The sequence below is a fragment of the Manis pentadactyla genome, chromosome 19, assembly GCF_030020395.1.
Source record: "Manis pentadactyla isolate mManPen7 chromosome 19, mManPen7.hap1, whole genome shotgun sequence".
Classification (NCBI taxonomy): Eukaryota; Metazoa; Chordata; class Mammalia; order Pholidota; family Manidae; genus Manis; species Manis pentadactyla.
This window is the reverse complement of record NC_080037.1, coordinates 14345052-14588844: the sequence shown is the minus strand read 5'-3', so window position 1 is coordinate 14588844 and position 243793 is coordinate 14345052. Positions and strand designations below refer to the sequence as shown.

Sequence of the window (243793 nt, the reverse complement as noted above, 5' to 3'; positions counted from 1 at the left end):
GTAGACTTTTGGACAAAGCAATCTAGGTTTTGAGAGTTGTGAACTAAAAACAGATTTTCTGAATTATGGGCAAAATGCCCAACATGAAGCTGTATGCGTAGGTATCATCTAGTGAGAAAGTAGAGAGAGCTTAGAACAGAATCTTGGGGAATTCTGACATTTAAGGGAAGGAAAACAAAGAGAAACCAAGAAAGGAGCCTAACGCAGGGCGGCTCGAAGCGGGAAGAAGAGAATCAGGACAATGCGGAGAGAGGTGCAAGAGGAAGTGGTCAGAGGGGTCAGAGCCACAAATACTTCTTAGGGCCGGATTACAGATGCTCTCTGAGAGAATACTGTATTATCTTACCTAGAGAGTTCTAAACATAAATGATTATCAAAGTGCCTGGAGTAGCCTTCTTAAAATATGCAGAATCAAAATTTCTGGGATGGAGCCTATGAACTCTGCATTTTTTGAAAAGGTTCTGATATGCAGTTGGGCTTGAGAAACATTAATTAAAACCACTGACTTAATCCAATAACAGAGAAATTTATTTGAAAGCACTGAACAGAGACCCAACAAATAAAAATCCAGTCTGAATGTCTGAATGATAGCATCTGTTATAATCTCTCCTTGGAAAGGAATAAAGGCAATTAACTAACTTTCTACAGTTAAGCATTATAATAATGCTATAAGAATAAAGTAATGCCCACAGTAGAGGATATATAATTTTTAAATACTTGAAAATACAAAATACCTGGTGAATAACATTAAGAGCTAGGATTAGTTTATTATAAAGAAACTTTTCCCATAAATTCATTTTATCAACATACACATTAACATTTTAGCTTATTCATAATTGGAGTAGGAAAACTTTAAAAATTATCATGAAAAACAAGAATGAGATTCAGGTAACTTATATTTCTGTGCCCTAAAGAAATCTGGTTTATATAACAGGAATGTTGACTAAATTATTGGCCAGAATAGTTGGTTGGAACTAAATCTTCCATTAATTTCCCTAAATAAAAGGAGAAAAAAAAAAGTAACATACTGACTTCATAAATTCTCCAGATGTCAAAATTGGTCTGGTTGATTAGTTAATCAAGAAATTCTTTAATTTTTCTCCTCCTAAGTAACTGAGTATAAATCACAGAGCAACAATGCATAAAGTAAAGGTAAGGCTCTAATTCCATCCAGTTAGTTTTAAAATGTATTTTTCCAAGAACTAAGTTTTATCCTAGCTAAGTTAATGAGATGTCCTTTAAGGAACAAGTGCACTTTTAACAGATTCTGGAACTCGACTTGCATAGTAGTCATAATTCCTCAGTGTGGCCAGGACTCCTGCAGAGTTCATATGCTTCACTTCCTTGTTATACTGAAGAGCATTTCCATGGATATCGGTCAGCTTGCCTACGGGAAAAACATCATTACAACGTTAATGGGTGACTGGATCATTATGTATCTAGTTACTTTTAAGGGCTTCATGCTTGCTAAGGAATATCTAATTAATCGGGGATAAAATCAGGAATAAAATGAGTGACTATAAAGGTAAAGTTTTGATTTACTTGAAGTTCAAAACTATAGAGCAATTTTGACTAACTGAAGGCTAAAATTTTTTTCCTTCCTTCCCTGATTAATTTAATTTACCATCCTCAATTTAAATTTCTCATTAACTAGTGCCTCCTTTCCTGAGGTGATTACTTTTCCTATTAGTTATACTCCATCACTGTTATTCTTGATTTCAAAAATGTTTTCTTAATTCTACCCTTAGTATTAGCACTTTGTTTGGCAAGAGTTTAAGTGATGTCCATAAAACATAACTGTATTTTATTAGTTTCATTTAAGAACCTAATGAGGTTGGATTATGATGAATTTTAACTTCTTTGAAATACAATATGGTGATGAGATATTATTTGAGAGTAGATGTGAATGGATGCCTGTTTGAAACTGAAAAGTGATCTATGTATATATGTGTAACATTTTCAATCAGATTAGAAAACTTCTAACTACGACCTTAAAGCACTAGTACTGAGATATTTACCAATACTGGCTTAAAGGAAACTAAATGAGGTGATGATGATGATGATGATGAATATTTTACTTTTCAAGAAATAACCCTAAAAGCATTAAAGCTATAAATCAATAAAGGTTTAATAAAATCAACTGTATGCAGATCGAAATGCAAAAGTGAAACTGCAACTAAAGAAAAATGAATTTGCTGAAAACCCACTTTCTCACCTATGAAATGTGGGTTGGGTTGGTAACCTCTAAATTTCCTTCAAGCTTTTATATTCTAAGGAAGTTAATATGCTGAAACAGTGTAATATAAAAATTGTAATTTCCTGAAATAAAATGGACTTACCTCCCACAGCATGTAAAATAACTTCTGGAGCACAAGTATCCCACTTCTTACATCCAGGACTTGCAAATACATAAGCAGAGGCTTTCCCTTCAATCAGCTGGATAATCTGTGAGGTTAAAGATGATAATTACCCCTCAACAGCGAGTTGATAGGAGTGCAAATAAGAGAAATTGCTTGTTTATATTAAGTGTATGTATTTAAGTTGCTCTGTTACACTCAGGTTAAAGCTGTTAGCGGGTTTAATTGACACACGTAAGATTTGGAAAAAAAAAGAAAAAAATAACACGTATTACGAAGAAATATACAGAATAAATGCATAATCATCTAGTGATTTGAGGGGGCCAAAGTGGTTAAAAAAGCTAAAAGAAGGAAATTTGAACAGTCCAAGTTAGATAAAAGTTTTTTATGTTGTTTTCCTTTCTTACTGTAAAAGCAATATATATGTAGAAAGAGTAAAATTTTTAAATCTTGTAAAAACTTGACCATTATTACATAAAGGCCAGAGAAATATCAACTAGTGCAACAATGTATAAACTGTAAAAACAGTTTAGCCTAACATGAGTGATGTTAACTAGTCTAACAAGTAGATTCTTGAGTCTTTGGAATTATATCTCCTGCTCTTTCCCCAGGCAAAAAATGAATGTTTAAAGTCATCTTAATAATTATTCTTTTTAGTACTATTCAAAACTACCTTCAAATGATTAAACCTTGCTACAAGCTTTTGAGTAAAAAGGTTTTCTTTCATTTAACAAATATATGTAAGGTCTTATGTGCCAAGAACTATGCCAGGTCTATTTTTTGAGACTTTGTTAGATTCTCAAAAAGATTCTTCATGTAAAAAAAGTAACTGCTCAATAAGGTCTTTTCCCAGGAGAAAAGGTAGGAGCTGTGCAGGTTAGGGACGCTGTTCCTCAGGAGAATGGTGTCCCTTGGGAATAAAAGAGCCCCTTGGGTTTCTGTGGTTACAAAAATAGGGGCAAACACATCAGAAGAAAACAAATCCTACCATTTGCAACAACATGGATGGAGCTAGAGGGTATTATGCTCAGTGAAATAAGCCAGGCGGAGAAAGACAAGTACCAAATGATTTCACTCATATCTGGAGTATAAGAACAAAGGAAAACTGAAGGAACAAAACAGCAGCAAATCACAAAACCCAAGAATGGACTAACAGTTACCAAAGGGAAAGGGACTGCGGAGGATGGGTGGGAAGGGAGGGATGGGGGGGAGGGAAAGAAAGGGGGCATTACGATTAGCATGTATAATGTGTGTGGGGGTGGGGATGGAGAGGGCTGTGCAACACAGAGAAGACAAGTAGTGATTCTACAGCATCTTACTACGCTGATGGACAGTGATTGTAATGGGGTTTGTCGGGGGGACTTGGTGAAGGGGAAGCCTAGTAAACATAATGTTCCTCATGTAATTATAGATTAATGATACCAAAAAAAAAAAATAGGGGCAAACAAAATCGCTTCTGTTAGTTTACATTTCACCAGGAATACATTTTTACTTCGAAATGTTTCAGATTTTTTTCAAAATACTGTTATTTTTAGGTTCCCATTTTTCATCCTCCTGAAGTAAATGCTTTTGGAAAATCTAAAAACAGCTCTTTATTGCTTCCAAAGGGTTGCTGAGGAGATATGAACTCCATTCAGTTCAATATGTAGTATTTACCTTCCCTGTGCCATGCACACAAGTGTGAAATGCACATGTATCAGGAGCTATGTGCACTTCAGTATTCACACTAGAGCCTAAGTATGAATTGGGGGGTTCATAGGCACCGCCAAGGGCCAGCATATAGAGGAATATATATTTCATTCTCATAGGCTTGGATTTTAAATTGTTGTAAGGGGGTCATCCAAGGATTTGGGACAGGTGAGTAATATATGGTAAGTTTTGCATTTTTAATTGCTCTCGTGGTATTGTGAGGGCTGAACTGAACAGGGAGACCACTTTGGAAACTACTGCAAAGTCTGGATGAGGGATGATGATAGTTTTTAACTAGGACACTGGCAGTTGAGGTGGACAGAGGAGATTTTGGGAAGGAAGAGGATATATAGATGGGACCAGACTGATAGGATGTGAGGAAGGAAGGAGTCTGGGATGACTTTCAGGTGTCTGGCTGGAGCAACTAGGAAAATGATGGAACCACCACCCAGATAGGAAACTGCAAGAGGAACACATCTGGGGGCAGGCAGAGAAAGGAAGAGCTCAAACTGGGCATGCTGAACTGGAGATACCTGAGGAATGTGATATATCCAGGGAACAACTGCATGAGGGCTGGGGACAGAGACCAAACCGTTCAATTTCACAATCTTCTCAGGAGGATAGAAGTCGAGAGGAAAGAATGGGGCAAGTATCCAGGAAGGGACAGGTGGCCCATCCTTAGAGTCTGTAGAGGGAAGGTCTAGGAAGTAATCCAATAGGGTCCTTTAGAAAATAAGGGCTGGCAAGAGGCATGGGTTTTATCCTAATGGCTTAGTGCTGAATCCTCTTAGATAAAAAGGACTTAAATCTTAACATTTAAAACAAGTTCAAAGGTTGCTGAAATGGGCTGTTAATGGCAAATTACAATCTTTGATCTCTTCTCCCAAACTCTTATTTTACATTTCTCAAAAGCTCAGAATTTCTTGGCATGGTTCAGTTGCGTTTTGGAGTGGGTGACAGATGCGCTTCATACCTTGTTTCCTGCTCCGCCCACGCGCAGCACGTCGTCGGGGTTCATAGCAGTAACACAGTCAGTGACCAGCTTGTTGCTGTGGGATCGCGTAGTTGTGATAATGTGCTTCCCAGCCGGCACTTCTTTCAGCTGAAATCCAAAGGCACCTAAACCTAAAACTCCCCAGATTGTCCTCCCCAACACAGCATCTGGTCCTGCCTATGTAAAAGGAGTGAAACAACAGCAAAGCTTGTAGTCACTTAGAGAAAATTGTTAGCCATAAATAGAATATTTAGCTAAATTAGCATCATGAATTTTTAATGATAATGTTACAAAGAACGGGAACACTATCACTGACAAGGAAATTTTCCTGGGAGAACAGACTGACCATGCTCACTGTTGTGCTGGTTGTTTGGAGAGGCACTGAAGGGATCTCCCACCCTTACGCCCTGGAGTCTTCAGGAAAGGAATCCTCATATACTGATTCCTCTTCCTCTCTGAAGCATCCAATAATCTTATTGTTGTATATGAAGAGAGTTGTTTAAAAAAGGTACTGAAGTTCCCAGGAAATGAAACACCATGTACTGATTACTACTTTGCATTACCCGAGAAACAATAAAGATTGTTATTATGGGAATAAGTAATGTGATAATGTATATTGCTGCTACAGAGACAGAGCAACCAAATAGGCTGATACTGAAGAGTAGTCATGGATGATGGGGTCATGGTTAAAGATTCAACTAACAATCATGGTAGTAAAATGACAATGATATATAGTACATATCAATGATATTTTGTTATAACTATATGCTTCACATAGAAAAATATAACCTTTATTTCATGGAAAATAAAACTGACACATAAAATAACACAAAGTCATCAAAATACTATTATATTAATATAGTCAACATATATTGCAAACATACATACATTTTACTGAATACTGAGCATATACCAGGCACCTTATTTAAGTACTTTACATGTATTATCTCATTTAATCCCCCAAACAACCCCATAGAGTATGTATCACCATCCTTATTTTACAGAAGAAAAAATGAGATTCGGTAAAATTAAGTAACCTGACCAAGGACTCTAGGAAGATCATACCCATACTAAAGCTTATCTGTGCCCACAGCTAATATCCTTCATTACTAAGCTACTGCCTGAGTTTACTTGTCCAAACACTTTCAAACCCATCATCTTATTTGTCATACAGCAGTACCCTGGGTGCTGTTACAATGAAATACGCTTACGTTGCAGGTCAGCATCCCTGGCAGCAGACTCTGGGCTAGGCAGGGTACTTATTAAGGAGTACCCCTGGATTAACACCATGGAGGGGAGGGGGGAAGCGAGAGTGCGCAGGAGAAACTGAACCGTGAGGCAGCCCCAAGAGGAGCTTCAGCCGACTCTAGGGAAAGCTCTGGGGCTAGAATGGCCCTTCAGTGCTGTGAAAACTGGAATGAAATACCAGGCCTTTACATCATTCAGTAATCAGTCGCTGGAGATGGGCTGCCTGGGGAAAGGGCTTGTCACTGGGCGAGCTGGCACTTTACAAGTAAGGCAGCCCCTGAACAGGCTGACAGCTGAAGGCTGTCCACTGAGAGCACTCCCTACGTAGTGGGCAACACAGGAACAAGTGCCAGGTGCTCAGTACTCGCTTGTGTGCTTCCAGGGCTCCGCCTGAGGCCACTGCGGGAGGCTTACTTAGAGCCTGAAAAGTACACATGGACTCCATGGTGGCTCTGGGTGTTCATTAGGCTTCACCTTGATTGCTGAGACAAATTTCATGCTCCCAAGAAAACTATTTATTAATTCAGCTCTACAGTTATTTTGAAAAAGAGAGGAAAGCATACTTAAGAGTGAAAATGAGTATTCTGGTCCCTAAAAAGTCATCGATTATTCTGTAAATGAATATTTAGGCAAAGAGGATGAGACCATTCTGGAAATGGTGAGGTAATTGCAAGGCCACAAGGCAGCCAGCTAGCCTTCCTCTATGCTCCTCACCTTTCAATCTGTCTCTCTCCTTCAAAGGTTCCACACCAACTTTCTCGTCAACATTTTTATCTTACTGATGAGTTAATTAAGATTCATAACAGTAAGAACCTAGCCGTGATATAAAGAGACTGGGTTTCTTTGCACGAAGCCATGCTGCTCTCTGTACATGCATACCAGCTTCAGAATCTGTTAGAAGAAATAAAGCTTGAAAAAGCAATACAGAGTAATAGGTGAACCTGGGTTTGATTCCCCAGATCTGCCAGGGACAGAGTAGGTGACCTAGGGCAAGTTAATGCTTCAGTTCCTCTTTTTTAAAACAGGGGTATCATTAAAGGATTGTGGTGAGCATTAAATGAGGTAATACATGTGAACCCCTTGAGTTGCCAGCACACAGTAAGCTCTTGATAAATTTTAGCTATTATTATGGTGATGACAATTACTTAAAATTGAGTATTCAGCTTTGAATACTGCCAACAGAGCTGAGCAACTTTTCCACTTGTTTCAACAAATTTAAGATGTAAGCGAGAGAGAAGGAAAAGCAAGGGAAAAGAAAGTGTACAGAAGGGAATGCGGTGGAAGGAGAGGCAACGAAAGGGAGAAGCAACACAGGAGAAAATGAACTGGTACATGGGATGAACAACGGCTACCTGGGAAACAACAAGTTGCCTACCTCTTTTCACCTACTGGTGAAGCCAAAACCCTAACTGTTTTTCTCACCTTTGCTTCATTCCTGTGTTCCCTTAAGTTCTGCTTTTCATTGTTCTGTGGAAAATGAATACAATTTTTCTAACCTCAGAAAGAAGTGATGGAAATTATTAGCAAGATTTAAGCACTCAGATCTTGTTTTGATGAAAAGTGCTGTGCATTACAATGTTACTATGAATTAAATGCCCCTCTTTTAAGTAATATTTCACTTAAAATTTACATAATAACCACAGACTTGTATCTGCATATAATACTGTATAAACATTAAAGTCATAATAAAAGAATTATGGACACTTAAACAATTCAATATAAGAGATATTTCCAAAACTGCCTATGTTTACTAAATAATGGTAACAAGCACATGATTATAAAGAAAAAGTTACAATCATACAAATGGCAGAAAAAACAAGTTTATCATAGAAGTAGAAATTAATACTGCTTTTAACTCAAATTGGTTATTCAGAAGTAATAGTTCCCACTGTGGTTACTTTGTTTCCCCAAAGTGCTATCAAGATCACACTAATGTAAATATGTTAAATCTCAACAATTTCCTTTAACATTTAATCTGATTTAATGGTAATCTCTGCTTTAGAATTTCATTAGTTTGTTTGTAAGGAAGACTATTTCTTGGATTTATAATAGAAAGTCAAAGCAGATTAGAGAGACAAGATAAGAGGATAAGAGAAACTAGCGCAAGAGATATTTAGTCCTTTTATCAATGCTGAGTATAATTTAGGTGCTATGTTGCATTACCTGGAAAACAAGATGGCTAGCATCTTTTGTTGGTTGAAATGGTTCATTCTTCAATGTGCTTCTAGAACCACCTGTAAATCAGGTGTCTCAGTGATCAAGCTAATCAAGAACCATATCAGTAATTCCCAAACTTTGGCATTTGAATAAAAAGTTTACTTAACATATAGCATGCTTATGTATACACATATACCTACATATACATTCCTAGTATCAATGCTCCCAGAGGTTCTGATTCAGTAGGTCTGGGGCATTACTTGGGAATTTTTGAAAAGCTCCCCAGATGATTGCATGTGCAACTAAGCTAGAAACCGCTGGATTAGACAACATCAGGGATTATTTTTATAACATTAAAATTATCTATCTAATAAAATATTTTTATATAATTTATAGTAATACCTGGTAGTTATAATATGGCTGGTTAATAACTCCTGCTATGGCTTTTCCTTCATAAGCAATTCCAATAAGAACTGTTACATTGTCAAGAAGACCTATAAAAAGAAATAAGTATTAATTATTATATAACTCTTCTCATGTATGACTCATCATCAGCACATCAACTGCTCCAAGTTATTTTTGTAGTAAAGGTAAGGAATTTGCAATCAATTATCCACGATCAATCCTACTTCTGGCAAAAGGAACAAATTATGAGTGAGACAGAAATAAGGTCTATGGCCATTTAATTAATTGATATACATTAGCACAATTTATAAACCAGTTAAATGAACCAACCATAACTCTGCAGCCACTATCATTAGATTCCTGCTTGCCCCCTCCACCCCCATCCAACTCACTCTTGCCTGCTGGATCACTCTATTCCGGGATTACTCTCTAGACTTGCAGCTCAAGCCTTTAAAGTAAGGTTTCTCAAGGTGGGGGTCCATGGACTACGAAACAACATTTTAGAGCTAACTAACATAATTTTTACAATATAGATTCTCTGGCTCCTTCCCAGAGCTAGTGAATCAAGATCTAAACAAGCTGTGTAGGAGCTCTTGTATACACTAAAGCTGCCTAGAGTTTCCCTATTTCTCAATGGATTAGTGACCTTTTTAGTGCTCACACACACATACATAATGAACGCACATGTACACACATGTGCACGTGCGTGTGCACCCACACCCACACTGAGTGACTGACTTGTTATACATGTGTCTCAATCAAAAACAGAGAGTTTTTCCTAGCAATTATGAGAAATTTGCTTCTTTGAAGCCATGAAACTGATAATTAATATAAGAAAACCTACATGGATCTTTATTTCAAAAATAAAACTGCTTATGCCAGTTCATGAAACTCTGGCTCTGAGCCCGGTCTTTCTTACTTTCATGTTGCCAGTTTTGTTTTACTTTGGTGCTTTCTAGTTTTTTACATCTTAGATAATTTCAGAAAGGAGAGATCTTGTACTGTTTCTAATTGCATCTTTAAAGATGAGGCTGTGAAGTGAGAAAGCAGTTCACAGATAAGGGGAAAATGTGTGGAACTGGCATGGAAGGTGGGCAGTACAGCTGTGCTTTTTCATGGTCTTTCTACCCTAGTAGAGCTGGGGGTTCAGTATATCCCCTTTGGCAATGCTGGTTTAGTGTTAGTGATCCTCACCTGGTGGACAATTAGAATTGCAGGGTTGTTAGAGTGCGTGTATGGGATATTTGTGGCAGACTAATTTTCTCCCTCTCTGTCTTGACAACCACTGATGTATAATGACAGCTAGGATGAACACAAATACAGCTTTAGGGCATAGACATAAAATAATGATGCTGGGTTTTTGTACAACATATGAAATATTATGTGTTTATAACTAAACATTATCTACTAGTCCTACTGCTATCAAGTACAAGTACAAAAGAGATACCTACCTTCAGTATATTCTTTGGTACCATCCAGAGGATCAACCCAGACCACAAGCTTAAAAAAAAAAAGGAAATACCCAAATTAAGCATACAAAATTTAAAAAATAAATTTGAATAGATTAGCTAAAACTATCTTACTTTCATTTTTGAAATTACATTATGGATGGCTTAAGCCAATGTCATCAGTTTTGCAATAGTGAGAATACCTTATTGTTTTGCAATCTTGGAAAAAACCCACTTAAGTTAAAGAAAAGTGTGATTTAAGTATTTTAAATATGAAATGCTTAACTGATAAAAGTACACTGTCACCTTGGAAAGCTTTCAAGCTCCTGGCTGCCCCCATTTTATAACTAAACCTTTCATCGTTATAGGCACATTTTATTTCTTTTATTATGGAAAAATGAATATTAGTAGATGGTTAAGTAATGATATGGAACATACATCTTCCTCTTTGATAGTTCTGTACTGTGATGGGCATGGTTGCTTCAGTATTTCTTCCCACTGACCATCTTCAATCAGCTCTTGATCCACTTCTTCAGAAGGCAGATCCTAAAGCAGAGAACACTTGTGGTTACTGAAGTTGTTGATTGTTTACAGAGTACCCTTTGTCTTAGTAACAGAAGAAATGCAGCATCAGTTTTCATTAGTCCTGTTTACCACTTATGTATAGAGCTTAACCAAGTAAAAAATAAAGCAAACCAAATAAAATTGCAAAAATGATCATATATGGCTCATCAGTGTTGATTACAAAGGAACTCAAGTTCATTATCCTGAAGAGAGTTTAAAAAGAAAAGAATTTTTAAGTATTATAGACTTATTTAAGTAAGTGGCTCTGACATCAGATACCTCTACTTTGTCAGTTACATGAGCTGTCAAGTCCTTCACTTTCGCAGTGGTTTAGTTTCGGGATAAGTATGCAAATAAGCCTACATATACCCTACAACAACCTCAACCCAAACAGAAACAACAAAGTGCATTTTATTCCAAAATTCTAGAACTCTGCCCATCTTATAGTTTGTATGCAGAATATTATAACAGTAACCGTATCTTCTACAGTCAAGAATTGAGACATCTGGCCCAGACACGGACCAAAATATTTTATAATCAGACATTTTCTGCAAGTCCAAGGAATATAATTATTTTTGTGTTGAAACACTAGATACAATGCTTAAAATCATGACAGTGCATATAAATAAGGTGGCAATTTTAAATCTCTATGGTAAGCAGGCATAAAAATATATCCTTGAAGTCTTACCTCTTCTCCTATAATTGTCAGTTTGGGGAATTTCCGTGCCAGTGAAGAGCATATGCTCATTTGTGCCAATCGGTCAGCTTTGGTCTGCAGATCTGTTGCACAGGTCTGCAACAAAGAATGCAAATTTTAGCAGAACTAATTTGAAATAAGTTGTCCTCTGATTCTGAGTGCATGAGTGCCTGTATTATGTAAATTACACCATCTGTTTTTAGATTCATGGAACTTAATACCGAATGAGTCAACTCCTTTCTGGGCCATGGTTTTTCTCATGGGATTTATGGTGGCTAAAGTTTGGAAAGGAGCTCTTAAATTACAGGAACATTTTCTCCCCTAGTTCAGAAATTCCCTTCTTACAACCTCTAGATCAATCTTTCCTCAAACAGGTTAAGAGACAGGAAATTCATACCTTTTCAAGGCAGTCAAAGCTAAATACTGTACCTTTAGTTATTTGAAAGGTATTCCTTATACAGATCCTTCTGTAACCTCCACTCATTAATTCTAATCCTAATCAAGCAAGAGGTTCTCAGGACAATTTGCATATGGGTATAGAACTTCTATTTCTAAAATATAAAGGACTATGAAAATGAATGAGAGTAATATTTAACACATAGCTCACCTATGGCATTCTTACTCAATCCATATGGCAGAAATGCTAGTGAAAGATAGTGGAAAATCTCGCAATTAATAGCCACAACTTCCTTTGTCAGTTTGTTTTCAGAGAATTATGACATGCACAATTTAGATATGCCTTGCCTGGTTAGGTGGGTTTACAGATATTAAACAGAAATTTTGTAATACTCTAAATGAGATAAGGAATGATCATGAAAATCAGTCTTTTCTGCTACACTTCAGTTTACCAGTTATTTCAATCCAAAGTACTATTCTGCTAGAATGCAGTGCCCCAAGGGCAGAGATCTTTGTTTTATTCCCTAAGGAACTGTGTCTGGTACACAGTAGGTGTGCCATATTAACTATCTGTTGAATGAAACTTTTTAAAAATTGTTAAATTTAAAGGTGACGTATATATCAAATTTAGAAACTACTGCTCTAGAGAAAAAAAAAAGACATATTGATAGCCATTCACCTACATGAGGAAACCCACTCTTTTATTCTCTAGGATAAATATTTCCTGTTCTTTCTACTGACATAGTGCCAGACCTTATCATTCTGAATATATTGTGTGATAAATCTGATTTTGTCCTCTTTTAAAAAGAGATATAAACAAATAGATATAAAGTACTAGAAGTACCTGACCAGTACAGAGAACAGTGAGATTATCACCTTTTTTTCCTAACTTGAACACTATATTTCTATTACTATCTAGATATACACTACAAAATGGTACATCAAGTATAACCACAACATAAAATCAATTTAAACAAAATAAGTGCTACTAAGGAAAAAGTGTGGAAACCAATGATGCAAAATACTGGCAGTGGTACCATGATGGAAGATTTTTGTTTACTTTTTACTATTTTTCTCCATTTTCTATTTTTTTAATAGAGAAAACTTTACTAAAAAACAGTTAAGAATAGTAGCCTTCTGAAAGTTGCTGTATCACACTAAAGGTTTATTATTGAGCATGTATGTGGTCAACTAAAGCCTCTTTTAAACAAATTTGACTTACCTCTTATTACTTGAACATCAATACAGGACTTTATATTACTCCTGTTATATTATCCTATTGGATTTGACCCACTTTTTCAGAGTCTGCAACTATTTTGAATCCTTATTCTGTGATCCAAAACATTAACTCCCTTTCCCAGCTTCATTTTATTGACAGATTTGGTAAGTATGTTTTCCATCTTCTGTCACATTTTTGAGAAGGAAAAAGCATTCAATGAATTTTTTAAACTGTATTTAAGTTAATGGTTAAAGAGAAAAGGAAATAGTCAGGAGCAGAGTCCTGTGATCTGTCACCAATGATCTTTTCTAGGTTGAAATGAACCACAAATTAAAAGTTTGTGGTAATGTTCATTCAATTATTACTGTACCTAACAGTGGCTCAGGACGGAGGATGGGAGAGGTCATCTATATATTTATAAATAGCTTGAATTTTTTTTGAGAATGGAAAATGAGAGACTATAACAACTTTTTAAAAAAGTTAACATACCTTATATCTAGTTCCTGTACTATTAAGCCCATAAATCTATCAAAAACGAAAATTAGATTTCCTTGTCCTTGTGACTCTTAATTCTTAAAAGCAGTTATGCTGAATTTCTTATAATTAGCTCATATGCACTTACTACTAGGCTTTTTTTACTCATAATATATTTGGTCCTCATTTTTTTTTATGCTAACAGCTTTAGATAGATGTCTGACCTACCATAAAGGAGTGACGATCATTAGAGCGTCAATGGTTAATCATATCCTGTAGGGCAAAATTACAATGCAATCTTCTTTAAAGATTATGATAGAAAGTCAACATATGGAAGCTTATGTTTAAAAAATCTGTAATGTGAAATAATCAAGTCTTGTAGAAAAAAATATATTTTTAAGTAGAGGATAGGCATGGTAGGATTTCTTTGAAGAATCAACTATCAGACAGTGACTGCAATGGGGGTGAGGACTTGATAAAATGGGTGAATGGTGAAACCACAATGTTGTTCATGTGAAACCGTCATAAGATTGTACATCAATGCTACTTAAAAAAAAGAAAAAAAGAATCAATTATCATTATAAACTATCTTTCTGATAACTTACCTAAGTTTTTAATTACCTTACCAGAAAGAAAAAACCTTATTTTGGGTTTCTTCTCCATGAAGAAAGACATTTTTTTAAAGTTTTGAATATAAGGAATACTTATTTAAAAGACAGATTTTACCGAACTTGTCAAGTTCCCCAAGAACTGCATGGCTTTGCATGTATTTAGGATATGAAGATAGGTTATAATGCCCTGGGGCCAGAAGTGGTCAGAATGCCCAGTCATATAATAAAAGTTTTGGATGTAGAAAGTCAGGAGTCATTTTCAAAGCAAAAATGGAGCCCACCTGAACTAAGGGTCTTGCAATCACCATAAGGGAGCCATTGATAATTTCAACTATCAAAGTCTGTCCAAATTATTACATCCTTTAGCTAAACCTGAAGGAACAAAAATAAAAATTGATATGAAATGAAATTTTTAGTACCTTCTCCACGATATCCAGATCTCCTTCAGCAATAACACGTCTGACTATCATTCCTGCCTTTTGAGCAACAGAATATGCTGAGGCTACCAACCTCATCAACACAGTGTGACTGGAAGCCATGATAAACCCTAAAGGGAAATTGAGACAAATGTTTTGTTACTTTCAAAGCCAATACTTGAATTCAGTTCATCACATATTTGGGTGCTTAATGGTGTAGATTCTATAGTAAATATTTTCTAAGACGCTTGGAAAAACTCTATTTCAGCATTAGCTCTCTCACTAAATTTTATTGGTCTTCTTTCTCTCTGCAGATGGGACATTTTGAAGCTTGGGGAAACTGGCCCAGGCCTATGAGCATGTGAGAAAGTTCTATGTATAAGATGTGTAATGTGCAAAAGCTGTGGGAGGTGTTCCAAGGGATAAGATAAAACATCTTTCCTTAAGGAGCTAATATTTTGGTGGGTTGAGGGTAAAATATTGTAACCTAAAGTTTATAGTATATATCCCAAGAACACTCTCTAATAAACCTCTTGTACTTTATCTCTGTCTCAGTGTGCTCAGTACTGGGAACAAATCCATGATAAAAACTCTCCCACCTCTAATCAAATCAAGTCAACATTACTTCAATGCAATAAGGATACACAATACATATAAACCTCAATTCAGCAACAGTTATCATTTTACCACCAGTTTCTCACTGCATATTTGATCTGATGTGCCTTTTAACCTCCTTACATCTTTTTTCGATCATCCACATTCTGTTCACAGGGATTATGAACATAACTGAGACAATGAACAAGTGAAGTGTTTGAAACCGTTCAGCAGGAACAGGATTGAAATTGATATAAGGTAATGAATACCATACTGTGATCAACAGGTGTCTAGAATTAAGATGAAAATAAAATGGGTTTCTATGTATTTGAATTGTTTATCTTATTATGTCGTTTTCAGGCTCCATCCATTTTCTTGGCATGCTAGGTGTTAACATGTGGAAAAACTGGTTATGATAATTACTAATTCAGGAAAACCTCAAATAGAAAGTGGGAAGAATAATTTAGCAAGCACTTTGTTGACCAGCCAGACATCTGATTCATTCTGCGTTGGAAAAGGTAGTCTGCACTGCCCAGATGTCTTCACTGCTGAGGATATTTTCACATGTGTTGGTATGCTCATTCAGTCACCATGTTATACAAAACGCCAATTATGAAAGGCAGATCATTTCCCCTCAATGTACAGTGTTGTTCTGACTTCTGAGAGATATCGTGCACCTTTCAGCCAATTAAGCAATCATTCCAGCCTTGCCAGGCTTCATGTATGACTAAGCCACTGCCCTTTATGTTTTCCAGGGCCACATTATTTTCTTTCAAAGAAAAACTTTTAGGTCTTGCCTTTCTACTTTGTTCCTCAGAAAGTGTATATTATATTGATGAACCACTATTTGAAGCTAACATCAGCTTTCTAAGAATGTAAAAAGTTAGGTTTGATGTAAAGCATAATAGTGATTCATAAAGAGATCCTGCAAATCACTTTTACTTAGCAAATAAGAAAATATTTCTACCGTTTTCTCTGAAAGACTGCTTCGGCCCAAACTGAATTAGTAGTGAAATATTACATTCCCCTAGAAATATTTTTCTTACACTTTTTTTTAAACAAGTGAATGCAATTTTGGCTCTTGGTGTAGAGAAATGTAGCTAATCATAATATCCAAACATGAAATTTACGGGGGAAAAAAAAAAGGTTCTTATTAGCCTTTTAAATTGTGCCCCCTCCCAAGGCCCAAATCAGAATTAGTGGCTGACAATATAGGGATACAGAGGAAGGCCAAAAATCTCCCTGCAAGTTGGTAAGTTTCTCACAGCAGCTGACATTATACCCATTGTACTTCCCTTTCTACCAGTTTTACACCTTCTGGGTCCCAAAATGCTACCTTTTGTGAAGAGGTGTTTCTGAGAGCTTAATAAAAAACAACGTAGTCGTTAAAGACACAGGCCCTGGAGCCAACTGCCTGTGTTCAAATCCTGTCTCTGGCACACACAAGCTGTGTGACCTTAAGAAAGTGACTTAAATTCTCTGTGTCTCAATCTCTAAAATGGAGCTAACAATAGTATCTATAGATAGGTTTGCTGTGATTATTGAATTCATAACATATGTAAAGCACTTACAATGGTCCCTGGCACAAGATAAGCGCTAAATAATACTGGCTAACCATTATTATGACTGTCCTTACTACAGGCTACCCTGTGGGACATTAGGGCAGTAGTAAGGGCAAAAAATTCCTATAGCTTCTGCAACATTATTTTGACCCTGAAGATAGAACATGATAACTAACATTACCCTGACTCACAGTGTAAGTTCTTTTTCTTAACATTCTGGGCTTGAGGCTTACAGTACCTGTGCAAAAGGTTGTGTGCCACTTAAGGCCCTCAACATAACATCCCACTGTGTAAGCAATCTTTACAGCTGCCAACAGGGCAAGATCAGAAGGATAAAAACAAGAATCAAATAATACATTTTTCTCATAGTCTTGAAGAGGTATCTTCAATTCAGTATAAAGATCGTGAGCAAATGAGGATTAGGATCTAAAAACTGATCAAAATACTAAGATTATTTATCTTTGGAACCTGGACAAATGATGCTAAAGTTCAGGTCATTTGGAAAAATAAAGTTGTGAGCATAACAGAGCAAATTCTGAGAAGCGAACAATGAACTGAGATAACTCTCCTGACCAGCTATCAAAACATGACTTGTTGTAATAATAACAATTCAGTTCTGGGCAGAACTAGAGAGACAAATAAATAAATTCCAGTGACAGATCCAAATGCACTGAAGGTGGTATTTCATATCATGGAGGAAAGTCATTTGTGCCTAAATGGCAGGGACAATTAGTAATCTCTTTAAAAAAATGCTGGATCCTTTTTGTATTTTTTATATCAATATATATTCCAGATTAATGCATGACTTTAAAAGTAAAGAATGAAACCATAAAAATATGGGAATATATGTGGGCGAAATGTTTTCTAAATTTGGTAAAGGACTTTTTAATATGACAAAATTAAGAATCTATAAAAGGTATATTAATAAGCTTGATTGAATAAAAATTAAAATGCCTATATGGTCAAAATCCCCTAAACAAAGCAAACAGATGGTTGACAAAATGAGAAAAATGTTTGTTTCACATACTAGACAATTGAGCTAGTTTGTGTTAGGTAAAGGGCTTTTATATATTATTATGTAAAAGATGAATAATCCAATGTAAAAATGAGCAAAGGATACGAATAGGCAATTCCTAGGAAAAGAAAAGCAATGGCCATTAAATACATGAAATGCTCAACCTCGAGAGAAATGCAAACAGAAACAATGAGACATGGCTGTTCACTTGTAAAATAAGCATGTATAAGGAAGTATGCATCCTCCTGAGCATTGTTAGGAGGATGTAAAGTGGTAAAACCTCTTAGAAGGGTTTTGAAAATCTGAAGAGAAAAATACATCTTTCGAACTAGCAATTATATTTTCAGAAAAAACTAAATAAATCAAGCAAGTCTACAAATAAGTAGGAAAGACAATAGGAAGGATGTCTGCTACTTTAATTAAATTTAATTTTAGGCGTAAGTCTCTAAATTTGGGTGCACTAACTGAACCTACTGATTAGGCTTGCCTTTCTACCAGACAGCCATAAGACGACCCCGGAGCAACAGATATATAATTAAAATGTCGATACCCAACAATCTAGGTCCGAATTGTAATTTCTGGAGAGGCAATATGATTCACGTTAGTCGTTTTCTGATTTTTAAACATAAACTCCTTAAATTTCCTCAGATCTGTGCAAAGGAGTGGAGTTAGGGGACCAGTTAACAACCCAGATCTGCCTAGGGCCCTGGCCCTGACCCTCAGGGGAGAAACTTACCGTGACAAACCCGGAACGAGGTCAGGCGAAAGATACTTCAGGGGTACGAGAAAACGCGTTATTAAGCAACAGGCCCGTCGCTGCGCCCACTACCGAGCTTCCTCCCGGTCAGCGGGTCGCTTAGACCGTAGCGGGGTGTTGGACGAACCCACCTCGGCTTCTGAGCATGCGGGAAACTCAGCGCAGGCGCGGAACAGACGCTTCGCCGAAGTTTCCTTCTGCTCCCAGCCCGCCAGAAAACCGCTTCTCCGTGTTTTCCCCACGCACCGTGTGGGCGTAGGTCGCTAGCGTCTAAGCGAAAGGTGTATGTATAAAGTTTCATTATGGTTTCAGGTGTCTTCTAGTGGACTCTGTACAGACAGTTCACTCTTAAAATGTTAACTGGGTCAGTGATACCTCCCTGCGACGGTGGGCGGCGTCTTGACTTTGAACACCTAGGCGTCCCTGGACTGGCTTCCGAGGGTCCCTGACGCCTCCACCTCCGCTCCCGGCAAGGCATTGTATGGCAGAGTTGTGTTACTAGTGCTTACCTTTTTTTTTTTTTAAAGCGTTCTGCTGACAAATCCTGGGAGAGTGCCTGTCTGACCAGACGGACCATATTAATGGATTCTTTTTTCTGTTTGAAGCACAGAGGAAATCTCAACGATTTTTATTTCGGTGCCAAAAATACAGACAGACAAAACCAAGTGCCTGTTTATCACTTAGGGCTTTCATCAACCTATTTAAGGAGCAGAGTTATTGTGCCACACACAATAGGGATATAGGGAATTTGAAAAATAATCAAGTCCATTTATAATGGCACTCAGCCTTGCACTGTCTAAAGCAGTGCTGCCCACCAAGGTAGCCATTAGCACCGTGTACTTTGAGCACTTGGTAAATTCCTAATCCAAACTGAGAGACGCCCTATGTGTAAAATGCATACCAATTCCGAAGACTTACTATGAAGAGAAAAAAAAGTGACAGAACTTATCTTTGATTTTATGTTAATTACATGATGAAGTGATACTATCTTTGGATATACTGGGTTAAATGAAATACATATTTTTAAAAAGACTGGGTGGGCACTGTGATTAAGTCGGAGCCGCTCCACTTCTGCCACACCTTTCCCCGCCCCTCGGAGCCAGCCCCGCCCCGCGACGGTCGCAGCCAAGACCTGGAGGCGGCCCCGTGCTCTCTGCGCGGTCTGTGCCCCGCGCGCGTGCGCAGTCCCGCCGGCTCGCCGAGGTTCTGCGGGGTCCCTGTTCCCCAGAGCCCCTGTGGGGGCGAAGATCCCGCGCTCACGGGGAGGCCGGGGGTGACCCGCCATGCGTTGGGGGCTGTGCCCTCGCTGGCCGGGCGCAGCGGGTCTGGCCGCGGCCCGGAATCTGTGGGTGCCGCCCCGCCTTCCTTGTCGCCCAGGGTGGCGAGGGACGACAGGGAGCCCTTTGGTGCGGCCGGTGACCGGGGCCAGTAACCAGCTGCAGAATTCGAGTAATGGCAAATACCGGGACACCGTGTTGCTGCCGCAGACCAGCTTCCCCATGAAGCTGCTGGGCCGCCAGCAGCCCGACACGGAGCTGGAGATCCAGCAGGTACCGCCCCGCCCCGGCGCGGAGGAGCGGGGCCTAGAGAGGGAGGCCTGAGCCTGCGCGCGGAGGGAAGCGGGCCCCGCCGGGCGCCACACCCGGGCGGGCGACCCTCACGCCGGGCGGGCGGGGCCGGGCCTCCTGCTCGAGGCCACTTGGGGCGGGGGTTGTTGTGATCCGATAGTTGGAAGTCGTCCGCTTCCCACATGTTTGATTGCCTGAAAACATAAGAAACCTCTAGGTAGATCCCTCAGTGGTGACAGGTTCCAGAGCAGAACGTTAAGGTCGTAAACTAGAGATGCTCAGATGGCAGCATTGAATGTAAGTCCCATTTTTAGCCTAGGCAACACAAGTTGACTTTTGGCACTTTTCACGTGGCTTGCAAAAAGTAAATTGACGTGTACACATATAAGTAAAAATTCCGTGACGTGGAAAGGTTGCAGCTCACTTTTGTGGTATCAGCAGGTCTCTATATGGAATTAGGACTCGTTTAAGGCTAAATCAGCGGTACTGATTTCCTGAGTCCCCTTCCTACACTGTGCGTCTGTTTCCTTAGTTCCTCAGACTGGACTGAACTTAAGGCAGAGATCCACTTGTTAGTTTCTTAATTCTGGAGTCTTTAAGATCCCTGATATTTAAGATTTATTGGTTGAATTTTGCATAGCCTAAATATTCTTAACAACAGTTACCTGGTTTTCTACACCCATAACCTGGTTTGGGCCATCTAATTTTTCGAAGTGTTTAAATTCAGTATTTTTGTATGTCAGGAACTGTGACAATTTCAAATGTTTTCTCAGTTAACTCTCACACTGGCTCTGTGAATTAGGTGTCAACGTTTTTTCAAATGAGGGAGCGGGCTAATAAGGCAAAGTGATGTGGCAAAAGGCACACACACAGCGTGTAAGGGAAGAGGATTGGGACTGCACTGAGTGTTGTTCATATTTAGAGAGGGCCTACCGTTGAGGCCAGAGAATAGCAAGAGTAAGTGTGGAGAGGTGATCTGCAGTTCCTTCAGCATGGCTGGACCACAAAGCAGAGGCTGGGGAGTGCTGAAAGTGTCCAAGAATTTAGTGGTACTAAACCTTTGCAGCATCCTGTGTACCATATAAAGAGCTTAGACTTTAATGTCTGAAGTCTATGAGGAAACTATTTCAAAGTTTTAAGACATGACTACTCAGATGTGTGTTTTAGAAACTTCGCCTTTTCAGTTTTAGAGTGGAATATATCGGGATGGGGTTAATATATAAGAGTTGGCTGTTATTATGGTAAGGTTCAGGAGTATGTATTTATATGACTTTTAGACATTATTGTTCTTTTTAAACAGAAATGTGGATTTTCAGAGCTTTATTCATGGCAAAGAGAAAGAAAAGTAAAGACAGAATTTTGTCTTCATGATGGACCTCCTTATGCAAATGGTGACCCTCATGTTGGACATGCTTTAAATAAGGTAATTATAATTTAGGTTTAAGACTTGAGGGAAAATCTTTATTTAAATATACTACCAGGAGTGTGTTCTTATTTTATGACAAGCATCAGTCTGTGTTGACACATAAAACTAAAATGTCTTATTAGAAAGCAGCAATGAACAGTTTTAGGACACTGTGAGAATGTCACTGATACTTTGAGTTTATAGTTATTTCACATCATATAATATAGCTATATGTTATATATATAATTGTACATCATATTATATTTTGCATAATCTTTTTCAGTAAATAATTATTGAATACTTGCTATGTGCCAGGCATCATTCTAGACTCTGGGAATAGCAGTGAACAAAATAACGATAAGTCCTGTCCTTATGGAGCTTATCCTCTAGTCAGGAAAGACCCAATCAGTAAGACAAGTGAGGAAAATAGGTAATATGTCAGATAGTTGCTGTGGACTGAATATTTGTTCTTATGACTTATGTCGAGGTTTATTTTTTTCCCTGTGGATGTTAGAAGGGTATCTGGCCGCAACCCTCCCTACCCTGAAATAACTCAGGGAGGCACAGACCCAGGCAAGAGATTTTAATGGCTGAAAGAGAGAATGACTGTCTCTAGGAAGAGAGCAGCAGCATGTGAGTGAGGAAGCACGTTTTTAAGGAGTAGGGGTAGGGTGTGTTCTGCTATGGGGACGTTGGTGATTGGATCTTAAGAGGGTGGTATGATCATCTGGACGTTGGTGACTGGATCTTAAGGGGTGGTGTGACCATCTGGCCGTTGGTGATTGGATCTTAAGGGGTCGGGCATCTTAGCGTGCCAGAATTTGCCTTCAGATGTTTACTTGCTTTAGGACCATTTGCTGAAAAAGCTTTATTTCTCTAATGAGTTGCTTTTGTACCACTGTTAAAAATCAGTTGGGCAAATTTGTGTGGCTCTATTTCTGGATTCTCTGTTGTGTTCCATTGATCTGTCTCTCCTGCCAGTACCACAGTTTTGAATACTAATAGCGATAGAATAAGTCATGAAATTGAGCCATCTGGTTTTTCCCATTTTATTGTCTTGCAAAATTGCTTTAGCAATTTTAGTTTCTTTGCCTTTCCACATAAAGTTCAGAATAACTTTTTGACTTTAGTATCACAGAAGGTCTCCCTAAGGAAGTGATCTTTACACTGAGTTTTGATAGTACTAGCAAACATCAGGTCAGCTGTGTGGGGTAGGTAGTAAATAGTAGTAAACAGTAAATGGTATGCAAATATTTTGTAAGAACTAATTTAAAAAAATTTCCCCACAGTTTTACTGAGATATAATTAACACATAACATTGCATTATTTAAGATGTACAACATGATTAGATATGTGTATGTATTGCAAAACAATTAACATAGTAACATCCATCTTGTCACAGTTACAAATTTTTATTTTCTTGTGTTGTTGAGAATTTTTAAGATTTACCCCTAGCAGTTTTCAAATATACACTATAGTATTATTAAGTATAGTTACCATGCTGTACATTATATCAGCAGAACTTGATAATCTTATAAGTGGAAGTTTATACATTTTGACTACCTTCTCCCACTTACCCCACCCACCCTCTGCTTCTGGCAACCACCAGTCTGTTCTTTTTTTTTCTTTTTCAGTCTGTTCTTTTTGATTAAAAAAAAAAGTATAGTTCATAAAAGGAAAAACTGATAAATTGAACTTCATCAAAAATTAAAACTTTCTATGACTTTAGTTATTTAGATTCCATGTGTAAGTGAGATTATACAATATTTGTCCGTGTTTGATTTACTTCACTTAGCATAGTGCCCTCAAAGTCCATCCATGTTGTCTCAAATGGCAGGATTTCTTTCTTCTTTATGGCTGGATAATGTTCCATTGTATATATGTCCCAGAGCTTCTTTATCCCTTCATCCATGAGTGGGCACTTAGGTTGTCTTCATGTCTTGACTATTGTAAATAATGCTGCACTGAACACACGGGTGTAGGTATGTCTTTGAGATAGTAATTTTGTTTCCTTTGGATAAATGCCCAGCAGTGGAATTGTTGGATTATATGGTAGTTCTATTTTTAATTTTATGAGGAGCCTTCACACTTTTCCATAGTAGCTACACTAATTTGCATTCCGACCAGCAGTCCCTTTTGTCTCAGTCCTCACCAACACTTGCTATTTTTTGTCTTTTTTCTAATAGCCATTCTGACTGGAAGGAGTGACTTCCCATTGTTTTTTGTTCAAATTACCCTGATGATTGATGATGTTGAGCATCTTTTCATGTACTTGTTTGCCGTTTGTATCTCTTTGGAAAAATGTTCAGGTCCTTCACTCATTTTTTAATCAGATTGTTTTTTTCCTGTTTAGTTGTATGAATTCCTTATATTTTGGATTTTACTGTTTCCACATGCTTTTGTTTCAAGATATTTTTCATTTCCCTTTTTATTTCTTCTTTGACCCACTGGTTTTTCAGAAATGTGTTGATTATTTTCTGCATGTTTGTGAATTTTTCAGTTTTCCTGTTACTGATTTTTAGTTTCATACCATTGTGGTATAAAAAGATACCTGATATGATTTCAGTCTTTCTACATTGTTAAGACTTGTTTTGTGGCATAATAGATGCTCTCTCCTGGACAGCATTGTGTGTGTGCTTGAGAAGAATGTATATTCATCTGCTATGGGGTAGAATGGTCTATATATATGTCAGGTCCATTTGGTACAAGTCTAGTGTTTACTTACTGATTTTCTGTCCGAAAGCCCTATCCATAATTGAAAATGGGGTATTAAAATCCTGAACTATTACTGTATTGTCTGTTTCTCCCTTCAGATCTGTTAGTAGTTACTTCATATATATAGGTGCTTTGACATTGGTTGCATATATATTTACAAATGTAGTCTCTTATTGAATTGACCCTTTTATTGTTAGGATGACTTTGTCTCTTATTACAGTTTTTGACTCAAAATCTACTTTGTCTGATTCAAGTATAGCTCCGTCTGCTCTCTTTGGGTTTCCATTTGTGTGGAATATCTTTATCCAGCCCTTCATTTGATCCCCATGTGTTGTCCTTAAAGCTGAAGTGAGTCTCTTATAGATGGCTTATATGTAATTGTGTCTTGTTTATCCATCCAGCCACTGTGTACCTTTTGATGGTTGAATGTAATCCATTTACAGTAGTTATTGATAAGCAGAGGCTTCCTAATGCCAACTTACTATTTTCTGTTTGTTTTATAGCTCCTTTGTTCCTCTTTCTGTCTTCCTTTGTGAATGGATGATTTTTTTCCATAGTGGTATGCTTTGGTTCCTTTCTCATTATTTTTGTGCATTTACTGTAGGTTTTGCTTTGTGGTTACCATGAACCTTACATAAAATGAATTCACATCTTTTTGTATTGCGTATCCGTAACAAGTTATTGTGGTTATTGTTATCTTTAATACTTTGTCCTTTAAACTTTATAGTTACAGTATTAATACACCACCATATTGCAGTGTTAGAGTGTTTAAATTTGACTACATACTTAACCTTAATGATTTTCATGTTTTCCTGGTAGTAATTAGCATCCTTTCATGTCATCTTGAGTAACTCCTTCCAGGATTTTTTGTATGGTAGGTCTAGTGGTGAAGAACTCCTTTAGCTTTTGTTTGGGACATTCTTTATCTTTCCTTCATTTCTGAAGAACAACTTTGCCAGGTGAAGTATTCTTGGTGGGCAGTTTATCTGCTGCACTTTGAATAGATCATCTCGCTCTCTCCCGGCCTGTAAGGTTTTTGCTGAAAAATCTGCTGTAGCCGCATGGAGGTGCTCTGTGGGTGACGAGCGTTTATGTCTTGCTGCTTTCAGGAGTCTCCCTTTGTCTTTGATTTTTGACACTTTTATTATAATGTGTTTTTTCGAAGGTCTCTTCGGGTTGAATTTCTCTGGGACCAGTGAGCTTTATGAACTTGAATGTCCAAAATTCTCCCCAGGTTTGGGAAGTTCTCTGCCATTAGTTTAGTAAGCTTTCTGACCCTTCCTCCCTCTCTTTTCTTTCTGGGACTCCCATAAATTGTAGTCTGGGGTGTTTTTTTGTTTATTTGGGTTTTTATTATTTTTAGTAGTGTCAGATAAGTCTTATAAGCTTTCTTCATTCCTTCTCATTGTTTTACCATTTTGAAACTTTGCCTGGATAATTTCAAATGATCTGGTTTTGATTTCACTGATTCTTTCTCCTCATGGGTCATGTCTGCTGTTGAGCTGTAAGAGTGGTATATAGCCCAGCAGTGTCTGGGGCTACCAGTGGGCAGATGTCGTGTCTGTTGTTAAAGCTCTCTATGGAATTCTTCAGTTCATATGTTGTATTCTGTGTCAAAAATTCTTTTTGGCTCTTTTATGTTTCTCTCTATGTATTGAACTTTGCATTTTGTTTTTGAATTGTTTTTCTAATTTTGTTAAATTGTGTGTCTCTGATATCTTATGACTCCACAATCATCTTTAAGTCAATTATTTTTAATTTTTGTCAGGCAGTTCATGGATCTCCATTTCTTTCCTTTTTTTTTAACTGGAAGTTTCCTTTTTCCTTTGGCAGTGTCTTGTTTCCTTGGGTCTTTGTGATCCCTGTAGCCTTGTGTAGATGGCTGTGCATTTGAAGAAGCAGGCACCTCTCCCAGACTTTATGGACTGACTTCCATAAAAAAAAGACCTTAGCCTGCAGGTGGGGGCATGCTGGAGTGTGCTGTGGTTTGGGGTGCCAAGTGTGAAGGTGTGTGGTGACTCCAGGTATTGGGTGGGGCCTAGTGTCTGCTTTTGAGGCATGGGCTCCATGACATCAACACCTATGTGATCCTTGGCGAGATCTGTGGGTGGTCCACCATGGCTTCAAGGGCAGTTTGGGTCCTCAGCAGCGCTTCCAGGTCCAGTGGCTAGAGATCGAGACAGGCAGCAGTCGTGGCTAGAGCCAATAATGTGCACGTGCTTGGCTGTGGGGGCCAGCTAGAGATGTTGATGGCATGGCAGGGGTCAGCTGCAGACAAGGGCGCAGCGGTGGGGGACAGAGCCAGCAACAGTGTCTGGGGCTGCCAGTTGGCAGATGATCAGCTCAGAGTCCCAGGCTGTCAGCCATGACTCCAGTGGCTAGCCACGCATGTACATGGCAGTGGAGGTCGGTCATGGAAGCTATGGCTGCTGGCATGCAGGTTGGTGATAGGAGTCAGCTAGATCTGGGCCCGTGAGCAACTTTAGGGGCCTTAGCTGTCAGCATGCATTTATTTGGCTGCAGGGGTAACTGCAGGTGCTCATAGTGGTACAGGCCAGTGACAAGAATCAGGGCCAGATTCAGCCCTGTGGGGGCAGCATCTGGGGGCCCTGGCGTGGTGTGTAGTTGTATAGCTGCAGAGGCTAGTCTTGGGCTCCTACACAGCAGTGGATGCTTGTGATGAGAGTCTGGAGCCTGTGACTTACAGATGCCCAGCTTCTGGGACTAGCCTAGTGGGTGTGTGCAGCAATACAGGCCAGTGACATGACTAAGGGCCAGATCCATGTCCACAAGCAGCTGTGGGGCCTTGGCCCTGTGTGTGCCCTTGTGCAGGTACAGGGGCTAGCCAAGGGCGCGTGCACGGTGGTGAGGAGTGGAAAATGGCAATGTAAATTTATTATGATTATACTATAAAGAACCCTGAGGTAACTCTTGGTCGCCTCTTGGGTCTTAGTGTGCTTACGGCCAAACTGTGTTGGTGGTCATGGTCTGGAAGACCTGTTGGGCTTTTTAATATCTTGTTTGACCCTTTATAAGGCAGGAGACTGAACCATAAACAGGAGAGGTTTTGGGCCTGTTCTACCATCTGGTGACAAGGGGTTAGTTGGAGACGGGGAGGACTTTGTTCAGGTGAGGATGGGACCCATTCGTGTCTGCCTAGCTACCTGACAGAAGGTTAATTACATTTACCCATATTTTTATTTACTATGTTCTGTTTTCCTTCTGGATGTTGCCATATTCCTCTTTATTGTTTCTTTTTCTTTGTTTAGAGAATCTCCTTTAGCCATTCCTTAGGGTTGGTCTTCTGGTCAGTAACCTCTTAATTTTCTGTCATCTGGTAATGTCTTTACTTCCCTTTCATTCTTGAAGTGTATTTTGGTCACATACAGCATTCTGGATGGACAGCTTTTTTTTTTCAGCACTTAAAAAATATTATACCACTTCCTTCTGGCCTCCACGTTTTCTGATGAAATCTCTGCTGTCATGTGAATTATTTTCCCCTGTAATATAATAAGGTGTCATTTTCCTCTGACTCCTGTCTAAACATTTTCATTTTCACAAGTTTAATGATGATATGTCTTGGTGTGGATGTCTTTAGATTTTTCCTGTTTGGAGTTCTTTCAGCTCCTTGAATTTGTAGGTTTATGTGTTCCAACAATTTGAGGAGTTTGGGACCGTTATTTTTTCATGTACTTTTTTGGCTGTGTCTGAAAAAGCCTCCTTTCAGGACAGCAGTAACACCAATATTAGTTCTTTTGTTATAGTCCCATAGCTCTCTTATTTTCTTTTTTTTTCTGCCTTTTTTCTCTCTCTTTGTAGATCCGGTAATTTATTGTTCTTTTGTCAAGTTTAATAGTTCTTCCCTTTGTTCCCTCCATTTGTCCCCCTTCCCAGCACTTGAACCCACCAACTGAACTTATTTCAGTTACTGCATTTTTCACTTCTAAAATTTCCATTTGATGTCTATGTTTCAGTAACAAAGGAAAAATTTTTCTAGTTAGTTTTTCTTTGTATCTACTGAAGCTTTTATTTGTTTTGCTAAGGCTTTTTTATGTTTCTATATTTTTCAAGTATGTTCACAGTTGCTTGTTTAAGCATTTTTATCATCATTGCTTTAAAATATTTTTCAGTTTATTCTGACATTTCTGCCATCTCATTTTTGGTTATGCCATGGTTGTCTTTTTTTCATTCAGTTTCATGTCTTTGATTTTTGGTATGACACGTGAGTTCTTATTGAAACCTTGACATTTTATATTTTAAGAGTCTGTATCCTACTTAAACATTGTATTTTAGCACCTTTCACTGACACCTGTGCAGCAGAGGGAGGGGTCACTGTCTGGCCACTGCCAGGTGGGAGTAGAAGTCCAGACTTCCCTCTCAGCCTCTGCTGACACTGAGGAGGGGAGCTCCTCCTTACTGCCCAGCAGGGCAGGAGTTCTTCCTCCCCCAGGCCTCCACTGGTACTCCCTGGCTGCACGGGGCTAGTGTGCCTTGTAACTCCTCTCTGCACAGCCTTTACTGACACCGTGGTGGTGGGGACGTGGTCTTGCTACCACCAGGCAGTGGTGAAGGTCCCCTCTCTGCACTAAGCATCCCTTGACTGCCCCAGTGGGTACGGAGGGGCACCTCATTATTGGGGGGTGAGAATGGATGTACAGGCTCCCGTGTAGTCTCTGCTGACATGGCAGATGGAATCTCATGACCGCCCCAAGGGGATGAAAATCCCCACTTTCTACTTGATGTTCTTTGACAGCATAGCAGCAAAGGAGGGGCTTCAGGGGCCTGTGACAAATGGACAAGGGTAGAACTCTAGGCTCCCTACTTAGCTTTTGCATGAAGGGGTGTAGTTGAGGCCAGAGTTCTTTCCTTTGGTGTTTGACTCCAGTAGAGCAGCTAGACTTTCCCTTACCTGGTTTTTTAGCTAGAGAGAGAAAAAGAAAGTTGTGACTTTATTTTTATCTGCACTTGTTGGCATTTCCAAGTTGCTGGCTTCTTCACCTCCATGTCGAGGTGGTGTGAGGCAAAATGAAAACCCGGGGAACTCACCACGGTGCCATCCCTGGCCCTCAGCTCCCTGGAGCCTTCTCTTTGCCCTTCAGAGCCTTTTTTTGTTTGTTTTATACATAATGTCAAGTTTTTAAACTATATTTAATGGGGAGAATAGGAGAAGTACTTCTCTTTCAAGAAGTGGAAGATCCAGTTTGGAAGTTTTTTAAGGTTAATTATTTTCTCTGGCTATAAATATGGATTCGGCAAATACTAGAAAATTGAAAGAAGAAATTTAAAATTACCATAATCCTATCAGACATATACTTACTGTTAACATTTTGGGGTATTTTCTTAAGAGTTTTAATACTTAAAAAAAACCCAAGTTGTGATAAAATTTTTATGTATAGTTTGTATCTTGCCTTTTCTTTGATGTTTTTAATATACAGTTGACCCTTGAACAACACAGGTTTGAATTTCATGTGTCTGCTTACATGAATTTTTTCAGTGAATGTATTGGACAGATTTTTGGAGATTGGTAACACTTTGAATAAACATTTTCATTTCTCTAGCTTTATTGTAAGAACACAGTATATATTACATGTAACATAAAAAATATGTCGATCAACTGTTTTTATTATCAGTAAGGCTTCCAGTCCACAGTGGGCTATTAGTACTTAAGTTTTTGGGGAGTCAAAAGTTGTACACAGATTTTTGACTCACAGTTGGCAGTGTGTGTGGGGCTGTTGGTGCCCCGTTATAATGCCTGAATTGTTCCTAGGTCAACTATAAATATCTTCCTAAATTTTTATTATAATCCTACTTAGGTGTTTTAATGATGGTGTAACATTTTGCTGTAGTGAATATATTCCTACCTGTAGCTTTCTGAAAAATTCAGATTACTTCCTTGAGAATTAATAGATAAGAACTGTTGGATACCTTGTGGTAGTTTACTTTTCAGTAGTTTTTGTCACTTGTTATACTACATTTGACTTGAGAAACTTGCCATATTATACTTAATTGACACTGGATATTATGGCTAATTTGAACATAGTATTGCTAATTCGAAAGACAAAATGTAATATTTAAGTGTTTTAATTTGCCAGTCTTTGATTTCTGTGTGCTTGAATTTTCATGCTGATTTATTTTGTTACTTTCCAACTCTTGAATCCATTTGAAATTGATTTAGGTTGATGTCATGAGATGAGGATCTAAATTGATGTACTTTCCAAACAGCAAATCAGTCTTTCAGTACCTCTCATTCCCTTGCCATGTTTCTGCGATCCCTCTTAAATCATATATACTAGATCTATTTTGGGGCTATCTGTGTTCTGGTAATTAACTCTCTATCCTTAGGATCCTTTTGTTGGTTGAAATTTTATTAGAAAAAGTGACTGTGCTTTATGCAAAAGAAAAACATTAACTGTTCTAAGTTTGTGTTACACGTGTAGCTCAAATTGATGTCCTATGGGGTGAAATAAATTTTTGTGATGAAGTACTATGCAATATTGAAAAGGGTGAGAAAAATCTATCTGTACTGACATGAAAGATGTCCAAATATTATTTAGTAAGGGAAGAAAAACAAGTTTAAAAAAATTTTTAACTTAATGTTTTTATCTCTGTAACATTGGAATTTTTTAAAGCAAGACTGTATTACTCTTCTAATCACAACAAAATATTTTAAAAACTTAAAAATGTACTTAATGACTATAAAGTAAACCTGAAAAGTTAAATGAGCTTGAATGGTCAAGAAAATTTACGGAAAGATTGGGGAGCTCATTGCTCTACCAGTTAGCAATATCCTGCAGTATTACCCGGTTCTTGTGCAGGTCAATAAAACAAGAAAGGTGTTTGGACTAGTCTTGTCTATTCTAATATATTCTTGTTACCACACAGAAGCTTCCACAGATGCTATCTTTGCTCTAAAATTATAGCTTTTAGGTTGTTTCCTCTATTTTAAATTATTTAAGGCTGAGTTGTCCATTTGTCTTTTGTAACATTCTACTGCGTATGTACAAAGAGTGAAAACAGTTTAATGTGAGATAGTCTAGTCTTTTATTTTTAATATACTGAATAAGAACATATGTGATAATAAACATACAAAACAAAATTAATGTTCTAGATTCTTTGGGTTTCTAGGAATAGAAAAGCCAACACTAACTATATTGAGCAAAAAAGGAAATTTATTGGCTGTATTACTGTAGAGTCCAGAGATAGTTTTAGGTCCTCGCATGACTAGATCCAGGGACTCAGATAAATTAGTGGTTGGTTTCCCTCCACCTTCAACTCCTAGGCAGGCCTTCCCCTTTTGATGTCCTACCCCATTCTCATCCCCATCCCCATCCTCATCCCCATCCTCATCCCATACTTTTCCCAACATTTCTAAGGCTTACGTTCTTCCATCTTCTCTTTCCCAACAATTCTTGCAAAAGTCCTGGAATTAAGTCTCCTTGGCCTGATTTGGGTCACAAGTCAAATGCTGAGTCATTGATTTTGGACTTGAGGATAGACTATGTTGATGGCTACTGTCTATCCTGTGTTGACAATTGGAACTGGAATGGAGGGGAGTGAGCTGCACATGGATGGAGGGTAGAGAAGGAGTGATTCTCTAAATCACTGAGGCACCGTGCAGAACTATTTCTTACATGCCTAGTTGGAGGCTCTATCAAAGATCATGAGCACTTTGGAACCAGAGGAGAAATAGTTCTTGGTCTTCTTCAGACATACTATGTGTGGTCTTACTTGCTTTCCTGTGCCTGGAATGCTCTTCCCAGATATTCAGGTGGCTCACTGCTCATGTGCTTCGCATCTCTGTTCAGACTTCATCTCATTAGGCTCTACCAATCTTCCTCTAAAATAGTGACACCACCACCAGCACTCCACGTGCCATTTTCTAACCCTTTATCCTGCTTTTTCCTTCATAGTGAGTGAATGTATTTTGTCTTCCTCTGTCAGCAAAGGTCCTTGTCTTTCCTGTTTACTGCCATACGCTAGGTCCTTGGAACAATTCTTGGCACATAGCAGGCATTCGATATTTGTTTATTAAGCATAGAATACATGAGTGTTGTGATAGGAAAATGAAGGCAAAAGGAGAAATGAAGACAGAGTTACGAGCACAAGAGACAAATGACTCTCGAAGGTGTGGAGAAGCCTGTTTGGAAAGGAGGAGGGTAGTGTTTGATCCTGAGGAATTAGAAAAATTCTCCTTTTGTGTTCCTGCTGTTCCTTTTACTAGAGGCCCCAGATATACCTCTGGAGGGGTATTTTTAATTATTAGCTCAAATCATTCCAGTCTTTTAATATAGTTACAAGCAACACTGTTCAGGGGAAATAATGCAAGGTACAAATGTGAGCCACATAACTCACAATTAAAATTAAAAATAAATTAAAATTTTTTAGTAGCCACATTAAAAAATAGTCAAAAGAAACAGGTGAAATTAATTTTATTACTGTATTTAACTCAACATCTCTAAGCTATTATTTTAACATACAGCCAAATGTAAACATTTTGGAGATACTTCACATTCTCCTTTTTTTGTACTAAGTATTTGAAATCACGTATATATTTTATATTTACAGTACATCTCAATTTGGACTAGCCATGTTTCAGTGGCTTAGTAGCCAGTGGCAGAGCATATACGCATGCATGCATTCGGAATTTAACAAATATTTATAAAATAATACCAGATACCATTGTAAATACTGGGAACTTACTGGTCAAGAGGAAAGGCAGTATCTCTGATTTCAAGGAGTTTGTATTTTACTGGGAAGGGGCAGCTAATAAATAAAATACTTTCAAGTAGGGATAAGTGGGAAGGAAGCTATTTATATACTGATTGATTTAAATAACATACCTATCAAAAAGTATAAACATTTTAAGTATATATAACTAGATAAATTTTTATGCTGTGAGTAGTCACTTAGATCATAGGGCTCTCTGCTGCCTTTTGGTATGAAGTTTGAAAGTTGCAGAGTTTTAAGTGGGGGATGGTGTGGGAGGAACGTATAATATCTTTTCTACTTTTGTTAAATGTGGAAAGGAGGAAATAATTTTCTGGACTACTGCACTATTTCCTTTTGTGAAGAAGGAAATTGAGGTTGGAGCCAATCTATCCTTTGATCTTCAATTTAATAATGGTGCTATATTTTTTAAAAGGTTCTACTGCCCTCTAGTATCTAAAATGAATGAAGAAGGTAAATCAGTAATAGAGCTATACCTGGTGAAAATGTCTAGTGTTTTATTTAGTAAGAGTTTTAGAAATGGCAGAAAGAGTTAACTACGATATTGCTGTCTCTGAGTGCATTATAAATTCTGTATTGGCTCTATATATTTCTTAGCTAGCTGTAAATAATACTGGATTATTCACATTAACAATGTGTTTTCATAACAGTAAAGCAAATTTGTAATTGACTTACTTGTACTCTGGTTTTTAGAAGGTTAAACTAATTTTCTAAAAAGGAAGTATGGGCTGCTTTTTTGCATATTCCAACTTTACAAACAAATTAATAATTTAGGGCATAATGTGGTTCACTTAGAAATCTTTTCTCTTTCATTGCTTTTAAGGGGTTTAATGACATTTTAAAACTTCGAATTTCTTACTCCTGTGTTTATGTAAAGCTTGAGTTAGTAGATTCAATAGGTTATTTTATATAAATCCTTTTAAAATGGGGCTTTCACAGTGTTAATGATACTAAGAGAATATAAAATAAGGTCATATGCTTTATGACCTATGATATATGAATGATAATTATCATTTTATCTTTGCAGATTTTGAAAGATATAGCCAATCGATACCATATGATGAGGGGGTCCAAAATACATTTTGTGCCAGGCTGGGATTGTCATGGGTTACCCATTGAAATAAAAGTATTATCAGAACTTGGTGGAAAAGCTCAGAATCTGTCAGCTGTGGAAATTAGAGAGAAAGGTAAATCTCTATTTCTGTTTAAAAATGATGTTTGTAAACACTGTTGCCTTGTAAAAGAATTTTATCAAAGGGACCGTCTGTTTTTCTTCTTTATGTCTTTTTTGTTGTAATGATATCTGTTGGAAACCACTTTGTCATAGATTTTGTTTAATTGACTTTTGGAGAACTCATGTTAAGAGATTGAAGGAAAGATTTGTGAGCATTTCCAAGTACATTTTTTTCAGTTCTTTAGTCTACATACTTTGGGAACTTATTATTTTGGTCATTGTTTTTATTTATTTTCCTGGCTAGGGCTTTCTGAACTGTTTCAGGTGTGACAATAAAAGTAAATTCTTAAATACATATTTATTTTAAATTAATCTCTTATTTGATCCTTTCCTTCAGTAGCTTGGGTCAGAGAGGAATCTTCTATTTATATATGTTAAACTACTGTATAATTGGATATAACTATGAACATTTTTTACTTCTTTGTGAAATATATTATTATTACCTTAGATTGGATGTACTGATTAATTTTTTTGCATGTATAGTGAAATAAGAATTATTCTGGTTTTTTCTTAAATTAAAAAATATGAATAATTTTTCCAGTTTCTTTTTTCTAAATGTAATTAGATTGCATAAAGTACACTACAAACTATACTGGAAAATACACTATATAAAGTCTGGAAAATACAGAAGTCAGTAATGAAATTTTAACTTTTGATATCCTAGTTAATTTTTGAATTTGTTTTAGGTATCTTCTGAACACCTTTAACTTTGAAAATAATTTTCCTGTTAAATACATTTTGTAGGCTAAGCTGTGTATAATACATGCATTTAGAGAGATACATGCTAAACCATGTTTAAGAATTTGAATTTATTGGTTTTCAAAAGCTTTTCCTTTCTTGTTTTAGCTAGATCATTTGCTAAAGCAGCAATTGAGAAACAGAGATTAGCATTTATTCGCTGGGGAATAATGGCAGATTGGAATAATTGCTATTATACATTTGATGGAAGTTATGAGGCCAAACAGTTGAGAATTTTTTACCAAATGTATGATAAGGTAATGAAGTATTTATTTTCCTTTGAGTTTGTTAAATTATGTATTATAAAATTCCAACATTCATATAATGTATTTGTCATTTATAGGGCTTGATTTATCGATCTTACAAACCTGTGTTTTGGTCTCCCTCATCAAGGTATGTATGTGTTTTTGGTAGTTAAAGGGTAGAATTTTGTGAGGCTTTCAGATATTTACCTGTTATTTTTAAACCTTAGGACTGCGTTGGCTGAAGCGGAACTTGAATATAATCCTGAGCATGTCAGTCGCTCAATATATGTAAAATTCCCTCTCTTGAAACCTTCTCCTAAGTTGGCATCTCTGATAGGTAAGATTTATTCACTGCTTCAGTTTATTAAAGTTTATAGGATTGTAACATTTGCTCATATTTGGAATTTTATTTTCACAGATGATTCATCTCCTGTTAGTTTTTTAGTCTGGACCACCCAGCCTTGGACAGTTCCAGCCAATCAAGCTGTTTGCTATATGCCAAACTCAACGTAGGTATATTACTGCATTTATTGTGCACAAACAGGATCGGTTCCATTGTTGGCATTATTTTGGATTCATTTCATCCATGTTATCCTCTTAAAATTTAGTAAATTATAACTTAGTTATTATGTTCATATGGATTTTATTAAGCTATAGATGATCCCATTTAAGACCTTATTTCCAACTTTTTTAGGAAAACAAAACAGAAGTGTAAGGGATGAAGTCCTTTGCAAATAGTACTTTTTTGATCTTGAAGTTTTTCAAAACATTTAAAATGTTTTCTGTGGCTTTTCTTTTTTCATTATTTATTTTCTCCTAATTTTATTTTAGTTATGCTGTTGTGAAATGTTCCAAATCTGGAAACCTCTACATATTGGCTGCAGATAAAGTAACATCTGTTGCTTCTGCTTTGGAAACAACATTTGAGGTTATTTCAACATTTTCAGGTAAAGATTTAAAGATTTCTGACTATCATCGTCATCAAAATGTTTGGTTGATTTGAGTTCAGTAGTTCCCTGAACATTACTTACTGTGAATCAAAACAGATAATGGCCTCTACCTTTCTAGACTATATTTTACATTGATCACACTGAAGGAGAATATATATTAAACATGATGAGAGTATAGAGAAATATGAACATTGACAAAAACAATAAATAAAATATTTCTGGGAAATGTTCAATGTAAAATTGGACAGAAGTCCTCTGTTCAATGTTGAATGTAGAAATAGTCTTTTAAAATTTTACTCAAAATGAAAGCACCCAAAATTATTTTTATCTGATTTAGTCAAGGAACTGATTTAGTCAAAGAAGAAAATAAATACATATTTATTTGGTATACGATTTTAATAAGGAAATTGAATAAATTATGAAAATCATTCCAAAGACAATGCTTCTATCAGAATCCATACTAAGATAGAATTTGGAACTTCTAAATTAGTGACTGCTTTTAAAATATAACTGTGGGAATCTAGGGAAGCTTAAAAATACCTCTGATCCTTAGGGATGATGTATGTTTGAATTTCTTCTTAAAAAAAAATCACATGAATAGTGATACCCAAAAATGTAAAGATTGCCTAGCTACATAGAGAATCCTCCTAAATGCAACAGTTCAGATACAAGCCAATTAGAAATTTAAATAATCTTAACAAAAATAAAAAGGGTTTTATGTCAAGGCTGGAAAGAAGCTACAGGTATTTACTATTTAGTACCACTTGGCCCTGTTGGTACAATAGGTTAGTTTGAGGTTCCATTGTATTCTTTATTACAATACTCTTCCCACCTCCTGAGTACAGAAAGAATCATAGACTTCTTTGACAAGTAAGATGTTACAGAAGCCAAATGGCATTCCACAAGGTCTGAAAATATTAAGGTTAAATTTAAGGTCATTTCCTAGACTGCATAATTGTTTCAAATTATTACTGTGCAGAGAATTCCTGTGTTGCCATTTTGAGCAACCACACTGCAGAGGAGGATATTTACTGCTCATACTTAGCAAAACAAGCTTGTGGCAGCCAGTTTACTACTTAATTAAAGTAGTAGGAATACTGAATGGCTAAAATGGAATAATTTTTATTAATATTATATCAGCAATATTACATTTTATTACTAACTCAAATGATTATTGTTTATAGTTTTATTATTAACTATGTAGGGTTTTTTTTTCCCCAGAAAAATAGAAATTGCTTTTTGTTAATCGTTTAGAGATTTTGTTGATGAGCGAGAGTATTGGAGAGTATTAGGTGGTAGCTAATATACTAAAGTATGAGGATAAAGGAAGTTAATAGATGAAATTACTTTGCCCCACACCTTTGATTTCTATTCTAAAAATGCATGAAAGGTACAGTATACTGTCATGGGTACTGGTCTTACTGATGAATCTAACTTAAAAGAAAGTGAAAGCTAGAGTAGATTTTTCTAAAAATCAGTGTTGACAATTCTTTCCTTTGTCAATGAATTGTCTTGGGAAGAATGCATCCTAAAATATTCAGGTTTTTCCAAGTAATTTGAGTATTTCCTAGTAATAAAATGCCAAGTCAACCAAATAACAAGAAGAACTTGTGTTTTTTCAGAAAAGGGAGTTTTGTTGTCATCAGTTATAAGGGACTGTTGATCTTTCTGAAGCCTTTTACCCATTGTGGTGTTTTAACCAAAATAAAATCAGCAGTAGGGTTATCTATGAAATGTCAAAGCTAAAAGATTTGTATTGTTTTTTTGGTGGTATGAGTGGGTTACTTAGTTTTCATTACTATATGGCTAGAAAAATGATCATACAAGTGGAGAAATTTCTCTGTGAGGACAGGTTTTAAAAAGTTACTATTTAATTTGGAAAGATGAAGAATTATTTGTGGGGAAGATCTGAGGAGTAAGAGGGCCAGTGAAATTTCTTTAATTATTGTAGAGTAGATAGGGTAAACAGACTTTCAGTCCATCTTGGTAGGTATATATGTAGAACAGAAAATCCTTTTAAAGTTTGGAGACTGTTATTTTTAGAACATGTGAAAGAAAGTTCATAGGACTCAACTCATGAGGTAGGAAAGATGGGAAACAATAATGGTATAGAAAAATGGAAAGATAATGTGTTATTAAAGGGAGCTAGAGTTATATAGAGCATTAGAGTATGGGTTAGAAGTTGGATTCAGTCATTTTTTTAGCCATGTGACCTCAGGCAAACGCCTTCATTTTCTTGTTTTCTGATTTGTAAATTGGGGGTACTATTTGGTGGGGATATTATATGGTGGGTGCTCAGTAACTATTAGATATTAGTTATTATCTGTTACCTTTTTAGGGTAACAACATGAAAAGCAGTAACTGAGTTCTCACAGAAGTACCTCCTGTCCACATAGAACCTACTGGTCATTGACCTGTTGACCTAGAATTTCTTTGCACTCACATTCCAAAAGGTACATAGCTGTACATAAATGAGAGAAATTTTCTTGTGCTCATTTGAGTTGATTATTTGTTACAATAATTGCTAATATTTTAAGTAATTTACTGTGTGGCAGGTATCATACTAAGTGCCCAAAATACTTAAATACATTAACTTAATTTATTGCATAGCAGCTCTCTGATGTAGGAACTATAATTATTTACATTTTATAGATTCCCAAACATCACAGAGCAAGTAAAAAGGGAAGCCAGGATTTCAGCCCAGTCTTCCCAGATTCTGCACTTCTCACCTGATGTACTATTGCTGCCCTTAAAGAGGTAGGAGAATTGCCATATGAAATAATTCTTAATTGTGGTTTTCTTGCCCATAGGTACAGATTTGGAAGATGGTACTTGTTCTCATCCTTTAATTCCTGGTAAAGTCTCTCCGCTTTTATCTGCAAATCATGTGACCATGACAAAAGGAACGGGATTGGTGCACACAGCGCCAGCTCACGGTATGGAAGATTACAGTGTGGCTTCTCAGCACAGCCTGACCACGGTACTATTCCTCTTCTCCCCTTTTCAAAAAATTATTGCTTTTGTAGAATAAAAGTAATAAATCTGAACTAACATCTTTAGTTTTTTATAATAAGCATTTTTGTCACAATAATTGTGAAAGCTTAAATTTGTCCAGTACCTCAAAGCCTCATTAATTCATACTTCTTGAGAAAGATTTCTAAAATTAACACAAAATCAGCACAAAGTTAGAATTGAATAATATATATTTAAATGGGGGCAGTGTTTTTCTTTCAAGGATTCAGTCACATAAATAAATTACTTTTAGTCCTTGAGAAATGGCAAGTGGATTTTACTAGTTTTATTAGTTGAAAATAGCAGTTTGGTTTTTTAAAACTAAACAGTACTCCCCAAGTTGATACTGCACATGTTGGTTACTTAGCAAGTTTTTCCGTTTAGTAAAAGGTGAGTCTCAGAAGTCATCACAATGTATATACTTTGGCATGGATCTGTGAATTAATCGAGACCATGTTAAAGATGTTTTTTGCATATTTTACTTTCTGTTATTAAACTTTAGGCATAAAATTAATAAGACATTTTGCTTTTAGTTATTGAAATGTGTAAATACACAAATTTCTATTAAGTGAATATTAAGTATCTACATTTTCACTTTAGTAAAGGACTAGACTACTGTTTTGCCAGATATTGTCATAAGATAAAATGTCTTTATACTTTAATTGTTCAAAATGATACTTTGTAGGATTGTTTAGTGGATGAAGATGGAGTTTTCACTGATACTGCAGGTCCTGAACTTAAAAACAAGGCTGTGCTTGAAGAGGGAACAGATGCCGGTGAGTATTGTGTATGTTGACATCATAAATTACGTATTTTCTGAGAAGCAGCCAGCAGTAACCTTTGCTGGCTATTCTTCCGTCTTATCCTTTCAACAGAAACAAAAGGCTAAAATTATATTTTATTTTGCCACATGATGAAGATGGAGTTTGGACTTTTCATCTTTTGCTTTGAAGTTGTTCTTTCTGTTTAAGAAAATCAAGACAATCAACAGAAAGAGATGTTATTTCAGGGCTATAGAGATAATGACCAGTAGTGTTACTCTATGGAAGATAAAGTCAATCTTGAGACTAGATGTTGACAGTGACTTTAGACCCCCCTTTTCTCCTAATCTTTATAAATCCCCGACCCATATACATGGTTTATGTATTACAGTCTTAGGGGTTCTCCAGTCTTGAGTTGTCTTTCTATACAAGGAACCAGGTACTATGAAAAACCTTTCTTTGCTCACAGTAAGATCAAGACTAAGTCAAGTATTACTTTCCCAGGGCTACTGTAACAAATTACCATAAATTTAGTGACTTAAAACAACAGACATTTATTCTTTCTTGGTTCTGGAGGCTGGAAGTCTGAAGTCAAGGTCTTACCAGGGTCCTGCTCCCTCTGAAAAAGCTCTGTGGAAGAATCCGATGCTTCTTGCTAGCACCGGGCGGTTCCCGGTAATCCTCAGCATTCCTAGATCCGCAGCTCTGTCACTCCAGTCTCTGCCTCTGTTGTCACATGTCCTCTTTCACCCTTGTGTGCTTCTGTGTATCTTCTCCCCTCTCTCACAAGGACACCAGTCATTGGATTTGGGGCCCATTCTAATCCAGTGTGACTTCTTCTCAACTTCATTACATTTGCATAGATCCTATTTCCAACTATGGTTACATTCACAAGTATTCGGTGTTAGGACTCGAACATATCTTTTTTGGGGACAAAACTCAAACCAACTCTACCTGGTTTCTTCTAGATCACATAGAGACCATTTTAAGATACATGGTATGAAAGACCAACTCTGAATTTCAAATGTAGAATTTTAGATAAAATCTGTTCTTCTTTTGATGTGAAAAGCCATAGGAATGGCATAATTTGGAGTCTCATTAATGTTTTATAGTGCCTGCTTTTTATGCCAGGAGATTCCCAGATTATGCCTTTGATACCTGGTAGGTGGCTACTCTTACTGACTGGCACCTATTGGCCCAGATTTAGTACTCCCTGGGAGTTTAGAGAATTGTTAGGCTTTCATTGCACTTTTTAATTATGTCTAATGTAAATTGTTATTGATTTCTTAAAGTTATAAAGATGCTTCAGGCTGCAGATAATTTGTTGAAAGAGGAAAGACTGGTACACAGCTATCCGTATGACTGGAGGACTAAGAAACCAGTGCTTATTCGTGCCAGCAAGCAGTGGTTTGTAAATATCACGGATATTAAGACTACAGCCAAGGTAATTCAGCTTAAAGAGCTTAAGTTCAAGCTGCCTGTCCAGTGTAGTGAAAATAACATACAGTTAGGGCAGAACAGAGTTTAGCAAGTTGTGTAACTTCTCAGAACCTATTTCCTCATCCACATAAGGGGCTAATAATGCCTCTCTCATGGGATAAGTGAGTGAAAGTTCCAGAACAGTGCTTGGCACATGGTAAGCATTCAGTAAAACTCTCTTAAAACCCTTTGCTTCCTTAGTATTGAAATTACAGTCCATTTGAGAAGGTGTTGCTTTAACGAATACCATACAACTGGTGTTCTAAACATTAATGTGTATTTGAGCTCTTTGATTAAATACGTATATGTATCTGTGTATGTATGCTATGAGTAAATTAATTTTATTGAATGAAAGAGCTCAAATACATATTTGTTAAACCAGTCTGAATATACAGATACTTTGTTTTACAGCTGCATCTTACATATTACCACAATTAGTTGGTTCATTTGTTGGCCTTGCAATTTGGGGCCTTTGCCAAAGCTATCCAAGCAGTTTGCATGTTCTGTATTTGTGTAGACTGGACAACTGTGAGATGGATTGGTTTTTGTTTTGTTTTTTTACAGTCCTATGAAGCCTGTTTTCCTTACTTGTAAATGTTAAAATTTGTAAATTCCAGCACTGAACAGATTTTTGGTTGAAGAATATCTAAGTCTGATGGAATATGCTGAAGCCAAGTTTTTTAAAAACGTATTTATAGACAGTTTTTCAGTTTTTCTTTATAGAAGTAGAGAGAATAGGATAATGTACTGCTGTGTTTTCATCACCCAACTTCAACAATAGTCAACTCTGGACACCTATTTTTATCTATACCCCTACTCCTACTACCACCCACTTTTTACTTCCTATCCATTGGATTATTTTGAGGCAAATTTCAGGCATTATGTCATAGATATTTCAGCATATACCTGAAAGTTAAAGACTCTTTAAAACATAATTCCAGTGCCATTATTAAAAAAGTAATAGCTGTATGTATTTTAATGTGAAAAAAAAGTAATAGTTGTTAGCAAAATCGAATAATCCTGTCAGTATTCGTATTTCTTGGATTTTTAAACCAAACGTTAATCAAATTGAATTGCAGATGTGCCATTCTGCCAGCAGGTGGTGCTACACAGGGCTTTTTGGGGACGGGATTTCTGGTAGTTGATGTAAGTGAGGAAACCATTTAAACCTGTTTTGAAGATAGAAAAATGCTTTTCTTAATGGGTAGAAAGAGATTTTTAAATGAAGTTAACATTTTGGAGGTTATTATCAAACGTCTTTGCTATATAATTTATCATTTGGTAATTGACAAATGAAGTGAAATCAAATACTAGTAGTCTATGACTTCTTTGGGGGTTGGAAGTCGAGAGAGTTCTTGAGAGATAGGAAGTAACATTTTGAGAAAGTGATTTGTATGTTTTAAATCATAGTATGTAAAACTAGACTATGTTGCAGTCTTTGTCACCATAAGACAGGAGCTTATTTTTTTAAGTATCTCTAAGAAAAATCATTGAAATTAAATTTGAATAGATTTTAACCATAGACTAATGAAGTATACTACTTCTGCTAAACGTGTTACTACCAGTTTTGATGTAGGTGCTTGGAAATTAGTATAAAATCCCTTGTCACATCTTCCAAAGGTGAAGCCTGTTCTTGATGTTATTTATTAGATCCTTTGTGGTCCCATTTTAACTATGCCTCATTTGCCCTGAAATCTGTTTTTTTTTAGTTTATTTTTTTGGGGGGGAAGGTGGTGTATGTAAATGAGTGTGCACATCTAAAATAAAGAACTGTATTAGGATAAATAGTGACAGTTCTAGAAAATTTTTCTACTTTCTCTTACTGGACTTTACTTGTGAATTAATGGCAGGAATTGTTAAAAAAAGTGACATTTATTCCCGGATCAGCACTGAATGCCATGGTCGAAATGATGGACAGACGGCCGTATTGGTGTATATCAAGGCAAAGAGTTTGGGGTGTTCCAATTCCTGTGTTTCATCATAAAACAAAAGATGAATTCTTGATCAACAGGTAGAACTCCTTCTAATTTTTCAACATTTTAAAGTGAATTATGTTTTCTTAAAAAATGGAAAAAATAGTGGATAGTTGAGAACTGATATATGTTATATAAAATCCTCTAAAATAATGATCCTTTTGAGAGGAGTAAAATATGATTTTTGAAAAGATCCTTCCACGTGGTTGAAATTTAGGAATGGCAATACTTTTTATCAGTATTGATATTTAAAAGCAAAGGCTCTGATTTTCTTTCCTATGACAATTCATTGTTCTTGACTGTGTACCTTGCGTTGCTAGAAAAAAGTGTTAACAATCCAAAGATGATGGGGGATACTGGGATGGAATTTTCTTTAGGAATTAGAGCCACTCCTTTACTCTGAGTCTGCTCTCCCTTTCAGTAGAAGTGTGGCATTATGTAACTGTTTATAGAGCCTTTAAAATTTAAGACATTATAATGTAGTTAAATGCAAAAAAAGTTATATTAATTCCAGTGATGATTACATTCCCAATTACTCTTTTTTCCTTAGCGTCTTCTTTTAATTTATAAATACAATACATTGACATAATAAACAATTCAAGGTAGAAAAGCTTTGATGTAAGTGAGGAAGTGAACAGCAAGTGAAAAGATCTTTTTCCTAATCCAGACACTAAATTCTTGAGGCTGTGAACAAGACTGACATGGTCCTTGCTGTTAATGAGATGATAGTCTAGTTGGTTTATTCTAGTAAATTAGGGAGGCTTTCAGTGTTGTGGCTGTTAACAGATGTGGAAAGGGGAATATTAATCATTCCTTTTAGAAATATGTCCTAGGTTGTCATTTTCTGTGAATAATTTTGTTTTAGTTTCATTAATGGAATTTTTACTGAATTAATGTTGAACATGAGTAAAGAATTTGAGCACATGTTTTAAGTATTTTCACATTTCATCAGTTGAAGATCTTGTGAGGTTTTTGAGGGCATGGAGGCCAGCAGTTATGGGGAGTTCAAATAACTATAGACATGGAGTTGAGTGTCCCAGTGTGGGGTTCATCAAAATTTTTGTAAGATGGTTCTGCTTTTCATTGTTGATATTCTCAGTATTTACTTAGGTGGTACTTTTATGAATGCATGTATTTTAGGGCTTTTTATATAAAGTGTTTTGTTTTCTTTCATAAGTATAGCTACTTATGAGGTAGTTATTAGTATCCTTCATGTGAAAGTTCCTTTTCAATTTGAAATATGCATTTATTACTATTTCACGGGTGATCTGACACCTACGGCATCATGGCTCAGAGGGAGGAGTTAGAAGCTCTGTTTTGGGCAAATACCAAACCATAAAACAGCTTATTTTGCTTCATTCACAAGAGATGTGGCATTTGAGTAGGGACTTGTGGATTAGGTAGGAAATGGGGGAAAGTATTTTGCAAGTGGAGGGATTAGCAAGAGCTGAGAACCTGGAGTGCGGAAACAGCATGTGTATAGGAACTGTAATGGGACAGTGGGTATGTGAGGGGAGTTTCAGAAAGATAAACACTGAAAAAGATTGGTTGGGCCAATTATAGTGAGTCTTGAATTCGAGGTTAAAGAGTGTAAACTTTTAAGAAGGCATGTGTATTAAGAGTATATTTTAGGAAAAGAAACTAGAGGCTAGAGACCAGGAAGTCATTGTAAAGTTATTTCAGTATCAGTACAATTTGGAGCTGAGGTAAGACTCTTTGGCCTAAATATTGTTGCTTGTGTTGTTTTTATAATTGAGAGCTTGGTCGTGTGTAAGCTGCTAATATCTTAATATCTTAAATTTGAGATAAATTTACACAAGCATTTAAAATTCCACAGTGGGGAATTTTCTTTTCAGGAATATTTATAAGCCACTGCTATTGTTTTTTTTTTTTTTTTTTCTTTTCTTTTCAGTATTTAGAGAACAAGATTTTTAGGGAATTTCCTTGAAGTGACTGAGATTGGCTCTATCTATTGATCAATCGTCTATGTGTATTACTAAGTAGAGCAGACTGGTTTATTGGACCATTATTTTGTCATGACAATAAAGTTGTACACGGGTCATTGGTTGGTAAGCTAGGTGAAGTAAATGTGAGCTTTGTCAGAAAAACACAGCAAATTTTCATTAGGTACCATTACGTTTTATTTACAGTCAGTACATTTACACGATTACGTGGTGTGTTCTTTTCTATGCGTTTACCATTACACTGCTTGCTTGGTAGTAGCTGATTTCTGACTCTGAAGTAGCAGAGATACACAGGACAGTGGCCTACAGAAATGACAGACACGCAGCCATCTTGTCTGTCAATTCATAGGTCATTTTCCTGGGTACCATTTCTTAATGACGACTCTAATCTTCTTCCATTGTTGGGACTTTTATGTGACGTGCACTTGATTTAGGAAAATAGGTATTCTTAGTTATTTGCTTATTTTTCAAAACAACATGAAAGATTATCTTTTTTCCTCATTAGTCAGACAATCAAGTGACCACAATTTTCTGTCCTTGGATATGCCTTTTTATATTGTAGCAAGTTGGTAACCATCAAAAGTAACAGCAGCTCCACTGGCGATCGATACACAGTCCACATGGAGTTGCTGTTACACTTGATAACTCCACTCAGTATGTCAGAAGATCGGTTTGCTTTTCTTGATGAAAGTCTGTGAATTACCTCTTGTTGTTTCTCAGAAGAAAATCTTGATTTATTCTAGTTCTAAATAAGTTTAGAAACTGGTAGATTTGAAGCTCTGGTTCAAATTAATGTCCTCATTTGCACTTTTATTTTCTGAAGAAATAATTCCATTTCTGACTTTAACATCATGGATCATTTTTTTGAATCTGTAGTATAATGCCATTATAATTTAGATGGAAATCTATTCTTAGTTAATAAAGACAACTGATTTTTATCACAAAGAAGATAAAATTTAGAAACATTTGCTACCTGGGAAGGAAAAGAAGTTGTATTAGTTAGATTTTCTTCATTTCAGATGATTATAATCAACATTACAGTTAATGCAATAATTAACTTACACATTTACGAAACAGCCCCTCATTCCTGAAAATTATAAGACACTTACTAGAAACAGTTAAGACCTGGAATTTTTAGTTTAATTTGAGTGTTAGCTTTAACTACCTCAAATTTTTGTTCATGTTAATAATGACATTTTGGTGAAGAAATAATTATGTTCACTAAATAAAAATTTTTCTAAAATTGTTTTCTGTCACCTTTAAAATGTGGGATTAAATTAAAAATAGAATTTTCCACCCAGGATTTAATTGTGTTCTAAGATTAAATTTAGGAAATAAATTTGAAGGAGCTTCTTACCTTATTCCAGTAATTTGCAGAAGAAAAGTTGTCTTATAGTCTTTAATATTTTTGCTTTTATAAAAGCAAATCATAGGGAACAGTGGGATGACGGCAACATGTTCTTCATTGGCTAGTAATTGTAGTGCTGCTGTGTTCTTTCCAATAACAGGCTTAATAAGCCTTCAGCCCAGTTGATACCAAAGTTCAGAGTGACTGGTTGGTGTCACGGTTGATCTGACTACCTTGTGAGTTTCCACTGATTGAAACCTCATGAGGGACACATAATGTGTGTGTTTAGATAAGGCCCTTTAGTAAAGTACAAAGTTTTATGATGGGCTTATTGCTTTATGAAATACAGCATTGAAATGGAAACCCTTAGATAAGTGGTTTCACCCAATTTTATCAGTAATTTATACTGATCTTTAAGTTATAACTTAACTGTGTGTTTATGTTAAGTATAGGATATTAACAAAATAAAGGAGACAATTCTTAGTTTCAAAAGACAAATTTTGACTTCTAACTTGAAGAATATTTAATATCACTAAGAAATGCCTATAAAATTGTTTAAAAAATTTTTAAAGCATGATCTCAGTTTTTTTTATGTAAAATTACACTTCTGGGTATTTATCCTAAGGAAGAGGATTAAATGTCTCTTGTACAAAGATGCCTAATACAGTTGTTTATAAAGGAACATAATAAATAACAAGAAGGGGTAATTTAAGTCATTTGTAGAAGAATGAATATGCAGCCATTAAAAATGGTAGCTGAGCTCTTAATGTTTGCCTCGTTCCCTGTGTATGAGAATCAAATGCAGCCCATTCTTACATTTGGCTATTCCTGCATTTTTGCTACAGCACAAAAAGTGAGTATCTTCTGAGCACTAGTATAGCATTTATGTATATTTTCTTCCACAATTACCTGTTCAGATTTTGTTTTAACTAATGTTAAATTTATCTTGACTTTGTAGTCCAGTATAGTTACCTCAGGTTGGCGGGTTGTGTGTGTTTTTACTTTACTACAAATTTGTTTTTAAAATTATCTCCCATGATGTGTTAGGATTATTCAGATCACCAGAGTAAGATCAAGAAAAAGGTTTTACTTTGTAATACTAATTCTGTGCACTTAAATTTTGATTTGTTTGGATTGTGAGGATGTTTTTGTCTTTGAAATCAGCATTCTTATTTATCATAAGCTTACTCAGTTTTCATCCTCAACTTCCAGAGTTGTCTTTAGTTTATTTCCTTGATTTTGAAAATATAAGTAATAAGTTATCTAAGGTCTTAAAATAGAACTAACTGAGTTGCAGAACATAATGCTTACTAAAATATATTTAATACATGATATTTTTATATTTCATGATATAATGTAAGGGAGCAAGTGTTGCTCCAAATATTAATGAGGCAGAGCTTCTTTTCTCCCCTCTTTAAAATGTTTCTTATTTCTTTTGGATACATTGAAAAGATTATTCTTCTATCCAGATTCATACACATATGTTATGAGGAAAAGTATCGGATCATTTTCTTAATATTGTGTAGTTTTAACTTCAGTTCTACCAGACCACATTGAAGTCTTACTCAAGATTTAGAAATCTCAGGCAATGACATGCCAAAACAACATTGCCATTGCAAACTTGTAATGTATTCTGCTATTGTCAGTGGAAGGTCACAAAACCTGTGATAAGAATGTACTGTGAATTGCATAGAATTTTAGTCAAAGGTGGCCTTAGAGACCCTATAACCCAACTGTCATTTTTATCTTCTTAAAATTATTAATTCTTAAAATTATTCTAAGGTCACACTTCCATTGTAGAAAATTTAGAAGTATACAGAAAAAATAGAGGCAACCGTTTTTTAACATTTCGTCATATTTCTTTTCAGGTATTTGAAAATTTGATATGTTTCTTTTTTTTTCTTTTTCTCTGTACATTCCATAATTGAGAGCATACTATATAGTTTATATCCTGCATTTTCTAACTTAACATTTGTAGCAATCATTTCGCTTGTCATTAAAATCTCTTTGGAAATAGGATTTCTAAAGATTCATGAAAAATCAATATGGCATTTATGACATAGTTATGACATATTATTTTTTAATTGTCCTGTTATTGGACATAATTATATACATACGGGTAAATAATTGTCCTCATATTATCTTAAAGAATATTACTATAAATGTGTTGGAATGAATACTTCTGTGCATAAATGTTTGTCCCATTTTTTATTGGTTCCTTAGAAATATCACCATATCATTTCCAGAAAAGTTGAAACATTTTTACTTTTATCAACAGCATATGAGTGTCTGTTTCAGTGTAGCCATTCTAGAATTAGAATGTTATCATTTTGAATCTTTGCCATACTGAATAGGTGAAAAATGGTATCTCATAGTTTGCATTTGTTCAGTTAATAGTGAAGATTATGTTGAATTTGTCATATATTTACTAGTGCTTCATATTCTGTGAATTTCTTGTTCATGTTCTCCCATTTTTCATAGCAGGATGCTGTTTTTCTTGTTGCTTTGTAGGTGTTCACTGTGCACTTTTTTTTATTAAAGTATCATTTATATAGAATCTTATGAAGGTTTCACATGAACAACATTGTGGTTTCAATATTCACTCATATTACCAAGTCCTCACTACCCGCTTTGCAGTCACTGTCTATCAGCGTAATAAGATGCTATAGAGTCATTACTTGTCTCCTCCGTGCTGTACTGCCTTCCCCGTGACCTGCCTGTATTGTGATTGTGAATTATAATGCCCCTTAATCCTCTTCTCCCTCCCTCCCCATCCACCCTCCTCAGCCCCTCCCCTTTGATAACCAACTGCTAGTCCCTTCTTGGAGTCAGTGAGTCTGTTGCTGTTTTGTTCCTTCAGTTTTCTTTGTTTTTATACTCCACAAATGAGTGAAATAATTTGGTACTTGTCTTTCTCCACCTGGTTTATTTCACTTATTATAATACCCTCTACCTCCATCCACGTTACTGCCAATGGTGGGATTCCATTATGTATATATATCACGTCTTCTTTATCCATTTATCTATTGATGGACACTTAGGTTTCTTCCATATCTTGGCTGTTGTTAAATAGTACAGCAATAAACAGGGGTGCATATGTCTTTTTGAATCAGGGATCTTGTTTTCTTTTGGTAAATTCCAAGGAGTGGAATTACTGAGTCAAATGGTATTTAGTTTTTTGAGGAACCTCCATACTGCTTTCCACAATGGCTGAACTAATCTGCATTCCCACCAATAGTGCATGAAGGTTCCTCTTTCTCCACATCCTCGCCAGCATTTGTTATTTTTTGTCTCTTGGATGGTGTTCATCTAACCATTGTGAGGTGATAACTTATTGTGGTTTTAATTTGCATTTCCCTGATGATTAACAATGTGGACATCTTTTCATGTACCTGTTGGCCATCTGAATTTCTTCTTTGGAGAAGTGTCTGTTCAGATCCTCTGCCTACATTTTAATTGAGTTACTTGTTTTTTGGGTGTTCGGTTGTGTGAGTTCTTTATAAATTTTGAATGTTAACCCCTTTTAGAATAAGTTGTTTAAAAACATATTCTTCTACATCACTTATCATCAGGGAAATGCAAATTAAAACCACAACGAGATATCACCTCACACCAGTAAGGATGGCCAGCATCGAAAAAATTAAGAACAACAAATGCTGGCAGAGAAAGGGGAACCCTCCTACACTGCTGGTGAGAATGTAAGCTAGTTCAACCATTGTGGAAAGTAATATGGAGGTTCCTCAAAAAACTAAAAATAGAAATCCCATTTGACCTGGCAATCCCATTTCTTGGAATTTACCCAAAGAATACAACTTCTCAGATTGAAAAAGACATATGCACCCCTATGTTTATCGTAACACTTTTTACAATAGCCAAGATATGGAAGCAACCTAAGTGTCCATCAGTAGATGAATGGATAAAGAAGAGGTGGTACATGTATACAATGGAATATAATTCAGCCATAAGAAAGAAAGAAATCCTACTATTTGCAACAACGTGGATGGAGCTGGAGGGTATTATGCTCAGTGAAATAAGCCAGGTGGAGAAAGACAAATGCCAAATGATTTCCCACATTTGTGAAGTATAACAATGAAGCAAAACTGAAGGAACAAAATGGCAGCAAACTCAGAGACTCTAAGAATGAACTAGTGGTTACCAAAGGGGAGGGGTGTGGGAGGGCAGGTGGGGAGGGAGGGGGAAGAGGACTGAGGGGTGTTATGTTTAGCACACATGATGTGGGGATCATGGGGAGAACAGTGTAGCACAGAGAAGGCACATAGTGAATCTGTGGCATCTTGCTGCACTGATGGACAGTGACTGCATTGGGGTGTGGGTGGGGACTTGATAATATGGGTAAATGTAGTAACCACATTGTTTTTTCATGTGAAACCTTCATAAGAGTGTATATCAATTATACTTAATAAAAAATTTTTAAAAAATACAAATTTTAAAAAAGTATAAAAGTATATATATATATTCTTCTACAGATGACTTTTTGTTCTCATGATGGGGTCCTTTGCTGTATAGAAGCTTTTTAGTTTGATGTAGTCCCACTTATTCATTTTTTATTTTGTTTCCCTTGCCCAAGGAGATGAGTTCAGGAAAAGGTTGTTCATGTTTATATTCAAGAGATTTTTGCCTTTGTTTTCTTCTATGAATTTTATGATTTCATGACTTACATTCAGGTTTTTGATCATTTTGAGTTTACTTTTGTGTATGGAGTTAGACAATAATCCAGTTTCATTCTTTTCCATGTAGCTGTCCAGCTTTGTCAACACCAGTTGTTAAAGAGGCTGTCATTACCCAATTGTATATCCATGGCTCCTTTATCATATACTAATTGACCATATATGTGTGGGTTCATATCTGGACTCTCTATTCTGTTCCATTTGTCTGTGGGTCTGTTCTTGTGCCAGTACCAAATTGTTTTGATTACTGTGGTTTTGTAATAGAGCTTGGCGTTAGGTAGCATAATCCCCCCATCTTTATTCTTGCTTCTCAGGGTTGCTTTGGCTATTCAGGGTCTTCTGTGGTTCCATATGAATTTTAGAACTATTTGTTCTAGTTTGTTGAAGAATGCTGTTGGTATTTTAGTAGGAATTGCATTGAATCTGTAGGTTGCTTTAGGCAGGATGGACATTTTGACAATATTAATTCTTGCTATCCATGAGCATGGGATGTATTTCCATTTATTGGTGTCATCTTTAATTTCTCATGAGTGTGTTGTAGTTTTCAGAGCACCGTGTACTTTTTTTATACATGAACTCTTTTAGAGAAAAATTAAGTCAGTCTCTTCTCAATATCATGAAAGTGTATATTGGATGGATTAATGAGTTAAATGTAAATGTGAAAATATAATGACACTGTAATGAAAAGAGATCAATATTTAATTTCTGAATAGATAGGAATACATATTTCAACATCTGAAAATAGCATTAAATGTGGATTTATAAAAGTTTTTAAATTTCTGCATTAAAAAGTTATTTATCCTTCCAATACAAAATCAAAGGGCAAATCACAAACTAAAAAAAAAAAAATACTATGTAGTTTTACTTCTGACAGCTTTTTTGAAATTAGATTTTTAGAAAACCACTTTCACACTGTATTTAACAATGTATAGTCATGTCATTTTTAGTAAGTATTATTAGGTAAACTAAAAGTAAAACAAACCTTTCTCACTGTAAAGAGACTTTTTATGAGGTAGTAAAAGTATATTTACAAATAAGATACATATAAAGTACAAGATTAAATTTCTTCCTAAAATATATTGTACGTCTAAGTGAATTACTATTATCTTCATAAGAAAATGTAGCAGTTAAAATTTCAATTTTAGTTAGACAAGAGGTGAGTGGCTGGCTAAACTTGGTAGGATTTTACAATTGCCTTAACATTCCAGCTACAAAATTGGAATCTTTATTTATTGTTTGGTATTATTAGTTATAGATGCAATAAGGTACTTAAGTATATAGTTAAGTAGTACTTAAAGATAATTCTCAAACTGCATTGAGTTGTTTCCTACTTATATTTAGGGGTATAAAAAAGAGTTTAGTCTCAGAGTTAAATTTCACAATCGAAAATAGATGTGTATCATCTATGATTGTAAAGGTTCCTGAATAAAATAGTAGGATGTTTCTTTTTCCTTTTTGGAGAATAAAAGTTTTCACATAGCCTTCTTACAGCTTTTCCTAGTGTCCATAGAAACTGAAGCTTAGAAAAATAATAATGACGTATCCCTGTCGGTATCTAGTAAGTCAGGATCTGGTCTTTGGACCTGGTGCCTGTTCTGTCAACACACTAATCTCTGGGGACAGCCTGGTTCCCTGGCTTCATTTCTGGTTCATGGGTAATAAGTCTTTGCCTTTGCTTAGCAAACCCCAGAGTATAGCAATATGAGTTCACACTTGTGGTGGTAAAAACAGTTTTGCACTGTGATTTAGGAGATACAATTTTAAGGCCTGGCTTTAACTGTGATACTTCTTAGGCTCTTGATTTAAGGGACCCCAAAGTACAGAACAGTTTATCTCTCAAGAGCTACTAAATATGTTTTTCTGTGACTCCAAGACAATGCTTGTAGTGCTCTGAAACATATGGCATGTGGCATACACATAAATGCTTTTATTTTAATGACAATATTAATCCTAACATCTCTACCTTACTTTCTAAATCAATATAAAATATGAACCATTTTTACCTTTTTTTATTTTTACTTTTGTTTTTTTTCTGTTTATTTCCAACACATTTAAAACTGTTTCACTGTTCTACTTTGCTGTTTACCTAAATTGCATTCTAATGATAGTATTGTAAAAAAAAATGGCAAAATGACATGCATATTTAGAATCATTTTTTATGAAAATTTCATAATTGGTAAGAACAGCTTACCTACTATAATTATGTGTCAAAGTACTTTGCTAATATCTCTCTTTCTGGTTCTTCTAGAGGAGGCTTATTCAGATTTCTGTTGTAATATATATTCCTATTTTCTTAACTGATAAAATGTTCTGTGAAAACTATAAAAATAGTAATATGTAACTAAATATATAACTAGGTAGTTATTGCACAAAGTTTTATGGTCTCATATCACAAAAGTTTATCTTTACTGTTAAAGTCCATCTAAAATGTGTGACAATTAGAAATGTGGACTTGTGCCTATTTTAACAATCTTGTTATTTATAACTTCTTCAAAATAAATGCTGGTAGCATTATACTTTTTCATTCTATCCTTCGTAGTATATTTACTTAAATATTTAATATTTCATTTTGTAGAGCATATAATGTATAATACCTATTTAATTTTTGCTTCCCACAACAATTTTTTCATAAACACTTCATGTTATCTGAGAATTATCAGACCCAGGAAAGTTAAATGATTTGCCTTACATAGTCATGATTAATAAGAAGCATTAATAAGAAGCATTTCTTATCAACTACTCTTCCATTTCCGTTGACTCTTACGGACCTACAGTTAATTCTTAGTTACTTGCATAAATGAAGTGAAGGAGGAGAATTCAAAAGTTGACTTTAGTTTATGTATTTTGATCTTTAAATATTAATATGGGTGTTTTGATAATTAAGAAAATTAGCTGTACAAATTTATATGACTTTGAAGAATCAGTTTGAATAGTAGCTAATGCTTACATAACACTTACTAAAATGATCACACATTGTTCTAGGCATTTTATATATAAACTCAATTAACATCCATAGTAGCTGTCTTAAAGATACTGTTACTATTTGCATTATGCAAACTGAGGTACAGAAGTGTTAAATGCTTTGCCCAGGGTCACATAGCAGGTAAGCGACAGAGATAGGAATTAAACCAAAGTTACCCGGCTCCAGGATCCATGCTTTTAACCATTATATTTATTGTGACTCAGTCAAAAGCAATAGGGGAAGTTGTAATTTCAAAGAAGTTATGATAATAAATTAAAAGTAAGTTACCTGTGAGAAAATTTAGTATAAACTTCCCTGGTTTTAATTTTTAAATAATTTATAACTGTGTATCTTTCCCAAATTATGATCAGTTTCAGTATTCATTTGCTGTGCATTCATTGGCTTTCCACTGTATGTTAGGTACTGTGCTAAGTTTTACATGGATCATCTCATTTAGTTTGCAGTCATTCTGAGAGAAGTTTCTGGGATCACTAAAATACAAGTTCCAGTATGGCAGGAATCTGAACTGCTTTATCTCCAGTGCTTAGAACAGGGTCCAGGACATTGCAGGTGCTCAATAAATATTTTTAAAACATCATTTGTATGATTCTCCTTAACAGAGAGGGACAATCAGGACTTAGAAAGTTCTGGTACTTGTGCACGGCCATATATATAAAAAGTGGCCGAATCATGAGGGAAGCCTGGATATATCTGTTGTCACAGTCCATGCTCTATTATGGCATTGCCACTTATACAGAAGAATTTGGATAGTCCGATAAGCAGTGAGGAGGGCACTGGGAGTTTTTGAGAGGGAATTGGTGTGATAAATGCAGTTTTAGGAATGCAGTTGTGTCATGTAAATTAAAGGGTTGAGAATAGGGGGAAAGTCAGACCATTGCATCTGTCTAGTTGAGACTGTGAGGTTGGAATGATACAGTATCAGTGAGAGCAAAGAACACATGGGAGTAAAATTTCAAAGGTAGAACTAACAGAATGTGTTGGCTTAATTTGGACAAAAATGGAGGAGGCGGGGGTTGGTGGGTGATCACTAGTTGGTTTTGAATTAGGTTCCTGGACTGAAAATAGATGGATAGAAATAGCGAAATCAGTAACTGAAATAGGAACATCAGGAAAAGTCTTTTTTTTTTTTTTTCTTTTACAGGCTTTTTGTGATCAACTTGATTTTATTTATATTGAATTTAAGCAGCCAAGTAAGCAAGTAATGGAAGATACTGCTACTAAACTTTGGGGGGCAAGATAGGGAAAAATCTCCTGCAGATAGAAAAACTATCACTATTTTGTTTTTTAAAAATAATTGCTTCTTAATATTAAAATTATATTGATTATAGTAGTTAATTGAGCAATTCTACCTTCTTCCTGCTAAATAGCCAAACCATTGAGCATATTATTAAACTAGTGGAACAATTTGGCAGTGATGTCTGGTGGACCCTTCCCCCTGAGCAACTCCTTCCAAAAGAAGTCTTATCTCAGGTAAATTTATATTTGTATTTAACCGCCTTTCTGTGTATGATTTAATGACAACATGAGAGATTCTTGGGAATTAAAAGGTAGTTATATTATGTGAAGTTTGTAAGTTTATTCTCTGTAAATCAGGAGCCATGCAGTTTGAGAGTAGTTTGTGTTCAGCTGCAGAAGCGTGTATTTAGTAGAGCAGTACAGTGTGGGGGTTATTTGTTACCTTAGTGAGGGCTAAGACTGACTTCACCGGGTTTGGTTGACTAAGCAGGTGTAATTGTGGCTATGACAGAACAGTGCCCAGCTTGGGTACAGCAGGGCTTTGTAGGATATGAGCTAGAGTTTAACAGATTGCATCACACATTGAAAAGTCCAAATTGAAAGGTAATTTAAGAAAATAAGAACAATTTATATTAAAAAAATTTAATTTTTAATTTACTGAATTTTAATAAAATTTTAATTTAATTTATATTAGTAAATGTGTAATGAGTTGGCCACAATAAATTTTATATGCAAATGAGGCAATTGCATTTTAATATGAAAAATTTTAAATCCCTTAAAAATCATTTTAAAATATGAATTTAATGGCTCTATTCTAAGTATTTAATTTTCTTAAGACTTTTTTAGGTGTTTATTGTATATATGTTGTGATCTGTGTGTAACGGCAGTGTTCCCACGTCACCTTGCTAGGTCGGTGGTCCTGACGCCTTGGAGTATGAGCCGGGTCAGGATATCCTGGACATCTGGTTTGACAGTGGCACGTCGTGGTCTTGTGTTCTTCCAGGTAGTCTTAAATAATAGATTATATGCCAGTCAATCCGTTTTGGAAATACATAAATGTTCCTGAGAAGAAATCTATGATCAAGAATTTTTTTGGAAGCTCTTCTGCTAGAATTTTAGATCTGGGCCCTTGGATATTATTTAACCCAGTGACTTCTGAATGCTTTTTGTTTTGCCAAATGACATTTTACATAGAACCACAATACATAAAATAGATAAGAATGGGAGTTTTTTTCCTCTCCTTGACCCACTTGGCAACCCCAGTGCACTCAGTTCTGTGAAATAAAGTTTGGAAAGTACTGAAATAATCTGATCCCCTCATTTATCAGAAGAAATGAGGTTGAATTATAGCCAGATTAGGTGGTGGTCACATAGCTCAGTGGGCGCCAGACTGGAACTCAGGCACCTTGAGTTCAGTTCTCATTCTCTCATATTACATTGCCTGGCCATGCCTTCTCCCCGCTCCATACAGACAGCTGACTGACTTTATACTCATTCATGTTTAGGGCACGTTTTTGACTCATTGGATAAAGAGAAAGGAGAGATGGACAGGAATTATGAGACGAATGCCCATGCATGTGTTTAGATGCCGAAGAAGGTAGTGAAAGGTAGAGATAAAATGAAGAATAAGGCTCGTTATCAAGGAGTTTAAAGACAGGGATGAATCAGGTGGCAGGAAGCAGTGGTGGGTCAGACGGTTCCTCACACTGCTGCGAAGTGCCCGCTTGGGCCCAGGGGGTCCCCTTTGCTTTCTGGAGCAAGGGCGTGTGGGAAAGTAGTTTGTCTGCTAGTGGAATTGGAAGGGATGGTCCTCAAGTTTTACTTGAGATGTTCTTCTGTTACAGCCTCACTACTGAGAGGACAGCAGTATAATTCCTAGTAGGTAAATAATTCCCTACATTTGGACCTTTCTTTTAGCTTAGGAAATTTGAAAAGCAAAATAAAAATTCATGTAAATTCTTGTTTACTCTGTATGACAGCTAAAATGTGTGTAATATGTCCAAGTCATAATTGGAGCCTTTGATGGGGTTAAGCTGCACGAGAACCAATTTGCTCTGCTGTTTGCGGTGCTGACGGTTCAGTCACCTTATTTCTAGTCTGTGATGATCTTAACCCATATTTGACTGCTGCAGAAATACTTGAATAAATGGAATTAGTGGTAAAAATGCACCTAAACAGTAAATCATTCTTTCCTTCTCTGTCGTATTTAGGTAATTAATTCAAAGAAAGACAATTTTTCATTTAAATATGTATGTTGCATGCATAGGAGGCTGTCGGAACAGAAACAACCTCCCTTCACAGATAATACACAAATCCAGTTTAGACTGGAGTTTCTGCTTTTTACTCAGATCTCATATTCTTCCTCCTCAAAAAAAGGTAAATAAAATAACAAAAATCTTATGAGATCGATCAGTAAGAATTAGAGTAATTGACATATTTTATCCTATTTTCCTCCCTTTTATTCCTTTATGATAAAATTATTCCAAAAGATAGGCAGAAAGAATAGTGAGAAGAGGTCATAGAAGTGAATTCATAGTTTGAAAAGGCATGAGTCAAAGGTAATTTTCCTTTAAAAAAAAAAGTTACCCACTTTCTTGAGGAGGCTTATTGTACTTTTCATTCTCAAATGGTTTATATCAAGTCTAATATGCAATGATTCACCATTTACATATTTCTCTGAAAGTACGTTATTGCAAAATCAGCTGGATTTTGAGCTTTGTTTTAGCTACCCGTCTGCATCATTATCTACTGATGTTCAACAAGATGAATTTGGTGATTGTATGGCATACATAACTGGTTTTACTTCCTGCTGACAGATTTTATAGCAGTGAAAGAGATTTAACTTATGAATTTGACACAAGATCAGGTACCTGTTTCACTTGAGTTCAAGGTCAACAGAACTTAAGAAAATGAAACCTGAACACTTTCTGAAAGGGAATGGCATTTTAAAGTGAATCATATATAGGTAATAAGTCACACCCGTACTTATACATTTTACCAGTGATGTTCAACTTTGATCACTTGGATAAGGTGCTGTCTGCACAGTTTCTCGGTTGTAAAGTTACTTCTCCCTCTCATCCCCTTATAGTAATTATAATAGGTAAGTATCTTGTAGGGACATAATTTAAGGCTAGAAATAATACTGTTTTCTCACCAGAATTTCACCTAGTAGTTAAGCACCCTTGATTTTTGGACTGAAATGATTGTTACGATGTTTGCCAAATGGCCCCTTGTCTCAGATTATTATTGAATAATTTGAATTAATTGTTGCTAACTGTTGAATGCTAACTAAATATATGTCCTAACAAATTTGAGGCTAAAGTACTATGTGGTAATTTTCTCTCCATGTCTTTTTAAAAAAAATATTTTACTTTTTTTAGAGCAGTTTTAGGTTCACAGCAACAATAAGAGAAAGGTACACAGAGTTCCCATATGCCTCCTGTCCCTACATATGGATAGCCTTCCCTGTTATCAACATCCCCCACCGGAGTGGACTGGTGATGGACCTCCACGGACACGTATGATGCCCCGAAGCTCAGAGTTTACATTAGGATTCGCTCTTGGTGCTGTGAATTCTATGGGCTAGACAAATATGGCGTGTATCCATCGTTACAGTATCCGACTGAGTACTTCCACTGACCAAAAAAATCCTCTGTGCTCCACCCGTTCACCCCTCCTCCCCACTCCCTCACCTCATGCCCTGACCCCTGGCTCCTGTGGCTTTTTATAGTTTGCTTATCTTTTGGCTAGGTCATCATCAAATCAGGAGTTAATAATTTGCCCTTTATATAAAAGGTATTCCTTTTTTCTAATTTAATTTCCTGATTAAGCACACATCCTCTGGTGCCAGATTGTCTAGGTTCAGAAGCTGTCCCTACTGTTCACTACCTGCGTAACCCTGGACAAGTTATAAAACCTCTCAGGGCCTCACTTGCCTCATCTGTAAAATGGAGATGATGATAACAATACCTTACAGAGTTAGGATGAGAATAAGACGAATTAACATAAGGTAGCTGATGCTCAACAGGAATTTGTTGAATTAATAAAAATTTTATTTTCCTGAAAGATTTAGTAAGAAATACTGGTAGTGGTAATTATTTTGAGTAAATCTCTAATTTAGCTAGTGTTTTAATTGCCTATGGTTTGGGAGATGCTACTCCAAGGTTTATTTTCTTTATCTTTATTAGTAAATGTAGGCATTGAAGGTAATAATAGCTCAAGTGCATGCAATCTAGCCATTGGGTATAGTATTACACAAGAAATAAATAACAGTACTTTTGTTGTTTTAACACTTTGATACATGTTCATTTTCATTTTCCTCTTTTAATTAAATTTCTGTATATTTTAATATTTTTTTTCAAGGTACTGATCAAAGAGCAGACCTGTACTTGGAAGGAAAAGACCAGCTTGGTGGCTGGTTCCAGTCTTCCTTACTAACGAGTGTGGCAGCAAGGCGGAGGGCCCCTTTTAGGTAGGTGTCACCCCTGGGCCAAAGAAGCCGCGCTTTGAGAGCTTCTGCTGGGCACTTGCCAGTGTGCGAAGCTCTGTGCTGAGTAGTATTTATATAATAAAATGCCACCTTTAATTAGCTTATGGTCTCCAGACTCATAGAGAATTGAGAGTTTGAAATATTAAAAAAAAAAAGAAGTAGAGAAGTCTTGCCACTGATAGAGATTCCTAACTCCAGAAGTGAAGCCGTCATTGACCGCAGTAGTGGGGAACTCTAGAGGGAGCTAGATGGTGAAATACGGTAAGACTTGACGTGGAGGGATGTAGAGAAGGATGATCTACGTTGATCGAAGACAGCCGAGCTCAAATATCCTTATATTTATAATATCCCCAAGTGCCTAATGAACTGAAATATTCTTTAGTGACTTTTATTAATTAGGGATTCTTATTAAGTTACAGATAATTGCTTTTCCTTATACAAATGTGTGGATACAAATTCTAATCAGAAAGATTCTTAAGCTTAAGATATTTCTTATCTTACACTGAAAACCCATTCCACAATTTACATGTTGATGTTTCTCTTGTGTAACATGCTTTTAAAAGCCAGTAGAACAGCAGATATATTTCTCTCAAATTGTCTTTTTGAAGATAATTTTGAGGTGGTAATCTGCTCTTTTTAAGGCATGCTTTTTCCTGGCTAGTTTTTAATGATCAAAATCCATGTATAACAAATGCTCAGGAAATTCTTGAGTGAGTAAACATCAGAAATTTTTCTGTGTATTAGTAGAGAGCTTTCTATTTAACAGTCATGATAAATAAGCTGCTGAAAATTAGACTTTCAAGAACAGCTTTCATATGTAATCTGTTGAGAAAAATCCTATTTTTGTGTCAAACTAAATCTTTATAAGTCATCTTCAAAAAGATCATTATGTTTTGTTATAACAGATTCATTTTCTTGTTCGTTTGTTTGTTTTCTTAGGACAGTGGTGGTTCATGGATTTACTCTCGGAGAAAAGGGAGAGAAGATGTCCAAGTCTCTTGGCAATGTCATTGACCCCGATGTTGTCATTAATGGAGGACAAGTAGGTGGTTCTCTAAAAATTCTTTTTATATTTGCTTTAAATCTCTTAAGTTGGCAGCCAAAACCATCAATCTACTTACTTCAATATAAAAAATGTATGTATATAGTAATAGTGCACACCTAATCATGTTTTATTTCTAGGCTCTTAAATAATACATGATTTTAATGAAAAAATGTAGGGTTGGGGTTGTGACCCTTTTGACTCATACCTGGTCTGAATCTCCAGTTAGGTCTTGAGACATGCTATCCATTCTTTTATGGCCTGACCTTTAAAAATTTGTAAACTCTAATTCTACAGTTAAATGGCAACAGTAGAAGAAAAAAATGAGATTGCAACTTCTGAATGCACATTTCAGTTTTCTTGGAAATTATACCCTTTAAAACAAGTCATTACTGAGCATCAAATCTGAGGTTGCTGATAATTTGGTTTATCTCGGAGTTGCTTTCAGAGAAGAAATCACTTGTCTGTTATTTTACTGCTTTGGCTTAGTGCCCTCCCAGAGTCCTGTCATCTTTGCCCTGTGCACAGAGCTGCTTCAGAATATTGAAATGGAGCAGCAGCCCTTTCCTTCCCCTCCCCATCACGGAGACAACAGGGCGCTGCTCTGTGTCTGGCACCGGCTCTGATGGATAGAGGTGTGCAGACACGACCAGGGAGGACGTTAGTTGTTGGCCCCTGCACAAGAATGGAGATCTCAGAGCATGCTCCTCTTTTTTGCCACCATTGTTTGTTAGATGCAGCCTGATTCCCGAGATTGTTAGCCTTATTTCATTACAATGCAAGTATATTTTATGCTCACATTGTGCTCAAACATAGTTCTGAGTAGGAATATCTAAAACATGAGTTCACCTCTTTGGAATTGAAAGCCACTTAAATGTTTATGTTTCTTTCCCCCAAATGAAAAGGATCAAAGCAAAGAGCCCCCCTATGGTGCCGATGTCCTTCGCTGGTGGGTAGCTGAGTCCAATGTCTTCACTGAAGTGACAATTAGTCCATCTGCACTTAACGCCGCCAGAGATGATATTAGCAAGGTCAGAGTCATTATTTTTCCTATTTCTGAATGAAACGTTTACTAAATCACTATTTAAAGAATGAGGCACATTTTGTTTGGCACTGCAAAACTGAATGAAAATGAATTCTCCACATGTGAGCATTGAATAATATCCTGTTAATTTGTTTAAAAATAGTAGTAATACTAGTAATTTTACATATTTTTTTATATTTTACTATAATACAGCATAATATATGAAATTAAAGGAATTTTAACATTTTTATGTGCTCAGTGACTATTATATTTATTCCAGTTATTTTTACCAATGTAGATGAACAGACTGGGCCAGTGAAAAGTGATTTGTCTTTGTTATAAAGAAATAAAATGAAAATTCAGTCTTTATGTGTAAAGTCCAGTGGCTGTTCCTATAACTGGGTTATGGAAATGAAAGTTTGTTTCTTACACTTCATTTGTTTCTTACACAGTCTTATTTAGGAGTGATAATTAAAAAGTATCCCATTAAGAAAGTATCATGAGTTGGATAAAAATTACAGAAAAATAACTTAAGAAGCCTCCTAAGTATTTTTTTACTGTATATTTTTTCTCACTGTTAATAGCTTAGGAATACACTCCGCTTTCTTTTGGGAAATGTGGCTGACTTCAACCCAGAAACGGATTCCATTCCTGTTAACAATATGTATGTCATAGACCAATATATGCTACACTTACTGCAGGATTTAGCAAGCAAGGTAAGTGTGAACTGATAAGCTTTTGGGAAATAGAAATATCAGCACTGTTGAAATTTGAGTTCAGATTGAGGAGTTGCATGTGAGTGGAACACATGTTGCTAGAAATAATAACTGTAACACTGAGAGAAGTTATACTCAATAAATTCCACACCTTCCTAGGTTGACCTTAGGTATGAAGTCTTTGGTACGATTTCTCTCCTAGTTTCTCAAAAGATTAGATAAGAGAAGTGCCTGGTGGAATTGATAGGCTCAGGCTTCCCCTCAGACCATATTGTTCTCTCAAGATCAGCTCTTTGTATTTCTCTGGCAGGAAAGAATAGAGTTGTACTTTTTTTGTCTACAGATGTACTCCTCACAGTATAGAAATAAATGACTATTCCTGTGTGTCTTATATTTTCTCAGTTACATATAAATAAAATAATTTGTGCTTTCTCAAAAATTGGAAATGTGGTTGATCCCATGTAACCTTAAGTCAAAAAGGCATACATGCAGATTTTTACCCAGTTTTAACTTTTTAGGCATAAACAAGGGAACATGGGTAATGTACACTTTCTGCTGTTTTAAAATGCTGTGGTTCTCGATCTTTTTCTTTGATGAGCATTCTTTTTTAGTTTCTAGAGTAGATGAGTCAGTGTTTTCTGAGGACAAATTTGGCACCAGAAGTGACATTTGGAAACTCCTCAAGTGCTCTTACAATATTGTCTGTTTTGCATTTATCTGTCTTTGAATCATATTTTGAAAAGGAACACATCTTATATTTTGCTGATGACAACTTGCATTTTCATTTGCTTTTTCCAGCTTCCAAACTTATTTTGGCTTTGTTCCCTAGATTACCAGTTCATATAAACAATACGATTTTGGAAAAGTTGTTCGGCTGTTACGAGCATTTTATACCAGAGAACTCTCTAACTTTTATTTCAGCATAATCAAAGATAGGTATGTATGACTGAATGTTAAAATAGAAATATTTCTGTGTGTCTGCCATGCTGGGCCAAGGGCCTGGCACACAGTGGTGAGCATGATGGGTAGAATCGCCCAGTTGAGAAGTTGGGTTCTGGAGTCATTGGTTATGGATTTTTGGCCTGTCACTTATGAGCTTGATGATTCAGGGCAATTAATCTATCCTGTAATCTCAGTTTCTTTATCTGTAAAATGGTGATTTTACCTAGCTCATAATGTGGTATGAAAAAGAGATAATATATGTTCTTAGTGTTGTTTGATACAGTAAGTGCTCAGTAAGTATTAGCTGCCACCATGAGGTAATGAATATAGAACTTGTTCTCAGGAGTTTGCACAGCTTCAGGGGAAGACTGAGTGCTAAGTCTTCACTTGCTGCCCCAGTGTGCGGGTGACGGTGTTACTTTCATAGTTACTTGGCCAGTGTGACATCAGCCCCAACCTGTCAGCTCCTCAAGGGCCTTCCATGTAGGGATTTAACTTCCCATCCTTCCCTTCACACACTGATAGGGTTATGTTGGTGGGGACTCACATTTTGAATACCGCCCGCTACCTTACCCCTCTCCTTTGGCACGGTAGACTCTAGCTATCTGGAAAACAGAAGTGGGCATAGTGTAGCTGCTGAGAGTTGTCTGAAGAGGCGGGCACAGGAATAAAGTGGAGTAGAGGATGTTATTAAAAAATGTATGCTAGAATACCTTATTTTTTAATTGGAAGATCGTCAGAGCACTGTAAGAATAAACTCACCCTGAGGTAGAGCCTGCCTTGGCAGTGAGTAGGTGTAAGGGTGTCAGCTGCTCAGTAAGCTGTTCTTGTCCAGGCTTTACTGTGAAGACGCAGACGGTCCCAAACGGCGCTCGTGCCAGACGGCGTTAGCTGAAGTTCTGGATGTGACAGTGCGTTCTCTGGCCCCCATTCTTCCTCACTTGGCTGAAGAGGTGTTCCAGCACATACCGTATATCAAAGGTAAGGACCACTTATTTCTCTGAATGAGAAAGATCCTGATGAGGGTGCGGCTCCTAAGTTTACCGACGTCATGTCAGGGCCACTCACTCTCCTACAATGGGTGCTTAGCAGTAGGATGTGTCTTAGTCCTTTAGTATTTCCTGCCCCTGTTTGTAGAGGAGTCGGATGAATTCACAGCGGCCTCCACACCGCCTTGAAGTGCTTTCTGAAATGTATTAGCAGCCTGTGTTGCAAAATCACTTTTTCAAAAATACCTTAAATGTCAGAAATATATTTTAAGTTTTATTAAAACAGTGTAGCGCCTTTTAATGAATACTTTTAAATTAGTTTTTTCCCTCTGATTGTGTTATAATTGCATTTTCCTCCCTATACTGTATTAAGAAAACTAGAAACTATGGAAGTTTACAAAGAGGAGGAAACGTCACTCGCCACATTACTGTTCCAAAGACAACCACTGTTCACACTGGGGTATTTCTTTGTTTATTTTCTTCTAGGCATGTTTTTTTCCTTTGAGGCCTCACTATAATTTTATCCTTCCAGATGTTGATACAAGTTTGATAAGCATGTAGGATGGCACCATAATGTTTTCTATAAATGACAATTCTTATTTCCCTTGAATAGTAAATATTTAATGGTTAGAGCTTCATATTACAGTTAAGAATCTATGTAAATTAGTTTACTTTTTCTTTTTTTGTATTTTAAGAACCCAAGAGTGTGTTTCGTACTGGCTGGATTAAAACCAGTTCTATCTGGAAGAAGCCCGGCTTGGAGGAAGCGGTGGAGAGCGCGTGCGCCATGAGGGAGTCGTTTCTCGGCAGCATCCCGGGCAGAAACGCCGCGGAGTACGAGGTCGCCATTGTCATAGAGCCTGGGCTCCTTTTTGAGATAATAGAGGTAAGCAGCAACTTTCTCCTTTTGAAATGGTGTTAATATTATTCACTTTCACTTGAAATCTGTGTTGCTGTTTTTTTAATCTCTATGAATAAGATTTTTTTAGTTTAGAAGTGGGATTTCTGTCTTCTAATCCTAATTGTCACTGATCTTTGTTCTGCGTTTCTCCCAGCTTCCTTTCCATTCTCTTGGCACGTGTATTCTGTTGGCATTTACTGTTTAAGTTGGGACAGGGAAGGTATAATAAAGTCCTATTTGAAAGGCAAACCTCAGGGTTATGTAAACAGCCGGTCACATACAAACCTGTGGCAGTAGTATTAGAATACACAAAAATTAGGAGTTTCGTATTAAGGGTCTGGTTTTCTGATAATTTGTCCATCTGGTTCAGGTTAAGAACAGATACAGAAAAGATTTCCATCTTTTTCTCCGGAGATCTGAAGAAAATTCATTTGCTTTAGCAAATTATCATGTGATCTCAAAGCACTCATCCAATTTTTATTTCTAAAAGGACCATCATAGTTTTCTTCGTGGAATTCTTAGGCATTGATTGGCCAGATTGGCTTATAGCTTAACATTGATTCACAGTTTTTCTCTAGCTTTAGTGCTTGAGAAGAGAACTGGCAATGAATGTATTTTTTAAAAGCTTTACCAGTAGTATAGTTTTCTAAGAAATGGCCGCCTCATTTGGTTGGTAAGCTCAATTTAATTAAGATTATAGGCTTGAAATAACTGGTAGGTATGAGATTGTTGATCAAGTAAGAGAACTTCAATAAGATATTCATTCACCTTTTCAAATTTACAAGTTGGGAAGCTCTGACTCCTGCGTTTTATGGAGTAAAGGAATGAGTAAGGAAGCCGGGGGCAACTGCAGCTGTGACCCACCTAAGGCTGTACTGCCCAGTACTGGGCTTTTCCCCTTTGACTTCATTAGTTCTGAGAAATCAGCTGAAAAAAATAGCTTGTTTGGATTATTTGTATCAGAGAAAATACTTCAGGATTTTCAAAAATGTGCTTGTATTTACCTTAGGAATTACACTAAGTAGCTGTTACATGGAATCATGCACCAATTACTAATTGCATGAATTTTTTAATACCAAATTACTCTCTTTGCATCTCCTGTCTTCTCATGAACTTTTTTTTTCCCTAAAGGAATGTATTACTTAGCTCACAAGCTCATTTTACAAGTCAGTTACAATAAAAAATGTAAAAAGTGCTTCTCAAACATCTAGTGTACTATGATTATTCATATTGCCACCACTGGTCTACGTTGCTAAAAGCAGGTCCTTGTTTAGATGTATCTTAATTCCTTTCCTAATGTAGGAAAGATGACATAGGAAAAAAAAAGTGTATGGGCTTTGGGGCTGACAGACATGGGCTGGAATTGTTCCACCGAGAGTGCTGGGCAAGTTAACCTCTCTAAGCATGCTTCATTTGTAAAATGGGCATAATGAACAAACACCACGTAGGTGTCTTGTGATGATTAGAAATAATGGACATTTAGGGACTCCCTTGTCCCCACCTGGCGTGAGCAAGGAGCTCTGCCCTCTCGCTTTATCTCTAAATAAAAGCGTCTCACTTGCTCTCCTACCTTGAGTGTTTGCAAAGTTCATTCTTCGACTCCGTGAACAAGAACCCTGGGATCATTTTTGGGGGCTCGTCCAGGATTTCGGAGATGGGAGCATCCTCTCCAAGTTTAAAGCCAGAAACGCCTCTGGCAGGCATGCTGAAGAACTGGGAGCAGTCTGATCCCCAAACCCTGAAACGAAGTATCTTAATCTTCTGTACACAAGCCTGGCCTCAATACAAACTCTGATTGGAGAGCCTTGGCCCCTGAGAGAAGTACACAATATAATAAGCTTATGCAGCTAAATTTATTTTGCCACCAGAAGGAAAATGGTCAAAAGTCCCATGATCTACTACAATATAAAACTGGTTTTCTAAATTCTTTTATTGAAAATCTATTCTACTTATTGGGTTCATCATTATCCTCAAAAATTGGGAGGTTTTTGAACTAGACTCCCTGAAACAGAAATTTATCTTCTGCAATACAGCCTGGCTTAAATCTTTCAAAAGAAAAGATGCTTAAAGAGAGGATTGGCTTTATCATGTTTAGTGAAGGTTTTGTAAGTAATCTAGCATGGTTGTTAAAAACGAGTGAACTAAGTTAAGTGTAGTAACTGAACTTCTTGGTTGCACGGATGTTGGGTTAAGAACATCCCACACCCTGCAAACTTCCCAAGCCTCCAACATCAATGGACTAGGAGTGTTTTTCATTGGTATGATCACCTAGCCTCCATTTTTATACCATCTCTTGGTTTAGAAGATGTAATTTGGCATATCAAATCCTTAACCAGTTTTATTCAAAAGGCCTTAATACTAAAGTTAAACTAATGTGCCAAGCAGTTATACAAAATAGAATGGCCCTAGACATCTTAACAGCACATGGTGGGACCTGTGCTATAATTAAAGTTGAGTATTGTGTGTACATTCCAGATTATTCACAAAATGTCTCTGATTCACTCCAGGACCTCCGAAAGCTAGTCCAAGCTATGTCAGGCCCACAAGTCCCATGGACTACTACGACATGGAGCTGGTTTTCTAACTCCTTTAGAAGCCATAAAACTGCAAATGGTGGTAGAAATGGAACCCAAAACAGAAGTGCCCATCTTCCAAGGCCCTCTCAAATGACTAGTGAGGGGGACCTACTGCACCCTTTACTGTGCCCCCTCTCAGCAAGCAGCAGCCAGAGCGGTCCATCTGTAGCGGTGGTAGTAATACAGGGACCGTGGGCTTAGGCAGAGCAGGGTGAGGGCCTCTGGGAAAACAGAGCAAGATAATCCATTGTGGGACTTGCTCTGGCCTGCTGGGGGGCTCAGCTTATTTTTCTGACTTTACTGGTGCTGCTTTTCTTCCTTCAGCCCTAGTCAAACTAGTCAAGTGTCTCCAGCCCTAGTCAAGTGATTTGCCACCACGGCAATTTAACAAGCAAGCCCAAAACAGGAAGGATTCTATCTTAAAAATAAGATTGCATTTTAGAACCCAATTTGTTAAAGAATAACTTTCTTAACATACCCTTTAACAAACAGACAATAACTCAGCCCACCTGGGGAGCCCGAAGCAGGCAGCCTTGAGTGATATGCTCCCAGACCAGGAAGCTGCTATCCTGGGAGGAAGTCAGAGCAGTAAGTTTCTTGTAAATAACCAGGAAGACTAGTAAGAAACTTAATGTCTCTTCAAAGATAAACATTTTGGGACCACTTAGGTGTACATCCCCAGCCCTTTGTCTCTCAACCTCCTATAAAACCCCTAGACAACACACCACCCCAGGGCTCTGTCCTCTCGCTTTATCTCTAAAAAGCCTCTCACTTGGTCTCAAAAAAAAAAAAAATGAAAGAAAGAATGGACATTTAGCATCTAGCAAAGTGAAGTGCCTGGCATAGCGTATAATATTCTCAATAAATACAATTGACGGGAAGTTGTTAAAACCTTTCATATTAGTAAGAATTGATGTACTTAATATTATTACCTCAGGAGGTAATGGTACTAAAGGGTTCCTCACTAAACACAAGAATTTGCTGTGTCCATATTTATAGCCTCAGTTTATGGTAAAAATTTAGACACTAACTTCTACATGCTTATTCAGATGCTGCAAGCTGAGGAGACTTCCAGCACCTCTCAGCTGAATGAGTTAATGATGGCTTCGCAGACGACTCTGCTGTCTCAGGAACCAAAGGCATTAACTGCAGATGTAATTGAACGTAAAGGGACATTCCTAATCAACTTAGAAGGTAAGGAGGAGGTGAGAGAAGCAAGTGGTATTGGGCGAACTGAGTAATTATAGGTCATTTCCAGCTTTCCAGGGGACTGCACAAATTCTACAAGCACATACATCTTTCTATGGAAACACATAAACAATGGTTAAGTTTCTAAACCAACTCTCAAAAGTGTCTGACTTAGGAACGCAGGGCTAGGGGGAGGAGGAGGAATTTTCCTTCCTGTCCTGTAAGTGTCACTGTATGTGAAACTGGTTGGCCTCATTCCTGGCTTCTGTGTCCCTCTTTTGACACTCAGCACCCTAGCACTGCCCAGCCCTGCCCGCCCTTGCCTAGTGTTGACTAAAATTTATTATGCACACCCAAGTTACAATATAATTTAGCCATTCTTAGTAAGGGGTTAGGAAAAAGTTTTACTAAACTCACTACAACATGGGTATCTCATAAGCAAGAGTTTCGTAGGTGATTGTTTGCAAGGATTTTTGTCAATGGAATTCATTCTTACTGATGGAAATGGAGGCAGGATAATGTTAACAGAATAATGAGGTATTTTGGAAAAAGTGATGCTGCCTTTGTTTTTCCTAATAGCTTTTAGGTTCTAGCAGGAGGTGGGAGGCCAATTTATAGGCATTATGTTTTAAGGCCTGGCAGCACTGACCATGTAGTAAAGATTCTGGCTTTTCAGAATGTTAAGGTGCATTCTTTGTGGAGTCAGTACTAAGAGCATTAATATTGGAGATGTTTTTATTTCCTTTTGTCCAAACCAAGAACTTTTCAGTGGGGACACTGCAGTTTCACTTTGACTCTTTTTAAAGCTCTTATTAAATATGTAGCTGGAGAAGCAGTGTAGTTTATCAGAACTCTGCCTAGATAAAGAGCAAGAAGGCCTGCTCTGCTTGAGTAGATACAGAACTCAGTGACTTGGAGAAAAATATCCTCAGCTCTCCTCAGCTGTCACATCGTGTGATTCTATTGTATTTGACTATTTATGTCATGTGACATAGGGAGCAGTGTATCTGATAAGCTTTATCAAGGCAGGAAGTAGAAAGCTTTGAAAAAGGAGAATCTGTAAAACCAAGGAAGAAATCAAGAAGGATGCAAGTTGAACGGCCTGTCAGAAATACTCTTCATGAACTTTTCTTTCACAGGTGGTGATATTCGTGAAGAGTCTTCATATAAAGTTATTGTCATGCCAACTACAAAAGAAAAATGCCCTCGTTGTTGGAAGCATACAGCTGAGGCTTCAGAGACACTCTGTCCCCGGTGCATGGAAGTTGTTAGTAGGAAGTAGTGCCTCACTGTGGTGGTGACCATTCTCTGAGCAAGAAAAGCCCTTACATACACACACACACACACACACACACTCACTCACTCACTCACTCACTCACTCACTCACTCCCTCCCTCCCTGAACCAAGAGCTTAGATGGATTGTTGACAACACTGGAAAGAAATCCAAGGTTTAGGGAATGAGTGGAACAGCAAATAGAGGGTGAGGGTCAAAGTCAGAATAGTAATTCTTGACTAAAATTGATAAAAAATGTGTATATATACATATATGTGGAAAAAATGTATTTGCAGGTGGATATAGATATATCCATAATGGACTTATTCTGAACATAGACAGTGTATATGCTTGCCTTGATATGTGGCTGAGCAGAAATGTTTTATATTTTATAAATCTTTTTGACTCATGTAAGTCCTATAATGTCTAAAAATAAAGGTCTCTGGAAAATTACTAGCTGATGTTGGTACGTAAGTTGTGACTATCAAGTTAAAAAAAATGTGGTTTTCAAGGGGAATGGCAGACGTACCGAAAGGAGTAACTTCATTCTGCTTTACTAGCAAACAGTTTTCAGAACAACTAGTTCTTTGGGTTGCATTAGAAAGAAAAACATCACTAACTTTGTTATTCTCATACAAGAGGAAAAAATATCTTAATGCATTTTTGAATGTTGAAACAACATGAAAGCTGAAAATTTATTTCTTTAATATACATAAGTTCACAACAAGGAACAGACACAGAAAATGTAAGTATATACAGAATTTCACTACTTACATTACAATAGATAACATATAGAGCATTTTACAAACAATTGAGCATTGGATTAAAATCTTTCTAGGGAAGGCTGAGTCTCTTCAGCAGAAACCTAACTTTTAGAGGCCCAACACATCCATTCCTACCAGGGTGAGAAAGGGCTTTCACTCTTGCTATCAAGAATTTTTAAAATATTTATATCTTAAAAATGAAATGAACAACAGCAACTTCTAAGTGAATATCAAATTCCATGTCAACTTACTATTATTAAATCTGGGTTTTCTATGATTTTAGATTACAATTACCGTATTTTTTTTTTTAAAGAAAGCAAGTTAAATATAACAGTGCTTACTCTAACTTTGTAACGGAGGTGAAATCATCTTCTCTCTGTTTCTTTTTTTGCAAAATTATGAAACATTTAGAAGCTTGGTGCTATATTCCTGTTCATCTACATTTATCCTGGCTCTCCTAGTTCTATTACCAAATCACAACCTGCAGAAGTAACAATTATTTGAACACTTTTGTTGTCCTTCAGCATTGTACAATGGAATTTACAAAATGCTTATTTAATGTTAAGAAAGGGTATGGAGTCTATCTAGGAAAACACTACTGGTTCTTGGCTTCCTATTAATGACTGCAACTTACATGTGTTTCAGAAACCACCCCCTACATAAAAGCTAACTCCTGTGTGGCTCTTCATTGTTACAGAATACATACACACACACACACGTGTATGTAGGAATTGACTTTCCTTTCTCTCGTCAGATTTTAAAAGCCCTTGATGAAACGTAAAATACTGAACTGCTTTTCTTAACTATATGTCTCAGAATTCAATTTAAAAATTCTATGAATGGTAAATTTTTAGGATTATAAATCTAACTACAGACTCAATTTGTTATGGTTCTATGAACGATATTTCATCTTAATATTCTCAACAATCCCAATTTGATGATATGTTCTATCAGTAAATTGAACGGTTTATCATCTAAAATGCTTATTAGGTACCCCCACCCCCAAAAGTGATAATGGAATCAAAGTGAGGATTTAATATTTTTTAAAATATGTACAATTCCAAGTTTCTTAGACCAGCCTCCAAAATTCATAACTACTTTCAGAGTATTTAGAAAAATCACAGAAAAACTAATCTTTTAAGATATATATAACAAGTGACTATATAAGCTTGCTACATTTACCAGAAATCATACCGACGTGTCTGGATGGCGCAGTGGCGATCTGAGCTGCTCTTCAAGCTCCCACTGTACATGGTGTGCACCTCAGTCAGACTCACAGGCCCTCACCCCAAATACTCAAGACATCTTAAAATTTTATCTTTTGAGTTTTAAAATCAAACAGTAATTATTAAGTTTTAGGCAGTTAAGGTCTTATTTGGATGTGATCTTTTAGTTAAAAGAATTTTACTTTGGGGTATCCTCAAACAATAGAGTTTTTTCTTTATATCCCTGACGGACATGTAACCCAGCTTTCTACAATTGCTAGAGTTGGCTTCTTACAAGGAAGTGAAGAAACAAACTTCTCTATCACAATGAGTTACTATGAATAACAGCTGTGACCCATGACAGGTATCAGTAATTGCACTGTATGGCTACATTCCAAAGATATACCACAATAAATACTTGGTATTTGTAGAGCTCAAAGCACTTTTTACAGAGTTTTGGTTAATTTGGTTTTAATCATCAAATAATTACTCAGCACTTGGACTGCTCTAGGCACTCGAGGGTATAAAATTAGTTGTATTTTAGCCTCTCAACCCAGCTGTGAGGTAGGTTTGCTAAAGCTGTGGTATCACTAAGCGCGTCCTGTATTAGTCTCAAGAACAGGTAATACTACCATATCCCAGAAGCACATTTCTAAACACTTGTAGGAAAATAAAGTTGGATTTAAATTTTCAGCATCTTTGCCCTTTTTTAAACATAAGTTTTACAAGATAATACATTTTTACAATTACCTGATGTGGTTACAACTTTGAATCTTGGCCAAAAGCAAATCCTAATTTGCATATGATTTAATTTTGCCGTGCTTGCATCTCAGTCCCAATTTTGGCAAATACAACAGGTTAAGGGTTCTGCTAGTATCCCTTCTGATGAATATGATGACCTCAAACCAGTACCCTCCGCCGACGCCGACGGCGACACCTCTGGGCAAGCACCTGTCGGCATCCGGCATCCGGAGCCCGAGGCGCTCGCCCGGCACGCAGGGTCGGACGCTTCTCTAGTTTTACTGACGAGTACTGTACACGAACATATTTAAGTTTCATTACAGTAACACTTTGAGTACGAAATATAGATTCCTATAACCAATATTAAATAGTAAAGTTTGACAATAAAACTACTTAAGTGCTTGGATTAGAAATAAACACAAAACATCTGTATTAGTAATTAATAATGTAATTGACTTACATTTTATCTTTAGTATTAACCAAGAGAGTGGAATTTAGCCAGGATTGCACTTTTTAAAAGTAATATGTATATTTATTTTACAAAAAAAAATACTCTCTCCATAAAATTCTAGACCTAACTATGTAAAATAACCATGCACTAATTCATGTCATAGTCACGATTCTACGCTGTTTTCATCACGTCATAAAGAAGGAACAGGTATGGCTTCCACGGCTTCAATGAGGTGTAAGGCTAAACTATACTGTCCATGGTTTTCTGGTAAAAGCTCAATTACTTTATTTACTAGTTTAGCTGTTGTTGCAATTGGCACTTCTCTGTTTTGAAGTTCTTGGGGGTCCTACAAATAGGACACAAAAATAACCCATTAGTTTTACACAGCTAAACAATAATTTCTTAATTTGAGTTATCAGGATAGTTATTTCCCAATAAAAATGCACCGAACTTTAATTTACTTAACTATTAATAAATATGCACAGAAAACATTAAGTGGCCTTGGGATTTATCCCCTTCTTCTGTACTTACCATGGCTTTCAGCCAGGTACAGAGGGTGGGCGGCAGTCTGGCGAGCAGCTCCATCCCTTCCTTCGTCTGGGTGTGGAGGAGCGCCTGGGCCAGCCTCTGCCCTGTCAGCACCAGCAGCTGAGAGGCCAGGACCTCCTTGTCATGAACCTGGAGGATGGCCTGCGGAGGTGAACGTGGACAAATACAGAGTAAAAGCCAACAGATTAACCACCGTAGGAAAGCCACTGCGAGTGCAGAGGCTGGTTCATCTCTGAGCTGCGGCCGCGGGCCCAGCCACCACTCCCGGGCTGCTGCTCATTACCTCTTCCCCCAGGTGGTCAGCTCCATGGCTGTAGAGCTCCCCCACGTAATGCCTTCTAACAACATCTTCACTGACTTGAAGGTGATGGGCCAGATCCACTGCCAGCACTGGCCAGTCTTGGTCTTTCCCAAAAGGAGTGGTCAGTGCCTCTTCTGAGGAATCTTTGTCCTTTGTGATTGAATGTTGGGCTTGGACAGCTGCACTGACAACTTTCAGTAAAAACTTGGAAATGGAGAAAGAGATACGGCAACACCTTACTATGTGTCATAAAAAATACCTAAAGGTGATTTTTGGCTTCTCTGTCAAATGAAGTGGACTTTCCATTAAAATTATTTAATTGTCAAAAAGAACACATAATTTAAATGGAAACTGGCTCCCAAAAATACCTTGGAAGTGGTCATCTTTTAAAGGCCAGCTAGATTTTTGCTTTTCTTTCAAAGAAACAAAGCCAATATCCAATAACTGATTTACCTGTTGTCGTACAGAAATAAAATTTGGATCCATTTCCCCACTAGGTAATAACTGAATTGAAGTTAGGTCTTTGAAAAATGCATTTTTCCCCTAAAGAAAAAGAAAAGACCAAGACAACTGATAAATACAGATTATTATTATTAAGGGGGAGGGGAAGAAACATTAAAAAACTTAAGTCATTTAATCAACCATGAATTATTTTGTCTCCTTGAACAATAACACTTCAGAATTGTATTCATTTAATCTTTATAACAATTGTCTAGTATGTGGTAGGCAGTCTTTAAGGTGGTCCCAGTGACCCCCTCCTGCTGGTGTTCAGGTTTTGTGTGAGCCCCTTGCCTGAGCGTGGGCCCGTGATGCTCCGCTAGCGAAGGGAATTGGGCAGAGGTGACAGCCTGGCACTCTGAAGGCTGCGTTATGGAAGGACTGTGGCTTCCGCCCTGGCTCAAGTTCGCTCCCTCACTCCGAGGGCAGCCAGCTGCCAGTGTTGTAAACAAGCCTACGGAGAGATGCCCTCGGTAAGGACCTGAATCCTGCCAGCAATCCTGTGAGCTTGGAAGTGGATCCCCAAGTCCCCACCCCAGGTATCTTGAAATGAGACCGCAGCCTGGCAGACGTCTAGGGCAACCCACTGCCTTTTGGACATCACCATTTGAAAGTGTTTACCCACACTCACGCATGACCTGTTACTCTCTAGCTCCTACCTGGTGGTCTCGGATGTAAGGGTCTATTCTGCATGAGGGCCTCTGGGGTCGGGAGTATGTGTACACATCTGTAATGGTACCGTTTATTGTTTACTGTGTTCTGGCATTGCCAAGCACTGCACGTTGAGTATGTCATTTAACCATCACAGCAACCATGAGGTAGGTGCTAGATTCATCAGCTTTGAATGAGAAACCTGAGGCTAGGAGAAATAAGTAGCATTAGCTAGTAAACAGCAGAGCTGGGACTCTGTCTCACTAGCCAAGCCACACTGCCTCTGTCTGCACGTGAGTCACACAGCTGTCTCGGGTCGTCTCCCCATGATACGGGTTGAGGCTCATATCACCACTCGCCTTGTCCAATTCTGTTTTCACAAACTCCCTTTTTTGTGGGGAGTACTGAGCTAGGTAAACAAAAACAAAACACTTTTTGGAGCACTCTTTTTACCATCTTAAATGAAAGGTATAATAATTCATTCAAAATCTATGTTTACAAATACAAACATTCATGAGACTTCTAGTCTACCTTTCAAAATTAAATTACTGGGATCTAAATGCTAAAGTAAATTTCTTAAAACATACATTACTTCTGCTGCTTACACCTACCCGCAAACTCAACATGTCCAAAATCATTCTAAATATGGGCTTCCTTGTAAACGGCATGCCCAGCCTCCCAAGCTTAAAGCTGGATTTAACTTTAACCCCTTCCATCTCCTTCAGCACTACACCCGATCTGTCATTAGGTTACTGATTCCCCCAGATCCCTTCATTTCTTACGTCTCCGCAGTCCACAGCCTCACCAACTCCTGACTTGTGGTGGTTTCCCAAACTACACACTGCCCTCCCATCTCTTCTGTACACTGCTGTCATGTAACTTTTCCTTAATAGCTCCTTAATTATAAATGCATTAAACACTTACAGGGCTCCTGTTAGGTGCCAGGCATGGCACACAGGGAAACAGTGAAGAGGTGATAAGTTCAGGGAATGTGGGCACAGATTTCAAAGAGAAGGTGACACTTAAGTGATAAATGAATTAACAAATAGGAGTTGGCCATACAAAACAGCTGTCTGAAAATGGAATACAAGCAAGACTAGAAATGATAAAAATACCTGGCTTCTTGGAGGGAGGGAGGGTAGTTAACAGGCTATTCCACAGTGTGTGTGAGGAATGGGCGGTAAGGCAAGAGAGGTACCTGACGGCTGGGAAGATGCCTCCTTCCTCTGGCTTCTTGTGTTTATGTGGCAGGGCTTCTGTTAGAATAACATGCCAGGCCTCCTACTCCATCCCCCTCACCGCTCCCCAGGATGGACTGGTGGACTTGGGAGGAGGAGCCGAGCACTCTCAACAGTACCTCACTTGCTGTCTTCAGGAACGCTGTCTGTGTCTGTCTGTCTGTCCGCGGGGGCACACACTCTCTGACCCTGCAGGGCCCGGCGCCTGAGGAGAAGCCTGCAGGGGCCCCGCTGTGCCCTGGCTGTGCGGGTCTCGCATAAGGGACAGTAATAGGCCCACTTTCCCACAAGCCTCAGCTGTCTTCTCCAGCTTAGTGTCTACCAGTAAAAAGCTGAGTAACAGAGCTGCGCAGCTGTCTGACTTTCAGTGTCAACCTCTGTCTGTCTGAGTCCTCTGTCTGTCTCTGTTTGGCCCCTGAGTGGGGAAGAAATGGGTTTTATGAATTGGCATGGAACTAGTGTGGTTAAATATGGGTTCTGGGAAGAAAACTGCAGCATGGGGTTGGGTGGAGAGAAATCGGAGGCTGTTGTAATAGCAAAGGGAAAGATGGTGGGCCCAGAACGAGGGTGACAGTGAGGGACAGGAGTGGACGGGCGTGCTTTAAGAATTTATGAGAACAAATGTATAATGAATGCAGGATTGAAGAAGGGAACTGAGCTAGAGAACTTCAGAGTTCCCAGTCTGTGTCCTGCGCAAGTGATGACAGCCCTCAACAGACTTAGCGAGGAGGAACTGCAGATTTAGGTCAAAGGGAGCGTGGGTGAAGGTATGAAGGTAACTTCTAGGTATGAGGTGTCTGAGGTCCCAGAGTACACTCAAATCCATGACGCAAACTCTGAGGAAAGGCCAGGCCTGGTGATACAAACAAGAGGGAGAAAATGTGTGCATTCAAGAAGAACCTACAGAATGAGAAGGGCAGACAGCTGAGAGCGTGAGGCCATGGAGCACCAATATTTAAGGTAAATCAGAAGAACAGAGTATCAGGTGGGGAATCAGGAGCAGAGAGCCCCGCAAAGAATAATCCTATACAAGTCACAAAAGTACTGAACAACCCCTACTAATAAGACGGGTCCACTTAATGTTCTGCCTGCTAAACCCTCAGCTCCACAATGGCTCTGAAATCCTCTGAGGTGCTCACCTTACTGTCAAAAAGTGAAAGCGGCTTCACAGTCTTCAGAGAAAACCTCATGACCGCATATAAGACGGAGCACAGGACCGAATGGTGCTCCACCAGCGGGTAGTGGATGTGCTTCTGTTCCAGGGCCAGCTCCACTATCGAGATTGGTCCTTCCACAGCAAGCCAAGCATCCTCAGTGTCCAGGACGGGCACTTGCATCTCATCCCTGCTAACATCTGCCTAAATGTAGAGAATGGAGAACACGTTCACAATTGGAAAAATATCTTGCAAATATCTTAATGAGCTCACCAGTAGCAAAGAGCAGACCCATATTTCTCTCTGCTCCCCAAATAAAAAAAATAAAATCTACTTCTAATAAACATTTTTTAAGGCTTAAGTCAAAACTTAGAAATGAATAAATGAAAAAAAATCTCTATAGTCCCTTCTTAAGTCCAGTGATTTTCAAAATATTTAGTATCTTAGGGACAGTTCAGATGAAAAACACCTCTTTTACCTCCATTAAAGTCTGAAGAAGATCCAAGCAGGAGCCAAGGAAAGACGTCATTGCTGTATCACTCATCCCCACATCCTGTTTTTATAAAAAACAATAGTTTCTATCAAAAAAAAAAAACCACAACAACCTATTTACTGACTTTCTACACTGACTGAACAGCAAGAATTTGAAAGTCAAGGCATTAGCACATTTGAATTCCTTTCTTTAGATTCAAGTAATTTTAAAAGTAGACTTAAAAAAAGATGGTACTACTATCACTTTAAAAAATCAGTGTTCTTTGCGCATGGTAACGACACGGTGTCATCCGGTGTCGCAGACGGAGCGTTCCTGCTCATCGTCCAGCTCCCTGACACGTGTGACAGCCAAATAATCACGGTTTGTGGTGAGGTGCACACATCAGGGTCCCACCTGAAGAGCTCTAAGAAAACATCCTTGTCCGGTTTCAGAGCATCTTTTGGGGACTGAACTGAACCCTCGGAACAAAATTAGAATCCCCCAGCCTATGAACTAAGTACAGACTCACGCTGTGGCCAACAGCTCGTTCCTGCTGACTTCTTTGGGAAGCCTGTCCAAGGGGCCACTGCATCACATACCATCTTTTTTAAACCAGTAACCAACAAACTCCTCACATCCGTAAGTAATACAGAGTGTGTGTGTGTGAGCGTGTATGTAACTGTGGTCACAGAGCCACTCTCAAGAGCACACCAGAAGAATTCTTCAACAATGGCGAAGACTAAGGGCTTCTAACAGCTGGATTCATGTGTCCAATATTTTGTAAGCTCTCTCTAATAAGAGTATTTCAAAGTCTCAAGGAAAAGCTAACAGTATGAGTTACTGGCCTCAAATACAAGTCCGAGTATTTGTGGACTGGAATATCATTTAAGACTATTTGTACAAAGGTCATTAAACAAAGGTGGCTCATATTACTACCATATGAATCTACTTCAATTTGAGGCTGGATGCTTCCATTATGTATTTCTAACTTGACTGAGAGCAAACATGCACACCAATGGCAGCATGTGACCCTGTTCACAGTCCAAAGTTGAAGACATCTTATGAAAACTTAAGACATCTACCTGACCATCTGTAAAGGTAAATTAAAATTGGTCATAGTTCATGACCAGTTTCCTTAATTGAGTGTTCTTCTTCCATTTTTCTTATCTTCTGATATGTCATCAAAAGGTTAAAGGGCAAAGTTCACCCCTACAGTTAATCAGGTAGTACCTAAACTGCAGGATTAACAGCTCTACAGCTAGTTGAAGGAGATTCACTTACCCTTCGGCATAACCTATCCTTTGGTGATTTTCCAACCTAAGACAAAAGGACACAAAATGCTGTGATTATTTGATAATTTAAATAAAAAGATACCACTATGTATAGGAAGTTAAAAATTTACCAAATTTTAAAAATAGACAAATGCAGCTATAAATAAATGTGGCAGCCTTTCATCAATTAATGTTGGCTCCAGTCATTTATAACACAATGTGATTAATTTTGTGGTGGAACTTAAAAAAAAAAAATATATATATATATATCATGAAAAATGTATCACACTGGACTCTATAGCATATTATTACGCTGATGGACACTGACTGCAATGTGGTGGGGGGGACTTGATATTATGGGTGAGTGTAGTAACCACAAGGTTGCCCATGTGAAATCTTCATAAGATTGTGTACCAATGATACCTTAAAAAAATGCATCACACTGGCTCACAAATAATTCTTTTCAAAAATAAATATTTTTGAACTATTAAGTAAAAACTAAAATTCTGGTTCTCACTTTGTATAATCAAATAACTATTCCTTGAAACCTAGAACCAAACTCAAGGCCAAGAATAAAGAACAGCTAATAATTGTGCTTGTTGATAAAGATACAAAATTATCTTAAATGGTCAGAAAGGAGGAGAAACAATCCACAGCAGACAGAAGTTACATTCCTAGCTCAGAAAATCTTATTTCCTCAATTTAGTAAGTATCTAACAAGATTTACTGTATACTTTACATGGGGTAACAAATAAGTGGGAGGTTTTCCTTTACGAACATTACTCAGTAAGACAAGAACTCACAGGAGACAGTGACAACGGAAGAAGGAACATCGGCACAAAGGACCCTTCACCTCAGTGCCTCCAGCGGAGGTCGCTGCAATGGCCTCGGACAACCAAGCTCAGCCCCTTCCCAAATCCGATATATTTCCCCCTGTTGCCAGAATCATCTTTCAAAATGAAAATCCAAACCTATCTGTCCCTCTGCTTAAAACTGCCACGATGCCTCCAAGATAAAATCACAGCTACCATCTACTGAGCCCTTACCATATATGCCACGTCCCCTGCTAAGCAGTTTACACGTATTGTTACGAAACCCCAAGCCCACAGCCCACACAGGCCAGTCTCCGTGCCCTGCCCCACTGTGCAGCCTGTGCTTCAACCATACAGCGCTACTTGCAGCTCCCTGAGTCCAACACTCGTCTCCTTTTCCAGGACTTTCTCCTAGAACACTCTTTCTTGTCACCCACTTTTTACTGGTTCAGACACACTCACTCTCCAAATTCAGCTCAGAAGCCTTCCCCGTGTCTTACTTCTGCTGAGCTACAGAGGCGCCCTGCTGACATTTAGTAGTTTCTAGACTGTCAGTTCTTTGAGGGCCAGACCTGTGACTTTTCTCTCAGCAACCACAGAACCTAGCAAAGTCCTGGCATGTGAGATACTTTTTATAATAAATATTTATTGAATGAATGATCATAAACACTGCTTCCTAGCTCGGAGTGTTTAAAACCAAATCCAAGTTGTGAGGACCAAATGTAACAGCGGATGAGAGGATGCTAAAAAACTAAATAGGAACACACAAAAGCTTTTGCATTATTCTCTCAAAAGAGGGGTGGTCGGAGGTGAAGCAGAATAGAATATCAGCAAGGCCAGGAGTGAGTCTGAAGAAAGAAATATTGAAGTGGGCAAGGGATGAGCACATGGGAAAGAACATTTGGGTTTAACTAGGAAAAGACTGTGACCAATGATGTCAAAGGAAGTATTTTCAGAGGTGTTGTGGCCTAAGGTGGGTCTGAACTATAGTGCTGGTTAGGTTTAGGAATGTCTATCACTGTACATTTAAACAAACATGTTATAATTATATATACATTTATATAACCTGGGAATTGTATATATATGTGTAATGTGGGAATTCTCCTGACATCCACTTCACTGACGCAGATTAACCTACATTCTCAGCTGGGCCCGGGAAGCACACCTGGCCAGGGCCCCGGCCACCCTGCTTGAGACCAGGAGGCTACGTCCAGTGTGCTGGCAGCTTCCGCTCCCACCAGTTCAGTTCTATGCTTACATGTTATATTTATTCCCAAACCTACTTATGCTGGTTGTACATTAAATAACTGATGAGGATTGAATGGGAAGAAAGAAGGAGTTGCTGAAATGAATGCTACGCTGAGTGCTTTAAGAAGGTTTATGGAGAGCAGCTAACTCCTAGGGCTACTGGATTAGATACAAAGGCAGTAACTACAGAGATTAGGGGATAAACTATAAAAATCTAAAGATTTTGCACTCCGACTGCATCACAACTTTGCAGAAGCAGGACCCAGAAGTCACAGGCATCGCACCTGGGGCGAGGCTTAGGCAGGAAGCCAGAGCAGAACTGCAGGTGCCCCATTCAAAGGGAGCATCTTGACCCTATGTCCAAACATTGGTGAGTGAACATACAACTGTAGGTTTTATTTTAAAATAAAGTGCAAATCCTTTCTTCAGTCAACCACCAGCCCTAACCTCTCCAGTTAAGAGGCTTTACAGCAGATTATTCTATTTTGAGGATATGGGGCTCTTCTTCATGTAAAACGCCAGCACCAGGATGAAGAAAATGCAAAATCAAATTTAAAAAGTGTCTAACAAGGACCAACATAAGTAATCTTTCTAATTTAAGTCAATTAATTAAGTGAACCAAATAAACAAGAAGTCAATACATGAAATTCAAAATTACCCCACCTTATCCATCAAGTATGTAGCAGCAGAAAACCTTTTAACCAAGAATGTATTCCACATCATCAGCGCAATGCCTAGACAGCAAGTAAAAGCAGAGTGGTAAGTATAATGCTCATGTATTTTCTTGTTCAGCATATCTAACAAATTACTATTTTCCTTCACTATGTACAACATTATGGGCTATTTATTGAGATATCATTTTTTTATATCTGATGTAATATTTTGAACATTAATAAAAACCTTTATCTTTAATAAAAATCAGAAGTGGCTGCATAAGAGAATGTCCAAATGGCCAGTAAGCATAGGAAAAGTTTCTCAGTATTAGTTATGAGAGAAATATACATTCAAATCACAGATATCACTACACAACCAACGCAAAGGCTAACGCTCTTTTACATGACAATACCAGCGCTGACAAGGTATAAATATCTGGAATGGTCATACACTGCTGGTAGGATAACATATTGGTAAAACCACTTAGAAAACGGTTTGGTGGTATCTACAAAGCTAAATGAGTGTCTGCTCTATGACCTGACAATTATGCTGCACACATGAATACAAAGACGTGTACAAGAGTAGTGAGAACAGCTTTAGTCATAATAGCCGAACACTAGAAACAACCCCAAAGTCCACCAATTTTTTTCATATGTAATCACCAGATAACGTGACACATAAATAGTAAAAAACAAAACAAAATATGAAAAATATTTTTAAAAAGGAACTAAGTAAGAAATCTGGGCTTTATACTTCCATATTCAATAACTATGGCATTAAAGTTTCTGATATAGCTGTGTATTAGGCAGCATAACCATGAGTTTATTGCTGATAACAACACATGCTGTTATTATTGGCCACCTAGGTGCTTCTGAATCTGGAGGTAAGATCCTTCACAGGCTGGGAAGAAACCAGGAAACTTACTCAATGTACAAATGATTCTTACTTAAAGAGATTTCAGCCTCAAGTTACTAGTAACTTAATTTTATCAATAAGGATTGAATATTCTGGAGACCCTATTTTCCAAATGAATCACTAAATCTTTTGTTTTTCCTTGGAAGAACGTAAGGTCTAAAAGATGAGAAAATAAAATTTTTAAGTTCTCTTCATGTAAAATGAGACATTTTAGAATGTGACTTCATACCACCTGCAAGTAAGTGGTGGAGAATAAATAAGTAGCTTCTTTAGACTTGATCACACAGACATCAATGTGACACCTATTGCCTGGCCTGACTCCTAGTCCCCCCACTTAGTGAATGACTAACCTGGTGCTGAGCTCTTCAATTAATTCTTATTGGAAAACCCATATATTTACTTAATGGAACCAGGAACCTGTCTACAATTTTTCTAGATCAATTGGTAATATTTTTCAAGGAGACATCAGCAGTCCCCATGGTACAGCAGCCAATGGGGAATATTCAGTTATTAAAAGAAGCAAAAGGTAGTTTCTAGGGTACAGTATTATTAGGCTTTTGGATACCTGACTTTTTCATCAGGAATTAACAGTTTGGAGAAGCCCAACCCTCTTTCCTTATCTACGTGTGAACAAAAGAGGGAATCAATGTTTCATGTAAATAATTCTCCTTATTTACTCTTAGGAATAGTAGTCACCTTTGGAAACTGATGCATGGGGACAGAAGGTGATAATTACTGCCATTCCCCTCACCCCCTTATGGGTAGCATTTTTCCAAGAGGTTAAACAGCCAGTACATTGCATATAGTAATACATGGTCATGTGTTAGGTGGTAGGACCATCAAATTAAAATTTAACAGGACGTGAATTTAAAGATTCTTGCCTCCTGTGAACCGACCAGTTATTTTTTTAATACCTGCTTACTTACCATTCTGAACATGTGCATTAAGAATGTGCTTCAAGTGTTCTATTGACCTAACAAAAAACCGTGCTTCCTTACATACAGGGAGAAAAAAGAAAAAAGAAAAAAAAAAGAGAGATACCATTTAATAGGTGTTTCCAATACAACTGATGATTTCTTACATTAATTTCTTGCATGAAGCTTCCCAAGAATGTTATAATAAGACTATGGAATCATTAGGTAAGAGGTGATTTTCCTTAAGATAACATCAATGATCTCTCTTAAATTCACATTATCTACATAATGACTGATTCCTGGAAACCCCCAGATCATATATGTTGACATCTGGGTTCAAAGTTTACTGTGGTTTGTACATCACAGCAGTGTTCTTTCCGATAAGTACTTGAATTTCACAGATGAAAACAATGGGTTCTTTGTAAATATCATTCATTCATTATTCAACAAATATTAGGTAACTACAAGGGACACTGTAATAGACAAGACACCCAAATCCCTGCCCGCACTGAGGTTACATTCTAGTGCAGGAGCTACATAATAAATATGATAGTAAATTATAGGTTACTTGGCTAAGTGCCAAGGAAAAAATAATTTAAGCAGTGCAAACATCAGAGGGGATGTCTCAAGTTCAACTCTTTCAAACCAAGGTGGTTTACATGGTAACACACAAATATAGTACGTGAATCTGATGACAGTTTCAAGATCTGTGCTAAATAATCCCATGGACTGTACGAAGATTAAACACATTACCTCCGCCAACACATACTGGTGTTAGAAATTTCCCAAAAGTAACTTCCACTGTTTTGAGCCTAATAAAGCTGAGTGTGTAAAACAGTGGAAGTGGGTTGGGGCTGGAGGGGGGCAGGTAATGACTGCTTAACAGGGGAAGAAAACAGGGAACATGGCAACTCGTTTTTAATGTAAACAATTTTGATAGACAATGGTAACATTAATTAAAATGTCAGGCCCTGTTCATGCATTTTTCTCTATAAATTGCTACAACCCTCTGAGATAGCCATAGGTCTCTGTTGCTTTTAGGAGAAAACTGAGAACAAAGGGTTCAGAAATGTTCCCAAAGATCGTACAGCTAATAAGTAGTGGCCGTGGGGCTTGAATTCAGCTTTATCTGCGTCTACTACGCAAGCGGCCTTGCGTTTATCACGAATGCTATAAAACAGAGCTTTCCTCTTAAATACCACTTTCTTAGACCTGAGTCTGGAATAGATTCATTCAGATTTTAGAAACGATTATGTCCTTGTTCTAGTACTAGCAGTCTTTTTTCCATTTTCCTGTTTTGAAGGAAAAAAACTCCAAAGTAGAGAGCCCGAATCGGATGTCCACCAGGCTCTAAAGCAGTAACTGAAGAGGGTGACTTGAGGGGCAAGGGGCTCCCCTGTCCTAATAGCATTTTTAGGTCAAAGTTTAATTGATCAAGACCATTACTTTTTAAATGTTTTCCTTTAATATGGATCTGATTATACACTACACATTTTTGGGGAGAGGAAGGAAGAATATCGTTACCATTAATATATTAGCATTAATTAGTTCACCGGTGAGATTTTTCTTCAAAAGCGCAACCTGATATAAGGACAATAAAGGAAATAATTCTGATTCAAAAGGGATCATCTACCACAGCACTGACTAGGGACACCTAAGTAAAGGACTTACTGGCAAAGAGGAATATCCATTATATGTTTTTACACCTTATTTGATCCTGGCATCAATCCTGAAGGATTGGCACCTTCATTAAAAAAGGGTGGAGGGAGAAAAAAACCGGTTCAGAGATTCAGTGGCTGGCCCAGAGCCAAACCCTTGTCAGAAAACCATCTAAGAGCCAAATGCAGGTCTCCTGCTCCCAGGTTTGGGGCCCTTCTCCCTGTATGGCTCCCAGACTGTGCATAACCTGGGAGAGACAGGGACTACCTACAGGGGTAGGAAATGATGTCCAGGCAGAGGTAAGAGGGCAACCAGGGTGACCCTGGACAATAGCCAGCCCTGGGCACGGTACGGCTTGCTTCATTTTTCTTCTGAGACAAATAGAAGATGTGATGATAAATATAGGTGGCATCTGAATAGTCAGACACCAGGTCAGCATCAGGATCTTTATTCTGGCTTTTGTCATGATGACTACGATATTAAGAATTTTCTATCAGGTAGATGCTATTTCATGCAAAAATTCAAAAAGAAGTAATATATACTTACCACAACCTAACCAGGAGTACAGCAAAACACAATAGTTTTAGATACAGAGAAACCGAGGCTTAAACCTGCCCTAACTACTGACCCAGCAGTGTGGCCGTAGGCATGGAGTCAATTTCTCTGAGGCCCAGTTTTCACTCCTCCAGAGCAGGGATAATGACAAGGTCTATACTTCACGGGTTTACTGTGAGGACTATAGGTGACACATATGAAAAAGGCCTACCCCAGCTCCTAGTACAGACACATTTCAAAAGGGAAAAAATTCCAGGATTTATAGTGAGTTACTTAACCAAGCAGTCCCACATATATACAGCATGAGCACAAAAACAGAATTCACATGAAAGCGGGGCGGAGAATCCCACCTCCGGATCTTTGTTCCACTGAACAACATACTCCCAGCAGCAATGCGCGTGCAGCACGTCGAGCTCGAGGCTACAAGGGAACTGCTTATAGGCTGACTGCAGCAAGCCTGAAAGAAGGGAAGGACATATTTATTTTTCTTTTCCTCAATAAAAACAGCCACATCTTCTCCAGTCTGGATTTTATATTTCTCTGTATTTATGTATTACCTGGTATGGCTCCTAAGTTCATGTCTACCTCTGACACTTCAAATAAATCTCTGTTAATACCTTCTTTGGGTTCATCTGGGTTTTCTGCATCTCTTTCTTTATTAGCCAGTTTTAATATTTCAGGATTGAAGTCCTGTTTAAATATCCACTTGGCTACACTGTCTGCAATGCCACCTACAGTTTGGAGACAAGAAGGAAAATGAAAATTTACAGTGTTTGCCAAAGGGAGCCCAAACAGTACATGATCTGCATTTCCTTATAGAGAGATCTCAGTACCACATTCAGGTCTGAGCCTGAAGGTACCTCCAAAAGCCATGCGATTCACAGCAGTGTTACCACCTGTCACTCAACTGGTGAGGGCAAGTGGGATTCCGGATACCTAAGGGCAGCTTTAGAGTCTCATACCATGAAATATTAGATAAGTATAAATGTATATGCATATTTATGTCTGTGTACCCCATAACTTCTATGTCCACAAATTTAAAATGCACTTTACCAGACACAAAGGGATGAATACAACTTCAAAACATTCTCATTTAATATAAGTAAAAAGCAGCTAATCAGCATGATACTTGTCTAGGCTTCTTCAGGCAATAAATTACTCTTTAACAATCATCTAATTTGCCTATATGGACTACTCATGGGCAAAATTTGGCCATCACTGATCACGAACATGATGCTATATCATGCTTCAGTGAATATAGTCAAAAAAGTTGTAAATGCAAACTGAAACATACTCAAGATGAAGAGTCCTGTTTATTACCTAACAAATTACATTCTTCTTTTTATAATATCCCAAAATGTTTTCTCCCAGCCTTTCCTCTTATTTTGTTTCAAATATAAACCTTTTCTTAAAAACAATGCCTCACAGTAAACTCACAATTGTCAGTAAAAATAAATGACAGCAGTGTGCTGGGTGACTGATCTAATATCTCGTGTTTGGCTTCTAAATCATTTGGTAATTTTCTTTCCAGAATCAAGCCTGATTATATTGCTTAGTATTTAAATGGTGTCATTATGCTTGACCAGGTGGCAGCACGGAGTGTAGTGAGTTTACAGTTTAAAAATTTCCACAAGTCTTTTTTTAATAATTTACTTAAAAAAAATAGTTTCTCCTAACTCCCACCTCCGGTAGCTACCAATCTGTTCTCTGAATCTGTTGATATAGTCCCACTTGTTCATTTTTGCTTTTGTTTTGCTTGCCCAAAGATATATGTTCATGAAAAAGTTGCTCATGTTTATATTCAAGAGATTTTTGCCTATGTTTTTTCCTAAGAGTTTTATGATTTCATGACTTACATTCAGGTCTTTGATCCATTTCGAGTTTACTTTTGTGTACAGAGTTAGACAATAATCCAGTTTCACTCTCCTACATACAGCTGTCATTGTGCCAAAACCAGTTGTTAAAGAGGCTGTCCTTTCTCCATTGTATGTCCATGGCTCCTTTATCATGTATTTATTGGCCATATATGTGTGGGTTTTTATGTGGACTCTCCTTTCTATTATTCCATTGATCTATGGCTCTGTTCTTGTGCCAGTACCAAATTCTCTTGATTACTGTGGCTTTGTAGTAGAGCTTGAAGTTGGGGAGCCTAATCTCCCCTGCTTTATTCTTCCTTCTCAGGAGTGCTTTGGCTATTTGGGGTCTTTTGTGGTTCCATATGAATTTTAGAACTATTTGTTCTAGTTCATTGAAGAATGCTCAGTATTTTGATAGGGATTGCATTGACTCTGTAGATTGCTTTAGGAAGGATGGCCATTTTGACTATATTAATGCTTCCTACCCAAGAGCATGGGATGTATTTCCATTTATTGGTGTCTTCTTTGATTTCTCTCAGGTGTCTTGTAGTTTTCAGAGTATAGGTCTTTCACTTCCTTGGTTAGGTTTATTCCTAGGTATTTAATTCTTTTTGATGCAATTGTGAATGGAATTGTTTTCCTAATTTGTCTTTCTGCTAGTTCATCTTTAGTATATAGGAATGCAACAGATTTCTGTGTATTAATTTTGTGTCCTGCAATTTGCTGAATTCAGATATTAGTTCTAGTAGTTTTGGATTCTTTAGGGTTATGCATGTGTAGTTTATGCCAATACAATACTGTTTTAATTACCACAAATTTGTAATATAGTATTAAATTAGGCAGCATGATGCCTCTAGCTTTGTTCTTCTTTCTCAAGATTGCTTTGGTTATTTGGGGTCTTTCATGGTTGCATACAAATTGTAGGTTTGTCCTACTTTCGTAAAAAAATGCCATTGGCATTTTGATAGGGATTGCACTGTCTCTGTAAATTGCTTTGGGTAGTAGGGACATTTTAACAATAATAATTCTTCTAATCCATGATTACAGAGTATCTTTCAATTTATTTGTGTCTTCAATTTCTTCGCTTAATGTTTTGTAATTTTCAATATACAGGTCTTTTATCTCCTTGGTTAAAGTTATTTCTAGGTATTTTATTCTTTTTGATGAAATTGTGAGTGGGATTTTAATTTCTCTGATAGCTCATTATTACTGTACAGAAATCAACAAATTTTTGTGTATTGATTTTGTATTCTGCAACTTTACTGAGTTTATTAGTTCTAACAGTTTTTTGACAGTCTTTAGGATTTTCTATCTATAATACCATGTCATATGCAAATAGTGACAATTTTACTTCTTCCTTACCAATTTGGATAACTTTCATTTCTTTTTTTTGCTTAAATGCTCTGGCTAGGACCTCTAATGCTATGTTCAATAAAAGTGGTGAAAACGTCTTGCTCCTAATTTCAGAGAAAAGCTTTTCACCTCTGAGTATGCTGTTGGGGCTTACTTTATATGGCCTTTATTATGTTGAAGTGTTTTCCCTCTGAACTGCTTTGCTGAGAGTTTTTATAATAAATGTATGTTGAATTTTGTCAAATGTTTTCTCTTCAACTCTTGAGATGATTACATGATGTTTATACATCATTTTGTCAATGTGATATATATATATATTATGATGATTGATTTGTGTATCTCTGGAATAAATCCCACTTGTTCTGTGTATTATCCTTTTAATGCATTATTGAATTCAGTTTGCTAATATCTTGTTGAGAATGTTTGTGTCTATGTTCACCAGCAATACTGGGCTGTAATATTTTTTGTTTGTAGCATCCTTATCTGTTTTTTTTTATTAGGGTAATGCTGGCCTTGTAGAAAGAGTTTTGAAGAAGTTCTCTTCTCTCCTATTATTTGGAAGAGTTTAAGAAGGACTCATATTCTTGTTTGGATGTTGAAGCCATCTGGTCTTGGACTTCTGTTTCTTGGGAAGTTTTGATTACTAATTCAGTCTCCTTACTAGTAATTGGTCTCCTCAGATTTTCTATATCCTCACGATTCAGTCTTGGAAAGCTGTATGTTTCTAGGAATTTATCTATTGCTTCGAGGTTGTACTATTTGCTGGCATGTAATTGTTCACTGTAGTCTCTCACGATCCTTTGTATTTTTGTGGTATCAGTTATAACATTTTTTAATTTATGATTTTTTGAGTCCTCTTTTTTCTTGTGAGTCTGGTTAAAGGTTTATCAATTTTGTTCATCTTTTCAAAGAACCAGCTGTTAGTTTCACTGATCTTGTATTGTCTTTTTAGTATTTATTTATTTCTCCTCTAATCTTTGTTATCTCCTTCCTTCTCCTAACTTCGGGCTTTGTTCTTTTTCTAGTTCCTTTTGATGTACAATGAGGTTGTTTACTTGCTATTCTTGTTTCCTAAGGCAAGCCTTTATCATTAGGAAATTTCCCTCTTAGAACTGCTTTTGCTGAATCCAATAAATTTTGGCATGTTACATGTCCATTTTCATTTGTCTTAAGATATTTTCTTGTCTTTTGATTTCTTCTTTGACCCACTGGTTGTTCAGTAGCATGTTATTTAATCTCTCTCTCTATATATGAATTTTCTAGTGTTCTTCATGTAATTAATTTCTCATTTCATACCATTGTGGCCATAAAAAATGCTTGATATGATTTCAATCCTCTTACATTTATTAAGACTCATTTTGTGGCCTAACATATGATCTACCTTGGAAAAGGTTCCATGTACACTTGAGAAGAATGTGTATTCTCTTTTTTTTAAATATAATGTTCTGTAAATACCTGCTAAGCCCATCTGATCTTAAGTGTCATGTAATGCCAATGTTTTCTTACTGGTTTTCTGTCTGGACAATCTACCCACTGACATAAGTGGGGTACTAAGTTCCCCTACTATTATTGTATTGCTGCTGATTTCTCCCTTTAGATCTATTAATATTTGCTTTATGTATTTAGCACCTCCTGTGTTGAGTGCATATGGGTTGTATCTATTCATATTTATGGCACTAGAAATTGAAACTTAATTTTTATAAAAATATTTTTTAATAAATTAATTTCAAAATAAAAATAATACACCTATCACATGTTAACAGCATTTTTTGAATGTAACTGTTTTTCCCAAAGCAAGAGAAGACATTTCGTTAGAAGAGCGGCACTCCCCTGTGGGAAATCTCTTTAATACCTAGCTTGTATCTGGATCTGCCGATCAGCTTTGGCATTCCGTCTCCTGTGATCCGGTGTCTGGTTTAAGCACCTGAGGAGAGTCCAGCCTCGCACAGACATCGGTCGGCGCAGGGAGTGCTCTGCAGCTACGCTGACACTACCTGAGACATGCTGCTGCTTCTGTGAGGCAGGGGGACGTGGCTGAGGATGTGCGAACAGGGTATTGATAGGATCAGACTCTGAGAAGATTAACTGAGTGGTATGTCGTGGATTATTTTTAAATTTTTAAAAATCTGAGTGTTTCTCTATTCTTTTAGTTTTTTCTTTATAAGAAACAACCAAAAAAAACCCTAAAATCTATACCATAAAATACAGATACACAGATGTAATGCTATATATATATATATATATATATAAATAAATTTGAAATTACCTTTTCCGCCTTCTAATAACTTTTTAACAGAAAGCCGCGGGAGGGGTTCAGCCTGCACTAATGACACTTTGGAGATTCGGGTGTTTGCTTTGCTAAGAAGCAGAGTCTGAAGTAGGAGACAATCCTCCAGTTGTTTCAGCAGGAGTTTCCAGTACTCAGTGTCAAGAGAAAGGGCCTCCCACGAGTCAGTGAGGGCTTCCGAATCAGCACCCAAAACTGTTTGGGAAAACTAACGGGATATGCACTGGTTATACTCTGGCAAAAACTCTTAATCAACATTAACTCGAATAAAGTTTTAACTTGAAAACTGATGGACAGTCAGGATACACCACAAAGCAACACACAGATGCTATTTCACAAGTACTACTACTTGGATGGATAAATAAAACACGAGGGTCCGGAGTAGACTGGAGACTGAGGGGCAGCAACGATGAGTTCAGATACATGCAGAGACCTGAAGTAATGCCTGGCTCAACGAACGCACACTTCAAAGTTTCTAGGGTCATCCTTCAGGACCAGAGCTCTTCTCCCAGCACCAGGACACTGCCATCTCTTCAGAATGCACTCGCCAACATAAAAATTATGTCTCAAAACTCTCCTCTCCCCGTTATTATAAACATTTTAATCTAGTAATATTAAATTTAGCCTATAAACTATGGGACTGAATGTTCAGTGAATCTCTACAGACCTAGTTAAGTGATTCATCCAACTGAATGCACCAACCCCCTAGAAAAAATTATTTGACCCACCACAAGATGTAAGAAGAGATGTTACTCTTTTTTTTTTTTTTTAATGAATTTGAGTCTTCAAGAGGTAAGGAAAAACCACAAAGTAAAAGGTTAATAGGAAAAAATTCAAAAGGAAACTTTTCTTTGAGCCATTCAATGCTACATGCCAAAAACAACCTATGTTCATAGAAGGTGGGTATAAATATAGTTGCAGACCTTCCCGAGAGATAATGCAGTCTACTCCTGACCGCTTTACGGTGAGGAGGCTTTGATGAACCAAGAGCCTCAGTTTACAGGGCTCACCGCACACCGCCGGCCACTGGCAGAGGCAGGTCTCCACACTCCGACTTCAGGATCTCTCCCCCTAGGCCACGTGGTAACTGCTAAAGTCAAGTACCCATGGCATCCGAATAAACAGGTTAAGGGCAGCACTCCTTGCCTCTAAAAAACACACATAAGAACCTTCTGGATACACATTTCAAATCCTAGATTTTCCCCAACATTGAAGACAATTAAATTCCAGAGAGGGAAAAGAAGCTCCTAAGCTGGCTGGATAGACAGAGATCAAAGCTACACCTTACTTACTTTTTTCTCTGTCCCACTGTTTGGTATTTGTGCAGCAACAGAATGTCCAACACGCGCAGATAACAGAGCAGCTCCGTTGTTCTCAGACTGAATACAGGCTGTGCGCATCTGCTGCCACCAAGGGGACACAGACTGCGAGTCCCAGGTCTCTTCGCTGGCCACTACAGGCGCAAAGAAGATAAAGCAGAACCGTTAGCCTATCCATTTTTTTGGTCAATCTTTCATGTTAAACTTTATATTTAAAGTAAATTCCCCAGTGGTGAATTTGTGTACTTCTGAATGAACTGGAAAATAAATCTACAACTTATTTTATTTAGAACACTTATATTCCGTTTATTTATGCTATGCCATCTTGCTTTTGTATTAACTTCAAATTTATGTTTGGAGTATTTCATCATTGTTGAAAAATACTACTGAATGTTTTAATATAACAGATTATTATTTTAATCATGCCAAAAATATTAAGAAAAATATTACCTTTACCAAAGACCATTCAATTTACCTTATGGAGTTAAGAAAATGCATATTTGTATCACATTATTTTTGATGACCCAAAATATAAACTTAATCTTCACAGAGCATTCATTTGAATACATTAAAGAACTATTAACACATAAAATAAATTCTCTAATGAAATGTGTTATGCACCGTAATGTCCTTTTGTTGGGAGAAAGCATCCTCCCTCCCCATTTTGCGGTATTTCAAATACTAAGCTTTCTTCCCGAGAGCAGTAGCCTACATTTCGAAGAATGCTGAACAGTACACCCCAGCGTCTCACCTTTCATCTGGCTCAGCAGAGACAGCACTGTATGAAGACAGCAGACAGACTGTGGTTTATCCAAAATATCTTTTTCCTTAGAAAGCCAAACACTCAGGAGCAGAGACTGAAATCAAATGCAAAACTTTTTTAAGTCTATACATATAAAAAAGCAGGCACTTTTCTAGGGAGCACATGTGTGTATATAAGCAATTCTGTCTTCAGATTGGGAAATAAGTGGTTGCTTATTATATCAGAACAAGGGCAGAACAAGGCACCTTTTCTGCTTAAGAGATTCTTTATCATCTGTTGCATACCTAAATTCCACCCCTTCCATCGCTCCTGTAGGCTAAGCACTGCCTTGCAGTTAGAGCCTTGATTAAGGAGCACATTACCAGAAAAGCCACTGCTACGTTAGCATGGATCCCTGTGGTTTGGTGAGGAGCTTCTTGGCTGTAGGTTTTGATTGGAGGGGAGGAAGGATATGGAGCAGCAGATCTTGCCCTTGTCTTAGCCATACAACAGCACCATGGACTTGGCAGTGGTGAACACGTATGTAAAACTATCAAGTTCCAAGTTTTAAATCACTAAGAAGTTATGAGAAACATATTTTAAAACACTTAGATCACATGACTTTTAAGATGCCTATAAACGAGCACATCTACTTAAATGTGAAGCATTTTAAGACTTACAAAATTTGGACACAGATAATTCTGGGATAATGGAAAGTTTAATGACATGGTGTTACATCTATAAGTACTGGTGTTTGCGAAAGGTCTTGATTGCTAATAATTCTGCAGTAATTTTATGTGGACCAAAAAAAGCTCTAAAATAAAAGGTTGACTATCAGTTTAAATATCTTAGTACAAATAATTTTCAAAAATTAAGAAGGGTAGGAAGTTGAAGGAGAAGTATGTGCAGGAAATTAACGTGTGAGAACAACCTAAGGGCCAGGAGATAAAAGTACTTGACAGGCCCATCTCTTCATTTGATCCTAACCGCCTCTTGTGGCAGGACGGTGATCCAGGTTTTACAAATGATGGAAAGGAAACGTAACTTACTCAGCACCATACACTTAAAGAGTTAGGACTAAAATCTGAACCTGTATCTGCCTGATTATAACACACATGATTCCTTTTCTCATTTACATGGTACATATACATTTATATATGTACATAATTTTTACAAATATAAAATACACATATACCTTCAAGGGTAAAATCTTCTATTGCTCTTTTTTTGACTTGTCACCCTTTTTTATTTAACTTTTCCATGTCTCCCCCTATGTCACCCTCCTTTCTACCTCATCCTATCCAGAAACCTTGTCATTTTTGTATAACCAAGTATGTCCTTTCATATTTGTCCCCATATTCATAAGTCAAAGGCGATGTCAACAATAAATGCTAAAGCTTATATACAATACCACAGAATTACTACATGCCAAGCCACTAATGCCTTTATAAATAGATATACAGAGATAGTTTATGAAGGGGGGAGTGGCTCATGGGGGTGGCGAGAGGAGGTGGTTCACCATTTTACAAAACTGTGGTCGTATTATACCATGTTCATTCCACTTGCCACACAACATCCTGGGTAGTCCACAAAATTTTGACTGACTTTATCCATTTATCAAGTTTATTTCTCTCTCTTCCAGACTTCCTGTTAACCTCATACAACACTGCTGCTCCTCATCACTAGGCAGGCTAATAAAAACTGGCTGTCTGTACAAGACAACAAAGACACTACATAATCAGCTGGACATTAGTGGCTCGGTGTTTTGTGCACACATGTGCTGTGAAGCACATCAAAAAGAAATGAGAAGGGATGGCAGAATTTACCTGTTAGGTTCACTGTTGAGTCACCACTAGCCTCACTCTATTTAATTTTAAGCACAAAAATGTATCACCAGGGTTTATTTTACTTAGGAGTATATACCAGGTTTCAAAACAGAACTACAGGATTAGTGTCTCTCAGAGCTTGATTCAGGTTCCCATCAGCCATAAAGTTTCAAGGTGCTCATAAAGATTGGAAAACCAAAGGGTTATTTTAGATTAAGTTATATTTAAACAAATGCCATGCCTCAGATTTCTATTCACACTGTGACCTCTTCTCATCTTCTCTCCAACTAACCACTCTCCCTATAAGCTGCTACCTTCAGAAAATTCTGAAACTAAAAACACCTTTCTTCCACTTAACTCTCCATCTTTTCCCTGTCTCTCCCTAGTCAGTCCCTCTTTTCTCTTTCTTGCCCAACAAGGTAATCTTTGCTTAAAACCTAGAGGGTGTTCCTCTTTTTCTTTTTTTATAAGCTTTAAAAATTCTAATCGGTGAAGCTTTTGTTTGTATACAGAAGGTCAGTGTGAACTAGAGGATGCCACGGGAGCCATCAGGACACATGACAGTTTGAGAATCAGTTAGAAGCAACAGAAAGATTTTTGAAACTTCAAAAAAGATTAAGGTGAAAGGTGGAAAATAACTAAATATGAGAATACAGAGACAAATTAAGATGCCATGTAGGAACATACACAAGGATATACACAACATGAAAAGATAGCATATAGAAATAACTACCTGCCTAAGCAGTAAATTACATTATAAAATATACTTCCAGAACATCAAAGCAAATACTGTCACATTATTCATAATGTGGACATATTTATAATGTGAATTACATTATTTCACATATAAATGCCACATATTGCCATATTAACAGATGATATGTGAGTAATAGAAACCTTGAGAGGAAATTTAGTTAATTCCTCTAAGTCAAGCAGTATCTAAGACTTGTTAAAACCTATACCTAAGAAGGAAACAGAAAAATCCCATGGATCCTTGGTAGATGCTTCTAGTGCCTAATGAATGTTACCACTTTAAAGTACCCTCTTATACTATGAACATCCTAAATGCTTTAATCCTTCACTTGGTGGAAATGCTGGCAGACAGAATGTGAGAAAGTCATTTATTAGCCTTGCTTGTCAGAAACCTTTTGTCAGTCTTTGGATGAGCGTTATTTTCTAGTCCTCCCTGAAAACTAGGGTCTATTTTAGATTACAGAATTAAAACTTGATAAAATTCCCCTGAGGATAACTATAACATTTTAAACATGAAAACTACCAGCTGTTGTCTATGAATCACATAATATAATAGTGACTGAGTCAAATACAAGTTTAGAGAAAAATTTGCAATCTTTTGAAAGTTGAAAAATGTGTGCAACCTACATTATAAGTACCAAGTTTCTTCATGAGCATTCCAATAAAATTACCATTTAAAATACTTGAAAAAATAATCAAGAAAGAACAGGAAAAGTTACATTTCAAATAGTGAGTCTCTATAAATCTAATAATATATTTTGCTGCAAGAGCTATCACCTTTTATTCATGACTTCTATATGTGTAACTCTTAAAAGTCTGTTACTCTTTTAAAATAGTAACAGTTGACATTTATCTATTCTCTTTAAACAACAATTTGAAACTATAAACTCAGAAAAAATGTCACTGGTTTCCATTTTGGCACTGGCACTGTTTGGGAATGAGGATTTTGGCAGGATGCATACCTACTGCATGGCACACAAAACCCCTGCAGGTTATCTTCCAAGACCAGCTTAGCAACAGCCTGAAATACAGTCTCTCAGAGTTAGATGGTTTTTAAAAATAATTTAAAATTATAATCCATTTTATAAATTTTTAAAAATAGGGGCGTGTTTAATAAATTGTGGACAATAATGTATAGATACATATATATCATGAAATACCCTGCGTCTTTTTTGTTGTTGTTGTTTGGCCCCTTTGTTGGTGTTGTTTTTTTTTTTATATTGTTAATGTACAATTCCATGAGCAGCACTATGGTTACTAGACTCCCCCCATTATCAAGTCCCCCCAACATACCCCATTACAGTCACTGTCCATCAGCGTACGAAGATGCTATAGAATCACTACTTGTCTTCTCTGGGTTATACTGCCTTCCCCGTGCCACCCCACCACATTATGTGTGCTAATCGTAATGCCCCCTTTTCCCCCTTACCCCTCCCTTCCCGTCCATCCTCCCCAGTCCCTTTCCCTTTGGGACTAACTAACTATTAGTGCATTCTTGGGGTCTGTGAGTCTGCTGCTGTTTTGTTCCTTCAGTTTTTGCTTTGTTCTTATACTCCACAGATGAGTGAAATCATTTGATACTTGTCTTTCTCTGCCTGGATTATTTCACTGAGCATAATAATACCATCTAGCTCCATCCATGTTGTTGCAAATGGTAGGATTTGTTTTCTTCTTATGGCTGAATAATATTCCATTGTGTATATGTACCACATCTTCTTTATCCATTCATCTACTGATGGACTCTTAGGTTGCTTCCATTTCTTGGTTATTGTAAATAGTGCTGTGATACACATAGGGGTGCATATGTCTTTTTCAAACTGGGCTCCTGCATTCTCAAGGTAAACTCCTAGGAGTGGAATTCCTGGGTCAAATGTTATTTCTGTTTTGAGTTTTTTGAGGAACCTCCATACTACTTTCCACAATGGTTGAACTAGTTTACATTCCCACCAGCAGTGTAGGAGGGCTCCCCTTTCTCCTCATCCTTGCCAAAATTTGTTGTTGTGTGTGTTTTGGATGGTGGGCATTTTATAAATTTTATAACACAATAATATATTTTTAGATCACAGCCTTACAGGTTTAAAATAGAGAAATATCCCAATACATATCACTTTATTACAGTATAATATATATATATATATATATATGTATATATGTATATATTTACAATAAAATTAATTAATTTTAAGTTCGATAACCAACATCATAAACATGATAAAATACATTACCCAGAAGGTCTTTTGTGCCCCTTTGTAGTCAATTTCCAACCCCCACTCTCATCCCCTAGCAAACATTCATCTCCTCTGTCACTGTACTTTTGCCTATTCTAGTATTTCATACAACTGAAATCATACAGTAAGTAGTCTATCATTCCTGGAACTTTTCACTTAGACTCATTCATGCTATTCTGTGTATCAGGAGTTCATTCCACTTTATAGATAAATACCATAATTTCCTTACCCATTTATCAGTTGGTGGATATTTGGGTTGTTTCTAGTTTGGGCCATTATGAATAAAGCAGCCTGTTAATATTTATTCCAAATCTAAGGGAACATGTATTTTCATTCCTCTTAGATAAATACCTAGGAGGGAGACTGCTGGATTTTATGGGAAATCTCCATTCAACTCTATAAGAAACTTTCAAACTATTTTCCAAAGTGGTTGTATTAGTTTGCATTTCCATTAGCCATGTTAAGAGTTCTTATTGATCCATATCCTCATCAACATTGGTATGATCAGTCTTTTAAATTCAGTCATTTTTTTGGGAAAGAGATCACGGTTTTATTTTGCATTTTGCTAATGGCTAATGATGCTGAACATCTTTCAGGTGATTATTTGCCATTTGTGTGTATATTTTTTTGGTGTGAATGTTCAAATCTTTTGCTCATTTTTTAATTGTATAGTTTGTATACATGTATACATACATAAAAGTTCTTTGTATAATGTGGATATAATTCATTTGTTAGATATAAGTTTTGAAAAAAGAGGCTTGTCTTTTCAATTTCTTAACAGCTTTTTTTAAAATCAGAAGCTTTAAATTTTGATGAAGTATAGTTTATCAATATTTTCCTTTTATAGTTCATGTATTTTTGTGCCTGGAGAAATCTTTGCCTATCTCCTATGTTTTCTTTTTTAAGTTTTGTAGCTTAAACTCTTACATTTATGCTCCATTTTGTGTTAATTTTTATGTGTGGCTTCCAGTAAGGTTCCAGGTTCATCTTTTTCCAGTGTTTTTTTAAGCCCAGATTTAAAGCAGACAACATGTTATTGATATTGATTAAACACAATGTAAAATTTACCTCCTTTCTTTTTATCCATTCTGAAAGAGTCACTGGTGGCACAAAGAAATGCACGGAAGTCCCTGTACCGTAACCTTAGTCTCCCCTAACATTAACTAACATCTTACACAGTATCAAAACAAGAAATGAACACTGGTAAAATCCACAGAGCATATTCAAATTTCACCAGTAACACATGCACCATTTGTGCGTGCTTGCAATTTTATCAATGTGTAACTTTGCATAACCATAACCACAATCAAGCACTGAACTATACCATCAGCCAAACACTCTCAAGTTAACACTTTTTAGCCACACCCACCTCCTTGCCTCACTCATCCTCAGCCCTTAGTTAATCTCATCTCCATCTCTATAACTGTGCCATTTCATGACTGACAAAATTGAAATTATGCAGTATGTAGCTTTTTTAAGATTGGCTCTTTTCCACTCAGCATATCTCCCTTGAGGTTCATCCACGTTGCTGCATGAATCAATAATCCATTCCTTCTTCCTGCCAAGTAGTAGTCCATGGTCAGGATGTGTCACAGTTGGTTTAACCATCTATCCACTGAAGGACATTTGCAGTTTTCAGTCTGGGGCTATTATGAATAAAGCTGCTCATGAACATCCACATACAACTCTGTGTATCTATAACTGCTTTACTTTCAGACATACATACTACATAGTGAGCTAGAAGAGAGTCCATTTTTAAGGGACTTAAATGTTTAATGAAGACAATACATGAACACAGTCAACAAGCTCATGGATAGAGTGCCCAAATCCTGGACAAAATGTAAGCTATCAGCAGGCATGAGAAAGAGTATGTATGTGTGCATGTCAGGGGTGAAAAGAAACAGAAGAATAGATAATGGGGTGTAGGTGGAGGGGACTTCCCTTGCTCTTTTCAGAAAGGGCAAAAATTTAGTGTTGTAGTTTTTCCATTGGATGATTCTATTGTTTCACAATGTGTTATAGCACATTGACAAAATGCTAATATAGAAGCAAAGTATGGGAAGATTTGATAACAATTCTGTATTGCTCTAAGGGAAGTTCATTTTGTTCTTTAAATAAGATCATTTTTAATTCCCATACAAACATTTTTACTGATGACCACAGTCCATTGTAAGTGTATGCATACATGTCAGATTCTAAATTTATTTCCAGATAACCACAGAACAAGATTACAATAAGGAATGAAAAAAATAATAATATTCAATTAAATATAGTAATTCGAAGTTTCTTTGATCATTTTTAGTTTTCATGTGCTCTAGCAAGTGCTTTAGACAATGGTAAAGAAGTCTGACACTTCTGGATGACATTACCGAGAACGCACAGCATCCAACAACAACAAACCTTACCAGCAGCAGCTGAGGGCTGAGTCCGGCTGACTCCAAAGTATAACACACATCCGCAGTGGAACTTTCTCCATGCAAACACTTCCAAAAAAAGAAACTGCCTAGTAGAACAAAAACTGCATTAACCAATGACTACTTGCCATTTAGACTAACAATCTTCCCGAGTTGCAATCTAGATCTCCGGAGGAGTAAAAGAGCATAAGAGGAGAAATTAATAGTTCAATTTGCTTGGTTTATTAAAGCAGAAGACAAATCAATACATGTCTAACATTGTCTCTTTAGCATACTTATTAATACAATTAAACTTTTATGGCATGGCGCCAACATATCCAGAATATCTTTTGTTAACTGAAAAATATACATTAAATTCTTTGGTTAATTTAACTTCAAACCAAACAATCTCTGAGACACTGTAATCTCCTTCAAGGCTTTCTTCTAGAAGAGGGAGGATTCAAAGAGCAGATTACCGTACCTACCTAAAGCCACAGATTCTTCTTCGTTTATCTTCTTTACGTTGACTACATCTTTCTCAGATTCTAAATATTCCAGGAATGTTTTTACAGGCAACACACCATCCTTATCATCAGAAAATCGGACCGTAGTGCTGGTTTTCTCTTGTTTATACTTCTCTAATAATGCCTGGAGCTTAAGCAGTTCTTTTTCATCAAGCCTTAGTAACACAGCCAAGTCCTTAAAAATAGGGAAAAAAGGTCTGGATAGACCGTATTCCTTTCTACTAATCTGTTATACGGGTCAACCCCATCATCTGAAATGAAATCCAAGACTCTTAACAAAAGATGACTTTTAAATTAATGGGATAGTTTTAATGTACTCTTTAAAACTGCACTCTTAAATTCATGAGTAAGAGGCTAAACTAATCTTGAAACACTACATGTTACTAAAAGTACCACTTTTAGAAAGTTTCTTGTGAATACTCTATACTCTTCTAAATTGCTCATTTTTTAAAATAGTATTATTTTATACTCCAAAAAAATTTTAAAGGGTGTCAACTGCAACTCTTGTGATTTTGAGGAAGGTCAAGAACTATTTGAAACTGAATGTTTATTTATGAAGTAGCATAAATGCAAAAAATAAAAACATTGGAAAACAATCCTCACTGTATCTATATATAAATTCTCTATGTCATTTTCAGGAATACAGAGATTGAAAAGTCATGGATACATCCTGACAGTTTTCAAACCATTTTTACATATCACATGTATAGAAACATCTCTTGATACTACTATCATTTTTCTAAATTGGGGATAAGTATACATGTACACACACACACACACACACACAGGAAGACCAAAGCAAGCAAAATGTTCTTCCCTCCATGCTGCATGATTAAAGTTGCATTCTCAAACAACAGCAGTTTTGTTTATTTATTTAAGGCCATTGCTTTTAAAAAGAAGAAGTAAACTGCAAAATGCTACTGAACACACACCAGTAGTTCAATGCTACACTGACTTTATGTATGAACTTTTATGAACTATGTCCCACAGACAGCAAAAACCAATCAATTTAGATTTGAATTTTAATTTGTATGTACACAATCAGCCAGTCAGTACAAAGATGACTACATATTTTTTGAAGGATCTGAAGTCTACAACATAATAAAGTTTTAATTCTTAAAAAGTGCTTTAAAATTAAAAGGTAATAAAGAACAATCTACAACTGATTTTAAAATTTTTATAATTATTCTTTTATCTTTGTACTGTATTGGGGCTATCAGGTGGAAATGAATCCTATAGCAAAGTATTAATGACATATATTTAACTTTCTTTGGAGGGGTGCAAGAGAGATAGTTTGGATTTTCTGAAAAGATCAGGAATTGGAGAGTCTATGAAATGTGTAGGCAATCCTAACCAACGTGAACCTTTCTGTTGATTGAAATAATTTCACACAATTATTGAAGTACACAGAAAAGCAAAAGATCCTGAAAAATGGCTTATTATCAATACATTGTTAAAATGTTTTATGAAATTTATCTATAACCCCAACTATATAAAAGATATTAGAATGTGTAAGTTGTTTCCATTACAAAGGAAAAAAAATCCTTATTTTTGTTTAAAAATTTTTATTCATGTATATGTATTTAAAATAAAAGGCTTCCCCTTTAAATCTCAACTACCTTTTAGATATACCAGATAATTCTTTTAAAAGCATTACCAGTGACTTGAAAACCACTAAAAACACTTTAATAATAATTTTGTTTAGATAAGTAGAGGACAAGAGGGCCCAAAGCCAGGCAACCTGCCCAAGGTCACACACAAGTAACCTGAGGTGAAAGAGAGGACAGTACTCCCTCTAGTCCCTATTAAGTGAATTTTATTTCTCTGTATGGAAGAAACAATTTTGTATACACTCCTCAGAAGTGAGCAATGCTGCACTGTAATCAAGAATAGAAGGTGCTGTCATTTTTAACGTTTACAGAATAAAAATATAGAACATTTATTATGATTAGTTGAAACACTTTGATGTTAAGAAGAGAATTTTTAAAAATGTATTTCACTATGTAATACACCACAGAGCAGGCTGTATCAGTTTGTTAATAACAACAATAACACTGAAAAGCCAGTCTCTCCTGTTTGGCAGAATCATTCTTTTTTTCTTTGAAAGAAATTAAAGTTTTGCTACTTCTATAAATTGAATATATTTTAAATGGCAAACCTTGTCCAAAAGTTGCATTATAAGAAGTAACTTAAAAAAAATAATTAAGAAAAACCAAATACTTCTAGGGTAGTGAAAATGGGTTAACAATAAAATTTAATATTCTGGCATAAACAATAAAAATTTAGCAGCAAGGCACAGCAGATCTTGCAAAGAAAGTATACCTTTATACTTCATAAAATTTTTCATTTTCTACTTCTTTAAATACCAGTTTAAAAAATTAAAAGTAACCAGAGATGATTTTGTATAATAAGCAATGGGATTACTTACATTATCAGAGAATGGTGTGTCTGAATGAAAACCATGGGAATTCAACTGACTGACAGACTCATAAAGATGGAGTAACTTCAGTTTATTGGCACAGAACTGCAGCAATCCTTCATCAACAGACTCAAGCTCTAAAAGGTGGAAGGAAGAAAACACATTAAAGAGATATATTTAACAGACTCATAAAAAGGCTTTTCTTTCATTTCTTTCATTAAATCTCTTAATTTACATAATTCCCCATTCTATTTTATTAAATATTGGGATGCTTAAGCTGTAATAGATAACACAAAGATAATTTTTCCATTAGAGCAAAAATGTCTAAATTTCTAAATGAAATAAGGTACTCTAATAGTAGAGAGGGAAAAAAACAGGGAGAAAAAGAAAAAGGGAAAAAACTATTTTAGTCTAATATTCCAATCTAAAGAAATTATCTGGGAACAGCTTTGAAAATATTCTCCCTCACCCCGTAGCCCATATGCTGCCTATTATGCTCATATACTGAGGACAGACTAGAAAGCTGCCTGTCACTTTTTATGGTGGTCAAAGATACTACAGTTCAGCCTGAAACTGGGTTGTGGCAGATATATCCTCAAGAAATGCTGGCAAAGAGACAAAAAGTAGAATCCCATTGGCCATCCAACATCCTCCACCAGCAAGGCATTTTTCCAAGATTAGTGAGGGAGAAATACTCACTCTTTCTCTCATATATTCCTTCCTACATATTAAAATGGCCACTTATCATTCTGTACTGATATCTCTCCTCACAATAGAGGGATTCAAAAGAGAAATATTTACATTGAAAATCAGAGTCAATATATTCAGAGAAAGCTCAGATGAAGATGAATTGCATACACTTGAGAGAATAAAAGTCCTAAATACTAAAGTTATCGATATTATTTCCACATTTAAGTAACATGATGGTCTCATAAGCAAACAGCTTTCTATAATCAGAGTTTTAAAATCTGAAATAAGATCCTAATCTCCAATCAGTACAAACCCTATTACCTTGATTTTTTAAAGTGTCCATTAAAGTCTGAGTGATGTTTCTAAGGCAGGAAAATGGTAAGCGTTCACTTGCCAAAATGCTCTCCAAAGCCTAGAAGAAAGATATTGAGAAATTCTAATAATTAGAAGACAAAGATTTTGGTTTTTAATTTTATATTTATGCCTACAGTTTCACTACCCCAAATTTCAGAGGTAAACTCCATATTTAAGATGCTTTAATATATATACCTGAGAATAAAAGGTGCATCATAGGTAACACATAATCAATTTCAAATCATGTCAAATATGGCATAACAAAAAGTCCAGACTGAAAACAAAACAACTAGAAGGCAACTGAAGTTTAACAGAGTAGCCAAGGAACACAGAAACATATTTAAAGCTACTCACCAATAAGAAAAATCTGAATACATTTATACTATACTACAGGCAAAAATGAAAGGTAGGGGCTGTCACTGTCATGTCAACAATAAAAGCTGACAACTAATTACTGCATCTGAGCATGGCTGGCTCAATCTACAGGCCATGCTAGATATAAATACCTCCTGCCCCACCGCACCTCCCCTACCGGCCCCAGTAGATAGTTAAGGGCCTTTGTCACAAATTCCAAAATACCTCTTGACGCCTAAAGAAGTAACCATCAGAATCACCAATGAATTAAACACAGCGGTTCAAGTTCCTTTCACATTAGTACATTAAATTGAGTTTTCATTGATAAGAATAAACAGTTTAAAAACTAGGTTTACAATGGCACGAGATAAATATCAGATCATAACATAATAACCGCTGTGTGTTTGTGGGGAAGAAATAGACCTAGAAGGTGGCTAAAGAGGTTGGTCAGGCCTATGATAAGGCAACTACATGACTGAAAGAGACAAATACCTGGGAAAATGTCGGCTGCCTCTGTTCTACTATTACACAAGCCAGCAGGGGCTTACCTATGTATTCAGTCTTCCAAAGCCTAAGTTGGTTTCTTTTCTCTCTTTAGTGTCAAAAACAATACACAGCTTTCACTATTAGCTTTTCCAGCATTTTTAATAAAATTCATAGCTTCATATACAATTCAGTAGTATAATTAAAAAATAATCAAGAAGACAATTTGCATTATGCTAAAGTTTTCCAATTTTGTTTTTCCATGATGTCGGTTAAGAAGATAGATGGTATCATAATGAGAAGACCTATTTGGGTCATGACTACAGACTCCCTAAGCTGCCTCTCTAGATGTCTACCTTGTCATAAGAGTGTCATCTTTAATAACGGAGACTTTGCCCTAAAGAAAATGAGAGCCAGTTAGCACTGTCAGTGGAACAGAAAACTCGACCAAAAGTCACAGGGACTTGCCTGTTCTAAAATAAAACAATAAAAAGTATTTTTTAAAATGACTACAACAATAAAGTAAGAGGGATAAAAAGAAATCAGCATTTACTAAATTCCCCATGTATTTAGCATTTTTTTAGATAGTGTAGATTATGCAAATGATGTATTCAGCAAGGTCCCTTCTTGAAGGAGCCTAAAAGAGGCAAAGAGGAAGAAACTGGGTAGCTATGACTAATATACTTGAAATAATTAGAAAACAAGTAGCTATTAGCTACCTGGTTCTGATTAGAACTAGAGTAAGAGATCAGAGGTATCCGAGGGGACTGAAGCGTCATGTAAGAAGTGAGAGTTAGAGCTGGAGCAGCACCGGGGGGTTTGCATAGGAGGCGTGGGAGCACAAGAAACCACAGTAACTGGTGTAGCATAACCATGAACCTGGCAAAAAGTAACAAGTCTCACAATACCATGGGGTGTTGAGGCTCTGGAGCAATAGGGCCTCTTATACAGTACAAATGGGAACATAAATTAGTGCAAGTATTGTGAGAAGCAATTTGTCATCAACTAGTATAGCTGAAGGAGCTCATATCCTACATTTCCACTGTTAGAGAAACTCCTGCATATGGGCACCAGGAGACATGCACAAGGATAATCACAGTATCACTATTCATAGTAGTAAAACAACTGGAAACAACCTAAATGGCTACTGGCAGGAGAGTAAATAAATTACAGTCATAGAGTGGAACTGAAATAGCACAGGACATGAATCAACTATAGTTACATGTACAAATAGACTCAAAAAAACATAATGCTGGAGGAATAAATTAAGTCACAGAAGACGTGAAGCTTGACTCTATTTATATAATGCTCTGAAGACAGAAAATGCATCAAAAGGAGCTATAAAGAAATAACCATAAAGAAAAGAATAAAAACACACAGTTCTGAACACTGGCTACCTTAGGGAGGGGAGAAGGGGCTGGGATTGGGAGGGTCATGTAGGCCCCTTCAGAGTTCCTGGGAACATTGTTTCCTAACTGGATGGTCATACACATGTGTTCACTTTACTATTATTCTTTAATCTGAATATATGTTAGGTGTGGATGTGTGTTATGTTTCAAATATGGACTCATGTATGGTAATATTACTTAATTTCTGAAAGAAAGGAAAGAAATAAGAGACAATGGGGAACTTCCCCATGCAAATATAAAAAAGGATGAACATGAACAAACACATGAAAAGAAGACTTTAGACTATATGAAAATCATTATTTTCTTAAAAAGGATATGTAATAGCTACTCAGAGGGAAAGTTCATATATTATATATACTTACTTGTTTTTTGGTTGCAGGGTATTTAATATCAAGAATTAATTCCTTTATTTCTTTTTCAACCATATCTAGAAAGAGAAAATTAGCCAAAGTAAATTTATTTTTATTACAAGTACGCTACTCACAAAGAAAAACGCATATATTTGTACTATCAGTCAGTCTAAAGGATTTCGGGCTTCTCTCACTTTACTGTTTTATTTTACGAATTTGAATACTACCTAGACAGCATGCTTCATAGTTACAGAGCAAATCCAATAAAAATTACATTTTGAAAAGGAATCATGACAGCTCATATTTTGATTGCTCCATTTAGAATATTCTATTAACTTTCAAAATGGCTTAACATTATGCTCATTATTTTACTCCAGGCTACGTACCAACATTGGGAGACTTTGTTTTCAGTAAGGCTGCTAATTTCTTCACTAAGTGCATGTCTTTGGCTCGTTCACTCTTCTTGTCACTAAAACAACAATCACAATGAATTCTTACCGAATGTGAAACTGTTTTCCTTCTAATTCTCACACTCTCCAACTTTCTTTTTCCTTAATATTTTTCCTATGTGACTTTAAAGATATCAGTTTAATAAGAAAAGGGAACAACAAAACAGGAACTACAAAACAAAGATCAAACTAAGGGAGCAGGAAAAGTGAGCAGAAGGACATCAACAAGACACTTGATAAATCTTACCTCAGTGCTAAATGGAAGGGAACATTCACTGTTTTCACACTTCCAGACACTGGATCAACCAGACAGATCTGGTAAGTCTGTGGCTGCCAACTCTGACTGGTAACATTATTTAAGCCCATTATTTTATAGCCAGGATACAGAAGCCTGAGGAAATCACATACCAACATGGTATAAGTATTATAGAAAGGAGAAATGCCAAAAGGGGCTTGCACTGTAGCGAGCAACTCCTACAAGATTATCAATTCAGGCACCCTAGTAAGATAAACAAATACTGACACCAAAACCAAGTAGAGCAGGACTCAACTGGCAGAGTTCCACCGTGTCAAAATGGGCCAGAAAATGAAGTGAACACAATCAGGCCTACGTGGCAATGGCAAACAAAGCATTTGCCTCACTCGACATCATCACGTGATGACTCTAAAACAGTCTTTCCTTGTGCACTTCCACAGCATAGTAAGTAAGGGATAGGGACAAATGGCAGCACCAAAGCTAACCTTAATTCAGGAGCTTATCATGGCCTTTTCAAGATTCCTTTGCTGTGAAGTACTTAATCCTCAATTATAGATAGGCACTCACAGGAAAAACCATAATAAAGAACATTTCAATTCTCAAACAACCTGCAATCTAATAAGTAGAATTAATAAGAGCTCTACTTTAGTAAAAGCATTCCTTCTTGTAACTAGGAAAATGCCAGGGTTTGGAGCTTACCTGCAGTGCTTTCCCACATTGAAAGCTCCCACTCTAGGTCCCTGCTGTGTGCTCCACACTTCCAAAATGCCCCTTCTTGGTGCATAGATCACAATGAACTGAGCTACTCGACTTGGACCCTGAGTATTTCCAAAGTGGGGAAAATCCACCTTCTCTGGTACTCTCTCGTGGAGGTCCTCTACCATTTGGATCCAGCCAATCTGTGCACCCCGATAGCCTTGGAGACAGAGGAGAAGGGAAGCCGATCAGTCAGTTCATTGGGGTTCAGCTGTAGGCTTCTGAGGCACTCTGGGATATTTTAGTGGGGCATTTAAAAGAAGCTATAAAAGTACATTATCTTTTTATTACGAAATACCTTAAACAGAAAAGAATTATAATGAAATTATAACTATTGAATCAATCACCAAGTCTTAATAAATCATAATACTTTGCTATATTTGCTTTTGATCACTTTTTCTATAAAAAGAAAACAGGTATCACTGGGGGTTCACAAGTACCCTTCCCTGACCCCGTTCCCTTCCCTCTCCTCAAAAAATTCTCTCCTTTTAAAAAATCCTGGGAGATTATCAGGTTTGGGTTTAAAATGAAAGTCCAATTAAAATATAAGAAAAAGATCAGCTGATTTCCTGCTCTTTAGTTCTCTTGGTGGAATGCAACAGAGGGATGAGAGGAAACTGCTGCCCATGAGGAGAGAGATGCAGCTGACGCTGTCTTCCATTCTAGGCTGGTCCCACAAACAGGCATTGATCCTCTCTTCCCAGTATGGGGAGAAAACTGACCTCACCAGCTGCAAAGGACAAGCCAGCAGTAAGATCACTGCAGTGGATTTGAACCAGTTACTATGCCTATGGTCTTCTATATTCTGGAAACATCTTGCTGAGAATACATCCTTGATGTTATTTCAGAAGACAACTACCAAGGAGAAATGATCTACTGCAGCATCGAAACCTCACTCTACAGACACTTAAACATGTGGCAGGTTAACACTGCAGGAATTCTTTGGCAAGAAGGTGACAGTGGCTTCAGTCTCGTCCAGAGTATTTAATGCCACCAAATCCAGTAATTGTTCCTCACATTGTTAAGTCACAGACGAGATTGCACCATAATTGGGGTTTCTAACCAGTAGTCTGTGATGACATGTTACTATGCCTAACAATGCACTCTCCCTTTCTTCCTTAGTCAAGGAGGTTTTTATTTTAGTCGGGTTGACAATACACCTAGATATTTTCCAGTCTCTCTTATAGTTAGGTGTAACTGTGTGACTAAATCCTGGCCAACGTATTGTAGAAAAGGTTGGCAGGACTTCCAGAAATATCTTCGAAGTGGACTAAGATGGCAGTTCTTCTTTCCCCTTCTTCCTTCCTGGAAAGTAGATAAGAAGTCTGGAGCTCCAGCAGCCATTTGAACCATGAGATAACCTTGAGTGGGGACGCTACATGGAAGACTAGGTTCCCGAGGATGTCATGGTGATATCATTCTAATCCTGTAATTAGATCTGTTATTAGCAACTAAATGTAAATCCTCACTGACACAGTGACCAAGAAACTTAAGAGAATTGCCCCAAGCATATGGTTTTGGCAGTCAAGTCAGCAAAAATTTTGCTAGATCTTGCCACCTTCAATCTGAAAGACTTGGCATTCAGATCTGGAGAGAAATTTGGATTCAAGCATGGCCTATGGAATGAACACAGCAGAGGCAAGAAACTGAATTTAGAAATTGACAATGATGGTGAGGACTGAAAAGGCACCCATAAGGAAGAAGTTAAAAGTGCCTATGAGTTGATCAAACTTATAGGCTGTATCAACTGGACTAGTGGATCAAGTTTTGCTGATCTGAGCTCATGTTAAAAGAGAAAGCATAACATAAAGAACTAAACAGTGTTATTAACAAGAAACTGAGGGATGGTAACACTGCTCAACTATTGGAGTAATAAAGCAAGTTCACTTATTGTCTGAATTTTTGCAAGGAAGTACCTTTCCACATGCGTACTGCAATTCCTCTAGTTACATCCAATAAAATAACTCGGCCAAAATCATCAGTTACTGCCGCCAGTGTGTTACATGGAGACAGACATATACTTTCACCATGACGTCTAGAATCTGGAAGTCCAAACCTGATATTCAAGAGAAAATAGCTCAAATCAAATTCCAATCTAGAAATACGTAACAGAATAATGAAATGAATAAGCAAAATGGCTGAATCTGTTTTTATATAAAGAAATATGAACTTTGTATGGATTAATAACTTATTAACTATTCACATCAGCTTGCAATAAAAAATGCATAAAGAAGTTTCTTCTGTTATAAAATAGAAACAGCTAAGTTTTATTTCATAGACTTTCTGTATGGATATCCACAACCTTACATTTTTAGAGTATCAAGTAACTATCTTTCTTTCATTAAGTGGTATATCATAGGATGAAATACCCTCACAACCAACTAAATTTTAGAATACTTTTCCTCCTATACAAGTGTTTTTCTTATTTCTAAAGTATTCTCTTTATATGTTAGATATAGTATCTTGCTGACAGGGATGTATCTGCCTGAAGCAAAAGCTATCCCTCTAATATTTATCTCTAAACTGCTTTTGGTCTATCATCAATCTAATTAAAAATATGAACAAAATAAAAGTAAAAAGGTAACAAGAAAGAACCAGGAAATCTCACTTTGTGAAAAGTTCCTGAGACGAAGTGCTCAAACTTCAGTATACCTATTTGGATGCACAGGACCATTTGGCTTTTTTCTTGATTCTTGGATGACTTTAGAAAATGTGATGTGTTAAACATAGCGTTTTAAGATAATATGAAAAAAACCTTAGAAAGCAATCTTTAATAAATTTTAGTGACGTATCTGCAGCTGAAGGACATCTAAAAAGGTGGTAAGTTTTTCTTTACCTTCATGGTAGTATTCTGTATTAGGTAATAAGAAAACGACTTAAAGACAAAAATCAAACAAAAATCATACCCTCTCCTCCCAAAACGTGATGAGCACACTAAATATTTTCCAGACTGCCGAAGTGAGCGAGCAAGTAGAAGGCAGAGTTCTAAAGAGCGCTTGAATGCATGTGATTCCTGTTTTATTTTTTTTTTAAAGAAAACATTAGGTAGTACTTTTTAAGTTTATACAGCTTATTGACAAACTGAAACTTTTAAAGAAATTTGACAGCTATCACAACACGAACGTTCCTGCAACTTAAGCTAAGTTTATAGATGTTTGCAAAAAAAAGCACACTTCACAAACACGTATTGAGCACCTTGTATATGAGAGGCAGACAGCTCCCAGCAAAATAGGCAAGAATCACTGTCCCTTAGAGGTGACATTCTGGTGGGGAAAATGACTTCATAACACATTAATGGCTTTTAGAAGTTCCAAAGACTCATGAGATATACTGAAAACAACTATAAATTCAAGATTATATTTCTAAAAATACTAAAATTTGAGAAGAGCACGCCAGACTTGCCTTACAGCTAATGGGGTAGCTGGTTCAACCTTCGGTTTTTGCTTTGGGGCAGCGTCATCCTCATGCTTACTTTTCCAACCAAGCCAACCGCTGAAAAAGAAAGAGAACTTAGAATAAAACTATCAAAATAGAAGTTAAACAAAGCGAGACAGAAGTCAGATCTCATTTTAAATTTAAGGACTATGTAATTACCTGGCAGCATTAAATAAAGCGGAAGTGAGTTTACTTGCAACTGCTAGGGCGACGTGAGATAACAATGGTTGAGCGCTCCCCTGAAAAACAGGACGTTTGAGAGAGAAGACTTAATTGCTGACAAGGAAACAAAATACACTATTTAAAGGCTTACTTTAAAAAGTTTTGAGAAGTTATAAAGTCTGGACTAGTGAGAATAGTCAGCACCTTTCAGAAGATACAGTAAAAACTTTATTTAGGTAGGTAGCAATATAATCTAAAGTTTTAACTCTATAGCCGAAAAGTAAAATCACTAGTAGTCTATTTTATCTTTAGGATTTCCCTCTTTCAGTTGTATTAATTTAAATAATTTAAACTAGTACATTAAGATGGCATTATTTTAGGAGGACTATCATTTCCTATCTACACACAACTATCTTTTAATACATATATGTATTTTATGAAAGAGATAGTCGGGCCATTCTTACAAGCTGCTTTTTAAGCAAGAAATAAGAGCTGCCAAATCTAACACCTAACTTTACCCTATTTGAGAAAGCAATTTTCACCACTTGTATCAACTACAGTCGACAGCTTGTTGTCTTTATAATTCTGCACTTACTCAAATCCCTGGTGGGCTAACATCATTCAGAACCCTGAGCTTCTTTCTGGCTACTGCACCAAAATTTAAAGGCAACTCGGCTGTCCAAGGACTCAGGGCAACAGAAACAAAGAAGTTTGGTTGTTTTATATTACTTTAATGCCTTTTCAGTTAACCTAAAGAATTTAGAAGAAAGCTAAACTGAGACTAATTTTAGCTTCAACTGAAACTTATAAACTGCTTAATCTTTCTAAGGCTAAATTACCATATCCAATTTGTGGACATTTGAAAAATCAAAAGTGGTCTTAATCGCGATCAGTGATGAAAAACTCTTACCTCTAAAGCATAGAAGAAGCCTGTAAATGGACTGGACCCCACAGTGATGTACTGAGACATGGCTGGCGGACTGTTTTTAATTGCTGCACTGAATCCACCTATATTGGAGGCAGTCTTCATTTGATCAAAAGGGGACAGAGTCATAATACCTAATGATAAAACAGTAATGACACATAAGTTGATGCACTGAAATTATACTATCATCTTAAATTATTTTTTTACTTCAATTCCATTCTAAGATGCTAGCTGCTTAGTTTTAACAGACAGCAGTCCTTTTTAAAAGCCGCAAAATCAATGTCATAAAATATTCATGAGGTATTAAAATTGCCACCCATAATTCTTCTAAGCTATAATACCAAACAAATTTTGAACATTAATTTTTAAAAGATATAAAATTCAAATGGCACAAGAAATGTACAGTCCACTTATATCTCCAGGTATCAGTTTAGTTCCTAGAGGCAACAACTGAGAGTTTCATATGCTGTTTTCCAGAAATGTTGTATATACATAAATGAGAGCACACAAACTGATGTGTGCCTTATTTATTTATTTTTATTTAACAAAATATCAAGGAGACATGCCTTATTCTCAACCAACCAGGCTGCTGGACACTAATTTCCAACAGTCTAGATTTTGCTGACTGCCTCCCTGTGGCATTATTTAACATTTTGTCCTGCTCTTTACATTACAGCAAATTGGCAGAATCTAAAGGACCAGTGTCTTTTGAGTCACCAATATTGGCAGTATTTTTCATTGACTTAAGATAAATTAAAGTACAGCTTATTTACATCCCCTCTTCTTCTCTCTATAACCTTCTGGTACATCCCATCTCAATTTTTTATTAAATTTACATTCACTGTTTTCATTATTAAGAATGCTTTAAATATTACTCACTGCTAAGACATGCTGCCGATTGTAATTACATTTCCTTAGATGTCAACATTTTTTTTCTGGAGTCACCGTTACTTTCATTTAGCTTTTCCCTGAATGTCTGAAGCCTTTCCACACTCAAAACACTTGCTTCGTCTGCCTAGAATGTTCGTTCTCCACCTCTTCCCGTAGCTGGCTCACTCTCATCCTTCATGCCCCCCTCTGAATGTCACTTCCCTGGGGACACCTTTCCTCACCCATCTACCTCAAGTACCCTCTTCCTTTGTGCACTATCATGATACTGTCCTAACGTTTCAATATTACCATTGTTATTCATTTGAATTGTTTATTGTCTCCCCATCACCATTTTTCAGGTTGGAGGCCTGTCTGCCTTATGTTTCCAGCACCAATATTAGAGCCTGGGATAAAACACTTATAAAGTCATTTATTTCTTGAGTGAATTAATCAGACTTTTACATAAAGACATGCATACATACAATAAATAAGTTCCCCTTACCCCCCCTTTTTAAAAATCATTTTGTAGGCTGGGAAATAAATGAATAGAGTAATATTTTCTATCCAATCATTTTTCCTAGCCTGTTTCAATGTTCCAAAGTTTAATTAACAGAACAGGGAAACCACCCTGAACTGAACTCAACACTTTGGAATTTTGCAGCATTATTGTATTAGCAAAAAAAAATCAAGACAAAATGAATGTCTACCAATAAAGTGTTTATTACAGAGTATTCCATACAGCAACAGTATAATGATCTGTGTGTCATACAGCTTCTGTTTGGCCCCCTAGATTCATACTGCTTTTTGTCCCTACTTGCTCCCAGGGGCTAGTGTCTGTAAATTATGTTGATTTCCATATGGGTTCAGACAATGGGAAGCCCCATCAGGAGATCAAAGAGAAACAGGAAAAGGAAGTCAGGATATCTATTTCCCTATGACCCTAGAACAGAAGTCACCCTATTAAGGATGCTGTTTAAGAAACTTCTGTTGAGGTGCTCATTATCTCCCAGTTCTGGAACTGCCCCCAACCCTCACCTCTTTAGACTTAGAGTGGTTAACAGCTGGGCTGCTAAGAATCCCTGAGATACTCTACTATCCTAGTGGTTCTCCTATACCACCTCTTTATAAGTTTCTCTGTACATAAAATCTCTTTCAATTATTCTACTTCAAAGGTGCTCTCTCTCTTCTATTAGGACCCTGATAAAATATGTGGAAGGCTCTTCATAACATGTTAATTAGAAAAGAGCTATGCTATAGTTGGTATAATACAGCCCTTAGAAAAACTTCTCTCTTACATAACCATATACATATTACACATGCATTTACACGTAAGTCTAAAAGAATGTTTATCAAAATGCCAATGGTGAATATCTCTGGATGGTAGGATTTAAAGGGACTTTTTTTTCCTTTTCTCTTTATATATTTATATACTACTTGAATTGTTTTTAACAAGCACATACTATAGTGATAAACAGAAAAAAATACATATATATTTTTAAATACTATTTCCTTCTCCATTTCTACTACCTTAATTCAGAAGTCCATTACTTCTTTCATTTAATTTATTTATTGACATATAGTTAATATAAAATATTGTATTGGTTTCAAATATATGACATGGTGATTCAACAGTTATTTACATTATTAAATGCTCGCCCCAATAAGTACAGTTACTATCTGTCAACACAGAAGGATATTACAGAATTATTGACTGTATTCTCTATGCTGTACTTTCATCTGTCACTAATTTATATTACAGTAGAGATTTTGTACCACTTTAATGCCTTCACCTATTTTACCCATCCACCCAAACGCCTCCCCAATGGTAACCACCAATCACCTCTCAGAGTCTGTGTCTACTGCTACTGTGTTCACTTTGTTTTATTTTTAGATTCCACTTATAAGTGAAATCATATGGTATTTGTCTTTCTCTGCCTGGCTTATTTCACTTAACAAAATATCCTCTAGGTTCATCTATGTTGTTTGCAAATGGCAAGAGGTTTTTCTTTTTTACAGCTGAATACTATTCCCTATATATATGTACCACATAGAAGTCTATTAATTCTTTCCAAGATTATTTTAACTTTCCTACTGTAACTAGTTTCTAGTCTTAGCCCCTCCATTACAGCCTCTAAACTTGCATCAAAGTGATTTTTTTTTTTAACTGGCTAAAAAATGATATCATTCTCTTGATCAGACATCTTCAATTGCTCTCAATGTCACTAGGATAAAGATCTACATTCCTCTGTGTAGTACCGTAGGCCCTTCAAAATATGACTTTATATTTACATATTTGGCCTCACTCTTGCCAGTTCTCCTCAGCACCCATTATTTTTCCAGCACACAATGCACTTCCACTCCCATGCCTATGAATATGCTGACTCGAATGCCTCCTCTGTGCTTCTTCTCTTGGTCAAGTCCTACTTCTTTCAATTTCAGATTAAAGTCAACCTCCCTCTCTCTAATTCCCCCAGTGCTGGGGCTTCTCCTCTGCTCCCACTCCACCTGGCCCACTCGTCTTCCACAACAGTCATTATGTTGTAGCTCTAAAACTATTTTCACTTGTTTCTTCCAACTAGACTATGCTTCCTGAAAGCAGAGACCATGTCTTTTAGTCTCTGCATTCCCAATGCCTAACACAGTAGGCCTTTAAATACTGGTTGCAAAGAAAATCTGCTTTTATTTGTATTTTGCTTGTCTAAAGGTTACATTTTTAGAGTTTTAAGTCTAAGTTCTATAGACTTAAAACTGTACAGTACTGCTGCTGAGGGCATAATTATTAAAACTGATGCCATTTCTTAAAGACATAAACCTATAATCTGTAAGTCTGAACTAACTTCCAAATGTCTCACTAAAGGCTATACATTTTCTTTTCACATAAGAATAAATGTACATTTCTAATAAGTGAGATACTTCAATCAAAAAATTTAAGAGGTATATTCTTTAAGAATTTGAACTAGTAATACTTACCAATACTAGCATGATCAATAATAGTGTCAATATCTTGTAGACCCCATTTTTTATAAGCTAATGGTGGTGGTTGTATGTTCTCATTGCCTGATGCTGCAGCTGTTAAAGACAAAAATTAGATAACTTAAACTTCCCTCTAACAGATAAAAATGAAGTTTTACCAAAATCATTAAAACTGTAATAACTTGACTTATTACTCAAAAACGTCAACTAATAATAAGGCAAGGTAATGTAAACAAGGCATAAAGTGAAATTTATTCACACGAAGATAATGCACATAAAATACAAACATTAAAAGAGTAAGTTGGTTACCATAAGGGATTTTGAACATTCAAGTAATTGTAGAAGAGTATTAAAAACTCCAAACTATACTAGAATTTCAGGTGAATTCAAACTGCAATTGAAGCCAAATAAGCAATTTCTCTCCCTTGAGAAAGACAGTGGATTAAAATCCTGGGAACAGCAACCAGTGCCTCACTTGGTGAAAGGCTAAAATCCCGGATACGCCTTGCAGGAGCTCGCAGACAGCAGCGTCTCGAAGGCAAGTAACCAAAGCCAGTCTGACAGAAACGTACATCAACAGCAATAACATTACCAGGAAGAACTAATGAAATGCGGATCATTCATGATGGTATTTCCACCCAGTGAGAGAGCAATGAAAGGAAAAGCAACTCTTGCTATATATAGGTTCATGCACAAGGTCCCATTGACCAGCAAATTCTCATGCTACTTATTAGATTACAGCTGGACTCTGGTTGTTTATTCTGGAAAGTGAAGATAAGTACTTTAATAAAGGAAAAATATATTCCTCAAAGAACTTCAGCTTTGATAATAAGGCCAAGAAAAGAGAATTGGTCTATATGCTGAAAGAAAAGTTACAATTTGTTGCCTAAGGAATCAGAATTCTTTTGGAGCAACTACACTAAGAGGGCACAAGAGGCTTGCTTACTTCCCAGGAGACAAAATGGCTTTATGGTCTTATACATAACAGAATAAACAGGAATTCAAAAATAGTAAAAAATTAAATGGCTAACAATGCCAATTATTAGGTAATTGTCTATTCTAGTCTATTTTATGGACAGAAGTCTTACCTACAGAAAAATTGCCAGTCTTTTTGGGCATATATGTTAATGGTGACTATTTTAAATGTCCCCAAGATAATGACACTTATTGTGGGCTAAATTTAAGTAATTTAAACAATTATGAAAACAGGAATAAAAATTCAAACAAATTCTGACTTAACAGAAAAGCATGTACTATTAAAGAACGACATAACCAAGACTTCAGGATTTTATTAATCACATCAGCCCTCTAAAAAGACAGGGAAATTTCTTCTATTGTAATATAAAATGCTGCATATTTTTCCCTAAAAAAAATTGTTTATTTTGCATCCTACAATTTAGTCCTGGACTTACAAATGACCTTTATGAATCGGCAAATACATCCTAACTAACCTGTATTTTCAGGGAGCTGAACATTTAAGAAACAAGCTTTATTCACTTCAGGGCCCTCTACCCAAACGTAGAAGAAAAGGAGGAAGTCAGCTCCAGTACTGGTATTTTCACTGATTTTAAGACTTTCCTTCCCCATATTTTAACAGCTCCAAAGCTGGAATATTAAAATCGATGGTGTGTCTTTCACAGGCAGCATTTATGTTTCTTAGTGGTACATAAAATAATAGTGCATCTTACAATCAATGGCATCTTGAATTTGATAAATACAATATCCTCCTTAAAGAATGTAAACTAGGGGTAGTAAAAGTAAGAATTCTTGATTATTTGTGCACTTTTCACCTCTAAATCTGGCAACAACAATGTAGTTGTCTATATATACATTATGTGTAGGCCTCTAACTTTTCTGCATTCAGAAGTGCTCCATGTTAATAAAAAGAAGCTGATATTGACTCTCTGTTGGGTCCTGCCTACCAAGGGGAAAATTCCCCCTCATACAATGGTAGCTTTACTTCCAGTGATGATGGAAGCCATTTAGAATCACAAGATTTTAGTATCCTGGCCCAACAGCTGCTGATCTACTGAGAACTTTGGTTCCTCAACTAGATGCAGCTAAGTACCGCATCCCAATGCTGTTGATCAGCACGGCTGCACATCTCTCTGACTGTGCAAGCACATGGCCGAATTAGTGCATAAGGCCTGTTGTTCCTGTGCTGTCACACTCTCCGCTGCAGACATGTTCCAGTCCTTGCCTTTACCTTACGAAGCCATCTACCCAACAAAGCACTCCCATTTTTATAGTAGCAGTGTTTTTCTGTAAATCTGGATCAGAAGGTTAATTTAGACGACATATTTAATTCTCTGAGTAGGTTGAAATATGTAAGACAAACATCATTTGAAGTTAGATATACCTTGTCAAAAAATTACCTTTTGCTACCTGATTTCGACAAGCACGAAGAGACTGAAAAAGGCTAAATCCATCAATAGTCACAATGGCAGCTGGATATAAGATACTCAACTCTTCATTCTATTAAAAAGAAAAAAAGAATTAAGAAAATAATACATTTTCATCATTGCCAAATATGCCTGTTTTTCTATTATAGGTGAGTGTCATGATTAATGAAAAATAAGAAATACTAAGACCGAACAACTGTCAACCACCCAACACACAGAACACTAGCATGGAACAGAACGTAAAAATAAGTGAAAAACTAATTTATGAATGCCTTTTGGCCAAAGACTTAAGTTCTTCTCAAATACAAGCTTCTGCACATTGTAATGCTTACAAGATAGTGAGATTAGCAAAAAAATGTGTAAGTCTCATAAAGTGAAGGACAGTAATTGTGCAGATACAAACAAGATATAAAAGTAGAAAGAATACGAAGAAACTCATCTGAAATCCCAGACATCTTTCAATACATAGCCTCATACATTTTTGTATGAAAGTATAACACATACAGTATTCTATAACATGTTTATAACGCAGTAATATGTCAGTGAGATTTTCCCACCTCATTAAGTGAACAAATAATTTTTTTGTCATGGCTATGCAGTATTGCATTGTATGTACCAAAATTTAGTTAACCAGCTCTTATTGATGGACATTTAATTTGTCCTCCTGCTTCCAACTCCTGTGCTCTACAGTCCAAGCTCCACACAGCTGACGTGATCTTCATGAGACACAGCAGATCAAACCAGTCTCCTTATTAAAACTCTCCAATGACTCCTGCATTTAGAATACAGCCTGAAATCTGACCATGCCTGCAAGACCCGGCACATATCTCTAATGTCAATCCACCTCTCCCCTTGCTCCTTGAACAAAAAGGTCATCATCACATCGGTGCTTCGAATGTGCCTGGACCTTCACCTCCCACATCTTCACTGGCCTAATTCTTCCGACGAATCTGGTCTCAGTTCAAAAGTATTTACTCAGAGAGGCTGCTCCTGAGTCTCTATTGCAAGCAGCATCTCCATTCTCTTGCCTCATTATCTCAGCAACGTGATTAACTCCCTCATAACACCCATCAGAGACTGCAAGCATCTTGGCACCTCTAGTTGTTTACTATTGGTTTCCCTCCACCATCCCCAAACCGTAAGCTCCATGAAAGTGGGACCCTTGTGTGCTGGTTCACCAATGAATTCTCAATGGTTTGAACTGGGGTAGACACAGAACAGGCAGCAAAGATTATGAATTAATACATTTTCATTATTATGAACATCACTGTAATAAACATTCTTCTGTACATATCTTTTCATATTCCTTTAGTGTAAATCACTTACAGTGACTCTCCTGGTTCACAGAGTAGTCACAATTTTCATTTTCATTCATATTAAACTGCCCTCAAGAAAGTACCTATCGATTTATAATTCCACCAACAATACATGTAAGTGCCTATTTCTCCACACTGTTACCAACAGTTTTGTTCATCTTGATCTTTGCCAATCTCAGTGGTGAAAATTATCCAAATGTAGCTGCTTACAATTCTTAGATTATTACTAGGGTTCAAAATTTTACCCTGTTTTTTGATCAGTTCTATTACTTTTTTAATTAAACGGTGATTTTTAATAATGTTTTATTGGAATAGTTTATATACAATATTATTGTCAGATGAACTTAGTAATTCATCAATTATATATATTATTAAATGCTCGCAATAAATGTAGTTACCTTCTGTCACCAAGGACATTACAATTTTATAAGCTATATTCCTTATGCTATAGTTCTATCCCCATTACTAAATTATTTCTTAATTTGCAGTTTGTACCTCTTTATCCCCTTCATCTATTTCACCCCTTCCCCACCCTCACCATGGTAACCAACCATCCATTCTGTGTTTATGAGTCTATTTGTGCTTTGTTTTTCTGAGTCTATGTACAATTGAAACCATACGGTATTCATCTTTCTATGACTGACTTATTACACTTAGCATAATACCCTCTGGGTACAACAATGTTGTCACAAATGGCAAGATTTCTTTCTTTTTTATGGCTGAATAATATTCCATTATATACATGTACCACTTCTTTATCCATTCATCTACTGATGGACATTTTGGTTGCTTCCACATCTTGGCTATTGTCAATTACAATTCTTTTGTGTTGCCTTGCTCTTTTTCCTACTGAATTGTTAGGCTGTTTCCCTTTTTTTTTTTTTTTAACTGTAGTTCGGTAGTTATGAAATTGGTAAGTATGAGTCTTCCAACTTAGTTCTTCTCTTATCAAGATTGTTATGACTATTCTGGGTCCCATGCAATTCCATATAAACTTTATGATTCAGCTTTTCCATTTCTGTAAAAAGGGATGTTGGAATTTCAAAAGTTACGGTAGTGAATCTGTAGATTGCTTTGGGTACCAGTGCCATCTTACCAATATAGTCTTCCAATCCATGAACACAGGATGTTATCCCACTTATCTAGGTCTTCTTTAATTTCTTTCAGATGTTTTGTAATAGTATATAAGTCTTGTACCTTGTGCTTAAATTTATTCATAAGCATTTTATTTCTTTGATGCTGTCAATGGAATGGTTTTCATAACTTCCTTCTTGGTTGTTCATTACTAGTATATCAATATACTACTGTTAATTGTATGTTGACCTTGTATCTTTGCTGAATTCATTTAATAGCTCAAACACTTTTTTATGGAATGTTTAGGATTTTCTATACACAAGATCATGCTATCTATGAGTAAAGGTCATTTTACATCTTATCCAATTTGGTTGCCTCTTATCTCTCTATCTCACCCTGTTTATAACTCCACCCTTGGATATAACTTCAAGTATAATGTTGAATAGAAGTGGGACAGTGGACATAATTATCTTGTTCCTGATCTTTGGAGGAAAGCTTTCTGTTTTTCACCATTAGTACGGTTTTAACTGTGGGGCTATTTCCATTTTCAAAAGAGGTGAGGGGAGTTAGCGTACAAGGAAGCAGGCATGGGTGCTCACATGACAGCTTCACAAGGCTAAATTTGTATGGCTCACTGAGCATGAGAGCGGGAAGAGCACCACCTATTGATCTGGAGGAGCCAACCATCAGCAGGCCAATTTTCTCCAAAACCAGATAGTCTCCCTGAAGAAGATACTAATACAAATACCAATAGTCCAAAAGCTGTGGAAATTGTGCTAGGTGACAGAGATTTTTATGCAGAATCCACAGAAGAAGTTATTTGATATTCCAGAAGGAGATCGCTCTTTGGAATCTTCTCTTGCAATGATCTACTATCACCTCTACTATACTCATTTCCTCTCCCCTGAGAACTGAATTAGAGTAAACCTGCTCCCATGCTCTGCGAATACAAATAGACATTTTATACTGTAAATTGATGTGTTAGCTCCAGAGATGCTTACATGATACAGACTAACGATGATGTCCCTCTCCATTTTTAATAAGAATTCTTTTTCAGCTGATTTTCTTGACTCACATAGCAAACAGCAAGGAAGTATTTTAAATATTAGTTGGCTTTTTCCACCAGCTCTTAAAAGAGTATTATAGACATAACCAAGCTAGTGTTTAAAGAAACTTCACCCAGAGAATTCACAGAAAAACAGAAAACACTCTTGAGAAGTATCTTCAATGATACATTATCTTCTGAGATTTACAATAGCTCCTTCTTTGTTCCCTTCAATAGTTCTTTTCTCTGATCTCTGATTAATACTAGCAAGACTTAAGTCTTCAGTATCTGGTTTTATTTCCTATATCCTTTATTGGAAGAATTCATATCTTATCTATGACTTCAACCATCATCTTCAATCTAGTTTTTGTGCCTAGAGTAGTTCTGTATCATTACAGACATACTGGTATTTTCATTTTATTTCCTATAGTCAACTCTAACTTACCATGCCCCAAATCAAATCAAATTTATTCACCCCCAAAGCAACCTCCTCTTTCAACTCTGTCAATGGCAGTCCCCAGAATGCACATCGTAGTACAAGGATGTATGTCCTTGTTCTAATTAAGCTTCCCTTTCTCCAAACATGTACTGAGTTTATTGTCATATAAATTACCAATCAACAAGGTGTTGCTTTATATTATGGATTAACTCATCTATAGGTACTAATCTAGTCTCTCTTACTAGAAAGTGTCCATGTATCATAGCCCCACTCCATGTATCATACAATTTAAGTCCACACAGGCACCCACATATACATCTGGTCACTTGAAATCTTTTGGAAGCTGGGTAGTACAAAGGAAGGCATATTTACATAGTTTGACTGTACACTGTGAGCCAAACAAGAGCATATTAAGTTATGTAGCTCTACAGTTACTTTTTGGCCATGAGATAATCAAAATCTCACACAACACCTAGGAAGAAGTGAAAACTACCTTTGGAGACCCTAACATAGTAAACAGTATTATTTTCTGTCAAAATCTTCAGTGAATATATTTTCTACTATAAAGAAAAACTTAACCTCTTTTTGAGAAATCCCTAAGTACAATGTAGTGGTATTATTAATAAAAGGCCAGAACTTTTTTCCTTTACTCTACATAATTTTGACACCTAAATCCAAATAAAAAAGATTTGAAGTTACATAATACTACATTTTTGCTTTCAGTCACTATTAAATTCTAAAAATAAGAAAGCTTTTTGGGCTTCTGACTAAAGTCTTTTATTGTAGAACAAAACATATAGTATTTCATTAAGTAAAAGCAGGACTGGTGCTCTTTATTTAGCTGTAAATACACTATATTTCTAGAATATGACAGGAGAGCTAACTACAAGACAGATTTCTTTCAGTTTCCACCCAGTAAAGAGGGAAGAAACTAGTTTTAAAGTACAGCCACTGTTACTGTGAACATAATCTCTTACACTACCTGCTCAGTCACGCCAGGATGTCGTGGGATTTCATAGGTTCGGCATTTAAGCTGCAACACTGAATCTTCATTCAAAAGTTGTGCAAGCAAGAGCACACCATTCTAGGAGGAAGCACAGAGAAGAGCCCTGCTTGTTTACTTATCAAAATACCTGAACAGGTGTAGCCAGGAAGAGAGTATCATTTCTGCAATAGTCTCCAATGGAATCCAGGTGCCCTCTTTTCAGAAGAATACAGCCTCTCTTCTCTACATCTTCTATCAGAACTTTCCACCACCATCCTTTTCCCCATCCCGGCTATAAAGTATCAACTACATTGTCCCAGGCAGCAGGTAATGAGTCCCACTGAGTATAACAGGGATGCGTAACTCGGTATTCCTGTCGACGGGTGTTTTCATACTGCTGAACTCACCTCAGTGTAGAAGCGAACATAACCGGAAGTAAAGCCCACCACAATGCAAGTCCAGTCAGGACGTCCAGTAGAACTCCTGTTATAGACAGAATTTATGATCTTAACAGCTCATAAACCAAAGCAAAGATAACAATTAGTTCTTGTTCATCCTCACCTCTTTTGGCTTGCCAGTGGGATACATAGGGCACTGGTTACATATTCCCTAAAAACAAAAACAAAATCGTATGTTCATCTAATGAATTCATCAATTACTTTTACTTCTCTATAATTTAATGTTAGAGGGCAATAAGTGACCAATGATCTCTGTGGAGCAGTTTTATTTACTGCATAGGTAAAAATACTGTGCAACATCATAAGTAGGGTTGTAAAGTTCATTCACCTAAAAAGTAATGTCATATTCACTTGAGGCTAATAACAAACAGTATTTTTTATTCTCTATTGTCATGAAAAGCACAAAAATAAAGGAAACAAAAATTTACTATACACAACTGATTATATACAGGATGGAGAAAATATCAAAAGATCATCAAGCAGTTTCCCCTCCTCCACAGCAGCTAAGAACTCGGGCAAAGGATGGGAGGAATTACCAACACAGTATAGGCAGACCGCGCTTCTTCAGAGCACATCATTCTAGGGACTTACTGCATTTAACTGCTTAGCTTCTTCTTTTGTATTTTGCAGAAACTGGCCCTGAGAACCTATTTCTAAGCATATGCTAGGCTGGAGGTTCCCTATAAGACTTTTTTCTTATGTGTAGACTTGAAAAGTTTGTCAGGAGCTTAGAGGCCAAGCCTTAAACACACACACACACACACACACACACACACCCAAGCCTTAAACACACACACACACACACACACACACACACACACATACACACTCCTACTGACTGTCTTTTATTTCACTTGTCAAACCTAAGGACCATCACCAGCTTATGCAAGAAACTATAATCATGCTTGCCTCATACATCATGCCAAGGTAACTTTAAAATTAAACTTTTTGTTTGTGTGTTGTCTTTAAAGTAATTGAACCATTATGTTTTCTTTGCATGTCTGAAAGAAATTGTCTTCAAAATGCTTAAACTAAATGACTTAAGGAGGAATATCATTTATTTTGATGAGTACAAAATATTTCACTAAGTATCTACAATGTGCCAGGCATGTACTATGGGCTTCCATTGCATTGTCATTTATCTGAATTCAAAGTATGAAGAATCTTATTCATTACTGATCAGAGAGCTTTTGGTCATAAAATATTGAACTGAAAACAGTTTTTGGTTCCAGGCTCCAGGCTAGCAGCTCCATCATGTAACCAAACTAGAGATCTGATTTTAAAACTCTCAGTGGGTTAGTAGGAAGCTTGAATTTACCAACTTCCATTTCTGAAGTTTTAAAAATTATGAATTTAAAAAATTAATGTAGCACTGTCGCCTTTAAGTTCAAGCCTAGTGCTAGCAAAGCAGAGAAGACGATGACTGCCCATGACTTTTTGGCTGGATAAAATTAGTAATGGAGAACAGAGGAAGATACAAAATACAGAAAGCATGATAAGGGATTATATCTGAGCTCTTCCTTCAATCTTCTCCAAACAAGTTTTTAAAAAAGTAATTACATGATAAGTAAAATTAAAATTTGCTGGCTGAATCATGCTCTACACTTCTAAGTTAGGGTGAACATATATTTAAAAATATGCCAAATGATGAAACTTCCCATTTACAAGGCAAACAACTTTACATATACATTTAACATACAGAAACAAAAAACTGACTGCACCTACCCTTCTTCAACATTTAAAGAACCACTCCAGCTGACAGCAAACTGCATTTCTTCCTTGCCTTTATCACTGTATTTCCATTTTGCTGAAAAAAGTTAAGTTATCACATGAAGTAACTTTATAGTATATGAAAACAGTAATTTATAAATTTTACTTTCTTTTTAGAATGATGAGTACATTTAATTGTTCTGCATGAATTCACTTGGGTCTTTTTACAGGTAAATATAAAATAATGTTTAAAAAACAGTGAGATTTTTATAAAGCTCTATATAGTCACCTAGTCTTTAGTATCTCCTTCCTCCTATTAAATCTATATAACGTTGCCCTAGTTCTTGGAGAAAAAAAGTTATTAATCCTTATGTACCACTCCTTCTATTTTTCTTATAAAACTTTTATTTTCAGATGGCAGAGAAAATTTTTCTATTAGATTTATGCTATTCGTGGGTAAATCTATTTTATAAGATCACCCATAGTCATTTATTATATGATCTGATTTTGATCAGTGAGGTGTTTTTATATCCTATGTATACTCAAACCTTAATTTTAATCTTCAACAAAAATTGTAAGCTGAAAATTTATTCCCAAAATAGTTAACTACAATGCCATGAGTTTTCAAATTATAGTTGAACATTACGTCATTCATATGATTACTAAGGGGTCAGTGGCCTTTTTATCTCTGGCTGCCCCTTGCAAGAAATGGGCAATGCCCAGTACTGCCTCACAAGAGCCAGAGAGCTAAACTGTCTGTAGCCAAGAAAGAAAAACAGAGAGGAAACAAAAGAGCAGAAAATAAAGAGAAAGAAAAAAGAGAAGAAAAAAAACAATTGTAAAGGAAATAAAAAGTGTCATACAACATATAAAATAAATAGTACACTGCCACCATATAATGCATACAATAGAAATAACATTTTCTCCTACCTAGTAAATTTTCTGTTCTATTCAATGCACTTCAATGAAGGACACTGAAAATTACAGAGTACTTACGCACTAGAAAAACAGCTTTTTGCTCTCGAGCTATCACCATAAGATCATTGGTAGGAGATAAGGATAAGACACAGTCTTGGAGCCAGGACGATTTTTGTGTTTTGGAAGTATTTCCTTCTTCATCCTGTGGGTAAAAACACAGTTACTGTATATGCAAAAATATATAGAGTACTTCAACTTGGATTGTCTGCCTTGAAGGGCAAAAGGGAAGAAAAAAGGAAAAAGAAATCTCATTTGTTTAAATGTCTCAGTATTGAAGGACATCAAAGATTACCTACAACCACCTGTTTTGAATACTAATGCAAAAAGTGTTAATATAATCAAACATAAAGTATATTTATATAAATATAAAGACATTAAAGGAATGTCACACAGAGATCACTCCCAGAATAAGTCACTATTAGTAAATTTAGCAAATAATCCTTTTCCAGAGAGATAGCTAAGGTATCTGCAGCTACAATAGCAAAGAAAAATCCAGCTAATCCTTCTGGTTGTAGGATCTGTAAAACTATCTGATAAATTTGACACCTTTTTCTTTTTGTTTGACCTGAAAGGTGTTTTCATTTTTAATTGAAAATTGATTTATTATATGGGTAAATCCCCATACTTAAAAATTCAGTAGATCTAAAAAGGTCTTCGAAAAGTCTCTCTCATACTCTTGTACTCTAGCCACCCAGCTGCTCACTCTAAATATGATTATATTACATTATGTTATGTTATCATTAGGGTTTGATGTATCATAAAATTCTAAATCTAAAGCTTGAGTCTTGCTGCTTTGGAATGATACTAGCTTGTCATGGAAGGCAAGGGTGACGTGCTCTTACCACATTCTCAATAGCTCTCTGACCCACAGTCACACAGGGACATAACTATGTAACAGCAAGCTCCTGGTCACATGTTCTCTGTGACTAAGGCATAGATAAAAATGTGTTGTTTTGCCATAACTAGTTGTTTCTTTATAAGCCTAGTTAGCTATTTTGTCCCAAGCAGTGTTTTACTAGAATAGTATGAAGTAAAACTGAAAACCACAGTGGAGAGATGGGAGGCTGGGGGAAGAAATCTTACATAAATCAAATTTCTTTCAACAAATCCTCAGAAAGAAAAATAAGCCCTTGGTACATCAGGATGGTACATGGTGCATTAACAAGAAACACACTATATATATAAAAGCAAACAAAGAACAAAAGGATGGAAAAGTACTTGTCCTAAATTGTTCTATAATGTCTGCTATTTGCCTAAGCAATTTGATGTATAGAAATCAGACCATAGTAACTTGAAATCTCTTATAAGGAACTCATTTGGCTATCCTGAATAGAGCACAGCAGACCTGCTAAGAAGTATTTGACACAGATGTGCATTTGGATTTGGTCATCCTCAGAGCAATGAACAGCAGTGAACTGGTGATTTGGATGTTCACTGCAACACATCCCAAACACTTACAATGTGCTGACACTGTGTTAAGCGCTTTACACATAAATCTAATTTTTACATGAACTTTATAAAGAAGATTCTAGAGACAAAGACTTATCATGATAACTTCTATCAAGTTACACAGATGGAGCAGGGATTTGAACCCAGGCATTAGGGTTCACCTATATTTGTAAACCTCTGCCGTTTCCCACACTGTACCACCATGGAGGCTGACCCCTGTAAGCCAAGTCTCCCACAGCACCTTTAAATCTTAACTGCTCTTGTGACTTGGGGTAACCTAGTATAATGCCTGCTGCTGTGTGTTCAGAAGTAAGGGAGTGATAAGAAGCTCTACTTCACTTCTAGACTGAAAGACTAGTGACCTTCAATTTAAAAGGTAAAAAAGAAGTGATACGGAATGTGTGAGATCTAACCTAACACAATCCAGCCACATGGTTGATGGCAGCAACCTTTTTTTTTAAATGTTTATTTATTAAGGCATCATTGATATACAATCTTATAAAGGTTTCACATGAGCAACACTGTGGTTATTATACTCACCCATATAACCAAGCCACCCGCTTCACACCCCACTGTAGTCACTGTCCACCAGCACAGTAAGATGCTATATAGTCACTACTTGTCTTCTCTGTGCTATACTGGCAATAATCTTAATAATCTTTTAAGCAAAGGGTTACTATGTATTTCATAGTCTTGTTCAACTAGACTCTTTTTAAAGGTAGCCATGATACAGTTCCTCCCCTTTAAACATAACTAAACATTGAATAATTGACATATACAGAGTACTTATCAAATTAAAAAGGTCATGAATACTGTAACTAACAGTAAGAAACATGGGATCAAGCTTTACATTCAAGAACTAAAACCTTACTGGGTGGTTTAATCACTACCTCAGGTTTTCCTAACCTCGGCACTACTGACATTTTGGGCTGCACAATTCGTTATTGTGAGGGCTATTCCGCGCCCTGCAGAACACCTAGCAGCACCCCCGGCCTCTGCCCACCAAATACCACAGCACTCTCCCAGGTGGGGCAACCGCAAACGTCTCTAGATGTGGCCAAGTATGCCTGCAGAGCAAAATGCTCCCAGTTGAGAATCCCTAATTTAGCTGAATAAGAAACATACTGTAAAAAAAATCTGTAGTCAACAAATTAACTCAGAAAGAAATTGTAGTAGTAGATATAAGATAGCATGATCAAAGACCCTTGACCTGCTTGCCTGGTATGTAGCTCCAGGAGGAGGCATCCGCCTGGGGAAAGGTCTCTGTGAATTAAAGGCAAGGGCCAGAGGCTGGGAATTAAAGGGGTTTATTTTCCCAGCTCAGTCTCTCCTCATCTGCATGGGAGGCTCTCTCAGCTCCCTCCCCACTCACAGCTCAGAACCCTGGCTTCCCAGCTGTCTCTCCTGGGTGGCTCGGAACTCCCTCTCGCACCACCGTCTCCCCCACCTGCCCCTCGCAGTGGGAGGAACTCAGTGGGCAGGTCCCTGGCGACTGCCCAACACCTGACCCATTAAGTACCAGGAATGGAGGAGAGGGGAGAATAGGTGCTTCCTCTCCACCCTTACCCTGGGCTGGCGGTCCTGTGACTGATCAGCTGCTCTGCCCCACATAAACATCCCGTAGATGTACAAACAGGCTCAAAAAATGGACAATGGGTGCTATTAAGGACAGATGGGAATCCTGGTCAGAAATACTATTTTCCCAACAGTGTGAGATCAACTACGTCCCCCTCACACGTGTCATATTCTCTCTCTACGAGCTGACGGGATTATAGTCTCATGAAGAAATGGAAGGAATGGAGATCATCTGATTCAAACTCCTCACTGTCCAGAAAAAGAAACCAAGGCCAGGACAGGAAAAGTGGATTGTCACTCATCACATAACGCCACAGACAATACACGTAAAGTGATGTACATTCACATAGTCCTTGGACACCCTTCCTAGCAACTCTGGTTCCTTACCTCGAAAATCAAGACACTGGGCAAATAATCCAATGAGAGGGAAGAATGAGGAAGCAGCCTGCAGCCGGAGTCCCTGAGGATAACTAGATCCTCGATGGTCTCTTGTCTTTTTCTCCCACTGCTTTAACCCAGCCTGCACAACACTGCCACAGTGACGCACCAGAAGGGCTGCACACGTCTACGTGCCGGCACTGTGTTAGGACAGAAAGACGGGAAAAAAGAGTCCCCGTCCTTCATGCTCTTCCATGCTCTGGGGAAGACGGCGGAGAAGCACATAGTAGTCAGTCAGAGGAGCACCTAGAAGGGACACCGACCAAACGAGGGTGGGGAGGGTGGGGTGTCAAAAAAAAATCCTCCTGATAAGGAAAATATTCAACACAGCCGTCAAGGTCAGCAAACTTTTTTTTCCCTCCGGTTGGCAAAGCACTCCCAGCCCCCTCCTCCCCTCCTCCAGGCTCCTCTTTTGCCGAAATGCCACATATCAAAATTATATAAATTACTCCCCTTGCTTGTGCTCAGGGCTCAGACCTCAGGAGATCACTCCCCTCTGGGCCCGCCGGTGTGAAACAAAACCTCAGCACTCCAAGGCCTCCGGGTGCCACTTGGTTCTTCCGTCAGTGATCCAGTCCGGGTTTTCCAGTATTTCCCGTAACACTCCTATCGGAAATAACTCCCTAGCTAAATCCTATGAAGAGAGTAGAAAGTAGCCAGCAATAAAAGGAAGAGGGAGATCAGAGGAGGCAGGAGACAGGTAGAGGCGGTGGACACTCGCAACAGAGGAAATACTCCCAGACTGGTCCCTTGTTCCTACTTTTCTAGGAAACCTTGATTTCAACATGGTCAAAGGCCTAGAAGCAAGAGAGTCCAAGTGAGGAGCTACTGCCAAAGCCAAGTCCGACAGTGGGAAGGTAAAAGATGACGCTGCGGGCAGGCAGTCGATGACGCACTGTAATACGCTGTGCTGAGCAGCTTACACGTTATCTTGAAGGACACAGGGGAGTCCCTGAAGGATTTTTTGAGCAGTGAAGCTACCAGGTCAGATGTGCTCGCTTGCGTGCTGTGCTCTCTCTCTCTGAAGTGTCCATATTTTTTAAACTTAAAAAAAACTTCAACAAGTAGCAATAAAAATGACAACATTCCAACTGACTTCAGCCACATCCTCCTCCATGTCTCTCCTTCCTCACCAACCCCCCTCAAAATGGAGACAAAAGTTGCCCAAAAGTGCTGTTCTTACAGCCTGGTATGCACTCCAAGTTTTGTTTAAATTCCATTTCATTTCATTATAAGTGCTGATTAAGATACAGTAAATCAATTTCCCCACAAGTCAAGAGACACAGTTGAGCTACATTGGTCTAAGCCAGGGCTTCTCAACCTCTGCACTGTTGACATTAAGGGCAGGATAATTCTCCACAGTGGGGGGTTGTCCTGTGCATTTTAGGGTGTTTAGCAGCTTCTCTGGTCTCTGCTCACTAAGATGCCAGTAGTACCCCCAGTGTGACAACAAAGACTGTCAACAGACATCGTCAAACATCCCCTAGGGAGCAAAACTGCCCCAGCTGAGCACCACTGCTCTAGGCAACAGAAGGAAAAAGCGAGGCTGGAAGATGGGCCAGTGAGCCCCAGTAGAGACTGAGCTGACAGAGGGATGACGCTTACTTAGGGTCTCAATGCAGCTCAGTACAGGGCAGGGACACACAGAGGAGTCGCAGCAGACGTACACACCAAGAATAAGGAGTGTGGGCCTGTCTGAGGTAGTCACTGTGTCAGGTTTTCCAGGGGAGCCTAAGTCCAAGCACAAGCAACTAGCTGCAAGTGCGGCACAGCAGAGAGAGGAAAGCCCCTCCAGATGTTATCGCAGTGAGCTAGTACTGGGTTTCACAGCAAAGCTTGATTTCCCAATTCATCAAGGAAGCTCAGGGAGGAAAGAGGGCCCAGTAAGAGTGCTCTGCAACGTCACACAGCTGGAGTTTCAGCATGCATTCAGTGGCCAACAAGATGCACGCTTTATCATTTTGTTTTGTACTGTAAGGGCATTTACCTACCAATTAGTTTTTCTGAAACCTCCCCCACAATAATAGGGCCCCCAGTCACTAATATTGCTTCTTTGAAGCTACTGATCCTAAAATAACACCATCAGCTGACAAGGTGGTCCTTTTCCCAAATGAGATGAAATTAAAAAACAAAAATGGCACCACCAGGAACTGCCTTGGTTTTCCACAGAAACTGGCACCTACGTACCTACTGACCTTGACATTGATGCCAGGGTTCTTGTTCACGGAGTTGAGGAATGAACTTCACAAACACTCAAGGTAGGAGAGCAAGGCAGAGGCTATTATTTAGAGATAAAGTGAGAGGACAGAGCTCCTGGCTCAAGCCAGGAGGGGACAAGAGAGCCCCTGGGTGGTGCGCTGTCTAGGGGTTTTACAGGAGATTGAGAGACAAAGGGCTAGGGATGTACACCTGCTAAGTGGTCCCAAAATGTTTACCTTTGAAGAAACACTAAGTTTCTTATTAGTCTTTCTGGTTATTTACAAGAAATTTATTGTTCCTATTTCCTCCCAGGATAGCAGCTTCCTGGTCTGGGACAATATCACTCAAGACTGCCTGCTTTGCTCCCAAGGTGGGCTGAGTTATTGTCTGTTTGTTAAAGGGTATGTTAAGAAAGTTACTTTTGAACAAATTGGGTTTTAAAATGCAATCTTATTTTTAAGATGGAATTCTTCCTGTTTGTTTTGGGCTTGCTTGTTAAATTGCCCAGGTGGCAAATCACTTGACTAGGGAGGCACTTGACTAGGGCTGGAGGAAGAAAAGCAGCACCGGTAAAGTCAGAAAAACAAGCTGGGCCCCCCAGCAGGCCAGAGCAAACCCCACAATGGATTATCTTTGTTTTTCCAGAGGCCCTTACCCTACTCTGTCTAAGTCCACGGTCCCTGCCTCAACATTAAATGCATCCATTGGCTATAAAACACAATCCCTGTTTGGGAGGGGTGGAGGGAGAGAATGCATAATTTTATTTAAATATGGCCTAAACTTCAAGCATTTCTATTTTAATTGAGACTAATAGAATTTTTTCTCAATTTGTACAAATATGGAAGCCACCACCAGTGTGGATTATGAAAAGGAATTCCTTCTCAACAGCTAGGGCTATACCATTAATTTAAAATTTTTCTTTCTTTTGATTTTAAGCCCAAAGATTTGTCAAGTGATACTTCTTTCACAGAGTACCAGATGCTAAAATTGCAGCAATTCACCCAGCCTTTCAGTTATGGCTGGCCACTACAGGGTAAACATGGTGGCAAACATTTTGTGCTGTATCAGCTTCTGTGGTGACTAGACAGCCATTGAAGTAGCCATGAGAGTTTTTCAAAGCTTTCGACTTTGGTATAACAAGTCTATCATTAGCATTTTATATTATCACTGCTAGTGAGCTAAGCCACTGTTCACAGCCACACATTATAGTGGTGCCAGGAGAGTCCAGGATAATTAAAGGGCTGTCAGCACATTCATGGAATTCTCAGTAGTGTACCATCTAAATCATAAAAATAAAAGTCATGTACACTTTTTAAACAAATACAGAAGTGCTTCAGCAATTTTGAAACACAAAAACTAAACATACCATGTAAGTACATTTTTCACGTTTTTCTAGTCTGCCATTAACAAACATAACGTCCAAAGTTTCTCAGACTTGCTCTTTAAGTAGCAGGACATTTTATTCCTAAAGAAAATTTTACTTAAAGCATCAATATATGAAAACAGCAGAGACAAGGAGCTCTATGGCTTCTCTGCAGAGCCTCAGAGCTCTCCTAACAGAGCACAAGAAGTATTGGTCCAGGCCATTTTCAGATCACAGACTAAAATTCTCAAATGAAGATCTTAAGGTCTTTTCAAAATTAAAATGGGACAAGGCAAGAACTCTTCCTCAATTTGACTACAAGTTTGATTACAGATAACCCAAAGAATTTACAAATAAAATGAGGCAGTAACAAAATCCCACAAGTCAATTTCAATTTTTAAAATTACTTTTCTTCCTAACTTTAGGAAACTAACTATACTTCAGTAACTCTCACAGTTTTATTTGAACTGTCAATTCAAGTAGGATTAATCCTAGTATTTTTTAATTTTATTAAAATATTCCATTTTTATAGGATGTTCTGTGTGCCCCTTCATCCAGTCATGGGCATAGCTGAAGGCCTGTATTTTCAACCCCTTGTCACGTTAATCCTAGTGCTTATTCTACATGGTAGGAAGTGGGTCATCTGACTTTGTATTTTTGTGTAATACTTGAATTTTCTGTAAAAATGTGTTATTTTTACAAAACAAATCAATTAATACTTATAATTCCTTCATCTCACAAAACAATTATAGTGAAATTCCACACCTAAAAAGCACACCTCTATTTCCCAAGCAACTGTTTACACTGAATACCAAGTCTGTGTGCTGCTTCAGGGATCATGGGATATAGTAAAGTACCAAACAATTCCCATCCAAAAGCTTTGCTATGTATTTGGACAAATTAGACTAACCAACAAGAAACAATTCAAAACCCAACAGAAGTCAGAATATACCTATAGTCAAGCTACATGCTATGGACCTTAGATTTCCATTCATGGTTGGTTATAAGAAAATAGATAATAGACCACAAAAAAGATCTATAAGTGAAAAACATGAACAGATGTCACTCATAAATTTAAAAATATAAATTAGAACACTGAAGAGACACTCCAAACCAATATGATTTAGCAAAGATTGAAGTCTGATAACATACTGGTGATCAACAATTCCAAAAAAATACCTGAGAAAAGCAGGCCTCTGCACTACAAAAACACATTCATCTCCCCTACTTTTGTTTCCCAGTATTAAAAAATATATATATGGGTACAGAGAAATATTTCATGTTTACAAAGTAAACAATCATACACAGTGATGAGAAGCAATTGGGGCTGAGCTCTTCTCCTACCTGTAACAGAGATCAGAGAAAGGCAGTCCCATAGAGTGCTGTCTGGAATACAAACAGAGGCTTTGGGAAGCAACATTCAACAATTTCTATTCCAATTGAGAATATGTATACCTTAGCAATTTCACTTCTAGAAACTGATTCTAAAGGAAAATAAAGAATGGCTATCATTTATTGAGCACCTACTATGTTCTAAGTACTACTCTAAGCACACCTCAGTTAATCCTTTTAACAATCCCGTGGGCTGGTATTGTTATCAGTCCCACATTAAGAATGAGGTAACTGAACTCAGAGAAGTTAGGTAACTCACCCAACGTTTCACAATCATGAAGTGGCAACGTTGGGGTAGAAATTCCGGCCGCCTGAAGCCCAATCATCACACTTACATGCACATGTGTACCCAAAGATGCATGGCAGATGTAAAGATGAGTACAGCACTGCTTGTGGTTAAACAAAAAAAGAAAGGAAACAAAAAAGAAAAAGAGCGAACAAAAATGAAATGTCCCTCAACAGGGCACAGTGATGCAAACCACAGCATGTCTGTACGATGAGATACAGAGTATTCCTTTAGAAGAAATAGATGGTTTCTATCTGCAGATACAGAAAAACCTCCAAATCACACTGAGCGGAAAAAGCAAGTGGTGGAACAATATGTAAAAATGAAGTCCAGATGGACTTTCACTCAGAGAGGAATTAAACACATGAATTTTATTCTCACTCTCCCTGCCAATCTCAACCCCACTAAAAACAACAGTAAAAGAGTTTGTTTAAAGGAAAAAACCAGTAAGGTCAAAAAGAACAAAGGAAAACCAAGTGAACAGGTGGGAACTGAGTTTAAAGTCCCTAAAAAGTGAATCCTCCTAAACTGATGGAGAGTAACTGAGAGGCAACCCCAGGGACACTGCAAAACGGCCAACAGGCTGAGGGCTTCAGTGCCCACTCCAGAGGACATGAGGGCTAAGATGGGGCTAAAACCAGGAGGCTTGGCTCGAGTGTGTTTAAGCAGCAGTTGGGCCTCCAGAACCCTCCCCCAACCCACCAGGTCAGATCACTGCCCCTCCCTCACTGGCAGAAGCCCAGATGCCCATCACCCAGCCCAAACTAACTAAATGAAGCTCCCCTGTAGGAATGCTTGAGGAGTACAGATTTGAACTGAAATTAACAACATAAACAGGGCAAGGAGAGGCGGTGGCTGGCTACAGGCGGCATGGACCTGAAATAGATCTCTCTTAAACATTTAGGCATAAACAATGCCACCAAGAGTGAGGCTGCACTACTTGTAGGTCAGTGGCCAAAAACTCAGGGAATAACTTACATTCACCTTTGTTTGTTGGCAAGTAATCCTTTACCTGCACTTCTACACTAGTAGGTCACTTCACCAGAATCCACTAAAACCAAATCAATGGCAATACAGTTTTGAAGTTGCCAAAAGGGGCCCAGAAATGTTAAGAACAACAGGAAGGAAAGACAGACGGGGGTAGTTTCATTAAAAGCTTTCTGAACTTGAGCGCATTGACCACTGGCACTGGGTAACTCCTGGTTTTGGACGGCTGTCCTGTGTGCTGTCAGATGCTCAGCAACATCCCTGGCCCCTGCTCACTGACATGCATCTCCCCTCAGGCTGAGGCAGCCAAATATGTCTCTACCCATTGCCAAATGTATCCTACAGGACAAAATCAGCCCCCGTGGAGAATCACTAGACAGCACCCAGCCTGTGTCAGCGCTGCGAGGGGGGTCATCGGCAGAGCGCCTCTAGCAGCTGAAGGAGCAGAGCCCCACGGAGAGCTCCCCTCAGGAAGGAGAGCCTCGGGAGGCCCCAGCCCCGCCCCAAGAGAACCGAGGGCACATCCTTTAGTATGACTTGAGCCCTCTCCTTCTGCTCTTGCCAATCTGGTGCCTAGGCGTCTTGCATGGTAGACGGCACCAGAGTCCAATGACACTAAAAGAAGGCAAAATCATTTCTGATATAATCTCAGATTATGTCTAATCGGGTCATGCTATATGCTATTATGCCTCAGCCCATAAACAAACATCTCTGGGGGGCCTCAATCTGACCAGCATGCTTTCATTCCCTGGTAATCTGCTAAATCATAACTGCTCTGTAAACTGCATTATATCACTTTCCATACACAGATGGGGCACATTCTGAAGTGTCTTGTGAATGGAAATTCTCCACGCTTCTCTCTCTGCACCCGGAACCTTCAGTGTTTCCTGATCCAGAAACCACTGACAAGCAAATCCTTGATTCCATACTTCTACCCTTTGGTCTTACTACACCAGTGAAGGAAAGCTCCTTAAACCTGCCTTGCCACTTAAAATTGAACCTTGTCAAGCTTCTTCCCAAACTGCCTGGATTTGCACTAAGAATGAGGCTGAGCAAAATAACCCCCTCTAATCACTTCTTTCCCAAAGCAAAAAAAAAAATGATAATCCCTTCTAAAAGCCCTTGGAACACTGTAAGAAACACAGCAAAGCTCTTTACTATTTGTTATAGGATCATCAATTGGTGGATGTTGTAAAAAAACTATTTTCCTTTCCAATTTCCCCAAGCCACACATTAACTGTCACGCTGCCCACTTAACATTAAGTTAGCAGATAGGAAGATCTTCGTCTTGCCTTTTCCTCCATCCTGAAAGCCTATTCTATTTGCCTTTTCAATCTCTAGTGTATTTACTTATGGGCAAGTAGGAATTCCTGAACCCTCTTCTTTGCACTTACACACATAAAAGTTATGCCCAACACAGATCCATTATTTGCACACTGCAATGGACTCATTGTATCCCCCCAAATTCATATGTTGAGCCCTAACTCCCAGTGGGTCTGTATCTGGACACTGGGCCTTTAAGAGGAAATTAAGGTTCAGTGAGGTCACACGGGCAGGGGCAGGGCCCTACTCCAACAGATTGGCCTCCTAAGAGGCATAGGAAGGTACACCAGAACTGCCTCTCTTGCTTGTACACAGGGGAGAGGCTGTGTGAAGACACAACAAGGCAGTCAGGAAAGGAAGAGGGGTCACACCAGAAACCAACCCTGACGGCACCCTGGCTTCTAGCCGGGACTTCCAGCTTCCAGAACTGTGAGAAAATAAATTTCTATTGTTTAAGCCCTCCAGCGTGTGGTATTGCATTATGTTAGTCAAGCAGACAAATACAGACATGAAATATCTATAGAAGAAAGGCATGCGTCCTCTTCAATAATAGAAGCCATGATTAAAGGCCCTTTGGGCCACCAGTGTCAAAGAACCATACTTTCTTGGATGTGGCCAGCTACTGCTGATAATACATATTAGAATATGCTTTCTTCACAAAGCCCTTATTACAGGTGATCTCTCAGAATCAGAGAAAGCTAAAGAGGCTTTCTCTTTTCCTAAATAAGCCCTATCCAGATCCCGGATAGTAAACCTCTCTGATTACAAAAGCCCATTATTCTCTTACGACATAAAAACAGGAAACTCCTCTCCAAGGTCTATCAGACTTATGGAGATAAAAAGCGCCTCAAAGTTTTTATAGTTTTCTATGTAAACTGTGCAAATTGGGCTCAGTAGCTGCCAGTTTAGAATAAACTCCCAATTCACAAAGCCCTACATCAGGCCTGCTTGCTTCTCGAAGCGCAGCTTGCAGCCATCTCAGTCCTGCCGAGGGCCTCTTCATGCTCCGTCAGACTCCAAGCCCCTTCCTGCCACGCGCCTCGGCATGAGCTACTGCCCTGGCCTGAAATGCTCGTGGCCAGGGCTTCACCTCATTGACTCCCTGTTGTTTCCCAGGCCTCAGCTTAAATGTCACATCCCCTAGAAAGCCTTCCCAGACCACCCAGTCAACAGGAGTCACTGTTCTCTTGCTATCACACCAGCAGCCGAATTCTGTGTAACTATTCCCACCATTTGATACTTTCATATATATTTTTTAAAAAATGTCTCTCTCTGCTGGGAACAGGGATGATAAGACCTTTCCAGTATATATGCTCATTCTTTTTCCTTATAAAAAAATCCTGATTTTGCTCAGGTATCCACTCCTTTGCTGTGCAGCCCTGGGCCTCAGGAGAGGCTGACCTCTTTATCCCCCAACTCTGGGCAACGGTATGACTGACCAATGAGAATCTCATATCCCTGGCCAGTGACTAGCTCAGAACTGAGTATTCAGAGCAATTCTGGCCAAGAAGACCTGAGACAGGGCCTTTGGAGGCTTCTGAGAAAGCTGCTCCCTCTCCAGAAAGGGTCACGGAAAGCCACAGCCCTTTTTCTCCCTCTGGTCATGAATGAAGAAACATTTCTCCAAATCACACCTGTGGGAGGAGTAAGGATGAGCAACACTGTCTAAGCAGAGGCGACGGAAGGAAAGAACGTGAGTCCTTGACGACACAGTTGAATCAGCCTGACCAGCCAACCGGGGAGTCCACACTCCCCCCTGCTTCCTTCTATGGCTGAATGAATCTCTTGTCATTTAAGCCAAGTTAGGTTCAAGTTTTCTATTACTTATGTGAAAATACACTAACATTTGCAGAGACCTTGTCTACCGTGCTCATTGCTATGTTCCCAACACCTAGAAAAATGCCTGCAAGTGGTGGGCACTTAACAAACATATGCTGAATGCATAGGTGAAAGAGTCTAAAAGAAAATAGTAAAGGAGAAACAATCATAAAACAGCTGCTCTCCATTCAGCCCACTAAGCTATACAGTCATTAAGTCCTTCAGAACAGCTGTCTACTTAGGTAGAATTAAGCACAAAAACCTTCTTGACAAAGATTTTAAAATGTCAACCTAACACTGAAGTATGTCCCCATCATTACGAAAGGCAAACACCACTATCAAAGAGCACACATGCATTCATAAAGACTTACAGGTTCTTGGGGTTCAGTTTCTTCCCATGCTCCCCAACCATCATCTTCCCAGTTTGTTGATTTACCTATTTTAAAAAGGATGAAAAGTGCTTACATAAAATATAGGGCTTAAAATATTTTAAAAACATTTTCTCTAAATGTAATAGAATCAACCACCAATATATACTATGTATTATGTAAATATAATACTGATATTAGGAAAGAAAACCATGAAAACTAACCTATAATCAGGATTTTGTGGCATGTAATACAACTCAAGAAACATTTGACATGAATTTCCAGATCTATGCTCTCCCAAACCAAGAAACTGCTACTCTGAGAAAGGATCAAAGCAGTAAATTTATATTAACTCTGCAAAATAGTCTGGAAAACTGATAAGAAACTTAGTGTCTCTTTAAAGATAAACATTTAGAGACCATCTGATGGATCTACATCCCTACATCATTTCCAGATCTACATAAACTGTGCAAGTTATATGGATTATCCACATTAAAATCAAACTGCAAAGGTAACTTTAAAAAAAATCTTTAAATTACAAATATTTGTTAAGACATTTGACAAATTAAAATACACATTTTGACAAGAACACACCTAAACTTTCATACAGATGTCTTAACTAGTGCCTTGTTTTCTGATTAGACAAGGTTATCAATGAAAAAGAAAACTGAACTTTGAAACAAGACTGTGTATTATTCTCCGCTCTTTTCTGATACTCTGTGATTTCTTACAAATGAAGTAATCTCTCGGATGAAAATGAGAAGTTCAACAAACACTGCAAGAAGGAGTTAAAATTCCCAGATAGGATTAGAGTCTAGTCCCTTATATAGCCCATGTCTTGTTTTTATATACAGTTCACCCTTGAACAACATGGGTTTGAAATGTGTAGACCCACTTATATGCAAATTTTCTCAACAAATAAATTGGAAAATTTTTGGAGATTTGAACAATTTGAAATAAAAATACATTTCACAATACATATAACATACAAAACGTGTTAATCAACTATTTATGTTATTGGTAAGGCTTCTAGTCAATAGCAGGCTATTAGTAGTTAAGTTTTGGGGGAGTCAAATGTTATATATAAATTTTCAACTGCCAGGGGAGTCAGTGCCCCTAACTTCTGTGTTAACTGCAATTGTCTTTAAATTTTGCTCCTGTGATAGCACAACAGAACAGAAGAAACAGAACTATCATTTTTTGAGCAACTACTCTGAGACAAACATTAGATGCTTTATATGTTATAGAGAGAGGGACTGTGGGCGCTGTCAGAGTAAAGTGAGGGCCTCTGGAAAAAGACCCCTACCAAACCTCCATATTAAACAATTAAGCAAAGTCAGAGCCACATTAATTCTCTAAAGTAAAATATCAAACTAAGAATATAAGCATTCCTCAATAAAGGTTAGTTAAAACTAAAAAGCCAGGAATAACCTGCCCTGGAATGTTTGAACATCCCCCAGATAAGAAAATACCTCAGCATAGCCCATGTCTTGTTTGTGTCAATTAAATGAGGCTATTGTAAAATTTACTTTAGCCTGCTAAAAAGCCCAGTTTATCTTTAACTTTACCCAAATGCTGCTTTTCCTCCTTCAGCCCTAATCAAGTCAATAACTCAGCTCACCTTCAAAGCAAGACAAGCAGCCTTGAATGATACTCTCCCAAACCAAGAAACTGCTACTCTGAGAAAGGATCAAAGCAGTAAATTTATATTAACTCTGCAAAATAGTCTGGAAAACTGATAAGAAACTTAGTGTCTCTTTAAAGATAAACATTTAGAGACCATCTGATGGATCTACATCCCTAGCTCTTTGTCTCTCAACTGCCTGTAAGTCCCCTAGACAGCGCACCACCCAGGCTCTCTCGTCCCCTCCTGGCTCACGCCAGGAGCTCTGTCTGTCCTCTCACTGTCTCTCTCAATAAAAGTCTCCCTGGCTCTCCTACCTTGACTGTTTGCTAAGCTTATTCTTCGACTCCGCAAACAAGAACCCCGGCATCGTTATTACCTCAAATTAAATTAAAAATCAGGTAAAATTCAAATAAAATGTGGAAAGAGCAGGAAGCCACATATTTATGAGTTAAGGCCTCAGAATCAGATTACCTAGGTTCATATCCTGGATCCAGCATCTTCCAGCTGTGTGACCGAGAACAAATTACCCTGGTTCTATAAGCTTTAGTTCCCTCACCAGAAAAGCCTGGAAAATAACAGTACCTACATCTAGTAGTGTTGTTACAAGGATTTAAATCAGATAGTATACTAAAGTCCTCAGGGCCTGATACATAGTAAGTTCTCAATGCTAGTCATCAAGATGTAACCATTTAAATGTGACATAATATAAATAAAATATTGTATTTAAACCAGCTTCAAAATTCTGGGGAAAGAATCCATCTAAAAGATGGGACTGAACCTGTTATCTAGGATGCTTACAGTAGGAAAGAAGCAAATAGAATTTTCACCTATATAAAAGATTTTAAAAGTTGCTAAAATCAATTATATACAGATGATTAAAAAATGTCACAACAGCCTGGTACTTAGAATCATTGCTTAATTAGCTTTGTGGTAATAGTCTCATCTTTGATACTTAAGTACCAAACAACTACTTCTTAATATGCCAAGTACATTGCCAGGCATATATTAAGTCCTAAAGTAGTACTATGAGTTGGTTAAATCGTACAGCTTAATAGATTTCCCTAAACACATCAATTAAGCAATTTAACAAATGCTGTTAAATACCATGTGCCAAACCCCGTAGCTGAAACAGACAAAAATACAAACATACTCCTTGTCCTTAAAAAGATTATATGATCTAGTGTAGGGGACAAACATGTTACTATAATACACAGTGAGTGCTCAAATCAACTATGATGAGAACATGGATGAGGCAATGAGATGAAAAAATACAGTGAAGAGTCATTTTAAACTAAGTCCTTGAAAAGTGGCCAGACTTTTCAATTATACTTGAAAAAAAAACCTCAACATGAGCAAAGGCAAAGAGGCAAAAACATGCAATGCACACGGAGCTGTTATCACACACTAATAACAAATGTATTCAGCATTTCTATATGCTTAAGTGCTCTGTAGATATTAACTCACCTAAGCATGGCAAGGATTCTATCATACCCCTTATACAATGAGGAAAACAGATTACTTAGTTGACCAAGATCACAGAGGATTAAGTGGCAGAGTAGGGTTTGAGCCACATCTGCCTGAGTTCTAAAACCCATGCTCACAAGTATTCTACTATCCATACTCCTCCTAGGGTTTATGAAGGATTAAGATTAGGAAAGAGTGGAATTTAGAGTTAAGGCCAAAAGTAAGAGAATACTGATTATTTTAAAATAGAAACATTCCCTTGATACTGAATTTGGAAAAATTTTTTTGCAACCTGAAAAATTACAGTTTGTTCTCGGCAATCTAACTCAGTTAGGCAATCTCTTTATTCTGCTAATTTTTCCATTGCATCAAAAACAACTGCCTTATCGTAGGCTGATGCCATCTCTGCCATCCCATTACACAGTTTTAGAAAATGCACTCTTTCTTATACAAGAAAGCAAAGTTCCCAGAAAAGTTTATCATTCTAAAATCCACAATTCAATTTTTAAGTTGCTATAAAAATAATGTATTTAATCAAATTATCACAATCTCAGAAAGACGAAGTAGTCTTTGAAGCACTTCACAAAGGTTGGCAATCACTGATTCATGTGTTCATTCAACAGCCACAGCATCTTTTATGTGTTGGGCACTACAGTAAGTAATGGAGATACAAAAGCAAAGAATTCTTCAAAGAGCTTAGTTTGTGCATTTAGGCTCCGATGAGTGCTGTACAAAAGAAAACTATAAAAAAATGTTATTTCTCCTCCACTGGTACAAAAAGTACCTGACTCATCTACAAATGACTCATAGAATCAACAGAAGACAGTAGCAATTTAATTTCCTGACCCTGCAGAAACCCAATATCTCTTCGTGGCTCAATTCAAAACACCAGGAAGAGAAAGACCTTGAGAAATACTTTCTTCACATAAGATATTTGTGTTCATGACGGTCCACTTATTTCTCAATGCCTTTCACTGGGGAACTTCTATTAACAAGAAGAAAAGAGAATTTAATCAGGCATTTCCCACTACAACAGGAAGACATTATCCAAAGAAGTCATGGTACAAACAGGATAAAAGAAGGTGGCACAGAACTATTACTCAGGTAGATTAAAAATGTTTTTGAGGGCTGGTCTAAAATCATATTTACTTATAATACTATCATAAAATGCATTCCAAATTCCAGTCAACTTAAAAATGGAAAACATTAAAAAAAAAAGGAAACATTTGCAAACTAGGTACTACCCTTGGTGGCTATTACTATTCAGTGCTAGTGACACAATTTTTGCAGCCTCCTGACTTCTGTTGAAAATCATCTGATACTGTTTTGCAGGCTTCTGACAGCTATTGTGGGCTCTTGAAGTATTGGAATCTCAGCATTTTACCAGTTACTTCTTATGCCTTCAAATTATGCAGGTAGGCCAAGCATATTAAGAAAACAAAAACAGAACATATGGTTTACACTGAAAAAACAGCTGATGAATGACTAATAAAGTTGCCATTCATGCAAAGAATTTTATTCAGGCAAATCTACCCTTGTGGTAACTTTTCTACAAAGGATGATGTTCCTCAATCCATATCATTAGCAGTGTTTTTGAAATGATCATTGATCAAGGTTGTAGATAACCAAAGCAATGTGGTTAACATATATCTGAGAACTGTGCACTGTTTAATGTTCAATATAGAACATTAGTGCAAGGACTTGGAGTAAATTTTATGCATTCATGAAAAAATAAGTCTAATTTACTTTTATGATCGATTATGATAGAGAAAAAGCTAAAAATAGTTCACCATCGTCTCTTAGAGTGTAAGTAGATCAAAAACTCATACAGGCCAGGGTAATTTGAAAGTCCCAAGCTCTGGTATAACTTAAGAGGTTAAGTCAGTTTAACAAAATGTACTACAGAAAATGGACATCAGCACAGGCAACTGTAGGGTGGTCAGGGTCCAGTGTAAAACTTCCAAACACTTCACAAATCACCAAAACACAGAGCCCTTGGCATTTACCTAATTTGCTTAATGAGCTAAGTGGCACTCATTTCAAAGACTAGACTATAAATTATAGGGTGATTTTAAGTGTTTTTTCCCACTTATTCAATAAGTAGCAATCACCCAATCTCCAAAAAGCAACTGTTTAAATGACACTCATCAGCAGTGTGACACCTTTATTTTGCTCAAGTTCAATTCAATAAAATTGATCAGAAAATTAAGGAGATAGCATTCTTACTCATTGCTTTTAAGAACAGATTTACAGTCTCTTCTACAGACTCCTCTCCAGGTAGCCTTAAAAATCTCTGCAAGTAAGAGATTAAAATAATGATTTGGGGTAACAGAAGTTTCAGGGTTGGCCCCACACTGCAAATCTAAGATGCATCATCCTTGGGTCACACTCTGAGGAACACTAGCTTCAAAGATAAACTTCAATGCCAATCTAATCCAATCCTAAATATCCTTTTTTCTTTTGACTACCTTCACCTTTCTTCTTATTCTTTCATTCCTGTTAAGACTCTTCACTCACTGGTGGGCAGTCTTTAGCAGCACCACCAATAAACATATAATGCAAGCCACACATGCATTATTTACTAGAACTTTAAATTTTAATTTGCCAGTACCCATATTTAAAAAGCAGAAATAGGTGAAATTAATTGGAATAACATTTAACAAAATAGAGCCAAAATATTGTCATTTCAATATGTCATTAATGTTATTCATAAGAATTTTTTCATTGTTTTTTTTCACACTAAGTCTTCAGAATCTGAGTGTATTTTACTTAGAGCATATCTCAGTTTGCAAAGCCACATTTCAAGTGATCAACAGCACATGTGGCTGGTGGTTATAGTCTGAGCACACATCTAAGACAACTGTTAGGTCTCTGGTGTCAAAATGTCTGGGTTGTATACCCAGTTCTACCCCTAAAGAGTAGTATGACTTTAGGTAACAGATCTAATCTTTCAGTGCACCTCATCTTCTGCTTTAGTGAAGTGGAGGTAATGACTGTGAGCTGTTGCCTCATACTGTTGTTGGAGTTAATATATGCTAAGCACTAGGAACAGTGCTTGCCAGGCAGACACCCTTAATGGCTGTTAAGATGATCCATCTCCAAATGCAATATCCTCACTCCTCACTCTCACCCTCTGCCTCTGCCTATCCTTTATTAGTTAATTAAAATGCATTCCCTTTGGTCTCTACCCCTCCAAATCCAACTTCTCCTCCAGGACTCAGATTAATCCTTCATGAAGTTTTCTTGCATCCACCAGTGCTCTTTCCCTCTTGTGAAAACACCACATTTGATTGTATTTTTCTTTCAGAACTTAATTATACACTACTTTAGGTCATTTGTTGCATTGTTAACTTGTACTGATTTATCATAAGTGTACACTTTGCCTATACAACTAGCTATTAATCCTTGGAGGGCAGAGAATGTGCACACTGTATATGTGAAAATACACATATGTATATATTTTCAAGAACATCATAAATACATAGTAACTATTTGCTGAATGAATATAGTCTTTGGAAAATAGCCTTCTTACCCAAAACACTTCCCTATATGGCCCCATAAAAGCAGCAGGATTTAAATTAATATTCTGAAATGAAAAAATTAGTTGTTGATTCTAAACCTTTTCATTTCCACAGAAACACAAAACAATAACTTTATTTTTGATGAACTTTATATGCATGCACAGACTATATCCCAGATCGAACCATCTTTTTCAAATAACTTTTTTTTATTTTTTTTTTTATTTTTTTTATTGAAGGGTAGTTGACAACAGCATTGCATTACATTAGTTTCAGGTGTACAACACAGCGACTCAACATTTATATACATGATATTTCTAGGTACCAGGTATCACCATACCAAGTTGTTACAATATTTTGACTATATTCCTTATGCTATACATTACATCCCGGTTACTTATTTATTTTACAATTGGAAGTGTGTTTATATATATATATATATTGTTGTGAGGGCATCTCTCATATTTATTGATCAAATAGTTGTTAACCACAACAAATCTCTGTATAGGGGGGTCAATACTCAATGCACAATCATTAATCCACCCCAAGCCCAATTTTCGTCAGTCTCCAATCTTCTGATGCATAACGAACAAATTCTTACATGGAGTACAAATTCTTACATAGTGAATAAGTTACATGGTGAACAGTGCAAGGGCAGTCATCACAGAAGCTTTCGGTTTTGTTAATGCATTATGAACTATACACAGTCAGTTCAAATATGAATATTCATTTGATTTTTAAACCTGATTTATATGTGGAAACCACATTTCTCTATTATTATTATTTTTAATAAAATGCTGAAGTGGTAGGTAGATACGAGATAAAGGTAGAAAACAGAGTTTAGTGTTGTAAGAGAGCAAATGTAGATGATCAGGTGTGTGCCTGTAGACTATGTGTTAATCAAATAACTTTTCTATGTAAAATTATAATATTGATAATTCTATTCCACTCCATTTTAATTAGTGAGACAAAATAATTAAACAGCATCAACTCCTAGCTTTTTGATTAAGACAGAGCATTTTGTTGTAATTCAAGTCTAAGTGGCAAAATTTGATTATGTAAGAAAAGATCATGCAGAAATAAAATCAAAGTATATGGTCTGATATGGATTAATGCATCTTTAAATCACACACATACAAACAAACCGTGTATTTCAACATTTCAAAACAACACTTTGTATCATTAAATGATACAAAAGATCCAGCATCAATAAAGGAAAACCAGTCATCTCATTCACATGTGACTTTGAACAACCTGAATTTTGATAGGCTTGAAAAAATATTTACAAAGGACACCAAGTTCCCAAATAAACACCCATACCATTTTGAAGGGGAAAAAAGGACACATCATTTCTAAATTATGTCTGTACTCTATTATATAAATACATTTTGCCAATAGAGAATAAAACAATGAAATTGTTCTAGACTTTGACAATTAATTTGACAGTTTCTGCTTTTTCCACTGTGAGTGTGTCAAGATCAAAAACAGAATGAGAAACTGAAAGCATTAAATGTTAGGAAAGGAAAACTTAAACTAAAACAACCCAAAATAGCAACTATTGCCTAGTGGAGAAATATAAAAATAGATCATGGGAATGCTTCCCTAGTCTTTTACTTTCATGCTATGATTTACCAGACAGATGTTGCTCCTAGAGCAGTCATTTTACAACTATATTACATCAGGACAGTATCTGGCTGTAAGCAAAATATTTCAAAGGCTCATGTTTTAACTGGGCTTTCACACCTCACAAGAGGGGAAGAAAAAATGGCATTTCCAAGTACATAAGACATTTCTGCTTAGTTTTGAATCTTTCACCTGGGGGATCACATCTTTGTTGAAGGGTGAGCCTCCTGTAAAAATCTATTCTTTTCACATTCGCAGCCACTTTTCCTTAAAATTCACAGAAAAAAAATAAAGGACTGTGTTGAGATTTCAACTTGAGTCTTTCAAGAAGTTTGGCAGCTTAAAATATTTTATTAGTATACCTCATTTGCTGAAATTACCCTTCACTTTGATTTTATACCACATCTTAAATTGTGCTTGCTCTCTATATAAATGAAATTTGTAAGCTGACCTCCTACCAACTTGTGGATGGAGAGAAATAAAAACAAGCAAGATGAAGTTATAAATAATAGTAACAAAAACCAATCTGATTGTAACTTGACTTTTCAATTCTTAACTTTTTTATACCCATCACAGCAGAGCACCACGTCATGGTTTCAAAAGTAAAATGTTAACTACAGCTCCCTCAGGAGAGAACTTTTTCCCTGAAGAGACTGGATTATACTAGTGTAAAAATAGCTGTTCATTCTCTGACTTGATCAACTATATAGTCATTGAAACCTTCAGACCATAGAGAAACCTCATTTTAATTAATTAATTTAAAAAATGACAGATGTATTTTTTAGGGTTATTTCCAATGAATGAATTATTCTATCAACAAAAACTTAAAAACTTCAGCTGCTGTTTTCCATAGCTCTATTTCATTCCAAAACTACATCATTCCGATTTGCTTCTACACAGTCTGTCCCCATAAACAGTGTATGTTTTTCATTTAACAAGAACCTGAAGCTAGAAATTGTTCTAGACTTTGACAATTAATTTGACAGCATCTGCTTTTTCCACTGTGAGTGTGTCAAGATCAGAAACTGAATGAGAAACTGAAAGCATTAAATGTCAGGAAAGGAAAACTTAATTTAATCTCCATGATCTAAGATAAGATTTTACTAGGACAGATGCAAAATAATTTTCATCCTTCTTAGATATGAAAAAATTGAGGTAATGTGCTTGTTTCTATAATGAGCAAGAACCTCTAGAACCTATGACTTGTCAGTAACTCAGAGGATCCAGCAGGTTTCAGTTGGCTCTTCCTGGTCAAGGCAAGGAAAGCACCACCCAGAAATACAAAGCAAAACAAGACTAAAGAATAGAAAATTTGCTTCTTAATTGCCTATGTCTCAATATGATTAGATTTTTTCTATTTCTAGGGAAATGGAAAACAGGAAAATAAATATTTCATATCAGTATATTCCTTTCAGCACACTAGAATATGCAGCAATCTAAAATGAAGATTTTTCATTTCCATTTCTATTTTCAACAAGCAGGGGTTTCTTTCTTTCCAAACACCATGACAAAATCAGACTATATATTTAAAGTATCTTTCAGTTCTAGAATTCTAATGACTCCTATTGTCAAGTAAATGAACTCCTTTATCATATAAGAAAATATGTTGGTAATTCATAAAATGATGGAATTAAAAATAATATTCAAGAAGAAATAAAGTATATCCTCCACTCTAAAAAGTTTATAAACATGCTCTCTTTGCTAAAAAATGTATGAAATCTTCAGACCCACCTTAAAACCAAAAATGTATAGACTTGAAATTTCATATGCCCTACCCTCCTTTCAAATTTCTCTTTTATTTTTCAAAGGAAGTCACTAAGGGCAATGTTATATTATGTATGTGAGAAAGAATTTCTATAATTGTCTCCTATAACTTCACATGTGTTATTATTATATTCAAAGCATCAGAAAAAGACAAGCAGAGCTAATAAGGAGAGGGAAGGTGTGCATTATAAAATTTGGGTGAAGGTATATAAATCCTACTAAAGTTCATTTCTGCATATTATAAAGAAACCAACTCGACATCTTACTCTATAACCCATTCTAATATTCAGCTTCTGACCCCATGAGAAAACATTCCTTATATTTAAATGAAATTCTTATAATACCAGTTTAATCTTATTACATGCTGCTTTTTAAAAATAAAGTCTGGTAATACTCTTAATGTCATGCAAGAACAAGTTTTCAATTATCAGAAAAGCAAAAGTGAAAGAAAATGGCAAAATAAAATGACAAGTATGTACATACATAGGCACTTCTGTTTACCGTGGATAGGAATGAACCTTACCAATTTTTCAAAGTAATCTGGCAACTGTGACCAATATTTAAAATGTGAATTCCTATTATTCAGCAACCCCAATCCCAGAAATTTACATACAGAAACACTAGCATCAGACATAAAGACTGGTATAAAGATACTTACTTGTGCATTTTCTAACAGCAAAAATATCAGAAATAATCTAAATGTTCACTGATAGGGAAATGATTAAATATAAGCTAGTAGAGTCTTCACTGAAATACTGTGCAGCCATTAGAAAAAATAATACAGAGCTGCATATACAGACTTTGGAAAATACGGACAGTATGTAATTAAACCAAAACAAGTTCCAGAATATACATTTCATAACAGTGATACCCTAATGTAAAAATTAAAATATATCAATAAAATACACGAGCAGCACCTGTGTGTGTGTGTGTGTGTGTGTGTGTGTATGTATACACATGAACTGTCTAAGTAGAAAGCCTGGAAGGATCCCCGCTGAGGCAGTATAACAGCACTTTCTGTCATGATGGATGTGTTCTGTATCTGCCACATCCAGTTAGCCACTAGACATATGTGGTCATTGAGCATTTGAAATGTAGCCAATATGGATTTTTATTTTTATTTAATTTACATTAATTTAAATTTAAACAGCCACATGTAGGTAATGGTGACCACAGTGGACAGCACAGCACTACAGTTTTAACACCTGAAAGGTGGGATATGAGTAGCCAGAAGATAGTTTTCATGTCTTATTCTACAGACTTAAAAAAAAAAAACATACACAATGTGATAAAAGGTAACTGTCTCTCTTGACCTTAGATCCTCTCCTCTGGGGAATTTATATGTAATACCAAGGCTTACACGATACAAAGAAAAGTGATCTGTGTTCAAGGGACTGTTGCTGGTCTTCTTTTCAAAGGAAGTCATTGGCCGTGGTAGACATCTGAGTTCCAAGGATTCCTTTCCATGAGGAAGGTTCATTTGGGGTCTCAATAGTTCCAAATGCTATTAGCACAGTAATCATTCAAAAAAATACCTGCTGTCTTAGAATTCCAGGACTGTCACTGTGTAGACCATTAAACAACACCCGAAGAATACCAATCTAAGGAAAGGATTAGCTCCCCTTTGGGAACAGAGCAATAGCCACCTACCTGGTCACTACTTCCACTATCAACCACCACTCCCATTCTTTTCCTCTTTGCTGACAAAAAAAAAAATCTCTGAAATCATAGCCTGGCTAGCCTATGTCTCAGCTCAAATCCCTTTCATAGATTGCCAATGCTAAATCTATCAATTTAAAATTCTGTCATCATAGCTACCAGGCCTTGGTCCTGTCTTGCCTTCTGATGGCCTTGATGTGGGCTTCTACAACCATTTCCTGAAGATCACCTGCCTTGCTAACTTTGAACTCTCAACCTATCCTTTTCACAGACACTAAATCCATCTATCTACAACTCAAATCTTGAAATGCTGTATTTTTGCTTAAAACTATTCATAGCTACCCTCTGCCTACAGCAAAGATTCCCAGTAACCTGCAAATGGATTATAGGTGAGTCAAGATACTGATCCTCTCAACTCTCAGGACAGCCAGGTAGGCCTGGGGCTACTGGAACCTCCAGCAGGTCACTTCCCACCATAAGCAGCTTTGTTTTATTTATTTTTATGACCTGTTTCTTTATTACCATACTAACTGATACACATTTTTATTATGTTAAAAAACATAATATATACTACCTTAACCATTTTTAAGTGTACAATGCAATAGTGTTGAATATATTCACACTGTAGTGAAAAAGATCACTAGAATGTTTCTATCAAGCAAACGTGAAATTCTATACCCATTAAACAAGTCCCCTTTTCTCTCTCCCCACCCTAGCTTCTAGTAACCATCATTCTACTTCATTTCTATAAATGTATCTACTTCACATACCTCATAAATGGAATCATACAGCATTTGTTGTTTTGTGACTGGCTAATATTTCACATAGCATAATGCCATCAAGGTTCATTCACTTTGTTGCATGTGATATGATTTATTCTTTATGGCTGAATAATATTGTATGCATATGCACCATTTTGTTTATCCATTCATCTGTCAACGAACATTTGGGTTGCTTCCGCTGCTCAGCTTTTGTAAAGAGTACTGCTATGAACACAGGTGTGCAAATAACACCCAAAAAGCAAATAACCCTATTAAAAAATGGGCAGAGGATATGAACAGACAATTCTCCAAAGAAATTCAGATGGCCAACAGACACATGAAAAGATGCTCCACATCACTAATTATCAGGGAAATGCAAATTAAAGCCACAGTGAGGTATCACCTCATGCCAGTTAGGATGGCCAGCATAGAAAAGAATAGGGACAACAAATGCTGGTGAGGATGAGGAGAAAGGGGAACCCTCCTACATTGCTGGTGGGAATGAAAACCAGTTCAACCATTGTGGAAAGCAGTATGGAGGTTCCTCAAAAAACTCAAAATAGAAATACCATTTGACCCAGGAATTCCACTCCTAGAAATTTACCCTAAGAAGAGCCCAGTTTGAAAAAGACATATATACCCCTATGTTAATCACAGCACTATTTACAATAGCCAAGAAATGGAAGCAACCTAAGTGTCCATCAGTAGATGAATGGATAAAGAAGACATGATACATATACACAATTGAGTATTATTCAGCCATAAGAAGAAAACAAATCCTACCATTTGCAACAACATGGATGGAGCTAGAGGGTATTATGCTCAGTGAAATAAGCCAGGCAGGGAAAGACAAGTACCAAATGATTTCACTCAACTGTGGAGCATAGGAACAAAGCAAAAACTGAAGGAACAAAACAGCAACAGACTCACAGAACCCAAGAATGGACTAACAGTTGCCAAAGGGAAAGGGACTTGGGGTGGGGATGGGAAGGGAGGGAGAAGGAGAAAAAGGGGCATTACGATTAGCACACATAATGTAGTGGGGGGGGGCACGGGGAAGGCAGTATAGCACAGAGAAGACAAGTAGTGATTCTATAGCATCTTACTATGCTGATGGACAGTGACTGTAATGGGGTATGTAGTGGGGACTTGATAATGGGGGGAGTCTAATAACCACAATGTTGCTCATGTAATTGTATATTAATGATACCAAAATAAAACAAAACAAAACAAAAAATAAAAAATAAAGAAAAATAAAAGCTCACTGCCTGCTTTTTGGAGCTAGTTACAAGAAACCAAGAAGGGAAGCAGGAAGATCTATTAGAACAAGACTGGTGCCATTGCCCTGGGAAAGAAGATGGTGCCCTGAACCAGGAAAGTAGCAGAGGGATAGAGAAAAGGTTTCTCTACATCCTGTCTCTACAGTCCAATGTTACCCTTCCCTTCCTGTTTCCCAGAAATAGTCAATATCCTGCAAATACTCTTTCCGGCCCTCCCATTCCACTGAAACTGTCCTAAGATCCCAGTCACCTCCACCTTCCCAAAACCAGTGGGAGTTTTTTGTCCTTACTTTGGCTGACCTCTGCTGCATCCACAACTGCTGATACTCCTCCCTTTCAAAGTCTCTCTTCCCTCAGCTCCTGCAGCACTACTCTCACTTGATACTCCTCTCTTTGTTTCTTTTTCAGTATTCTTCCCATCAACCTCTCCTCAACCCTTAAATTTCAGTGCTCCTCTAGTTACATCTCCAGTACTCACTTCATTTCACTGAGTTCATTTCATAATCCTTGAGACTGAACTGGCACTTTTTGCTGGTAACTCCCAAATTAACATATCTGGCCCAAGGATCCTACGTTTTAGAGGTCTGTATTTAGTGTTCAACTGGACCACTCCCTTGGACACACCACAACATTCAAAATGCAAAAGGTCCCAAACCTATCTCCTGCATTCTCTCTCATTATATACCCTTGCCCAAGTCAAAAGCTAAAGGTATCTCAATGGAAGGACAGAGATGATACCTGGAGGCCGCAGGGCCAAGCAAACATGTTTGTTCTTTATTTAATGTGGGAGGGATTTTTAAAACTAATGAAATTCCCTGAATTAAAAAAAAAACAAGATCTTAAAAAAAAAAAAAAAGCTAAAGGCATCTCAATTCCTCTCACTCACCAGATCTTCCCCAGTTCCTGCAGATTCGACCTGTTTAATATTCTCATCTAGCCCGTTCTCTCAAGACCTGCTGAGGCTAAGTTCAAGCTCATGTGACTTGCTGCACGAATTATTGGAATAGCTTCCCAACCTATTTCCCTGCTTCCTCTCGCCTGCACACTGTTACCAAAGCACCTAATAGTATTCAAAAACCGTTGAGTACATTAAGTACAAATCTGACCATGGAATTTCTCTGCTTCAAGTCTTTCAGAGGCATCCCACTATTTTTACCAGGCTTCTCATGACTGAGCTTATTACCTTTATTTTACAGCCTCATTTCCCTTACTTGTTCCCTCACACCCTCCTCAGAAGCCATTCAGCTTTTCTTAGCTCTGTCATGCCTCCCTTCTGCACATGCTAGAACCTCTCCCTTTTTCTACTACTACTTTAAAGGCAGGCTTAAGCATCCCTACTTCAAGGAAGTGTCCCCTAGTGCCAGTTAGATACATCTCTCTCAGTCACACCCTATGGCAGCTGGTAATTTATTTGCCCCATTAAACTATAAGCTCCTAGAGGACAGAGACCACCAACCTTTTTTGATTTGCAGCACTACAGATCAGCACAGTGTAAATACTCAGCATATAGTTTTGATTTGTTATCTCCTAGATACTAGAAAGGGGGTGAGCTTATTTAGTGGGCCCTTGATCACCATTCCAGTACAGCACAAAGTGACACCACTGTGCTACAAAGCCAAATGGGCTTCAAATTGGAAACAGGTAGAAATCAAAACCACAAAACACAACCAGTTTGAACAGGAGACACGTAGGAGATGCTGAGGAACTATGCAGTATCTAATACACCAGACCTGGGAATTTATGCTACCTGGCCAAGAGCTTAAATTCACAGTGTTTGATGATAATCGAAGGTGGAAGGCTTCTCATCCCAGTAAAGCAAACTCACTTTTCATGGCCATGGTACTGTACTTTTAGTTCCTGATGTGGATCGTCCCTCACTTCCTGACAGGTTCTCCTTAATTAGGAGAAGCTTACTCATCATCTTAGGAGTCACTCACTTGTCAACCTGTCATTTATTCTCTACATGTTTTAGGCGAAAGAGAGAAGGGAGAATGTGGGCGAAGACAAACACTTTCGGAAGGGGAGGTAGCAGGCGGCCACAGTCCCAGGGATGGAAGGGATGGAGGTTGAGGCAGTATCAGGGCGAAGAGCTGACAGCTGGCAAGAACCGGGAAGAGGATGCGATCACCGAGCAGGCGGTCGGCACACTGGACCCCCGGGTGGGAGGTGGGGGAGATGGAGAAGAGACGCGCAGAGAGGAAGCTGGGGGTGCGGGTGAGGAGGCGGGGCAGGCAGAGGGGAGAGTTCGCCAGACGCGGCTTCTAACCCAAGGGCGGAGGGGCTCGGGGAAAGCCGGGCGGGAGGAAGCTACCCCGACAAGCCTGGGCACCCCGGGCTCGAGGAGGGGCAGGGCGGGCGGTCATCGCACCCGGAGGGAGGTTGCGGGGGAGCTGGGAACCCAGAGGGCAGCAGCTGCGGAGAGGAGAGGGGACCCCAAGCCCTGTCAGAGGCCGCGGGCGGGGCCGGGAAGGGCAGCGGCGAGGCGGGGGGCACTTACCGGGGTCCCCGCGCGCGGCGCCGCTGGGGCTCCCCTCCCGCAGGCCCGGGAAGAGGAAGTCCCGGGCGGCCTGGAGGTCCTGGAAGGAGCAGAACTGGACAATAGAGCAGGCCATGGCTCCCGGGAGCCCCGCCCGGGCCCTCACTTCACCACTGCCGCCGGCTCCGCCACTCCTGGCACAGCCAAGACTACCAGCCAGAGCCACGTAGGGGCGGGGAAACCAAGCCGGAAGCGGTCACGCATGGGTCCCCAGCCGGGAGCAATGCGCCTGCGCAGGACGGCCAGCGCTGGGCGGGAGGGGTACGTGCCGTGTGACCAGCCGCTAACCTCGGGTGCGGCTTGGACGTGGACGCTCAGGGCGGAGTTTAGCCCAGTTCTGCGCCTACACCTGTAATGGATCCTTGTATTCGTGCTGGTTCTTAGCCAGGGATGATCTAATTGGACGTGGTCCGCGCCGGCCTTTGGGTCCTATAACCAATCTTACTGATGTCCTGCTGTTGGCAGGATCCTGCTATTTCAGGGAATGATCCCTGTTACACCAGCTGCAGGCCAGGGGGGGACGATGTCCTGCAAGATCGGAGTTTGGAAGGATTCATTCCTCTTCCGCAAGTGAGCCCTGTCAAGGCCAGCTTTCAGCGATCCTGTAAATTCCCTTAGCGCTAGGCCCCCTTATATAGTTCCTGTTAATACTGTATTATACTCATGTTTTTCGGCCTCCTTTTGATTTTTCATTCATTCATTCATCCTTTCAGCAAATATTTGTTGCTCTTCTTTTCTATGCCAGCCACGCAAGACAATGAGTATAAGGCAGGGAATAAAAGACATGAAATACTTGTCCCCATGGAGCTGAAATTCTCGTGGCTGAAACAGGTAGCAAGCAATTACTTGAGTATTTAGGTGAAATTGTGCGAGTGCTAGGAAATAAGTAAAAAGTGCTAGGACAGAACATAATAGCGGACCTGACCTTGTTTATTGTTTGGTTTTATTGGGGTGGGTGTGGAGGGTTCAAGACCGGAACTGACTTTGTTGTAAATGTCTAGAGGTTGGGATCTTACTTAAGTTCACTTTGTATACACAGTATCTAGCATGGGACTTGGCACATACACAGGGCTTAGTAAATATTTGCAAAGTAAAAAATAAATGGAACAGAATGTGTATGTAGGGTAAATACTATAACCAGCATCTATTACAAAGCAGTTTATACCTTTACAATACTTTCTATACACTGTCCAACTAGTCACAATCCAATCTTGAGAGTGTGCCTTACGTCAATTTTTTTTAATCAAGAAATTTACCTGTGTCTCAGAGAAGCCCCTCGAGGTTTCTTAAAAGTAAAAACTAAAAGAGGAATCATTTTAATGTTAGCACAAAGCACCATAGACACATGCCTGCCAAAGGATACCTGAGGTGGTCACCCACTTCTTATGACAGAAAATGAGAGGCAAATAGATGAAGTCCAGAGCATTCATTCCTATCAGGCTGTGTGCACTCACTTAGTCCCAGTCATATCACAATTATAATTTAATGCCCAGGTTCTTACTCCATTAATTCCTGTTCCTAGAGTAGAATGACTTTCACAAAACAGAAGAGATAATTTCCATGTTACCAGGTTAACAGGGATCAGTTCTCACCTATAAACTTTATGGTGGCATTAGATGTTCTAGAAGTTACTTTCAGCATCAGAAACAGACAATCCTATAAACAAACCCTGCAGAAAAGGCAAGATTTCAGGACCTCCTTTTTCCATGTAAAAGATGCAGTGCTTCCTCTCATCACCCAGTCCTGTGATTAAACCCTAAATAATGGTGCCAATGTCAAACTAGAGTAAAACTTAAATTTATTGATGCTGAGCTTTACAGGATGAATAGAGAACACATAACTCTTTTTGGAAGGATACAGCATCATTCCTTGAAAACAATTAGAGTTCCTATTCAGGTAAATGCATTTTGCAGAAGCAACTGCCCTTGGCTGAGTCAGCTGGCCTTCGTTCTGCCCTGAGGCATTCATGGAGCTCCCCTGTGGAGGCCATTGACTCTCACTACTGCTCAGTTTCAATGTGAAGTCCCTGACTTCCCTCAAAGTGGTACTCAGAAGGCTCATTCTTGAATGTTTTTAAGGACTTTAGATACCCTTTGCAGAAATTACCCTTCGTTCATGGGCTAACTCTTCCCTCAGGACGTTGTGAGCGTTACATTACCCAGTGCAGATTGTGTCTCTCCGAGGTAGGGCTTCAGGAACTAGGAAAAGTGCTGGGACCAGTATCCTCACAGGAGGCATCTCATAACGCCTTGTGCGATCCATGACTGTGAGGTGGAGCTCTGATGACTGCTCAGAGAGGGCTGCTTCCTGAGCACGACTAGCAGCGGGTCCTTGCCTGACTTTAACAGCAGCCTGAGGCTCACAGCATTGAGATACAGGATGGGCAGCAAAGCGTGAAAGGAAGAGCAATGGACTAAGGTCTGTCTCAGGCTGAGTGGGAGCTGAAGGAAACAAGGATCGGTGGGACTACTCAAGTTTTCCTTAACTAAGCACTTCCAGAAGAGCCACTTCTGATATCCCTGCCTGTCAGTGAAACTACCCAGTGACCCAGGCAACAAAGGCAGACATCCAGTACGAAGGGGATGTCATTTTATGTGTGTGCCTGGGCATGTGGGAATGGCAGGTCCCAGGCTGCAGTGGCCCCGAACTGAAATACCACCCCACCTAAGTCCAGAAGCTCTGATGGCCAGACAAGGTCATGTCTATGATTGAGTTTCTTAACCTTAGACCTATACCCTAGAAAGAAATTTCTAGAGAGGCCTCAGGGGATGAGGGAAAGAGTTGTTGCTGTGTACCCACAGCATTAAAAGAACAATAGTTCAGCCTCAAAGCTTCAGATACCAGTAGAAAAGGGAGCTGGGAAAGTACAGGCCCCAGACCAACTTAGGAGAATTGTTCACAGTTCTGAAGCCTTGGGAGCTTCCTTGATGTTACTTTGACTGCCACCCACTCAATCACATTCACACATGCACACACATGCACGTAGATATACTGTAGTGCCACATGAGCAGGGGTAGTGCCAGCTGTGAGTAATGTAGTGGAGGTCCAAGTTCCCTATTTGAACCCTAGGAGCCAGAAGTGCTACAGAAGCACTCTCTTTGGCTCATCTGGGAGGCAGTCCAATGCACAATCCTTCTGACACCCCCTCAGTGGGGTCTGGGTGGAACTTCCTGGCCAAACATGTTGACATGTCTACTGTGAAATGAAATACTCAGAAAGAGGGCTAAGTCCTCGCAACATACCTATTCCTGCTAAGGAATGTTTAACTGTTTCTTAAGAATGACTTTCTGATGATCACTACTTTTGCATTACTCTTCAACTTTCCTGGCAGCCCACTATATTAGACTCCACAACAGATGCCTGGATCCATCAACTTCCTTCCTCTTCTCTGAATGTGCCTCCTCCACGCTATCAGCTGTTCCACCAGCCTCATCACCCAGAGTCCTCTTCTCATCATGTTCCAGTCTCCACCGCCTACGACACACAGCCTCTACCTGCCTTTGCATTCCTTCTATCTTCTGGACCCTTTTTCATTTCCCGTATCGCTCCCCACAACTCCTGTATACAGGTCCCCCCTGACCCCATCCTGACACCAGGTGCCTCTTCTAACCTCCAGGTCTTTTTCCACAATAACTACTTTGAGCTGGTGTGCTCGCCGTATTTCCTCAGAGCATAGAGAATTAATCATTAATCATGGTAATTTAGGTGAATTAATCTTATTAAATATTAATTCATGATGAGTGTGGATAAAATGAAAGTTCCTGTGGCTAGGATTCTCACCTGGCCCTGGTTGGCTAGCTCACTACACAGGTGTGGGCAACATTGTTGTTGGCTGTATATAAAGAGCTCTGCCCAGTGCTCTGGGCAACACGGTGGCAGGGCTGCAAGGCTGCAGGAGAGCAGAGCGGAGGCTGGAGTAGTGGCAGGGCCGAGGACAGAGACTGGGATGGCAGTGCCCAGATGACAGCTGTGTGGACTGAGAGGCCCAGAGGACAGCTGTGTGGGCAGAGGGGCCCAGAGGCAGAGACCGGCTTGCTGCATGCAGAGACGCTCTGAGTGAACGGGATTTTAGTGATTGACCTGTCACTGTGGAAATAAAGTTGGGTATAATCCTTTCACCCCAAGAATGTTCTACTGTCATTCCTTTGGTCACACTGAAGCCATAGTGAACTTGCCCAGGACTGAAACCCACTGGCAAGACAATGAACTAAGGGTACAGTCCTCGTACATTAAGGACTGTGGATGGTGAAAGAACTGTCATGTCCAGGTGTCCCCATTATCAAATGCTACTTCATGTCAAGGTCCAGGATTGTTTTCAATTCTCACTGCTAAATTTCATCACGTTGATTTATCCCTCTTTTCCCAACTACTGGGCTTTAGTAAACCTATGCTTACAATATTCTTTGCATTTGCAGGAGAAAAGGGAAAAAAATTTTTTTAAACTTCTTAAGTACTTCTCAATAAAATTAGTGTGGCACCTGGGGAAAATCCCTCAGAAGCAAATCAAGTTGTAACTTAGTTGGGTCTGTGCCGTTTCTACAGACTCTCTCCTTGTTAAGCAGAGGATGGGGAGGAGTGGACCTCCTGTGGCCCTGCTGCTGAATCACAGCCTATACACACTGTTCACACTTTATCATCAGAACCCACACACAGGACAGAGCCGTGTGCAAGTCAGATGTTCCACTCATCCATCAAGGTCCATCTGCATGGGTGAATCTAGCCTTCCTGCCCATTCTGAATGATGGCCTGGCAGGGCCTTACCATATCACGCAGGTTGCACTTCTGAGGGGCATGTCTGAGCATTTCTCCTCCTCCTTGTGGGAACCCTGCTTTGGCTGCCAGTGTCTCCGAGAAAGAGCTGTGCCGCAGTACACAGGCACCAGGAGAGCCCAGATAAAGACGCAATGAGTGGGAGCAGAAAACCCCTGGGGAGCAGAGATTGGTGAGAGACATGGACGTCTCAGCCTCTGACTGACCTTCCATAGAGAGCCTCGTGGAACTGTAGCTCTGCCTGGTGGGGCTGGATGAGCCAGTGGCTCTGCCCACAGGGCAAAGTGCATTGGAGGACAGCCACAGGAATTCTCCAGAACAATTTTACAACTTTTCTGTTCAAAGATGTTTCATAGAATCTGGTCCGAAAGCACAAAAGAGAGGGTGAGCACCGCTCCCGTTTAGTCCTTGACAGATCAGAAGGCAGAAAGAAGGGCTCTTCTTGTTTGTTCTTTTTGGGGCAGAGGATGACGTTTCCTGGAGTGAAGTCCTGAGGTTAATGTGACAGCACTTAAGCGTTCAAAGGAGACTTAGATGGAAATTTTATTCGGATAAAATCGTAATGAATTGGAATGGAACAAATTAAAATTGTGAATAAAACAGCCCATTTAAACAAAGAAGCCCGCACTTCCAATTTAGGTGTCCAACCCTGGGTCCTGGCAGTTCCTGGTGCCACCAGGTACGCAGGAGGAGACGGTCTGTGCAGCCACCGGCGCCTGCGCAGTAAGGACCCTGCGCGGGATGGGGGCAGGGGGATTTACTGGGCGCCCGCCGCCTGTACCCCGAGACCGAGGCCCAGGGAGACTTGACAGGGGGTGGCCTGGTCGGGCCCTGCTCTGTGCCCCCTTTGTCCCCGCGCACAGCAGCCTCTGAGGCGCCGGTGTCTGGGTCCCGAGTCCTGAGGAGGCGGCGGCAGAACGCGGGCACCGTGGCGGCAAGGCGCCCGGGGCGGCGGGGCAGGAAGGACGGGGAACCGGGCCGCCGGGCCGCGAGGGCGCCACCCGTCGGGTCCCTGCCGTACGAGGCGCCGGCGCTCGCGGGGCTGCGCAGGAAAGGGCGGCCTGGACCTGGAGCTAAGGGAAGGCCCGCCGCGCGCGCGCCCTCGGGGGGCTGGTGCTGAGGCCCGAGCGCCCGCCGCGGCCCGGGAAGCGCCCGAGGGAGCTGCCGGCGCCCCGCGGCCTGGCCTCCGGCCGGCCCTCGCCACCCCGCCACCCCAGCGGGTCCCAGTCGGGCTCCTCCGCGACGCCAGGGGGCGCCCTGACTCACGTCCGTTCAGCCGTCTCCGCGACTGTGGGTCGCAACTGAGAGAAAATCCACGTGGGGTCCGCGGCGGGGGAGCGCCGTGTGGGCCTCCGCCGCCCCCCTGCTCCAACGGGATCCCCCCTTCTCGCCTTCCGACCCCGTTGCCGAGGCCTCCAGGCCCCGCGGCCCCCGGCGACCGCCGCCCCGCTCCTTCCCCGGGCTGCCCGCTGCGCCCGCGTCCTCACGCCCCCGCCGGCCGGCGCGGGAATGGGCGACCGCGGCCGGGAGGGCGCGGAGGCGCAGGTTTCTCTCCCGTCGGGGGACGCGTTGGCAGGCCTGGTGTGGAGGCGGAGGGCGGCGGCCCTAGCCGAGTGGCTGAGTGTCCGCAGCCAGGTCCGGGCGGCCCGGCGGCTGCAGGGCGCCTCTGCACCGGGGGTGCCCCCCACAGGAGGGTCGGCTCCCCCGGCTGCCTCTGACCCCCCACGTCTAGGGATGGGGCTCCGCTGAGACCTAGTCCCTGGCCGGCCTCCGGAGGGAAGGCCCGCAGCGCCGCCTTGTGGCCCCTGCGGGGACGGCGCATCGCAGGGGCCTCCCCCGGGGCGGGTCCCAGCACAGCGGATCCCAGCGCCCCGGGAGAGGTGGGGCCCATGTGCGCACAGGAGCCCCGGGGGGCGGTCCCCGCCTGCCCTCCAGGCCGCGTCGGGGGCTCCGCGCCGCCGCTGGCTCGCTCCCGGCAGGAGAGCCCGGGGGCCGTCTCAGCGCCCCGGACGCCCAGCCGCCCTGCTGCCCCGGGAGAGCGCCCCGTCGGGGGGCAGCCCACGCGTCCCTGCGGGCCCCCAGCAGGGACAGACGGCCCCCTGCCCCTGTCAGGGCTCGGGTCCCCGCCCTCGCTGCCGCCGCGCCCGCCCTCCGCGCCGGGGCGCTCACGGGGTGCGGTGGGCGGCGTGGGCAGGGGGGCGCCTCTGGGCCGCCGCTTCTCTCCTCCGTCTTCCTCCCTCTTCCTCGCCCTCCTGGGCCTGAGCGGCGGCCCCACTGCGTCCCTGCACCGTCCAACCGCCCCCCACCCCTGCACCCACTGGGCTCCCGAGCATGAAGACAACATCTGAAGGAAGAGGCGGGAGGAGGTGGCGGAGGGGGTGCTGAGAACCCGGGAACTAAGAGCAGAACTGGAGGTGACAATCGAGAGAGAGAGAGAGCAGGGGTGCAGGAGGGGAGCAGGACCGAGACAGAAGAACCAGGAGAGGGGGGATGGCTGCCTGGGTCACTGACGGTCAGGAGCTCCCTGGACAAGGAAGCCCCAGAGGAAAATCGGGGGTCAGTGGGGAAGATCCGGATTATATGTCTGTTCATGTTGGATAGTGTGCAGCCAAGAGGGTGTCCCAGGGCTGCAGGAGAGTCCAACATGCTTTCCTGTGTCACCAGCCCTCCCTGGGGGTCCCTCTTGATTCACTGGTGGTCAGGCCACGAGCATGCTCATGTTCTTTCCAGCAGCTGGTATTGGGTGCCCCCCTCAGTGCCATCACGGCTCTTGCATGTGTCCCTCCTCTGTAAGAATGTCCTCAGAGCCCAGATGGGATCTCCCGCCCCACTCAGCCTCACACATTCACCTGTGAGCGACACCTCCCTTCCCACCCACCGAAACCTCGAGTTCCCTGTCGGAGACACCCACTGCCTCTCGGAACGACGTGCCCTTGGCTGAGCTGCTCCTTGCCCGCCTCCTCTGCCCAGTTTCCCCCAGCTTTCTGGCTGCTAGCAGCTCTTCACACACTGGGGCTCAGTGCTTCTGACCTCCCCCAGCAACTCTCTGGTGCTAAAAGGAGCTTGGGAAGGGAATCCGTGGAGACCTAGTCCTCTGCAGGCTTCCGGAGGGGAAGGCCGAGTGTCACGATGAATTCCCGAGGGGCACCTGCTGGACGCAGTGAAGTAGGGAAATCAGATCAGTTTGCGGCTCAATGTCCTTATCTGTAAAGAGGGCTGAAGGAACTGAGTATTTCTCCCATCACTTTGGCTCTGACACTCCGTGTCCCGCTGCGCTCCCTTGCCTCCCAGCCCGTGTTCTTCCCTTTGCATCCTGCGTCTCCCTTCTTCTCTCTCCGTCTTCCATGGCTTTCCAACAGGCTCCACTTAGCCTGCATCTCAGCTCCCAGGACCCCCTCTCTGCTTTCGCATCCTCCCTGTCCATCGCATCCAACCTCAGCCCCTCTTGCCAGCTCACATTCAAATGTAGAGCACTGTTCTCTCCCAGGACGTTTGGATTTCTGTGTGTAAATATATAAACACTGTCGTGCATTGTATTTTTGGCAGGATGGGACACTATCCAACTTGAAAAGACATATAATACAAACACCCAGAAATGCAAGGCAAAAAATGCCTTTTAATTCTGTTTGAATGCAGTGATATTCACCCTGAAATAAGAGCAATCCCCTAGGAGTAAAACGAGGAAGAAATGGAACCCAGAGGCAAACAGGGTCAGGAGATAGGGCCCTGAGGCCAGGCAGCGAGGCAGGAGGTACAGCTGAGGCTTCCACCGCAATCACTTCTCAGGACATGAGCGCCCAGAGAAAACACACCCAATCCTACAGGGGAAGAAGCTTGTCTGCCTGTGGGTGCCCTGGGTGCTGCCTTGTGTGCTTGCTTCTCATCCTGAGAATTACTGAGCACAGACCTGAAGCTGGAATTCAAAAATATTCTAGTTGTGTGGTCCTGGAATACATACAAAATCCGATAAATAAAAATAAAGGGTGATTTCGAGTTTGTAATACCTCTGTGACTCTTGGTGAAATGGAGAGCAGAATTATATAAGATTGTACGTCAACTGTACTTCAATAAAAAACTTTTAAAAAGAGATTCTATTGAAATTCACACAACATAAAGGTGACCAAATTCAAGTGAACCACTCAGTGGCGTTTAGTACCTTCACAATGTCATTCAATCACCACCTCATTTACCTTTAATCACAGTCATCCTGACTGCACCTTCTTTCTTTAACAAAAAAATTGTCTTCTTGAACTGTGCCATTTTGTGTTCTTTCCATGAATACCAGGTGCACATGTCCACATTTCTGTATCCAGTTTTGTGTCCATTCACTGCACGATGCACTATGTATATTTTTACATGGAAATGGACACAGCTGAAGTGAGGAACTGAAGGGACATCATTTTATTCAAGTACAGCTGATATATAATATGATGTTGGTTTAAGGGATACAACAAGGTGATTTGTGAGTGATGTACATTATTAAATGCTCACCCAAACTAGTGTAGTTACCACACTAGTAGCAGTAAGTATGGTCAGCACAGAAAGATGGTATAGGAATATTAACTATATTCTCAATACTCTACTTTATTCCCAGTGACTAATTTTTTTCATTGAAATATAGTTAATACGCAATCTTTTATTGGTTTGAAGTATGCAACCCTGTAGTTCAAGAGTTACCCATACCACTAAATCCGCACCACAGCTAGTGTGGTTATAATCTGTTAACACAGAAAGATGTTACAGAACCATTGGCTGTATTCTGCATGCTGTACTACCATCACTGTAACCAACTTCTATAATGATTGAGAATTTTTGTGCCCCTTTATCGCCATCCTCTTTCCCCACCCTTTCCTAACCACTCCCCATGAGTCTTCTGCTCTTTTTTTTCATTTTGCTTTACACTTTTGTTGTTAAGTTCCATAAATAAGGGAAATCACATGGTATTTGTCTGTCTCTACCTGGCTTACTTAGCAGAATACTCTCTAGCTCCATCCATGCTGTTGCAAATGGCAGGATTTCTCCTTACGGCAAAGGACTATTCCATCCTGTATATGTACCCCACCTACTTTACCCATTCATCTATTGGTGGACAGACACTTTGGTGGCTTACATATCTTGCCTATTGTAAGTAATGCTGCAGTAAGCATAGGAGTGCATATATCCTTTCAAATCAGTGATTTTGTTTTCTTGGATAAATTCCTAGAAGTGAAATTACTGGGTTGTATGCTGTTTCTATTTCTGGTCTTTTGAAGAACCTCCGCAGTGCTCTCCTTAGCGGCTGTACCAGTTTACATTCCCACCAGCAGTGGAGGCGGGCCCCACCTGCTGCACGTCCTCGCCAGCACTCCTGATTTCTTGCCCTTTGGATAGTGGCTGTTCTGCCTGGTGCGAAGTGACAAGTCCTTGTGGTTTTGTTTGCATTTCCCTGGTGGTTAGCGATGTGGAGCATCTTTTCCATGTGCCTGTTACCTATTCATATGTGTTCCTGGGAAAATGGTTTGTTCGGGTCCTCTGCCCATTTTTAAATTGACTTTTTTATTTACTCATTTTTGGTGTAGAGTTGGATGAGATTTTCGTATATTTTATAGGGACATCTCATTGAAGCAGGTTTAGGAAGACATGGGAAAAAAACATAGATGAATGGGATGTCCGAGAACCTTTCAGGAGCATCTCTGATGCGGAGGAAGTCTTTCTTTTACCTTCTTCTCTTTGCCACAAGTGGTTCACCAAACCTGCGCCACAATCCTGCTCCAATGGCTCGCTGGGGATGATCTCACAGAAATCGTTCTGAAAAATCTGTAGAATATTCACACTCAACCCTCCTAAGTCCTAACCTGTCTCTATGATCCCCCTTAGGAAATGCAATATTGGCACTGAAGGTCAGGAGCAGCAGCCAACCCGACTGAGGAGGCAGTTACAGGAAGGGAGAGCCGTCTCTGTCCTCCTCAGCCACGATGACCCTGACTACTACCAGGGGCGGGGCTTCTGAGACCAGCTGGTGAAAGAGCGTAGGCTGGCAGAGCGCCTTGCCCGTGAGCTCGGCCCAGGCGAGGCAGCACAGGCCCTGACCACACTGAGCTTTGCCAAGGTCCCAGGACCCGAGGGACTCCACTCCCCGACTAGTCATGTTTGGTCAGCTGTCCTGGGTTCCATGTCAAACCTGGGGATGTGAGCGCTCCAGACTTGGCTGGGTGGGGACAGAGAAGAGAATGGCCAGGATGGAGGTCATAGCGTTCCAACTGTCTGCTTCCTCTGTGGTGGGCCCTGGCCTTTGGGGCAGGAGAAAGTGTGCGCTCAGAGTAAAGAAAGGAAAGGAGGATGTGACAAGCAGCAGCTTGTTAATGTGAAAACAGTCCTGGACTGGGTGTGGAAGTCCCCAGGCTCCAGGCTGAGTCCTGTGTTTACTATCCATGGGCACATCACTGACAATTTCTTCAGTATCTGTGTCATGTGTAAAATATATCAAATAGTGTGTTGATGGTAGCTGTATGAGGGACTGTGGGAGTATTTAAGAATGCACTTCAGAAAAAATGAAAGACTGTGTGGGGCTCACTAAGGTACTTGATGTGGAAAATTTGTTTAGACTGCAACACTGTATGCAGTTAATTTCCCATGAAAACACAGAAGCCCACTTGGCGGTCCTGCTGTCAGGTGTTTTGATCCAAGGCTCGCATCAGAAACTCACACCTGCAGCATGAGCAGAGGTATCTGTCAGACCTACTTTCGGTGACATGTCTCTTTACAGCTTTAGTGCTCAAAGATTCAACCCAAACCATGTTCCTGAAGACTCCACTTGCCGAAAAAATTGACACTAGTGTCTACATCTCTGTGAAAGATACAGCCCAGGGTTCCCTGTTCTTAGTCCCATTCCCTGTCTCCTTCAGTTTGGCTTGTTTTCCTACAGTCTTTGGAAACCAGTCATGAGCATCTCTACCACTGCCTGCTGGTATGTTTCCCTGGAGCCAAGTTGTGCCTTGGAATTCTCCCACCCCGGCAATGCCAGTGTTTCTCCCTCCCACCAAAGAGTCATTTTGACTTCAAGGTTTTTAGATTCCAGTCAGTGGTCTTGTCTCTTTGTATACATTCCCCTAAGACATTACTTGTCAGGGCATCTGATGAGAGAAGTGTGAATGATGTAGTAATTCTTTTATAATGAAGGAAGGCCAGTTCCCACAGTGTGTGGGAAAAGACATGTTTAAGTGTCTGCACAGAATCAAGAGGAGGCTGTGATGATGACCTACTTGATAAAGGAAATTTTGCTCAATTGTCAGGCCAGGAAACCAAGGCCCTTATCACAGTACAGGAACTGATTCGTGCTAAGTTCTTCCACTAAACCTGCTCTCACTCTGAGCATATTTGTGTCTGTGTTAGGGCTGGACTCTGGAATAGTCATGATGATGTGGGATATTCTCATTGTGACCGGCTCTGTCTGAATTTATTTCTACCAAATCAAATCTATCCTGAGAAGGAGGAAGGCCAAGGCCAGATATGCCCCCAGGTAAGTGAAGATTCAAGGGTTCAGTGGTGACATTTGGCAAGTACATTTGAAGGAAAAAGCAAAAAATGCTGATTTAACTTTTCACCCATTCTCTCCTCATGAAGAGTCCATTTTAATAATGTTGTCTTTCTACATGTGATACATGTAAGTTCCTTTTTTCATTTGTTAGTTGGAGTGACCTCCAGCCAGTTGAAATAGGTGAATTAATCAGTCTCAGGGATTTTCCACATGCCCATCCTCTGTCTTTGTGAAAACCAGAGTGAGAGGTGCATCTGCTTTCTGCCTCTCTGCTATTACCACGTTGCCAAAATACCATATTAGAAAAAGAACTAGAAAAAAATTTCTAGATCACAGTATTCTGAGAAAGAGGCCTTTAAATCGTGTTCTCCTGGTATCAATGATGCCTTTGATGCCTGTGTTCACTTTGTCATTGATGTTACATCAAACAAATTTATCCATAACTTAGAAGCTACCATTATGAATCCATGGGTACTGTAACATGACTTCATCCACAAGAGGTGAGCCTTGTTGCTCCTAAGCTAGTTTTGTGACCCGTGCATTGAGGGCTTTCTGATTCCTCTCTGTCTCTGTCTCTGCTGTCCCCACTACTGCACACTCTGCCTCTCAAATAAAAGATAGCATTGCTGTCATGACAGGCCTGCCCCTTCACAGGAACTATACTGCTGTCCCTCCTGGGAAAGCCAGCTCAGTTGGCATGGGGTCTGTTCTTGACCCAGTCCTCAGACCTACGTCCTCCACTGTATCCAGCAGGGAGCTGCCGCAGGCCATACACCAGGACATCCCATGAGGCTCACTGGGTGATGACGGTTTGGGCTCTTCAGTTCTCCCAGAACTGCGTGCCTCCTGCTGCTCTCACTCGAGCACCGTCATCAACTCGACTGAGGAGACAGAAGTCTGCGCTTCTCTGGATGTGGCCCGTAAGTCCTCACTCCCACGGTGACACACCTCCAGCTGGACTCCCAGGGAGACCCCACCATTTGGATTCCAGCACCTATGGCTTTGTTGAGATTTGTCATCCCTGTATGCAAGGCCTGGACATACTGGTTTGAGCCGGGCTCTAAGAGAGAGTTATGAGCACGGACCTCAGGTGAGGCGGAAGCTGCACTCACTTCCTCATCCCAGGACAAGCCTGTGACTCCTGACCCCACCGTAGGACACTGGACCCAGACAGGAGGGACCAGCTCACCCTGTGGCCCATGTACAGAATCGTCTGTGTGCTCCTCACTTGCATCAAATGCCTCTTCGACGTGCAATGCTCTCATTTTCATTCCCAAACAATGTGCCTTGATTTCTAGTCTTTGCAAAGATGTGGCAGCCTTGTCTACATGTCTGGATTTGTTCTTTCCTGGAGCTCTGTGCCATCATCCCCAGTGTCTGTCTCGGCCAAGTTGGCTGTCTTGGCGAAGCAGTCATCTGAGTACCAGGGCTCAAACACCTCTACTGTCACCTGGCCGACATACGTCCATAAAGCAAGGCAGAACCCTGGCATCCGCCCACCACACGAATGGCTAGTGTTTCTCTGGACCAATGTGTTAATTTTAATTTTTATTCCATCCATCATTCTGGTCTCTGTGTATCTTCCCCTAAGCCATTACTTACCAGGGTATGTGATGAGAGATGCCTGAATACTATTGTAGATCTTTCAGAATGTGGGCATGCAGTTCCCTGGAATCTATGGGTCAAGGGTCTGTTTAAGTACTTGCAGATTCAAGACAGAGGAGGTAGTGATGATGTCTCCCAGATAAGGTAGTTTGTGCTCAATGGCTCATAGGAAGAAACTAAGCCTTTTCTCACAATACAGTATCTGAGGCCTCCTGAGCTATTCTTCTCACTAAACATGTTCTTTCCCAGAGGACGTCTGTGATCCTAGCTTAATATTAGACACTGGAAATGTCATGTCATGTGGGTCCTGCTCATTGTGACTGGCCCTGTCTGAATATATTTGCAGCTAATCAGATCAGTCAGGAAGAGGAGGACCCAGAAGACCTGCTTTCCCTCATACATCTCTGATGAATCATGGGTTGGTATGTCAGTGGTGTCATATGACAAGTACATTTCAAGTGAAAAACTGAGTATTAAGACAGTGCCAAATATACCTATTTCATCTGCTCTATTCTTGTGAAGTAACCTTTTCCACAATGTAGTCTTTCTTTACTTTGGTGCATGTTCCTTTTATCACCCTTCAGTATAGTGACCTGAAGGCAGTTGAACCAGGTGTATTAATCAGTCACAGGGATGCTTTGCAAACCAGGGTCACTGCTTTTCTTAAAACCAGAATGAGAGGTGCATCTGCTTTCTGCCTCCCTCCTAGTGTTACCACATTGCTGAGATAGCAATCAAGAATGTAAATAGAATAAAATTCTGATATTACTCAGTATTAAGAGACAGGCCTTCAAGACACCAGTTCTCTGAATGTGGATGGTGCCTTTAAAGCCTGTGGTCATGTGGTCACTGAGAATAATACAAACTACATGTGTGCAGAAATGTGAACCTACTTCTATGAATCTCGATATGTGCTGTGTCATGACTTCCATTCCAGCCTAGTTCAACACACTGCTCACTATTCCAAGATTTGGTGACTGAAATAAGTACCTTATTTCCAACTGTTTCTGCTGCCCGTATTGCTCCACACTCTGCTGCTTATATAGGAGAATAGATCTTATCCAAATGACGGGAGTGCCCTATTGCTGTGACGACACCACTCTGCCTCCCATCAGCACCAGCTGGGCTGTGGCGGTGTCTGTCCTTCTCATTTAGTCTTCCGTTCCCTGCTCCTCACCAGTCTCTGCAGGGCACAGCTGCAGGTGGAAGAGCATGACATCCTCTGGGAGTCACGGCATGGACAGTTTGACTTCCTCACATCATTCTGAGCTGTATGAGTCCCAGTGGACTTCTGGGAGCACTGCCATCTGCCCAGTTGTGGAACTGAGTATGTGCTCTGCTCAGAATGCAGCTGGTGCGTCCCCATTACCAAGATGATAATACTCCCACCAGACTCCCAGCGAGACCCCGTATTTTTGGTGTCCCCCACCTTCTGCTGTGTTATCGTCCCTGTGTGCCAGACCTGTTAACGCTGGCGCTGGCATCAGGATCTAGGATAGAGTTGTAAGCAAAGCCATCAGGAGGGTCTGGAGCTGTGCTCATTCCATTGTTCCAGGCTGAGCCTCATGCTTCACGCCCCAGGGAAGGACATGACCCCTTAGGTGTGGAGGACAAGCTCACACTAGCCTGTGAACGTGCACAGTGGGGACTTTCTTCCTAATTTTCACCCACTGACTCCTCCTGCCATAGTGCTCTCCTTTTAACATACCAAATATTCCCTTGCACTTAAGGGCCTTTCCAAAGTTGATGTCAGCCTTGTCCATATCTTTGCATTTGTTCTTTCCCTGCACTCACTGCTGGCATCCCCAGGGCCTGTCTCCTCTAGGGCGGCTGTCTCAGCTAAGCCATCACCTGCAGCCAGGAGAGAGATGCCTCTACCCTCACCTTGCGTGCAGGTGTCTCTGAAGCAAGGCTGAAGCATCCCTAAAGCCAACAATGGCTAGGGTTTGTGAGCATGAAAGATGTGATTTGAGGGCTTTTGGATTCCATCCATTGTTCTGGTCTCTATGTATATATTCCCCCTAAGCCATCCATAACCAGGGTATCTGATGAGAGCAGGCTGAATGAAGTTGCAATTCTTTGAGAATGCAGATAGGTTGGTTCCCAGAATCAGTGGCAAAAAGGGATGTGCAAGGGCTTGTACAGACTCAAGGCTGAGGAGGCTGTGGTGACCATCTTGAAAGAAAAGGTCCATTTTGCTTAATTTCTCTGGACAGGAACCCGAGGCAGTCATCACAGTAGGAGTATCTGAGACCTCCTGAAATATGCTTCTCAACCAGCCTTTCTCACACTGAGGAGATTTGCGTCCCTGTGTTAGGAGTGGACAGCAGATTACTGATATGTCAAGCGGGACTGGCTCATTGGGACAGGCCCTATCTGTGGATCTGTGCAGCCAATCATAGCGATTCGAAAGAGAAGATGAACAAGACCCAATTTACCCCAGGTATCTCGGAAGAATCATGGGTTGTCATATCAATGGTGACACATGGCAAGGATATTTCAAGGCAAAAACAGGGGCCTGGCTAGACCTGTTTTCCTCTATCCTCCACACAGTCACATGGGGCATCCACGTGAACACAGTTGTCTTTCTTCACTTAGTACATGTCTCTGTTACTTTCAATGTCCCTCATTTTCATGTTCAGCATGGAGTTGAGCTGAGGTAATGAGTCACAGGGAGGACTTGTGTTCTGTATTTCACGTTTGTTAAGCCAGTGTGAGAGAGGCACCTTTGCTTCCTGCCTGTATCTCCAGGGGGAAAATCCTGGGGTGAAATATCTTTGAAACCCAAATCAGTCAGAGAGAGAAATAATGTCGGAGAAACCTGTTTATTGCTTACAGTTGTCCACTTCTGCTCTCCCATTTCTCTCATGACCTGGCTGATCCAGATATGCCCTGCTCACCCTTGTAATTACCTATCAATATGGAGATGGTCTATTTTTCTCCATCCCTTGGAAACACCTATTGATTTGGAGATGCACTAAGGCCAGGTGAGAGATTCTGGAAATACTGCAATTTTACCCACACACCCACTGCTCCAGAACTCTCGCCTCACAATCTTCTCGTTCACCATCTTCCGCAATAGCCCCTGTGCGAGAAAACTGGAGCATTGTAACAAGACTAATAACAGAATAGCAACAGCAAGAAAATCATGATAATCCTCAAGCCAGAGGATTCAGCTAGGTTCAAAGTCCTATGAAGATTAAATCCATAGTTTTCCCATTCCACAGGTGGTCAACAGCTGAACAGGTAGGGAGTTCAAAGCAATCATCATGTGGCAGCTGCAGCCAGGGGGCAGGTCCAGGTCACAGGGACTGTAGATGAAAATAACCTTAAGAGCGAGAAGATACATGTTTTAATGATGCCAGCATATGCAAATCTTGTCCATCAGGTAGGATGCATGCAAGAAAGTGGTCCTGTGATAGGACAGTGGCAGGAATGGGATCTCGTCCTGGTCTAGTATACCAGGCTTTCACCCCCCTCCCTGTGGGAGTTACAGATGGGTCAATATACAGGGCTACGGGAGGTACATGCACTGGCCATAAAGATAAAACAAACTTCCCTACAAGATACTCTTACCTCCTGGACGTTTTGGGTACACTACCATGACCTTTGGGGGCCATTCAGCTGTTATTCCGGGAATACACAGGAGGCCAGCTTCCAGGCCTTTTCCCCAAGGTGCCAGATGGGCCAGCCATTGCCGGTCCATGTGTCAGAATGTCCACAGCCATTTCCACTCAACAGAGTCTCCAGAGTTTAATGCATTAGGGGCTGGCAGCAGGATGTTGCTCTGCTGGCCCTATCCTGGCTTCCATAACTCCTCTTTGGTTTGTACATACAGTTGTATAGGAGAGACAGCAAGGTGTGTTAGCATGTCCACAGGGCTCAAGGCTCCTTTTCAGGGCTTCTCATTCAAATGCTCTAGCACCATCCATAAGCAATGCGACCAGCCCCATAGACTGTTGGTGTCTGACTTCAGGCCAGATTTCAATAAACCACTGTACCTCTCTATCATGCCTGCCCCAGTAGGGTTTTATAGTACATAAAACTTCTACTTTATTCCTAATTGCTGCACCAATCCTTGTAATGCATGTCCAGTAAAGTGGGTGCCTTGATTGCTCTCAATCACCTGTGGCCAGCCATAGGCTGCAAAGAGATGCTCTCTGCCCCTCTTGGTGGTTTGCTGATCTGCGTGTTGTGCAGGAAAAGCAACCAACAGTCCAGTAGCTGTGTCCACACAAGTCATGGCATCCCGATATCCTTCTGATATGGGCAGAGGCCTAATATAGTCTACATGTCCACTGACAAGGGGTATCAGCCCTTTACTATTATCCCATGTTGCTGCAGGACTCGGTGTTAGTCCCTCTTAGAGCACACAAGGCACTCCTTCTGAGCTCTGCTGACTTCTGCAAAGGTCAACGGCAAGCCCCACTGATGGGCAACTGCCCATATTGACTTTTGTCCTGAGGGCAACAAATGCTGATGGAACCATTGGACTCCATCAGAAGCAGGCTTTCCCTCTAGGCAATGCACCTGGGTCAATGTGCCTGCTTCATCACTCCCTGGGGACGCCAAAGGCATATGTCCAGTTACATGATATATGGTAACTGTCTTAGTCTGACCAGAGGCCCATAGGTCTTGCCACAACTCTTGCCCCCAAAGGGCCTGGTGACCAACCATCCAGTTGGCATGGTACCATGTCGGTAGCCACAGGGTCAAGCCCCAATAGACGGCCCAGCTGTCAGTGCAGACAACTATAGGGGAGGGATCCTGGGTGATTATGAGCCATACTGCCCACAACTTAGCCATTGACTGCTTTTTCCCCCTCTCCCCTCCATCCATATTGTCTCAGTCTCAGGATAGAAAGCCACAGCCCACCACTTCGGGGGCTGCCCATGACTGGAGCCATCTGTATGCCAAGCATCTTCAGGTATAGGGGCTCTTCCCTCCTGATAAGGACTCTTAGCTACCAATGGTCCAAAAGCAAGTTTTTCCTGCTTTCCACTGGTATACGTCACTGGCCCCAATAAGCATTGGAGTTCTCCACTTAAGGGGCTAGTAGAGAGGTTGCTACACTGCTGTAAATATGCACCCCATTTGGCCAGTGTAGTCATCTGTGCCACACCACAGCATGGCTTTTGGGTCCAGTCTCACATCTACCCCATGATAGGAGAGGTGGTTATTACCTTGGTTGGAGCTCTTTGGTGATGGGCTCCGTAGCCAGCAAGGCGTGGTACACAGCAGCCAGTTGCTTCTCTATCATGGTGCAGCAGACCTCTGCTCTATTCCATAGTTGTGACCAGAATCTAATAGATTGGCGTGTGCATTCAAGCTGCTGCCAAAGGCCCCAGCCATAACCATTTCCATTACATGAACATACAGCTCACAGGGCCTTGATGAGTCCATTACACTCAAGGCCTGTACGACCTTGACTGCTCGGTTAGCAGCAGTAAAAGCAGCTGCACATGTCTCACCCCAGTCCCACCTGATGCCCTTTTGTACCAACTGGTATAAGGGCTTCAGAATTTGTGCCAAGTGCAGGATAAACACTCTCCAGGAGCCCAAAAGACCCCCAAACTCTTGTAATACTGCCACAGTGGTAGGGGTGGGGAAAGCCTGGACCTTGTCTATGACCGCTTCAGGAATAACTTTAGTTTCACCTGACCAGACAGCCCCCAAGAACTTTACAGACAAACCAGGTCCCTGAGCCTTGGTGCTGTTCACAGCCTATCCTTTCTCCTGTAGATGTTGTGCAGTCTAGGAACTGCCGCTTCTAAATCTGCAAGAGAATCAGACGTGAGCATATCATCAATGTAGTGATACAGCCGCACCATTTGTGGTTTCTCCCATGTGGCCAAGTCCTGGGCTACAAGTCCATGACAGATGGTGGGACTGCGGAGGTGTCCCTGTGGAAGGACAGTCAATGTCCACTGCTGGCCTTCCCACATGAAGGCAAACTGTTCCTGGCTTTCCTGTGCTATGTCAATAGAGAAGAAAGCATTAGCAAGGTCCACAACATAATGATACATTCCTAGTTCATGACTGGCAGTGTCCATGAGGGCTGCTACAGAGGGGACAGCAGCACGCAAAGGGGGTGTGACTATATTCAATTCCCTTTAGTCCATGGTCATACACCAGGAGCCATCTCGCTTTTTCACTGGCCACACTGGGGAATTAAAAGAACTATGAGTGGGCTTTTATGATGCCCACCTTCTCCAACTCCTATAAGAGTTTCTCCAATTTCCTTTTGCTCCATCCCCAAGCAATTTATACTGCTTAGTATTTGTCAACCATCAAGGTACAGGAAGAGCTCCAGGTGGGTGCTTAGCATGTCCCCTCAGAACTGACTTTACCACAAGTACCCTCAGTCTGAACTCCCCTGCAGTGGTCTGTAACCACAGGCCCTGCAGCATATCGACCCCTAAAATATATTCAGGGATGGGAGAAATGTACACAGTATACTCCTTTGGGGGTAAATGCCCTATCCCCAATGGGACTGGGCTTTCTTCACTCTAACTGCCTCGCCCCCGTAGCCATCTATCACAGCAGGGGTCCCAGGAAAATGCTCAGGGTTGCCATAAATCAGAGAACATTCAGCGCCTGTGTCCACCAGCACTAGGACTGTACATTCACAGGGACCAATGAATTGATAATTCTACATGTGGCCTCTGGCCCCACCACATCCCTCAAGGTGGGGACCTTGACCCCTCCAGTCAAACCGTGATGCCCAACCATCCTCCTGTGGGGGTGAGGGGCCAGGCAGAGCCTGAGTACTGTCTCTTAGGAAGTCTTGCAGGGACGCAGGCCAGACATGGGGCTTTGCCTCCAGATTCCATGTCCTGGACCTCAGCGGCTGGAACTGCTGCTCTGGCTGTAATTGGTGCCACCGTTGTAACAAGATCCTATTGGGTGCACATCAAGATTTTCTTTCACCACACCTTTATCCAATCAGCCCACATCTGGTCCTCGAGACCTCCATGGGGTCCTTTGCCCCTCTCTATTCAGTCATTGCCCGTACTTCTTTCCATGATCTTACAGTTTCAACCTCCCCCAGATCCGCTAAAGTACAAGTAACCTCACTAATGGGTTGCCCTATGTGGGGGGAAGAATAGCCACTAGGGATGCAAAGAGAGATGGGGGAGCTGTATGCAGCACCAGATTTCTCATTCCTACAGTGAACAATTCCTCATCAGGGCCCTGGGGGTCCATATTATAGATGATATTTTTCGTGCCCAGCTCCTGTAACACCTGCTGGAGCTCTTACCCCAGCTAGTCGGCTAAGTATGGTAAATCACCCTGATTAGGCCCAACTGCCCTGATGGCTGCTGTCAGCCAATCTAGAAGCACCCAATTCCCTGAGGTGTGATGAGCACTTTGCAATTGCTGCTGGAGAGAAGGGTGAGTTGTCAGGGAAGCCAGTGTACCCTTTCAAAACCTAACATAACAATGTTTTCCATCCCCATATCCCAGAGATGCACAAGCCATGTGGACAGAGGTTTCGATGGCTTCTGCCAAAACCGGATGCTCATGTCCACAAGTTCATCCTGTGTATAGGCGCGGAGCATGGAGAGCTCCACAATCTGGGGAGGGGGCGGCTCCTCCCCGAGGAGCCCGTGGTTGCTGTGTTATTTTCTTAATTACAACCAGGTGGACCTCTAATATGGGAGAGGCTAGTGCCTCAGGCAGTGGCTTCGGCAACAGATCAGCCCTCAGTCACACCCCAACATCTCCTCTACCATCTCCTGGGCTGAAGGCACCTCTCTCTCCTCCCCCTCCTCCATGGCCTCCTGCAACGTGGATTCTCCTGATGTCTCCTTCCTCGCTGCTAACGTATCTTCCAGGAGTGCAACCTGGCTTCTCAGTAACTCTCTCTCTTTCTTAAGGGCATCCCATAGGTCATCGCCCAGCTCCTCCAAGCGATGCTCAAGTGTGTGTCTCTCCTGCCACAGTGTCTCTCTCTCCTCAATAACCCTTTCCACTATCTTGAGAAACAGACATCCCCCAGTCCCGGCTGCTACAGGACCCTTCAGGGCCTCACAGGAGCCTTCTCTCTCATGGAGGGCTAGTTCCACAGCTCCCAGTGTCTCCACCCTTCCCCAGTTCTGGGGAAGGCCCCAGCCCTCTAGGCAATGCTTTATCCTAGACCAACTCCCCACTAGGGGCTGCTCAATTGGAAGCCCCACACATAGGAGGCTACAGGGTGAAGATGTGCCCTCTACCGCTGCAGCCACTGGGACCTCCCCATCATCCACATGGGGGGTTCTGGGCATCTTGCCACCATCTCTAGGGGGGCAGCCTGCCCAAGGGACACACCATGTAGACATACTTAGGATTAAGAGGTCCTTCTAAGGCCAGATATAACTCTGGGGGTAAAATCCTGGGCAAAATACTTTTGAAACCAAAATCAGTCAGAAAGAAATAAAGTGGGAGAAACCCGTTTACTGTTTACAAGCAGTAGTCCACTTCTCTCCCATCTCCCAAACTGGCTACAGAAGAAGGGACCCCACCCAACCTCTCCAGTCCAGGTATGACCTCCTTCGCCCATGTAATTACCTATTGATATGGAGATGGACTACTTCTCTCCACACCTTGGAAACACCTAGAGATATGGAGGTGCACTAAGTCCAGGCAAGAGATTCTGGAAATATGGCAATTTTACCCACACTGCCTCTGTGGTGGTACTCTGTTGCCAATATACCATGACAAAAAGAGGGTCTGGAAAGAAATTCATATGTCAGAGTTTGATGAGGAGTCCATCAAGACACAAGATCTCTAAGTCTCCAGGATTTTTTCTTAGAGCATGTATCCTCTCAGTCACTGAACACAATATTAACCAGAAATATGCCAACATGTGAGCACACCATTATGGTTCTTTATGTATGAAGTGAGCTGTGACTTCTAGTCCCCACAAATGCAGCCTCGTTGCTCACAAGTAGTTCTTTGGCCAGTGTACCGAGTACCTTCCTTTGCTTTTTTTCTATGCTTTCCATCTTTACTGTCCCTATTGTTCTACACTCTGCCCCTCATAGAAGATAGATTTTTCTCAATAATGGGTGTGCCCTCTTCCCGGGACAACATTGCTCTGCCTCCCATCAAAACCAGCTTGGGTTGCTGTGGTGTCTGTCCTTCTTGTTTAATCTTCATTCCCTGCTCCTCACCAAGCTCTGCAGGGCCCAGCTGCAGGCAGAAGAATATGAAATCCTATGGGAGTCACGGCATAGAGACAGTTTGACTTCCTCGCATCACTGAGCTGTATGCATCCCAGTGGACTTCTGGGAGCACTGCCATGTGCTCACTTGTGGAACTGAACATCTCCTCTGCTCTTAATGTAGCCAACGAATCCCTGTGACCAAGATGACAATACTCCCACCAGATTCCCAGTTAGACTCCATAATTTAGGTGTTCCCCACCTTCTGCTGTGTTACTTGTCGTCCCTGTGTGCCAGACCTGTTAACATTGGAGCTAGCACCAGGTTCTAGGATAGAGTTTAAAGCAAAGCCATCAGGAGGGTCTGGAGCTGTGCTCACCCCTCCATTCCAGGCCAAGCCTCATGCTTCACTCCCCACTGAAGGGTGTGGCCCCTTAGGGTGGAGGACAAGCTCACACTCCTGGTGTAGCACATGCAGAGTGGGGACTGTCTTTCTTCCTAATTTACTCCCACTGTCCCCGTCCGCCGTAGTGCTCTCCTTTCAACATACCAAATATTCCCTTGCACTTATGTGCCTTTCCAAAGGTGCTGGCAGCCTTGTCCAGATCTTCGCATTTGTTCTTTCCCTGCACTCACTGCTGGCATCCCCAGGGCCTGTCTCCTCTAAGGTGGCTCTCTTAGTGAAGCGGTCACCTGGCAGCTAGGAGAGATGCCTCTACCCTCACCTTGTGTGCAGGTGTCTATGAAGCAAGGCTGAAGCTTGGCATCCCTCAGGCCCTGAATGGCCACTGTGAGCATGAAAGATGGATATGATCTGAGAGCTTTTGCATTCCATCCATTGTTCTGGTCTCTATGTATATATTCCCCTAAGCCATCTATACCCAGGGTTTCTGATGAGAGCAGGCTGAATGAGGTAGTAATTCTTTGAGGATGAAGATAGGCTAGTTCCCAGAATCAGTGGCAAAAAGGGATGTGCAAAGGCTTGTACAGACTCAAGGCTGAGGAGGCTGTGATGACGATCTTGAAGAAAAGGTCCATTTTGCTCGATTGCTCAGGACAGGAACACAGGACAGTCATCACAATAGAATATCTGAGACCTCCTGAAATAGGCTTCTCAATCAACCTTTCTCACACTGAGGGTATTTGTGTCCCTGTGTTAGGACTGGATGCCATATTCCTGATTGGGGAAGTGAGACCTGCTCGTTGGGACAGGCCCTGTCTGGGGAGCTCTGCAGCCAATCACAGTGATCGGTAAGAGGAGGATGAACAAGACCCAGTTTACCCCAGGCATCTCTGAGGAATCATGCGTTGTCATGTCAATGGTGAGATGGGGCAAGGACATGTCAAGGCAGAAACAGAGAGGGCTGACTAGACCTGTTTTCCCCCATTCTCCACATGCTCACATGGGGAAATCCACTTGAACAAAGTTGTCTGTCTTCACTTTGTACAGCAGTTGCTGTTGGTGGGCCTGCTTTTCTGCTTGTCCAGTGGCAGTGGCTCATCCCCACAGCTCGTCTCTGTGTGCCTGTTGAGTGTGCTAGACATGGGGGCTATGCAGTGGCATGCAGCCACAGGACCAACTTGTTAGGAAGGTGTCAGAGTTCAGAGCTGGCTCCTGCAAGTACCCTACCAGCTGGGCTCAATGCTCTGTGTTTTATTCCCAGTCCTCTCCACCCTGTAATTCTAACAGGTCATCTGCTTCTTACCAGGGCTTTTCGCATTTTTCTCATATTTCTAAATTTTTTCAAAATTCAACTGAGCAGAAGAATGTTATATTCAATGAGTACAAAATCCCTATTTTGTCATTTTTTGTATTATATAAATGTATCCATGCATTGATGTCATATGTCACATACATTAATGGTAATTGGGGTGAATATTGTATGAAGTATGCATGTATGAAATACATCAGGAATTGATGCAAGTTTTATAAATTCCCCAGCTTTATTCTTGTCCAGTTTCTTTCCTGAGGCTTTCCATCATGTTTGACTTGGCTTTATCTCTACAGTCCCTTCCCTCTCATTAATACAACCTATGTCCAGCATGATGACATTACTTCTGTCTTCTTGACATCAGAATTATTTCTACCTAACAATCCTGGTTTTCTTGAAAATAGTTTTTGGTTATCTTTCATACACTACCCAACAATGATAAGTTTGCCAGTAGGCAAACAAACTGCCAAATAACAAAAAAGGGGCAAAAAAATCAAAGAGTGTCCATTGGCCTCCCCACCCCCATGGACTCTGGATGGCCTTTCGTGTCCTGACCACATTCCTCAGTTCATGTCCCAGGTGGGCAGAGCAGTGGGGCACAGGATGGTCACGATAACACTGGATCCTGCTGGCTGTGGTTTTATTTCCAGAGTTAAGTTTGGATGCTTGCATGGACTGGAAAGAGCCTCCCAAGCTGGAGGGAGATGCACTTGAGGACTCTGCTGCCAGCAAGTGTGAGGGTCAAGGATTTGGCCTTCTGAACAACATTGAACACAAGTGTCTCAAGAGAAAACTGTACAGCAAGTGGAGACTGACATGCAGTTTTCCTGGCCTCCATCTTAGGGTGCAGAGGTAAGCACATCTGTAGCTCTTAGCTGCGCTTAATTTATACTGCTGTCTCTCTAAGACGACAGCTCATCATACCCTAGTTTCCCACCTCCTCCTTTCCTCACCCCACCCGCTGATGCTGCCTCGCACTATCTGGTCTTCCCTCGCTACCACGCGGGCACTCACCCACTTCGTCTTCCCTTCCCTTTCCTGCTTCCCCAGCTCCGCTGCCTCTTTCTTCCAGAAGCGTTGCCCTTATGCATCTCTTGCACAGGGGCCCTCCTCCTGGGTGTTTTAAGGACCCTGAGCTATGACTTCTAGCTCAGCTTCTCCATGTGAGCAAGATGTGCTGAAGGTGAAGACACAGGGCCCTGATTATGAACCTACATGAGAATCTGGCGCACAGATGGGAGCGCCATAGTGGCCTGCCGTCTGGTTTCTCCTCAGCCCCATGACGCACAGGTATGTGATAATCTGCATGGGACCTCCAGGGACTCAGTATCTATCCCGGGCCTGGAGCTGATAGGTGGAGGACAGTGGATGACACCTTTACAGACACTTGCCAAAAGTAGCAGCAGCCAGGCCTCCCAAATGCGTAGACCACGAGGTACTTAGCCATTGAGGCCTCTCCTCTTTACTCCATTACCACTTCGACGTGTTCACTGAAGAACCAGGAACAATGAACTGACTTGGCAAATGAGGCAAGACAATATAGGACAGCATTGTAGTGAATTAGGAAGATGTAGGGGGAAACCAGGAATACAAGATAATCTTCACGTTAAGACAAGTCCAGTTGAGACGGAAAGTGATTACCTGAGAGTGTCGGAAGGAAGACAAATCTTAAGGGCCAATGGGAAAGAAACTGATGGTAGCAGAGTTGGAGAGAAGAAAAAATGGGGTGAAACAGAGAGGTCTAGAGAATAGCTCCAAATCATGCTGTCATAAAATAAACACTGATGAGCTCTGAACTAACAGTACCTGACCCAAGTCCTTGCCCCTCTGATTTAAGCATTCTTGGGCGTGGTCTGGGTATCAAAAAATTTTTAATGTTCCACTAATAGGTATCTAGGTATTAAAAGGACTATGGATAATGTAGGATCTCAGTAACCAATATAAAGGAATCCCATGTGTGTGGTTATTTCAGAGGAAAGCCGAACATCGGCCATGCATGGAGTCAGCACTCCTCCCTCAACAGGGAGCTATTGTGCAACGGGATAAAAGTGAAGAGAAAAAATATAGAGGGATGGGCTGCACATACAATCTTTTGTGTCTCCGTTTCTCACTAATTTTATAGTAGAGATACAGGAAGAAATAAATATTACATAGAAACCTAGTGTGCAAAAATAATGCCTCCCCTTCTCTAAGTAGGGGAATCTCATGCTTGCTTCTCCACTTTTCAAATACACCTGCAGTTCACTATTCACTCAGTTGACTGCTCAGCCGGCCAGCTGGTTCAGACCGCAGCTTGAAAACATGAGCTTTTATCAGATTTTGTCTTTATACAAAAACCCGTTAAAGAACCTTGGGTCTCTCTCTCACTCCCCTATGTTTATCTTTTTCATGCCCTTTACATGAAACAGGGACCTCAGAATATGTCCAAATCGAGTTCCACCATTTCCCGGTGGGGAGGGCTGGTGCCTCTGGCACTGGCATGAAACACGAAGACAGACTCCTTAGGGGGAAGGCTGGACGAGAGAGTGATGAGAATTTAGTATAGCTAGCACAAAAGCTATTCACCTGCACTTCAGTTTTGTGGTCTGCGTATTGAGAAGATTCACAGAAACGGCCTGAGTGCGTCCTGGTGGGAAATCCCCTCCAGAGAATGTGGGTGTCCGCGGGGTGACAGTGAGGGGTCTGCGGTCACACTCCCACTCTCAGTGGCTGATGCCGATTGGAGCTGCTCCTTCTTGGGTTCCTTCCTTGGCCTCTTTGGAGAAGGGTTTCCCTGTCCAGCTTTATTCCCATCCGGCCAAGGTGACCCAACAGCGGCTACTGCCTGTGGACCCCTTTCCTTTCCCTTTCCCCAAATGTATGGAAAGGGCCAGAGGCCTGTGATCTAGTCCCAGGTTTGTTCACGTGAGGTCACAGGACATCAGTTGGTCCTTAGTCCCCTGGTAACACCCCCCGGCACCTGGAAAAGGTGGAGCTGGATTTGGACATATTCTGAGGTCCCTGTTGGCTCTCAATTCTAGGACTCTCTCCACAGCCTGCCCCTTCTCCTCAGAGAGGCAAGAAGTAGGAGAGGACGTGTTTCTCCCCAGGGCTCCTCTCCTTCCCACAGCAGTCTGTTTCTGGATGTGTGGGGCAGATGCTCAACTAAGCACATCCCTCCGTGGAGGTGTGAGAGGGCCGGCCCTTCGCTCCAGAGGACGGACACTCAGGAGGGGTAGTTGCTGAGGAGAGGGCGGTGGCGATGTGGCCAAGGCTCTGCCTCAGCTTTGAGCTGGGAGACTCTGCACACTCTGCCCCTCAAATAAAACATAGCATTGCTGTCATGACAGGCCTACCCCTTCACAGGAACTACACTGCCGCCCCTCCTGGGAAAGCCAGCTCAGTTGGCGTGGGGTCTGTTCTTGACTCAGTCCTCAGACCTACATCCTCCACTGTACCCAGCAGGGAGCTGCCGCAGGCCATACACCAGGACATCCCATGAGGCTCACTGGGTGATGATGGTTTGGGCTCCTCAGTTCTCCCTGAACTGCGTGCCTACTGCTGCCCTCACACGAGCACCGCCATCAGCTCGTTTGAGGAGACAGAAGTCTGCGCTTCTCTGGATGTGGCCCGTAAGTCCTCACTCCCACGGTGACACACCTCCAGCTGGACTCCCAGGGAGACCCCACCATTTGGATTCCAGCACCTATGGCTTTGTTGAGATTTGTCATCCCTGTATGCAAGGCCTGGACATACTGGTTTGAGCCGGGCTCTAAGAGAGAGTTATGAGCACGGACCTCAGGTGAGGCGGAAGCTGCACTCACTTCCTCATCCCAGGACAAGCCTGTGACTCCTGACCCCACCGTAGGACACTGGACCCAGACAGGAGGGACCAGCTCACCCTGTGGCCCATGTACAGAATCGTCTGTGTGCTCCTCACTTGCATCAAATGCCTCTTCGACGTGCAATGCTCTCATTTTCATTCCCAAACAATGTGCCTTGATTTCTAGTCTTTGCAAAGATGTGGCAGCCTTGTCTACATGTCTGGATTTGTTCTTTCCTGGAGCTCTCTGCCATCATCCCCAGTGTCTGTCTCAGCCAAGTTGGCTGTCTTGGCGAAGCAGTCATCTGAGTACCAGGGCTCAAACACCTCTACTGTCACCTGGCCGACATACGTCCTTAAAATAAGGCAGAACCCTGGCATCTGCCCACTACATGAATGGCCAGTGTTTCTCTGGACCAATAAAGATTAATTTTAACTTTCATTCCATCCATCATTCTGGCCTGTATATGTATCTTCCCCTAAGCCATTACTTTCCAGGGTATATGGTGAGAGATGCCTGAATCCTACTGTGGATCTTTCAGAATGCAGGCGTGCAGTTCCCCGGAATCTATGGGTCAAGGGTCTGTTTAAGTGCTTGCAGATTCAAGACAGAGGAGGTAGTGATGATGTCTCCCAGATAAGGTAGTTTGTGCTCAATGGCTCAGAGGAAGAAACTAAGCCTTTTCTCACAATACAGTATCTGAGGCCTCCTGAGATACTCTCACTAAGCATGCTTTTGCCCAGAGGACATCTGTGCCCCCAGGTCAGGACTGGATCCCCGGAATGTCATGTGTCATGTGGGTCCTGCTCATGGTGACTGGCCCTGTCATAATATATTTGCAGCTAATGAAGTCAATCAGGAAGAGAAGGACAAAGAAGACCTGCCTTCCCCCAGGTATCTGTGAGGAATCATGGGTTGTTAATGTCAGTGGTGACATGTGACAAGTACATTTCAAGGGAAAAACCAAATATTAAGACAGTGCCAAATATACGCATTTGTATCTGTTCTACTCTTGTGAAGTATCCATTTCCACAATGTAGTCTTTCTTTACTTTTGTGCATGTTCCTTCTATCATCCCTCAATTTAATGACCTGCAGGCAGTTGAACCAGGCATATTAATCAGTCACAGGGATGCTTTGCAAGCCAGGGTCACTGCTTTTCCTAAAACCAGAATGAGAGGTGCATCTGCTTTCTGCCTCCTTCCCAGTGTTACCACATTACTGAGATAGCAAATCAGGAATGTATGTAGAATAAAATTCTTATATTGCTCAGTATTAAAAGACAGGCCTTCAAGACACGAATTCTCTGAGTGTGGATGGTGCCTTAAAGCCTGTGCTCACATGGTCACTGAGTATACTATGAACTACATGTGTGCAGAAGTCTGAACCCACTTATATGAATCAGTGCTGAGTCATGACTTCTTCTACTTAGCCTAGTTCAACTTGCTTCTCATTGTTCCAAGATGTGGCCATTGAAATAAGTACCTTATTTTCAACTGTCTCTCTCTCTGCTGCCTGTATTGCTCCGCACTCTGCTGCTCATATAGGAGAATAGATCTTATCTAAATGACGCGAGTGCCCTATTGCTGTGACGACATAGCTCTGCCTCCCACCAGCACCAGCTGAGCTGCAGTGGTGTCTGTCCTTGTTAATCTTCGGTTCTATGTTCCTCCCCAGGCTCTGCAGGGATCTGCCACAGGGCACACAGCACAATATCCTACAGGAGTTGTGGTATGAACACAGATGGACTTTCTCAGTTCACTCTACATTGTATGAATCTGAATGGCCATATGGGAGCACTGTCATTTGCTCATATATGGAATTGTAAATTATTGCAGCACTGAATGTGGCTAGTGAGTACTCCACTGCCAAGATGCTAAAACTCCCACAGGATTCCCAGTGAGACACATGCCTTAGGTATTGTACAACTCTGAGAGAGTTATGATTTCTCATCTCTGTATGCAAGCCATGTAGACTGCTTGATGAGAATCAGATTCTAGGATAGAGTTTTAAGGAAAGACATTGGGAGGGTCTGGAGCTGTGCTCATTCATTGTCCAGGCTGAGCCTCATGCTTCATGCCCCAGTGTACTGAGTACCTATTTTTGGTGCTCTCTCCCTCTCTCTGCTTCCTCTCTTTACTGTCCCTGTTGCACCACACTCTGTCCCTCATAGAGGAGGATAGATTTTCTCTCAATAACAGGTGTCCCCTACTGCTGGGAGGACATTGCTCTGCTTCCCATTAAAACCAGCTGAGCTGCTGTGGTGTCTGTCCTTCTTGTTTAATCTTCACCTCTGCACTCCTCACCAGTCTCTGCAGGGTGCAGCTGTGGGGGGAATGTGTCGTCCTCTGGCAGTCACAGTGTGTGTACATTTTGACATCCTGAGTTCACACTGAGGCGTGTGCATTCCAGTGGCCTTACGGGAGCACTACCATCTGCTCCCTGGAGGATCTACAGGTCTGTTCTGCTCAGAATGTAGCTGGTGAGTTCCCGTTACCAAGATGATAACACCCCAGCCAGATACTCAGTGAGACCCCGTATTTTAGGTGTCCCACACACCTCTCACTGGGTTGACGTTTCTCATCTGTGTGTACAAGACCTGTTGACACTGTGGCTGGTGTCAGGATCTAGGATAGTTTTAAGCAAAGATATCGGGAGGGTCTGGAGCTGTGCTCACTCCTTCGTTCCAGGCCGAGCCTGAAGCTTCACGGTCCAGGGAAGAACATGACTCCTTAGCATTGGAGGGCAAGCTCACACACGCATGTGTAGCACGTGCCCAGTGGGGACCGTCTTTGTTCTTAATTTTCACCATCTCCCGCCCCCGCCCTAAGTGCTCTCATTTTCACATCCCATGTATTTCCCTTGCAGTTCTGTGCCTTTCCAAAGATGCTGGCAGCCTCGTCCACATCTTCGGATTCATTCTTCCTCTGTGCCCCTCAAGTGCCCGGCCAGTTAGGCGAATGCTCTGTGTTTACTTATCCCTTTTCACCCTGTCATCCTTTATGGTGTTCAACAGGTCATCCCTTTCTCACTAGAGCTGCTCTCTTTCTTGTATTTCTTAATTTTTATCAAAACTCAAGTGACCAGAATAATGTCTAGGATGTTATATTCAATGAGTACAAAAACCCTACTTAGTCATTTGTTCTTCTGGATAAATATACCCGTGTATTCATATCATATGTCACGTACTTTGTGGATAATTGGGGTGAATATTCCATGCAGGGCACATGTATGAAATGCATCACATATTGATGCAAGTTTTATTTTATAAGTTCCCCAGCTCTTTTGTTCTCCAGCTTATGTCTCCCTTCAGGCTTTCCATTACCTTTGACTTGGCTTTATTTCCACAATCCCTTCCCTCCCATTTATATAACCTATGTCCAGCATGATATCATTGCCTTTTCTTCCTGACCTAGGAATTATTTCTACCTATGAATTCTAATTTTCTTGAAAATGATTTTTTGATTATCTTTCGTACACTACCCAACAATGATAAGATTGCCAGTGGGCAAACATACTCCCAAATGACACCAAAGGAGAAACAATTAAAATGTGTCCTTTGGCCTCCCCACCCCCATGGACTCTGAGCTGGCCTTTCGTGTCCTGGCCACCGTCCTCATTCATGTCCCGGGTGGGCGGAGCAGTGGGGCACAGGACGGTCCCAATAACACTGTGTCCTGTTGGCTGTGGTTTATTTCCAGAGGTGGGTTCCGCTGCTTCTGTGCAGTGGAAGGAGCCTCCCAACCACACTCTTGAGGGCTTGGCTGCCAGCAAGCCTGAGGGTCAAGGGTTTGGCTTCCTGAAGAACATCCAACAGGAGCATCTCAAGAAAAAACTATACACCAAGTGGAGACTGACATGCAGATTCCCTGGCCTCCAGCTAAGGGCACAGAGGTGAGCACATGTGTAGCTCTTAGATGCACTTACTCTGCACTGCCGTCTCTCTTGGACGGTAGCTCATCTAGTCCTACTTTCCTGCTCGCTCGCTCCTTTGTTCACTCCAACCGCTGGTGCTGCCTCCCTCCATCTGGTCCTGCCTCGCTTCCAGGCGGGCAGTCACGTGCTTCGCCTTCCCTTCCCCGCCTCCCCAGCTCCGCTGCCTCTTTCTCCCGGGAGCCTTGTCCTAAAGGATCTCCTGCACAGGGCCCTCCTCCTTTGTGTTTTAAGGAACCTGAGCCAGGGTGACTCGGTGAAGCTAAAGACAAAGAGCCCTGATTATGAAACTAAAGGAGAATCTGACGTACAGGTGGGAGTCCCACAGTGGCCTGGAGTCTGGTTTCCCCTCAGTCCCTCAGGGCCTCACCGGAGCTGGCATTACGTGGAGGACAGTTTAGACAACACCCTACGGGGACACTGTAGAAAGCAGCAGCAGCAGCCTGGTTCCCAAACACACAGAGCATGAGGTACTTAGCCGTTCAGGCCTCTCCCCATTATTCCCATTACCCCTTCTACATGCTCACTAAACAGCCTGGAACGATGAACTGAGTTGGAAACGGAGGCCACAGAATATAGGACAGTATCCTAGTGAATTCGGAAGACTCGGGTGAGAGCCAAGAATACATGACAGTCAGCCTCAGACAAGTCCAGCCGGGAAGGAAAGTGACTACCTGAGACTGTCAGAAGGAAGGCAGAATGTTTAGGAGAGAAGAAAACAGTGGTGTGAAACAGGGTAGGTCTAGTGAGGAACTGCAAATCATGCTGTCATAAAATAAACACCAACTGAGCTCTGAACTAAGCATTCTCGGGTGGGGTTTGAGTATCAGTATTTTTTTAATATACCAAAAAACAGGTAACCAGGTATTAGAAGGACTGTGGATCTAGTAGGATGTCAGTAACCAGTGCAGAAGTGTCCTGTGTGTGCGGCTGCTCCAGAGGGAAGCTGAGCACCAGCCGTGCAGGAATCAGCACTCCTCCCTCAACAGAAATACTGTGCAGCTGGACACAACAGGAGAGAAAAAAGAGGCCTGGGCTTGGCATATAACCTGTGTGTACCTCAGTCATCACTATGTTTATAGTGCAGATACAGAAGAAATAAATATTACATAGAGACTCAGTGTGCAAAAATAATGCCTCCCCTTCCTTCAAGTAGTGGAATCTCATGCTTGCTTCTCCACTTTTCAAATGAACCTGCAGTTCACTGTTCACTCAGTTGTTTCTCAGCCGGCCAGCTGGTTCAGACCGCAGCTTGAAAACATGACATTTTATCGGATTTTGTATTTACACAAAACCCCATCAGAGAGCCTTAGGTCCCACTGTCCTACGTTTATCCTTTTCATGCCCTTCTGTACACTGGCATGAAACACGAAGACAGACTCTTTCCTTAGGGAGAAGGCTGGACAAGAAAGTGATGAGAATTTAGTATAGCTAGCACAAAAGCTTTCAACCTCCACTTCAGAGTTTTGTGGGTCTGCCTATTGGGAATATTCTCAGAAACGGCCTGAGTGCGTCCTGGTGGGAAATCCCCTCCAGAGAATGTGGGTGTCCGTGGGGTGACAGTGAGGGGTCCGCGGTCACACTCCCACTCTCAGTGGCTGATGCCGATTGGAGCTGCTCCTTCTTGGGTTCCTTCCTTGGCCTCTTTGGAGAAGGGTTTCCCTGTCCAGCTTTATTCCCATCCGGCCAAGGTGAGCCAACAGCAATTACTGCTTGTGGACCCCTTTCCTTTCCCTTTCCCCAAATGTATGGAAAGGGCCAGAGGCCTGTGATCTAGTCCCAGGTTTGTTCACGTGAGGTCACAGGACATCAGTTGGTCCTTAGTCCCCTGGCAACACCCCCCGGCACCTGGAAAAGGTGGAGCTGGATTTGGACATATTCTGAGGTCCCTGTTGGCTCTCAATTCTAGGACTCTCTCCACAGCCTGCCCCTTCTCCTCAGAGAGGCAAGAAGTAGGAGAGGACGTGTTTCTCCCCAGGGCTCCTCTCCTTCCCACAGCAGTCTGTTTCTGGATGTGTGGGGCAGATGCTCAACTAAGCACATCCCTCCGTGGAGGTGTGAGAGGGCCGGCCCTTCGCTCCAGAGGACGGACACTCAGGAGGGGTAGTTGCTGAGGAGAGGGCGGTGGCGATGTGGCCAAGGCTCTGCCTCAGCTTTGAGCTGGGAGACTGCTAGGCTCCAGGTGGGGTGAGCACAGGCTGGAGGTGACTTTAGGGAGGTATCACCTCTAACTTGGGACCTCCCGCTCCCCTTCCACCAGCCCCCAGCGGCCCCTCCCGGCCGTCCTCCCTGCAGGCGCGCCATGCTTCTGGCAGCTGGAGCACACCCCTCCCGGCTCAGCTGCCAGGCCTGACAACCACCTGAAATGGAGTCTCTTCTCTCTCTCCTTCCCCAGATACCTAGCACTCCTGGAACCAAGCTCTTTCTGAGGGGAAACAACCCATCCTCAGAAGTAGCTTGTTCACTTGAACAACAAAAAAAAGTCTGATACGGCAAGTCAGGTTAAAGCCCAAACAGAACACTAAAGGGATCCTCTCCTGAGAATAAGCGTCACCCCTGGAAACCACTCTCCATGATTTTTACTCCAAACACTGGTTGGATGGGAGAGACCCCCCACCTTTAGCCTCCAAGTGTGGTAAATGACTCAGGAGACCAACGCCTAGATCCACACCTAGTTCTTAGAGCCCATTAGCTGGGCTCCTGTCAGTTCCCATTCTGTAGAGTATGGATTTGGAAGCAACTGGAGGAAAACATGTCAAACCAGACACTCCTGGTCTGCAGATGGGCTGTGCTGGGAGCAGACGGCATGAACTATGCAGTGTTCTTGCTGAAAGTGTTCAGCCTGAATTACTCACGAGGCACTTCTCAGAGAACTACAGAATTTTGACCTGTGAATAAGACAGCTGGCCTGTTTTTCTTCACAGTCAATATCACCACAAATAAGATGACAGAAAGGGGAAGAGATATTTTGGGTTTCAAAGGACTACAAAGATTGTGTCCCTCTATTTCTTTGGTCCTTTGGAACCAAAAACACCTGCTCACCTTTTTATGCTTGTCTTTGACCCTGGTGACATCTACTTCTCTGTGGAGGAAAGGTCAGTTGTCTGTTTCAATGGTCTATATCCTCCCCAGCCATAATGGCCATTTATATATATTTAAATTTTATCCAAAAGATGAAATGTTCTACTTTTAGGTAATTTTATGTCTTTTTTGAATTAAGAGAAAACAAAGTAGAAGTTATGCCTGGGTTTAGGATATCCTTCCCAATAAAGAGAAGATGACATAGTTTACAGGTCAGATTTAAAGGAAATCTGTTAACACTTACACATTGTTAAAGGCTATCATTGTCCACATCACCCAGAATCTGCTGGGACAGTGGAACATCAAAATGAAATACTGTAAAATAAACAAGCCCATGACATTTATGAATATAAGAGATATAGCTAGAGGAAGACTTACTATAACCCATTCCACACAGCAGCCAAGGTGAGCTTTCAAAACCAGGAATCAGATCGTGTGGTTTCTAATCACATTCAGAATAAACTCCAGATTCACAAGTCTTAGGTCAAGTAGCCTGCCTGCTTCTCTGACCCCACCTTGCAGCAGCCCCATGTTCTTTCTACTATATTAGGTTGTGATGCCAGAAGGCAGCATATGCTTAGGCACATTTCAGATGAGCCCAAATCAGGTCTATGACCCACTATCCATATCAAACCCCCTTAATATTATCAAGGAAGGTGTAGCAGATGCTTGTAAGGAAAACTAGCCTCACACACAAATCCCCAAGTACAAATAAACAAGTAAGTTCCATTCCGGAAAGAGCCAAGGATGTCCCAGTGGACTCTTTAAGATGTGGGTCTCTCTGGGACTGTAAATACATACCAAAACTCAGCACCAGCACTATTTTATATATTACTAACTTACCCACTGGAAACTCCTCTGAGATTACAAATGCCTGTGTCCATGTTATCATTCCTTTTCTGTGAGGTTTATTCCAAAAACCCTCAGACTTACTTGGAAGCTTGTATTACAGTGGCCACTTAGCTATATGATGCTAGAAACAAATACTAACTTACTGTACACGCAGAGCAGCTGCCAGTTACACTAGCCCTGAGGCATTCTCAAAGCACATCCCCTCCTGAGAGGTTGGTTAACTTGCTCAGAGCCATGCAGAGTCTCCAGTCTGGTTTACATACACCTCCCCTCCCCATACTGGCCATAGCTAACCAGACTGCTGGTGGACTTCTGACCAAAGGGCAGCATTAATAGGCTGGTGATGCCCCACGGAGGTGGCCTGGGATAAACACTGTGTTCCCCTATAGCCTGTATTGGATGATGATGAACAGACCCAGTAAAATCCTCATATGAGCTCTGGGTGTGACACAAAGCAGAGAAAGGAAATGAGACACCCACCAGTAAAAGACGTAAGAAACGGCCATGCAGCATCGAAGTCATGAGGAAGCAGCAGCCCGTCCATCTTAGTAAAAGCAGAGACAGGAGAGCTGAGTGTCCATGTTGACACAGGGCTAGAAGAACAGGGATGAAGGGCTTCTATGCTGAGGTGATGGGAGGACCAAATGCCTTGAGCTGCATCACATCCTAGTCAGCACCTGATTCTCTGGGAAGTCTTCTGAAGAGGCTTCCTGTTTTAATCTGCCTTTGGAGCTCTTCTGTAATCTCTGTTACATTTGCATGCTTGCTTCTTACAATACGATGCTCTGTCATTGCTTCCCCAGGCCTATTCTTCTACTGTCCTGGTCTGCAAGGCTCTGCCAGAGTACTGAGCTGGGTCCCCAGTTCAGTAAATGACGTACCCGCCATACAGTCACTCAGGACAAAAATCTGGAAGGGTTTAAAAAAAATAGAACTTCTTATTATGGATATTTTTAACCACTGCCAAAAACAGGCAGTGGTGCCTATTATTCAGCTTTACACAGTGTCAACATCTTATCAATTATGTTTCATCTATTCCACACTATACCCCAGATCAAAGAAGTCAATTCCGGATCTTTTCCTTTTCCCCCTCATCCCTCACAACCAACTCATAGAAGAGTCTTAACATTAACTCTAAGACTTGTCCTACATCCATCAATTTCTCATTTCACTAATACCACCTTCATGCAGGCCACCATCATTTCTCAACTAAATTACTACAATGGACTTCTAATTGGTCTCCCTGCTTCGACTTTTGCTCCCTATTTCATTCTAGTGTAAACAGCTGCCAAGATGAACTTTTTAAAGAAATCACATAAGTGTGATTTCCTGTTGCTTTTAGAATAAACTTCCAATTCACAAAGCCCTACATCAGGCCTGCTTGCTTCTCGAAGCGCAGCTTGCAGCCATCTCAGTCCTGCCGAGGGCCTCTTCATGCTCCGTCAGACTCCAAGCCCCTTCCTGCCACGCGCCTCGGCATGAGCTACTGCCCTGGCCTGAAATGCTCGTGGCCAGAGCTTCACCTCATTGACTCCCTGTTGTTTCCCAGGCCTCAGCTTAAATGTCACATCCCCTAGAAAGCCTTCCCAGACCACCCAGTCAACAGGAGTCACTGTTCTCTTGCTATCACACCAGCAGCCGAATTCTGTGTAACTATTCCCACCATTTGATACTTCCATTTATATTTCTTAAAAATTGTCTCTCTCTGCTGGGAACAGGGATGATAAAATGAACTATCCAGTCTATATGTTCATTCTTTTTTTCTTCATAAAAAGTCCTGATTTTGCTCAGGTATCCACTCCTTTGCTGTGCAGCCCTGGGCCTCAGGAGAGGCTGACCCCTTTATCCCCCAACTCTAGGCAACGGTATGACTGACCAATGAGAATCTCATATCCCTGGCCAGTGACTAGCTCAGAACTGAGTATTCAGAGCAATTCTGGCCAAGAAGACCTGAGACAGGGCCTTTGGAGGCTTCTGAGAAAGCTGCTCCCTCTCCAGAAAGGGTCATGGAAAGCCACAGCCCTTTTTCTCCCTCTGGTCATGACTGAAGAAACATTTCTCCAAATCACACCTGTGGGAGGAGTAAGGATGAGCAACTCTGTCTAAGCAGAGTCGACGGAAGGAAAGAACGTGAGTCCTTGACGACACAGTTGAATCAGCCTGACCAGCCAACCCGGGAGTCCACACTCCCCCCTGCTTCCTTCTATGGCTGAATGAATCTCTTGTCATTTAAGCCAAGTTAGGTTCAAGTTTTCTATTACTTATGTGAAAATACACTAACATTTGCAGAGACTTTGTCTACCGTGCTCACTGCTATGTTCCCAACACCTAGAAAAATGCCTGCAAGTGGTGGGCACTTAACAAACATATGCTGAATGCATAGGTGAAAGAGTCTAAAAGAAAATAGTAAAGGAGAAACAATCATAAAACAGCTGTTCTCCATTCAGCCCACTAAGCTATACAGTCATTAAGTCCTTCAGAACAGCTGTCTACTTAGGTAGAATTAAGCACAAAAACCTTCTTGACAAAGATTTTTTAAAATGTCAACCTAACACTGAAGTATGTTCTCATCATTACGAAAGGCAAACGCCCCTACCAAAGAGCACACATGCATTCATAAAGACTTACAGGTTCCTGGGGTTCAGTTTCTTCCCATGCTCCACATCCATCATCTTCTAGTCTGTTGATATACCTATTTTAAAAAGGAAGAAAAATGTTAACATAAAATTCAGAGCTTAAAATATTTTAAAAACATTTTGTCTAAACATATTAGAACCAACCACTGATACACAATAAATATTATCTAAGTGTGTGTTATATAAATATATTACTGATATTATGGAAGAAAACCACGATTACTATAATCGGGATTTTGCTGTATGTAATAAAAATCGGGAAACATTTGACCCGAATTTCCAAGTCTATGTAAAACTGCACTTTCTCTGCTTCCTCTCTTGCTTCCACACTGTGGCCAAAGCACGCAGTTGGTATTAAAAAACTATTGAGTACATTAAGGTACAAGTCTGACCAGGGAATTTTGCTGCTTCAAGTGTTTCAGAGGCATCCCACTATTTTCACCAGGCTTCTTATGACTGAACTTACTACCTTTACAACCTCAGCCCCCTCCCACTCCTTCCCTCACACCCTCCTCAGAAGCCATTCAGCTTTTCTTACTTCTCTGTCATGCCTCCCTACCTCTCCCTTATTCTACTACTACTTCAAAGGCAGGCTTAAGCACCCCTGCTTCAAAGAAGTGTCCCCTAGTGCCATTAGATACATCTCTCTCAGTCCCACCCTATGGCAGCTGTTATTTGTCCTATTAAGACTATGAGGTCCTAGAGGGCAGAGACCACCAACCTTTTCTGATCTGCATCACTGTTGATGGCACAGAGTAAACAACCTTTTGGTTTGCTATCTTCTAAATTTAAAAAAGGGGGAGGAATGTATTTAGTGGGCCCTTGATCACCATTCCAGTACAGCATAAAGTGACAACACTGTGCTACAAAGTCAGATGGGTTTCAGATTGGAAACAGGTAGACATCAAAACCACAAATGACACCCCCTTTGAACAGGAGACACGTAGGAGATGCTGAGAGCTGACAGCTGGCAAGAACCGGGAAGAGGATGCGATCACCGAGCAGGCGGTCGGAACACTGGACCCCCGGGTGGGAGGTGGGGGAGATGGAGGGAGGGGCTCGGGGAAAGCCGGGCGGGAGGAAGCCTACCCCGACAAGCCTGGGCACCCCGGGCTCGAGGAGGGGCAGGGCGGGCGGTCATCGCACCCGGAGGGAGGTTGCGGGGGAGCTGGGAACCCAGAGGGCAGCAGCTGCGGAGAGGAGAGGGGACCCCAAGCCCTGTCAGAGGCCGCGGGCGGGGCCGGGGAGGGCAGCGGCGAGGCGGGGGGCACTTACCGGGGTCCCCGCGCGCGGCGCCGCTGGGGCTCCCCTCCCGCAGGCCCGGGAAGAGGAAGTCCCGGGCGGCCTGGAGGTCCTGGAAGGAGCAGAACTGGACAATAGAGCAGGCCATGGCTCCCGGGAGCCCCGCCCGGGCCCTCACTTCACCTCTGCCGCCGGCCCCGCAACGGCTGCCCAACCGGCGACCAGAGACCCCGAGCCACGCAGGCGCCGGGAAACCGAAGCGGCAACGGTCAAGCTGGGGGCCGCCGCTGGGGAGTACGGCGCCTGCGCAGCACGGCCGGGGCGAGAGGGGCCCGTGCTACGTCACCAGCCGCTAACCTCGGGTGCAGCTTGGACGTGGACGCTCAGGGCGGAGTTCAGCCCAGTTCCGCGCCTACACCTGTAATGGATCCTTGTATTCGTGCTGGTTCTTAGCCAGGGATGATCTAATTGGACGTGGTCCGCGCCGGCCTTTGGGTCCTATAACCAATCTTACTGATGTCCTGCTGTTGGCAGGATCCTGCTATTTCAGGGAATGATCCCTGTTACACCAGCTGCAGGCCAGGGGGGGACGGTGTCCTGCAAGATCGGAGTTTGGAAGGATTCATTCCTCTTCCGCAAGTGAGCCCTGTCAAGGCCAGCTTTCAGCGGTCCTGTAAATTCCCTTAGGGATAGGCCCGCTAATATAGTTACACTGTTATACGCAGGAAATAAAAGACATGAAAAACTTGTTCCCGTGGAGCTGAAATTCTCGTGGCTGAAGCAGGTAGCAGGCAATTACTCGAGTATTTAGGTGAAATTGTGCGAGTGCTAGGAAATAAATACAAAGTGCTAGGACAGAACATAATAGCGGACCTGACCTGGTTTATTGTCTGTTTGGTTTCATTGGGAGGGTGTGGAGGGTTCAGGACCGGAACTGACTTTGTTGTAAACGTCTAGAGGTTGGGATCTCATTTAAGGCCACTTTATAAACACAGTGTCTAGGATGGGCCCTGGCATATACATAGAGCTTAGTAGATATTTGCTGAAGTAATAAATGGAATAGAATGTGTACATAGAGTACTGTAACCAGCATCTATTAGAAAGCAGTTTATACCTTTACAGTACTTTCTGTGCATTGTCCAATTAATCACAATCCCATCTTGAGAGCGTGTGCCTTATGTCAGTTTATTTAATGAAAAAGTTTACCTGTGTCTCTGAGAAGGTTCATTTAAGTTATTTTCCTTAAAAGTAAAAACTAAAAGAAGAATCATTTTATGTTAGCAGAAAGCACCATAGACACATGCCTGCCAGAGGATATCTGAAGTTGTGAGCGGCAGGCAGGCACACACCTCCTGAGCTCCGCTGCTGAGGTTTCCGCGGAGTGTGGGCAGGCTGTGTCAGTGACCATCACCGACCACACAGTCACAGGGAAGCACGTTGCCGAAAATGTGGAGGCTTTACATTACCCAGCGCAGATTGTGTCTCTCCGAGGTAGGGCTTCAGGAGCTAGGAAAAGTGCTGGGACCAGTATCCTCACAGGAGGCGTCTCATAACGCCTTCCACGATCCATGACTGTGAGGTGGGGCTCTGATGACTGCTCAGAGAGGGCTGCTTCCTGAGCACGACTAGCAGCGGGTGCTTGCCTGACTTTAACAGCAGCCTGAGGCTCACAGCATTGAGATACAGGATGGGCAGCAAAGCGTGAAAGGAAGAGCAAGGGACTTGGAGTCTGGAGACCTGAGGTCTGTCCCAGTGAGGCTGCTAACAGGTCACATGAATGGGCAATTCATATCGCCTTCCCGGGCCTTAGTCTCTTGATCTATAAAATCTAAGGGATGTGCAGGCTGTGGTAAGAAACTGGGTGGGAAAGTCTGGGGGTTGGAGATGCTCAAAGGGAGTGATCTAGTTAGGTCCGCAGTGACAGGCCTGGTGGAAGCAGTGAAGGAGAGCGTGCTGAGCATCTCTAAGTGGAAGAAGAGGGCAGAGAAAGGGGGTGGGGGAGGGCCACTGAAGCCTTGTCTCATTCTGAATTGCTGTGTGAGCAGAAGCAAGGGCTATACACAACTAGTTCACCAGCTTTCATTCAAGAGCCCTCCATGGAGGATAACATCTAACTACACTGAAGGTGCTGCAGTGACCACAGTGAAGAGAGAAGGAGGAGCCCTCCAGGGACTTGCTACCTGACCGGCAAGCAGGCAAACACAGATCACCCCGACAACAAGCAGGCATGATGATGCCTTGGGTGACATGGGTTCTCGCAAAGGGCTGTGGGAGAAACCGGGGAGAGATTCATTTTGATTGCTAGGCTTGTCCTGGGGAAAAGGAGTAGTGGGGAAAGAGGTCTGAAAGTCAACGAACACATTAGCTCCAGATTATAGAGAACCTCAAAGTCTAAATAATATGATCTGAATTTTATTCTGTGTGCAAGGTAGAGCTAACTGAAGCCTCTTATTTAGAAGAGCTAGGACATGATAGGGTAGTAGTATGTGGCATGACTTACTGCAGAGACACCTCAAAATATCATAATATTGCAAATGAAAAGTAATGACAATGGAAAGGCAGTGCCACTCTGGACACCAAATCAAGGGACTGGTATACGACTAGATGTGGATGGTGGGCAGGGAGGATCAGACCCAAGATGACATTCAGGGGTTCTGTCTAAAGAATCGGAGAGGTGCCACGTCAGCAACCAAGATAGAAAACACAAAAGGGGGAATGGATTTGCGGACAAACAGGAATAGGATGAAGTCAGTGTTGGAATTCTTAATTCTGAAGTGCTTATGGAAGAACTAGGTGTTTAAAAAGTTGTTTTTTATAAACAGAAAGTAGAAATATGAGGCTAGAGGGGCCAGAGCTAGAGCCTACCTAAGGAAGCCATCCATAGAAGTTACATCAAAGGGCAGGGATAAAAGTGCCACTGGACACTATGTGGGGAAGAGGACTGGGCCTGGGAAAAAGGCAGGGGACTGTGTTTTTAGGGGCAGATAAAGGAAGATGCTCTGGTAAAGGAGATTGAAAAGAAGCAGAGAAGTAAACCATACACACTAGGATTATGTCACAGGAGCCAATGAGGGTGAGAAAATTTCATGAACAGGTCAATCTATTGTGTTGATTTCAGTAAAGAATTTAAGGGGAGTGACAGCTGAGAAGCGGTGATTATAGTTAGAGGTAGGAAGTCACAATGATTATCCAGTTTACGGAACAGCCAAACTCTGTGTCCCTGGCAGCAAATTTGTAACCTTTCTTCAGAAGTAGGAATCTTTTTCTTTAATACTGGCTAAAGGAGAAACTTTTAGACAGGGAAAGAAGCATTTTCTTTTTGCTGGAATTTACTAATTATGAAAAGAGCCAACTTCACTAAATATTAAGTGTTCCATTGCTTTTTTGAAGACAAGAAAATATATTCATAGTCTTAGTATTTTTCAATATTTGTATTAGACCCAACTCTACTTTACAATGGCACAAGAAAAGATATTAGCACAGTTAACTAAAGCATGTAAGTGCTATACTGCTTTTAAGTCTCCATCTTTGTGTGTGTATGTTGATAACCGGATGTAATTGACATACAACATTATATTTAGCTTCAGTGTACCCCCAAATGATTCACTGTTTATAGATATTGCACATGATCATCTCAGTAAGTCTTGTTAACACCCTTCACCATACACAGTTACAGTTTTTCTTCTTGTGATGAGAACTTTTGACATCTATTCTCTTAGCAATATAAGAATATGCCAGATGGTATTATGAACTACAGTCACCATACTGTGCATTACATCCCCATGATGGACTGACTTTATAACTGGAAGTTATAGTTATACCTTTGATCCTCTTCACCTGTTTCAACCATGGCCCCACTCTCCACCTCTGGAAAACACCAGTCTGTTTAAAACCATGTTTAAAACAATGAGAACTGACATTTGTGGAAGATGTTACTAGTTGCTTATTATCTGTACCTGCTTTTTTTTTTTTTTTTTAACCAAGAGAAGCCCTATATTACTGGGGCAGCTACATGCATGGATTTAAAAAAACCCACATTTCCCAACCTCTTTCGACTCTGAGTGTGTCCATGACAGTTGTTCCAATGAGAAGGAGCACTAATTGTTGGAATTGTCGGAAGGGATTTCCAGAACATTGACGTGAAAGAGGGCTAGCCTGCTAAGAACAACCCTTTTGGTCTTTCCTTCCCTTTTCTGTGTCCTTCGTAGAATTTGACATTATGGCCATGGTGCCAGCATCCTTTTTAGATGTTGAAGTGACTTGAACTCTGGCAGAGCAAGAAGATAGGAGCTTGGGTCTCGCCTCTCCAATGCCATGGCAAGCTCAGACTGCCACACCTGAGCTCCCTTTACTGAAAGAATAAATCTTTACATATTTCAGCTACTGTTACTTTGAGTTTTCTGTTATTGTAGCTGAACCTACTCCTGACACAACAGAATCTAAGTAACCAGGAGAACCTTTCACGAAGGGAGTTCGGTCTGTTCCCTGTGTCATGTTCAAATAAAAACATTTTCATTCCCCTGATAATGTTTTTCTCATGCTCAGTGCAAAAGACATTAGACCAAGTACCTGGACATACCTAGTTGTTTAAATGCTTCTGGTTCCATTTGCATATAAAAATATACCCCAGGTGGCCAAATATTTCTAGTTTGTTATTTTAGGCACATCGGAAATTGATCCTTAAAAGGTCCTACGAAATAAAGGAATCTCCCCAGGGTTATTTAGTAGCTGAGTGATGGGTTCCAACCATCAGTTTTCATAACGGAAAATCAAGTGCAGGTTAGGAGAGCGGGAAACTGTTGGAAGGAGTGGTATTTATACCTGGGACCCCAAATCCAAAAGGCCTTTGGGATTAGCTGAGGCTGACGTGCTTTTTGTCTTCACTGTGGTTTCCTCACTCTGGACCCCACTTTCCTGAAAACTCACCCAAACCCTAGCTTTCTGGAGCCTTTCTTCTCTTCGATCGCTGTATTTCTGGGTGGTTGATTAGTTCGCGGCATCATCCTCTACTCCTCCCCTCCCTTCCTCAAAGTCACTCTTAATCCAGACTCCTTTCTTTGTGTTAATAGTATTAGTCTTATGTCTATGGGTTACTTAATAATGGAAAGACTAAAAAATGTTTTTTCTCCCTTGCTCACCAGCCAGGCATCAAGTGCTACTGATTCACATTCCAAAATGCCTCTCAGATTTGTCGCCTCCTTACCGTCCTCATTGCCATTTCCTTGATCCACACCCTCACGACCACTTGCTATTTATACAGCCCGCTGGTCCTTGTTGCTTCTGATTCTGGTCTCTTCCCACCTCTAGCATCATGCACACAGCTTCCAGGGTTGGCTCTCTGAGGCATACGCCTAATCATGTGACTTAAATCTTCCAATAACACTTAATTTTCTTCTTTAATTTGTTCAGTCATTTAAGAACTATCTTCTAGGTGCCCACTAGGTGCTGTGAAGGGCTGGAGGCCATATGAACATAAATATAGCTAAAACCCTGTACTGGTGGAGGTAGTAGGTTACCAAGACCCAAACACGTACAAATATTACAAGGGCACAGGGCAGGGGCAAATACCACAGACTTGATATCCAGAAAAGACTTTCTGGAGGTAGTATCTGAGCTAAGACTTCAAAGCAGAATGGATTTTAGCAGGCTGACGATGGCAGAAGAGAGAGCAGAGCAACGAACCCAGGCAATGGAAGCAACATCACAAAAAGCTTAGGTGAAGCAATAATGCGCACGTACAGAGAAGCATGAGCAGTTTTTCTAGAATATGAGGGGTGGCAGCACAGACAGAGGTGGATCCAGAGATCTGGCCAGAGTGATTTTTAGACATCCTCAAATTTCCTTTCCTCCAGAAATTAAGGACTAAGTAATATTTCCTGGTTTGCTTAAAGGTGAGAAAAGTCACCTCTTGTTGATTGTCTTCATTAATACCACATTTCACATCTTGCTTTTAGTCTAAGGGGCTGCAGGGGAGGAGCAGACAAGATTTTGTAGATTGGGTGTCATAATACATTACGTTATTTTGAGTTTTCTCTTATTGTAGATGACCACATAACATGCTTGGCATTTTTCATTAGACGCTAGATTTTTGTTGAATGTCGGCTTTCCTTTCCTCTTCAGTAACATCTTCATGGACTGATAGATTCCATAGCTGAAGACTGTTCCTTTACATGTTCAGTGAAGCATTCCCCCCTCTCAGGGCCTCTAATTTCTCCTCCTTACATTAGGAGATCAAGAAGTTCACTCTCTTCGACATAGTTTCTTTCCTGTAGATGTAATCAGTGATAATCATCCCGCCATTTATATTTGATGCTTGCATTTTTTAACCTTCTTACAGATACAATCCTGCCCACTGTCCTAATTAGTTGAGGCCTTTCTTAGTAACCCTACTCTGTTCTTTCTTGCACCAGAAGGCAAAAAAAAAAAAAAAATCACAAGTGGTGTTTATTACTAATTATTATTTCCTAGTAGTCATTCCTAATAGTTCTTCCCTAATAGTTATTTCTTCCCTCTTCCTCTGAGTCTTTTCTGAACTTAAACAGTTAAGGACAACAAAAAACATTTCAGATTTTCCTGTGAGAGCCATGGTAAATGTTTTGTTCATAAAAGAAACACAGTAACACAGAACTTCTTATTTTGTTGTCTTTTTGCCAATAAGGTAATTTACAACTTACTGGGAGAAGAGCCATTTTAGTGATATATCTACCTGGTATTTAAAGGACAAAATTTAATTGTGACTGTTAAAGAGACCAGTGATCAGGTGTCTTTAAACTACACAGTAACTCACTTCAAAATATAAATGGTCAGCTGATAATTGATGATGGCTAAGGCCTCAGTCAATACTGACAAACATTCAAGCAACTGAGAGGTAATGTATGTGGCAAAAAAGCAGGGGAGGCAATAAACACTGCTTTTTGAAAAATCAAAAGTGAAAGCAAACTGACACATTGACCTATTTCAAAAACCATTTATTTTGAATAAACACGGTGTTTGAAAAGACAAAATGTTGAGTAATCATTCATAAGCAGGAAAATAAGTCATCCTTTCTTGTTGCAGAATTTGAAAACCAACACTATGACTTTCAGATTATCCAGTAATTTCCTTTACAACTAGTACTTTTTAAAATGTAAATATAAAACAGTTTTACTATTATGACCAAATGCTTGAGGAGTGATGATTTTTATAGAAAAGGTAAACATGAGAAGTGCTTATTATTTATGCTACATGTTACTAGGAATCTCACATACCAAGTGCCCTTTAAAGAGTGAGATAAGGAAATGATTTGCTAGCTTTCATTTAATCAGAAAAAAGACTCTGATGTGTGGTATGTAGAATAACTGCCCATTTAAAAAATCACTGTCACTGATGATACCAAACCAGTATAGCTTTTATGTGTGTAAATAAGTCACCCACATAAAATATGTGTAACCTCATTTTACATTTTATTAAGTAATTTAGCCACATACTATTAATCCTTTGGCATCCATTCCCATTCTATTTTCATTGTGTATTCTGGTCATCTTTTCCCCTTTCCCCTTCATCACTTCATATTCACACACTGTATACTTTCTGCATACATGACATTGACTAGATGCAGCTATTCTAGCTAAATCACATTCTAGATAAATCCCTACAAAAACTTACCCTTTGGAGAACAATATTTTTTGCAAGGTATGACATTAAGCTCTGTAAACCTGTAAACCCATTTTGAGATTCTCTTTTCCTAAAGAAATTAAATTTCAAAAGTGCTGAGATGTTAAGCAATGACTTAAGCAAGGGAATAAATAATTCACTAATGTATTAATAAATATTTCATGGCTGAAGAGAGTCCTGGTGAATGCATGTTAATATTTTAGGAAGTGAAATTCTTTGAATGTTTTATATGTTACAACTTAAACTATTTAGTATTATTGACCATGGATCTATAGATAAAATATTTAACAAAAGTCAGCAATGAATATGAAAAGAACATAGGAGAATGTTTTCATAAATGTACTCATTAATAGTATAACATTCAAAGACAGAGTTATGCACGTATCACATCCTAAATCTGACTTGATTGTACTCATAGGATTGTTCTCACTTAAAATAGGTTGTCAAGGTGATTTCTGAACACAAGCATTAAGAGGATCATTATCATTACTTAAACTTATGGGCTGCCAGGCTGTCCCTTTGGTCAGCACACTGCACGTTAGTGACATTGTAGAATGCTCACAGTCAGCAAGGAAATCTGATCTCACCAACCTCTAAGTGCAGAGCAGAGTATAATTTTGGAAATGCTTTAGAGCCGGCCACTTTTGACATTTGGGGCCTGATAATTCTCTGTTGTGGGGGCTGTTCTGTCCTACATACTGTTTAGCAGCATCCTGGCCTTTTACACACTTGATGCAAATAACTGGCCTCCCTACCTCAGCTGTGACAGCCACCTACCTATATCTCCAAACATTGCCAAATGTCCTCTGGGGAACAAAATTGCCCCTCGTTGAGAACCACTGGTTTTAAAGTAACTTGTTTTCTAGACGGAACTTAAGAGTCATAGCATAAGAAAGTGTCAGAATAATTTATCTTAACAGAAAGTGATTGGTAGTCCACAGTCATCATTCTTGTGAAATTAATTTTATTGAAATATATCTTACACACATTAAACTACATAGATTTAAGTGTCCAGTTTGATGAGTTTTAATAAATCTATACATCCATATACCCTGGAACCCAGTCAAGATATAGAACATCTCCACCACCTAAGAAAGTTCTTTCCTCCTGCTCAGCTGCTAATCCTAGCCTACCAACCCTGCCCGGAAGAACACTGACTTCTTTCTTAATAGGGTAGGTTTGGCTGTTCTCAGACTTCATATGAATGGAATAAGAAACGATGTACCGTGTGTCTGATTTTTTTCACTCAACTGATTATCTGTGAGATTTATGCATATCACTGTGTGTGATACAGTGACTCATAAAAATATATCTTTTGTCATTCAGATGACCAGCACTTATTTCTCAGATATAGTTGGTCTTCATCCACTGGTCCTGAAAACACTTCAGGGCCATAAAGGTGAAATGGTGTCTTGTTATTAATGAAGGTGACTTTGGATACCCCCAAGGGAAGGGCTTGTCACGGGGAGTAACCCGTGTGGCTGAAGGGCTGGAACTTTCAGTCTCATTCCTGACACTCCAGGAAAGGGGAGAGTCTGCAGGTTGAATTGGCCAATGGCCAGTGACTTAGGCAATCATGACTAGGTGATGAAGCCTCCATAAAACCCAAGAGGACAGCTTTCTGGGCCTTTTCATTTTTTCTTTCCACAAAGCTTGCATGCTTGGGGAGCCAGAATGCTTTCACGTGCCACTGAGCCAGACCCCAAGCTCTTCGAGGACAGGAGATCCTTTGGGACCTCTCCCTGTGCATCTCTTCATCTGGTTGTTGGTTCGTATCCTTAATCATATTCTTTAATGAACTGGTAAATGTAAGGAAGTGTTTCCCAGAGCTCTGTGAGTCACTCGATAAATTAATCGAAGCCTAAAGAGGAGGTTGTTGGATCCTCCAAGCTGTAGCTTGTTGGTCAGAAACAGTGGTAACAGCCTGAGGCTTGCAACTGAATCTGATGCTCTCTCCAGGTAGCTGGTGTATATGTACATGATGTGACAATGTGATGATGAGGATGATCCTGGTGAAGATGCTTACTATTCTTTAGCATCCCCTGCCCAAGGGAATCCTGTATGTTAAGATACATACCCTTTGTCAAAGTTGGTGCTATGGTATAGAAACAATAGAGTTGTCTTCTGTGGGTGTCAGATTAGGCCACCTCCAAATGCAGTATTTCTTAATCAGTCTGTAACATTTTTAGAAACTTTTACTGCATTTGTCCAAAGAAACAAGGGAGTAAATTGGTAGTTAGCCCCGTTGGGAGTACTCTCAGAAAATGCAAGTCAGCCTGCTGAATTCCCACTCTTCCTTTAGAGCCCAGGTCCATGTCAACACCGAGGCCTTTCATTCTCCCTTTCCCTACCTCTGCTCAGACACAATTAATTGTTGCCTAGCCTTGCATTTGTACATAGTCCTGACCGCATTAGGGCCATTATTTGTTTATATATTTGCTTCTACTGCTAAATGATGGGCTCTTGCAAGGAGAGATTGTGTCTTTTATGAGCCACTTATAGTTCAGTGTCTAAAATATGGTGAGGGTTTGTTAAATTGCTAGTTTGAACCCACTTGAATTGATGTGTGGGCTGTATTTATTTAGGACCATGTTCCCTGGATCATTGGTCAGTTGTCCTAAGTAAGATACAAGGAGAGACAGTGTAAAGTGAAACAGAGAAAATCAGGAAAAAGAAGAAAAAAGCAAAAAAAAAAAAAAAGCAAAAAAAGTTTTAAAAAGTAAAGAAAAATTCCAGACCCAGAAGTCAGTTTTCTCTGGATGGTTAACTTCCTTGAAGGATATTTAAAAGAGCAACTGTAACAAATATAAAGAAAAATACCAACTCCTTTGGGAAAAAAATGCATTGCCTCTGATTATTCACAAGATAGTACTCATGTTTGTCTAAGTTATTTTATTATTTAGGAAAGTGGTATTTCACAATCTTATTCTATTGATATATTTTTACCATCCTTAAGACAGGCTGACAGAACAAATGATTCTGATGAGGTGTATAATTCACTATAAAAGTGAAATATGGGACTTGTGATTGAGATCAAAAGATTTGTGTCTGAATTTAGGAACTAATTCACTATTTTAAAATTTAAAAATTACTTAACATTTCAAACATACAAAACATATGGAAACTAATATATCAGAAATCATTTTTCATGTGTCTTGCTCCTGTCTGAGTTCAATCTTCTGACAGCATTTTTTAAATCAGGATGCGTGAATCACAATTTTCTCAGTGTTTGTCTGACAGTGTCTTAATCTCATCCTCTTGTTGAAGGTTATTTTAAATTGTTATAGTCTTTTTTAGATTGAGAGTTATTTTACCTGTTACTTACAGTGTATTACAGTGTCCTTAGGCTCTTATGATTACTGTTGAGCTGTCTGTTGTAAACAAGTTTTCTTCCTTTGAAGGAATTTTTACTTTTTCTCTGTGTTTTAGATTTTTGGTTTTGGTTGTCTGAAAATAGTTTTGTGATGTTTTTCTGTGTAGATTTATTCATATCATATAGTTCAAGAATCACTACAGTTCTTGAACTCAGGGATTCATGCCTTTTTATCAATTTTAGAAAAATCACTAGCCATTAGTTCTTTGAATATTGCTTTTCTAAATCACCCCTCTCTCTTTTTGGAGCTTCTATTTAACATAGCTCAGTTTGCATATTCCATTTTCCTGTCTTGTATTTTGTTTTTCCCCCCTCTTCTATTAGCTTGAGCTGTGTGTTGGGCAGTTTCCTAAGATTTACTTTTCATTTCATTCTGAATGCTCTCTTTAGCTGTATGCAATCTACTGTTTAGCCTATTTATTAGAATTTTTAATTTTGATTACTATATTTTTAAGCTTTATAAATTATTTTAGGTCTTTAGAAAGTCTGCTTTTTCAGTGTAATTGTATTTTATTACATAAACTTCTTACTTTATATCTTGAAGATATTTAAACATATTTATTTTATAGTTTCTGTTAGATTATCTTAGTGTCACCTGTTTCTAGGGGCTCTCATTCAGGATGGATTGTTTCCTTGTATGTTTTGTAATTTTGTATACTAGCTTATCTTTGGCAGAGTCTTATGGATGGGAATCCGAGGCAGCCTGGTTGAAGGCATGATCCTGTGGAGCTGGTTTCGATTTGTCCTGGTCAGATGTCACAAGAATTTCAAGAACTTGGAGCCATTTTTTGTGCTAATTCTTGAGTTTGGGGTGGTGGCATATTTTCAGGGAGAATTTTTCCACAAAGTGCCAGGACTACTCCGACAAGCTCTCTTGCTGACTCTTAATGCTGAAAGGTGGATTGTTTTCTAACTGCTTCTTCAGTAAGGGGGCAGCCCTTTTACAATCTTGGTTTTTTTTTTTTTTTTCTCGAAGAATACTCTTTGTTTGTCTTCAGGAATCCAAGCTATTACAACACTTGGGTTTTGCAGTATGTACAAATTCCTTTTTTTAATTTTGGTGTCATTAATATACAATCACATGAGCAACATTGTGTTTACTAGATTCCCCCCATTATCAAGTCCCCACCACACACCCCATTACAGTCACTGTCCATCAGTGTAGTAAGGTACTATAGAATCACTACTTGTCTTCTCGGAGCTATACTGCCTTCCCTGTGCCCCACCCCTACATTATGTGTGCTAATCGTAATATCCCTTTTCCTCCTTATCCCTCCCTTCCCACCCACCCTCCCCAGTCCCTTTCCCTTTGGTAACTATTAGTCCATTCTTGGGTTCTGTGAGTCTGCTGATGTTTTGTTCCTTCAGTTTTTTCTTTGTTCTTATACTCCACAGGTGAGTGAAATCATTTGATACTTGTCTTTCTCTACCTGGCTGTTTCATTGAGCATAATACCCTCTAGCTCCATCCATGTTGTTGCAAATGGTAGGATCTGTTTTTTTCTTATGGATGAATAATATTCCATTGTGTACATGTACCACATCTTCTTTATCCATTCATCTACTGATGGACACTTAGGTTGCATCCATTTCTTAGTTATTATAAATAGTGCTGCAATAAACATAGGGGTGCATCTGTCTTTTACAAACTGGGCTCCTGCATTCTTAGGGTAAATTCCTAGGGGTGGAATTCCTGGGTCAAATGTATTTCTATTTTCAGTTTTTTGAGGAACCTCCATACTGCTTTCCACAAGGTTGAACTAGTTTACATTCCCACCAGCAGTGTAGGAGGGTTCTCATTTCTCCACATCCTCGCCAACATTTGCTGTTGTCTTTTGGATGTTGGCCATCCTTACTGGTGTGATGTGATATCTCATTGTGGTTTTAATTTGCATTTCTCTTATGATTAGCAACGTGGAGCATCTTTTCATGTGTCTGTTGGCCATCTGAATTTCTTCTTTGGAGAAGTGTCTGTTCATATCCTCTGCCCATTTTTTAATTGGGTAATTTGCTTTTTGTTTGTTGAGGTACATGAGCTCTTTGTATATTTTGGATGTCAACCCGTTATTGGATATGTCATTTATGAATATATTCTCCTGTACTGTAGGATGCCTTTTTGTTCTACTGATGGTGTCCTTTGCTGTACAGAAGCTTCTTAGTTTGATATAGTCCCACTTGTTCATTTTTGCTTTTGTTTCCCTTGCCTGTGGAGATATGTTCATGAAGAAGTTGCTCTTGTTTATATTCAAGAGAGTTTTGCCTATATTTTCTTCTAAGAGTTTTATGGTTTCATGACTTACATTCAGGTTTTTGATCCATTTTGAGTTTACTTTTGTGTATGAAGTTGGACAAAAATCCAGTTTTATTCTCTTGCATGTAGCTGTCCAGTTTTGCCAACACCAGTACAATCTTGGTTTTATGAAGCACATTCTCCGTTCCAAAGACTGTATTGAAAGCCCACGACATAACCATCATTTCCCACATGGGCACTAAATGTCCTGTGGTCACCAAGGCTGATACTGCCTGCTGTTCCAGCATATTCTGTGGGTTAGCTTGCAAGCTGGCTTCCCTGTTCTTCAGTTTTCCTTTAATTTCTAGTACCTGCAATTTCCCCCTTGTTTTTATGATTTACGAGAGTCTTTGTTATATCTTACCCAGCATTTCGAGGTGCTCATAGCTGAAAGATTGCCAGATATTTTCAGTCTTCATTATAGCTGGACATAGAACTCTCTCAAATTCTTTCTTTTTAAGACCTTTAAACTTGGATTTTATTCAAAACAAAACTTTGAGGCAGTTTTTCCATTGCGAAGATATAATGGCAACAAACCATGAAAACATGAATGAAAATGAAATTAGCACATGTATTTAAAAGGCACAGAAACCTCAGCCTGCTTTTGTATTGTGCTTTGCTCTTCTAAGTGCTAAGGGAGGCCTCCTAATGCAATTGAAGAAAATGGGTTTGCCTTCTGGGTTTGAGTCTTTGCTCTTGTTCTCTATTTACCCTTGGATATGTAATTTATCCTCTGAAAGCCTTAGTTTTTGCTTCTAAATACAAATGATACTTGTTTAATTCCCTTGTAGGGTTATTATAAGATTCAAATGAAAGATAGTACAATAGTAACAGCTTTCTGTAGACTTTACAACATGATGCAAATTTTACTCACTACTCTTGCTTTCAAGTAATAATGGGACTAGTGAACACTTGTTTTTATTTCTTATGCTGCATGTTTCTGAGAGTTGTGGGTCTGGCCCACTCATTTGTTTATATTTTAATGCTAGAACAGTTTTTCTTCAGTAAAAGAGAAAGGCTGGCTCAGATCCATCACAGAATACGAACTATAATTAACTATGTTGAAAATCTTATTCTCTCTGTTGTAGATATAGGGAATAAGAATTCCTAAACTTATATAAAACAGGAACAGATCAATTCCTAAAGAGAATGAAAAAAGAGCCCCTTCCTTTTCTCAACCAAGAGCAGGGACATCTATGATTTCAATTTTATGCCATAGTTTTTGTTGCTTGTCTCTTCTTACTAAGTATTCTCACATTCTGGGTAAGATACATGCCAGAGTAGCTGAGAATCTTGGCCATTGCTGTGAACATAAAGAAAATAGTAGTAGTAGTGATTTTTAAATTTGAAATTGTGGTCAAATAGACATAAAATTTACCATCTTAGCCATTTTAAATTTCAGAAGTGTTAAGTACATTCAAATTGTTGTACAACTTATCTGCAAAACTCTTTGTCTTGCAAATAGAAACTCTGTATCATTAAGAAACAACTCCCCTTTCTCCCGTTCTCTCAGCCCCTGGCAACCACCATTCTACTTTCTGGCTCTAGGAAATTGACTACTCGGTACATCCTGTAAGTAGAAGCATACAATATTTGACTTTTTATGACTGGCTCTTTTCATTTAGCATTACCTCCTCATGTTGTAGCATGTGGCAGGATTCCCTTCCTATTTAAGACTGAATAATATTTAATTGTATGTATATATCACATTGTCTTTACTCATTCATCTGTCATTAGACACCTGGATTGTTTCCACCTTTTGGCTATCCTGTGTAATGTTATGCACATGGTTGTACAAATATCTCTTTAAGACCTTGCTTCCAATTATTTTGGGTTTATCCCCAGGAGTGGGATTGCTGAATCATATGGTAAGTCTATTTTTAATTTTTTTGAGGAACCACAATACTGTTTTCCTCAGCAACTGCAGCATTTTATCCAGCCACCAAAAATGTATGGGGTTCAGATTTCTTCACGTCCTCACCAACACTTGCTACCTTCTGGTTTTTCAATAGTTGCCATCTTAATGGATGTGAATTTTGATTTGTATTTCTCTAATGATTAGTGATTTTAAGTATCTTTTTCATGTGCTTGTGTATTTGTATATTTCAGATATTTGTGTGTCTTCACAAAAATGTCTTTTCAAGTTCTTCATCCATTTTAAAATTGGGTTATTTGTTTTTTGTTGTTGACTTGTAAGAGTTTTTATATATTCTGGATATTAACCCCTTGTCAGATAAATGACTTGCAAATATTTTCTCCCATTCTATCAGTTGCCTTTCACTCTGTTGACTGTATCATCTCATGTACAGAGGTTTTTAATTTTTATGTAGTCCAAATTACCATTTAAAAAATTTTGTTGCCTATGCTTCATATTCAGCAAATCACTGCCAAAAGCAGTAGTATTTTTGTGTAGAGTCACACCGGACTCTGTGTGGCAAAGAGCAAAATGAGTTGTGTCTAGAATTATAGTTGTTTAAGGACATATTTAAGATTTAAATCAATGTGGTGGTAAAAAGGAAGAGGAGTTGATCACCTAGGCTATTCAGCGCTGCCACCGCTGTCCTATGTTCGGGCATGTTTGCACCTTATGAATATGTGGAAAGTGGATTCTGGTTCCCAGTCTAGACGGTGATTAGTCCAGACACTCCACTTGCCTGCCTTTCTCACTGTGGGGTGTGGGCACGTGACCGTGCCCTGCCAATCAGACACACCTGTTCTGAAGTTCCTTGCAGCGACAATGGTTGCAGAAAATCCGAGTTCCTGGAGGCTAACAGGGCCGGCAGAGGAAATGGTGGTGTCTCATGTCTAGTGCCTGCTGTGTGTGGCAGAGGCTAATGGTTGTCTAGTCTTCCTTTCATGTATAGTAACAAATCATTTTTAACTGGGCATGTGCTACACAGAATGAAGTCTGTTACTCTGTGTCCCTTGAGGCTAGGTCTGGTCAATGGGCGGTGGGGGATTGTTGCCCGGCCTCCCGTGGAACCCACCTTCTGGGACAACTGGGGCTCCATCCCTGCCTTCTTCCTGTTGGCCGGAATGGGGATCAGGATGCTGAAACTGGAGCAGCTACTGTGAATCGTGACGTAACCATGGTAACGAAGGCCTTACGCGGGGTAGCAACGAAATGGAAGGGCCTGCATCTGCGAGGGCTCCAAGGAACAGAGTTTATCTATCAGACTAGAGAGACTTTAATTTGAGAAAGAGAGGTACACGTCACTCTCACTGAAGGTAACTGTGGGTCTCTGTTCCTCGCTGCTGGAGCCCATCCCAGCGAGCACCCTCTGTCAGTGGGGAGGGCTGCAGGCTGCAGGGGCTGGGGCTGCGGGGTGAGCTCGGACTTCCTTCCTGGTTCATTACCCTGATCTGGTTCTTCAACCCTACTTGGGATTCTGTGACACGCTGTCATCTTAATGAATCCCCATTTTCTTTAAAGCAGTTGATTATTTACGACAAAGAATCCTCACTGACACAGGATAATTTCTTAAAAATTTTTTTTTAAGAAACTGAAGTTTGTTTTACACCCCAAATTCCAGCCTAAACTATCAACCACATTTTAAGAAAAACCAGTGTTTAAGTCCACACAATTAGAAAACTTTGGTTTCGAAAAAGGAATGTGTTAGTCTTCCTTTGAACAATGAGACCTCCAGCGTGTCTAAAGTGATTTACTTTCCAACATATACTCTAAGAGTCTTTGATAAATGTACCAACTTTATGAAATAAAGTGTAAGCATGAAGGAAAGAGTGACTTCAATGCCTGTTCCGTGTTGGCATCTTGCTCAGTGGTCCTCCGACCAGCTGTGGCTGAGCTGGGGTGGATCTCTTCATGTCTAGGGTAACGGAAGGACAGACTTAGCAAAGGGTCTCAGCTACTGGCCACAGACGGGAAGCCCGGGCTGTGAGCAGCGAGGATGGCCAACGGAAGACAATGGAGGTGATCCTGCCTCAAAGATCTCTTCAAATGCTGTCGGCATCTTAGTTCGGCCTCCGATGGGCAGGATACCCTTCTCGTCACCTAGTTGTCCAACTCACAGCCAGTCTGAGCCTTCCGTTCTCATTCATTCACCCACACCTCCGCTCGTCAGAAGCCTGCTCTCTGCCGGCACTGACTCGGCACCAGCTCCCTCCCTGCTCTTGTCTTCACACCTTCTTCACACCCATGTGAACCACACATTCGGAAAGAACTCACCAGGTTAGGCTGAAGGGTCTGAGGGAAGCAGCTCCATTGGTGTTTTCATCATCCACTGAACGTAATGTGTGCCCTGCCGGGGATGTGGCCCCAGCTAAGCAGCACACAGCCCAGGACCCAGGCTGCCTCCATTCCTTAGCTGCGGCAGGAGGGCTCTCCATCAAAATACACGTGCAGAAAGGTCTAAGTCCCTGAAGACAAGTGTTGCCCTTTATATTCTTCACATTCCTATGAATGTCATAATTACCCGTATTTGTAACCACATACCTCTGGGAATCCAGCTAGAATTGGCTCCAGACCCTCTCCTCGGTCATCCATAGATTGCTGTGTGTGAGGGCCAGAATACTGTATTTTATTCATCTTTGCATCCCCAGAGCATGGCATGTGGAAACCACCTAAATGTTTTAAAACATTTAAAATTATTTTTAACAAAAAAAAATGCATGCTGTTTGCTGTTTGCTGCATATGCCACACAGTTGACCTGGTGCCTGCTTGAAAAGGAAAACTTCAGTTTTCCACCTCCCATGTACGGAAAAACCCCAGGTCTTCTTTACTGTCTTTCATCCCTGTGTTTCTCCTTTACAACTCACACAGTACACTTTGCTTCCAGTCACACAATGTGAGGAGGTTTTTCTCTACATCAGGCAATTCTCTGGGACACCAGCTGAGTGCCCTATGACGTAATCAATTCTGACACTATCTAACTATCTAAGTAGTGTCAAGAACTAAGTGACCAAGAAAGCATCAGATCCCATGGGTTAAGGGCTCAGTCCCACTAGATTGTCCCCAAGCCTCATTCACTTCAGACACCAGTCGCAAGCCCAGGTTGTCACCTGTGCTTCTGACCCACTGACTATGGATAGAGATTCCCAAGCAACACCCCTGCCCCTTGGGTTTGATCAGTTTGATACAGAGGTTTGCAGAACTAAGGGAACCACTTACATGTTTACCAGTTTATTAAAGGATATGATAAGGGACAGATTAACAGCCAGAGGAAGAGAGACATAGGCTGAAGTGTGGAAGAGTCCCAAGTGCAGGAGCTTAAGTCTCTGTAGAGTTGGGGTGCCTCATCCTCCTGGTGTGGATGTATTCGCCTACTTGGAAGCTCTCCTAACCCTCTAGAATTTGGGATTTTATGGACGCTTCCTCATGCGGGCATGATCAACCATCAAGTCCATTTTTGGCCCCTTCTCCCTTCTCAAGAGAATGGGAGATGGGCTGAAAATCCCAAGCTTCTAGTCATGGCCTGATCTTTCTGGGGACCAGCTGCCATCCAGGAGCCCACCAAGAGGTGCCTCATTAGAACAAAAGACACCTATCACCCAGGAAATTACAAGCGTTTCAGGATTCAAACACCAGTTAGAGCCAAAGATATTCCTAGTGTTCTTATCACCCAGGAAATTAGAAGCATTTTAGGAGCTCTTCTGGCAGGAATTAGGGGCAGCCACACACACACACACACATACACACACACACACACACACACACACACTTTTCTTATTATAAATCACAATATCACACTGCTGGTAGTCTCAAAACTGAGCTTAAAGACTATTTGCTCAGAGAGATCTTCTCTGATATCAAATCTGGACTGCCTGTTATGAGCTCAGAGAACATCCTAGGTTTCCACTTTCTGGAATATACTATATTTGTATTTATGCAATGTTTGTGTCCTATATTAGACTATAAGCCCAGGAGAGCTGGAATGATGAATTCTCCTATCCTCAGTTCTATAATCACAATGAGTGCCCAGGACACAGTCAATATTCAGTAAACATTTCTGGACAAAATAAGTTTTGATAAATAGTGTTTTGAGATTAACCTCTATCTCCCTTTCTTCCTCTTCTATTTATAGAGCTATGTACACTCTTCTACAACTTCTTTTTTTCTCTGTCCACTGTCAGTTTCTTATTTCTCCCATCTACTGGTTGGACACATCGTGTCTTGGTGAACTGATATTAGGGTGGTACATTTCCATGCAGGAATGAAGTGTTTCTTTTTTGCACTTGAAGGCTGCAGTTGACAAAGCAATGGTGTCCTTCTTCCCACCTCTGCCAGCCCCTTTTGACAAAGCAATGGTGTCCTTCTTCCCACCTCCGCCACCTTGGCTTTTTAACCGTGTTCCATGGGAATGTGCCTGTCAGGCTCTGTGCAGAAAGTTGTTCTGGTTTGAAGCTGAAATACTCCTAAACGCGTTTTACTTCAAATTAACCACTAGAGGGCGCAGTGACACGCTCCATTGCTGCAGCTGAATTGCTCCTGCAGGACGTTAGGGGCTGGATGATCTGAGCCACCTTCTCCCATTTTATTGGCAAACAAGAGAGGTGACAAGACTTGCCTAAGATTGCAGAGTTGGTCAGTGACAAAACCCAGATGTCTTGCTTTCTCTTCCAGCGTTCCTCATTGTAGCATACTGTCTCTGCCTGCCATCCTTGGAGGATTCTTGCAGCGTCCACTGAAAGGATCAATTTTGATGAACTTGTCAAGGGTTCCTTGCACCACCAATGTCAACATCCAACTTTATTTATTAATGGTCCACATCTACGCATGTGGGCTGGAGGGAGGAGCGACATGAGGTAAGGGCAGTCGTGCTGCATTCCAGCACTAACAGAAAACAAGACGTAGTGGACAGGGCTGGTGCTAGATGGTCTGTTTGCTATACAAGCAAGCTTTCCTATTACGCCTGATTCTTGTAACTCTGCTCCTTCTCCCTCCTGCTCCCGCAGTGACGTGGGCCAGTAATACAGGTCTGGCTAATCACAGCTTCCCGCTCTTCCCAGACACAGTGATGGTTCAGGAAAGGGTATGCAATCCGGCTGGTTCCATTAGAGCCCTTCTCTGGGATGTCCATGTTTGAAACTGGAGTAACAACTGTCTTGTCTTGGGGTGATGGTGCCAGAAGGATAGGAAGTCAGGTGACTGTGGTCATCAGACAGAGAAGACTTGCTTCCAGAAGAGAAAGAGAGTCCCGCACACACCCAGGGAGAAAAGTCAGGTGGAGGATGGACTCCCACCTCCGGGCCTTCTGTCCTGGCTCCTACAGCTGCTCAGGTTCCTTGAGTTTCTCTGGTTATTATTTCCATAGCGACGTGAGACTATCGAGCCCTCCCCCTTCCTTTCTGTTAAGGTAGTTTGAGTTAGACTTTTTACCCAACAAAGAATTCTGACTAGTACGGAGACGTTTCAAACTTGGTGTAGGGTAAAATCACCTTTCCTCTGACCCTAAACCAAGGGCTAAGTGAAGAGTCCATCTTTAAATACCAGGCTCATGGGTGAGTGGGGAATTTTTCTTTTTTGTATTTCCCCTGTTGTCTGCCTATGGTTAGCTCAACCAGGAAGAATGTATTGCTACTGAGGCCAAGAGCACAGGTTGTGTGGCTCACCTGTTCATTTGTTACACCTGCTCTGTCCATAACACGACTTACCCCTAAAAACATGCAGCTGCTTTGCAGCCCATGACCTTGACTGTGATGTGAACCCCTGTGGCCCAGTGTGCACCTGCCCTGACCCTGGGAGGGAGCGTGGGGTCACAGAGGGAGCAGGGACTGAGCCTTGGGGGAGAGCTTTCTGGTCCTAACTCCACCTTTCCCTTCGTGGGAGACCCCCATGTGAATCATTTAACTATTCCAGTCCTCAGTTTACCAGGTTACAAAAAATATGACACTTGAGCAACATGATCCTAAGATTTCTTCTGGCTCTAAAATGGCATTATTTTGAAAGAACTGCCGAAGTACATCCTCTGTGAATGGCAAGTCAGTCTAACTGTTCTTGCAGAAGAAGAGATCATGCTTAACCCTCCTGCTTGTTTTTGTTTTTTAAACCAGTCCTTAGGCAGGCAAGAGATCACTTGGCTTTTTTGAAACAGGAATCTGCTTCTGGTAGCCAAGCGCTGCCCTGCCCTCTTTGACAACTTCTTTTTACCCCAAGAGCTGAGTCCTAAGTACGCCCAAGGAAGTGAACCCCTTCTTCTGTACTATTAATAAATGTGGAGCAGGAACGCTTTACCTCAGGACCTGGGAGCAGAGAGCTTTCCTCACGTTGTCAGCTCTGCCGCCCCGGCTCCCGGTGACACCTCTGCCTCCCAAACTGTGAAGTGCTTGCTGAGTGTTGCCGGGAGACCTGGACTGAGGCAGCAGGTGGTGCTGGGTAAGTAGGGAGGCAAATACTGCCTAGACTCCTGATCTCAGTTTTTAAAAAACTGAGTTAAAGTACAAACGGGGATGGGTTTGGAAAGGGGAAGGAGGACGTTTTGGGGAGGAGTTTATAGATGAGTGGTGGCGATTGAAGATGGTACACGGCATGGGCTGGGTGCCACCTGAGGCTCTGTGGATGACAGAGAGCTTGTAGATGAAGGCTTGTTGCCTAGAGAAGGTAAATACAGAAGCTGCTGGTGGCCTGGAGGGAGACTGACAGTTCCCTGCTAACCCCCAGGCCCAGGGCCGGAGGTCCAATGCCTGCAGGGCTGCGGAGTGTCATGTGCCTGAGGCCCTCCTTGCTGGGCCCAGCTTGTCTCCAGGAAGCACTCAGGCTGATCCAAATGCAGATGCGCTTGAATTGCTGGGAGGAGGGGGTGCACAGGAGGCTGATCCAATAGAGTGCGGTGTTACCAGGTGGGGGGCAAAGGTCAGTTGGATCCTGATGGGAACCCCCCAGGACACAAGGTTAAGACCACTCTAGGGCATAGGGTGGCGGTGAGCTTGACACAGCCCCTGGCACTGGGGAGAGTTCAGTAAATGATTGCTGTGATTTAGTTATAATTAGCCTTGCAGGTGGGTGCTGACTCTTCGTCTGCTCCTTCCCCCTCCAGGTTTTGCCTCTATAATTATTTTAAGGTGATTATAGGTTACAAACATCTTGCAAGTGGGCCTTGTCTTTTTTAAGCCCCTCTAAAGGCTTTCTGCCCCATTCCCGTCCACATGTGAGTTACAGGCCCAGAGCCAGTCTCTTTTAGCCAGTCACCGCTGACAATTCACTCCGTTCACCTGCACAACCCATGCCCAACAGAGCAAAAGACCTGACTCGCCAAAACATGAGCCACATGCTACCACATCTTGCCAGGAAAAAGCCACCTTCCTTTCCCTTCTGGTCTCCAGCCGTGTAATGAGTTGTGTCTGCTTAGTGCGCGGCCTGCCCCAGAAGTCCCTGCAGTCTGGTGGGGACAGTGACCTTCAGGCCAGCCTACTGCCTACCTGGCCGTGCCTGCTGACCGGTACAAAGCTCAGTCCACCTGAGGCCGCGGGGCCCCAGCAGCGCCCCAGCCCAGTGGCAGCAAACTCGGCCTTAGAAGGCGTCACTTCCGGGCGTGAGCTCAGGTTTCTGGACCTGTGCTCCGTGGGTCACATGAGGTCTGACATCATCCGGAGGTGGCAGCTCCCAGGAAGGCTGCCACAGGCCACTTTGCCCCGCAGACCCTGGGTCCCAGCTCTTTCAGGAGGCAGAAAAGCAGACAAAGTGGAGCAACACAAAAGGTCCGTGCCAGCGTCAAAAATCTGAGTCGTCAAGTCACCGGGGAGGAGAAAGGGATCTGTAATACTTGAAAGAAAAAAGGGGGGATGCGAAATCCACAGTCCAAGCAGGTTTATTGCTGAACCCGACATGGCCCCCTCCGTCCTGGCCAGCAGCACAAAAGAAACGGGTCTCTAACAGGTCAAGAGGCTTTTTATGGCCAGGGTTTTCGGGGGGCTCTTTGAGGGGAGGGGTCAGGGGGAAGGTGGGCTTGCGGCTTGCTGGAGGATGCTTGTGGCCTAGGTAAGATGACACCTAGGTCTCTCTGCACTGGTGGGCAGGCTTATTTGAAAGGTGGTACTCAGGTCCGGATTCTATCAATACTTACTCCAGAGACTGTACCCCTCAGCATTCAGACACATTTATTTTCCAAAGGACCTTGGGAGGCTTCCCTGGTTCAACCATTTGCCTTTCAGGAAGATTATATCTAAAACCTCAAAGCAAGTAAACTCCAGGACAATGATGGTGCATAGCCAGCTTGGTAAGAGGCTCCAGTGTCACTGGCCGGAGAGCTGGGGCTGCTAGTTGGACTTGCTAGATGTCCGGAGGAGCGGCAGGGGCTGAGGGGTTCGGCATTTCCTCCAGCACAGCTTCTCATGCATCTAAGGGTAGAGGGACAGAATCTTGGGGAGAGGAATGTGAGGGTCAGTAAACGAAGCTTCTATAAACTCTCTGGATGGAGTAAATATAATATTCTAAAAATGCAAAGTCTCTCCTTTATTAATCATGATGATATTTTTAATCACAATACTTCAAATATACAGAAAAATTACAGAATACTGAAAAAATACCCACATACATCCTTCACCTTGGTTCGCTAATAACATTTTTCCATATCTGTTTTCTTTCACACACACACAGCTCAAAGAAAAACTAAGCAGTATCTCCATCCACCACATATATCCATATTTTTACAGAATTGTAATAAAATTTCCAAATTTTCCAAGTCAAAGGTCACTGCTTCTTCTCACTGATCCTCTTCCCCATGTGGAGAATCTCTTCTTTTGAGTGGAGCAGTTTGCTCTTGTGTTTTGTTTCTCTCACATTTCAAGATAAACTGTGCACTCAGTATAAAGAGAAGATTGCTGTCACTGCCACGAACACACTGAGTCCTGGTTCTCACTGCGCAGTGGCCCGCGTTCAAATACTTCCAGTCTCCATCTTTTTGTGCCAACCGCAGATGAGCAAGGTTGCTCTGTGACGCTGACTTTTCTCTTCTGCCTCCTATTCAGCAAAGGTCACATAAGGAACTTTACAGGCAGAGTCCCTAGCTGCTCAGCTCTGAATCCTTCAATCTCTACTCTGCCATCTGACTTCCTCTATGCATGGAGTTTTTAATATAAAAAGATATGCTGTAAAAATATCTTGCTCCTGGAGCCCATTTTAACCTTCTACCCAGTCTTACCACTTTTCCACACCTTATCGCCAAACACCAACATGCTCCAAATTTGTGTCTGTTAACAACTCAAGTCAGTTATGGTTTATTGGGCATCTTGCTATGGATCAGGGTCAGGTCCTGGAGATTCCTGACGTGATCCTTGCTCTCTTGGAGTTTATAATCTACTAAAGAACACAGATTTTAAACACGTAATCTCGTTTGTGATGCATATTATGTTAGGGGAAGCACAGGTTTTGGGGGCCCAATGCAGTGGAGGTTGAACCTAACCGAGATCAGGGGAAGGGGTTGAACCTAACTCCCTGGGGAAGAGGTGTTTAGGTTGAGAGCTGGAAGAAGAGTGGAGTTAGCCACGAAACGTAGGTTGGGATGGGAGTTGGAGTAAGGATTTGAGAGGGAAAAACACTGGGGTCAGAGGAAACAGCCTGTACAAAGCCCTGGGGGTAAGCGAGAGTGAGGCACAGCCAGGGAACAAGGACAGTGAGGCAGGTGAAGCTGTCTGTGGCCGGTACCCACAGGGCACATAGGGTCACTACTCACGCCAGGCACGTCTGGTAGCCCTGTACGCGCAGTAGATCAGTTCCTATCTTCTGAGAGGAAAGCGTTTTTAACACACCTCTCACTGTCCCAGGCACTTCCCCTAGAAAGTTGACTTTAGAACAAACAGCTTGGCAGGACAGAGGCAGATAATGTCTCCTGAAGCAGTGCTCTCTGCCATATTCCAGGTGAGGGACTGAGGTTCAGAGAGGGTGGCTTCCCAAAGGGCACACAACTTGTAAGAGGCAGCTGGGAGCTGAACACTGGCTAGTTCGACCCCAGACGCCAAATTCCTACACTGAGAAACTATCAAGGGCTGCTAGTTCCTTAGTACCTGAGAAAGGCAGTTGCAGAATCTGAAGGAGTCAGGGGAATATGCCACCTTCCAGCTCGGAGCAGGACAGGTCCATGACGCTCGGGCAGCTGCTTGAAAAGGACCCCAGCTGCTGTTTCTGTCCTCAGCACTGTTAGAATTTGAAGAAATTACCTGTTATCTTCAACATTGTTTTTCATTATCTGTTGAAGTTTCAACAAATTGTTTCACTTAGCTAAGTGTTGCGATTATAATAGAAAATACTTACCCTTATGTGTATCTGTTCTGGCAAAATCTCTCCATTTGAAGGTTGGGAACCATTTTTCCAGAGCTAATATTTAAGTCTGGGCAACCAGTTGAAATAGAAATCCAAGTCTGTACTGGATTAATCCAGAGAAAAAACACCTTCTTTGACTCATGACTTGCTTCATAGTGAGAAATCAATCTTACTACTTTTTATGTGTAAGTGTTTATATATGTCTGGGACTCTCAGTTAAAACCTCCCACTTTTCCATCCTGATCAATAAATACTGGTGGGGGGTGGGGTGCGCAGATTCAGTAACACCATAAAAATTGTCCCTTTTTAAATGTTGAATTAAACTTATATATATATATGTGTGCTAAAAGTATAAAATTAAGAGTGAAAAATTCAGTCAATCTGACTTTCAGTCCCAGCTACAATGGAATACCTGGTATGGACTCACCAATCTATAGGGAACAGTTATAAAACTGGACAGTGTATATGAAGGCACTTTTCAGTTATTACAAATTGAATTCTGTAGGGCTAGGCATCCTGAGAGAAGGGAAGCCCACCAAGTAATCTCCACAGTCACCCTGGCTTTCTATCCTAGGGTCTTTTCTAAAACAGAAATTGGGGTTCAGTGATGACAAGAGAGCTGAAATCTGAGGTCAAAGTACTAGGGAGAAGGAAGCCTCACACAGAGACCCAGTTATGAGCGAAGGAGTCCCCCCTGGACTTTGGCCGAACGCTAAGCTGCACAGGTGGGAGGGGAGACTCCATGAATACTCACATGGGAAATTGCTCCAGAGAAATGGAAACTATTTAAAAGAACCAAATGGAGGGTGCCAGTAATACTCTGTGGGGAAAGGACAGTCTCTTAACAGATGGTGCAAGAGAAACCGGAGAGCCAAATGCAGAAAGGGTGAAATCAGACCCCTATATAGTACACAAAGTCAACTCAGAATGGGTTAAAGACTTAAATGTAAAAACTGAAACTGTTCCACTCCTAGAAGAAAACAGGGAAGAGCTTCAAACATTGATTTTGGTAATGATTTCACAGATATGACACCAAAAGTACAGGCAACACAAGCAAAAATACACTGGGCGACAGCAAACTAAAAAGCTTCTGCACAGCAAAGGACACCATCAACAGAGTGAGAAAATAACTCACAGAATGAGGAAAATATATTTGCAGACCATGTATCTGGTAAGGGGTAATTCCCCCCAAAAACATAAGGATCTCATACAACGAATGGCAAAATACCAAATAACTCACTTTAAAAATGAGCAAAGAATGTGAATACACCTACCTCAAAAGAGGACATACAAATGGCCAACAGGTATAGCAAAAAATGCTCAACATCACTAATCATCAGGGAAATGAAAATAAAAACTACAATGAGATATCACCTTATATTTGTTTTGAAAAGCTATTATTGAAAAGACGAGAAGTAACTGAAGTTGGCAAGGATGGGGTCAAAGGGAAACCTGCGTACTGCTGGTGGGCATGGACATGGTGCAACCATTCTGGAAATCAATATGCATAGTCCTCAGGAAGATAAAGAAGAGCTTCCATACGATCCAGCCATCCCTTTCCAGGGTTTATATCCCAAAGAATGGAAATCAGGATCTCAAAGCAACATCTGCACCCCCATGCTCACTGCAGCATTATTCACAATAGCCAAGACATGGAAACAACCCAAATGTCCACTGATGGGTGAATGGATAAAGAAAATGCAGTATATACATCCAAAGGCTAAATATTATTCAGCCTAAAAAGAAGGAAATTCTACCATTTGCCACATGTGGATGCATCTGGAAGACCTAATGCTATGTGAAGTCAGTCCGTCATAGAAGGACAAATACTGCATAATTCCATTTATATGAGACACCTACAACAGTCAAACTTAGAGCAGCAGGAAACAAATGATAAGGATGAGGGAGACAGAAATGGGGAGCTAGCTGTTCAATGGTATAAAATTACAGTTATGTGAGATGAATAAGTTCTAGAGATCTGTGGTACAACAGTGCCCACAGTTAACAATATGGTGTTGTGAACTTAAAAACGTGTTGCAAGGATAGATCTCACATAGTACTTACCAAAAACAAAACAAAACAAAAACAAACAAACAAACAAACAAAACAAAGGAATGCAAGGAAGCTTTTGGAATTTTGGAGGTGATGGATATGTTTATATCATCACTCTGTGGTGAGGTTATTATGGGTGTACCTGTGTGTTTAAACTCATCAAATTATATGCACTAAATCGGTGCAGATTTTTGTGTGTCAATCATACCTCAGTAAAGCTGGAAACAAATTATCCAACCTCAAAATAAATAAATAAAAGAAATAAGTGGAAACTTTGGAGCTGAAAAATAAAATATGTGAAATGAAAAATTTACTGACTGAGCTTCACAGTATCTTGACCACTGCTGATGGGAAAAAAATCAATAAACTTTAAAACAGATCAGTACTGAAGCACACGGAGGAAAAACAATAAAGGACTCAGCCTCAGTGACCTGTGGGAAAATACTGTGGTCTGGTATATGTGTAATTGGAGTCCCAGGCAGGGGAAAAGAAATACATTTAAGACATATTAGCTGAAAAGTATTCCAATTTGATAGAAAATATTAACCTGGAGTTCTATGAGGCTTAACTAATCTTGAGTAGTATAAACATGAGGAAAACCACACCTACACTCATCATAAAAAAGTTAATAAAATCAAAGATAGTCATGAAAGCAGCCTGAGGGGAATAAAAGAAATTACACACAGGGGCACAATGATAAAAATGGTTGGTGAACTTCTTATCTGAACTAATGCTAGCCAGGGAATAGTTGAATGACATCTCTAAAATACTGAGAAAAATAAACAACCAGCCTAGAATTCCATAGCAAGGAAAAATGTTTTTCAAAAATCAAAGGAAAATAAAAATATTTTCAAAATAACAAAAGCTGAGCAAACCAAAAGAGCTTAACTATAAGAAATGTTACAGTACATTCTTCAAGCTGAAGGGAAATTCTTGTAAGCAACTCAAACCTATAGGAAGTAATGAAGTATGCTGGAAATCATAAATATGTGAGTAAATATTAAAATTTTTTTTCTTATTTCTTAATGTTTGAAAGACAATAGACTATTAAAAGCAAATATAATAACAATGTATAGCATGTAGAACTAAAATGACAATGGCAGCATGAAGGACAGGAAACAATGAAAGGAAATTATTTTGTTGTTAGGTTCTTACATTATATGTGAAGTGTACAATACTAGTTCAAGGTAGAACAAAGAATAAAGTGGTATAACTAAAAAGGCAATAGAGATATAGTTGAATATCAAAAGTACTCAGTTAATCCAGATGGCAGGAAGGAGGTGAAACAAAGGACAAAAAAAGGATAAATAGAAAACAAATAGCAAGACTTAAGCCCAATCACATCAATATATCATTAAATACATTAAACTCATTAAAATACAAAAATTGCCAGACTAGATTAGAAGCAAGATCCTACTGCAGCTGTTAACAAAAGATGCACTTTAAAGAGAAAGACACAGACATTTAAAGTGATGGAAAAAGATACATCATGCAAACACTAATCATAAGGAAGAAGAATAAAAAATAAAAGCAACGGTTAATGAGAGAAAACAGAAACAAGAAAATCAGATGAGCATTCTAAGGGATGCAATATTTAACTAATAGGCATTCTAGAGAAAAGAACAAAGAAAACAAAGAGAAAGAAATGATCAAAGAAATAATATGAGAAGTCTTCGTAGACTTGAAGGACATACATCTCCAGATAAAAAGGCCCACAAGTGCCCAACATAATAAATAAAGATCCAAATGAACTTATGGAACAGCAGAGATAGAAGATATTGAAAGTTCCCAGAGAGAAAAGTGGAACATATACACAAGTTTTGGAATAAGAATGACATCAGACTTCTCAATCAAATCTTTGGAAATTAGACAACAATGAAGTAATTCCTTTAAAAGCCAAAAAAGAAAAAAAATCAATCTAGAATTCTACTCAGCCACACTATCATTCACTTGTGACACTAGGTGAAAGATATTTTCAGACATGTAAAGTCTCAAAAATTTACTTCTCTCTTTCAAAAAGCTACTTAAGGATGTGCACCATCAAGAAAAGGGAGTAAACCAAGAGCTAAGCATCCAAGAAACAGGATGTAACACAGGAGTAATAGGAAGAAAATTCCTAGGATGGTGGAGAAGTGTCCTGGGTTTCTGGACGAGCATCAAGCCTAGTGTATATCCAGCTCAGCTGGAAGAGGGCAGTAGAGCACAGCAGGAAGGGTGTCTCCGAGGGCAAACTGGATCTGAAAGAATATCTGACACCTTTGTGCTGGAAAAATATTTCCTGAGGATGATTTCCCAGGCTTTCTTTGTAATTAGGAGTGAACATGTAACATGTTCTGATCAGTGAGACTCGAGCGGCATTCTACTGGGTGGAAATGCTAGGAAAACTATTGTTTTCCCATAAGAAGTCAAAGACTAGCTGGTACACTCATTGTGTTATCCTTATCCCTTTTGCCTTTGTGAAAGGAGGATATAGCATCTGGAGCACACAGAGGAGCCACCTTGAAACTATGAAAACAAAAGCCACACACCAAGATGTTGTATCATAAGGACCAAGAATTCTGGAGCATGGACAGCAGAGTGACAGAAAAAGTGTTTTCCAAAGTGTGATGGGGAATGGATCATTTTAAGCAGAACTGTATGCAGATTAGCATTAAATAACAGTGAATTGTGCACACCAAAGTGTAATCATTGTTACTGTTTTTATTCTGTGCAGAAATTACTCTGAAATTACTGGTTTGCTTAATGCACAAACAGCCTGAGCTAATAAATGCCACCATCTCTAAAGTAAGGGCAATGTCAAGGTCCAGTTTTCCATAGATCAGAATGAAAGAATATGGAATTTGTTTTGATAATATGGAAAAATACATAGTAAATCCCAAAGAAAAAATGTTTAGAAAATGACTGCTTAACAAACTAGTCACAGCGCAAGGAGAGATGGGAAGAGATAGGGTAGAATGAAAAATAAATTTTCATATGGCCTTATTACATTCACTATAATGTCCTTGTACTGGAGAAAAACAACAGAAATAGCAGCTTCTGTAGTTCCAAGATAACTATTTCATCAAAGATAATCTTGCTTCCCAGAATTAAGTGATGGAAATGATATCTTTTCACCTCCTGAAACTGGTTACTCTTTCAAAGTTCCTCCCATCTGCCTCTTCTGCCTTAAAAAGCTTTTGCAAATAAATGAGGTGATCTATTTTATACATCTCTTCTGGTCTCTATGTGACTTCCATATCCGATAACCCCAGATCCTGGGGAATTGACTATCCCTCCCCAGATTTAATGAAACAGCAAGAGATTTTCAGGGAAGTACTGAAAAATTGAATTGCTGGCAGCCAAACCAAAAACTCAACCTCCAGTTTCCCAGACGTGGGTGGATTCTGTCCACACAGATACCATTGACATTTAATTTTAAATCTTTGAATTCTACCAAAGAGGATAGATAATGAACTGTGGGAGCTGTTGGCAATTTTGATTACTCACGATATCCTTTTTCTTAGTAAAATGATCCATGCTTCAAAAGGTGGAAGGGAAAATATCAACAATTTTCCAGGCACTGTACCTCCTTTAATCCTTAAAACCACCTTGAGGAGTGGTATTAATAATTGGTAATAAGTTGGGGCCCACAGAAATAGGTAACCTGGCCAAATTTACTTTGCTATTGAATGGTTGGAATTGGAACCCAGATTTTCCTGATCCCAGTTTTTTTGGCTATTCTTCTACATTGGGAGTTTGGGGATCTTCACTGCTATAGAATTTCACCCAGGGATCTGCCAGTTCTTTTGTTGACAGATTAATCATAGGGCCTTTCAGAAGTGATCACTGGACTGATGGTATTAGCTACTTTTTTTAGACTTACTGGTTGACCGCCTCTGTGTGCAAGAAGTCCTCTACTTTAAGTGAGAACACAAAAGAAACAGCAGGAAGTTCTTTAGTCTCAAGGTACTCAAATCTAAGTAAAGGAAGAGAACATGTAAATAAAAGCCATTTATTTTGTCACCAGATACTAATTAATAAGCTTGAGGCAGCCTGATTTCCAATTTATTTTCTTATTCTAAAGATAAAATTATACATTGTAGGAAAATACCATCATTTGATATATTTCCTTTAACTCTTGTTTTCAATGTATGTATATATACATATATTTGTACATTTAATTGAATATTTATAGATACTTGTATATACTATTTTTATTCAGTACTTATCATGAGCATTTTACCATGACATCAAAACTATTTCAAAATACGATGTTAATAGTGGTATAACATTCATAGTATTATAATTTATTACCTATCTATATTAGACATTTAGATTATTTCCAGTATTTTTATTTTTTATAAATAATATTGCATGGAACATCCTAGACCATAAATCTTTACCCATGTCTCTACTTATTAACTTAGGATACATTCATTCAAGAGGAAGTGAGAATAAATTTTTGGAGACTCTTGACACGTGTTGGGAAGACATAAAATGGAGATTCCTCAGCAAAATTGTAGTGTATCACTTTGGGGATCCTGCCCTAGGGGTTAAAGTACCACATTATGTCTCCAATTCACTTACCAATTTGATTTTCATTCTTTGCTTCTTTTATTTCCCTGAATACAGTTCCTACCCACTTGAAGGTTCACTTTCTGATGGTGTCCGGTGCCATTTTGCATTACTTTACTTGTAAAGTTTTACCTTTTGTGATTATAGTGTGGTTTGACAGAGTTGGAATTCTTGACTGTCTCCATATTTTCTACTTAGGCTCTATACAGTCTCACTGCAACTGTGATATCAGAGTGCCTTGAGTCTGGGAGGGGTCTTTCAAGTTCTCATCTACTGAGATCTTATATTTTAGCATTCTAGGCACCTGCAAGAGGAAGAAACTAACACTGATGGAACTTCAGAGCACAAACCCATCCAAATTGGGAGGGCACATGTACACTTGCAGGCTGACGTCTGTCACCAGTCTTGATATCTTGGTATAATAAATTGTGAATTGTTATGATAATGGAAGACAAATGGTCCTGGAGGGAATTATGGATGATGTAATTTAAAGACGGTTCAGTAAGTACACTTAAACTTTGTGAAAAATTATTCTGATAAGCTGGTCCTAAGATATCCCATTCTTTACTCCCATAAGGCTAGTAGGAGAGCCAGTTGGCATCATGAGGGAAGTATGCTCCATCCAAGCTCCTTGGAAGCTTCCTGAGTGTAATCTGAAACAGCGTCATATGTGGAGGGCAGGGAGAGACCAAGGAAAGAGGCAGGCCACTCCAGATTGGTAGGTGGCAGGTTTAACAAGCAAGGGAATTTAGATATAGGGCTTATCTTGGGTTACTGCAAGGTGAGTAGATCTCCATATGTTATTTAAATGTTTATATAGAGGAGTTCACTGGGCTTAGTCACATATACCATCCATATGGTCTTGATAACACAACACTGTCCCAAGGCTATGTCGTCGGGGCAGCCTCTGGGGTGGGGGAAGGCAAGCAGAACTCACATTCCAAGGATATGGGAAGGGGGTGAGGGGCCTCTGATGACTGGCATCCAGCTCATGAGTCAAAGGGCAATCATGTCTTCCAGATGACCTCCCCCAACATAAACACTCCTAAGATTCTCTAAGCCAGGCTGGTCTCTGTCTCACTACGTTATTTCAGGGAACCAAGAGTGCTCTGAAGGAGTGCTTTGATATTGGTAAGGATACATATTGTCAAACTGCTTTCTGGAAATGTATGAATTTGCACTTCCATCATAAGAGTATGTGATAGTGAGCTCAAGTTACATCCTCACCAGCACTGAACATTATCTTTAAAATCTTTGATATGTTGTTAGTTGTTTTCATGGGGTTCTGTGGCTCATGCTGTTGGGGACAACCTAGAGCCAACAGATTCATCAGCCAAGATGAACAGGGCTGGCAAAGATTGGCCCAAGAAACTGGGGGTCAAAGAGGCTTGGCAATGGGAAGAGAAAATGATGATTTCTGTTTATGATAAAATAACTTTGGACTGCCTGTGGGACATTGAAATGGTGGCATCCAGTAGGCCACTGGGTACGTGTGTGCGGAGCTTAATAAAGAGGTGTGAAATGCAAATACAGCGTCCACAGTGTTAACATATGGTAAGTGGTCAAAACCGTGAATAGAAGTGTGATTGTCTAAAGACAATTCAGAAAGGGGGAAGAGTTAAAAGAGGAATCTTGGGAAATATCAACATTTAAGGAGTTGAAAACAGGAAAAAACAAGTGGCATTTTTTATGAACAGCCAAAGAGGCAAAAAGAAAACTCAATACTGTCATTAAAACTAAGTAAGAAGACTTTTAGAAAGGAGGGATTGGTCCGCGTATCTCAAAGAAAGAAAATGGGTAAAGTGTTGGCGATTAGGAGACGGAGTTTTAATGGTAATAGTTAATGTTTTGCAATCAAGGAAAGCCCGCATCCTGTTCTGCCTCTTCTCATTTGGGTTCCCCAAGGACGGTACACAGGGGGTACCAAATAATGATCAAATTGCCATTTTATTAAGGGCCAGCCCAATGCCAAGAACTCAAAATGCAGCTCTGGTGGAGATAGGGTGAACCACTGGCTTTAGTTTGAGGAATAAAAGATTTCCTTCCTTGTGTTTCCTCACCTTCCCTACTCTGGGTCAAATCTAAGGCTTAGGATATTACCAGCCTCTGGCTTGCTGGGGGATGGGAGGATGCTGAGGTGAGCAAGACCCGATAGCTCTTCCTTAGGGAAGCCCCTGTGTCCACTTACCCATCAAACCACACGGAGGGGAAAAGGTTGCTCAGAGAAATACTGTGTGCTTTTGTGGCCCGGAGACTGCACTCCTTGGCCACGAAGCAACTGTGCCTCCTGGGGTATACAGGCAGGTTCTTGAAAGATTGAGAACCACGGCTTCCTGTGACGTCTTGTTCCCTTAATCTGAGGAAGCAGATTCCCTCTACTCTCTATGGACTCAATATAAGTACAGCTCAGAGTAACATGAGAAAATGATCATCTCCTAAGACGAGACCTCATTACGCATGAGGATGCATTCTGAAGCACTGTTGTTTCTTGGAATTTTCGGTGATGATGGAGACGCTGTATAAATCTGTGCAGTCCAATAAGGTAGCAACTAGTTATGTGTGGCCATTCAACACTTGAAATGTGCTTAGTGAGAGTGAGGAGAAAATTCTAACTTTCATTTAATTTTAATCAATTAAAATTAAAATTTAAATAGCCATATGTGGGTATTTGTATCAGACAGTGAAGTTTTAGGGATTTCAGAAAATAGTGAAACTGCTGATCCTCTACTGTACTCATGATAGACTTTACTCTTTTATCCTGTTGACTTTTCTTTGACCTGTATCCCCAGTTATTTTAGGTCTATTATTGAAGGAGTGGATTGATACTCATGTAGACCTGATAGAACTCATGGAGCCTCAGTTTCCTGTTCTATAAAATGGGACCGCTAATAACCACTGATCTAGTGTGGAGATTAAATGACATAATTGAATAATAAATTCCAAATACACAAATGACTTTCTCAATTGATTTGCAAATTGTCAGTTTTCTGCCTTGATGGTTGCAGTTTAAGGTTCAAGCCCTCCGGTGGCATCCATAAACAACTGTTCTCAAGTCAAAGCCAATCCCCAGAGCATCAAGGATGTGCAGATGGTGGTGATGGTGGTGAGGAGCACCCGGGACCTAAAGAAGGGAGGCCCGAGGGAGCCTCATGTGATAAAGCTCCCACAGAAACTCAGAGCCAACCAGGTAAAATCTGATTTCGGTTCTGCCAACAGTCCCTCAGCATGCGGCTCATCTGATAAACAGGAGGAAATTATCTGCCAAGGGGGTCAAAAACATTCTGTCCCTCAGAACCTGGGGATGTCCTCTATCTAGGGTGAGGGCTGGGGACTGTTGCCATCCACTCATCAGCGTCCCCCAAATATGGAAAGGAGTGGATTTTGGAGGGTAGAGCATGCATGAATTTTCAGAAATGAGAAAGAATTAATCAATGAGGATCTCACTCATCAGGAATAGCTGATGAATACCACCCTCCTGATGCTAAGGATGAATAAAAGAAATTTATTTTGAGATTATAATTTTGACAACACTTCAAGCAAACCAGTGCTAAAAGAAATCCTTCTGGCTCAAGGAATTCTCCAGTATTTTAGCATTTTAGCATGTGTGTGTGTGTGTGTGTGTGTGTGTGTGTGTGTGTGTGTGTGTGTGTGTTCACTGTCCCCTGTGGCGGAATGAGGTCTGAGGGCTAAATCCTTCTAGCATGACTAACTCGTAGGTCACTGGTTGAATCCACTGGCCTTGTTCAAGGCTGGTTGCCATTACGGGGAGATGCCTTTTGTCCCTGAGGATTCTTTTGCCTTAAAAAAATAAAGTTATTTACATGTTCCATTAGCTGAGAGCTGGGATGGACTTTAGAAATTATTTAAGTCCTTCCCGTGGTATGATGCTGTGAGCAATAGAGATTGTGAGTGAAAGGTACAGCCCTTCCCCATTATTTTCTCCTGTTTATTAAAGCATGATATACTTATTATAGAAATATTGGAATGTATAGAGAAATGTGAAAGAGACAGAGAAGGAGGAGGCAAAGGAAAATTAAGAGAAGGAAAAGAGAGGAAGGAGGAGGAGGAGGAGGAGGAGGAGAAGAGTTGGAAGATCCCTGGCATTTCTTAGTGGAGAAGTTGCTAATAACAAATATTTTCCCCCAAAAAGTTGGGTGGGGGGGAGGAAAAGTCACAAGCACTTCCCTTGCTTCTCCTTGCTGGTACGGGATGATTTTCACTTGGCACACTTGTGGGGGTGTCCCAGCCTGGAGGCACTGTGCATATGTCTGTGTAGTGCTGGGACAGAAGGTACCATCCCAGGGTGGGTGGGTCAGAGGCCCTGGGACAGCCCAGCAGGAAGATGCCACTCCATCCTGGTGAACCTCATGTACATGGACCACTGGGGCCAGGATTGGAGGATTGGCCTGGCTGCCTGTGGCCAGCTCTGGACACTTTATGTTTTCAGGTCTCCAAGGGGTCAGGACAAAATCAGCAGGTCTCGAGAAGCAGATAGGCTCACTCTGGTGAGCTGCTGTGTGGGAACCCATCTGGGACGCAGGAGTCACCAGGGGAGCAAGGTGGGGTTCTGTGGTTAGGTGTGCTGGTGCTCAGACCACTTGGGGTACACATTTGGTTAGTGTCTGAGTTTTGTAATGTGCTTTCTCCTGTGTGCCTGGTGACCGTCAGCACCATAATAGGGTATACTCTCAGTCTGCTTCCATGAGTGGGAATAGATTTACATACGCTACCCGGTTTCACATAGCCCGAGTGTTTGCAAGCTGACCATGACATAGAGGAAGACTAGCCAGTTGAGACACTTAATCAGTCCCTGCTTCGGTCCAATGACACAGTGTTGGAGTTAGCAGAAAAAAATCACCCACACCCTCATGAAACTGTTCATATATACCCTTCTGCTATCTCTCTTATTTATTATGAATAATTATTCCCATAGCTGTGAGAGGTAAGGCTTATCTCTACCATTCCCCAGTGTAAACAACCAGGAAGATTCATTCCTAGTTGTCCCTTCCACCCAGGGCTACCATTATCTGCTTACTAGCCTTGAGACACTCTGACCTTCTTTCATATCTTCAAACATCACACGACTTTCTGCCTCAGTGCCTTTGCACATGCTGTTTCCTCTTCCTGGAAGGGTTGCTCTCTCTCTCCCTCTTCTGCACACTAATCATTGCTGCAGTCAAGGTGGCATTTCTTCAGAAAAGCCTTTGCCGAAACTCTCAGACTGGGTCCAGTCTCCATTTGCATGCCTCTGTAGGTTTGCTGTGTATTATGGAGAAGGAAGTAAATGAATGCTGTGTAATTTTTCATTTGTCTGAAAGGTTTTCCATAGTAAATGCTTTAGCAGCAGAGCCCTGCCTGTCTTCTTCATGCCCAGTGCCTTGTCCTGGGCCTGGCAGGTACTCACTGCCATCAGGATGGAGGTACCTGTCCTGGGCCTGGTAGGTACTCACTGCCATCAGGATGGAGGTACCTGGCCCAGGGGCACAGGAGGTGGGTCACACAGGGCACAGCAGGTGGGCCCACTCTACCTGAGCTCGAACCCTAACACCAGGGGCAAAAGTGACACTCATTTTTAGCGACCCTGGAGAAGCTAGGTAGAGCTCTAGAGAGGATTTTTATTAACTCCTTAATGCCTAAATGATTATCTGAAGACAACTACTTGACATAAAAATAGAATATCCAGCCTTGTATGCATTAAGCTCTTTTCTTCTGCTAATAATAATTTCAAGGCCTTACTTTTGCACAACACTCCTGAGTTTGTTTAGAAAACTCACGTGTTAAGTTTACTTACATAAATGTAGGTCTTTCACATATGTCATCCCAGTTACAGATTAAATGACAAATGATGCTTTTCTGGATCAAAAAAATATCTATGAAGGGGAGAGTGTGGGTGGGAAGTGCCTGAGATTCAGTGGAGGCCTTGGGCAGTGGTGGCTGCTGCTGGAACTGGAGATGGTGCCTGGCTGTCAGCCTTACCCCACGTGACACTGGGCCCTGCAGAAGTTGGCCCAGGAGTGTGCCCATTCTCAGTGAGCAGGTAGAGAATGCGCCTTTGCCCAGGGGTCCTCCATTACGGAGTTCAGATCATATACTCTCAAAGTCATTTACATGAATGGAGAGGATAGAAGCAGCCTACTAGGCACGTCACAATTAATTATCTCATTTAATCCTCACAGCAGCTCTGCGATGGAAGTATTATGATCCCAATTTTCCATATGGGGAAACTGAGCTAAGTGAAGGCAAATAACTTGTCCACAGCTCGCTAGTACACGGCAGTGGCAGAATTTGAACCCTGGTCTAGCAATCCTTGAAGCCCCTTAGCTTAGACCCTCCTCCTTCACTCTCACACCATCTCCCCGGATCCTATTTTCTTGCCCTGTTTCTGTCTCCTTCCCCAGGGAATCCCCCCTGACCTATTCCCAGAAAGTCCAAATTTTTGCTTCTTTACCAAGAAAAACCAGCAAAACCACAGAAGAACGAAAGGGCCCTCCGGTAACAAGATCCCTGTGCCTTAGAAAGCAATTGTGGCGGTTGAATGTGATGCCTTTTCTCTTCTCCCTTACATTTTATCTCAACATTCAGAACAACTCTGTGAGATGGGTATTATTACTCCATTTCACAGGATTGAAAACTGTGTCCTAGGAAGATAATTTGCCCAACACTGCACTTTTATGTGGCGGAGATAAAATTTGTAATCACATCTATTTGATTACAAAACGATTATTCTTCCTTGCTATTCTCAAAACGTACCAGAAATCCCAATATCTGTATTTCTAACGGCGGTTCTCCGAACTGACTCATGCCCTGGGCCCCTGGGAGCAGTGAAAATGCTTTTTCAGACTGTGTGCTGAGTCTGGGTTAGGCACGCAGGTCAAAGGCAAGATGCCTTGGAAAGAGGAGCTGAGCTGGCATGCCCTCCTGCGCCTCCCCATCGGGGAGTTTCTGCAGCAGGGAGGTGCCGTCGCAGGGAGCCGCCTGGCCCCAGCCGGTCCTTCCGCAGCCCTCTCCCCGTGAGCGGAGAAAGCAGCCAGAGGAACAAACGAGCCACTGCTACTTCTTATTTTATTTTCCTTTCTTAGCCTTCTGGAGGCATTGTCCGGAGGGCAAGCCTCAGGAAAGAGAATGCAGCACGGGGGATAACGGGACACACAGGCGCCTCCAGCCTGTGTGCCTCGGTTCCCTTCCCGCCGCCGGGCCCCTCCGCACAGCCCGGAAGCCCCGAGTCAGCAGAGCAACAGTCCTCCTGCTCCCTCGCTGAGCTGAGCGCGGGATGGGCCACGGAGACAGGCGCGCAGCAGGGTTTGTGACTCCTGGGAGGGCTGCCCGACAGACTTGAATCGGCTTTTCCAGCAGGCTAAGTAAAGAGGAGCTGGTGCTGAGCCTGGGCTTCAGCACAACAAAGGCCAAGCCCAGCCCCACAGAGTCCATGGCGATCCCTCCCCTGGTCTGGTCCTCTCACGTATCTCCAGATTCAGAGGAGCTGGTGCAGGCAGCGAGGAGGCCGTCCCCGGCTTCACGCAGTTCCTCTGTTGGCAATAACCGGGGTGATATGCCCAGGAAGGCTCCCAGGCACACCTGGCCATGTGCAAACAGCAGAAGATGCCCATAATTATATCATTTTTTGGCTCCTATTTATCATATAAGAATAGTTCACACAAGCCATGTGCCCTGCTATCCTGTAAAATATACAGGCAGCTTTACCATGTGTCCAAAATTCAGCTCAGGTTTAGGACTCTGTTTACAATGGGTTGCTTCCTTCATAATGTTGGTGAAACTAACAGAAATCACCCACTTGAGAGCTGATTCCTGGGGTGAGAGAGCCATCTGCTGGGTCTGACTTACTGTTGAGAGCAGTAGGGAAAGAAAAAGAGTCCCACTTTGAAACAGGGGCAGCATTTCTCAAAGCTGGCTGCTGGGAAAAGTCGTGGTGATGCCAGAGTTCTTGTTTGCTGAGTCGAAGAATGAACTTGGCAAACACTCAAAGCAGGAAAGCAAGTTAGAGGCTTTTATTTAGAGATAAAGTGACAGGACAGAGCTTCTGGCTCAGGCCAGGAGGGGGCAAGAGAGCACCGGGGTGGTTCTTGTCCAGGGGTTTTATAGGCAGTTGAGAGACAAAGGGCTGGGGATGTACACCTGCTAAGTGGTCCCAAAATGTTTATTTTTGAAGAGGCATTAAATTTCTTATTAGTTTTCCTGGTTATTTACAAGAATTTTACTGCTCTGATTTCCTCCCAGGATAGCGGCTTCCTGGTTCTGGGAGCATATCACTCAAGACTGCCTGCTTTGCTCCCAAGGTGGGCTGAGTTATTGTCTGTTTGTTAAAGAGTATGTTAATAAAGTTACTTTTTAACAAATTGGGTTTTAAAATGCAATCTCATTTTCAGGATGGCATCCTTCCTGTTTTTACTAGGTAGTTTGGGGCTTTCTTGCTACATTGCCCAGATTGCAAATCATTTGTTTAGAGCTGGAGGAAGAAAAGCAGCACCTGGGTAAAGTCAGAAAAACAAGCTGGGCCCCCCAGCAGCCCAAAGCAAATCCCACAGTGGATTATCGTGCTTTGTTGTTTCTGGAGGCCCTCACCCTGCTCTGTCTAAGCCCACCGTCCCTGTCTCAGTGGTAGTCTGAGAGGTAAGTGCAATGGGCGCTCAGATACCATTTCTGCAGTCTGATAGCAGAAGGTGCCCATGGATGTGAATGCGTGAGGGCCAAAGGCCATGTGAGAAGACCTGGGCATGATGGTCATGTCCTGAATTCCTAGAACAGTCCCAGTTTGGTTAACTGTGATTCTTCTCTGTGAAAGTTGTTCACAAAATATGGAAATGCGGTTTCATCTGTCTCCATAGGAACTTTGGAACAGAGAAAAGCAAGTCAAACATATATTTGTCTTGGACCACTTGGTTGTATTTTTGGTTCAGGGAGACCCAAACCTCAGGGGCAGGAACAGCTGCTGAGGGAGATCTGGGTGGAGACGGGTGATGTGATTGCCAGGAGCCACCCCAGAGCTCTCTGGATGAAGCGGCCCTGGTAGGCAGGTTTAAGCCTCATTAGGATGGCACTGTAACAAGCGGGACAGGAGGCCAGGCCCAGCATAGGGGGAGCATGAACATTTACAGTCACCACTAAAAGAACCTTTGCTCTATGTGTACTTGGTGATTCATTCCTAACTCACTTGTAAAAATATTTGACTTTGGCATTTACTAAAACATATGCATCAGTCTGAGAGTCTTATTTTACACATACGTACAACTCGATATCCTCTTGAACCCCTGACCTTTCCAGGAGCGTGTAAGTGAGGGAACCCCTTGGATCCCATGTAAACAAACTTCAAGGTCTGATAATAGTATTGACGAGTAACTCAAGTATATGTTTTGAAAACAGGAGGAGTAATAGGAAGTAGAGCCAAATAAACCTTTGAAAAGAGATTCAAGTATGTATTTTTGAAAACAGGGTAGTCACAGTAAACCAAGTATAATATATACCTTAGAGGAGATTGAGATACTCATTTGAAAAATCTTGGAATCACAGTATTTGGTTGAAGGTCACTGGGGAGACGGTGTTGAAAGAGTAAAAATTAAGAGTATTGGATTAGCTGTGTTACTTGATTGCTGTAGGGAAAGGGGTGGTGCTTTCTCTCATCATTCCCACCCCTTTCGTTCTAAGAGTCCACACATTTATACCTGCATATGTATTAAGTTATAATTATGTCTTTGCAAGGATCATAATGTTACTATCAGGTACAAGACCCCTGGGGATCATGAAATGGTGGTGACCGGCAAGGCAGGAGACCTGTGGGTCGGCAGATACAGACTAGAACCATAAACAAGGTAAATTAAACACTTACCATCTTAACTCCCTGAGATCTTGAAAAATGCACTTTATTTTTTAGGACAGTTTTAAGTTCACAGTAAAACTGAGTAGAAAGTACAGAGAGTTCTCACATGCTCCCTGTCCCCATACACATACAGCCGTTCCCGCTATCAGTAGCCCCACAGATACATCCTTATCACCCCAAGTCCATTGTTTATGTTAGGGTTTTCTCTGAGTTCCCTATTTTTCATGCAGAGGCTAATATGCAACAGCAGCATCGATACCAGTATCCACATCAGGTCGGCCACAGGTGAAGAAGCTTCCAGAGCAGGGCCACCTGCCTCTGCAAAGCCCTTATGCTCGCTGACAGTGCCGCCAGGGCCTCTGCCCAGGGCGGCCTGAGATTCCCCACTGGCCCTGCTGCCAAGGCAAGTCCGGCGTCTGGACTTTTGCCAGCTCCCTCCCCACATCAGAAGCTTTAATTATGTCTCATTTCCCTGGGAAGAAGTTCAGTGCTTTTCAAGGTCGTATCTAGTTATTTATACACGAGTGTGGGCTGGGTGCTAATAAGTGATATTTTGGCAAGACAGAGCTCTAGAAGATAATGCTTACCCAAAGGAAGGACCCTCGAGTCCTGTGAATTTCAAGGAGCAGGCTCAGGCAAGCCAGAGGAGTAGATACTTCTGGACTGCCAAGCTGTAGAGTCCTTCTTAAATCATACTAGAGAGGCCACCTGCTCTCCTACGCAAAGAGAGGGCCCTGTACCTTTCCCATGTTCGTGTGTTCTTTATTACTTTAGATTTGAAATGCAGGGGGTAGGATTGTCCAGAATGACCCTTTGCGTCCCTGCCTCCATTCCCTCCTTCCTCCTTTTTTGCATTTTATAGGTGGGAAGGCGAATAGGTGACTCCCTTCGGCTCGCCTCAGGTGTGACCTTTGGGCAGTGGTGTGCTGGCAATGTTGAACAGCTGGCCTTCTGAAAAAAACAAAAGTGAGCTTATGAATTTATTATGAATTTCACTGATATAAAGAGAGTGTGGCATACAATTTATGAAAGATAATAAAACACATATTGTAAATTCCATATAGACTCTCACAAAATGCTTTTGGTGCTTTTTGCGGAATTCATACATCCATAGCCAAGCTGTGGCTGCAGTTCGGCCATGATATGACACATAGACTTGCATCCCAATCTGATAAATCTTTTCCCAGGAAATTTATTGTCATTACAGCTGTTATGCCATCTACATTTTACTGACTATTTATTACCTTTATAAAAATTATGACCGTTAAACTGAGAGCTCTTTTAGCTCCAGTAATAGTCATAATGTAATTTTTAAAATAATGGTTTTGTTTAAGAACTGGCTTGCAAAATTCCCAAACGTTTCACAATTGGCTCTAGAGAGCCCAGCTGGCTCCGGCTCCAGCACACCTCTGCCTGCCTCCGGGACTGGCAACTATCTGGCTTGATTCTCTTCAAATCTGCTTCAAGGCAGGGCTAGGATGCAGGACTCAGTAGTCCAAAGCACTAAGTGGTGTTTACTGTCTGTTGCCCTGGACCATGAAGAGTCCATTGACATCTTGCTCACTTTACACTGTGAGATGCCTGGAAACCACCCACCAGCACAGACGGGGGCCCCTGGGGAAGGATATGAGCCTCTTTACCAAGCGATACAGCTTCTTGCCAATCATGCCCTTATCTCCCAGCTTGGGCAGAGATGCTAAACCCTCTAACTGGGGAGAAAGCATGACTCAGGTGGGAAGGGAGGGCAGGAATTGAAAGCAGGTGTTTTCTGTCCACTTCCCTTAAGCCTCATGACTTTCTACCACCTGCTTGGCACAGTGTTGGTGAGAGGACAGGGTGGCTCTCCGGGGATCAGTGGGACAATCACAATCCAAAGCCAGCTCCTTTTCTGCCTGTCTGTCACTCTGTTCTTCACTGAGTCTGGTTTGTCACAAAAATCAGTTCTAGGGCTAAGAAGATTTTTTAAATGACCGAACCTATAAGTAACAACAACCTGCTTTTGGGGGAGAAGAGTAGGAAAGGACCCAGATGTGTTTCTTACTTTGCCTTTATTAATCTCCCTTCCAGGAACCATAGCTCTGTGTCTACTTCTAGTGGAAGCACAGTCTTCCCTGAGACTTGACTGATGAGCACACAATTTCCCCTTGCAGATTTCCATTGACTCGTCAGACAGTCAATTGCCCTAATGTTCAGTTTTGTGTTTTTGCCAGTCTAATCGCAGGGGGTTGCATTTAATTTCTCCTGTTATTAATGCTGCTATTATCAATACTATAACTTCAGGAAGGATGACGAGGAGACAGAGCAGGAATATGTGGGGCAAGGGAAGTGACAGATAATAAATATTAAGTCACTTAAATAAATCAGAGTATTTTTAATTGAGGTAAAATGCATTTAACATAAAAGTCACCATTTTAACCATTTTAAAGTGGATAATTCAGTGGCATTTTGTACATTCACAATATTGTGCACGCATCATCATAATCTAGTTTCAGAACATTTTCATCTTCCCAGAAGGCAACCCTGTACCCATTAAGCAACAGCCACCCCCCTTCTCATTCCCTTCCCAGCCCTCCCAGCCCCTGGCAGCCACTGGTCTGCTTTCTGTCGCTATGGATTTTCCTATTCTGGATATGTCATTTAAATGGAATTATACAGTACATGGCCTTTGTGTCTGGCTTCTTTCCCTTAGCTTAATATTTTCAAGGTTGATCCATGTTGGAGCATATGGTGTTAAGTTACTCTTGAATAAAAAAAAATGAGGGGAAAAGTCACAGACCCACGTCACCTAGCTGGGTATTTCCTTTCACACAGTTTTGCTTGGGGGTCCATGAGAGAAAGGACTGCCATTGCAAACCTCTGATTTGGTGCCTTATTGGTCCCCAGGAAATGGGAAAAGGGGATTAAAGGAAATTAAGTCTATATATCCCATGTCAACAGCTCTTCTTCCAGGGGTGCCAAGGCAACTATTTCTTTAGTTTTAGTCATATTTTGGCTTGTAGTTATACATACGTACTGAGCATTGTGTTATCAAAGTCTTGGTTCAGTTATACTCTGTGAGTTATACTGTCTCTTTAATTTGTTTTATTTTCCAATTGCCCCAGGAAAGTGCAAGATAAAACCATGGCATTGCAGGATTGAAGGTTATAAACAAAATCCTATGAGCTGATCAGAGAGAAAAATGGGTAAGATCTCAGTGACTTCACCTCTTTGTGAAACAAGCTCTCAACTCAGCAATTCTGACAAAAGGATGATAAGATAAAGATCTTTGTTTAAACATTTCCTGGTGGCTCTGTGCCTCATCAATAATATCTACAGTAGGAAAAGAATCACTTAGTGGGTTCCTGTTTATCCTTCTATTGGTACTTTTTTCTCTAAATTTCTTTATGGATATGGATTGCAAGCTCTTTGAGGTAAAGATCTATGTCTGATTCATGTTTCTGTAACCAAATCTCTTGATGGTTCAAAAGCCCCCATCCGTGTAATAACAGGACTTCAGACATCTCTTCGTGCTATTGTATTAGTCCAAGTAATTAATATTGACTGCAGGAACAAAACAACCTCAAGGATCTCAGTGGTTTGACACAATAAATATTTATTCTTTTCTCATTTCACAACTCAAAATAGGTCTGGCAGTTCTCCTCCAGGCAGTGACTCAGGGATTCAGGTGTCTTCTGTCTTTTGGGTTTGCTCCTCAGCATATCATCTGA

The 243793-nt window shown here is 40.2% G+C and overlaps 4 protein-coding genes, 2 long non-coding RNA genes and 1 other non-coding gene across 8 annotated transcripts; 2 read left to right on the top strand and 5 right to left on the bottom strand.

Moving 5' to 3' along the window:
- Positions 1-506: 506 nt before the first annotated feature.
- BPNT1 (3'(2'), 5'-bisphosphate nucleotidase 1) lies at positions 507-18772 on the bottom strand. Of its 2 annotated transcripts, XM_036932122.2 has the most exons (10): positions 18583-18772; positions 14679-14806; positions 11551-11655; positions 10737-10844; positions 10302-10350; positions 8848-8939; positions 7711-7755; positions 5020-5217; positions 2340-2445; positions 507-1387 (listed from the first exon to the last, which is right to left on the bottom strand). In XM_036932122.2, the coding sequence occupies exons 2-10, from the start codon at positions 14796-14798 to the stop codon at positions 1239-1241; spliced, it is 972 nt and encodes a 323-aa protein (XP_036788017.2). In that variant the 5' UTR covers positions 14799-14806; positions 18583-18772; the 3' UTR covers positions 507-1238. The 2 variants fall into 2 exon arrangements, with proteins under 2 accessions (XP_036788017.2, XP_036788024.2); XM_036932129.2 differs by lacking the exon at positions 7711-7755 and having other exon boundaries at positions 18583-18771.
- Positions 18773-19758: 986 nt separating this feature from the next.
- On the top strand, positions 19759-71223 carry IARS2 (isoleucyl-tRNA synthetase 2, mitochondrial). Its single transcript, XM_036932167.2, has 23 exons — positions 19759-20153; positions 21472-21594; positions 34046-34205; positions 35099-35247; positions 35334-35383; positions 35463-35572; positions 35654-35744; positions 36067-36182; positions 38996-39165; positions 39883-39973; positions 41251-41402; positions 43288-43448; positions 55761-55863; positions 56539-56632; positions 59992-60100; positions 61058-61160; positions 62066-62191; positions 62769-62900; positions 63730-63836; positions 64678-64823; positions 65527-65717; positions 69358-69502; positions 70636-71223. The coding sequence occupies exons 1-23, from the start codon at positions 19887-19889 to the stop codon at positions 70776-70778; spliced, it is 3039 nt and encodes a 1012-aa protein (XP_036788062.2). The 5' UTR covers positions 19759-19886; the 3' UTR covers positions 70779-71223.
- Positions 71224-71451: 228 nt separating this feature from the next.
- Positions 71452-158038, bottom strand: RAB3GAP2 (RAB3 GTPase activating non-catalytic protein subunit 2). The gene is made up of 35 exons (XM_036932142.2): positions 157787-158038; positions 141597-141661; positions 128414-128537; positions 127433-127514; positions 125811-125858; positions 125657-125732; positions 125247-125348; positions 120364-120463; positions 117986-118084; positions 114131-114279; positions 113218-113297; positions 113026-113115; positions 111540-111679; positions 109567-109783; positions 108859-109002; positions 108549-108631; positions 108175-108239; positions 105534-105624; positions 104532-104659; positions 102065-102278; positions 101592-101689; positions 94389-94494; positions 93611-93771; positions 92298-92526; positions 87380-87553; positions 87173-87279; positions 84621-84687; positions 82789-82859; positions 80076-80111; positions 78801-78875; positions 78308-78526; positions 75235-75324; positions 74764-74985; positions 74463-74621; positions 71452-74277 (listed from the first exon to the last, which is right to left on the bottom strand). The coding sequence occupies exons 1-35, from the start codon at positions 157899-157901 to the stop codon at positions 74122-74124; spliced, it is 4182 nt and encodes a 1393-aa protein (XP_036788037.2). The 5' UTR covers positions 157902-158038; the 3' UTR covers positions 71452-74121.
- LOC118935748 (small nucleolar RNA SNORA36 family) lies at positions 115537-115668 on the bottom strand. Its single transcript, XR_005033974.1, has one exon. It is a non-coding gene; the product is annotated as a small nucleolar RNA SNORA36 family (small nucleolar RNA).
- LOC130681672 (uncharacterized) lies at positions 157951-159670 on the top strand. The gene is made up of 2 exons (XR_008994904.1): positions 157951-158086; positions 158291-159670. It is a non-coding gene; the product is annotated as an uncharacterized LOC130681672 (long non-coding RNA).
- Positions 159671-162996: 3326 nt separating this feature from the next.
- Positions 162997-168722, bottom strand: LOC130681721 (collagen alpha-1(I) chain-like). The gene is made up of 4 exons (XM_057495178.1): positions 168514-168722; positions 164765-165003; positions 163862-164564; positions 162997-163327 (listed from the first exon to the last, which is right to left on the bottom strand). Exons 1-4 carry the CDS (start codon positions 168720-168722, stop codon positions 163231-163233), a joined length of 1248 nt encoding a protein of 415 aa, XP_057351161.1. The 3' UTR covers positions 162997-163230.
- Positions 168723-174525: 5803 nt separating this feature from the next.
- LOC118926834 (uncharacterized) lies at positions 174526-198901 on the bottom strand. Its single transcript, XR_008994903.1, has 3 exons — positions 198153-198901; positions 196870-196933; positions 174526-175044 (listed from the first exon to the last, which is right to left on the bottom strand). It is a non-coding gene; the product is annotated as an uncharacterized LOC118926834 (long non-coding RNA).
- Between the last annotated feature and the right edge of the window lie 44892 nt (positions 198902-243793).

Bases quoted from the DNA above. Each gene is read 5' to 3' on its own strand.
- BPNT1 (XM_036932122.2), bottom strand. From the start codon at position 14,798: ATGGCTTCCAGTCACACTGTGTTGATGAGGTTGGTAGCCTCAGCATAT. The intron at 10,845-11,550 runs GTAAGACTTCAA...TCTCTGCTTTAG, and splicing joins TGACAATTATAGGAGAAGAG to GATCTGCCTTCTGAAGAAGT. The intron at 5,218-7,710 runs GTGAGAAAAACA...CCTTTTACATAG, and splicing joins AACACAGGAATGAAGCAAAG to GCAGGACCAGATGCTGTGTT.
- IARS2 (XM_036932167.2), top strand. From the start codon at position 19,887: ATGCGTTGGGGGCTGTGCCCTCGCTGGCCGGGCGCAGCGGGTCTGGCC. The intron at 20,154-21,471 runs GTACCGCCCCGC...CTTTTTAAACAG, and splicing joins CGGAGCTGGAGATCCAGCAG to AAATGTGGATTTTCAGAGCT. The intron at 39,974-41,250 runs GTGAGTATTGTG...GATTTCTTAAAG, and splicing joins TGAAGAGGGAACAGATGCCG to TTATAAAGATGCTTCAGGCT.
- RAB3GAP2 (XM_036932142.2), bottom strand. From the start codon at position 157,901: ATGGCCTGCTCTATTGTCCAGTTCTGCTCCTTCCAGGACCTCCAGGCC. The intron at 114,280-117,985 runs GTAAGTATTACT...TTTTATCATTAG, and splicing joins TATTGATCATGCTAGTATTG to GTATTATGACTCTGTCCCCT. The intron at 111,680-113,025 runs GCAAGTCTGGCG...CTTGAATATCAG, and splicing joins GCTACCCCATTAGCTGTAAG to GTTTGGACTTCCAGATTCTA.
- LOC130681721 (XM_057495178.1), bottom strand. From the start codon at position 168,722: ATGACTAGTCGGGGAGTGGAGTCCCTCGGGTCCTGGGACCTTGGCAAA. The intron at 165,004-168,513 runs GTAACTGCCTCC...TGTCACCTCCAG, and splicing joins AGAGACGGCTCTCCCTTCCT to TTCTGCTCTTAGTTCCCGGG. The intron at 164,565-164,764 runs GTGAGCGCCCCG...TCCTGCCGGGAG, and splicing joins CACGCCGCCCACCGCACCCC to CGAGCCAGCGGCGGCGCGGA.